Source organism: Phaenicophaeus curvirostris, chromosome 2 (assembly GCF_032191515.1).
Source record: "Phaenicophaeus curvirostris isolate KB17595 chromosome 2, BPBGC_Pcur_1.0, whole genome shotgun sequence".
Taxonomy (NCBI): domain Eukaryota; kingdom Metazoa; phylum Chordata; class Aves; order Cuculiformes; family Cuculidae; genus Phaenicophaeus; species Phaenicophaeus curvirostris.
The window spans coordinates 65,044,455-65,288,247 of NC_091393.1; the positions used below are offsets into that span (position 1 = coordinate 65,044,455).

At 43.4% G+C, this 243,793-nt stretch overlaps 5 protein-coding genes across 6 annotated transcripts; 2 read left to right on the plus strand and 3 right to left on the minus strand.

Moving 5' to 3' along the window:
• Nucleotides 1–85,201: 85,201 nt before the first annotated feature.
• Nucleotides 85,202–92,161, minus strand: RHOU (ras homolog family member U). The gene is made up of 3 exons (XM_069852317.1): nucleotides 91,867–92,161; nucleotides 91,209–91,267; nucleotides 85,202–88,239 (listed from the first exon to the last, which is right to left on the minus strand). The coding sequence occupies exons 1-3, from the start codon at nucleotides 92,159–92,161 to the stop codon at nucleotides 87,784–87,786; spliced, it is 810 nt and encodes a 269-aa protein (XP_069708418.1). The 3' UTR covers nucleotides 85,202–87,783.
• A 24,127-nt stretch (nucleotides 92,162–116,288) lies between these two features.
• Nucleotides 116,289–216,986, minus strand: EXOC8 (exocyst complex component 8). 2 transcript variants are annotated; one of them, XM_069852293.1, is made up of 3 exons: nucleotides 216,957–216,986; nucleotides 120,650–122,178; nucleotides 116,289–119,979 (listed from the first exon to the last, which is right to left on the minus strand). In XM_069852293.1, the coding sequence occupies exons 2-3, from the start codon at nucleotides 122,159–122,161 to the stop codon at nucleotides 119,371–119,373; spliced, it is 2,121 nt and encodes a 706-aa protein (XP_069708394.1). In that variant the 5' UTR covers nucleotides 122,162–122,178; nucleotides 216,957–216,986; the 3' UTR covers nucleotides 116,289–119,370. The 2 variants fall into 2 exon arrangements, with proteins under 2 accessions (XP_069708394.1, XP_069708396.1); XM_069852295.1 differs by lacking the exon at nucleotides 216,957–216,986 and having other exon boundaries at nucleotides 120,650–122,223.
• Nucleotides 122,704–129,124, plus strand: SPRTN (SprT-like N-terminal domain). The gene is made up of 5 exons (XM_069852306.1): nucleotides 122,704–122,990; nucleotides 124,586–124,685; nucleotides 125,499–125,627; nucleotides 126,362–126,629; nucleotides 126,935–129,124. The coding sequence occupies exons 1-5, from the start codon at nucleotides 122,722–122,724 to the stop codon at nucleotides 127,666–127,668; spliced, it is 1,500 nt and encodes a 499-aa protein (XP_069708407.1). The 5' UTR covers nucleotides 122,704–122,721; the 3' UTR covers nucleotides 127,669–129,124.
• Nucleotides 149,056–185,723, minus strand: EGLN1 (egl-9 family hypoxia inducible factor 1). Its single transcript, XM_069852280.1, has 5 exons — nucleotides 184,570–185,723; nucleotides 157,537–157,656; nucleotides 155,244–155,380; nucleotides 153,807–153,874; nucleotides 149,056–151,756 (listed from the first exon to the last, which is right to left on the minus strand). Exons 1-5 carry the CDS (start codon nucleotides 185,434–185,436, stop codon nucleotides 151,692–151,694), a joined length of 1,257 nt encoding a protein of 418 aa, XP_069708381.1. The 5' UTR covers nucleotides 185,437–185,723; the 3' UTR covers nucleotides 149,056–151,691.
• A 1,551-nt stretch (nucleotides 216,987–218,537) lies between the features above and the next one.
• On the plus strand, nucleotides 218,538–241,416 carry TSNAX (translin associated factor X). Its single transcript, XM_069852316.1, has 6 exons — nucleotides 218,538–218,590; nucleotides 220,503–220,601; nucleotides 222,471–222,585; nucleotides 224,206–224,336; nucleotides 238,880–239,004; nucleotides 240,673–241,416. Exons 1-6 carry the CDS (start codon nucleotides 218,575–218,577, stop codon nucleotides 241,045–241,047), a joined length of 861 nt encoding a protein of 286 aa, XP_069708417.1. The 5' UTR covers nucleotides 218,538–218,574; the 3' UTR covers nucleotides 241,048–241,416.
• Nucleotides 241,417–243,793: the final 2,377 nt, after the last annotated feature.

Below are 243,793 nucleotides of genomic sequence, written 5' to 3' on the forward strand. Positions count from 1 at the left end.
ACTTTCATTTTGTGGATTCCTTCTTTCCTTGTAAACCTCAGTCCCATTTTTACTACAGGTTAGTGGAGGGATGAGGTAGCCCAGACATGGGGAGAATAACTTGAAGAAGACCTTCTCACGCATCACTTAACCCTCTGAAAATAGTGGGCTAGGTTCTCTCCTCAATTATTTACTTGTAGTAAAATCAAAGATATTTCACTGGATTGTCTGGAACTGGTTTTCACTGACACCATGAGCTGGTTCTGAATCTATGTCAGTGTAACAGGGATTAAAAGCAGGCCTGGATGGCCAGTGACTGTTGACACTCATGCTCCTGTGTTGCATCATGGTAGGGTCAGTACATTATCTTTCTACTTTGATGTCAAGCACTGAGGATACACATGAGTTACCCCAGTTTGGGCCTGGATTCAGATCTGAATCTGAATTCTCTGTCAGAAAGTCAGGATTCAGACCTATGTGAGGTTCTACCATGACGAATAGTAAGGAGGAAATTGTGAAATGTGGAGAAACTGGACACAAATCATAAGAGAACTGAAGGCAACATTCAACCGAAACAATGATATATTTACGTGCATGGACTTAGTAATAAGGTAAGATTGCTGAGCACCTGCCTGGTAAGTATTCTTTGACTGAAGACTCGTAACTGTTTACTTCCTACCAAATTTGTTTCATTTTTATGAAGCAGCAGCAAATATAGATACTTGGAGTAGCCTGTCATCTTCACTGAAAGCTTCTTAATGGATTTTACATACTGCCCTGTTCCTGATTGAGCAAACATTCAAGCACATACTGGATTAAGTTTACTCAAGCAGAACCCAACTTTGCTCATATTTTAATTCACTCCCCTCAAAAAAAAAAACACAAAACAGACTCCCCAGAGATACCCAGTCTACTTGCGAGCCAGGAATAAACACTATGTGTCATTGATCTGATTTCCCCCATCCTCTTCCTGAGGAATCAGTCCATCTGTAGAAGTTCATGGATAATATCTATGCATATCTTAATGAAGCTTCCTACCTGTAAAAAACAGCTGCCAAAGGAGACAGAATTAGACTGTCAGGAGGCCAGCACACAGATGCTTTGGGTAAGGAGTCATGACATGAAAGATGAAAGCATCACTGCTGAGGGCATCTGTTACTGATCTTGAAAAAAGGAAGAAGGAAACATTCCTGAACCATTTATATGGGAGCTCAGGATCTCAGGAAACTGTGCTCACGGGGACTTTAACTACCTAGACATCTGCTGGGTACGACATTCTTCAATCCCAAACCAACACCACTTTTTTTGTTCCAGATAGGACCACTTTATGACATGGAAAGGATAGATAATAAAGCAAAAGAAGTGAAGCTATTCTAGATCTAATGATCCAGAGGAAGGAAAGAACAGAAAGTTTGAAGACAATTGGAGAATTTGTCATATTGACCTCAGCTTTCTTCAATTTGGCCTATCTAAGCTAATAGCCAGTTCTGGGAGGGCACAACCCCACAAAGGGCTTGGAGAATGACATGCACATGGATGAGAGCTAACAGTGAGAAAATCATGTCATTCATTCCTAAGGCTTGTGCTTCCTCCAGTTTATACCGTAAGTTGTCCTCAAACAGATTATAGTCTTTTAAAAATCTCATTGCTTCTTGAGACTACTCGCTGAATAATTTGAGCAACTAAACCAAACAGTATTAGAAAATAGATCACTGAAATAAACTGATACTCAAAGTAATGTCACTGGACATATAACTCAGGCTGTGCATTGCTACTCCTTGACCCAATGAGTGTAATGCAATGTTTAAACCCATATTAGCAGAGATGTAAGCTTTTTTTTTCTGGAAATATTCCGTAAGAGTTACATAAAGTGCACTTTTCCCCCCTGCTATTATTTAGAATTGCTTTAGTATATTTACAGGCGGGTGTCCCAAATGAGGTCTAAACTTACATCTACCTATGTACATCTACTATAGGCATAGTCTCAGTGCCACACACAAAAGGAAAGAGCTACAAGCTCTGTCTGGTACACAGCATCTTTCTAGGGAATTGCTGAGCATGGTGATGTATGTGAAAATATAATAAGCAGGGAAGTTTGCTTAACTGTTCACTCAGACATATGCCTTCTCTCCTCTCTGCTGATAACTGCAGTAGGAGTAGCAAAAATAGGAGTAGAATAATCTGAAGGAGTGTGTCCTCCATGAGGACTTTAGGCAGGGAAGGTTAGAAACCCTACTCACAGAAGAGAGAGAGGTAAAGTCAGGGTGAATCAGAGCAGAAGTCCAAATTAAGCTGTGAAAGACTAGCCTCAACTAGTATCTAATGACAAAAAGCTGTGCAATAGAATTGTTTGGAGAGGCAACTGAAGATATCAGACACTCCATAGAAGACAAAAGGATCGGTAGAGCATAAAAAAGGTATTGGAAACAGTTAAGAAAATTAAGACCAGGTTTTACAGGTACCAGGAAACCAAACACCTAGAAAAAACAGGCTAGAGTTTTCTGTGGGGTTAAAAATGTCTGAAACAGTGAGCTGCTTCATTAAAGAGTTGGGAAGTACAACTAGAGACTTCATTAAACCTGTGCAGAATCTATCTAGGAATAGATTCTATCTAGGAATCTATCTCAGAGATGCTGAATCCTCTTTTGAACCTGTCCCAAAGTTTATACGTGTTTTATTTGTACTCCTGGTCCATTAGACTTCTACAGTGAAACTTTCACGATCTGGAGAACTCGGCTAATGCTTCACCCTAGTGAGCTGAACATAGCCAAGCAAGTCAGGAAAGGAGAATTAGACATGTAACAATGTTTAACTTCACTGCAAAGAGTATAGCTCAGTTCTTCCCATTAATTAGATCCTCTCTCCATGTATAATAAATCCTCACTTGTGTGGAAAGGCACTGAAGGCCATGAGCTGATAGACACCATCAGGTGAGCATATCTGGCTGGTTGCCTTGCAAGCCACAAGGAAAATTGCTTGTGGAAAAGTTACTGAACTCTCAAATAAATGAATTGTCTAGTGTTGAGCTTCATATGTACTTTATACACAACTTCAGAAGAGTGTTCAAGGGGATAGTAAAAATCTGCTGCTTAACGAAATGTTCTTCTAACAAAATGGGGCAGACTGTATTAGAACCCCTGGGCATATCTGGTGTAGCCTTGTCAGAGAAGGACACCGCAATGGGTGGTCTCTGGCATAGCTTTCCTTGTGACTGATTGCATGAAGCTTTTATATTTATTTGTAATGTTTTTTACGTATTTATTCAAAAGTCTAATGAACATTTAAATGAAAAATCTCATGCTGATTAAAAGCAGGTAGGGGAATAGCTGGGAAAATGAAATGCACCATACATAATCAGATCCAGATGACATGCAGCCTAGGGTTTTGAGGGAATGACGCTAATGAATATAGTGAACCTCTGGTAATTAGATTTGAACAGCCATGGAAAAGGGAGAGGAGGGGGGGGAGGAAATGCAAATATGCCATAGATCTTAAAAGGGAGAATAAACAAGAGGGGGAAAAAAGAGTTATCCTAACATAGGCTTATAAAAAGCCCACATCACTGACTGTAACCCCCAGTGGGAAGGACTGCATAGTGTTTTTCCAGCTTTCCCTTTCAAACTTCCCATTGACTTTTCAATCCCTGCTTCCACAATTGTGCTCTTTTTAATTTCCTCTTCTCTCTTTTTCCCTCTTCTGCATCCCAACATTCTGCTTTTGTCCACATCCTCCATTTTACTGTCTCTGCCGTCTCTAGAGCTTTTCAGGATGAAGAGACCTTCCCAGACCATTTTCATTTCTCTTCCAAGGTACAACTTCTCCATCAAGTCTATGCAGTTACTGAAGTGGTAGAGCTCCACATTGCCTTTCAATGGCACTAGGCTAAACACATAAAGATGTGTTTCCTTAACTTGTGAACAGTCCCACAAAAATTGGTGGAGTAACTGTGGTGTTAATAACCACTGGTTTATGTGCCTGCCCAGACAGAACTGAAGTTCAAGCATTAATTCCTTTCATTCCCAAACTGATCTTATCCCAACTGTTGCTGGTGTATTTAGGTCCATCTCCTTAGCTACACACAAGCCCAGGTTCCTCAGAGCTTGTCCCAGCAGACACCCAGCTGTGACCAGTCCAATCTCCCTCCTCCATGAGTCCCTGCACTGGCAAGAAGTTCAGCTTTCTTTACACCCCTGTGGGTGCCTGGGCTCTGCAGGGCACCTGGGGTCGGCAGCACCAGCCTCCCAAGGGGTGGCAAACAGAGGGCATTCATGGCTTTCAGTCTCCAGCCCAAACTAACTGTGTAAAGGGCTTTTGTGCAGCCTTGGTGGCCTGCTTGCACTGACAATAGTCCCCTTCAAGGTGTCCTGCACCCTGAGGTTAGGAGCCACGATGGGGCTGCGTGATCAAGCGAACCCCACTCTGCTGCATCCCAGGCACCCACGCAAAGGAATAGACAGGGGAACAAATGAATACAGTTTACTGAGAGTTTTGGTGGGTTCAGGAGCTGGATACACTGAACATTGAGCCCCCGCAGGCCTTGCTGAGCGGATTGTTGGACGAATTCCTCACATTGCATTAGAATTAGAGTTGAAGTCCATCAGGATGAAACCCTGCCCCTCGCTGTGCCCGGGCAACCTCTCAGACATTGCAGCGTCCTATATGCAAAGGAATTGAGTGGATAATGAATTCTTTTCAATTAAACAAAGAAAGAGCATCACTATTTGAATTGTACATTTTTACGTTGAGTATAAAGTCTTTAATGTCCTTCCAGTGGAGAGTTACATAGCATTAGCAGAGCTGTCTGTTAGGCAATAGTTCCACTGTAGAAACAGAAATTGAGTTTAGATGGTGATAAAATGCAGTAATTTCTTTTTTTTTTCCTTGATGTCTTCACTAAAGAGTGGAAGATTCTCTTGGGATCTATTATTTGGACTATAATCTGAACTTCTTTTTGTCAGAATACTGACTCTGGACCAGAAAGATCCGGCTAGCACTCAAAAAATAAATTCCCTCTGGGAGATTTAACACAACTCCTTTTTCTGCCCTAAGTCAGAAAATAATAATAATAAAAAAAATCTTAGTAACACTAGCAATCTAAAGCAGAGAAAACGACTAGAAGCTGTTCACTTTGCCCAGATTTTGAATAAGAGAGCAACATCTCCTTGCAGCTCAATTCATTACAGAGAGGTTAAAATGATTTGTTGGATCAGAAATATTCCCCTCCCTGGGAGATGTTGATTGTAGCAATAGGCTTCCATTTGCATACCGCTCAGTGCAGCTCAGCTAGTTGTGTTTGAGGCAATCACATGTTAAAAGGCAATTTAGGGAAAATTATATATAACTTCAGATGTCATTCACAAAGGATGGGGTATTGGCATCTGTTTCTCATAACCTTTGAAACATTACACATGTTTCAGACTGGTACAGTTTCTTTAGAAGTAAACCATATAATCTCTGGATTTTTTTTTAAATGAAACATGGTACATTTAATTTAGGATATTGTTATTCTAAAAAAGACAATGTTAGCCTTTTTCAACCTTTCTGTGGTGTAAGTTGTTGGCAAAGTCGCCACATTTGTCTGATTCAGGAGCGCGTATCATTAATTGTTTTATAATTTTAAGTGGTGACTACATTTTTGCGTTCTAGATAAGGTCAGAAAAACAATTTATTCAAGGCATTTGACAAAGAAAGGAAAAATTTTCTGCTTTTCTAATCAAATATAATTACCATTCATCACATCTAAATGAAGGGCTTGTTGCATCTTTACTGGAGAAACAAAAGCTGATATGAATCGGTGTATTTGTTCATTAACAGAAATCTGGCGCATTGAAAACAGAGGAAATGGGCTTTGTAATTAACCCTCTTAGTACTCTGACAGAAAATGGATAGATCTGGAACTTATACTGTGAGGCACATTTTTTTTCTTTTTTTTTCTTTTAATAAATGATGGAAAGCCATAAGGCAACCCTCCTTCCTCTCTTGTTGGAACACACAGGGTCTGGAAGTGGGTTGGAGAGATGACATGAGGGCAGGGGAGCAGGCAACACAGATAAATAACCCAAATAAACTTGGCTCCACAAGATTATTCAAATAGGTATTAAATGTTTGGAACAAGGTTTTATTTGCCAACAGCTGTATACAATCATTTGTGGTTTTGAGGCCGGGATAATTGGCATGTTATGAGATTTTGCCTCAGCTTTTGGCATCTGTTTGAAAACCACACGGGAAGAGGGAAAACTTTGCACAAGGCTCAGCCAGGAGCCAGCCTTGAGGAGCGGGAGCTCAGCAGGGCAGAGAGCCACCAGTGAACAAATTTCACTCAGGTTTACGGGATACTGGGCAGCTGGTGCCCACCAGCACTTCTAGCAAGCCCTGGTGAGTGGGAAGATTTCTTGCTAGACTGCCTCCTACCAGAGCTAAGATTGCTTCACAAGCACAGATTTATGCTTTTAACTAAACAGAACTGTTTTCAGGAAATCAGATGAAGCTCCTTATTAGTTGGAAGCAGTGAGGGAATTTTATTTTCCATTGTGTACCTCAGTCCTCAGGGATCCCACAGTCAGAGCTAAGTAGTTACAGCTCGGAAGCTGCCACCAGCTTTTGTGCAGAAGTGATGTGACCCCCCCGGCCTCCCACTGAGCAGTATGGGACACTCTCTCTTCATACCATGTTTCCTTGCAGGGTATGCTGGGAACCATGCACACCTTATTCCTTGCATCCTGTCCCCTCATTCCGCTTTTTTCACCTTTCACTAATTGCACCACCTTGTTGCTAGGAGATGCTCTTTGGGGAAGAAATGGAGACTTGGTACACATTTGTACAAAGCCCAGCATGGCAAGCCCTACCGACGTCAAGACTCTTTGGCACTATTGCAACATAAACATTAGATTCTAATAATACTTTGGTGGAGCCATGGTTCATCATGAGTATCACTAGATAGTATCACACAATCTCTTTTACCATCACCCACAGCCATTTATTTACTGCTTCACGTTAAAGAGGAGTCAGCCTTGAACAGTTCCTCTGGCTTACATTACTGTCACCAACATCAGTTCCTGGTTTCTTAATTGCTTACATCTTAAAGAGATGTCCTGTATCCTGCAGAGAAGCTCCCAATTGATGTCTAATCATTAACTAGAGAAGAAGAGACATGAGACATGCAGTGCTACTCTGCACTGGTGTTCTTTAGTTTTAATAATGGGTTACTTTTTCCCTGTGATTCTCAGAGATCTTGACAAAGAAAGAGGAATGTTGTTATTGCCATTTAAGGGGTGAAAAAGCTGAAGTGCAATGAAGCGATGTGCCTTGCCCACAGTTACACAGCAGATCAGTGACAGTCACTGGGACTACATACAAATCCACCAAAAGCTGTGTTATATCCACATCCCTGAGTGAGAAATCAATGCAGTTACATAATAATGACAGAAAATGTTATTTATCCCATATATATGTCCAAGAATCGATGACAGTTGCTTTTGGCAGACATGTGCTGTTTTGATCGGCTGAGCTTGTTCTTAACAAACGCTCAACTGCTTGTTAATGGGATGGAGAGATGCAAATGAAAGCCTTCAGGCTTCATAATAAGCAAACTTGCCCCTTGATCACAGCACGGTGTGTCCTGCTCCTGACAGCTGAGGTTTTATGGTGGGTCAGGTGGACAACAGATGTTCACCTGCTTAACTACAGTAGCAGTAAAACCCAAAACAACCAATGAACACAAAGACCCCATCTACTCTAGCTGCTTTGCAATCAAGCAGGAGCCCTTCAGATGTATTTATCAATATGTCTTGTCTAATTTCCTCTCAGAAAGCTTAAACAATGCAGCCTCTGCTCTTTTCTTGGGTAAATAGTTTCTTTCTGTGGTAAGACTTTGCTTCCTTGATGCAGCTTTCCTCCCCCACCCCACACAGCTAATTTAACTTTTCCCCTCCTACCCATGCTCATCAGTGTGGATGCAATGGACACTCTGAAATGTCATCATTCACACTCACAATTGCACTGTTATGCTTGCTCATCTGGAGTCCATCTGTGGGATGTTGGTAATGAACTCCTATTGCACCAGAGAGCAGGAGGATTGGTGGAAATCCTGACTATTGCACTAAGATGGGTAATCAAACCCTGGTTTCTGGGTGCAGCACTGGGGTAGCTGCGTGAAACTCCAGATCCTGTGACATGCAAGAGGTCTCACAGGATTCCCCGAAGTTCTTTTCTAGCAGAAACCTTATGGGTCTTTTGTCTGCCTTTGGTGCTGTTTGTAGAGCAGCTGTTTAGCCGTTATGAACCTCCAAGTATATTTGTAGATGTCTGAAATCAAGAGTACGCTGAGGGCTCCAATATTACAGTGATAGAAGATGCCATATAAATACCTATGGAGAGAATACCAGGATGAAATCCTTGTCCTCTTGGTGCCGATGGAAAACTCACATCAGCTTCCAGAGATCTAGGTTTTCACTCTTTCTCTTCAAAGCTAAGTTTCGCTTGGGAGTGCCTTGCACTGTACTGCAGAGTAGCAAATCCCAAATGCACTAAGTGCTGCAAAAAGCTCAGCAAATAACACAATGGTGAATGATCAGAAGTCAGAGGGTGGTGAGAGGTTTTGTCAGTAGCGCCAGAAACATTTGGACAGAAGATAATTGTGCAGAAAGACAAGGAAAGCATCATGACTAGACTGGAGCTTTCTGGTGGCATGAATGCAGGAAAAGGGCTGGGAATGATAAAGAATCAAGGATATCTCTCTAAAAAGCAAATAGCATCAGAGGAATTGCATCCTCTTGCATCCCTAATGCTGCCTGTGCAAGTACTGTTAATGTTTTCCCTCCAGCTCCTCCCATCCAAGGAAAGTTTATTTAAGAGAAACAGTATGTGCAATGATTGTCTCAGGGACCTCTAGCACTTCAGGCTAATATACCTTTCTGACACATATTGTTTTAGTGACTCTGGATAAAACCCATGTGACTTCAGAACTAGCTTTCAGAGTGGCTGTACCAGTCAAGAATAAACAGGATCGAAGCAAACATCTATATTGATCCAGTGGGTCTTCTGTGATTAGTGGTCTCTGAGCAGCTCAGGTAAGGATGTTAAGCTAATAGGACCAACAATTTTCTCCAGAGCATTTATATTGCACATGGAGCTGCTGCTGTCTACATCACCATGGAGCTGGTACCTGCAAAAGTATTTTTAGTGAGTTTGTATGAAGAGCGACTGGCATTTGTACTGAAAGCAAGCATTAGGCAGCACATGGAGATACATGAGGTGTAAGCCAGAATTTAGTGGTCATGCTTTCTGCTGAAACATCTGTTTGAAGCACAGTGACAAGTTGGCTGCTGTAAGTCTGAAGGAGATAGGCAGTCATGCTTGCAAAGCTTTCCACAGTGGAGACCTACTGACCCTGTGTAAAATAGAAAGGGCCACAACACTCACTGTGTTCACACAGGGTGAAGATACTGCTGTCCATAGTGAGATGGAACCCTTGTCTAGCAAAAAGGAAGGATAACAAGGAGCTTTTCATCTGTCTACATCATACATAGCCTGAGTTTTCTCCTGCTCATGAATGAATGCCAAATAGGTCTAATATCCTCCCAAGAAGAAAATTTCATTAAAAAATGAAAAGAGCTAGACACATATCTCCTCTGAAAATCAGTGGGGTTTATGTGTCCCAATCTTTCTCTCATTTTGAGACTCTAATCCCACACATAGTTCTCAGCTATGCTTTGTATGACTGGCTTCCCCCTACTTGCAAAATTACTCCTTGTTTCTGATATTCATCAACAACAGGGATCAAAACTAGTATACAACCCAGTGAAAGCAGGTTTTGTGTTTGCCTTCTGCAGCTTTGTTTAGCCCTCTGACAGAGCCGTGGAAAAAGCCCAGGCTGCAGTCTTTGCTTAGGGCTGAATTAATAAGGTCACCAAGCACAAGGATAGAAGCACGTTGCCATACTGTCACACATAGATGGTCAGCTAACCTAGAGGTAGTTAGAAGAAAAGGTAGAGCACGAAGCTGTTTTCACCTATAAAGACACTAGACTCACATGCTTGCACTTGTCTGGAGAAAGCAGCACTGTAACGCATGTCACATAGCAGGAGCAAGATCTTACACGTGATGTTCCTGTGGAAATGCCTTTTTTTACATACAAGGGAGGAGGAAGAAGAAGACAGGGAGTCACCTCAGCTGTTAGAGCTGAGGTTTTTAATAAGTCATCTGATGATTTCGTTGAGTTGAGCCAATTAAGGAGGAAAAGTAGATGAAAGAATTAGTGAGCAAGTGTTCTGTCTTGGCAAAGCCAGAAGAGAATAGCTAGTTCAGTATTTCTACATTAATTCATTCGGTTTCGGTTTAGCTATGTACCAATACTATCCCCCTGTCATTAAGCAACCTCTGGAAAAGCAGAATTAAATTTAAAACAAACCCCACCAGAGAAGCAGGGAGGCATTGCTAGAAATAGGATCCTAGCAGCCATAGCTTTTATAATCTGATCTTATTCCTTATAAAACCAATGGGATCTCTTCTTTCTTTTCCAAGCATCAAAGAGCTCGTGGAGTTGAGAGTGTTCCTTATGCCTAGCAAGACATGCTGAGTTTGGCCTGCCTACCCCCTTTTCCTCACCCTTCCTAATATTCCTTACTTATCCTTGCATTAGTTTGCACTCTTCTAACTGCTTGTAAACCAGAACTCTGGCAGCAAGCATATAAAATCTCAACTGAGTTGCGAATGAGCTTCGTGAATAAAAATGCAGAGACCTCCTTGCAGACCTCAAGCCCATTGAGATGGTAGGCTGGGTTATAGAGAGGTTCAACCTTTGGGCTGCAATTTAATTTAAGTTAATAAATCTTTATATTGAATTATATGCTGTCATCAGAACAGTTGTTAAAACCTAGCACACAGGAGTCCTCCAATTATTCAATATTTCTCACAGTACAGAGTTGAGGGTCTCCAACGGAAGGACTGGGTAACAGGATATAAACTAAAGGAGGTGCTTTTTTTGCACAACTCTTAGTTTAATCTGAGTAACTCTGCGCCAGAGGAAGCTGCAAAGCTAAATGATTAAGCAGGCTCAGAAAAAGAGATAGCTGAGCTCAGAAAAGTCTGGTCCATGAGCAGTAGTTAAAAAGGACGGTACATGTGTCTGAGAGAGTTGTGGTTGTTTAGCCTGGAGAAGAGAACGCTCCAGGAAGACCTTACCATGACCTTTCAAGGGGTCTTATAAGAAAGATGGAGACAGACTTTTTAGCAGGGCCTGTTGCAATAAGACAAGGGCTAACAATTTTAAACTAAAATAGGGTAGATTTAGAGTAGATATAAGGAAGACATCTTTTACAATGAGGGTGGTGAAATAGTGGAACAGGTTGACCAGAGAAGTCATAGGTGTTCCGACCCTTGAAACATTCGAAGACAGGTTGGATGGGGCTCTCAGCAACCTGATGTAGCTGAAGACATCCCTGCTTATTGCAGAGGGGTTGAACTAGAGGAGCTTTAAAGATCCCTTCCAACCTGAACTGTTCATTGATTCTAAGAGTCAATATACAGAGAGGCTTGGGTGGGCTGGAAGGTTGGGCCAGCAAGCATGGTATGAGGATGTGGACTCTCCTTTGCTGGAAATATACATGACCGGATTTGATGGAGCCCTGCATAATTCAGTCTAGACCCTGCTCTCAATAGACCCTGGCTGGGGCAAGGACCCAACCCAGACTTTCTGAGATGCTGTGGATTCAATCCTGAAATCTGAAAGTCAGGCCAAGGGGAGGATCCTTCTTCCCTTACCTTGCTGCTTTTGTTGTTCTATGCACCTTCTACTGCTCATTAGTGGAAATGGCATGCTGGGTATATCCAAACTTAAGTTGCGCATCAGTTTTCATATTTTTAAGATCCCTTTGCTGCAAAACCCCACATTTCGCTCCAAGGAGGGGCGACTGTAAGTTCAAACTTCACAGCAGAGGCAGGGTAGCCTTCTGATATGGCCATGCAGTCATTGAGGTAAGTGTCACGGTTTAACCGCAGCTGGCAACTTAGCACCACGTGACAGCCACTACCCCAGTAGGATAGGAAGGAGAATGGAAAAAAAAATCCCCAAACAACTCATATGCTGAGATACAGACAGTTTAATAGGACAGAAAAAGAAGAGATAATTATAATAATATGATAATAAAAAACCATGAAAAACAAGTGACACACAATGCAATTGCTTACCACCCATTGACCAACACTCAGTCTGTCCTTGAGCAGTGTTTGAAATCTCCTGGTCAACTCCCCTGATTTTATATACTAAAGATGATGTCATATGGTAAGGAATATCCCTTTGGCCAGCTTGGGTCAGTTGTCCCTACTGTGTACCCTCCCAGCATCTTGTGCACCTGCTTGCTGGCAAAATGTGAGAAGCTGAAAAGTACTTGACTTAGTAGAAGTACTACCTAGCAACAACTAAGAACAGAAGTGTGTTATCAACATTGTTTTCATACTAAATCCAAACCAAGCACTGTACCAGCTACCAAAAAGACAGATAAGTCTATCCCAGTTGAAATCAGGACAGTAAGTCCAAACCAGGACAATAACCTATATTCTTCAGATAGCTGTTAGCTGCTGCCTAAGGAAAAAAAAAAGGAATCAACAGAAAGCAGTTGGGAATAACAAGAAAGCAAGCAAGTGATGCATGTCCTGAATATCACTCTTTCCATCAATAAAACTGTCTCGTGTATGTGTGCATGCCTATGTACCGCTCACTGCTGAGCCAGGGCTGAGTGCTCAGCAGATAGCGTTACTTGCAAAACCACTGTCCCCGAAGGACCATCTCCAATCAATCTAAGATGGTTGTAGGTTCACTCAAGTGCCTCATGACTTACATCCACCTGAGATGGCGGCTTTCTCTTTAATGGCAATAGCAGCATGTGAGCAGGGAAAGGAGGCAGCCAGGCAGAAAGATGACTGATGGGAGTGGATCAGCACTGCACATACCTCATGGAAGGAGCCCCTCGCAGAGCGACCCTCAGGCTACAATGAGACAGCTCCTCAGCAGATAGTGCCATCCTTGCTCTGTTGATGCCAAGTGACCCACACTGAGGTATGTGAGCTGAAGGTGTAGCTTTCTGTGACATGGTTTTTGTTAATAAAATATTAATAGCTGCTACAGTAGGTAGCATCCTGAGCTTTCAGCCCTTTTCACTTCAAGGTCTTTGTCCTCACTGAGGCAGTGATCTGGAATATTGACTGGCTGGGTTTGTTTCTGGGCCAAATAAAAGCTTGTTCTGCAGCATGCTTCAGGGGATGCCACTGTGGCTCACAGTCTTTCATCTCATGACCTATGTATTTTGTTGGCTCTGCCTGTAAAGCCTGCATAACTCTTCGTGTTTGTTCTCAAAAGAAGCATGCCAATACACTCTTTGGTTTTGGTTTGGGTTTTTTTTTTCATAAGAAAACCAGGGCAGAAGAAGCCTGTGCTAGCAAGCCAGCTTGAGCATGCCTAGCTGATGGAAGCCGAAAACAACAGGGACATCACCACCACAACAGGGCTTCCTCGCTGCTCTGCAGCAGGCAGCAGTAAGCAAAACAGCGAACCTTACATGGGTAGAAAGAGCTACTGGCAGGATTTGCTTTATTAAAAATGGCAGCCCTTGGGTCCTGCAGGCACTAGTCACAGAGAAGCTGAGGACGTGGCTGTGAGCTTTTCCCAGCTCCATCATGGTCTCCCTTCACTAAACCTAATACAATTCCTCCACAGGGTGCAGAGGTCAGTGTCAGGCACAGGTGACTCCTGTATGAATCATAGAATCATAGAATAACCAGGTTGGAAGAGACCCACCGGATCATCGAGTCCAACCATTCCTATCAAACACTAAACCATGCCCCTTAGCACCTCGTCCACCCGTGCCTTAAACACCTCCAGGGAAGGTGAATCAACCACCTCCCTGGGCAGCCTGTTCCAGTTCCCAATGACCCTTTCTGTGAAGAATTTTTTCCTAATGTCCAGCCTAAACCTCCCCTGCTGCAGCTTGAGGCCATTCCCTCTTGTCCTGTCCCCCGTCACTTGGGAGAAGAGGCCAGCACCCTCCTCTCCACAACCTCCTTTCAGGTAGCTGTAGAGAGCAATGAGGTCTCCCCTCAGCCTCCTCTTCTCCAGGCTAAACAACCCCAGCTCTCTCAGCCGTTCCTCATAAGACCTGCTCTCCAGCCCCTTCACCAGCTTTGTTGCTCTTCTCTGGACTCGCTCCAGAGCCTCAACATCCTTCTTGTGGTGAGGGGCCCAGAACTGAACACAGTACTTCGAGGAGCGGTCTCACCAGTGCTGAGTACAGAGGGAGAATAACCTCCCTGGACCTGCTGGTCACGCCGTTTCTGATACAAGCCAAGATGCCATTGGCCTTCCTGGCCACCTGGGCACACTGCTGGCTCATGTTCAGTCGCTGTCAACCAACACCCCCAGGTCCCTCTCCTCCAGGCAGCTTTCTAGACAGACTTCTCCTAGTCTGTAGCACTGCACAGGGTTGTTGTGCCCCAAGTGCAGGACCCGGCATCTGGCCTTGTTAAACCTCATGCCATTGGACTCAGCCCAGCAGTCCAGCCTGTTCAGATCCCTTTGCAGAGCCTCCCTACCCTCCAGCAGATCGACACTTCCACCCAGCTTAGTGTCGTCCGCAAACTTGCTAAGGGTGCACTCAATGCCTTCATCCAGGTCATTGATAAAGACATTGAACAGGGCTGGACCCAGCACTGAGCCCTGGGGAACCCCACTTGTCACTGGCCTCCAGCTGGATTTCACACCATTTCCCACCACTCTCTGGGCCCGGCCAGCCAACCAGTTTTCCACCCAGGAGAGTGTGCGCCTGTCCAGGCCAGAGGCTGACAGTTTCTCAAGCAGAACGCTGTGAGAAACTCTGTCAAAGGCTTTACTGAAGTCCAGGAAGACCACATCCACAGCCTTTCCCTCATCCAGCAGCCGGTTAGTTTGGCAAGACCTGCCAGAGGTAGAAGGACACCTGGGTTTCTGACCACCTTCCTTGCCTCTCTTGGGTTGTGTGGAGGCTACTGGGGCAAAGGGATAGCCCTGCCTGCCCTAAACACATGGGAAGAAACCTTCTGTCACAGGAGTGTAGGCAGTCAAGCAGAAGCCTCTTGGCAGCTATGTGAGCCCCTACTCTGAGCTAGACAGCCTGAACTCAGCAGAGACAGAGGTCTTAGTCTTAGGTGCACAGCTGCTAGAGGGTGTTCCCTGTGGACTGCTTCATACATCCTATGCTTTTTTTTTCTGTCTGTGTTCTCAATTTGCCCTCTAACCTCTAAGAAGGGCTTATGTTGGCTTTCCTCTTCCAACTTACACAAGCAAGAATGCTCATGTGGCACTCTCCCAAAGTCTCTTTAAGCTTTCACAACTCCTTTGCCATTGCTTTTCTTCCCATGTTACATTAATATGTTAAGGACAGGGGCAGGAAGAGATCTTGTGAAGAGAAGTCGTTGCGCTGAGTGACTGAGTGCTGCCCTGGGTAACGGAGTCCTTCCTGCTCAGCACATCACTCCAGCCACACATTTCACAGGCAGTTGCTGCTTTGCTTCCTCATTTTTGGGGTGCTTCCAAGCCCTTGCTCCAAACCACAAGAGCACTTGGACTTCTAGAAGAAAATGCCATCCGATTTTGTCAACACAGCCATTAGTTTCGAGTATCCTTAGGTGTGGCTAACCTGTTTCACCAAAAATTCAGTCTGGGGCAACCCCCAGGAATGTAAACCCACAAGGTGAAGTGTTGGCAACATTGATAAATACCTCAAATCAGGCTCCTGGAATGGGAAGCATTTGGCAAACTTGTAAGAGGCGAAACCAACCCACAACACTCGAGAATAGAGTTTGTGTCTATAAATAATAGAAAGGAGCAGCTGCTATCTAAAAAAGTCAGAGCATGATGCAAAAAAAGTCCTCCAGGGTATTTTCAGTGCAGGAATTGGTGTCTAGCTGTAATGAGTGTACAAAATGTCTGTTTGAAGCTAGTTAGATATTACCTGTGCTTTAATGTGAGGGTGGCTGGGCTTCCACAAGCAATGTGGATGGCTGTGTCCCTCCAGCAGTCCTCCTTCCAGGGAAAGGGGTGCAGAAGTGCACTACGTGAGTCTTGTTATCCCATTTTCAGAAGTGATTAGGCATTTATGCCCCACAGCTTAGATTCAAAATCTAAGTGACTAGGCTTCAACTCACTGCAGTGGGTCTGGGTCTTCTACTTCAGCTCTGAGCTGAAGCTGTAAAAATGATGTAAGTAAAATTGCTGAATCTGACTCTATTCCAAAACTTGGGGAAAATTCTGTTCTGGATATCAGTGTGTGTTGAAGGTGATGTGCTTAGTACCCAGCGTCTGTGAAAAACAGGCTGTCATTTTGTGTGCTTTACTGCTATTTCCCATGGCTGAGGATGTTTGCCCTGTACGTTCCTTTCTGTGGCTGGCAGCAACAATTAAAAGGAATTACTCATCATTTTAAGCATTTGGGAGGGAACTGAGGGGATGAGAAATGACACAGATCACATCAGCTGCAACCTGTGAAATCCATTTTTCTTCTTCAGCACTTCTGCCAACAGGGTTAGAAAGCCTCGTGTTCAGGTGAGACTCTTGTCCCATTTTAGTCAGCCAGCCTGGCAGACAGTCTTGCAGACAAACGGAGACCCATGGTAGGTGTTCCCTCCTGTTGCTGGCAGACTTTACACTTCAGGGTGCTACTTTCCAACCATTTGAGTCTTGAGTGAAGTTAACCTTGAGTGCATGAATAATTCTTGCTATTGCTTTTCATGCACTCTCTTTTTCTTGTTGTCTGTCTTTTCTTCTTTCCTTCTTGCCTTTGTTTTTCCTTCCACATCAGCATCATCACATCTCTGAAGTGGGAGTAGAGAAATTAAAAGAAAACATTTAATACCTCAAGTGCTTTTAAAATACTAGCAATTGGTAGAAGGCTGAAGAGGTCATCCCTGGAAATAATCCAGCTGGTGAACTCCTTATGGATGTCACCTTTATAAGAAGAGTGCCATTTCCTCATGGTGTGGGTGTAGTTATTTATTATGTCATTAAAGCTGTTTTCTTTTGGGCAGCCTTTAAAGATCTTCCCTGGGGATTCACCAGGCTGGGCAGCAAGCCAAGTGGAACCCCCTAAAGTTAAGTTCTCAGCTCTGCTGAACAAAAAACACATAATATTTCAAAGACAACAAAAGTGGTACAGATCCAGTTTGTTTCTAGTTGGAAAGAAATAATGGGTGAGTAACACACAGAGCCCATCACAACGGAAAGCAACTGCATGGCACGTCTCTCTTCTTCAGGCAAAAGCAGTGTGGTGCTGTACGTTCATAACTAGAAATTGTGATTACAGACACTGCATTCTGCTCACGTTGGCTCCAGAGAAGCCAAGGCAATCACTTCAAAATCCTATGTGTTATCACTCTGGTGTGCTTTTAACTGCTGCTAATTCCCACCATCAATGGAAACCTTTGCTCTGCCCTGTTAACAATGCTCATATTTTTATGCTGTATTTCTTAGATGCAGTTGTCTGGATCTCATGGGATACTGCTGTTCATAATTCACTGTCCCCTGGCCAGATGACAAAAGAGTCACATCTGGCACAGGTTCTCCTTCTTCCAAGATACTCACCCTGCTTTGATAGAGAGTTACCACCATGGATTTTGAAATTTGCTTTCCACAAACCTTCAGCTGGGTTAAACTCACTTGCTGGCAGGTTATCAGAGTGCAACATGCAGCATAAGCTGCAAAACCTGTCAAGGGATAGGAGGAGACTCCCTGGATTTTACCAGGTCTAAGGGGAGAAGTCAGCGAAGTGTGTACCCTGTCTTTCCCTGCAATGCAGTGAGGAACAACACTGAACACCAGGATGATGTGTTTTATCCCCAGCTAAAGGCAAGTGGTTCAGGATCTCAGTCTCAAGAGCAAAGAATTTCTCTTGACCTTCCTTACAGTTTGCTCTGCTTGGTCTTGGATTAGGCTTAATGTCTAGTCCAGGTTTTGGTGTTATCCGCTTTAGTCAGTTCAGTGAACTAGTCCTGAAGGGCTGTCAGCTTCCCCTCAGTGTTATTCTGCAGAGCCTCTCAGACAGCAATGGAGTTACTATAGATTTGGGCTGGTGGGGGGCAAATCAGGATCTGATGCTTCCGGACAGGAACCTGCCTCATTGCCACCCCTGTCTGTCTCAGATGGGACCTCTAAGGCCCGGTACAAGTTGGGACAATAAAAGAAACCCCCCTGCTTTAGCAGTCCCAGTTTGCCTGACTGCTCTCCTCCCACACTGGGTCACAGTAATGCAGGGGACCTAGCAGAGAAAACCAGCAGCAGGGGAGGGAAGCTGCTCCCCGCACTGGAAAACCTGTCCAGCATGCCAGATCCTATCAAGAGCCACTGCTCAGGGAAGCAAGGGAAGAGGCACACAAAGAAACAAGACCAGAAACATAATCATCTATGTTTTTGATGAATAAAACATGACTGTCCTGACAAACAGAGGGTGAGGTAATAAGGACTTCCCTATCAAACAGGTGTTTGTTCTCCATTTCTTTCAGGCTTCAGGGCTCATTTTGCAAATGCGTATTTGTATAGCTGGAGCTGCCATGTTATGGTTCACATTGCTCAGGCTAATATCCTGTTTTTCTCTTTGCCTGGAGCCTGGGTTTTCAAGTGTTCATGACTCAGCTATAAATACATGCTCTGAAGATTAGCTGGAGCAGCAAGGATCCTTCCTGGGAGCTAGGTCCAACACTGGCTGCCTCTGATGGGACTCACATCTCTCCTAGGATACAGCACCAAAGGGCTACTGTGTGCCCAGCTGCACCTGCCTGGGGAAGACCAAGAGAAGATACAGGCTCCGGCAAAAGCCCCATTGCCACTCCAAGAAAACTGTGCCACCAAGCAAGAGTCCACAGAATGGCTGCATCTGTGTCCAGCCAGTTCAGAAGGTGCTCCTAGAACACTAAAAAAAGGTCCAAATGGACTGAGCTGGCCACAGATTAGACCCACACCCAGATCACTTTCTGAGTGCAGAAATGCCAGTGGGTGCCCCTCAAACAGGCAAGCACAGCAACAGTGAGGAAGATACAGCACTGATGCTGCACCACTGTGGGTATATACTCTTTGGGCTTCCTCACTGGTGTGCACCAATACAGGTGCAGCCTGTGGTAGCTGGGTATTTCTGCAGTGCAAGTCTCCTCTCTCCCATTTGTATCTAGTAACAGAAAAACAACAGCGGGAAGCAATAGCTAGAAAAGCTAGCCTGATGTTGGTGTTACAAAGTCCTCAAGGACTTTATCAGGCACTCAAGGGAACCTCTACATCAGATTAAGATGGGATATAAAATAGAAACATCTGTCAGCCTTGCTGGCAGCTTCTTACAGCTCTCCGGAGAAGAGTTCAGCCTTGTTCTTGTGTTGCTCCAGCAAGAAGGCTGAAATTACTCCTTCTTAATAGCTAAGCACAGTGAGCAGGATGAAGCCTAATACCAGGTGGTTTCAGTGTCAAACTGCAGTTGGTTTCCATGTTACTTACACATTAAGACATCCTGATAATAAAAAACCCCGTGAGTTTTAAAACAGAAAAAATATTCTATCTGCACATAACCCCTCCTGTGCAAATGGCACTGACAGAGCACTGCGATACCCTTTGTAGCCCTTGTCCTGTGATCAACAGATGCATGCAATGATTTTTTTTTTAAAAAAAAAACAATCCAAGAAGAGGGGTGAAGGCAGGTATACAAAAGAAATGCTTGATTAGGAAAAACAAAAAGGTGATGAACACTAACATGAATTAGAAGCAAAGAACAATTGTCAAAAAAAGACAAAGAAAATTTATCCTGTGTTCATGGTAGAACTGAAGGACAAGAAGGAGTGGGTTTTATATTAGGGGCAAACAGTGCTAACACTTTCTAAGCAGTACTTAGTAGTAATAATTTGGGAAGATAGCTCTGGTCAATATTGTTTTCATAATACTAGGAGTGAGGAGAAGGATGACTGTAAAATACTTCTTATGACCCAGTACAAGAAAATGTTATCAGATGCCTACTAATTTGTAGTGATTTTTGAACTAGCAGATAGGGACTGCTTGCATCCAAGAGTCTATGATGCTATTCTATGGATTTGTATGGGGATGTTTCCAGAGGACTAGGAGAAAAGTAGTAGTTTATTGGACTTGCAGAGAGTTACACTAGGCAAGCCAGGCAATTACAACATTTCAGCTCATGACAATGGATAGCAAGAGCTGGCTGAGGCAGGAAATGTTTAGCAATGAATTAAAGAGGAGTGGTGTCATGATTTAGTAGCAGCCCTGCTGAAAAGGACATGAGGGTTGGGTCAGTTGCCAGCCCGCTTATGAGCCGATAATATGCCCTCATTGCTCTGGGTTGCATTTCGAGGTGCATGGCCAGTTGACTAAGAGTGTTTATTATTCCCTTGTGTCCAGCACTGGGGAAGTCAGATCTTGAATCCTGCATCCTGTTTGGGATCTCTCAGTTCATCAGCGATATGAAGAAACTGGGGTGAGTCCAGTGGAGGGGCACATGCCCTGCAAAGGGAACCTGGGCTGCCAAGCTTGCTTGGTGAAGTGTGTGGGCTAATCTAATAGCTGCCTGTAACTATCTAAAGGATGATTACAAAGGTAGTATGGGCAGATGAAATAGCAAGGGGCAATGGACACATCGTGTGGCTTGGGAGGGGCTGGGATTGGAAATCAGGAAAACCTTCACAGAAAGAGAGGGCGGGGCAGCACTGGAAGAAGTGTCCAGGCAAGCTGCTGAATCACCGTCCTCAAAGATCTTCAAGCCTTGGTGACAAACCCATGCATGACTGAACTGGTGTCGGTGAATTCTTTGTTCAAGCAGGAGGCTGGAATACATGGTTTCCTGCCAACATTTCCTATGATTTTCATGAATTAAGGTAAAAAAGTTTGCTAAACTAATCAGATATCTTCTTTTTAATTGTATTGCTGGTTTGACTGGTAGAGGAAGGAGCTTAATTTACTGCCACATAGTTCAGCACCTGCACAGCTTCCCACTTGATGATACACATCATTTTGGTTAAGAAATGTGAAGAGCGAAGAAAATCAGTGTGACACTTTTTGACTGACTTGGAAGCTGGGTAAATGAGAAATCTTGAAAAGAAATAGTGGATGGGGAAGTGCAAGCATGCACAGCATTTCAAAGTGGTGCACTTCTGGCAAGTTTCCTTGCAAAGAATGGCAGGAGTACTATTTAATATTTCTATGAACAAGCTGGGACATACACCTCTGGCAAAGGCAGTAGATGATCAAAAGATAGCAATAAGCATTAAATTAGATGTGTTAGTGATCTGGCGTGATTTGGTTCCCTGGGAAAGCAATCCCAGCAAACCAGACATGGGTTTTATAGTGGGGGCGGAGAGTGCAGGCACACAGAGTGATCAGGTCCTTTCCAAAGTGGCAGGAAAGCAGGAGGAAGTCCAGCTGTGGGGTCAGTGGAAAGGCAGATCTGATCATCATGCTGCAGCCAGGGAGGTCAGTGCTGCATTTGGGTGCAGACTGGGGAACTACCAAGTGAGAGGGAACCACTGCAGGAGCACAGTGCCCGCTCCTGGGATCTGTGGATCATGAAGGATGCTGAAAAATTGGGGAGAACTCAGTGAAAAGCCATGGGAATTATTGGACTGTTGCATTAAGCATCTGCTTTAGTGTTGGCAGGATTAGAGCCCAAAAATGTAAAATGCAGTTAACAGTAAGAAAGACACAACCAGTGAAGCATGAAAATCCTTTAACTTTAATAACTTAGAACTGACAGGAGAGAAAAAAAACCCGAACCTCATTTCATTCCGCCCCCCCCAACTTCTGCAGCTACCAACCAACTTCTCTGCTTGAGCAAAACCTGAATAAGACTTATTTTTCCTGTAATTCATGAATATTTGTTGTGGTTTTATATAAATTCATAAATTCATGAATTTACAGGGCAGGGAAATTATTTCCAAACCCTGCGGCTTTTGAAAGAACTTCAAGCAAATATTAAAAATTAATCCTTGTACATTTTCCTGTGCCCACTTCTTTTAGAAAAAAACCCAAAGCATTTCATTTAAAAAAAAAAGAAATCAATAATTACAAACGTACAGGCTTTTCCCACACTCCATGCTTCTACCCAGAAGGAGTTTAAATTGTCGAATACAGTGTGCTTGCCACAAAAAAAAACAAACCTAAAAGGAGGGATTTTAGTAGGACCATTAACTGACATATAATTTTAACAAGTGCCACTGAAAACATTTCTCTAAAAGTCACCAGTGAAACAGGATTTTATCACTTCAGGAGCACTGCATGGCTCTGTGATACACTGTGATGCCAGATAATGATCTAATAGACCTCACTGACAACAAGCTGGCACTCTGCCATCACTACACAAAACCACCTTACAGCTGGAAGTATAAGAAAACCTCAGACTAATACCTTCTGATTTCCCAGCTAATAAAACAGCACAGACTAATACAGTGGCAGCAGTATCACACAAACAAAGCAAGAGGTAAAGTGCCTGACCCTGGACATTACTACTGCTGGTCAATTTTTGTCATTTCAGTCACCCAGAAATGTAATTGGAAAGTTTCTTCATTGTTCAGCCTTCAAAATGAATGAAGGTTCACTTAAGAGAAAAAAACTATGTATTTTGAAATGAACAGTTTCAATACTGCATTTTGATTTTCCTTTGATTGTTAGCATTTCCTATTTGTTAACATGCAGGCATCTGAAGGAATTCTTTAGGCAGTAACAGCTTTTTTCTTGAAATTTATTTTATGATAATGATTTCTATTAATTTCTTGAAGAAGAAAGGTTATTTTATTATTTTATTACTTCATTACTTTTATTTTGAGATATTTCATCTACCTCATGGGTCTTCTCTGTCACAGTAGACAAATTGAGGAAGACCACTATTAACTCAATTTGTCATCATTTCACCCTTGATCTAAGGTCTGTAAGGCTCTGCAAGTCTTGCTCGTCTTCATTTCCAGGGTTTCACATGGAAATTTCTCTTACTTTGAATGTGGGTCATATTGGTAACGACATTCTTACTTGTCTTACATTCTTACTTACAAAGAAGATTTTTTGCTTGAAAGTTCTCAAGAAAAAATAAGACCTAGTCTTACTCCGTAACAAAGCCACACTGCCTGTTCTACAGGTTTTGGATGAAAACCCACAACTTTGCTGATTTTTTCATGGAAAATGAGGCTCAAATCAGTGAATGTGGACATGCAAAAAGAGACAGAGGAAGTGCTGAGTAGGTTTTGTTTTCAGGACCAGTCTTGCCCTGGTCTGGCATCAGGTTCGCAGGACTTTTAGATTATTTACACAGCTCCTTACACATTTATCATAAAGGGACAATGGCTTATGGATTTATTCATTTGGGCTAACTTCTTGTTACGCAGTGAATTAACCAGGCATAAATTAATCTTTCTACAGCATTTTTCACTTGTGCTGTTCACGGCTATACAGAGAGACTATCCCTTTCCATCCACCACTGAAAACTGTAGTGACTTTGAATACAGTTGTAAAGATTGAAGTACCATACTAAGGTAATTGCTATGGCAATGGGCAACCAGTTGCATTGGTTTCTTCCTCCATCCCTCCCTTCCTGACACACGTCACTGAATCTTCACAAACTCTCCCCAGAGGCAGAAATTTCCAATTTGCCAACGGTGCACTATAACTTTAAGCTCTTCAGAAGGAGCAAACCATGTCTTCCTGCTCTCCCAGGATGATCTGATAATGATAACACCAAACTCTTTTTTGTAGTCAAGAAGAACAGCAAGTGCCTGGCTCCAGTCTTGCCAGTTGTCCTAGCAAAACCAAGTAAACCCATAGTCTGACTCATGAATTTAAACAGCCAGATCTAAAAACAAGAAAAGAGAAAACAATTTCTGTTGAAGACAGATCATTCTGATTGCTTGCAGCACATATTTTTCGCACCGTTTGTTTTTTCCCCCTAATATTGCTAAAGATAGCATCATGTAAGTCTTCTTCCTAATAAATTTATTTGCAAATCGAATAAGCTCAAAACAAAAAAGAACCAAACAACAAAGCAATAAAAAATTAAGGCAACAACCAATTAGGGATGTAGAAAGAAAAATACAAATAGAAGTATTTATCTGGGAGCTAAAAAAAGGGGGGAAACGATTGACAGTCTGCATTTATTTAGACAATGAGATTACTGTTTATAAAACAAGAAGTGTCTGGCTATTTTAATAAGATGTCATTTTCAAGCCTAAAAGCATCCTTTTCCTTTCTTGTTTGCATTGTTTGAGGTGAAAATTTAACAAAATCAGTTGAAGTACTTCTCTAGCTGGTGGGCAAGCACTCACCAAAGGAGTTTTTCCAGTGGCTGTGCCAGATGACTTAAGCTTGTAGGAGACAGAGTAGCCCTAATCAGTCACTCAGCCTCTCTGAGCTTGCCTTATCCACCTGAAAAAATACAATAGCCCTCCTGCTCTCCTCTTACATTGCCCCACAGTGACTCTTCACTCACTTACCCACCTGGATTTTTTATTTTTTTTTTAGTAAATAGATGAGGATCGGAGTAAGTGGGCATGTAAGGTTTCAATTAAATGTTTAAAAGGCTAGTTCTGAATGCTGTGTAGTATACTCACTTTCCATAGTCTTTCAATGACAGTTTTCATTTGTAGAAGATAAGCACCAGGGTATATATGACATAGTCTGGCTGATTAACCATCCTCCTATGTTAGTCCTTAGGTAAGCCTGAAATTTTTATCATACAGACTTAACTGATAGGAAGGATCCTACAACCCATCTGGTACTTAAATCGTAATAGACCCTTTCATGACAAGTGGTAATTTTCCTCTCCCCATGGCATCTCTGCCAGACCTCATCACTGAAGCACACAGGCACTAATTTTGTATGCTTGGATAATTGAAAAAAAAAGGTGGAATGGATTCTATTAAACTTTTTTCTGGACATAAACCAAGCATGTGAGATGTGTACCTCAGAAAGCAATAGTTAGAAAAATCTAACTGGTAAGAGGAAATTTCTCTTCCCCACCCTTCCCCGTGACCATCACAGAACTGGTGCTGCTCTTTGGCACAGAGATGTGTGTGTGTGTGCAGTGCATGTGAGTTGTGCAAGCCCATGGGCTAAAAGCCTTGTGCTTACTCCATTCCTGGCACACCCCCCATCACCCCTGGAAGTATTTTACCAGCAATGGAGGCACTCACCCCAGCAGTGGTACACGTGTCCTCATTTCCTCTAGCGTGTGGCTACAGAGCTGCCTGCCTTGAGCCTTATCTTGAAATGCCAGAAAAAAAGTTGTACTGGGAAAAAGCAGGCTGAGACCAACTCTCTTGAGGGAGATATCAGGCCTGAGGATAATTATGAAGACATCAAATGACAGTGTTTTAGAAATGTGTGTGTACCATAGCTGCAGGTAAGCAACAGGAGCCCTGTGATTGCTCTAATGACGACTTTATGGGTGTTTCACTGTTTTCTGTCTTCTCATATGCAGTGTCTAAGTTCTGTGTGCTGGGGACCGTTTTCATCTTACAGACATGGGCAGCAGCTGTCATGATACAAACAGCAAATCAACAAAAGGAAGAGAGAATGACAATGATTGTTAATGAGGTTTTTTGTGGGTTTTTTTTTGTTTGTTTGTGGCCTAACAAAACCTATAAGCAAGGGGAATGAAGAATCAGATGAGCCAGATTGTCCCAGGGCATCTGATGCTACCACAAGCCATTTGTGCTTTGCTTATATAATTTTATTGTCAAGCACAGCATGATTTTAGGCATGCACACATGTAACACTGAGGCTCCTTGTTCTCAGGTTCTTTGCTCCATTAACCAGAGCCATCAATTCATACACTAAGAGAGAAAAAGAAGATATTGAGGATTACTAAGGATTAGAGGTGGACAAAAGCAAAATTTCAGGTCAAAACCCACTTCAAGCCTGAAGTTGAAATCTCTCTCTCTCCCTGTTCAAGTCTGTGCTTAAGGTTTTCTCAGCTGCCATAATCTACTAAGTTTGGGAGGAACTGTGGTAATATGGTTTGTTTGCTTCTGCCTGAGATGAAATATCAAACCAGGGTAATAGTGGAGCCTCATTCTCTGATACAAAATCTGTTTGACAATTTAAGACACTCAAAAGCGTTGCTCAGCTGTCCCACAAGCAGAGAGGCAGGCTATAATTTTAAGAAGCAGCTCATCAGACTCCCAGCCATCACCTACTAATTAACGCACCGCAGAGCTCTCTCTTGGAATCTTGCTTTCCTGCCAGTTTTTCTGCCTTTTCGCTATACCTCCCTAAGGAGCAATCTAATCTGACAAAGCAGTTTTCAGACCTACCAACATAAGCATGTTCTGTGGGGATATATGAACCAGTAACCTCAACCGTATTCCCAAAATGGTCTTAAAAGTTAAAGGCTTGGATAGTTTGATTTTGCTAGATCTCTACTCCTGGCTACCTTTCTGCCCAGGAGGCAAGAAGACCAAGCAACCCCATCTCTGCTCAGCCCTGGAGCCAAAACCAGGGACAAAACTCACCTCAATAGGTCCACAGCACAGTTGTCTGTGTGGAAGTAGCTGGGGAGAACCAGAGCAATCCAGAACTCTAGCATGAGAAGACAGAAGGGCTGCTGGAGGCACCATGAGAAAGCTTGGGGATAAGGATGGTAGTTTGATGAGGCTTGCGAGTGATCCAAAAAGGGCAAGAGGAGGAATCTAGCTTGCCCTCCAGTGGGGGATGGTGGTGGCCAGAGTAGCAAGGGTGGATGTAGGGAACCTCTGGGACCAATCAGGAGGGGAAAACCAGCAGCACCCTGCTGCTCTGCTGTGCCAGCCATGATGCTAGGGAAATCCTCCATCCCTGACAGTACAGGTGCTGTGCTGGAGCAGCAAACACTTCCATGGCAGCTGCACCGATGGACCATGACAGCTTGGTCCTCTGCCTGGTGCAGGGTGGCCTCCAGCCTGAGCCAATGCTGTCCTGTGGGGTCTCACCTCTTTCTATGATCAAGGTCCCCAGGGTCCCCTCCGTGGTCCCTCAGCAAGCCCATTGCCCTGCACAGATCCTACATTATAAGCCATTCTGCCCGGGGTGTTGTCTGACATTGCTGTGATCCAGGGGAAGCAGACATCCTGCACACAGGGGATCATCCCCGTCATGAGTAGTCTGGGATGTCCCTAGGGGTCGGGATGCTCCTCTTTAAGTAGATGTCCTGAAATCCTGCAACATAAACAGCCTGTTCTCAAGGTGAGGGCTATTCACCTATGCTTGCCTGTGCCATGCTAAATGAAACATTGGGACCCATCAAGACCTGCATAAGAGCTCTCTGTTTACTCTGTCAGCTTGGGGGAGTCCCTGGACCCAACTGCTGCTAGGGGGCATGTGGAATAAGGATCGGAGGCATATGAGGAATGAGGACCCATTGAGTTCACAGCCCATTTTTGATCACTGGGGAATTTCATGCTCCATTGGTACCACAGCTTTGTGCAGAGATGAAATATTATGCGGAGCGAGAACCCCTTCATCATATAAATCAAGATGAGGAAGCATGAACAAAGCCCTTTCTGTACTCCTTCCCCGCAGCCCTGCTGCTTCACAGAGTGAATGCCCCAAACTAAACTTCATGACTGAAGCCTTTTGCTAAGAAAAGATGAATTTCATGCTTTTCCCAGGCTGCTTGTGTAGTCATTCATTGTGCTGTTAGAGAACTAACCTTTCCCTGTTAATCTGTCCTAAATCTGAACAAGGATACAACACAGCAAAAATACTCCTAGACTTAAAACCAAGAATGTATTATATGGCAGAGTATAAACCACCTTTCTGGAGAGGGGGTGAGCAACCAGCACTGATAACTGTATTGAAAGTGGGGATTAAGAAGCAGAACGCTGAGGGACCCAGCATATGGCAGCCTATTGACCTGTCCCATATGTGGCAGCTATTGTTTCCTTCCCACTGTATTGCAACATGTGCCCGCTACCTTCCCTCTGCCCCTCAGCCTCCTGCTTGCTTGCTTTCCTCTCACATGAGGTCTGGGATCTGCTAAAATTTGACATTTACACATGAATTGTGCAATGGTGCAGTGCAGAGAGCCAGGGTGACCTGGGCCACTAGGCAGTGTCTTGGTAATGAGACTTAGCATTAAAAAAAAAAGACCAGCAGCAGCTATTGGAGAAGTTGCTCTGGGTGTGGTGGTGGAGAGGGCTTTATGGCAGCAGACCCTATCTTCTCACTTTCTTTGGCAAGGTGAGTTAGAGTAGGATCTGACTTAGCAACTGAAACCCTGGTTTTGGCATGGCTGACTTGCAGGAAATGAATTTCCAGACCTGCAGGCTTTTTCACTGAGTGGCAGCAGGACAATGCGTCTAACTTCACCCTCCAAAACAAGCAGAGCAGCTTCTGGTATGGATTCGTCCATAGCTGGGGTGATCCTACCGGAGACCAGTCATGGGTGTATCTTCAGCTACTGGTTGAATAGCAAGACAATCAATCCAAACTGTGGATTGTGTTCACACACGACAAGATGTTGGTTGCAAAGCCTGAGCCAGGTCTTTATCTGGGACCCACTGTGCTCACTGGGCCATTGCTGCAGAGCCACATGGTCCTGGTGTCCTGGGCTGAGCCTGAACATGGGGTTCAGTCCAGTTCTTCCTCTGCCTTTCCAAAGCATGCAAGTCTCTCCCCTTGTCTTTGCAGTTCCCATCCATTATCAGTAAAGAGTAGGTAGTGTCGTGAGGAGTCATACAACTCACCTGACAGTGCTGCAGGCTGCTTGAGACCTGGGGTTGACTTACAGCTTCTCAGCTGCCCCAGTAAGTGCATCACTGCAGCTCCCCAGCAGCCACCAAACAGCAGGACTAGAAGTAACATCATCAGAGAATCAAAATACAAACCTAGATAGAACCTAAGGACAGGCATCCACCTTCCCTTAGAGAGTTATTTGCTTTTACTAAGATGACCGATATGAAGAGACCTCATGGGCAGAACTGGATCCCACATAATCCTCTATGAAAAAGATATTAATGTCCTGCTGCTTGTAGCAGTTTCTGGCAGCTTTCACAGTGTAAGACCACCAAAGGACTCCCAGACTAATTAAAATGATACAGCTATTTTTAAATCCTACAAGCCAATAATCCCAAACACGATTCTTAGCCAGAACTCTACACATTTATTTGATTTCTATCTAAACCCATAAACTAAGCCTCATTCATTGATGAGATTTCAAGCTTCTTGAGCCAAGCTTGAGCTACAAAGGCCTTTTAAGAGCTTTTGGAGCATGGTTTTAATTCCCCACAGAGCTGCTATTGCCTGCATGTTTCAGGCAGCCTTACCTGATGTATTGAGAGCCCCAATTTCCCCTCGGTGCATGCACAGCAGTAAAGTCGATACTGCTGCAAGTACGAGGGCACACACATCACAGAAAGAAAAGATGCCCTTCCTATCATAAGATAATATTAGTCATCATGACCTCAATTATTCTCTGAGTCAGTGGATATTAGGAAAAATTTCTCCACTTTGCTTGGGGCCAAGCACAGGAGCAGAATGCCAGGGCAGCTGCGCGATCTTCGTCCTCGGAGATGTTTAAAACTCAACTGGACATGGCCCTGGGCAACCTGGTCTCACTGGCCTTGCTTTGAGTCATTTCATCAGCTGCAGGCTGGCTCCCATGCTGGCTAAGGCTTCTTTCCCACTGGAGGCAAGTGCATGGGGATAATAGTTTGCACAAAGAGTTTTCATGGGAAGGGTCATTGGGCACTGGAACAGGCTGCCCAGAGAGGTGGTTGATTCACCTTCCCTGGAGGTGTTTAAGGGATGGATGGATGAGGTGCTGAGGGGTATGGTTTATTGTTTGATAGGAATGGTTGGACTTGATGATCCGATGGGTCTTTTCCAACCTGGTGATCCTATGATTCTATTATTCTATGATTCTATGAAGCGAACATAGCATTGCGTAAGCTGCACAAGCACTGCTGAGTGGCAGCATGTGCTAGTTTGGTTACACACCACGCTCAGGGTGTCACACATCTCAGGCCAGAGTTTGTGTATGTTCCTCCTGTTCCAGCAGTGCCAGAGGTTTGCCTTCAGTGTATGGTGTGGATATGACTTTCCTCACTGAGGTCAGACAAAATGCAACATGAGAACAGAGACAACGTGGGAATTTCAAGGTGCACTCCTGATCGAACTGACTCGGAAAACTTTGGAGGGTGCAAGCTATCACCTTCCAGCTTTCTATTCTATCTACCTCCAAACTATCCTTTCCTTCCAAGTCACACACACCACACCCTCTTAAACCGTAGTTCCCCACTTTCACTGTCTGACCTGTTTTTCCGCTCCTTATCTTCTGAACAGAAATCACTTCTGATTAAACCCAAATCAAGCCCCCAATCTCCAGCCCACATCATGGGGGGAGAGGGCAGAGCGAGCCCATCCCTCCTGCCCTCCCGGCTGCCCATTGTGCCAAATGATGCTGGCACTGTTGCTCGGGTACCACCGAGGATCAGGGGCAAGGGAGGGGTCTGCACTGCTCAGGGGCAGAGCAGGAAACAGAGAACAAGGAAACCTGATAAAACCAGTAGGAAAGAGGCTCAAGGAAAGGCAGCTACAAGCCACGGCAGGTGAAATAGCCTCCTCCTGGGGGTGAAAACATGGCAAAGGCTGCCCAGGCTCCCTCAGTGCTGCACTTCCCGGTGCGGGTGAGCACAGGGAGTCAAAGCCTCCCTGTGATTTATCCTTTACACACTGAATTAAGCCGAAGGCCAGTTCGTCCTGTGAGCGCCGAGGACCTGTCAGCGGCTGAATGGGAGCTTTGTGCGTCAGCTGCTGCTGTCAGAGACCGGGTCCGCAGTCAGCAATCGCCTTTTCTGGCGAGGAGGGCTTTTAATCGCTCTCTCACTTGGTGGCATCAATGCAGATGCTTGTAGCTTTGTGTTCCCCGTGCGGGGAGGGGTTTTCTGCAGGGTCTGTGCTGCAGGAGGCAGGGGGAGGAGAGAGCGCTTCTTAACGGGAAATCCCACCGGCACATCAAGAGTTAGCAGGGCAGGGCAGGTCTGCCTACACTACGTGGCCTTAGAGAATGAATGTGAAATTAAGAAAATAAAACTCACGTTGCAAATCCCTGACTCAGATCTATCCAAGCCTTTGCAGGGGTCACATAAAGGTTTGGAAAACATCTGATCCACTGGAAACTTTTTATTTAGAGACAGGCAGACTGGAGTTGTCACATTTCTTTGCTTTTTGAATACTGCGACAACAGATGAACATGCGTGAGCCTCCAGGTAAATCTAGGGGAGGTGGGCTTACTGATAAGAAACTCCATGATTTTGCCCTTCTTTCTGGTTTACATTATATTATTTTAGCTGCTTCACGTCAAGCCTGATGTGCACTATGAGGACGACGAGAAGAACCAGGTCTTTGGAGACTCTTTGCCTGTGCCCCCTCTGTAGCTAACTGACCTGATGCAACAGGCTGCACTCAAAAGCCCTGTCTGGAAGAAGAGATTAGTGGGGTGCCTTTATTCTGGTTGTAACTCCTCTGAAGTAACAGGATTCGCACCACAGATTAATTTGGACCAGGGCTTTTTTTACTTGACTCTCATTAGAAAGGAAGGTTGCTCAGGTCTGAGGAGAAACAAAGACACTGCATCCTTTGTAATGCAAATGTTTTTTCTGCTTCAATAGGCTTCAGAGAATGATGGACAAAAAAACATTGTACAGAGATGTCTGTGGCTTCACTCTTATTCTTCCGCGATGTGTAACTTCAAAAGAAGGCATTTTAATTTGACAGATGGACATTTAATCATAAATAATAATGCATACTGGTTCTTAAGTCACAAGCACACAGTGCCTCTGCACCTGTAGCCACCCTCCCTTACAAAGGAAACCTCCCCTCTTCCAGATCATCCATCCCATTTCTTTTTCCATCTCTCCACAAAACCTGTCTGCCCTTCCATACAGATCCACCCAGCAAAGCCCTGCAAATGCCTGTCATTGCTTGCACAGTGGGCTACAGGGTGGTGAGAGACAGTCTTATCAGTGTGGGGTCCACTTCAGCAACTTTGAAACTGCTCTGAATGCTGCATGAACACATTTTACTTTGCAATCGCTACAGATGGAGGAGGAGGTGTTACTTAACATGTTAAGTGGGTGAATTGGTTGCTGTCTGGACTGAAAAAACTTGTCTTGGGTAGAAATATTATGATCTTCAGGCTATGGCTGGTTTTAGCCTGTTTGTTTAAGAAATCAAGGCTTATAGGATTAGGCTTTGTGAGTTCGTCTGCCACTATCTATTGCCAATAACTTTTGAACTTATTGGCCAGTTTCAACCATTTTGACAGGACAGCAAAGATCTAAAAACTGTTAATTTACTTGCAGGCTGTCAAAATAAATTATGAAGCACAGAAAAAAAATCTGCCACTGTTCCCGTAGGTGAACGGTTGATAAACTCAGCTCTAGCAGACTTTAAAAAACTGTGCTAGGAAAGACAGGAAAGAGAAGATGAAAGAGGCTGTGAAGCAGACAGTTGCTTTGTGATTGCTCCCTGAAATGCTCCAAGCACCTTCTGACTCGCCTGTGCCAGAAAGGATTTGAAAAAAAATTCATCTTTTCCTACTGCAGACTAAAACTTGGTATGTAGCTTTTCAAAAGAGCACTCATGTTGCCCAAAGAGGCAGTATCCCAGGAGCCACTGGATGCCCAGCAGTATGGGCGTTCACTTCATGGGCAGAGTGGAGCTTCTCTGAAACACTCCAGCTGAGCTGTATGAAGCAGCCGTGGAGCACTTGTCCAGGCCAGCCAGAGTGCCCTATCATGTTCATAATTCCCCTGTTGTGACATAGAGTCTGTTGGAGAAGAAAGCAATATTTCAGAGCTTTAAAGGAACTGCAATATTTCAGAGCTTTAAAGAACTGCAATATTTGGCTTGTTCTGAAGTCTCAAGAGATATTTTTTTATTTGTGGGAGTCTTGTGCGCTAATAGCAGCCATTCCACAGGGTGAGCAGTGAAAGCCCCATTCTCCAACTCACCTCACCACTCTAGCTGGCCAGAAAACCGTTCACTATATGGAGGAAAGGCAAACACACATCAATGCCAAGTACAGAGAGCTGCAGACTGGTCATTTCCCACAGCTTCGCTCAGTGTCCCAGCAAAGGACATAACTCAGTTTCCCTCCTCATTGAAACCTTTTTTCTTTCTCATGCCTATGCCACCTTTACAAGACCCATGTGGGTCTTCTTTCCAGCAACAGCACTAGGACACTGGTGAGGATAAGGACACCTACTTTGTGCTCTGTCTGTCCTTTCCACCACACTCATTTCTGTTGATAACAAGTAGAAAGTAGTGCCTATCCATTCATTTCCATGAAAAGTTTGAATGGAGCACCATTACCAGAGCGCTGGCTGGAAAATGGCATATCTGGTGTGTAGATATTACAAGCCAATGTTTGCTCATGTCCACCTGTCTATGGCTGCCTGCCGCCTCTTGTCTTGCATTTGAATAACGAGGCTCCCTGGGGCGAAGACAACCTTCTTATGCTGCTCTCAACACAATAGAGCTATGGTTGGGATTAGGTGTTATGACGGTAATAAAGAATACAGTGATGCTAAATTCAGTTGACACAGACATGACAAACAGAAGAACAATGTGACTAAGACATGGACTAGTGACTGTGTGGCAGCATTAGGAAAAAAAAGGGTTATTTTATATCAAGGTCTGCCTGGACCTGTACACATGGGCTCTACCCTTTCCTTCATAAGCCACTTATCTTCACAAGAGTTTCCACAGATGGACAAATATGGGCTTTATAAGGTTGAACTTAGAGCCAAGCAGTGAGGCAAAGTTTTCTTAGAGACATCCAGCGAAATTTAGGCTGTGGACTGCGGATTATGTGTAAGTCCAGCTCCAACCTAAAGCTGAGATTCACTTCAGAAAGCACGAAAAACCACGATTTGTGCTTGCAAGAAGCATTGTTTCTGGTTTTAAAGGATTTAATTCAAGTCTGGGTCATGTTTTGTAGTCGGTCTGGAGATATTCCAGAGGATTCAAACTGTGATATTAGTGCTTACTTAATACTGGGGATATGTGTCCAGCAGACAGGAAGCACTCTGTAGTATGTCAGATCTGTGTTTAGAAATAGGCTGAAGAGATTTAGGAATTTTGTGGATTTTTCTGCCTTTGAAGTCAAATAAGCTTGAGCCAAAAAACTTTAAATGCAAGCTGGAAAGCCATTTCTGGGCTTTGCATTACCGTCAGGGGCTTAAGGGAAACCCAGGAACAGCTTCCCCTCAATGCGACAGGCTGCTTCAGGCAGGATTTGGATCCAAAAGGTTCCTAACTGAGCACCCGCTCTTCTGTAACTGCAGGAGAGATTTGGACTTGCTTCGTAATGGAGACAATTCCTCCTGGGGTCCTGGGCTGAGACCTACAGCACTGCCTCTTCTCCCCACTACACCCACCGCCTTCCCCCAGACCAACCTCCCCATCCCCGCCACTGCAGTCCCAAGGGTGGAAGTACCTTTTCACCTGTTTCTGTCATAGATGTGGACAGCACATTCATAGCAGGAGTGGCAATTTGGTCATGAATAATAGTCTGGTTGGACTACGGTTGAAGCATCACACCTACTTGTGTGATGGTTTAGGGCAAGCCCTTCTTCAGCAACCATACAGGCTTGGGTTAATGCCAACATGAGCCTACAAGCCCATGCACAGGCTGATGGGGACACACACTGTAGGGGCTCTGCAGGAGGAGGAGCAGTGGGGGCTTGGAAAGCCAGTGCTTGGTGATGGGGTTGTGGTGGTGGCTTTAACATATCTTTGTGGTCTTCTGAATTGAGCTCCACTATGGAGGGGAAGGTCCCTACCACAGCTGTGGTTGTCCTAGACCAGAGTGAAGGATCACAAGGAGCTTCTCTGCTTGTGCATGCTGGAGCTTACATCTGTCACCACAAAGTGAAAATGCCATTCTGGACACAAGCAATGACAGCCCCACCCCAAGTGGTGATTTTCACAGCCAGGCTATGCCCCCAGGAGCCACTTACACACCTCCAAAAGGAAGAGGAGGGTTTTATTTGTCTCCTTTTTTTTCAGAATTGATGTGTTTTGTGGCACAAACCTCATATTGTATTGCTCCGAATTCAGGCTCTTGTCTTAGGAGCGGTAGAGTGGAGCAGTAGGAAGGACACGGGAGCAGGAGGGGAAGAGGCACCCGCCAGCAGTGCAGGACACAATTTGGTCCTCGTCATCCAGCTCCCTCTCATCTCCCTTTCTCCTCTCTCTTATGCACACACAAAGAGTTTAATATTTGGTTTAAAATAAAGCAGAGTAATTTAAAACACACACTTTGCAGGCAAACCAGTGTTCAGTGTAAACAAAGCATTAAACTGAAAAGATCCATATGCACTCATTACCAGTTATTGCCTTTTTTTCATAAAGGAAATCTAATACATTTTAAATAAACCCATAGCATGAAAGAAAATAAACTATCGTCTTGGTTAGTTTGGTTTGATTTTTTTATTTAATGAGGAAAAGAGCTCTGTGATAAAGTAATCCTTTCAGAGGGAAAGGCCTGGGCAACAGTAAGCACATCAGCCACATGTCGAGGGAAGATTAAAGTCTAAAAAGAGTCTCTTTCCCACAGTTTTTGCAGCCTTGCAATATTTCTGTGCTTTGGATAGTCCAGAATACCATTCTGGACAGAGGCCCCAGAGCCCCCACAGCTCTTTGCAAAGTAGCAGAGAAGCCCTGTAACAACCCACTGACAAGTTCATCATCTTTCCAACGCTTGAGGAAATTTGGTACAAACTGCTCACATGAAGCCCCTGGAAGGGGATCCAGACTTTGAGGATTTGATACAATAATATTTTGCAAGGAGTTTTATGAAGGAGCCAATGGCAGCTAGTAACATAACTCCCATGGGGAGTAGGAGGAAGGCATTTACCTTCCGAAGTCTGACTGTTTCTCATCTAAAAAAGTTCCTTAGTGATGTGGATGATACCAGCATTTTACCCATAGCCCTTTTATCCAGTAGCTCCTCCACAGAGTATTCCAGTGCTGGGCCAGGGGGTCTGATGCCAGCCGCTGGTGCAGTTGAGCTCCAGGCTTCTTGGCCTCCGATGCTGGAAAGACACTCAGTAAGGTGCCTGCCAGCACTAACTGGACCAGGCTGCTGCAGGTTCTATTTCTCCTCCATTTGTCAGACCTTTCAACATGGGGCGCATGTTGGCATGTTGGCTTTACAACAGAAAACAATCAGGATGCAAGGGGGAAAAGTCATCCCTGCAGAGTAGGGTGGAGCAAGACAAAGGAACCACTTCTAACTCATCACTTTATATATGTTTGGCAGCAGGCAGAGAAGAGCCCTTTTAAACCCAGCAGCAATGGCCTGGCACCCAAACGCACTGCCTGATGCTTGATTTATGATTCTGAATTTAGTGTGCACAAATATTTGAAGTCAAGGCTGAGAAACTTCCAAATATATTAACTTGCTCTAATTAGCACTAGTTTTTGCCCTCTGTCAAAAGGCCAACAACTGACAAGCCATAAAGTTCAGACCCAATTCTTGCCTGCTTTGAAGCTAAGCTATGTTTCTGCTTGGCTTAGACTATCACATAGGTGATGCGCAGGTCCAGATCTTAGGTCAGTTATACAGAGTGGAGCAGGAGATGTCCTCCTTTGCTCTGTGAATGACCAGGGAAGGCTGAGGGCACAATCACACACTGTTCTGCCAGAATGGGACCCTTCTGTCAGAGTATTTTCAAAAAGATGCTGTTCAGGAAGCAATAGGCACATAGAGGATATAGACACGGATACAGACACAGGCACAGAAACAAAGGCAGATCTGATGCAGTAACAATGAACAAGGTGGGAAGGCTCTGAGAAACAGGAGTCAGGATGGGGCAGATTGTAGTCCAGGTCAGCTATGCAGCCCATCATATCACATGAACTTCTAAGTCTTTCCCTTTATTTTATGAGTAAGCAGTCATAGCCAGTCATGAGAACTGTGGCTGAGCCACTGTGAACACAGCTTCCTTTAGAACAAAATCCATTCTGTGTTTTGTGAAAAATGGGAGTAATGAGGAAGATTGAAAGCAGGGAAGTGGAAGGTTTCAATGCTGTCACAGAGTTAAATATTTTGATTTCTCAGGAACAATGTGACTGCTTTTTAAGAGTTATTATCTCTATGGTAACATGTTATTAACTAAAAAGCCAAAATTGACACAAAACGCTTCAGTCAAACTAAAATATTTTTTTGGTATCTTTTGTGAAGATTTTTTTGGTTGGGTTCCTGTGCCTCTCATTCCTATCTGGAACAATATAGAAATTTGTTGAAGCCCCGAACACAAGGCAAAGTGAAGTATCGCTCCATTTTTGCAATGCTCTGAAAATGATGCTGTATTTTGGGATGCCTGCTTTGCTGCCATTTGTATTTTACAAGCTGGCTTGTATCACCTCTAGCCCTGCCCAAGGAGCTCTGCAAGCCTCTGGCACAAGGAAAGAAATAACTGGAATGTCCCAGTCCGATGGTTTTGCGGAGGTTTGTGGGAACGAAAAGGGATTTTGCACCGGCCTGAGAGCCAGGGTAAGGGAATTCTGTTCCTGCCTTTACCATGGGCAGCCACCTCCCTCTCTGTGCCTCCTTCCTCCTGCCCACAGGGGCAGAAGTGGAATCTTTCCATGATTAAGTTCTTCTGGAGGCACAGGTGAAAAGCTACAGAAAAACTCAGTGGATTAAGTTTTGTCCCCATCTCCAGACATCGGTGCTGTAAGAGTGCTGTAAAAAGCTGCAGTAAGAGTGGAAGTTTATAGTTTAATATCTGGGGGTGGAGGTTTGCACCTACCTTGACCTCAGAAAATGTCCAGTTTTGCAGAGCAGAAGCCTGGTGCAGTGGGCAAAGTTCCTGCTTTCGTTGTCTGCAAATCCTGTTTGTGAACACAAGGAGAGAGTGGAAACATAGACTCCCACTCCCTGTAATAAATAAGCAAGAGAAGAGGGTAATTTCCTCTAACCCTAGTGAGCAGTGGGCTGTCTGGCCCTGCGAGATCTGTGTGTTTTTACTGTTCAAGGAAGTGTGTAATCCTATCCTGAAAAAAGTGCTTTCTTATGGAAAACCTAAAGATCCCTACCCTAGATTTTGTATGCAGGTGAAATAGTCATCCTGACAGATGCTAGCAACTAGCCATGAAAATGAGGTTTTATGCAGGGGGCTGGTCCAGCACTTTGGGATTCACAGACCATGCAAGATGGACTCACTGCAACTCCAGCAGGTACTGGGTTAGACTGGGAGCTGGCTGAGCACTGGTCTGGGGGGCAGCAGAGGGAAATTACTACTCTGACACCCTAGAAAGAAATGTGGATGAGAAGTGCCCACCAAGACCTCCAATTCTCCTCTTCCTCCCCTTCTGTCATGCATACTGCCCTTGGGGAAGGAGCAACAATGGGGATCAGGGAAAGAAATACATAGCTAGGAAGTGGCTGGGACGTGGGAGGCCAGGAAGACCTAAATGTGGCGCTCTTCCCCAGCCTCTTGCTTTGCTTCCCTTTTTAGAGGATGACAGGGGAAAGACCCTCATTTATTCATGGTTTCATGCTTTTCTGCCACAACAGGGCATTCCTTGCATCCTTGGATGGCTCTAGAAACCATGACTTTAAAAAAATAATAAAACCAAAGAAAGATATGTTTTGTTGGGCAGAGGGAATATTTCCTGGCTCACATCCTCTGTGTCATATGCCCAGCTCCTCCATGAGCACTAGGAGCACGTGCAGGTAGGGGAGCAGGGGACGGCAAAGCTGGTCCCACAGGGTTCGGCCAGTGGCCACAAGCCAGACTCACAATGGTGGCGATCCCCTTCACTCTGCCAGGCCACCTCTCTTCCACTCAGCTGGCAATTAAAAAAAGCCATTAAAGGAGTATTGATTAACTAGTATTTTGGTCAATGATTTCAGGAATACCAGGAGGGAGCTGGAAGACCCTCAGACAGACTGTGACAAGGTAACATCTCCAGATCTCCAGCTCATTGTGTCCCAGTCAGAATTTCACTTGAAAAAGGCAGAAATTACAGTCAGTCTTTAAAGTTCACCAGGACCTCACTATTGTTAATTACTTTATATGCAAGATGTTGGATACTCTGGTAGTGGGGAAAAGACACTGAAAGAGGAAGAGAAAGAAAACACAATAAGCCTTGAAACCTTCTGGGAGAGACACATATTTGAATGAGTTTTCAGCCCATCAACCGTGGAAGGAGAGGGAAATGCTGGGGGAGAGGTGAGCTCACGGACTCTCAGGCTCACTCAGCTCCTGCCAGCTCTCTGGTGCTGCCAGTGGCCCCACAGCTGCTTACAACCCTGCTGCCCTCGCTTTCTCTTGCACACTAACGCTTGATTGAGGCAGAGACCACAAACCAGTTTATCTTTGGTGCTTGTTACTGCATCGTGTTACTGCTGTAACGTGCATTTTCCCGATGTGGTTGCAAACTGTGAACAAAGGAGGGCACTTTAGAAGGGAAATGTCTCAATATTCTTTCACCTTACAGAAGGTATTTCACTGAAGAGACAGTAAAAGCCCCATCTCCTCTGTCATTTGCAATTAGTCACACCTAAGCCCTGGAAAGGAATATGCCTGAAGGTGTGCTGTGGGGGAGGATGCAGGCACAGTGACCCTAGAGGATCCTTCTGTCTCCCACTCCAGTGAATGGAAAACTGCCCCTTTATATGGACCCATTTGTAGATGCGAAGAGTATTAGCATAGCCCCAGCCCTGGCAGGACATTTGTCATCTGGAGAAATACTAAATGTCTTGGAGAGTGCAGAAGATTAATGGGCATGAATAAGCTATTTGATATGTAATTTGCACAGATTCCACAATAATTAATTAAGCTTCAGTTAAAGGATAAGTTAAAACTCTAAAGTTAAAGGGAGTTAGCTGTACACTTCATTCCCACCAAGAGTGTGAGAACCTCTGAAAACCACTTTGGGAAATTAGGGAAGAATATTCCTCCCACACATATGCACTTAACTGATATGTGTGTTGAAGACTCTCAAATGAAAAAAGGACGATAGTGCAGCAGGGTTTGGGACTGGGAAAAGCAAGCTGCAAAATTCAGATGATGAAGGCTCCCAAGGATCCAAGCTGAAATGATACTCAGGATAGGCACAAGTGACATGGGTTTACCTGAGGATGCCCCATGAACCAGAGGCACAGCTCTACATTACAAACCTTACCCCTAACAATGGAGTAGAGGGGAGCCAACTTCAGCCTATTAACATTTATTTAAGGAAAGATGGTAACCAGATAGGTCCACTTTAAAACAGTAGTTCAGGGCACCTTCTAGTTCACAGGCGTTCCTCTACAAACCAGATGCCAAAGCTGTGCTTCAGGGATCAGAACTGGAGGTGTCACATTCCTAGAACCCTGCTTCTGGGAAGGAGCTTTCATCCTGTGAGATGAAAACAAAAAGTCTGTGTGTGGAGCTGTCAGAAACATCCCATACAAGATAATTTTTAAGAATTAATGCTGCAGAACCTTTGCATCACCTATTGAACTAACGTGTTGAATACTAACCCTATGGAGAGTTACAGGCAAAAGCTGCTAGGTAGCATCTTGTGATCTCTAATGGAAACAAAACTCAGGTCAGTTTCAGATGCCAGCTGAAAAACAGAACCAAAAGTAAGAAAGGGAGACTTGTGCTAGGATAATAATTCAATAGGCCCAGCTTTTGTATTTGAGGTTTTTCAATCATGTCTGCAGTTTCCTTTCGTTTCTTTTTAGTAAGTATGTTCTGACATTGATGCCATTCAATCTGATATTAAAAACACGAAAATAGTGCTGAAACATCAAGCAATTTGAAGACTACGAGAAGTTTTGTGATTATTTAAAAAGAGGAGACCCATGAGTATCTAGAAGCTAGAAAAACACCACTAGTGTGACCAAACAAAAACCATGTATAACTTCATCTTCAGCTCTTCTTGAGGGTTCTTTGAATCTAGAAAGAGAAGGGTTGTTTCCAAAGGAAGTTTACTTCTAAAGGGTGATGGAGAATTGTAACTGAACTTACTTGGCTGCTTGTGGGAGCTCCTAGCACATAAAAATATCAGGCAGCTCCTAAAGACTGTAACACTGACACTTGTAAAATGATTGCTTTTGGGAATAACCAGATAAAGCCAATGAGCTACCTACTTGTGTCATCCAGTTTCTGTTCCACCCACTTGTTTTCTTCCCCCTCTCTAAATGTTCCTGAAAAAAACAAGGCCAAGAAATTCTCCTGGAAAGACTGCATTGTAATAAAATGTAGCTTTTGCCCATTCTAGCACTTAGAAATTGTGTTTTGATTTATTATGTGTGGCTTGGCAAATCCACTTTTGCAAGCTGCAGGCAATTGTCTGTAGAAACCATGCTTGCTCTGAATGCAATGAGCAGAGAGGCCTCTGATGGGTTCCTTAGAGACCACCGTGAATGGAGCCAATAAAACAGAAAGCCAAAGGAAACATTTGTGTTACAGTCCATGAGGAACCAGACCCTGGATTTATCAGTTTCTTCAGTCTTCTGTGATGGAAACCTTCTCTAAATGTGCTTGTCATCAAGTCAAGGTAAACACAGTCTGCATCTTCAGTCCAGAAAATATGAACTGTATGCTGGCACATCTACACCTCTGAACTGCCAGCATCTCTGGTGCAAAACTCAGCCTCTTCTCCAGGGGAGGGGAAGGCTAATGTTGAATAAGAAGTGGCGCATGCTGCATGTGCTGGAGCAGTGCCCAGGAGGACAGCAACCTGGTGCCCCTTGCAGTAACATTGTGAGGTTTCGTACAGCTGTTCTCCGTGGACCCTGAAAAATCCTTACACAGTGAACTCTGCAAAATTGGTCTGTTGTTTCAGCCTGTGCATATACAGCAGGTGTTCATGGGCCCTACAACCATCCTTGTTCCCAGGAGCATTTCTGCCTGCCCTTTCAGAAAGGCATTAGTCCGGTGCAGCTGAACTGGTAGGGGTAACAGTCCCAGTTGGGAGCTCAGGAAATGCATGTGGTGTTTTTCGGCCTGCCATCTCTCTGCAAATTATTGGTGAGCTTATGTGCAGGGTGGCCCACGATCACCAGCAAGCCAGGCATAAGCAAACCCCACACACCCATATTTCAAATGCTGCGGCTGGTTAGCTTTTCCCAAACCCCAGAGAGCAGGACCTGCCAGGGAACAGCATATTTATGAAAGGGTAAAATTCCTCTCTCTGCAGGTCAAGGCTAGTGCAACATTAAAATCTCACTGAAGTGTATCCTGATCAAAGACCCTGGAACAGCTTTTAAGCTCATTGTGGGTAGATAAACTCAGAAAAATCTTGCAACAAATCTCATACAGAGATGGCCATTGCAGCTAGTGCGGACACAGAAATCTGTCCTGGATTCTACTGGACTCCAGGGAAATTATTCCTGTGGGTGCAGTTGCTCATGGGCATAAGTATGTTTGGGAACGGGGCCTTTGGCTGTTGCCACTTAGCAGAGTTTTTCTCACAGCCGTACCTACGATTTTACTCCTAAATCTCCTTAATGATCCCAAGACACTCCCACATTCATTCTCTGTTTAACAGGGCTAAGCAAACCACTAAGGAAGGGGCAAGGAAGCCACAAACACTGAAAGCTCAGCAAGGCACTCCAAGGAATGGATTACAGTCCTAAGTCACAGCGATGAGTTTTTCTGATAGTGTAATTGCTGTCCTCACAGTTAAGAACTACAGTTATGCCTTTTGACTAAGAAATTCCTAGATTACTTTTCTGATTCTGCACCATTATTTATTGAATGTTTCCAGCACACTGTTCAGCTGCTGGTCAATAATCCCTTCACAGTTCAGACACAGGGGTAGTGGTGTTTTTTTCCCCTTGCCAGTTTGAAGTTGGGTTTCCTTGTTTGCAGCACTTTGATTTTTGAGGCAAGCACAGAACAACTGCACAGTCATTCTACAGAAGAGCCTCCTCTTCCTTGTTGCTGGGAGGAGAAAAGGGCTTCCCTGTGCTGTTCAAGGTCCAACTCTGGAGGCTTTGATAGTGTTTGTGCTTTAGACTTATGCCTGGATACAAAATTCATCAAGAGTCCTCAATATCTAACCAGCATTCTCTATGAAAGTTTAGGGATTTACCATGGAGGTCATTTCCCCATGGGATTGTGACCTTATAGAGAAGCTGCTCAGCTGGTTGCTTTGCCAGAACAGCCAGCATCATCATGCCTAAAAGCCTTTCTCTCAGGAATGACATTTCTGCTGTCATGGTGCTCAATAGGTAGATGTACCTCCCTTTCCCAACCAAGCCCATGCAGAGAGCAACCTTCCATGAAGTATGCAAACATAAAAAGCTGACCTTTCCTAAGCAGCACAAAGTATTTATCCACTGCATAAAGTGTTCTTCCAGAAACTCAGTCACCCCTGTACCAAAGGGCCTTACCATCCTTTCTTTGCAAGATTCAAATTGCCCTGGGATGTAAGGAAGCACTTGGGGCATTCCATTAACACAGTGGTTCCCACAGATCACAGATGTTAGTCACTCAGCAGGATCTGGGCATCAAAAACGTGCCCGAGGTCTGGCACACAAAGTCTGTACACAGACTGGCACACGTGTGCTGGGGCAGAGGCAGGAGCTGAATTTGAGTCTCAGCAGTTCCTGTGAAGTGCTTCGAATGGTTGGTCACCCTTAGCATTGACACTCCTTAGCAGTGTCTGGGTGCTCAGTGTTACCAGTGGCACTCCACATAGAGCTGTGCTCTACTAGGTAGGCAAAATCAACAGGAGAGATGGTGCTAAAAGTGTGCAGCAATCTCCACTTGACTGCTCATCCACACCACTACAGACCTCCAGGACCACTGAAAGCAAATAGTCCTCATTACAAGTCCAGAAAAACATCACTTGTAAGCAGGCTGATGAATCTTCTGAAAAGACAGAAGAAGACCCCCAAAATGTTATTTCAGATGTCTGAAGCACACAGGCATATCTGAACTCTTTTCTAGGAGATCCAAGTGCATGTGAATAACTGTAGAAAGGGAGTTATTGCAAAGTGGACATATTCTCAGGATGCATCCCCCGGTGCAGCTATCTGATGTATGGATTGTGTGAGGGTGAAGGAGGAAGCTGCTCACACGCCCCCAGTAATCTGTCATCCCTAGGTTCAGGTTGCAGTGAACAAGTGCCAGCACCACGCACCATTTAATTAACCTTTCTACAAGCTGTAAGATGAGCCATCTCTGTTCACCACAAGATTTATTTTCAGAACTACATGATGGCAATAGAAAATAGATACTGCAATTTAATGGGAAAGGGAGCATGATAGGAGCAAAACAGTTCTATTAGGAAAATTGTTTTAGCACAGCGTAGCCTTTTGATTTTGCCACAGTCTCCTCTAGCAAACATTCTGTTTCTCATGCATCAAGTTTCCTGAAAAATACTCTTTAGCACGTGTGTGAAATGCACCCTGGGCTCATGAAGCAGAACTGCAGCGTCAGAGGTTCACAGATGTTTTGCCTGCACCATATGGTGTATTAGGCACCATTCCCTGCAGAGTGGCTTCTTGCACTGAAAGTCAATCCTTTTCCCACACATGGGAACACCAAACAGAGTGGCTATAAAAGGGAATGCGGAAGAACAAACCAACAACCATCAAGTTAAAGAAAACTGGTCTGAAAAACCAACCCAGAAAGGCAGTAAGTAGACTTGGCTAATATAATGCACACCGGTGTAAAAAGCTGGCTTCACACTCTTCAGTATATACTGTGAATTTAAAGCATGCATGAAGTGTGCATTAGGCAACATGCTAAACTGTATCTCAGCCATATATACTATTGTCAACTTGTACTCCAGCACTGAACTACAGAGGACTCTGGAGAAATGACTTTTTGTTGTCTGTGTTTTGTCAGAGGAATGGAATATTGTCAGCACAGCTTGCAAATATCATTACTGGAAAATGTAGGGTATTTCTACAGCATTTTTCATTTAAATCCACCCAGAGTGGTAAAGATTAATTTATTTTAAATTGACAAAAAAAAATAAACAGAAAATAAATGGATTAAAGTAATATAAGACTTCTCAAGTCCTCAGCTATGTGACCTAACTCTGTCTGTCAATCATATAGACATGTTCAAAAAGATTTTCGAAGGCACTAATGTCAGTAAAACACCTATGGTAAATCCTGTTTGACCTTTCTGGGGGCAATGTCCCTAGCTCCCAGCTACAGCTGTGCAAGTCTTCCCCAGGAGACATATCCAGCCTTGCTTTGCCTATTGCTTCAGGCCACGTTGTAACAGCTTTTCATAAATGTATTCCTGCTGTAGAAACAGCCTTTCAGGGCAGGATGCAAAGAGCATCAGCTCCAGTCAGAGCTACAGGCTGAACATAAAAATGTAGCCCACACCATTTCCTCCAGCCCCTTGGTTTTCCTTCAAGAACCTGCCATCCAAAAACTGATACAATCATGAATTAGCCCAGACTTGCTCAAGTGGAGAAGTCTGGCCAGGAGTAGGAGACACAGGCCCATCTGAAAGCCTGTGGGGCTGTAAGTGTGCCAAACAAAATGGGATTGTGAGGTGGGATTTTTTTACGGGGGCTGGTAAAACTCTTCAGACCTCAAGAAGCTTTGGATGTGGCAGTATCTCAGGTGCTTCATGCACCATCTTCAAACGTGGAAAAATAACTAAGATTAAGGAAAAGAAAGTAATCCCAACTGAAAGCTGTACCTGCATATAGTGAAACATACACACATAAGGCTCTCCAGTCCATGCAAATAGGAAACTCACTGCTGTTCTGAGCTCCAAATGCTTCTTCTGTGGGCACATTTGTTTTTTTACACAGGACATGCCACAGGCTTCAGAGGGACAAGTCATTCAGGTTTGAGATGGTGCCCCATTGGTGCTGATGTGAACAAGTTGAAAGCAGGAAACTATTTCAAGCCATCTATTGTGCATCCCAGGCTGAAGAAAATGCCTGAATCACCTCATTTCATGTTTCCACTGTTGTCAGCCTTCAGCCCTCACAGAAGAGCCAACTGAGTGACTGGTGCAAAAACAGAGTGATAGCTGAGCCCCCAGGCCCCCCACGCACACGCTATCAGAGGGAACTGGTACCAAGCTCCACTGTGTAAACAATCAGGGCAAAGGAGAAGGAGGTGGTGGTGGGGTTAAATATCTGCTTTCTTTATGAGACCACCTACAAAATGTTGCGAAGACCCCACAACAAAAATAATCTGCACGATTCCAGTGTTAGGCAAAATATAAACAAGTTAAGCGCTCTGTTAAAGAGAACATCTGGGAAGTTGCGGGCTGCACAGATGTTTTCACAAGTTGTTTTTTACAGAAAAGTAACCCTGCTAAGCTTCCAGCCTCTTCCATCTTCTCTCTCTTGACTGTGTTTATCAAGTCAAGATATAAACACACTAAAAACCTTTAGAGGCCTGTCTTGCATTGTATTATTAATTTGGGATTGACTGAAGGTTGACAGCTGGTTTTGGTTTCACCCCTGGCTCTTTTAAAGTCACTCCACACATATAATTACTCAGTATTATGTTGACTGGATTTTCCTTTGGTACATAAATATACATACATACATACATATGTATGCAGTATTTCACCAGAAATGACCATTAGACTTAGCAAGCAGATTGCATGGGTTGTCCTGGGGCCCTGGGGAGCTGGGAGTGGAGATGACCAGTAGTTTTGAGAGTCCTGGGGTAGGAGGATGGGGCTGGGTGGATTACCTGAAGATTTGCTAGGTGAAGATTTATTACCTGGGGAGGAAGAAAGAGAGTGGTTGTTATGGCAACTTTGATTTTAGCATCACACTCCCACAGCATGGAGAGAATTCAGAATTTTTAGATTTAAAAAGAACACTAGAATTTTTAGAAAAGAGTTTCTCTTTTCTTAGTTCTGTAAAAAAAAATAAATCTTGCATCATTAAAATACAGGAAGTACATTAGAAAGGCTAATTGGAAAAGAAAATAACAAGATCATCATAAAATATAAACATAGCTATTCCTTGAAATACATAGGAAAATAAAGTTTTCCACTGGGTCACTAGGAAGCAGAGCAATTAAACGATGCAGTAAACTTATGGCAGAATAGGTATCTGATCTTTTTAAACACCGGTCTTTTCCACAGAGGGTACTAGAGAGACTTACTACACTCAGGTAATGAAAATCAGGCATTAGAAAAAACTGAGGTGCTGAAAGAGGAAATGCTGAAACAAATTAATAAATTAAGTACTGTGGGCAAGATCCTGAGCAGAGACCTCCTTCCTCTTTGAGAAAGGTAGCTCCCATCCAATACCTGTAAAGCTGGTGCCATGTAGGCCATCCCAGTGTCAAAAAACCCGAAGTTATTACGGTAACACCAGCCACGGAGCCATGTATTAATAGTCTGGGCCTGTCTGATCCTATTTGCTCTGCTCCTTCTTGGTTGCAAACCTTCTAGGCTATCAGCTCAGTGGGGATTTTCATCAGTTCCTGGGGACAGGGGAAGCCTCTTCTGCATGGCCAATTTGAGGTGCCTTAAAGTAAGTCTGATTTTCTGCCTGTGCTAAATACTCACTCCTTTTGGGATATAAATTGGTTCCTCTGGAGGATGAAGGCACTAAAATAAATTAACGAATATACAAATATTCATTAAAATGCATGTATATGTTTTATTATATATAATATGAGTAGGTTTTATGCAAGCTGTATAAATAAAAGTAAAATAGTCTAAAATTAATATTTTTTTACAACCCCAGTCTGCTGTCCCCTGTGACCAGAAGGTACCCTCTGTGGCTTGGCTCCATTGCAGTCTGCAGTAGGTAGCGACAGCCATTCAGCCATCGACACGCTCCCCTTTACAAGCTGGATCTTGAAGAAATCCTGGCTTATCCATATGGTCAGGGCTACAGGAAAGCACTCACTGGAAAGTGGCGCCATGTCCCCAGGCAGCTCCTTACCTTTTGGTGAATGGTCTGTAGCACTGCAGGTTGCAGAGCTGGAAATTCAAGCTGTGGAGTCCCCTGTTCTACTGCAGCTGGCAAGAGGCAAGAGGCACAGGGAGGCATGAAGCTCTCAGTCTCCAAAAGCCAAATAGCTCACTCCTCCAGGCTGAGTGAAGCCCCATCCACCAGTACTGAACTGCCAGTGATTAGCCATGGGCTGGGAGGATGTAGAGCAGAGCAGAAACACAGCTGACAGCTTGCATGGGTGGGGACAACAGCTGTGCCTGAGCCTCCATCCACCATGAGGATGTGGCCCTCCAGGGATTTTGCATAACCGGGCTATGCCTGTTACATTCCCACCATGGGCACCTGGAACCAGAATATGTGGTGGAACACAGAAGCAAGGCTCCATCACAACTCCTTCATAGTGTAAACTAAACACAGCCTTCAAAATAAATCCATTGCCATTGCATAGAATCATAGGTTGGAAAGGACCATGTTGCAGAGTGCACAGAACCTGAGGATCCTCCTGCTTGCTGGGGATGAAGCCAATTAATAGGATAAAGAAAGGGAAATCCTGACGCGTCTTTGTTGCTATTTCATGAACAATTTGTCAGAGCAGCAAGGAGCCTCTGAAATCTGCATATTTCCCTCTTGATTTTCTCTCCCATCTCAAATTTCTGGAGCAGTGACACCAAGCCAGAGATTTTGAGGGGTAATGACCACTTGTCAGCTCTGCGTTGTGGCTTGGTGACAAAGGGATTTGCCCATCTGTACCAGTCTCCTGGCATTTTAAAAAGTCACTGCACCCATTTTCTCCCAAAGGGACAAGCAAGAATCAATTCAATTTGCAATCTGAAAAGAGAAATATCCCTTTGTCTCCAGTCTAGGCACAGGAAGAAAATATTAAATTCTGCACTGTTGACTGCAGAAGGAAAACAAAGATTTGTCTCTTTCTCTCTCTCTCATCTCTTTCGGCACTTTGGGATTTATCCTTGCATAAAGTAAAGTAAGATCAGAGGCTAAAGTAAATTATTTATTTATGGTTGTGAACATCATTTACCCCTGAAGATACTGAGCAGCAGGACCTTTGGTTTACAGAAACATGCGATGCTCCTGACTGTTTCAGACCACATGCCTCCCTGTATCCTGAGTTCCATGTTTAAATAAACCCCCCAAACTCCAAGACAAATTAAAACAGATCCACATAGTTTGATCAGGTTTCATCATGAGTCTTCGAATTGTGCTGTGGGTGTTCAAGAAAATCACCAGATGACATGGATTGCCTTGTTATTAATGTCCCTTGCACATTTTATATACCTGGCTTTGTTTGCATTCCCAGAGATCAGGTCTTGGCATCACTGGCCATGGACAGTGATGTTCCTTTTGCAAAATCTGAACAAGTTCAGTTCAGTTTTGTTTTACACTGGGACAGAAATGGGGACTTTGCAGTAAACCCCGCAGTAAACCCCACTTGACTCTGTTATGCGTGTTTGGTCTAGAGATTTAGGGACAGATCCACCTGAGTGCAGCCAATGGAGCGATACCCTTTTTCACCTGAGGGATTTCACTGTGCTGGGTCTGGGCCAAATGCTATAGCAATGGGTGATGGCTGCTCCCTCTCTGATCCTCTGTCTCAAATGTAGCTGCAGCCAGCCTATGAATTTCTGCATCCCAGAGGCCTGTGGGAAAGTGCAGAAAGAAGTATTTCTCTCCTTAATTTGTAGTCATCTACAGAAAGGGACTGTGCAATTGTTTGTGCCGTGCCAAGTACAAAAAGGACCCAGAGCTGAGAGCTGGCACTGAGGTCTGCTGCTGCTGGAACAATAACCAGTGGCAACAAACAATAGCTTTTGTCTGCACACAACAGTTAGTGACAGGGGTGGGGGCAAGCAGCTCACAGTGCTTGCCTCACCCTCTGATTTTAGCGACACGAAGCAAAAGAGATTCTTCTGAAGAAAGTGAGGAGGACAAAATAACTCAGGAAATAAAGTGCTTCAAAATTCTTGGCGTCACTCCTTCCTTCTGCCTTTTTTATGGTATAAGCAAAATGATAGTAAAGCCCCTGATTTCTACCAGAGCCTCAGCTCCTTGTGTCCAGGCTGCTCTGTCCACTGCTTCCTAAAAAGCGGCATATCTTTCTAGTCTGGAGCATGTCTATGAAACAGTTCATACCTTGATTGCATACAAAGTCCTTGGTAAAGAAGTCTAAGTGACTTCTTCAGGTCACTTTGCCAGTGACCCAGGCTCCCCAGCCACCAGCGATGGATGCATTAGGGTGTTCATGCATGGTGACTTGGACCTTTGTTAAAAATCCTCTTTAAAATCCATTTCTGCTTCCAAGATTGGGAGAAATCACATTTCTGACTCCTGGGAAGTTGCATGATGGGTGAGATCAGAAGCAATAACTAACGGAGGAGAAAGGTGACATTTTAAAGATATCCTACTAGTGCTATTTTGGGCAATGCAGTAGCCTGCTGGTGGCAAAGCAGTCTGATCTGCATAATACTCTGTGTGCCTCCACACTTCCATCAGAATCATTTGTTGCTTAATTGGATGTAGTAAAAATGGAGATATCATCAGACTGCATCATTAGTTTTCCAGCCACTTACTTCCTGTAGCGCCAGTCACAGACCTTACTGTCCTGCAGGGAGAAAACGACAGTGTAAAAAGGTTGTTGCATGCAGGAGAAAGCCCCAGAATAGCTCAATTTGAGCTCATCTTTGCCAGCTGGAGCTGAACACCAGAGATGAACATGAAAAAAACATGCTGCTACTTCCTCTCCCTTTGCTGAAAGGGGTAAACCTGCCTGGCAGTCACAAGGACTGGATGAAACTGCAAGGCTCCTCTCCCCACAAAGCACAATCCAAACAACAGCTTATCTTACCTGCTTTTGGCATAAAGCATCACAGCCCTGATATTTGATGGTTCAGAGTGAGTGAGATGCAGTAGAAGGGCGGTAATAAGAGCCACTCTGAACCTTTACTCAAAACTCTCCCCTGGAATCAGGTTTGATTTGTCCTTTCCTTTTTATATAGCTTATGCTTGCACTTTGCCTGTCTTACTCCTCTTGTGGGGCTGAACAGATGGACAGAAGCTGGGAAAGACAAAATAGCTTCTCTAACAAGTTTCTTGACAACTCTTCCCACTCTGTTTTCACAAGTACAGGGAGAGGGAAAGCTTTGCTTGTAGGCAGACCTGCTAAAGCTGGGAGTCAGTTCAGATTCTGGCTGTGCCCAGTACTTTATCCACAACCTTAGGATATCCTTTAAGCTAGCCAAGAGTCTTTTTCCCACCTCTACCCTGTGGAAACTACAATGTTTTACCATATTTGCTTTAATGAAGAGCTGCGAAACCTGCAAATGGAACCTGTTAGGTGCATATAATTTTGAGACTGGTCCATCCCTAGGCTGCGGGAAAGCTTTCAATCTGTTTCTCCAAACGGAAATTAATCCTTGCTATTGTTTTTTCAGATTCATCTCTCTTTCTAAAACACAGCCACAGAACATCATGTGAATTTGGACTTAATCCTCAGAAAGAAAGTATGTTTACACAGCTGAGCAGAGACCCCACTGAAGATTAGTGGCATATTTCAAGCAGACCACAAGCACTGACTGGGGACTTGTCTCATCCATGCAAAACACCTGCTTCTTTGAGGTTCCTGTGCCTGCTGCAAGAAGAGGGGTAGGCAGCAACTCTACCTAGAGAAGTGTGACTCAGGAAAGCTTATTCTGCTTCTGTAGCTGATTCTCACATGTGTTGTATATTAAAGAGGATATCAGTTTGATGCTTTCTCATTCTGAGTATAAAATGAAATGTTAATGTATTATTTTTATTGGACTCTTCAGATCCCCAGTTTTCAGCCAGGGCCTGGTGGCATTAGGCACAGTACAAGCACAGGGCTCAGGAGCTTATTGCAACCTTAAGAGAAACGAAGGATACTACTTTGATTTCGGCACAAGATTTAATGGCCCACAAAGCAGCACAATTAAGATTTGTATCATACCAACAGTCCCTACACCTTTCCCTGCCTCGAGTCCTGGGTGATCGCCATGCTCTGCCAGAGAGATGGGGACAGAGCCAGGACTGCAGCAGAGCCTGTCATGTCCCAGCCTGCTTGTGGCTGTCAGCTGTCTTTGGGCATCGCTGGGTCCAGGCAGACACTGTTCTGTGAGGACAGGCTGTGTTAAACCCTCTGCTTTAGCAAATTCTGGGGACAACATAGCTCCTCTAGGAGGTAACCTCAGGATGAATCCTCAAAGCCTACTTTTTTCAGTGATGAGTGCATGTTGTTTTCTTCAGCAGCTAAAGCCCACAAGGTGCTTTGGAGGCTGTTAACTGTCATTGTTGCTGAACAGGACCAGGGGTTTAGGAAACCTGCTTTTAAGGTACCTTGTGTTTCATATATCGTTTCTTGCTTTTATTTCAGGGGCCCTGAGAGTTTGGTCAGTGGCTGTTACTACGGGATCTGTGATCAGCTGGTGCATCTCCAGTCTCCTGGGAAAGAATTTCTAATGAGGACAGAGGCCCTGAGGCTATGATGTGAAACAGAAACTGCTGCAGCACATGCAGAGTAGATAAGATCAATAGGAAATGCAGATTTGCAACATGTTAGAAATATGACGGCTTCCACACACAGCCTGGGGAAAGGATTTTAAATCTTTTAAAGGAGAAGCAGAAAGGCTAGGTCTTGTTTATATATATATATATATATTTATATATGTAGGTATGTGTGTAGCAGTAAGAAGCTATCTGCCACCTCACCTCTGAAATATTTGCTGAGGATTGTGGAAATCTTTACTAGGCTGGTCAGGTTACTAAACCAGCTTTGTTTTCTTGCAGGAGACCTAAGCCATACTGATCCACACCAAAAGGACCCTGATACCGAGTGGGAAGCAGCTCCCAGGCCATGCAATCCTAAAGAGCACCCCACAGCCAGTAAGGCAGATCTCAGCAGGGCTGCATCCCAGCTCGCACCCCAGGGGCACTGGCTGCTGTGGTGGCCCTCGATGGCTGCTGGAGTGGCCAGAGGTGAATGTTTGAGCCTCCCCTGCCACTTTTAACTCCCCAGCAGGTTACAGAGCACTGGGCAAGCCAGACATTGTAAGTTGAAATAACAAAGTATGACCAAGAAGCAAGGTGCAAGTCTTAACAACTGGTATAAGTGACTGCTGAATGCATTCACTGAAGGGTGGCATGAGGTTGCCACCATGTGAAGCCTGTGTAATTCAAGAGCACATTTTCTAAATCATCACTAAGATTCAGCCACACATTATGCAAGCTGGTGAAGTAAAAGCTGAAGTGGAATTCCTGAGCCATATTATGCAGATGGACTGACAGCTCACAGTGATCATCTCTCCTGGGCTTTAAGTTCTTGAGTCTATCTCTGTAATGTACCAGACACACACAGATGTTGGCATCTTGTCACCTGATGTATAAGCATCTGCTTTTTGGCTGCCTGCCATGTTAAAGGTGCAGGAAATGCCATGGCCTATTTGAAATGTATTTAAATTCTTGCTCGTGCACTGTCACGTCCACTGTCATGTCCTGCAATAAGTTTGTTCCTGCTGGGAGGGAATTTGCAATCGATCCAAAGACTGAGTGCAAGAAACAACGACTAACCATAAATACCTCCTTAGAAAAGGTGTCCCGATCTCACCACGGTCCCATAGTGGGGAGAGCCTGGGAAGGATTCCTGTAAATTCCCACCTGACTGCAGCTTGTGGTGTGTGCACAAGGAGGGGTGAGTATCTGTTTGGACATACTGTTTCAGAAAAACAGGTTCAGGGAAACTCATTATTGTCTACATGCAGATTTCAGTTCTGTGTGGGGTGAGAGGGATGGAGAAAGTGACTTTGCATTTATTCCTGATGTGAGCTGCAGGGAACCCAGGAGCCTCCAATGCCAGTGGCCCCCTTCCCTCCCCCTTGGTCACCATATCACTGGGTGAATAGTCTGTGCTCCCCTCACTGTAGCTGAAGTCACAGTGTTAGCCTGGACACCCAGTGGGAGGGAGAATGGACTTTATCCTGTCATGGTCACTTGTGTCTGCAAGGAAAGGCTGGGGCAGCCCAGCTCTTTAGGAGCCCAGCCCACTCCTGTGTTTGGTTTGGGGCTAGAAATGCTTGTTCTGTGATTAAAACTGGCTGATATAATTTTTATTATTATATTATTACTAGCAAAGGAACTAATGATTTGCCCTGTAATACACATATAACCAGCTCCTACCTGGGGACTAGTGCTGCCAGCCCATCTGGCACGGCTTTCTGCTCCCAGAGCCAAGAGCAGCACTCAAAGCAGTGCTGGGCTCCTGGTTTGCTTCTGGCCAGCCACATGAGCAGGGAGCTTACACTTGGCAAGCATCCTGCACAGGTCTATCGCTTTTCCTAGCAGGAGCTGCAGTGATGTGTCCTGCAGCCCCGCAAGCTGAATATTATATGCATCAGACAATGCATTTGCAGCTAAAAATATCACCAAGCAATTTGTCTGAGAAAGGAGCCTGTCCCTCCCAGTTGGAAGTGAGATGACTTTGCCTCGACTGCCCCAGCTTGAGTTGCCTTTTGCTGTCCTTGTGTCCATTTCAAATATTATAGCATGATAACATTGGTGGCAGAGTTTAATCTCCCAGAGAATGGAAGCTGTGGGTGCTAAAGCCTCACATGAGGTAAATGAGTCCAAAGCAGCATTCTTTGGGCAAGATGACAAAAGTATAACCACCAGCCCAGCTTTACACATTTATGTTGGTATTAAGCAGGTCCTCATACTGCAATCTCTGTTCATTGAGAATGTTTATGAGTGAGGGAATAGCAAGTGAAATTCCCATTCATCCATCAGATTACTGCATGGTCATCACTTGCCTCCTAAATATGTACTAACTATAATACATAGCACTTAGGCAGCATTTTTCATCCCAGAATTTCAAAGCACTTCAATTAAGCCTGCTAATGCAGCTGAGAAGCAGGGCCAGCACACCCTGTCAGTTAATCATTAATGACTTTGGAGTACATGATATAGAAGTTAAAAATAACATTTTGTGAATATAAGACATGATCTTGATAATACACATAGAAATAATCTTGTTCACTGCTGGCCAAAGACCTAACATTTGAACAACTGCAAGGCTGCCTCCTGTAAACTTGTTGCTTCTCAAAAGCAACAGGACCAAAGCTGCGTAAGAATCTCAGAAGAATCAGGGAAAACTTTTATAACCTTTCAGGCATCAGCTGAATTTTTAGAGAAAGCAGAGATTTTATCTGCAGTGAAACACCTCAAGTGAGTCCCACTGACTTTCCCTATTGCTCACCTGCTTCTTTCATCCCATGCAGAGGTGGGCAGTGCTGGGGTGAGACAGGGCAGCCTTAGAGGTTGGATGGTCCAAGATCCTTTGAGGCTTTCTGAGTCCCAGAAGATTTTGGCTAATGTGTGGAGACAAAGATGACAGGACAGATTGTGTTGCCAGCTCAGTGCTGCCAGCTCTTGTCATGAGTGGTAGCCTGTTTTCCTGCAAGCCCTGCTTTCCCCAGGGAGTGGATTATCTGAGACTCCCCACCCCTAGGAACAGCAGCACAGATCTAACTCACTCGGAAAAATAAAAGGTATAGAAATCACAAACTCCTAGCATTTCCAGGCCCAGAAAGTTAATTAAAAGGACATCAAATACCTCACTGTATGATTTTTAAGCTAGTTTAGGTGCATGACTTACGCTTTTTTAAATGCACAGCATTGGCAATCCAGTTTTCATTACCAAGACAAAGGCAGATTTAATGTACAAATTAACTCACAGAGGCAGTGAAACTATTTTTCTTCACCCTGACCCTCAGTCCCCAGCCAAATATAAATCCCCAGCTATGAATTTATGTGCCATATGAACTTAATGTTCTCCTGTAACTGGGCTGGAGCTTATCTCCTTCTGCAAGAGCAGCAGCATTTGGGGTGCAGTCGTTTGCATTTGCATCAAGAAAAATCACCAGCATGGGAAGCAGTGAGCCAAGCGACTGAGTAAGTGTGGTCTTGGTGGAGCAAGTTAATGTTTGATGGACAGGTGATGGAGTAGGCTATTATTTGAACCTCTGGAGATTTAACTTCAAACACTTGCCGGGACTTGAGTCAGCTCTGATATGTTGCAGCTATTTGCCACCTCAAAGGACTTCTACACAACTGAGCAGAATTCAGTCAGGCTGGCAGTCTTACTAGCCACCTCCACCTCACTTGTAAGAGGGCACTGTGTCCTCGGTGACCTCACAGTCTTGCCCCCAAAAATATCAGATTGTCCCAGGGCTGCTGTGACCGAGAAAGTGCAAGTGAATTGACTCAGACTTGTGGGAAAGGGGTAGATCCACCAACCCTAGGAATGAGCAAAGTGTTCCCGAAATTCCTGCTTCAGTGCCCTGTTTCCAAACTATTGGTTTTCTATGATCAGAGGAGGTGCTTTGAAATAACAGTTCAGATGCATCCCTCAAGGTAGAAATTAGAGCTGCATAGGGAAGTCTGCAAAGTGTTAGGCAGTGTTGCTCAGAGCAGAAAAGACTTTGGCATGGCTCAATTATGTTTGCTTTGCTAGAGTTTTTGTTTTCAAGGAAAAAAGATGTTTCAAAACAAAGATTTATAGGGTACAAGGTTTGTCCCTGAATTTGCTTTTGTTCAATCTATATTTCTGGTGCTCACCACAAAGCCAGTCCAGGTTATTTCATGCTCTGCACCCCCTTCTCTCTTGCATTGATGAACTTCAGTTATAATTAGCAACAAAAACTCCAGTTCACAGAATTCTCTTTGCTCAGCCAAAATGATCATAAAAAAGGGACATGCCTTCTGGGCTTCTGCCTCTTCCAGACATCCTATACTAGGAGAGTGTGCCAACTGGATGGCTCCTTACTTTGCTCTCAGTACTCTCCTTGCACGAAGAGACTCCCAGGATGTGCAGAGGATCAGTGGAGGGACCTATTGCACAGCTCCCAGGGGGGAACAGTGCCAGAAAAGAGTCTAGGAACAAAGCAAGGAAGTGGGGCAGTTTGCACTTAGGTGAAAGGTGTGAGTTTGGGGTTTTACTGCTGTTATTGTGATGTAGCACTTTAATGTGGCTTACTTAGAGAGCAGCATTATGACCCATGTGTACCTTGTCAGATCAAATAGATCTCATGCAAAATGCCGAAAGCCCTCAGTAGCAGTTAGGCCCCAGAGATGGTCACAAGGCTGTGCTGCGTGAATTAAATAACTAAGAGCAAGCCCCATAACTCCTCTGACAGTGCCAGAACCCTGCCAATCTGCCCCAACCCTGCCCATCTCTCTCAGAACCCATGGGACCAGACTGTCCCAATGTGACTCTCATCGCTCCAGTGACTCCAGAGAAATTACAATAGTTTAAATCAACACTGTGTCTGGCTCTTTGTCTTAAATCTCCCACCCAGACTTGATTTTACAGATGTGCAGGGTCACAACAAAGTCCTCATCTATCTCAGTCCGGTTGCTCCCCTCCTATCCTAAATCAAATGAAGGCAGCTCTTTTGTGGAAGGCTTTCTGGACTGGTTCCCTCCTCTTTCTTCCCTTAATTGTTCGTTTATGTATGTAAATGATTTAACCAAATAGAAGCTGGAGTTTCCCTCTCCCAGAGGAAGGGAACATTGTCAGAAGAGGGGTTGATGGCACAGATGGATTTATCTGTATCTAATTCAGGGTAAATATTTATTCTCCATTCCCTTTTCTACATCCTTCTCACCCATGGGAACAATGATAGATTCTCCTTGGCTGCAGGGCAGAAGGGAAATATTATTACCCCCATTTTACAAATATACAACTGGGGCAAAGGTGACTTAATCTCAAGTTGGAGAAAGTCAGCAGTGTTTTTACCATCAAGCCGAGGGACTTTGGACAGGAGCAGCCAAAACAAACAGCCAGCTCCAGCCTAGGTATGGGCAGGGGCCGAGCTCCCTGGCTGCATCATCAGGCATCCTGGGAAATGCCACCATCCTCCCTCAGAGGTTCAGGTGCCAGTGGCTTGAGTTAGAGTTCCTCTCCTGGACACAGTTCCTCTCCCCCACACAGTTCCCGTGGAGGCTGACTTCAGCCCCTCTGACTTACTGTGGGATGTATTGGGAAGTTTCATTAATTCACTTTTGCAAAGTGGATTTAAAGCACTGCCTACAATGAATTCTTTGTAGCAAGAGCTATGGCATTCTGAAAGACACAGGGTGCAAACCACTCCCATGTCTTTTTTTCCTTTCCTTTTTTTTTTTTTTGGCAAAAGGGAAAAAAATATGTTAGGCTTTTATTACAAAACAACAGGCTACAGCCACTCTTTTTTCCAGAATAGTAATAATAATAATGCATTACATCAGGTTAGTCAGTAGTTTTCACTAATCTGCAAAACATGCACTGCTGACCTCTGAGGTAATTCTGGATCATGCTCAAGCCAAATAAAGGCAGATTTGTGGCTGCAGGTGAGAGATCCTCTGAAAAACCATAAATGTAACCACAATGCCCTGTGGTTTGATCTGAACCTGGCCTGGCCTTCATCAGTTTTTCTGGCACTTATCCAGAAGTAAGAGAGCTTAATGATTTAAAGGCATTACACTATATATGATGAAACTCAGCACAGGGTGGTGATATTGTGAGGATAATTAGCAGTAAGTTAGCAGTAAGTGCCCGGGGCAGGAAATCATAGGCCACCCCTCCTGGATGGTATCTTGCTCCTCAGAGGACATTACTGGCTTGACTGGAACTGTTCATGGCACAAACGTGTCCATAGGATCACAGGGGCACATGAATGTGCTCTTCTGCCAGGCAGGAAATACCCCTGTGAGGATCCTATTTCATGCCTTCTGAAGGGAGAGCAAAATGGTTTGTGGCTTTGGAGGACAATCAATGAATACAAGGGAGGGAAAGGCAAGCCAGTGAGGGTGCTGGCAATGCCCATGATATGATGCTGCTGAGAGCAGCTTGCAGGTCTGCCAGAAGTGGCCGTATGGTTTGGGGTCTGCGTGGCATTTTCTGTCATCTCCCTAACCACTTCTTCTTGGGATCATTAAATGCATTTACCAGGGGTGCGTTTACCCACACTCTAGTCCCTTCCCTGAATCCCTGTGTTAGTCTTGCACCTGTACAGAAAATATTCCCCAACCTGTTATGACTACAGGTCTGCCTGGGTGCTAATAAATCAGCGTGGTTCCAGTGGAGTAATGTAGAGCTTGAGGGAGTGCTGGGTGGGGAAATGTGTATTAAAGGCAGTCCCGATCTTCTTCTAGCAGCCATTAATTACAGCCCGTGATGAGAGCAGGAAACAGCAATCATGCTGGGATACTGCTGCTTGCAGCTCAGTCAGGGGAAGGCTGAAAGCTGAAGACAGAAAGGGTAGGCACTGTGTAACAGTCTGGAGACATATGTGGAGTTTAAAAACAACCTCAACAGGCAGTTGAGAGTTAATGTTTATTTGGTCTATGAGAGGACATCAGCAGGGTCAGGCACAAGCCCCATCATTATATGGCAGAGCCACAGGGAGAGAAAAGTGGCACAGATAGGAGCAGCCAATAAATGGTGCCAAGCTTGAGGGGCAACACGCTGATACCACCCAAGCAACACTCCATCTCCTCCGCTTGAAAAAGACTTGTGTTAAACAGCAGTTGGCAGGAACTTTGTTAAGGAAAACAGGTTTCCTGTTCCTGTAGTAAGGGCAGAGCACTCAAAGAGGACCAGGGTGCTGAGCTGAGGCAGATGTTGGGTCAGGGAGCCAGAAGGCAAAAAGGAGTCAGGCTGCTCTGCAGCTGGCCATTCAAAACGCTCAGGAAAGACCTTTTTCTGTTTATCAAACAGCTCACAAAGAAGTTTAGCCAGTGCCTCTACAGAGGTTTGACACCAGCAGCACTGTGACTAGTTATTAACAGGGAAGGAGAAGTGAGCAGTGTGGCAGGTTTGAATAGTGCTCTGACAAAAGTGCATTCAAATTAGTGGCCAGATCACGGCCCCCACTTCATTTATGCAACAGCTGCTTGTGTGCTTCCTCCCTCAACAAATAACTTGCTTCTTGCTGAGGTCTAAGCTGAAGCACCTTCACCACCCACCTGGAACATGTCAGGAGCACAGGTACAGCCTGTCCCAGTGGTTCAGTGGTGGCTCCTTGCTGTGCCACTATGCCTTCTTTGCACAATGCCTTCCTCTCACCAGGGTCACCCTGCTCCCTACAGTACTGAAACAAACCTGTGTGATAGCAGAGGCAGACGTCCAGCTCCAAAAACTGGCACAATCGCATGATTGCTTCTCCTGACATTTGTTCAAGCCAGCCATGGAGGCTCAACTGGCCACTGCTGTGTTGGCAATTGCATTATCAGTTCAAGGCAACTTGCTACTTTCTCTGGCATAGGTCGTTCAGCTCTTATCCCTCTGCTCAGTAAATCTCCATGTTGGCTTCACCTGGTGTGACTCCACTATAGCTGGAGTGGTCCCACTGGTTCTTGACCACATCTGCATTTGCACTGGACAGGATGCCAGAGCCAAGTCCGCTGCCTTGTGAGAGTTTGGAGCCTGGAACCTTTTGAGTTCTCTCAGTATATTTATGCTTAAAATATCTCTGGGCTAAGAAGGTGTTAGTTCCTCTCAGAAGTGCTCTCTCCCCCATCTGCTTTTTCATGTAAAAACTGGAGGTGCCAAAATCTGCTTGGAGGACTGTAGAGGAACCTCCAGGAAAGATAACTGCAGCTGTCCCTCAGGCTCCTGCACAGACAGTTTCACAGATGTGAAGTCATGAGTATGGCCATAAACATTTTAAGACCTATCTGCCAAACAGTTCTGGAGTTTTCTAGTGAGAACAAACTGCATAAATGTCAAGGGATAAAATATCAGAAAGATCCTCATTTTCTGGGTAGGTCCATCAAGTTTTCTTTTTATGCCTGTCTGTGATAAGCACAGACAGTTATCTTCACCCTCTTCTGTAAGTTCACTAGCATTTATTTAGCTATGTAAAGCAGGAATTATAGGAATATTAAAAAGTATGCATCTATCACACACACTCTAACATTCTTTCTTTCAACGTCTTTTCCTATCACAAAAATGAGAGTTAAAACAGATGCACACACAGTCTTCCATGCTTTAATTTCCCCACTTTTAGATCCCATTTTGGCACCTGCACACCCACACCAAATGCAGCCACATTCTGTGAATTATGCTGGATTCACCTTACCCTCTGAGGCAAGACTGTCAGCACAAATGGCTTACACATGCATACACAAACACATTTACTTTTCATCCTTTCCTACAACAAGAAAAAGCGGCAAGGGAGACCATCTCCCTGCAGTGCAAACAACCCCATCTCAGCAAGGTTCCTGCATGCCTATCTCACATCTCCACCCTGGTGTATGTCCCCTCTCTAATATTCTTACTCTAGTGCCTCTTTCCCCTGGAACTGTACACTTAATTATGGGAGTATTTGGGTCCTGAGACCTAGGGCTGTAAACAGGCAGGCAGATGTCCTTAGCATAGCTCCCCTTGCCTTAATGTGATGGAGAGAGGGGTCTTCCCCCCTGCATAATCCCCAACAGCTCGGTCCACCTGCATTTTTAATCGCAACTGAGTAACCGTTACTCTGGTGGCGGCTGGAAGGAGTAGGACTCCTTAATCTTCCTGGGCTTCAGTTTGCTCATCCATGAAATAGGGATGATCCATCCTGGGAGCACCCTCCTGGGCCCCTTCTGCGAGTGAGCTCCTGTTGTGCTGACGGCCAGTGTAGGGCTTAGGGTCGGGGGGAGCCCATCTGTGGGATTTAAATGGCATAGGGGCCTTCTGCCTGCTAAATGCCTTTCACTATAACCTTAGGAAAAATAAGCCCTGAGATGTTTTAACCACATCTCAAGTGGCTCACAACCTGCTGGGAAGAGAAATGGGAAAATAAAAGTTACACTGCAGCAGAGGCAGTGCTAGCACTGTGATTAAAAGGTAGGCTGGTATAGCTACATCAGTTATGGGAACAAGAAAAAACATAATACCTCCTTAACCTACACTCTTCTGTGTGTTAGTGTAGCTATAAAGGAAACTACATCTTGCTGCTGCTACAGCTTATTGTCATTAATGAATGGACAATCTGTATTTTATTTGCCAGGATGGGGGTGTATTTTCACTGGGATAGCCTAGGAAGCCTGTTTGACCATAGACAAGAGCTGCCAGCTCTCACCTTTTCATGGTGAATGGCCTTAACATATATCATCTCCTTTCTTCATATGGACCATGCTGTGGGGAGGGGAAGGGATAGAAGGAGGCTCTGAATCATATCCAGTACCAAGCATCCAGTCTGAAGTTAAAGACTTTCACTTCTACAGCTGAAGGTTAGTTTTCTTCACCCTTTTTACTATGACCTGGTTGGGTCTCAATGTTACTTTCTCCAAGGTGTGCCCTTCAAGGTGGCTTGGATGATATCCAAGCCTTGGCAGGCACCCCAACCTGCCACAGCCCAAACAGCTGTGCCTGTCCAAGCTGCAGCCCCCTTCCCTGAGGGACCTGGAGACCCAAGCAGTAAGTGCCCAGTTGTCCCCTCCTTGTTCTGGGGAGAGGGAACTGACCCAGGCACTGCTGCCCTAGTGTCCCAGATTGAGGTGAGCAGCGTGCTTTGGGGAAACTGAGCCTACTTGCTGCAGGTGCAGAGAAACAGGTCTGCACTCCTCTGGGCAGCATCCTCCTGCTTCATCTCCCACCCATCTACCTGGACTCAGGCAGAGGCTGAACCTCTTTTACTCACCGCCTCTTTTACTCACCTGTGGGTGAACCTCAATGTGAGTCTGCTGCTGTGAAGTTACACACCTCCTGAATCTCACCCTCATTCAAAGGCAGGCAGCCCTCACAATGGTTCTGCTCCAAGGAAGCAACATCTAGACACAGATTAGGCAAACAGCTAAAGCACAAGACTAGAAACTGGGGGGGGGGGGGAAGAGAGCTCCTCAACTTTGTCCACCACTGCTCCTTATGAGATTTGGGAGAAAGGAAACTTCTTTATGTCTTTGTCTTCCTCACCTGTCTAGTATGGGATAATATTTCCCTTTCTGGTAAGGCTGTGGTCAGAGTTAATTAACATTTCAAAAGTCCTTTGAAACGACTTTTGCATTTGGAAAACTGAAGGTTTACCCTGTGAGTGGAATAGCCTGGAAAATACTGGAATTTCTTCATATTTGTTCATTATTTGATCTTCTAGTACTTATCAGATATCTAAAATAGAACTCAGTTTGGATATTTATTCCATGTAATATTGGATTGCAGATACATGAAATCCAAGCTACGTTGTCCAGACAATAAATCACATGGCACTGGAGCTCTTCCCTTAATCACACCAACTCTCCTGGTGCTGCTGCCCAAGGACATGCATTTAAAATCTGTCTTCCATGACTCCTTGCACAGGATTTTGAAGGGTACTCTAGGTTTGCCAGTAAAACAAGCTCTTGCAAGAGTCTCCAGCAATCAAAACAAGAGCCTTGAAACAAGTTCATGTGAAAAAAAATATCAATTGAATGTGCTTTGTTTGCTCAGGCCATGATTCTACAGGATGTTTTAAAGTATTCATTGGTAGTCTCATGATGAATCCTGGAACTGTTTCTGGGTAGAATCAGGCAGAGGCTTAACTATCCTGCTGAATACAGTTTCCAACAATTGTTGCATCAGCTCAAGTGCTCTTGTGCTGTATTTTAAAGACTTCCTGTGTATTGTTTCACTATCTTCCCTTGTACAATCAAATGCCAGTTGCTGCTGAGCCTAGGTTAGAAACACACCACTTCTGTTACCCATGTAACACACAGTAGTCTATAAAAAATGTGTTTTCCATTCCAAGGAGCCTCCATTTGGTTCTTAGCTTCATGTCTCTCATTAACTTCAGCTGAAATTCCTTGTCTACCTGTGCAGCTGTGGCACCACCCTCTGAAAATCCTCTCAGAATGAGGTGCCTTTTGGAAACAGAGTCACCAAGTCACCATGTAGACACAGAGTCTGGGACTTATGCAGAGCTTGCACGTCCCAAGCCAACCTGATTTTGATTCCATGGAGGTAAGTGGTGCTACCCCCAAGGGACTCCTATACGTACATGTGCAAATAATGCATATTTTAAATGAATAAGGATGTGACGCAAGCATCGAGTGGATCTTGCTTGGAGAGGAGAATTCATGTTAAATCAATCTACTCATCCAAACCTAGAGTTTACTTTCCTTTTGCTGAGCCATAGAAAATCAATCACCGGCCAGTCATCACAGGCTTCACCACAGCTAAGAGAGTTGCCGAACATGAGATAATCAGAAGATATTTGAACTAACTGAAGCTCCCCTCGCTGGCTGAGTGTGATTTTTTGAGGCTTGGGGTAGGGCAGCCCCTACAAAAAAATCGTGTGTGAAGCCCTGTGGTTTGCAGCCACTAGTGCACAGACACAGCCTGCACCCTGTGCTTGTGTGGTGCCACACAGAAAAGAGGCCAGGAGGGAGATGGTGGTCAGGGCTCTGGACTGGCTAGCGCAGTGGTCTGCAGGGCCACTACCCCAGATTTCAAACCCTGATGTGTTGATTGCAAAGTGATCTTCAAAGGCAAGCCCAGAGATACCACAGGACACCCAATGGAAGGTAAAAGTCATGGGGCACTTTGCCACAGCTACCTGTGGTAGCTACATATGTCCATGGCTTATGTCATAGCACAGGAGGCTCCTTAGTTGACTGAGCTACTTGCCCCATCAGCAAGTGGGTGCCCATGGGCATTCACCACAGAATAATGCACAACATGACAAACCCAACTCAGAACACTCAGGCTCTCATCCTCTAAGCCTCTGCTTGTCTTCAAATCCTTTCTCCACTAATTCTCTTGTGGAGGATTTCTGTGGAGTTAGCAAGGCTGTCTGCTGAACTCTATTTAAAGACCGGTGGCAGGAGAGATGCTGCTGGTCCTGTCCAAGTAGGGGTAAATTCCATCCCCTACCTGTGCCACAGCAAAGAGGTCTATACAGCAAAGCAATGACCGACGCTGTGGATGGTGGCCCAGGAGGCGTCCAGGCTGGCAGCAGCCAGCTCCTGCACTGGGAAGGTGTCTGCACCAGCTTGCACCTGCTTGGAGCAGCTAGCACAGCACAGGGGTGTCATGCAGCTCCCAACACAAGTTTCATCAATTAAACCCCTCTTTTATTTCTCCCTTTCTGCTGCCTGATGTTGAACATAAGCCCATGTGAAATGTCCTCTCTGCCAAAGTCTCTGCTTTCCCTAATAACACTGCAGCGCTGAGCTGGACAGAAGACAGTGTGAACACCAAAGTAAAGCTGTGTGAATAGCTGTGTCTGAGGCAGCTCCATCCCTGTTCAACCCAATGTCTCATCCTGAGGACACATGCTTCCTACTTCAGCCTTAGAGGCAAAGCTAGGTAGTCCCACTTAAAATGTATTTCTTCTCTGTTCCTCTGACTCACAGTTTGGGTTGTATATGATAGGTTGTGTTTTCATACCCTTCCCTATAGAGCTTGCTTCTGCTAGCAGTGACAGGAGTACAAGCCTGTGTCGTCCATGGGAGACCCAGCTGCTCGCCGTTAATGTTTAATGACAGCTCTGCAAGCTGAAGATATTCTCAGACTATTTCATCTAGTAGGGTTTCATACAAACTGTTTTCATCAAACACTGCAAACCTGCAGAGTACTAAGTTATTTAATAACACAGGGCTAGATTCAGAGGAGACAAAAGACTTGGTGTAACTTACCACTTCCAAAGGCTTTCCTACACCCAGGCTAAATATTTTTCACATATGCAAAACTCACTGCCTCTTGCCGTGGTGCTTGTGTGGTAACAAATGTGCATGCAACAGTCTGCACCAGAGGGTCAGTGCCAAATGGGACATGGATGCCCTCCCCTCTCTCTCCTAGACAGGTTACTATTCTGTCAGCATTGTCCTGCTTGAGAAGTGGTGTCAGATGGTTTCCTAGAGTAGATTACTGCAGCTCCATTATGTTAGGCCAACTGATACCAGCTGAGAATTCAAACAGCTAATTTTTAATGTTCTCCAATTTCCCACTGGCTCACAAAACCATTTCCTGCCCTGGTCCCTCTGACAATACCCTGGTTCTCCTCCAAGCATCTATTCAGTGGAGAAAGTAAGCTACCTCTGATGTATAGGAAGCTCAGAGCTTAAAATCATGCAAATATGATCTAAGGGACTCTAAAGATCCTAAACTAGAATTACTTATACGGCCAGCCTTTCAGGAGAAATGGCAGGTCAGATCAGTTCAGCTAGGAATTTGAACCTTTAGACTAAACTCTGCTTTCCTTTAAATCTCATCATGGCTATAATGGTATTACAGCTCCAGGAAAATCTGATGCCTCCACTTTCCGCCCCCACCTTGACCAAGGACTGATCTGAGGTACACATATTTTCTGTGATATTTTTTGGCAACTCACACCCAAGAAAGACAATTGTAACTGAAAGCAACTGCACGGAAATTTCGAAGTGCAGTATTTGGCTCTGTCTGCCTTGATGTTCTGTGAAGACCTTGACAGACTTTGTAAAGGTCATTGCTTTGACTTTGTGAGGAAGATGAGCTTTTACAAAGGTTTAGGAAATGCTTTGTGCATGCAGCAGGGTTCACCGCAAGGGAAAGCTGGCTTTGCCAGCTGTGAATGTGGGCACTGTGAGGGGGCAAGCCAGTGACTTTTGTATGCAAGGATGAAATGGAGCAGAGACAGTCTTAGCCAAGAAGACAAGTTTAAACATGTTCCTCCCTTCCACCTTCCCCCCTCAAAATCCTGAAGGCTATTAAACGTCTGCCAAGGTGGATTCCATCCCTAACTAGGGAGGAAACTGAACAGTGGCAATCTGGGTACCATGGGAGGAAGGGCCACGATACTCGAGTTACCAACCCCACCCTTGCAGGCTGTGTGCAACCACAAGTATTCCTGGTCCTGTGTTGCTTCACAGTGCTTCTCATTGTCACCAACAGGGACAGCGTGGCCCTCCCCACATTCCCCATGGGACCACTTCCAGTGATGGGAAGAGGTTGCCTTCATGTGTAGAATTGCATGTGCTTAGCTGCAGATACTCACATGTGCAAAACCATGTTGAATAAGCTTTGCCTGGATGTTGCTGGTGCTGCTTGCTCCAAGGCATGCTGGAAGTGCACTAGGTGGTCTCATCCCTGTTCTTAAAGACAGGAGGCAGCATGCTGTGAAGGCAGATTACTGCCTACCTGGAGCTGAACTCTTCAAAAGCCCAAGGTTGTTTGGACACAGAGTTCATAGGTTCAAACTTGTGCCTTCTGTTTATTTTAGGCCACGGCAAGGGATGGTGAAGAAGGCAGGACCTGACTGGGTCAGCTGCTGTGGGGCAGCTTCTGTGGATGATGGCTTTAGAACTTACTTTTGGCCCTAAATGGAGGTGCCTGTCTCTGCCAAGGATGCAGAGCATGCAAGCGAAGTATTCTGCCATTCCCAGTCTTCTTTTTCCTTCCCTCAATCCTGTTTAAAAGCATCCCTGTTGCAGGAAGAAGATGCTCTCTGTTAAACTAGGAGTGTTGTCAGCAGCCACTGTAAGTAACCATAATAATCTGTAAGGCAATGTGCAGCTCTGGTGTGCAAATGGGATTTAGAGAAGCCTTGCTAACGGGATAACACAGACAGCATTTAAGCTGAGTTTCAAACTGATCACAACACTTCACTTGACAAATGTCTGGTTTTGAACTTTTTTAAGCCTTCAGGGCTTTAAACATAGAATGTCAGTCTCTGGCAGAATAAATCCTTAATATTTGGGGCTTTCATTTAGGAAGAGGGGAAAAAAAAAACACCTATGCAAAGAAGAAACCAGAAAGAATATATCATTCCACTGCAGTCACCACAATGATTTGTGTGTAGACATACCCGCTTTTCTTTTGACCTAATACATCTAATACATCCAGGCTCTAATAAAAGCCTAATAAATAAAGGTCTGATAGTTGCAGTATGAGGTCAGGGTAGCATGCAACATCTGCTGGGAATATCTTCCAGCCATTACCCTGTGCTGAGCCAGCCACCCTAAAGCTGCACTGCAGTTGTTGCAACGAAGCTGGGGACAAGCAGGCTTTACTGGTCATGGAAATATTGCTACAGGAAATCCTTCATCTGCATGGATTATTAATGCCTTTCTGAAATGGAGCCACATCTGTCAGGCCTCTCTCTGCCTCCGTGTTTTCCCACTATTTAACTCAGACAGGCAGAGGCTGTACCATCTCCATCGCAGGAGGCTTTCAAGTCCCAACTGGCTCAAGCCTGAGCAACCTCGCCTGACAACAAAGCTGGCCCAGCTTTGAGCAGGGGTTGTTCTAAAGACTCCAATGTCCCTCACAGCTTGAGTTATGCTGTGATCCTACGATCCTTGGCCAGAGATGCTGTTCTTGACTTCTTGAGGGCTTGGCACCATCTCTGTCCCAGCAACAACTTCAGGTCTTTTTACTCTGAGAATTTTCTACCTCAGTATCAGAAACTAAGGATGTGACTAGATCAAATATGTGTTTTGGGTTTCTTTTTCCTCACCTCACTTTCTCATAAGAAACTATGATTTGATGTCTTTATCGTACGAAAGAAACTAAGGCACATTGGGGTGTTATAAAATGGCACTGGTTGAGGAAGTAGAAAAAATCAAAGTTAACGTATCATTGCAAGGAAAACCATTGCCCCAGTCTTCCAGTATATGTAGCACAGCCTGCAAATCAAGTAGGGTACGAGGGCTTGGAAGTCATAGCTCTGCTCCCAATATTGGCATCACTTTTGCTTTGTGGGAGCTCACCTACACTATCCCTCTCTCTGCTTGCCTCTGTAGAACGTCAAAACAAGTAGTAACCCACAGTGATGTGAGGAGGTGAACACTTGCCTGCTCTTAGGTGGAAGGTGCAAGAGAAGAGCAAAGCACTCTGCACATTATAATGGCCCCATCTCCTTACCTCCTCTTCCCCTGAGAGGACAAATCCAGCATTACTCAACTTCCTGCCTAGTTATGTTTCCTCCATCCCCTGCAGCACTCTGGCTGTGCTCCGCTGTATTTTTTCCACTTCAGTTCTCTCCTTTCTGTAGAAGCCAAATCCACACACCTACTCCACAGGCAGACTAAGCCAGCCATCATGCGGGGCCATCTTCTTCCCCCTGACCTACAAGCAGAACTCTGGCTAGCCTTTTTGTTTCTGCCAGACACTCTCTCAGAAACGTTGGGGAATACTTAGCACTTAGCTGCCTAGGTGTCCTTGCCTTTCTGCCTCTGAGAGCTCCAGGCAGTTGCCCAGCAGGCAGGCTGTAGCCCCCTCTCTATAAAGTGCTTGTGCTGCTACCGGCACTGTCCTTTCAGCTCAGCTACCAACACTTCACTTCCCAGAGGCAAGAGGCAGATGAAGCCTTCCATGAGCCTCTACTTAACATTGGGGAAGGATTTCAGGAGTCTTAGGAGCCCTGTATTCAGTGGTTTCCATGAAATTTAAGAACCTGTTCACTTAGGTCTTTGTAAAATGTGGCTTGGGTGTTCTTGTGAAATTTGTCTGCGGTCTCTTTCCAGACTTTGCAGTAGATTCATCTGAAATGTCTTTAGATGTGAGTGACATTTACATGTGAGCCAGACACCCTAGGCTCAGTTAACAGAGATAAACAGGCATTTACAGGAAACAATTCATCTTTTCCTATGATATAAACCTAAAATAGCCCAGAGCAATCACGAAACAATTGCTTTCCTCTATAAACTATAAATTTCATCCAGAAAAGCAGCTTAGCCCTTGACATGTGTTGGAGCATTCAGTTGTATGTTACTTTTTGAGATGCCCTACCTTATCTTAGACATTCACAGAAGCAAGCAGGTATATACATACACATACAGGAGCCTGCAGGAGGCAAATGCTGTTCCAACATGTCACCTGGGTACTAGGAAAAGGACACTGGATCCACTGTCCTGTTATGAACAAAATGAGGGTCACTGCTTTTAGGGTGGCTGGAACAGTTTCCCTCCATTGCATCCCTGTATTTAAATTCTATATGTTGAAATAAATGTTCCGTGATGATGCAGCAGAAAACCAATAATTTGGTCCATTGAGCTAAACAAAGCAAAGATTAGTGAAATAATAGTTGATTTTACAGAAAAGAAAATACATAAAGTGAGCTTCATGGCAACTGCCAGAGTGGTATGTGGGGGTATCATCCGGGTGTATGCAAGATGTCACGTTACAAGTGTTACATCATCAGGAAAAAATCTCAATGGCTGATCATCACCCTAGGGGTATGTCAGTGTTCCCAGCTTCTGTGCAGGGAGAAGTGTTATAGGAATTAACTCTTTCCTAGGTGATTCACACTGCTAGATTTTACCAGTAGTTCTGCCACCTTTTTTTTTTTTGCTTAAAATAAATCACTATTCTCTTACTTTCCATTTCTGCCTTTCATTCATCATAAATGGCATGACTTTGCAGTGATAGCTATCACATCTTCTATGTGACTGAGGATTTTTTCTACTCCACCTCACTAGTGGATTTTGGCTGGAAAGTGAGTGTTCAACACACACACCATTCCCATAGAAGACAATAGAGGTTATCTGCTAAACACACCCCAGGCAAACTCCCTGTTGTCTGGAGAGCAGCCCTTTGTCTTACAGGAAGAAATATGCCCTGTGTATCAGCAAAATGGCCCATCCTGTGGTAATACCCAAGGCAGTGTGAACTTACATCTATTTTCCCTGAAATGTATTCTAGGGGATGCAATGATAAAACAGGTTTTTGTCTTCCTCAAAGATCACACACTATGGCTAGTTATTGCTGACACTGAGTGCAGTGCTCCAGGATCGAAGCAGTCCACAGCCGCATGCCCAGGCAGGATAGACCCTTCCCAGCAAGGAAATCCCCCCTCATCCGGAGGAGATTGAAGTGGCAGTGCCTTTCCGCAAGTTTCCACAGACTGCAAGCAATTTTCATTCCCATAAAAATGTTCGTCAGGTCACAGGAACAATGGATAGAATATATTTCCTTCTCCTCCTTGATGTTTTATACACAGACATGCCGTTCCTAGTCCTCAGCAGATGCCAGGCATCCAAGTTGTTCTTCATGCTGGATTGCTGTTGTTTGGGCCTAGAAACTGGAGTCCAAACAGTTCCTGCTATTAATATCTGCTCCATCCTATTGCAAGCTCACCTTTGTGCCCTGGGCCAGGTTCACATGGGGCAGAAGGAGGTGTCCTGTGAGATAGAAGTGCCTGTAACCTCTTCTCTCCCACATGCGATTGTTCTCAGTTGTTTTCCTTCCCTCTTGCTCTCTTGGTCAGGTAAAACACAAATTCCAAAGTACCTTGTTTCGTTTTACTCCTTTTTTCCCTGAAGCAAAACTACGCTGCTGCATGTCTCAGTCTCTCCAGGTTCTCCAAGCTGTCTATTGTATGGGCAGTGTAGTCCACCCCCCTGCTTACACGCACTACTGAGTCTCTTTTTAAGCGATCTTAAACCTGTGGTCTATGTCCAGAAATAAACTGCTTCCCAGTTGCCAAGTTTGCCACTGATACGATTTTTGCCCTTATATTCACACCAAGAGGCCCAGTAAACTTGTGCTTACTCCTTCTAGAGGTCTTCCTCACTTTTGTCTTCATCATGTTGAAGACACCTTCTCCCTATTTCCCTGGTTTATTTCTTGTGCATTCATATGCTATTTCTCACCTCAGCCCTTGTGTGCCTCCCCCCTCTCAGCTCCTCAGCTGTATCTCCTTCCAGGCTGCAGTTGCTGAGCAAAGTCTGGGGAGCTGATTTCTCTTCCCTGCTCACAGCCACCAAGGCCGGAGCTCACAGACACCTTCTGGACATCAAAGGCCATCAGTTCTGAGGCAACCAGAGCCCAGGGGATGGATCCCCTTAGCATCTCAGCCCCCAGGACCTCCTGCAACACTTTGAGCCTGCCTGCCTGCCTTCCTTCCTTCCTTCCTTCCTAGAATCATAGAATCACCAGGTTGGAAGAGACCCACCGGATCATCGAGTCCAACCATCCCTATCAAACACTAAACCATGCCTCTTAGCACCTTGTCCACCCGTGCCTTAAAAACCTCCAGGGAAGGTGACTCAACCACCTCCCTGGGCAGCTTGTTCCAGTGCCCAATGACCCTTTCTGTGAAGAATTTTTTCCTAATGTCCAGCCTAAATCTCCCCTGGTGGAGCTTGAGTCCATTCCCTCTTGTCCTGTCCCCTGTCGCTTAGGAGAAGAGCCCAGCACCCTCCTCTCTACAACCTCCTTTCAGGTAGTTATAGAGAGCAATGAGGTCTCCCCTCAGCCTCCTCTTCTCCAGGCTAAACAACCCCAGCTCTCTCAGCCGCTCCTCATAAGACCTGCTCTCCAGCCCCTTCACCAGCTTTGTTGCTCTTCTCTGGACTCGCTCCAGAGCCTCAACATCCTTCTTGTGGTGAGGGGCCCAGAACTGAACACAGTATTCGAGGAGGGGTCTCACCAGTTCCTTCCTCTCCCTTTCTTTCACTCTTTCTCTGTTTCCCTTTCTCCTTTCCTCTTTTCTTTCCTCCTTTCCTTCATTCTCTCAAATTCAGTTCTTCTATTCTCTTTAATGTTGTGCAAGCTCTAAGTCCCCAGACAAGTGACTTATTTTCCTCCAGAAGAACTAAAGCCCCCACAGCACAAAGGACATACTGGCCTGACCTGAATGTCTTGATTCAGGAAGGTTTGAGCTCCCATTGTTTGAAGTTCCCAGAGTTCACCTGCATTTTAGTCTCCTCATCTATTAAAGAAAACAAAGTGGAGAGGAGAGAGAAGGAGAAATATGGCTGTAAAAGCAGCAATTGGTCAGAGCGCCCTCATGTTCCTGGTACAAGTTGTGGTCCAATCAATCAGTTTCAAACAGCCCACTGGAGAATAACTGCCCAACTTACCCAAATTTATTTTCTTTAATAACAGAATCCTCCTGTGACCTGGTGGTTATTGCTGACACAAAGCACGGCCTGCTTGAGCCTGATATCTGTTCCCTTGCTCCCTGCTGTGTGCTAAGCAATAGAGCCATTGGCCCCTTGTTTTCTGCAGAGAGCAGCTTTAAATCACTGCTGGACACTTCTGCCTGCAAGGGCTGGGAGAGACTCTCCTGCACAGGTCACTCACTTGTGTGCATTTGTCGCTGCTGTGCTCAGGGAGACTTTAGCTTTTTTCCAATTTCTTCCTGCTTTGTAAAATAAAAGCCAAAATGCCTGAGGATGTCTGCTTATTGTTTGAGTACTCGGCTCTCTGGGGGCTGTGGACACTATTCAGGTGGTGCAAATCACACAGATGATACTCAATTGCAAAGAAAAAAAAACACTGTAAAATCTCCACACTGTGCTCTGGCCAAATGGCATTGGTAGCTAGGAGTCTGGTGTGCACCAAGCAGCTAAACATTGAGATTAATCAAAGGAAAATGGAAACTTCAGAATTAGAGGCAGGTCTGTACTGCGGGCAGAGTCTCAGGGCATGACATCCTGTGTACCATGTTTATTGGAAACTGTAATCCTTCTTTAGGGGTGTTAAAAATCCTTCTGAGAAATACAGAAGCATGCTTTTTTTTTTTAATTCTGGAAAAGGAATTCTCTTCAGCCCTCCAGGTTCAACTATAAGGTAGTTCTTTGGAAAGTCGATGAGATTTCTTTAAAGGGCAAATGAAATTTCTTAGAGCTGTCTTAAAACCCACATTGCTCGTTATGATAAAAAAAATGTAGGATAGGAAGAGCATAGAGAATGAAGTCTGCCTTTTTTTCAAAGAAAGGCAAGTTTTTCTGTATGTCCTAGAAACTCTGGGAAGATGTTACTACAGACTTTATCCCAGGTTTGATTCCCACAGTACAACCTCAGCACAAGAGTTCAAGTGCTGCACAACCTTTGTGCAAAGGTTTGGTCATCCTAGAGGAGTCTTCTCCTGCTAGCTGGAAGGCTCCAGGCACTGTAACAAAGTAGTTCCCCTCAGCTTTCTTTCAGGGAATCCCAGGTGCTGGGTATAGGTCACGCACACTGCCTCGACCGTTGCTGTGGCAGGACACATTCCCTGCAAGATGCATTTCCTGAGTGCCAAGTAATTGCTTTCCTACCACGGAATGAGAGTAAGGTTCAGATGCTTTATACCAAAGGTTGTCCCCAGATGCACAGCATCCCTTCCCCAGCAAGCAGGTGGGTGTTCTTGGGAGTATGAGCTCTGTTCAACTGCACAGCTCAGAGCTGCATGGGTCCAGGGAGCTCAGGTGTTCCAGAGACTTCCCTGCCTGCACATCACCTTCTGCTCAGAGCCACCCTGTGACAGTCACACCATGGGAAGACCTTGTCCCAAGGACAGGGCTGTAGCAAGGTCCTGCCTGCCTGGGCATCCTAGGAAAAGGCAGGGTTCCCTCTGCAAAGCGGCACAGACATACAGCTTCCACTGGCTTCTGTCTCCACTGAATCTCATATATGGTCCATACGAAGGAGGATTTGACCCCACTGAGACAGTAAAACCCAAATGCAGGTCAGCTTCAAGGCTTTGCTTCAGTGAGGGTTTTGAAATCCTTTGCCTTTAAAAAGCTCCATTTTTTTTTTCTAAAGCTTGAAGACTAATTATAAGAGGAAATATCTGTGCTACACCTGTACTGGAGAGCAGATTCTGGGAAAGGAAAATCCACTCCAAAAATGTAGGAATGGCCCCACAAGGCAAAGTTTCAATCCAAACACTTGCACAGTCCAGGAGAGGACGTGATTTCCCTGGGAGAGGTAGTTACAGCCAGGCCCCTGCCCTGCCAAGTTTAAGCAAGATGAGAAGTGAGGAGGTAGAGGGAGGGAGAGCAGGGAGGGAAGGTCATTGGGGCTGCTCGGCAAGTTTGTAGTGAAGGAGCATGCACAGCCTATAGGTATTTCAGGTATTTCCAGGTGAGTCAATGCAGTCATCTCCCGGGCTTCGTCCTGTGGGGTGTGTGCTGCAGCATGTCCCCGGGGTCCTGGATTGCCTCATGCTGCTTGGGATCTCGTCCACATCCCCTGTGTAGCCATATCTCAGGGACTTGGGCAATTCAGGCTGGGCACATTCCACTGACAGCTGAACATCCACAGCCACACCTGAACTGAGCAAGATGGGGGTCTTTTTGCAGGACAGATGAGCACTCAGGGCTGCAGGCATCTCACTTACCTGGGAGGGCTGCTGCTGCTCGCCCAGCACTCAGTGAGCAGAAACCTGCAGGTCTGGCTGTGAAGATGTGCTATCATCCCATGACACCTGGAATAATTAATGGACTTTAAGTTAAGAGTTGGCATAGGCTGCAGATGAATGTGAGTTTTCCAGTCATTATCACGTTTGCACTTGGATGCAATCCAAAGTGTATAAACTTTCCCGGGAACATTAATTGACTTCTTATTGCCTGTTCCTCAATATGGCAAGGGGTGAGGGGCTGATGCTGCTTCATTTTTCATAGGTTTTCTTAGTCTCCTAATCTTATGTGAGAATTATCTGGCATGAGTTCTGCAGGCCAGAATAACAAAAGTATAATTAATTCCCTGTGTGAAGTGAAAACAGTCAATTTTCCACAGCATCAGCTTGAACATCAACAAGTCATAGAAGTAATATGCAAAAAGTATATTACAAAATGTGCACACAAACAGCAGATATACTGAATTTTTATGGGGCAGCAGTGCTTTATATGGCTCTGGAGAAAAATGTCAATACAGATCTGAAGTGCTCTTCAATCCCTGAATGTATTCAGCTGAAAGTCTGGAACAGCCTATAAAGATAGCCTCCTTTTCTGATCAGTAAATATCTCAATACAAGGGTTTTCCTTGAGAATGCATGCTCATGTGATTTTTCTTTTTCTAGGTTCTACTGTTTTGCAGACAGGCTCCCCACAGATATCTCAACAAGAAATAGAAATTATTTTTCTCTAACAAGGAGTAGGGATTTAAAAGTAAAACATTTCTGTAGCCCAAGTCCATCCCTTCCAGTACCCAAGGCTTTCTTTCCCTAAAGCAGACTCTGTGTGCTTATGGGTTGTCTTCCTTCCCACCTTGTGTTCGCTCCCAGCTTGCTGGAACCCTGGACCATTAGAAATTAATTTGCACAGCCTGCACCTGCCTTAAAGTCCAACAGCTCTAACAGAGGTCTTCATTCCTCTTTGAACCCCCAAAACACATAGCATTCACCACAGCCTGACTGGCATGGAGAGCTGCTGGCAAGTCTGGAAGCCAGCTAAAATAGTCCCTGCAGGCTAATCCTGGCCCTCCAACGCTGGTTGCTCTGCATGACTGATAAGTTGATTTGGAGAAGACAGCTGTCCAAGGGAAACCTCAAGTTGCTGACATGTTAAAGGAAGCCACACTGCATTGCTTCTTGTAATGAGTGGTGTTGAAAAGCACCTCTCAAGGCTTCATCACACTGTTTTGCTACAGGTGAGTTGCAGAGCAAAGAAAAAAAGCAAGTTATGTTCAGATAGTGTTAAATATGACTTGTTCTTATTAACTGGGGCCTGGTGAGTATCCAGAACAGATGTAACAGATATGTCTCACCTCTCCAAAACCCTCTTGACACTTCCTGTTACATTCTGGGACAGTGATGAAATTATATTAGCACCAATGTTACAAAAGTCAGCATGTGCAAACAATGAGCTGCCTCATCCTTTTCTTACTGATATACTTGGAAAAATTACTCAAATAGGGCAGGTGTAGGGTGTGTGTTGGCTAATGTGAATTCTTGGGGCAACTACCCCAATGTATTACAGTGCTGGTGTTTGCAATGTCATTCTCTGCAACACTGCAAACCAACAATTTCAAATGAAAAGATGTAATAAGGGGGCTGTGTCTTTACTACTTTCCTTTCTTCTACCTGCATATGGCCTTATTGGTGAGAATAACAGAGGGAGAAAATAATCTCCTTCCTTCACCGTTTCTGTTTTACACTTCGTACGTCACAGAAGATTCCTCACCCTCACTTCACTCCTTATGACTCACCTTGCTGAACTCTTCTTAGCAAAAGGACATGATAGCTCTTTGAGTATGTAATATGTAGCAGAAATCCTAAACCAAAGATCAAAGGTAGTTCTGTTAGTCAGGTATTTCCCTTGACCCTTTGAACTGGCTAGGTGCAGAATTAATAATAAGGACCAGACTCTGTTATTAATTATGCAGAGTTAAATCCAGAGCGGACTGTTGTAAATCAAGTTCTTTTAGAGTTACACCGTGTAACCAGGAGCATATTTGGCACTGAGTCTGCAGGCTGAAGAAATGGACTGCAAAGGGAAAATCTCACCTCTCTCCCTGTTTGTTTCACCAAAACTCTCCAGCTCTTGACATAAGCAGCCCCATCTACCTACTTAGAAAAACACACAAAGCTAAGGTCTTCCTAAGCTGCCCAGCCAGAGCAATCCCATCTTCATGGACAGCCAAATGTATCACAGATAAATGAAAGGGTTTTTAACTAATGTGGCAATATGCAGCCCAAAAGGACCAAATAACATCTAATTTTTATCAGCATCTATGAGGGTTGGAAGAGAAGACTTGAATAGCCTGGGTGCAAAGTTTTCTGGGGAAAAAATAAAAGACTAAGTATCCAGTAAAATGTGTCTAGAAGAACATTTATGCAATAAGTTCTGCATCTTCATTTTCTCTTCCCATTACATGATGCCTCTTCCTCTCACACAAGCCTAACTTTTTAATCTGGCTAAATATTTGGAAATTGGCACCATATCAGATTGAGACAATAGAAATGAATAAACAAAGTGATTCAAGTTATGATATACTTCTTATTACAGCAATAGCGTTTCACAAGATTAAAAGGGATTTTTTAGGCAATTCGGAACCAGGTTTATTGAACAAATGTCAGAGCTGCTTCATCCATTAACATGTGGTACTGCAAATAATGGATATTATCTCCTTTTCCAAATGAGGACCACTGATGCTGCTATTTCATTTATTACACATTTTCCCTCTCCAATATTTGCTTTTGAAAGGCAATGTGTGTTGGCTGTGGAGAACTGGTGAGCCAATGGAATGGTCTTAGAAGGAGAAATCCCAGCCTGATTTCAGCACCTGTGGAAATTATCAGTCAGTGACATCACTCTTGGGAATAACACCACCAACCAGGATGAGAAAAGGAGAAAGATCAAAAAAACGCAAGCCCGTTGATCATGGGGATTTTATAAGCCATGTGACATGAGAATCTCTACTAAGGTCCACCCACTGAGACTAAGCTTTTTCTAAACACCAGATTTTTCTAAACACCAGATTCTGCCACCTTTTTGTCACCCTGATAGCCAATTAAACAGAAACAGAAGTGCCTGGGTGAGAAATACAAAGTGTTGGGAAAATGAATGGGAGCCTGTGCAGCAACCACGGTCCTCACTGTAGAAACATCCCTCTGAATCTAATTGATTGGACTACAAAGCAAATGGGGGTTTGCATTAAACCAGGACCCTAGGATCTAGCACCCCCCAGCCCCAAAGACCTTTTTATTCTATCTATTACAGAAAGTACAACTGCCGGGACTTGAAAAGCCCCAACAGCCCCAGGACACTGCTCGGTCGCAGGCCTGACCCTGCCCGCTGTCACTTCCATTTCTCTTCCTGTATCACTCTCTTCTCCATGGTCTTCTGCATACAAAGTCTAGGTCAGAATTTCAAGCCTCGTAAATTCTAAGACTCTCCGCTGTACACAAAGTGATGGAATGGACCCATAAGAAAGCTGCTGTGATGTATTGATTCGCTTCGAACAGTCACAGACCGATGAGAATCTGGGGCTCCTTCCTGATCGGCCAGACCTGGTTCACACCAGGAAGCTTTACCAGCAAATGCAGCCCCCAGTCACAACAACCTGGTCCCAGTTAGAACTGATCTGTGGCGCTTTTAAGGTGTTTACCGACTGTTTTAGCTGACATTCAGAGGTGAAGGACCCTAGAAATCTAGGCTGGATCTCAAATGATAGTGCTGCTTATCAAATCATCCTTCTGTCATCAGACTTGCCAAGTGCCTGCTGTCCATCTCTCATCATTATTTTGGTGTTGCTGCTCCCAAAAACATTGAATGCAATAGCTGCTTCTCTGGATTCTCAGGAGTAAAATGCCTCATAATGTCTACAGGCTGCATCTTACATCCTGACAGCAAGCTCCCAATGCAACAAGGAGGCATTTCACCAGTTAAAAAATTTGGTTAGAGTCCAACATGCTTGCTTCTTTTGTGTCTTCCTGCTAAAGGTAGTAGTTATAATAGTATCATACTCCCTTATTTCCTACCTTACAGTAAATTGAGTGTTCCTATTGCCAGCAGCCAAGCAAGAGCAGATCTGTACTGTTGAAAGCGGGGGATCACAACCTCTCAGAAAATTACAAATATTTTAAAATTACTAGGCTAAATCTGCTTTCTGTGACCCCACTATAAACATTACATTTTCACAAGTTCCTTTCACAACCATATATGTTACGGAAACATTTTCAGTGTCATTTTGGTAAAATTCACTGAGTTTCCATTCTAACTGGACCAATGATACATTTGGGACAATATATTTGTCCAGTGAGTCAATATCAGTTTTAAGTTGTACTTGAAAGAAGGACATGAAGACACTTTTCTCAAAGAATTTTTGCAGGAGAATATTATTTTGCACTGCTGCTTTGCCTCCTACCTCAGGCAGCTCAAGTATTTTTGCCCTCCTAAGGTCAAATGTTTCAAACATGACTGGGAATTTATGCAGTCAGACCTAGAAAGTGATCTACTTTCCACTGGGTCAATGATCATCAAGCCTGTCAAAGAATCCCTGGTGAACTACCCACCAAAGTGGCCAAAAACTTGTATCACATCTGAAGATCTTGAACTAGTGTGCTGGAGACTTATGGTACTCAGTGCAATAGGGAATGTTCATTATCCATGTCCTCCAGGTGGAAGGGATGACGGAGGAAGTGGTCACTTGACTTTCATCATTGGTAAGATCACAGATCCGTAAGAAAATCTGGATCAGAGGAACCTCTGGGCAGTTTCTCCTTCCCAGTGCTATACTGCTGTCACAACAAAGCCTGTTTCCCATATGTTCACAGGGAGGTTAGATGCTATGATAAAAACTAACATAATGGGCCACATGGACAACAGGGTCTGCTAGGAAAGGCTGCTCTGAGGAGAAATACTTCTGAAAAACTGCTGCAGATTTAAGGGGCGAAGGCAAGTTTGGAATAGCAAGTATCCCACGGACACAGCGTGGCTGGATTTCCAGTACTTGCAAGGCTCAACACCAAAGCTCGTTGAAATAAAAACAATAACAACATGCTGGGAATTGACAGGAAGAATGATGAAGAATGAAACACAGGGCTTAGATTTTGCCTGTGGTTCTGCTCTCCATCACGCAGGAAGGGGACAGTGGAGTTAGAGGAGACGCAGAGGGACAGCAACCAAAATGACTGAGGGGGTTGGTCCTGTGAGAAGAGACTAAAAAAGGCTGGGGCTTTTCAGCTGGGGAGGGAAAAAGCAAATAGGGGGTGGTTTATCTATTAAGAAGGCAATAGATAAGTCTCACTGTCATTTACCTGGTCACCTATTTACTTGTAAACTGCTACTCAGCACCTCCTACAGTCATGGAGCTAGGGGTTACATGACAGAACTGACAGGAGCTCAGTTTGAAAAATGAAAATAAAATACTTCTTACACGGGAGGTGCGGGACCTCTGGGGCTGGCTGTCCTGTATGGCTGTGTGGGCAGATGGTGTCCACAAAGGAGAAGGCAAATTCACAAGTAATAGTTCCAAAAGCAAAGACTGAAAGGACAAGGCAGGGACGTACCCACGAATGTCACTCTCACACAACTGCATGCCCGAGTCGGATGCTAGAAAAATGAGTGATTTAAACTTCAAAAACCCAAGGTTCCACATTACTTTGCATTTTCTGCTTGAGTTCCTGCATATCTTCTCATGTGTTGGCCTAGGTTTTGGCATCCTTTTGGGTTACCCAGCCTAGATAAACATATATGCTGCTGAAACTGTTTCCAGGAACTCCTTCCTCTCCCTGCAATCTCTTATCTCCCAGGGAAGATAGTCTGAGGGTACTTCAAAGCCCTTTGAAAGTGGCCAGGGATCTGCTTGCAGCCCAACAGATACAGGCGCCCTCGCTCCGAGAAGTCAACAGCTGCCCAACACACGGGTGTCCGATGCCGCCTTATCACCACTGCAACCACAAGCAGTGGGAGAGACTTTACCCTCCTGCTATTGCCACTCAGTCTTTAGTCTTTGGTCTGTGATACACTGCCCACCTTCCTCCCAGGTTCACCCAGGTGGGTAGTGGCAGATTACAAGAATGCTGGGCAAGGAAAAGGGGTGGTTTTTTCTCAGCCCTGAGGAACAGGGAAGCCTGAAACCTGCTGAGCTTGTAATTAAAATGTAGAAAGTCTATGACTGAGCTCAAAAAATGGAAGAATAGGATACAGGGAACAGAAAAATGCTGAGCACCAGGCTTTGGGTATCACACCTTTTTGAATTAAAAATAAATGAGAAAATTGCCTATAGAGAGAGGAATGTGGGGAGAGAGAGGAGGCCTTGGAAAGAGAGGATGGCTGGGGGGAGGGTTGAGCTATTGTTCCAGCACTGCCCTCAGATAAATCTTGTTCAGCTTTCCTCTACTGAAAGACTACAAGGTGTACTGAGGCAGAGGAAAGCAGTGCAGCTGTTTCACGGTGTTATTACTCCCACTGAACCACAGAAGACCAAGTGCCTGCCAGGACAAAAGACAGGACTTTGTGAATGCAGCTCTCACTCCATCAGCAACAAGAAGCAGAAAAATCCCATTCCACCTGGAATTTTTCTGCCATCATTAACAAGCAGTGCCACTGCATGGGCCAGCATCAGGGATGTGCAGGGGCCATGGTGCACACACAGTCAGGAGCATCCCACAGTGATACGAAAACTAGCAACTGTCTGAACAAGGATCCTGCTTTATCTCAGGTCATATTCATCCCATCCATATCAGCCCCGTTAGGCCACTGCTACTAAAATCACCATCCCAGAAAGAGAGATTTTAAGAAGATGTCTGGAGGTAATTGAGTAAATTGTGGGCTAGGAGTCAGAAGTATCAGCTGGGTACATGGGGAGATTGGTGATGACAACACAATTTTTAGAAAGGGCAAAATAATTTGCAAGAGGCGTTGGGTTGGGATTGCACTAGCCAAGTGATTAAGCCTGTCCTCTGATAAATAATAACCAAAGGACTTCGGTGTGACTCTGTGAGGAAGACACAGAAACTAGCTCCTTTGGGTAATGAATGCTTACGGACAGGAATGGCAAGTTCAAATTTACAGAGGACTTGAAGTAGGTGGTTTCGACCCAGGGGACCACCAGGAGCAGCAAAACTCTTGAGTAGCAGTACAGGATCAATATTAATCCATCCCAGTGAAGTTAGAAGGAAAGAGCTGTACAGAAGCAATGTCATTACAAGCACACCTGCAATTCCAGAAGCTTAACAGGGATCCCTGCTTGAGTCTTTTTCATGCTACACAAAGCTTTAGAGGTCTGAAACCACTGATCTTAGCAAAATGATAGCTCTCTGGCCCCTGAATAATAAGGATCCGACCTAAATGCACATACCTAAAGAACAACACATGTCTAGGGACATTCTTACACCTACTACTAGCATCTGAACCGGTGCCTGTGGCAGGTTTCCTTGCACTGTGCTGGAGAGCCAGAGGAGCTGCTCAGAGCGGTGTAGTTCCCTGCAAGCTGATCTGCATGCCTCCACCTCTAGATACAGCTCCTTTAATGAATTAAAAAAGCTGGGGCTGAATTTGAAAGACTGGTCCAATCTGGGGCTTTATGCCTTTTTTTCATACACATCACTGTTCATCCATCCAGTTAAAACAGAGTGGAGAAATAAATTAGTAACACTGATGAATACTCTGCCTCAGAATGCAAAATTCATTGGATTATACACCTGCTTGTTCCCCAGGTTGTACCATAGATGACTGCACTAAATCAGTAATGAACAACCCTCATCACATTGTATCTCCCCATGGGCTAATTGCGATGCGGGAAGCAAAAGCTTCAGAAGGTCCTATTGGATCTTGAGGCCCTGCTGTTGGCCAGAAAACCACCCTGCTCTTTTAAAAGCATCATTAAAAACCTTAGGACGGCTGTGTTGGTTGATGCCAAAAGTCCACCTCATCCCACATCCTGTCCCTAGCCAGCACAGATGCTTGGGGGGAGAGTATAAGAACCAAGCAAATGCAGAGTGATTTTTCCATTTAGTGTGCAGCGATATTTCCTCCCAGTTTCCAGCTATTTGCAGCTTTGAGATTTCCTGAAGAAAAGGCTGTGTTTTTGTACCTAACAGCCCTCCTTGGAGCCGTTAAATTCCCCATGAATTTTTCTAATTGATAGTTTAATCTGCTTATCCCTGAAGTAGGTAAAAGCAGTTTCTATCACTCCTCATTGGCAAGGAGTCCCTCTGCCAGTTCTTCTGAGGTTTACAGTGTCTCATTCTTTCCTGAGCAGTTGTTTTTCTCCTCTCCCCACCTTACTGCACGCTAGGGTAACAGTACAGGCAGGAGTTGACAGAGGCCTCTTCCATACCAACATCTGAGCGCATCGGTTATTTACTAGAGCTCAAGAAAGATTGCACAATTGTAAGGGCACTCACATGCTTCAGCAAGGATCAGTGTTTAAGCACAATACATATGACAATATTAGGTCAGCTACACGTGGTCATCCAAAAAGGCCATCTCCTGACGCAGTCCCTCCCTCTCTGTGGACAATAACAGATGTCTAGGAAGAAAATTAAAAGCAAAGCAAGAGAATGGTGAAGTTTCCTTACAGACATCCACTCCAAAACCTGCTACATTTGTCATTGGCTCAGCTCTAGTCAATGCTTGATCATACTCTAGAGTTATGTCCAATGCACAAAATACATGGGGAAAATGGTAAAGGTGACATTCCTTTCCATGAAAAAAAAAAGAATCCATTTTTCCTAGAGCACTTTAACTTGATAGGAAAGAAAACAAAATCATCTCTTGGGAATTTCCATCACAAAGCAGCAGCACTTTCAGCATTCCTGGAAAACCTTACATGCAGCGGGCTTATTTCAGTATGCTTTTATCAGCCTCAGGTGCTGGCCCATCCAGTATCTGAAGCAGGGCAGCTGAGGGAGCCTTTTAATCACAGCAGCACACACATGCACAGTTACCTTGGCATAAAGGATGACCTGAACTACCATAGCCATGTCCAGTTGTTGGGATGCATAAAACAGCCCATCTCCGAAAGCAATGCCCCACACGTAGCAGAGGGATTTTTGCATCTGGATTTGGCAAAGGTGGGTCCTGGGCTCTCAGCTAGCACAGCCCCTTTTCCTGCAAAGTCAGTGGGAAAAGGTAGGGTGACTTGGTCTTCAGCAAGCACACCCCAACTTCAGACCACCCAGTGCACATACCCTGTGGAAGGCACCAGCAATGGCAGTGGTGATGCAACACCATCACTCACCAGAAAGGAGCCCACTGGCAGGTTAGGCTCTCCGGGACTGTCACTGTGCTGCAGGCATGACCAGGTGAACAAGTCTCTTGGCAGTCCCCAGCATATTCGATAAAGAAACAGAAAAGAAACCAAGACTTTGTTTCAGTGCAGAATAGAACATGGGGAAGATGAACAATGTCAATCTCCTTTCCCTACTTAGTGCAGGTTGCATACATTTCAAAGGCTGAAAATACATCAGCCTTATGACCCAGGAGACACGCGGCATGGGAGGGCATCCCAGTATGTCACCCTGATGTGGGTGCTCCATTCAGCTCCCAGAAAAACAAACACCACAGTGCCAGTTTACATACTTGGTCCAGAGCAAAGCTTCTTCTCCAGTGGTTTTGCAGAAGGAGCACAGGCTCTGCAGTGATGCCCAGAGGTCAAGATGCTACTCCTCACACAGCCCTGGGACAGCTCTCATGGCACCCAAGAGCAGAAAAGCCCCTGTGCCATGACCACCTGGGAGCTGGGAACAAACAGCCTCGAGCCTTGCATGCCTCAGCCCTAGCACAAGCGACAGGACCCAAGAAGGGGGTGACAAGACCCTTGGTTACAAGAGGAAACAGGCTCCAAACTCTCAGAAATGCCCTCTGGGTCCCCCCCAGGGCATATGTGATGCACATGCAGCAGCCGGTGGTCCATGCTCCTCCTGCTGCTCACCCCACTTTTGGGGGCCAGACGTGACAAGCCTGCTGATGCCTCATGGGGCCACAGCTAGAGGCTGCCATGCTGCTGGGGAGGCAGAAAGTCAACCACTGCGCCCTTCCCACCCAGCCCAGCCCCCCAGGGAGGAGGCAGCACTGGAAAAAGTCTGTATCTTTTAACCAAAAGCCTTTTGCTAGGGCACCAGGAGTGCAGCCCCAGGCTGGCAATGCAGCTGCTTCCTCCCTGCCAGGTATCCACACGGTGCACAGCCAAGGACTGACCTCCAGCCTCCTCGAGCGGGCAGCATAGGCAGATGCATACACAGGTCAGAATTTATTTCCAAATACCTCATTTATATCATTCTCACATGAAATATTTCTTTCGGAATATAGCCTACATTTAGAAAACAGGAGAGAGGGTTTTTTATAAGGCACATCAGATTATAGACTACATAGAGACTTCTCCCTCTCACTTGCACTTGTAAAATATGTGTGATTTCAAAAGTAATATTCCTAAAACCTAGACCCTGTGTAGCCCCATACAGAGCAGTATTCATAAAGTTATTAGACCTCAGTTTACACACACCTAGTAAAGGGCTATAACAAGTTGTATATACATCACATTTTCAGAAACAATCACAGTTGGCTACATTTAAACGTAATGCTACTCCAGACAATGAAACAGGCTGCTTATAAAATATAACCTACTGCTTCCAGGATAGAGCGATACACAGTGGTATGATCTTACAGAAGAAATTTCTGTTATTTTTGCAAATGGAAGCTGCTCAGATTCAAGCCTGTCTCCTCCCCAAACCCACATTTTTGATCAACTGAGGCATTTTACAGAGAAGCAAAACACCCAAGAGAAATCTGGCTTGATGTTTTTCTCCAAGATGACAGTGTGACTGCATATCTGAAATCCTGTCAGAGCATTTGAGTAAGAAGTATAAAGGCTCAGATGTTAACTTCATGACCAGTAAACATTAAACCATTACCAACCAGATGGAACTAAGTTAAATGCATCCAGCTTCTGTGCTATGGAAACTATTTTTCCAGGCTGTTCCAGTGCAGAAGCCAACACAATTTTATTGAGTTAGGCCCTAGGTAAAGATTTCCATCCCATTTTCAAGTTTTCAGTGATGAAACATGACCCATTTTGCATTCATTTCGCTGTAGAGGAGGAAAAATTACTGTCTGTGGAGCCTATGCCAATACAGCCCAGAATCCATTTACATAGTGTCATTTTCTTTAATGGGCCAGGAGGTAAACTATGGTCAGCTTTATCAACTCAAATGGCATCCACAGTCCTTTACACCAGGCGCTGATCCATTTCTGATGAAAAAAGAAAAATATTCTGGCTTTCTGTCACTGCAGTTTAGCTTAAGACTATGAAAAAGGTCACTTCAAGACTATGGCCGAACAAAAAAAAAAAAAAGAATACAATCTGATCTTGAAATATCTAGAGGAAAAAAAAAAAAGAAGTAGTCAGGGCCATAAAAAGACAGACAGACAGTACAAACTAAATGTCCTCTGCAGATTAAGTTAAAATACTGATTCTTGCAGAGAGTCACGTTATCCTTCAGGTCTCTTGAACTCATCAGGGATGGAATTAGGCTTAGTTTAGCAGGAAACAGATTTAGTCAGAGAATAGGTCACACTCAACTCTGCACTATGTTGATCACACAGACACATTTCAGTTAGCCTGTTGGGACCGATGTGGGAAAAAAAAAATTACCAGTTAAATTTCCAGTCTGACCTCAGCCAATTTCACAACTATGAGCTTGGACAAGACTCAAACAAAAGCGACTGTTGCCTTTAGAAGGGAAACATAAGCTTGTTTGGAAACAAACATTTTGAAGAGAACACAGCATTGTGTTGTGAAGAGAATACAGCAGCCTCAGTTTCTTGAGTCTGGTTTCTTATAAATTTTGATCTGCATGATTTGTTATTTGTTTAGCAACCTTAAAAGGTAAGGAGGGGCATCCTAAAATTCTTGGCTGCAGATTCAAAACCAGGTGTGATTTGCAGGGTGCTGCACAGATATTTGTCACATCTTTTTAAAAAGAATTAAAAAAATTAAAAACACAACAGCATTTACATTCCTTGCAGCTGAAATTGATGAACTGTCGTCATGTCTGCAAAAATACAGAGGAAATTGCCACCGCTCAAGGTAGCAAGTTAAAGCTTGGTCGTGTTCCTCAGGCTTCCACATGGCTTTCTGGGAAGGGCAGGGGAAGGAGGGCAGAAAGGACTTTCACACAGTTGGGAGGTGACAAACAAGATGTCAGCTCCGTAAGGGATTAGGTTTCCTCACTGCACACTGAAGGTATATTCATGACCTTTCCCACCATGGCATTTGCGTATAGATTACACCTCATGCATACCCTTTTTAAAGTGATCCCTAAGAGAGTTGGCTTGGGAAGACACGGAGAAGAGAGCAGGAGTGGGGTTTTAAAGCTACAAATGTCAGTTAGGAGGCACAGTGTTATTATTCCCTTTGATCGCCCATGTACAGAGCTCTACGTTTCCACAGTCGCTCATGCATTCCCCCTGCGAAGCCCTGGCAAAAAAAGGCCTCTGGCGTGCTCCTCCCTGTCACGTACACCTTGTAACACAAGAAGTCGAATCCTTTGGACAAATCCTTCGACCCTCACAGACACGTGGTGGTCTTCTTCCTTAATGAGAGGTTTTAGTCATGAAACTGGATGCCAGACCTGATTTATAGCAATTATTTAACTAAGAATCTTTCTGCCACCCTCAAAAGGGCAACTGAGATATTCAGTAGCAACATATACACATACATACAGATCTACACTATACACTCAAGACAACAAAGAATGAGATTTCAGCTAATATAGCCTCTATTAGATTTCCTCAGAGCAGCACTCAGGTCCCTGCAACCCCTATACAAAACAGCAGTATTTTTTCCACCAGGATTTGGAGAGGTTTTTCATCTTGTCTGGAGTCCTACACTTGGATTTCTTTGGTTGCTGCTGGGTATCGGAGTACTGAATACCAGCCACAATGGCTGCATCAAAGACCTCCTTGAGGTTTTTCTGAGTCAAAGCAGAGCATTCAATGTAGGATGCAGCTTTTATTTCCTCAGCACAGAGCTTTGCAGCCTCCTCTGTGACCGGCTTTTCTTTGCACTTGTCCAGCTCGATGAGAACTTTGACATCCTCCCGGAGGTCCGACTGTGTCCCAACTAGGATAATAGGTGCCTTGGGGCAGTGGCATCGGATTTCAGGAACCCACTTCTCACTCACGTTCTGGAAAGATGAGGGGCTTACTACGCTGAAGCACAGCAAGAAGATGTCCGTATTGGTGTAGCACAGAGGCCTGAGCTTGTCGAATTCATCCTGTACAGAACAAAATTGCATTAGCACGCAACAGAAAGAGCACATCAGCCCCAGAGGACATCCCAACACACTCCCAGCTCCAGCCTACTGCTGATATTTGGAGAAGCTAAGGATCACCTGCTGCTGCCCTCTTGAGAAGCACCCTGACATAAGCATACAGATCACCCAGCTAGAAGTCCCCTGTACCCACCCAGCCTGAGGTCTCACCCTGCATGGCTGCTAGCCAGCAGGCACCCTGCCACCATCCAGCAGAGCATCAAGGTGGTGGCTTCCTCAGGGAGCTGAGATTTTCTGACTAATGCCACAGTTTGTTTTGAGTGCTTAAATACTTCCTTTCTTCTTTCTAAATAGGCTCTCTACCTCTCTACCATCTTTCAGCAAAGGAGCATTGCCATGGGAAGCAGGTTGCAGCACATGAGCAACAAAGCCAGAAATTAAGGCATGGGAGGGAGAAGGTACTTTCTACAGGTCCAGCCCTCACAGGGGTGAGTCAGTGAGCCACTGTGATAAGGAGCACCGTACTTCAAAACTGCTTTGCCTACACCCCCACCTCCCAGGCAACAGTGGAGGAGACAAGTGGCAGCAAGCTACCTTTCCTGGAATCAGCTTTAAAACTGGTGACTACTTACCAACATCCTGCAGGACGTGAGAATAATTTCCCTGCCATTGTGCCCAGGGATTTAAATCTGATGGCAGCACTAAGGACTCAGAATGTGCAGGCTTAACATGCCAATGGCATAGAGTAAGAGTTCTACCTTTCCCTCCCACCCATGCCACATCAAACAAACTGCAAACAGGCCTCCCAGCACTACCTTTCTTGGTTTGGTGGGGGTGAAGGGGTGGTTCTCCCTTTTAGTGCAAACTGCAGTAAAGCAAGGCCCTTTTTCAGCTTCAGAAACCATCCACAAAAAAGCCAAACACCTCATGGTAACAAAGGCGTGCTGATCCTCAGCAAAGAATGCAGCAAGAAGCAAGGGTTAAATCCAGGCAGGCTGCTTTTATGCTGACAGCAGGATAAAAGCAGGGTAACACTAGCAGCCTGAACAGGTAGGATTTGCCTCAGCGGCAGTGACATTTTAATTAAAACGGACCGTGTTCTCAGAAGCTCTCAATTGAAAGTGCAAAGAACACACACAGCTGAAAACATCTCTCTGGTGTTTACTGCTGAATTGCAAGTCCCATGTTAATTTCCGAGATGTGATATTTTGCTTTAGAGCCCCTGGAGGCCCAGGATACACACTTTAAACCCCCCTGGAAGCCTCAAAAGTCTCGTTTCGCTTGAATGAACTTCTTCCAGCAGTATCTCCAAGAGAGAGAGAGATTTATAAAACACGAGTCAAGAAAGCAAGCTTCATTAGCTCTCCTGATTCTCAGATTAAGGCTCAGAGGAAACCAGGCTCTCGCTGCTGGGCTCAAGAGAAACCCCCCGCATTTACTGAGAGATGCTGCTCTTGAACACAGGTCTACAGAAAGGCACCTCACCACATAATTGCCTCTTCTTGCTATGTGATAAACCTCAAAAGGGCTCAATTCAATGGGTTTGAAAGCCAAATCCCGTTCTTAAGGGTTTCTACCTAGATGGAAACAGTGCCCTTTCTATTCCAAGCATGCTTCTGCAGTTTCAACGGTAGATACATGACCTGCAGGCACTCTACAGTCTCCAGGCTGAAGACACTGGAAATACAATTTCCCTCTGCCCAGAGTGCTTCTTTTTTTTTTCTTTTTTTTTTTTCTTTTTTTTTTTTCTGCAGATTTCAGCAGCCATCTAACTGCAGGCAGCACTGCTTTGCCAAACTACCCAGCTAGGTATCTTTTACTTAGGATGACTTAGGACTGGGCCTGCCCATGTCTCCTTGCAGCTGTGTTTGTGTTTCCAGTGGTGCTCCCTGGGCAGAGGCTGTCACCCGCTGGCAATTTCACCTGCAATGCTCTGCATATGAACATGCACAGCCAAGGCTGTTGCAGTACCACACCTTCAGCCAGGTACAAAATCATGTGACAGTTCTGCTGCTCCACTTCATATCATTACCCACAGAAGGTTGCTTGTAGGATTTCAGCTTTGGTTTGTAGAGCACATGGGAGTCCTATGCTGCTGCCTAAGACTGCCTGGCCCTTCAAAACCCTTTCCTAAGTAGGGCGCCCAGCTACAACTCATTTAAATAGGTTTGTATGTTAAGGCCGCTGAGATTTTTCAGTGTCAGGGAAGGCATAGACCCAGATCCACAAAGTTGTCTGGGAACCCAATTCCCACTGCTTTGAAGCACAAGCTAGGTAGAAAACTACTTTTGGCTACTTCTGGCTGCCTAGACTTAACGCCTGGCAATCAGAGTTGCACACTGCCTGGCTGCAGAACATGTAACATCATAAGAAATGGGGTTTTTTAATGTGTCAGAGAAACCTAGGAGCATCAGCCAACAGACATCAGTCCCTTCAGGATTTACACTACAGCAAACCTCAGCTTTGGGGTGGCAACTATTTTTAAGAGAGTCGGAACGGCTCCATGGACAGCACTCAACCAGACTTTTTTCTCCCTTAAACTTCTGCCCCTCCAAAAATGTTCTATCTTCAGACACCTACAGCTGTAGATGCATTGCATGCATACATCCCAAACACTACAATTCTTAAACCCATAGTTTATGTAGAAAGGGAGAGGGGAAAAAAAAAAAAGGCTAGAGACAACCACTCAAAGAGAAAGCCAGGTGGCCTTTGAGCCCCCAGTATGTTTGGCTGTTCAAGTAAAGCTAAGCGGAGTCGCAGAGACAGACTGCGCCCAGCACAGAAGGCACAGGACATCCCCCACCCTCCAACGGACACTGGGCAAAGCAGTGGGTTAAGCAGCACTGAAAACGATCGCAGATGATCAAACACCGGGAACCCTTTCAAACCCATGAGGTCATTAGCGGGACTACTTTGTGCAACAACTTTTCCCCTCCCGCTGTCACTTAAATCAAATAAGCGGCCGCACTGACCTGCCCAGCTGTGTCGCAGAGCTGGAGTCTCACCGGTTTGCCATCCACAGACACCACAGCTTTGGAGAGAAAGGGGGAGGGAGGGGGGGAAAGCGTGGTGAGTCCAACTTTACACGTTTTCCATTAAGAAAAAAAAAAAAAAAAGAGAAGGTAAAAAGATTTACCACCCCTCAGCTCTTACAGTCTTCAATTAGTTCAGACGTAACAACTTAACAGAGCTGGGAGCGAGCGTGTCGCTAACAGCTGGACGCACACAAGCCCTTCAGGGCTTTCCGATTCATTTCCCAGAGGAGGGCGGGAGCGCCTCTCCAGCCCCCGGCGGGAGCCAAGCGCTCCGCGTCCTTTTTCTGCTCCAAAAGGTTCGGTTTGTCCTCTTCTCGCCCATCTTCAGGACGCGAAAAAGTCCCCCCCGGCTCCGCCGAACCGAAAAGAAAAAGCCCACGACCCGAGTCGCGCGTTTAAACCTTCCTCTCCCCGCCGGACGGCTCAGACCGGGGAGTTCAGGATCAAAGCGCGGCGACGCCGGCTCCGTTACACGGGGAACCCCCCGGTGCTCGGTCCTGCCTGCGCCCCGGATCAAACAAACAGCGAGACGACCGAAGCGGGAACCCCCACCCCCCACCGCAGGGAGGACGCAGCCGTCCCGCGGCGCCCTTACCGGAGAAGTTGTCGAAGGCGGTGGGGATGTACTCGGTGGGGTACCCGTTGGTGGTGTAGCTCACCACCAGGCTCGTCTTCCCCACGGCGCCGTCGCCCACCAGCACGCACTTGACGCTCCGCCGCGGCTCGGCCCCGGCTCCCGCCGCCGCCGCCCCGGCCCCGCTCCCCGCCGCCCGCCCGCGGCCGCCCGGCGCCGCCCGCCCGGCGCGGACCCTGCGCGGGGGCACCGGCGGCACCTCGCAGCCGCCCGGCTTGCCGGGGTAGCCCGCCTCGCCCTCCTGCTGCGGCGGCATCCGAGCGGCCGCGCACGGCCCCGCCGCCGCGGGACGGCGGGAGCGCCGCCAAGCCAGCCCCGAGAGGAGCCGGCGGGGCGCCGCGGGAGCCCGGCCGCGCTGCGACCGCCTCGCCCCGCGCCGCCGAGTCCCGGCCGGCGGCCCCGCGCCGCCCCCCGTCACACGGCGCCGAGCGGGGAGGAGCCCGCGGAGCCCGGCCCGGCAGGCGGCGGCACAGCGCCCCGCACCGCCGGCAGGGACCGAGGCCCAGAGCGGGGCGGCTCCTGGGCGAGGGCGAGGGAAGGCTCCTCCCGGCGGCTCCGCGCTTTGGGAGTCAGGCTGAGTGTCCCTCGGAGGGCCTGTGTGCTTTCCAGCGGGGTGTTTCCAGGCACTGCTCGTTCTTTGGAGATGATGACGCCTTGTGTGCGGCGCGATCTGTGCTGAACAGACGTTTCATACGGTCCTAGAATCATAGAATGGTTTGGGTTGGAAGGGACCTTAAAGATCATCCAGTTCCAACCCCCCTGCGATGGGCAGCAACACCTCCCACCAGCCCAGGCTGCCCAAGGCCCCATCCAACCTGGCCTTGAACAGCTCCAGAGATGGGGCAGCCACAGCTTCCCTGGGCAACCTGTTCAAGTACCTCACCACCCTCAAAGTGAAGAATTTCTTCCTAATATCTAGTCTAAATATTCCCCTCTCCAATTCAAAGCCCTCCCCCCTCATCCTATCACTCCATGCCCTGTAAAGAGTCCCTCCCCAGCTTTCTTGTAGTCCCTTTCAGGTACGGGAAGGTCGCTATAAGGTCTCCTTGGAGCTTTCTCTTCTCCAGGCTGAACAGCCCCAACTCTCTCAGCCTGCCCTCATATGGAAGGTGCTCCAGCTCCGAGATCATCTTTGTAGCCCTCCTCTGGACCTGTTCCAACAGCCCCATATCCTTCTTATGTTGAGCATTCCAAAACTGGACACAATATTTTAGTGCAGGGCAGGATTGCACTGATGTTTTGGTGGGTTTGCCGCAGGTGCTCAGTAAGCTCCCACCTGCAGTGCCAGGAAGGGATAAACTGGGCCATGTGCCATGGGAAATTGGGGACTACATTTTAGCAGTGTTGAACTCAGTTGGCCTTGGAAAGTTTTGTGGTTGAGCACAGAGAATGACAAGCTGCTGAAAAGTTAAGTTCTGTCCTAAATCGGCAAAATCATTAACATATTTCTTCTGGGGACCTTCACAGCACTGTGCAAACACAAATGGTGCCACCTGGAGAATCTGGGATATAGATGTCAATGTATTCATTTTGCAGGTGGCAAGTGCGAGTAGCTTAAACAACTTAAACGTCAGGATTTCAGTATACCATTCTCATCATCGTTAAGTTCCTAATGCAGCCTGGAGTGTTGTTTTCCCATTTCCCTCTCTGATACGAAAACCCACATGATGCAGTGGGTTTCATACTATAACACATGCTGCAGCTACCCACTGTGTCCCAGATGCCTGTCCCATGGTCACCGGAGAAGCTGGAACTGTCAGGTCTACATGTTTGTCTCGTTCATGCTTCTATAAACACTGAAGCTGCATGATTTGACCACTGAAGGCCCTGCAAAGGCTCATCCCTCATGGAAATAAGCACTCAGTACAGCTAATCTTGCTTTCCTGTGTGGTCTGGCCTCTTCTGTGGAAACAGCCACTGTGGCCAGCCATAGGGTCTTAGCACTTGTGCACTTAGACAACATTTTAGCCATGCCCAAAGCAAAGTCCTCCCTGGCCAAAGGTAGCTGGGAAAATCACAGGTCGAATGTTCTCTGCCCTTGGAGGTGTGGGGGAGAAACAGATTTTGGGAGCCTCACGCTGGGCTGGCAGTGCCCGTCCACTCCCTGCGGAGAGCACATCTGGGCAGGGATGGAGCGCAACAGCTGGTGGAGCAGAGGGGCTCGGTGTTAACTCTGATGCTCAAGACCCACAGGGGCCACTGATCCTCCTGAGGGTCTCCTCAGTCCTGCAGAATTAGCTTTCCCTCAGTGAACAAGGCCTGTGCTGCCATATACAGCGGTCAGCACCAGACAGAGATATCACAGGGAACCCAGCTACAATCAAGAAGCATTTCCCAGACAGGTGCTTTCATATATTGATCCCTTTATGATGAAACCTGATGAGATCACCCAGGCAGCTGAGCTTTGCCAGGATCCACGACTAGAAGGAGTGGGAGCCTGCCTGTGCTCAGGCATGTACTAAAATAACAGAAATGGCTTAATTTGTACCTTTGGTTATTTTGGTGCAAGTCCTTGTGGGGTTGCCTAGATTAGAACAAAAGCATTCTATTTTAATTTAGTGTAATTATGGCCTATCTACCTACAGCAGCTGAATTGCTTGAACAATACTGTTGCAGCTAACTCCCCAGAGTATGGATACAGTTGTGCTGGAATAATGCTGATGTGGCTTATTCTTGTCTGGAAAGGGGAAAACATTACATATGTAGGTGCAGGCTCGCTTTGCAAACAGCTGCAGCTGTTTGAAAGGTTACCATCACAGCAGCCTGTTGTCACACTTGCTCCTGGCATTGGTCCCTAGACAGCAGAACTCTAAAGCTTACGTGCTCCGCAGCCACCTGGTTCTAAAGTCATGGCATTTAATTCAGTAATAGGCAGCCTCAGCCCAGCAGATGTTTCACTGAAAGGGGTGAGCAGCCTTTGCATGGATGCTCTGCTGCAATGGTTGAGGAGACTCAGAGCTACCTGTATTGTGGAAATATCTTGAGCATCAATGCTGTTTCAACAGTGAAATGCATTAGTTTGGTAGGTGTGATACAGGCGGAAAATCACATGCCTGACCAAAATTATGTACTGATCCCAGTACCAAAAATTGCTATACATTCTCCTTCACCTTCAACTGAGCCAAGAGGGAAATGGGTGAATTGCAGAGTCCAGTGTCCCTTCTTTTGAATTGGAAACAAATTGCTCCAGAAACTTTGAAGGTAGATAGAACCTGTGCAAGACAAGGAACGACATCTTCAGTCTGTTCTGAAGAACTGCATGGAGCCTGTAGACTAGATGCCTGATGTCTCCCTACTGCTCTGTGCAGGGACAGAGAAACATTTTCAGTACAGTGTTTCATTTTCATTCTGTGTAGTTCTGAGTGTACACACACCTGCATCTCTACACAAGACAAGGTAAAGCTAATAAAGGGCACATACAATAGGAAAAGGTACAGCTTTTAAGACTCTAGTTCCCAGTGAAAGTTTAGTCTTCAGGCTCCAAGCAGCGCCAAAGAAAGTTGTCTCCCACACACATGAGCTTTGACAGAATGGCCGTTTGTGCCTGAGGAACGCAAGAGGAGCCTCTATCACCGCAGTTTTCCATCTCTAGAAATCCAGAGGAACTTTCCACCTCAGGGAACAAGAAATTGGAGAAAAGTCAATAGACCAAACTCAGTTCATGCCACATTTATGCAAGGAAAGAAATAAAAGGAGAACTATAATTAAATTATAACTATATTTTACTCTCAGCAGCATCTCATAAATCTCATACCTTGTTGGTCTGTGGAATGACATCTGACGCTGGAAGCAATATACTGACGATAAATAAGCTGATGGTAAATACAGTAAATACCATAAATTGGTTGGCTTTGGCCAGCTTGGGCAGTGTGTCACGGCACGCTGAAGTCATGACTGCAGGTAAATTTCTCTCTGGTTTGGACAGTGTGCCAGCTGAAGGTGAGGAGATGCACTGAGATCTCTGGTTACAAGACAGAGTATGATACACCCAAGGACTCAAGGAGGCCTCAGCAATGTCACCTCTTATCTGCAGTGACAAATGGCAAATCTGTGGCCAGTATCAATGCTGCAATGAGAACTCATTAAGGGAAAAGATGCACAACCACAAGCAAAACTGTAGGTGGGAGATGAGAGGGCGGGCAGTATGCACTGGGTGACAATCTGTTTGAACAGTGTCAAAAGATGATGTGAGAAAGCTCTTCATGCAAATGCTGCAAGCAAAAAATGCCACATGCACATTTTTAAACACCTTCAGTAGACAAATACAGTCAATGCATTGAGTGAATTAGGCTCCAGTGACATAGCTATAACAGTCTGCATTGTTTCTGTGCTCAGGGAGGGGGGCGTGAGTGGATTCAGAGCTGCATGGTTGCCCTATACTGTAATGTACCCTACTAAATACAGTAGCCTTTTGTGTAAGAGGATGAGCTAACCGGTTGTTTTGCAAAGAGGGGGGCCATTTGCACCGCAGCAGCAAGTCAGAGCAGCTCCCGGGGAAGCCTTGCTGGCAGTGGGCTGAGGGTACATTGATAGAGGGATGCTGTAATAGATAGCCACCGCTGTCTCTGAAGCTTTCAGCCTCAGCCCTATCGCATGCACACATCTTACAGGCTTGAACCCAATTGTTTTCAGAGCTCTGAGCTGGGGGATAAACAGGCTTAACTCCACATAGGTCAACAGGGTGGCAGTTGTCTGTCTTAGGGCTGAATTTGGTGTATTATCAGCCAGTTCACAGAAAAGCTTTTGCTCTATCTTACATGATTGCATTAGTCAAATATTATTCTTTGAGAAAAATGACAGAGAGGGGAAATTATTTTATCAAGACGTGAAGTAGGTCATTGTTATATCTTGGCTTATCATTTTCTCTACAATATAAAAAATATGATCTGGATGCTGGCTGTGTAGAATGAATGCTTTCTTTTTTTTTTTTTCTTGTAGAAACTTGAAAAGCCTGACACGGAGAGAGGCGAGGGAGTGAGGCAGCGCGCTCCAAGCATGACGTGATGCACTGCTGCTTGTTCAAGGGAAGGGTACAGCCTGCTCCACAGGGCTGTCACCAAGATCCTGTTCTTTGTCAAGAAGGGCAACCCCCAAAGTCTGGAAAAAAAACCAACCATCTGTGATGCAATCCTTCATTTACCAAAAAGCAGGATCGTGGTGATGCTGCTAAGCTGGCCGGTGGCAGAGGAAGTGGGAAGAAAAGAAAGGGGAAGTATAAGGGAGCAAAACCAGGGCATTAACCTGGGAAAGAATAGGCAGCTTGTATGAAGGACAGTTCTGACCTGCTCTGACTCCAGAGAAGCGCTTTAGAGACTTCTCTTCGAGAACCAGGGGGGAAAGACTAGAGAAGTACAAGATATTGTTGATTTTATTATATGTTTGATTTGCAAATTGATTTTTAAAATAAATATTTGTCAGAGCTTTTTTTAAAGAACATTTTCATCACCCAAGATATTGATCTCAGGAAAATTTTCACTACCTGTGGAAAGGGATTAGTAACTAGCACATATTATTCACATAGTAAACTCTCCCCACCCCTGCAGATAAGTTCTGATTGAGAAAATATTACCAAAACCTCACAGGCATAAAGGATCATTGAGATAAACCTGGAAAAAAAAACCAAAACAAAACAAAGCACAATTGCTTGAAGCCTCCCAAATTCCTAGTTAATTCAGAAAACAAATTAACCCTAACCTTCTATCTGTAGTGCCTCTGAAGGGGAACCACTGTAGGAGGTGATCCCTTTATCTCGCTTTGAAAATCCTTTTCAGCTGATCTGGGGTCACAGCTGCTGAAAAGTGCTGCACGTCCTTCATTTTGTGTTAGGGTCACCAATTTGCCTGCTTGTCCTGAAGCCCCTCACTGCCCTAGGGCTGTTCACACCCCTCTGGGTGCACTAAAGGTGAAAGCTCTGCTCAGAACTGGCCACTGTACCGAGGGCTCTCCCTGCTGAGTCTGTGCAGGGACAGAGCCATGGTCCCAGCAGGTTGCCTGGGCACTGCTGGGGACACACTGAATAAGATTTTGGTGATGGCAGAAAAATGCCTTGGTAAGAAAAATAAAAAAGACAGTGGTTTTGCCAAACATCAGAATGAAGGAACTGCCACTGCCCCGTGGCTTACTGCATTTCATTACCTTTCTGATCACTGGGATTTATAAACTGCCATGATATTTCTGCCCCAAGAGTCCCAGTTTACAGAGACGTTCTGGAGAGAGGAAGATAAAATCAAGGACTAAGCTGGAGGAGAAGAAAATATGTTGGGGCAATGTGCTGCACATCGGTGGGGCTGGTGAGAGTGGCAGAGGAGAGAATTGAGCAGAGGAAGGACATCTCTGTTGGGACACACGTCTCTGAGGAGCACGTGACAGCGCAGCTAGAACTCAAAACCAGCATGGTATGTGGAGCATGGAGGCTCTTTGCCACACTGCCCATTAGCCCATATGTGAATCCTCTTATTAGTTTTTTTTTATAGCTGCCATAACCCCACCAGTTCCCCAGGTGGACTCCCAAACCAGCCATCAAAATCCTACTCTGTTGTTCTTTCCAGCAGCTGGGAAAAACTTTCCTTCCTACTACGAAATCCCTTCCCTGTCAGGACAGAATAATGGGTAACTTTTCTGCCACACCCTTTCTGACATTTGTAGCACTCCTGGGAAGAAATGCTTCTGGCTGCCTCTGCTAGTTCTTACTCCAGCCCTGCTCTCATCCCTGTTGTGACCACTCTCTTCACTTTTCACCCATGCTTGAACTGAAGTGACTTGCATTTATGGGCATCTTCATGTGACCCCACAGGTAGAGTCAATGGCCTCACCTATACCCAAACTCCTTACTTTGCCAGAGTTTCAGGCCACAGGGCTACTTCAAAAAGGAGCCAAGTACTAGAGCAGCTTGACATACTTGAGGTTTTCTCCCCCAAATGTCCACTCTGGTGGCACAGCAAGTGTAAGGAGGCAGATCTCCTGGGCCTGCAGAGGGAGAGCAGGGAGGTGAAGGGAGGACTCGAACTGCACAGTGGGTGATGCAGAGCTTGTGTCTGGACCCAGAAGTCCTTGATGGCCAGACCTAAAAATGCTGATGCTTTTATGTATTGAGAAAGTGAATGAAAGGATATCTCTTGGCATTTTGGATGTGGGGCTGCATTAAGAATAAGGTCCTGGTTTGCAAATGAGTTGTGACAGAGGATAATGTCAGCAATGAGGAAAGTGGAGGGAGGCAGGTTTTGCATGTCTTAAACCCTAATGTAAACATTGCGAGAGGAAGGGGAATGCAAAGGAGTGGACAGTCTGTGTTTCCTGTAGGCATAGAGAACCAGGACACTGAACAGCGTCATAATCCTGAGCGATATCTTACAATGCTTGGTAAAATACACCCAGATGATGCTGAAATTGTCACTAGACAGGTTGAACAGAGACCAGTACTCCCTGGAGACCTCCACCAGCTCTGCATCACCATGGTATATCCCTAGGGGCACCTCTTGCTGGGCCATAAACATCCTTCCATGAGACCACGTTTCACAGGGGGGTGAAAATAGTTTCCTAAAGGGGGACTTCACTTCTGTCAGCGCTGCTGGGAAGTGAGGGGGGCAGAGAAAACTGTCTGGTCTGCAGGGGTGTTCCCGCACTCACTTCTGCACCCATCCTCCCCAGCGCAGCTTGCACCCACCACTGGATCTGTGCTGACCTGCCTCTGTGAACAGTTTGGCCTGCACATTTTTAGTTGGTTACTCTTAAAGTCTGAAAAACAACGACTGGACCTAGTGATATCTCATTTGGAGCCAGCCACGTCCTCTTGGTATCAAACTTGGAAGAATCTCATGGTCACTGCTGAAAAGCCTTTTCCTTTTCCAAAAGCAGCTGCTAGGATCTTCTTGGTTGTGGATTAAAAGACTTGGAACAAGCCAGCACAAGTGTCAGTTTTATTGAAAGTGAGCAGGCTGTGCTTTCCTGATAGCTGCCCAACTTCGAGGGCAGGCATCGCAGGGCAGCATCCACAGATGGCTCCAGGACAGCCTAGCAGAGGGGGAAAAGCCATGGCTTTTTCTGGGCTGCATGGTAACACAAAGTCAGGGAAAAAAAGAGCGGAGCAAACCCTGCCATCCAAATCCACACCATTCTGTCTCAGGTGTTTGTATGTGGAGACTCCCAGGTGCCACTCTGATCCCCGGCTTAGATAACCCAGCTCAACACTGAGTCCAGCCCAACTCCCTGGCACTGGCAGTTGGGAGGAGCAGGTACTTCTTAACACACTGTGCTTCACCCCACCAGAGATCTGCTTTGGGAGAGGAAGTGGAAGCAGGCATTCTGTTTTTCTTCTTTTTCAGGGACAGGATGAAAACCTTCAATTCCCAGGTTTTCAGGCCAGAACTTTTCAGCCATAACAGACACACACAATCAGACATAGAAGCCAGTCACAATGTAAGTTATTTTTTCCCTTTCAAATGTCCTGTCTCTACCTGTGAGTCCCTCACTATTTTGTTAACAGCCAGAATGTCGCCTGGCCAGCGCACAAGGCTAGGTTCAGGAAATTGCCACTCTACTCCTGGCTTTCCTGCTCACAAACGTCCCTCTGCCTGAGGATTTAGCTGGATTTAGAAAGACAGAGTTGCCAGAATGATACTACCAACACAGTTCTGCAAGGCAAACCTTTCCAGAGTGATTTATTTTCACAAAATAGTGTTTTCATCAGCCAGGTTTTAAAAAGTTTTCTCAACAGAATAAGATTCCAAGGGCTCCTTTACTGGATAACCTTACCAGACTAGTGTCCTCTCTTAGCAGGGGAGTGAGCAGGTAGATTTCCTGTGCCTAAAAATGTAGCTCTAGAGGAGAACTTCTGCTAAGTGAAAACTGACCCCCAGTTTATCAATGTACGAGAATATACTTCTTTGAGGTATCCACTGATGGCCCTCAGATGAAAAAGATGAACAAGGGCAAAGCTGGTGGCCAGCATGATTTTGGCTTCAAACCTACTTCTTCTGCTGCTTTTCAGTTCTCCATACTTTTGAAAGAGCAGAAGGACGAAAATGCTGAACCACCCACCTCCGACTCCAATGGTTTAGGAGGGGGGTTTTCATGGAGAAGTGACCAAGGGGCCTTGAGCGCCAGCCTCTGTTAGCTGTAAATACAAACAACTAAAAGGCACCAGAGCTTTCCCACTGTAGTAAATGCATCAGAAGCAGGAGTTGAATGGGTCGCCAGCTGTGTCGGCATGATAAGCCAAGCAAGGACCTGGATGCTTTCAGTTGAAAGTGGATTGAGACCTCAGCAGGGACACATGGCAAATCAGCCAGAAGCCACACATGGAAAACTGAGCAAGGCGGCGCAGGCAAACATTTCTTATCTTTGCTTTACGTCAATAGAAATGGCATTGTAAAAGAAGCAGCAAAGTATTTGCTGGAGAGGAGGAGGGAAAAAGTCCACAAGCTTCTTTGGCTGTACGTGTGGGTTTTAAAAAGCTACTCTTTTTTTTCAGAAACTTATCATTGAAAACAAACAGGCAAAAATCACCCAGCAAGTTCTTCCAGAAGGGAGGTTGATTGCTTGTTTCATGGATTTAACCAGGCTGTGCTGGCAGGAATGCTGCCTGCCATTGCTGTTATGCTCCAAAGGCAGCCGGGAAAGTACAACTTCTTAAACTAGCTGAAAACACAGCTGCAGTAATTACCCCATTTACTCTGATTTGCTATGAAATGGGGCTCGGGGGAAAGGCAGACCTCAGAAATCTGGGGCTTTCTTCAAGGTGATGCTTTCTGCAGCCGTTTCCCCATTTCCCACAGCTCCTGCTCTTCCAGCAGCCCAACCCAATTAACTCTGTCAGCTTTTGCTTTGCTTTCTGATTTTATTATTTTGGTTTTTATTTTTAAGGCTAATTAACAAGTGGATGAGACCCAGATTTCTTGTGTGGATTTTTTGTCATTGGTTGCAGTTTTCATTTTTCTGAATTTTCTTCTTGCTTTTAACATGTTTTGATAAAGCAATGAAAACATCTTTCCTACCAGAGGCAGTACAGAGCAAGGAGAAGACTCAGCAAGGAGAATAATAATTAGGGAAAGGCTATGATGGGGTTTCATCTCCTGGGCGGGGTCCAGTTTGGCGTTCCAACCCGGTGCTGGCATTGGGCCCTCGCTGCAACTCTGTTGTCAGCACCCTGGAGCAGGGAAAGGCACAACTATTTCCATCACCATGTAGGAGGCTTGCAGGTGTCAGCTAGAGGTGAGTTGGGAAGAGCAAAAGGCTAGGATAAATACAGCTGAATCATAGAATCATAGAATAACCAGGTTGGAAGAGACCCACCGGATCATCGAGTCCAACCATTCCTATCAAACACTAAACCATGCCCCTTAGCACCTCGTCCACTCGTGCCTTAACCACCTCACAGCCTGGATCCATATGGCCCCTGGATCCATCCCTGCGGTGTGGAACCTCAGGCTGGCTGCTGGCTGGGGCAAAGCTCATTGCCAGGTTATGGCCAGGAGTGAGTTTACTGCAGCTGGGTAGCTTGGGGCAGAGCTGCCTGCCACATCGCCATCACGTGCCTGGGAGCTGGTGCTGGAAACCTGAAGGTGCTCTGGCAAAAGGTCCAGTTGCAGCTTTTCACGTACCAAAGGAGCAATGTTGCTTATAAAACCCCCTCAGTTCTACAATTGTAGATAAACCAGTGCATTTTCATGCAAAACTCTTGGATAAAACCTTACTTTAAAAACAAAGATTCTCTGTATTTGCAGTCCCTGGCACCATGGTGATGGTCATGATAGAAGAGGAGAGATAGATGACACAGTAGCTAGAAGACTGATCATCTCCCTGCTGACACAGGCATGGAGAAAATGAATATGGAAAATTCATGATGCTGAGCTGCTTTCTGTTTTTCTTAGCAGAGGAACTTCAGACAATGTGGCTGTAAAGTGCTGAGCACCCTCTGCTCTCCATAATCCTGCCGATTTCCTCTGCACAAACTATCTGTATGGATTTGACACATGGTCTCTGAGAGGCCCTAAGGCCTCCTATGTGTCTGGAGGAGCCAGGTCCCTGACTAAGCTTCTGCAGCTCCATAACAGTCAAGTTAAGTGCAAGTCTGACACGGTTCTCTAGACCAGACTTGCCTGATACATGCTTTAAGCCTCCCAGCCTCACCAGTCTGGGTTTTGTCTCAGCCACAGAGTTCAGACAACCTATCCCTGTCTCACCTTATGCGGTCCTAGGCAGCATCCCCATCAGATGTGGGGCACAACGCCTTCACTGGCTCCTCAGTATCCCAAGGGGCTTTGAGCCCTGGGATTGTAACAGAAGGCCAGAAAACAAGAAGATTGTGGGACCTTAAGGCTTCTGTAGATCCACATTGCCCTTTCAGTGACTCCATGCGTGTGTTTTTCCGCTCAGAGCTGGGGGCTGAGCAGCACTTCCCTGCCCTACATGGATCCTGGGTGGAATAAACCCATTCAAAGCTGTGCAGTGCCAAGACAGCAAGGCTACAGCAATGCAAATTAAGAAGACAGGTCAGCGGGTGTTTTCTGCCCCCGAGCCCCACTGGCATGCCCAGCCATCCCCAGAGGGATGAGCTCTTTTTCTCTCGGAGCAGGAGAACTGTGCCCAAACCACCCGCGGGGAACCCTTCCTGGCCCACCCTGGCTCTCAAAACATGCCTGGGCATTGGCTGCAGGAATATTTTCTTGGTCTGGTGTAAACTCTTGCAAGGACAATGCCAACTATTTAATTGTACAGGCAACCTCCTGGGCCTGTGCCCTGCCTCTGCTTTGTTTGTTAGTTTGTTAGGACCCTGCTGCTAGCGTCCACTAGTATAGAGAGAGAGCCTGCCATTAACAAGAGCAGAAAAGTACCTGCAAGAGAAAAGTCCAAAGCATTTCAGCTGGTTTTGTAAGAAAAAGATGCTTTCTCATCCAGGGTTCAGTCTCTTGGGTCCTAGTCATTCCAGAGCTGGGTAATAATTTTTTGCATGGTGCCTAGCAGAGGCAGCCCTGGCTGCCATGCATTGCTGCCATCCCAGCCAATGCTGCTGCTGTGACAAATAATAATAATACGTCCAGGTTTAAGGCAGGCCTGCCTTCCAGGAATATAATGATCCGAGTGACCAGCTTACCAAAGAGAACAAAGAAATTATTATAGGGTCAGGCAAAAAATAAAGAAAAAAAAAAGATGGAAAACAAAGAGCCATTGAGAAGAGGCACAAATTAGTTAGGTCTCCAGTGCCATTCTCCATCTGATAAAACAAAAATGTCTCAAGCAACAATTAACAGGGAAATATGAGGGGTAAAATATCTCTGTTTAGCTCCAGTTACTGGCTATACACAGCTGGGTTTGTGTGGATTTTTTTTTTTCTCATGCTTTGGGTTATCTTAGGTCTTGGTTAACATGGAATTGGTTGCATATATGTGTGCACTGTGCAGTGCCCGCAGGTTTGGGAGCTCTCTTTTTTGAAGGGCAGCCCACCTGGAGTGAAGAAAAAAGAGCAAGGCCGGTGCAGAGGAAACAGGGATGTTCTTTGGCTGCTCCTGGGAAATACAGCTTAGGGACAAGAATAAGATCTTATAAAGGACAAATCTAGAGGTAAATCTGGCACGTGGTTAAGGATGGGAAGGCAATACTGAAGAAAACCAAAGGAACAGAAAAGGAAAATTGCAGAGAGTGCCATTCCTGGGCTGCTTTGCAGTAAATTTGTCATTTTGTTTGCCAGTAGGCAACGAGGTGAAGGAGGGATGGGCTGCACCCATGAAAGGGCTGTATGAACAACGGGGAGTTGAATACGAGCTGGCTTTGCCACATTGAAGAGAAAGGGAATAATCTGTCCTTCACCACAATTGGAGTTAAATAGGGCAAGAAACAATGAGTTTAAATTGCAGTAGGGAAACCTCAATACAGATGGTAAGACAAACTTTCTAATAGTATGGACAGTTGCACAGTGCAGTTGCCTCCAGGGGCTATAGCATCTCAAGCAAGGTGGGACAACTGGGGCTACCAGGGATGGTTAGGGACAGCTGATTCTATTTCTAGGCAGCTGGGATGTCCTGTTGTTTTCTGACAGCTTTTCTTCCAAGTATACATTTGGAAAACAGTCTAAGGACTATGACATGCAATGGCTCAGTGATGATTTTCACTGACAATAGAAAGGAAACCACACAAAACCTAAGATATTTTACGCTACTCATGCTCCCTAACCCTAATATAACCTTGAGTGCATGAAGGTAGATGGGCCTGTTTGATTCCCTTTTTTTCTCACTGAACACCTCCTCTTGCCCTGTGGATCACCACTGTGTCTCTGAAGGGCATCCTGAAAACCACAGGGCTGGATGTGTTCCTGGGAACACTTTTGGGCCCCTCTCCTGTGTGATTGCAGCCAGCCACCCAGTGCTGGGCTGTGTCTGTGGCCAGGGGTCTGCTCTAGTCTCTGGGTGAGGCACACGTGGGTGCTGGGTGCCGGACACTTGCCAAGAAGCCTGCAAGAAGATGTAGTCAAGAGTTGTCAGACATGCAGCTAGATTCTGTTAAATGTAGTCTGTTCTGGATTTCAGATTGATCTCTGTCAGAGGAAGATCACAGAAACAAGAGCTAACCCTTGCCTCTTACAGTTAAGTGTTTAGAATCAGCAGTTGTTCTTACTTGTATCATTTACCCATATCATGCCATCTCTATATGGTCTCAGGGAAAAGGTCCCCATCTGGCTTGCAGTGATTCCTCTTTCATTCCTTGCTGGACTGACAGACTCACCTGATGCCCTCAAAAATGGTCTTGAATTCCTTCTGCTTTTCACAGAAGCCAGTGGCATTGTAGGTTTTTGTCAGTTTGCCCAACAGCCTTGTTGCCATAGCACGAAGCAGAAGAGCAGGAAGGGGAAGCCCTATCTTTACTGCATTAGCTTTTGTAGTTCAAATAATTAATATTTCTTGTGTCAGTAAACTGAAGAAACAAGAACAGAAAATGAAAAATAAAAAGATAATATTTTAAAAATGCAATAAGGACCAGATTCCTGAACCATCATGCTGCTTTCTTCCCTCTAACCTAAGCATAAATGTTCTTGTGTTCAAGGCCAGATTTGAGCTCTTCTGCATGGCTTGTCCTTCAAAAGCGAAAAGACATTAACAAATTGTCCAGCTTAAACAAGGGACCTACTTCACCTTTTCACTACACTCTTAAAAAAATTGGTGATGCTAAAGATATTTAAAGATCAAAGGCCTGGTATGCAAAACAGGTCCTGTGCACCAAACTGATGGGCTTCTTATGGATTTGTTGCTATGGTGCTATTGCCTTGACGAGTTAAAATATCCCTTGTCAGCCTCCATGGGAGCCTAGACAGAAAAATAACCATCAAAAAATAACCAAGTATTGTCTTTGACTACAGACACTGAGCAGTTTTTTGGGTTTTTTTACGCTTTAACCACCTTTAACTTCATGTTTGGCTATTAGCTCACCAACTGAACAATAGCTATATGGACAGAATGACTGATTTCCAGAGGATTGATCCAAAGCTGGGTTGGTTTTTAATTTTTTTTTTCTGAAAGTCGCTAATACTAGCATGCAGACAAGCTATTGAATCTCCCATAAGACTCCGGGGATGAACAGGGATGTACTTGCAGGTTATCTGCCTAGAAACACACTGCTCAGAGCTGATAAATGTGCTGAGGCTCTATCCTGCTTTCCAATTTAACTCAAACCTGGCTAAACAGCAAGAGTAACCTGACTGAATTGTTAGACGTCACAGCTTGAGGCTTGTTTAATCAACATTCCCAGCTTAATCAATAGGAGTTTAGCTAGCCTGAAACCCAAATTGGGATATTTCTGGTATTTGCTCTGGTGCTTGTCCTTTTTCTATCAGCACAATTGGTTATGGATAAATGTAATGTTGCTGCAGAAATGATCAAATGTCAATTGGACTGCTTTTTTTAACCCTATCCAGCTTTAAAATGCCTACAGCTGAAATTTTCCAGTGGCAACTTGCTTAGGCTGCTAATATGTGAAAGGAACAATATTTTTCAGGAATATACTCTTCTGACTCACAGTCTTTAATCCTAAGCCACAAGGCCATCCTCCCTCCTGACTTAAGATCCACAAGACCTAAGAAGCTGACTCTGACTCATCGGAGGAGGGCTGGGATCAGACTGTATCTTCTATGTACATCTTTCTTCCGAATACAACACAGCCAGAAATAAGATGGGAGAAAGCCTCAGGGACACTGACCCCAATTTCTCTTTGGGAATCGCTGGAGGTTTCGTTGCCCTTTTGATAGGCGAATGATTTAAGCTTGGATTTGTAAATAGCGATCTAACCACCCCTGCACTAACAGGCACAAACATCAGGAAATATGTTGTTAGTTCCACTGGCGCTGCATCTTTGAACTTTAATTGTGAGTACCTCTGTCATACCAGGGGAAGTAGAGCAACACATCTGGAACTAAAAACTTCCTGCTAGACTTTTCACGCTAACTATTTCCAGCTTTTATTCCAGATAGGGGTTTTCAGGAAAATATTTTCTAATTTTAAAAAACAGTTTCTTTAAAACTATTGTTTTTCTTGTGGGAGCTGCAAAAGAAAACATGCCCAATACATTTCTCAAATAAAAGCAATGAGGAAAAAAATTGCTAATAACAAAGCATCATGTTTTTCCATTGCTCACATTTAGAATAGCGGGGGGTTTATTCAAATATCTTCTAAATTTAAATAATTTTACTTTCAAGTTCTCAAAATAAAATCAGCTTGAAAATACTGAAATGAAATATTTCCACTGACTCAAACTGCATTTTAATTGTTTGCCTGCAAATCTTTTCCACAACTTGATTTTCTATACCATTTTGTGACTTGAGAGTTTTTTTTCCAGTTCAAGTACCATCTCTCCACAGAAAATAGTAACCAGATACTTTGTGCCTAAATAAAAAATAGGGTGAAGTTCCAGATAAGGCAGCCCATGTGTGTCCTTGCAATGTATTCATAGAGGAGCAGCATACCTGTTCCATCACTTCGAGTGTGAAGCAAGGATCTGCTGTAAGTCAGGCAGGAGAGGAGCACTTCATCAGATCAAACCTGCTACCTCCTGCAAGTAGTTGCCAGCACGAAGCTCAGCAGGACAAGAAAGTGGACCGGACAGACAAAAAATTGAGAGAGGATAATTTTTCTGCCTATAGTTATTGAATTTTCCAGCTGCCAAAACACAATACTCTTGCTTCACAGTCGGCAGTATTAAGATCCCAGTGTAACCAAAGCACTGAGTCTCCATTCTTCATTTCTAATGCTAAAATTCTGCAGCAAAATCTGTTATTGTTCAGAGGGAGTGATTGTTCTTGATGGTGACAAATCTCACATTGAAACACCAGGCACTGGAGCCAAGCAGATGCAGAGGCAGCTGCTGCTGACTTCTTTTACCCACGTTGCATGCCTGAATTCAGCCCTGCACAGCAGTGGGACTAGGAATGCACCAGTAACTCTGGCGGCATCCTGTGTGTTGGTAAAGCTGCCTCCTTGGTCTCCAGCAAGCTCACACTAGCAAGATCTTTACGCCTCCAAGGAATGAAATACCACCTCTGCTGGTGCAATTTGTAACAGGACATAGAATCATAGAATCATAGAATCACTAGGTTGGAAAGGACCCATTGGATGATTGAGTCCAACCATTCCCATCAATCACTAAACCATATCCCTCAGCACCTCATCCACCCGTGCCTTAAACACCTCCAGGGAAGGTGACTCAACCACCTCCCTGGGCAGCCTGTTCCAGTGCCCAATGACCCTTTCAGTGAAATATTTTTTCCTGACGTCAAGCCTGAACCTCCCCTGGAGGAGCTTGAGGCCATTGCCCCTTGTCCTGTCCCCTGTCACTTGGGAGAAGAGTCCAGCTCCCTCCTCTCTACAACCTCCTTTCAGGTAGTTGTAGAGAGCAATAAGGTCTCCCCTCAGCCTCCTCTTCTCTAGGCTAAACACCCCCAGCTCTCTCAGCTGCTTCTTATGAGACATCAGGCAAAAAAGCTCCAGTATAACTACAACCACCTCCACGGTCACAGTTGTCATTACCCCTGAGGGCAAAAACCGCAATAAAACCTAGATGGTGAGCAGCATCACTATGCCATCCTTCTTGCTGTGTGCCCTGGGCTGGGATGCTGAGATGCTTGGGATGCTGAGATGCTCGGGCTGCTGAGCTGCTGGGTGTGGGGCTACTGGGATGCTGGGCTGCAGAGCTCGGAGCTGTGGAGCTGCTATGCAGCTTGGGTGCTGTACTGGATGCTGGGCTGTGGGGATGTTGGATAGTAGGGCTGCAGGACTGCAAGACTCCTGGGCTGCAGGGCTGACGAGCGGTGGGGATGCTGGGACTCAGAAATTTGGGAACATGGGGCTGGATGCTGGGCTGTGAGTCTGCTGGGGGGTGGGAGAGGTGGGGATGCGGGTGCGGATGCGGGTTGCGGCGGCGGCGGCCGCCCCCTGCTGTCGGTGCTGCCGGGGTCTGCCCGGCCCCAGCCGGGACCCCCGAGGAGCATCTCCCGGCTGCATCCCGCGGCTGCGGGGGGCTGGGAGTGGAGCTGCCGCCTTTCTCTGCCCCGAACGGCCACCCCCCAGCACGCCTGTCCGCTGTTTTGGCCATAGCAGCAACCTGATTTTGCAAGATCCAGGCATGTCCTGTTTGGGTTTCTCTCTCTTTTTTTTTTTTTCCTTTCCTTTTTCCCCTTTGTGCCTGGAGCCAGCAACAAAGGAGCCTGCATTTTCTGTGTGAGATGTCCCGTGGTGCCACCAGGTTACTGATTTATACCATTAGTCACAGTTTAGGGATCACAGCATCGCACTTGGGAGTTATTTATCCACTATCTGGAGTCGCTCGGGACACCCAACCTTGGCATCATCCTCGTTTTCAGCTCACTGTGCCCATGTGTGTGGCAGAGCTGTGAGCAGGAATGGCACCTAGCATCCTCAGCACCCCTCTTCTCCAAGATGCAGGGCATCTGCATTAAGCAGCACAACAAACTTGTGCTTACAGATAGTTCCTTCCCCTGGGCCCCCAGCAAGCTCCCTGGCCACTCATAGAGGAGGCTACATTTTTATTGTCTTGTATACTTTTGCTTCCTATCCTGAAAAAAAGCCACTGTCAGAAATGTGTTCATATAAGTACAACTAGTCTGTGCTGTACTCATTTCTTCATCTCCTCTTGGATGAACTGATTAGTTACTCACCTGGTTAACTACTTCTCATCAAAGCCCCTAGGACAGTACTTGCCCCTAGGACTCTGCGTACAGTACAGTGAATTTCCCAGAGCTGTCCTGTGCCAATTGTGCAGTGTTAGCAGCACAACTAGAGCTCAGGGACAAGATCCAGTACAGCGTGTTTCTCACATTTTTCCATGTACCACTTCAAGCAGTTAAAAATTGATGCTTGAACTGCTGAGAAAAAGCAGGAGGAAAATGGTTTTTCTACCCAGTTTTAATTTGCAGACCTCAATATTTTCCAATGGATATACTGGCCATCTGTCATGAATTTAAGGCAACTGACAACAGGTTTGATTTTCTTAGGTCCCTTTGCCCCACAGATAACCCACAGATCCCCTCAGGGCCTGCAGACAATAGGTTGCAAACTGTTGGCGTTGATAGATGAGCTTCCTCCCCCTCCACAAAGCCTGGAAAAGTGCTTGCTTGTCTCTTATTTAAACACATCAAATATTCTAACCCCAAACAATGCTAGAGCTAATAATAGAAACCAGGGCTGGTTTAGGATTTGAGCGTCCTGCCTCCTGATCCTTTCCATCCCCACCACTCTGCTCTGCACCCACTTCTCAGATTTTCATTTACTAACAAAGTGCACAGATGTGTGGATGTGTACGGGTGTGCAGACTCACAATATTAACTAGAGTGTCTGAGAGAGGCGAGGGACAAAAAAAAAATCAAATAAAAAGGTATCAGTGTTTCAAATTGTGGCCTTGATGCAGGGTTTGAGCTGGCAAAGTGGAGAATTACACTCTTTTGTACAAGAGCGACAAGAAAAAAATTACTTTCTGCATCTCCTGCTTCTGAGAGGCTCTTCTGCCTCAGCCAACCAATGTTCTCCATTTCAGCTCTCAGGGGTGGGAGGTGGTCATAGGCAAAACTGAACATGTAGAGCTGCAGCACCAGCATGAATACGGATGTAGAGAGGCAAGGACGTACTTAGTGCTGTAGACTCCTGGAGGCAAGTTTGGCTTGTGGCTTCTATACCTGTATGCCAAGGTACTTGTATGCATTGCGGTGCAGACGTGTTCAAACCCTTGCACCACAAAACACTGGAAGTGTTTTAAGGATGGGAAAGCATCTGGCTAGCAAACTAGCTTTGTGTGTTTGGACCCAGCTTGATTAAAAATCTTATTACTTCCAGAATATTGGAAGTAATGAAAGCGCCTGCAGTAAAATACCTGATAAGCCTCTCCTCCTCTGTAGAGAGGGTAAGTGCATGTCATTTTCCAATTAGCTCTTGCTCTGAGCAATTATGTTGATCAAATAATTGAATAAGTGACAGGAATGTGAATTCTGGAGACAGTTAATTTCATTCATGTGCCAGTTTATACCTTGACTTGAGTGAACACATAAACGGGGTTAATGTGTTTTTTATAACTTTGGAAATACAATTATAATAGTCAAACATGAAGAGTTGTGTGTTTGGTGTGCAGACAGGAAGGTTTCTGCTAGCAAATTATAATAATAGCATAACGAGGGAGTTTGTCATTTCTCGCCACCATGCAGGACAGAAAGGACATGTGGCTAGTGTTTGAAAAAGCAAAGAAGATTGGTGTCAGCGTTAGCAGTGAGGTATTTGGCCCTGACCTGAATGTGGGGAGAGGAGCAGACGAAGCCTTAGACTCCTCTTTTGTGAGTCATAATATACATGCTGCCCCAGGGACTGTCACTGAGGGCTGAACATCCTCCCAGCTTTCCCAGTGCTGGTACACACACACCTGTCTCCGTGAAACTAAGCATCATTTTTGAGGGAAAACTGGGACTGTGATCCTTTGCATGGAAGTGGGTGCAAAAGAGAGAAACTAGGTGTTTCCTACTTGACATCAGTCTTGGGCAAGCACCAGGGCGCTCTGGATTAAACCCCAGCTGAGCATGCTCAACATGGAGGTGTTTAAACAACCCTCAAAAACCTGATCCCAACTTCCATCAAAAGCATGAATTCCACTTGGGAGTTTTCTCTAGAAATAATAAAATTTTACAAAAGAGCTCAGCAGGAAAACAAATGATTTATTTTTCTTCTTAAAGCTATCTTTAGATTGTCCCAAGTGAATTTACTTTTTACTTAAACCCCTACAGCAACCCGGCCTACCTTCCAACAGGAACTAATTAGCAGAGATATATACAGTAATAAAAGTAGTGCACAGGCATGAGCCATCGCCTCGCAGGGAGTATTACCTGGATGTATGCTACATTCACTGCAAGGAGGAAATTTGTGCAATTAATTGCTTCCTGATTAAAGGCATTTGCAGTCTGGCCCTTAAATCTTCAAGGTCTAAAAACACATACTGAGTTAAGTATGGAATTTGTCCAGAGTAGTCAAAAACGTTGCCCCAGACATCAGGATTTGGTGCTGTAATTTCGGTTGCAGATAAACGCATCGCTGTCTAAGTGTATTACACCCCAAGTAAAATACATAGGGAGTGCTCCCTTAGAAATCTGAAGTGCCACAGAAGTTCTTGCATGGGTTTAAAATAGTTTCTAAACCAGTTTAGTTGAATCTATACAGTTTTCCTGTGAGGACATGGTAGGGGAATTAATTTCACAGAACATGAGGCAGCAGATCCTGAAACCCCTCAGGATGTCTCAGGCTGGAAGACTATTTAGATGGTAATAAACTTCAGGGAAAAACAAAAAATAGTGACTGATTACAGGCACACCAGGGAGAGCGGCTATTTGTTGAGAAGAGGCCAGGCAGTGGTGTGGGGGCCTTCTGCCTGCTGCTCACATCAATTGTCACCAAGAGAACAAGATGGGTTTAATCCCACCAGGAGGCAGAGGACCTATTTCAGGCCAGGCGGAGGGAAATGCAGGCTGCAGGAGGTGATGAGTTTGGGTAAAATTAGGGAGGATGTGGTGTGGCAGGAGGCTAGGACTCCAGTCCCTGCTGCAAGGATGTGTAGCTCAGGGGGTACAGAGCAGCAGCTGAGCCATGCATCCTGCACACCCTTCACTAAGCATCATAGTTTTCCCAAGGGCATTTCCTCCACCCTAACACAGCGCCACGTATCGCACCCAGTCAGACAAAGCAACTTTATTTTAGCCTGTCCAATTCTACTATTGCTGCCTCCTGGAAAGTTGCAACGCTGGTGATTTATGGACCTTCTTGCTCCTGCTGAAGAAGGGGAAGACTTTGTTTGGGACCACAATTTGTCACACTAAAGTTAAGCCATCACAGAAACACATGCTTTGTTTGCTCATGGGCTGCTGTTGCTCTACTATCACCCCCTGTTGCTTCTTTGCCCGTTGGAAGAACATTTTAACATCTAATTAACACTGAGTATAGGAGTGGGCCTCTTAAATCCAGGGGGACACGCTATGCTCTTCAGTGTGTGCTTAAGTGCCCTGCTGGATGGAAGTCAGAGGGACAAAGATTACAGAGCTCTCCTCATAACCCTCCAGATTCCCCTCCTCCCCACATACATTGTCATTAGTGAGAGCAGGCAGGGAGGTATATGGCCTGAATTATGTTAAAACAGATGTACAGACTGTAATTTAACATGTGGTTTGGCCTCCTTCCTCCACAAAGCCAGTCTGGCACCTCTGCTGGAGAGGTTACATTGCGGAGTGGGAAAACAAATAATCCTGCCAATTGCTGGGGGGTGGGGGGGTGGGGGGGAAGCAGAACAGGAGCTGCTTATCAGAGTTCCACATTTTAAGAGGGAAATTAACTGAATCCTGAGGAAGGAAGGATTCTCTGCAGAGCTTCAAGTACTCTTCTGACAACACCATCCTGTAGAAGCTGGGGCTGGGCCCCTTCCTATTGTGAAAGCTGGGTCTGGATTGCTGAAAATGAACAGAACAACAGGAATCCCCAGACTGCAGCAGTGCTGTAAAGCCATAGCTAAAGAAAAATCAAACACATTAGTCTTAACAAATCTGACTGGCACAGGCAGTTGTCTATGAATCGTGATTTTAGAAACTGTGGGAATGACTCGAAGCCCAGAGAACCTGAAGCCTGGAAGTGCTTGAGGCAAAGTTTTCCTGTGGCCACGAGTGAGACTGGGGAGTGTATAAAGTTCAGATCTCAGTTTTGCTCACGTTTGCAGGTGTTTAAATTCATACACCTCGTATCACAAAGAGTTTGGCTAACTCTCTCTCACCTTCATTAGAATTTTGATTTTGACTGGATCAGCTTTCTGGGAGGACAAAGAAAGAAAGGCATGTGTTGGTGCAACTAGCTGAAGAGCTGCATGATTTTATTTTTTTTTAAATAACTTGAAAACATCATTAATCCAAGCATCTCTAAGGACTTTCCAAGGAGCAGTGAAGTTAATGCTACCTGCTCTTCTTCCTTGTCCACCTCCCTAATGCAATACACTCAATAATCAGACACTGTCTTATTAACACATCTGAACAAGATTTCCCAACAGTTGCAGGGCCAAATTATATTTTGGCTAATCTTCACCAATGCCTCAGAGTCCTGCTCCTGCCATGACATGAAGAGATTATTATCTCGGCTTTCATACATGCTTTGAGCTCTTGTCTTGGTCTATGAGAACAAATTGAATGCAATTATCTTCTTGCAAATACCAGTGGATGGCTGTTTTCCCTGTGCCCAGGTGGTGCTCACCAATGCAGAGCTCTCGTGGGACCTCCACTGGTAACCGTGTGCCATCACAGCTCTCTTCAAGTAACCTGGGGAGCAAGCTGTCTCCACCCACCCATATGATCTCCTGCTTGGGTGACCATCGTGATGCTCAGGCCACCAAAAGGAATACAGCTATGATCCAGCCACCAGGCTTCTTGCTAGTATCTTATCTTCGCTGTGTCTAACAGCTAGAGCACATCTCTAGCAGAGAACCTAGTTTAGCCTGTAACCCCAAAGCTGAAAACTGTATTACAGGGCATGTTGTAGCAGCTGAAGTTGTATTTGTAAGACTTCCTAAATACTCAAGAGGTATAAATAAAGGGCAAAAATCAATTTTCACACAAACAGCATACTGCATAAAACTGGGAAACGTTCTTTCCACAATTGGCAGCATTTCTCTCTCCAGTATCATTCAGAGTTAGTAGGGATTGAATGCGTATCACAACTCTTAAAACTCTGAGGAAAAGCACATGACTGCAGGCTATGCTCACAAAGCTTCTTGACATATAAGCCCCTTTCTGGATTTGATTTTCTTCAGAGAAAACACACTGAGAGTTTGCAGAATTTCTAGTATTTTGAAGTAAAAGGCAGTCAATTAAAACATAAATGTTGTGCAGCAAACGTAAAGAGTGTGCAAGTCATGAAGATCAGTGGTGGGGACCTTTTGCATTATTGTCCTGGAGCGCAAAGCTACGTTATGAGCACGAGTGCTCATTGGAATTTCAGTCCAATATTGAAATAAAATTACAAGTGGTCACACAAGCTCATCTTTGAGATGTCATTAAGCTAAACATGCTACATGAGAGAGCTGAAGCTAGAACAAGCAAACTGCAGAGGCTTGCAGTCTAGCAAGTGTGTTTCAGGCAGAAAAGTCACATGTTGGTACATCATACCTCTAGAAAAAATAGAAAGTTGAGATCTTCTGCAGGATGTCTGCCAACAGTATAGAAACACAGCAGGAAAAGAAATCATGAAGAATTAAGGAATTAACAGCTCAAGAATTAGAAAACACAAAAGAAAAGCACCAGCAAGGAAGGAAAAAGTGTTTACCCAAACATCTGAATTGTTCAGTGTAACATCTTCATTTGCTGGCATGCTACAAAAACATCCCAAGCCACAGCGCAAGGCAACACAGATTTAATGCGTGTGCCTGCTCAGTGCATACTGAGGTTTCCATGGACAAAGCTCCACCTAGTGAGAAAATGGACTGTATTGCACATTCAGCACTCAAGTACGAAGGGATTCCAGTGACGAAATAACCCTCTGGAAGGTAACAAACCCTACATCATTACGCTGTTGTGGTGTTGATAAGGCCTTACATGTCCACCCTCAGTCCCATGAGACTGGAGTACAGCCTCTCCATAATTTGAATCAGATACAACACTGAGAAACATTTTCTTCCAATTTCATGGTATTAAGCCACACACTGAGTTTTTAAGAATGTAACTGAAGTGACATCACTTGGCTTTCATCACCTGGCTGCCTCTTACATCTCTCTCACAAATGACTGACCTGAAGATCTTGGACTTCACTGGAAATTTATTAGTAGACTTGAACTTTGAACCAATATCCCCTTTCTGATGATATAATAAAAACAAAATACACCACCAGTATTGTATGTCCGAAAGTTTTAATACATGGTCCTCGCTGTCCAGAAAAGTTATTGCATTTAATCTAATACATACATTCATCTGATTTTTAAAAAAAAAAAAAATCTTCATTTTACACATCACGATTGTGTCACAGCAGCTAAAGGAAAACAGATTTTATATGCAATTGTCTCAAAAAAAAAAAAAAAAGGTAAAAATGACTACTTCTTCCCCAAATCAACAAAACTGCAATTGTATTACTCAGTAGTTACTGCAAATCCCAACTTGAACACCACCATCCCAAGAGTACAGCTCAGGAAAAGTGCCATTCCAAATTACCATCTACAGATTTATTAAACCATGACTCCCAGCCTAAGTTCACTTGTCCTGTTAACTGAATTAAAACACACACCATGTTTAATTTAATTGGACACCTTTTTCCTTAAGTTACTGTTTTTCTTTTATTATGACTTGAACAGATTCACAAAATACCAGTGCTAACTACAGCCGCTCATACAAATCCACACGCATCTGAACTATGATGAACACACGAGCATGGTATTTTTGATCACTCAAACAAAAGGCCAGATTCCCCAATCCATTAAACCCAACATCCATGTAAACCTACCACTCCATGGATGACAGTAGAGACAAACTCAGTAGGGCCTGCATGCCATAAATAAATTGATGAAGGGAGCGGTGACAGAGGCATAACAGAGCACATGGTGGAGTAACATCCTACAGTTCATCCTCTGATAAGATAGGCTATGCTAGCTTACCACAGAAGCACAAACAGGGTCTCCTCCTATTCAATTTTATGCCAGACCTGGGAATCATGAGACTACAGTTCAGCTCCTCACATAAAATCCTCAAGTATCACAATAGTTAAGAGTTTTAAGCTTCTATTCCAGAGTTTACCCTCTTCTTGCACAGGGGAGAAAAAAGAAAAAAAAAAAGTAAGGCTCATCTGTATTTATTCTGCTTTCTTCTGCTGTAAAGAAAACAATAAAATATACCTGTCTTCAGAGAAAACAAGCCCTCCCTTCTCCCTCTCCTCCAGAATACCTGTCATCACGGAGAGCTCTCGCTTATAATCCACTTGAAATTATTTTCCAGGTTAAGTAAAGCCAGGTTGCAATCTTTGCCCACTTTAAACAAATGACAGAGAATATATTACTTTGACATACTTTACTAGGTTCTGGTATCAAAAATAGTTCACTAGTGAAATAACACCTGTGTGACCCTCTCTTGGACATAACATGTTCATACAAGTTCTAACTGTCCCTGCACCTTGAAATAAAACCATAGTTATTTCAATGGTTTTCAATCAGTTTTAGCAAAGAGAAGTAAGTTACCCTTTAAAACCATTTTTGTACGTTTCTGTTTCTGTGATTTGCTAGCAAAAAGTCCAAACACTGGAGAAAGCAAATGAGCAGAGACAGTAGGACACTTTGCAAAATATGACATTCAGAAAGCATCCAAAGAGCAAGAGAATGAAAAATAGCTACAAAAGTGAAAACAGCATTGAACAAGCACTGTGAAAACAGGGAGAAATAAAGAAGCTCCAGTATAAGCAGTTAGGCAGATTGTTTTACTAGCGATATCTTTTGTTTGTTCAGGAAGTCAGGAGGCATTCACTACCATGATACAAATTGCAAAAGCTTTCATTTGAAAGTGCAAGAGGAATGGGATACTCAATTATTCTTCCAGCTTGGAACACTTATTAAGAGTCTAATACAAGGTTACTTAGCTGTAACATGATTTTCTCACAACTAAGAAAGTCTTCACTAAAGGGAAAGAAGTTTATGCATCTTAGAAGATGATGCTGACAGTTTTCTGCAGCCAACCTTTACTCAAGACTTGGCTTATTTTATTTTTGGAGGCACACACTGAACAAGATAGCCAACATCATTCAATCCAAACATACAAGCATTTGCATAAACTTCTCCCGTCTACATTATACAGTTTCCAATCAAATACAGTCCCGGTGTTTTCTGCAAAAAATATAGTTGTTCTTGGTTATTTCCATACTACAGTAAATGATACTAATATCCACAGGAAAGAGAGTGTATTTTAAAGATCACATCGTTTACAGAAAGCCTCAAACCCAATCTCTTCATTCTGTGCTGCTTCTGTACAGCAAAACTAGCATTCTATTTCTTGCAAAAGAAACAGTGCCTTCAGACCGTGTCTCTGCCCTGCACATCTCAAAAGCATTTATGCCTCTTCTCTATGTTTTCTACCAGTAGGTAATACTCCATAATGTATTTGTGACAACACCTCAAGCAAGACTGCATGCTTCATCAGACAGACTTGACTCCAACGAAGTCCATGAGAAAACAAGGAAGGGGAAGATAAAGGGGAAGGGAAGAAAGTTATTCTCACTTCTCTGAAAAGAACAAATGTTTCTGACAGAAGCAGGTCCGTTTTCAGAGAGCTGTAATTAAAACCCACAGGACATTTTATGAAATAGAAACAGCCTCTTCACCCAAACACAAAAGGCCTGTAAAAAAATATTTTTCATTTAGGTCTGCCTCTGAAATGAATGAAGAGAATTTGAAAGCTGGAGAAACTGAAGAGTCTCCATTGCTCCCAAAAAAATCAGACTGTGCAAATCCATGCTGTTTATCTGCAGTGCTGAGTCACATCTGGATGGTGGATGTGCCTCACTGAATACCACACCCTGGGAGTGTTTCAGTACTTCTCCTACCAGAATGCTGCTTAAAAAAAAGAATTCTTACAGTGACATGATGAGAACTGATTTTTTTTCCTGCTACATGGTGCACATACATTTAAGACTTTCACAAACATTTTGCCGAAAATGGTACACTATAGTATTTCCCAAGTCACAAACACCATACAACCCACTCTTATACAGGATATGCTGTGAACTCAACCTTTTTTCTCGCTCCCCTACCCACCATCCACCAAGAAAGGCATTGCATCCTTGCAGGCTTTGATTACAAGTCTTCAGCTTCTGGAGTGCAGCAGTTAGACATCTGCATTTTTCAGGGACTCAAAAAAATCATTTAGTTCATATATTCAATGCACAACATTTTCAGTAAGTGCTTTCACACTCTGTTCATAGTAATAATGAGGTCATTTCACACAACAGAGGTGGTACTTTCCGGATTCACACGCATCAGTCTTGAAGCATTTCTCAGATCCTGTAGCTGCTTGGCTGGCTTTCCAACTCCTTCCTCAAATCTTTTTTCCACAACAGGAAGGACAGTTTCATACAGGAAGGATGCATTTTGCCTAATGAATGCTTTTTTCTCAGGGTCCTGTTCACACCGTAAACTGTAATCGACGTGCTGGACAGCCACCAGGATGATTTCCACGAGACTCTCCAAAAGAACCATATGCAGCTCTGGAAAATAAAGCTTTAATGCTTCCTCCAAGAAGGCCATAGTCTGCTTAGTGAAAGCTACTACAGTATAGCTAAGGTTAACCCAGCAGTCATCACCTGTGTATTGGTCAAAATTGCCCACCCCACAGCTCCTCATTTCTTCTCTGAGTTTCCCCAGTGCCTCTGGAGTCATTAGGTTCATCCTTCTCCACATTTCCTCAGAGTTGCGGTGCTTGGTGGCCTCGATGATGATATCCTTGTAGCTCTGTAAAGCACCTTTGATATCTTTTACCAGAAGGGCATGAATGATGAAGGTGAGATCCAGTCCAATCTCGCTAAGCTGCTTGCAGTGCTCTTTAGCTACCTTGGGTATAAAGGAAAAGCAAAGGGTGTTACCAGGCCCCCTTCATAACTTTATAACTTACGCATTTACAAAATTTATGATTCTCAGAAAACAGAGAAGCATTAGACATACTTTGCTTATTTCTCCTACTTTAAGAAATTGCTTATTAATGAGAAATTAATAACTGAAAGGTAAATCCTGCCTGTCAAAAATACTCCGAACAACTGCACTAGAAGCCCCTCTCCCCCTCTTTTCTTTCTTATTAGCACCTGAAAGAAATCATACCCTAAGACAGTTAGACTTGAAAAAAATTATGGAAATGTTGCCCAGGACAGACTTGGAAAACAAAAATTCTTCAAATACCCATCATTCAGATGTAGTTTATGCAAACTGTAGGCCCTCTTACTGGTTAAAGGCAAATTAAGAATCAACATATGTCACTTTTACAAATAAAGGCACCTGTTTTCTTGCTGTCTATTTGCATCTTAATACTTTCCTCTATTAAACTAAAAACCCGTTTCCTCTGTTAAAAAACAGCAATCCAACCTCAAATGAACATTAACGCTTCAATGGAGGAAATCTCTCTGGAGACCCATTCAACAACTAAACTAGGGTTAGAAAAGAGGATTTACAAGCTTTGCAGCCTTTGTTTTGACTATCAAGTCATACCACCCTCTTTCGACCCTCTTACCTTGACACACTCCGCCGCAGTTGACAAACTTTCTTTACTATCAAATACTTGCTTACTGAAGGCATCTACAAACATCTTCATGGAAGAGCGGGCCCAGACTACGAAGGCTGAGTAGCAGCCATTGTTGCCAGCGAAGTCAGTCTCAAACTCTCTCGCCGTCTCTAGAAGACTGGTGAAGAAGACATGGCAGAGCTTATGGATGTAGAGCAGCGTGGCACCCTCGATGCGCAGCTGTCGGATGGCCGTCTGCACAGCAGCTGCTCGGTTCTTCAAGAACAGCTCACATGCCTTTGTGGACTGGCCCAAGCGAATGAGCTGGGACACAGCTCGGCGGGTGGCCCGTGGCCCTCCCCGCAGCGAACGGTCTGGAGACAGCTCAAACACCAGCACATCCGTAAGCTGACGAACCCTCTCGTCCACCTTGGCCCGCAGCTCCTTCACGGGCTGGCTCACGGGCTTGTCCCCCAGGTACTCGTTGAGTTTGTCCAAGAGGTCCACCGCCCCCTCAAAGTCCCGCTGAGCAATGCAGACATCCAGGTCCTCAGGCAGCTCCTGGATCCACTCAAGTGAGAGGTCAACCACCTCCTCCTCAGCAGAGGGCTCTTCCTCCTCCTCCTCCTCATCCTCCTCAAAGGGGTTGGTGGATTCAGAGGGCGTCGGGGTAGGCCGGGGCAGGGCCTCCTGCTCCAGGCGTCGCTTCTCACTAAGGACCCTGTTGCGCTTGGTCTCCTCCAGCACCTCCAGCCACTCCTTTTTGATCTTGGCGTTCTCAGCCTGGAAGATACGGCTCTCGGGGAACATGAGCAGCTTGAACATGTCCTTCATGGGTGGGTTGTCCTTGACGTTGACCACGGCCAGCCCGTCGAGGGGGTAGAGAGCATCGTAGCGGTAGGCTCCGCGGCGGTTGGGCAGGGCGGTGGCGACGAGCAGGCAGTCGTTCATGAGGAAGGCGTGAACCCTCTGGATCTGCGCCATGTGGTCGGCGTCGTACTCCACCAAGTCCCCGTTGTACACCAGGTACTTGCCGGGGCTCTCTGGGAGGAGGTCGCGGCAGCCCTCCACCTTCTCCAGGAGGGTGGTGAGGGTGCGCTGCCGCCCTTCCTCGCTGGCAGCCGCCTCCTTAGCCGACAGAGACAAGAAGGGGTCTCCGGCGGCGGCGCGGCGGGCACCCAGCGCGGGGTCGTCGCGGTCAGCCTGGAGGAGCAAGGCCTGGGTGACGGCCTCCATGATGCCCTTCTGCTCGGTGAGGATGTGGCTGAGCTGGTACATCTCGCTCTCCAGGTAGCTGATCTCCCGCGCCGTCTCGATGAACTGCCGGTAGTTCTGGTACACGTTGCGCTTCAGGCTCTGCGCCGTCTCCTCGCTCAGCGCCTGGATGCGCTGCCGGTGCTCCTGCAGGTCCCGGTCCCCGTCCGACTGCTGCGACAGCTGCTTCACGTATTCCCCCGCCGCGAAGCCCCCCGACTCCAGCTGCCGCCGCAGCCGGCTCCCGCCGCCCTCGCCCAGCGCCATCGCCCCGACCCGACCCGCTCTGCCTGCCCGGTGCCCGCCCCGCTGCCGCCGCCGGCGAGACGGGCGCTGCGCCTGCGCACAGCGGGGCGTACGCCGCCTGCGTACGGAGGGGACGGGCGCCACGCCTACGTACAGCGGGACGTACGCTGCCTGCGTACAGAGCGACGGACGCTCCGTCTGCGCACAGCGGGGCGCACGCCGCCTGCGTATGGGGGCTGGGGGGGGATCGGCGCTGCGCCTGCGCACAGTGGGGCGTACGCCGCCTGCGTACAGGGGACGGGCGCCGCGCTTACGTACTGCGGGACGTACACCGCCTGCGTACAGGGAGACGGGGGCTGCACCTGCGCATAGCTCCAACGCGCCCAACGCGCATGCGCGCCCGCCGCGCCGCAGAGCGACCGCGCGGAGCGGTGCTGGGGGAAGAGGCGGTGTCGGGCGGGGCGGGAGTCGCGCCAGGAGCCGTTCGGCGCGCCCGCGCAATAGGAGGGAGGCGGTGCGGCCGCGGCGCAGTGCGCGTGCGCCACGTGGCTGGCGCGCGGCCGGGGGGGCCCTGCGGCGGGATGGAAGAGGAGGAGGAGGGCGACTTCGTGCTGGCGCTGCAGCTCCAAGAGCTGTGGGAAGCGGAGGATAAAGAGGCGGCGGCGGCGGCAGCGTGCCCTGAGGCCTCGCCCGGCCCCTCGCCCCTCCGCCCGCTGTCGGTGGTAGACGAAGCGTGGGAGCTGCTGGACCCCAGCCCCGACGTGCACGGCCTCTTCGTGCAGTTCAACGAGGCGCTCTTCTGGGGGCGGCTGGCGGCCGTGGAGGTGTCGTGGAGCCCGCGCATGACCCTGTACGATATCCCGGGGAGGCGGGGAAGGGAGAGGGGGCTCTCAGAGCCGTGTCACGGCTCTCGGAGGAGGCTGCGACCCGTCAGATGAGCCCCAGCCCATTGCATCGCTCTGGGGAGGGGAGGCTGTCATTTGCTCAGGGACGTGGTTTAGTGGCGGATAGGAATGGTTGGACTTGATGAATCATAGAATAGTTTGAGTTGGGAGGGACCTTAAAGATCATCCAGTTCCACCCCGCCTGCCACGGGCAGGGACACCTCCCACCAGCCCAGGCTGCCCAAGGCCCCTTCCAACCTGGCCTTGAACACCCCCAGGGATGGGGCAGCCACAGCTTCCCTGGGAAACCTGTGCCAGTGCCTCAGCACCCTCAAAGTGAAGAATTTCTTCCTAATATCTAGCCTAAATCTTCCCTCTCCAGTTTATACCTGTTCCTCCTAGTCCTATCACCATAAGCCCTTATGAATAGTCTCTCTCCAGCTTTTTTGTAGCTCTTGATGGTCTAAGAGGTCTTTTCCAACCCAGTGATTCTATGATTTGTTGCACTCTTCTGCTCCTGGCTGTGGCCTCGTAGGCACAGTGTGCCAGTGCCACAGCTTCTCTTGCAGATAATACTTGAGGGTCCTGCTTTTGTAACATGGTTTATGCCCCGTGGCATGGGTTGGTCACTGGTGATGTGTGTTTTGTCCTTTACTTGGCAGTCATAAATGGCTTTTCCAATAGTGTGGGCAAAAAGTGTAATAAATAACTTGGTCTTAAAGTGTGCATGTCAAAACTTATAAGAATGTACTTGTCTTGCTGTTATTTTTCATGTTCTCAATCTTTCTGATAGTTTTACAGCATGACAGAAAGGCAAATATGAAATTACAATAGTATAGTACCAGGGCAGACTAGGCTAGGAAGGGAAATACACAAAAAAATCTCAGATTAAAAAGAAGCAGCTTTGAAGCATAGGCTGCAGTTCTGCAGCACATCAGCCAAGGTAACTGTGGGCTGCTGGAGTCCTGCCGTCTCTTGTCTTTTGCTGGTTGCAGTACTTTAGGCACTTAAAAGTACTTGGATACTAAACTTGTAGAGAACCTCAATAACAAACAAAAAAATGACGTATTTTCTGCTGGATTACTATGTTTAAGTAAGGATATGTAAAGGTTTGGTAAGAGTGAAAAATTGCAGGAGTGGAGAGGGAAAGGAGGAGGAGGGGTGAAAATACAGAAACAGGCAGTTGAAAACTGAATTTCCTGCCTCTATTTTATGTATTTCACTCCATCAGGAGTTCTTATGAAAACAGCTTGCAATAGTCCATTGTGATTTTTCTTTTTAATAGCTAGCTTTGAATTCAGTGATTGCAAGAGATCTAATAAATTATCAATTCACTTTTGCTAGTTTACTCTCAGTTTATTCTAAGGAACTTGGGGTTTGGTTTTATTCTTCTTGCTTCATGATACTGAGTTTTTCAAGTAACTATTAAAAGTGCTTTTTCACGTTCTGAGTTACCTAGCCTGTGTTGGAAGGAGACAGCATTTTAATGCCAATTCTCAATTTTCTTCACGTACTACAGAATCAAGGAGCTTTTCATATTTTCTTTCTGTGTCTCTTTCAGCTGTGCTGGTGTGTGTAGATATGAAGGAAAAGGTGGAATGTGTTCCATTCGTCTAAGTGAGCCACTCCTAAAGTTAAGACCAAGGAAGGATCTTGTTGAGGTATTTGAAGATTACTTATAAATCTGCACATAAAATGTATTGTGCCTCTCCCTGACCCCATACACAATAGTCACATTTTGTTGTGGGATTCTTATATACAGTGACTTCTAGATCATGAAATAGTGTTAGCCTTATTGCTGTGTTTGTGTTGCTTAAGTGAGCAACATCATGGTAATGTTTCAGTGTTATATTTCTAAATGGGCAAGCCTAAATAGGAGCCTAAAGTCACTTTTTTATTTTACTGAGTTTATAAAGGAAGAAAACCCCACAACTTGCTTTTTACTCCTGAATTATCCTCTAATGTTAAAAAATTGGATTGAAAACATGAACAGAAGATGGCTATAGTTTCATCTTTAGGCCAAAAGGCCAACAGCACAAAATAAGGATATAGAATATGACTGTAAACCTTACTTTGTGTTGCTCCTTGTGTGCTTCTCTGCATCAGCTTGAGATTCAGATTTGCTTAATGAACAGGAATGCTGCAGTTTCAACCTTCTCAGAAGGGTCTCTTTCTTTGGTTGTAGAGGGCATGATCTCTTTGAAGTGTTGACTTAAGTTTGATGATTTTTTTCTCCTGTTTGGAATGTCACTTACTGTAGTAATATTCTCCAGCACGTTTTGGTGTTACAGGAATTCAGGTAATTTGATTAGACAGATAGAACAAGTATTACAATTTTATGACCCAGACTGAACATGGAATGCATGAAAATAATAACAGTACCAAGATAATGTAAAGGAGTAAAATAAGTCCAGCTTAATTTCGAAAATGTGTAATGTTTTTCACTAAATAGCTAGTGATTTGTGTTGTTTCAGACACTGTTGCATGAAATGATCCATGCCCTGCTTTTTGTTACTAATAATGACAAAGATCGTGAATCTCATGGACCAGAGTTCTGCAAACACATGCATCGCATTAATCGCTTGACTGGAGCCAATGTCACAGTAAGTGTAATTCACTGAACACAATTTAATAGAGGATTTTTTTCCTTATTTGGTTTTTCAGTATTCCTGGTGTGGTACTGAGTAATAAACTTGTTCTTTCTTAGATGAACCACAGTTTGAACCAATACAGATCTGCATCCCAGTATGTGCCAGTTCCATAGTTGTTTTGTGGAGGAAGATGTAGAAAGTTGTTAGTCATATGCTTATTTTTCTTTAGACTTTTGTTCTGAACTTGAAACAATTTAATGATACTAGGGACAGAATAGCTTCACATTCAGAATAATATTTGGTGAAAAGCAGTCTGTTTTATTGAAGATTTATATCAGTAAAGGCTAATGGGTTCATGATATTTAAAAATCATGTGCCGGATAAGATCTATTAAGGTAATAGCTGGAGGGAGAATGCAATACTGGTATTGTTTACAATGCATTCTGAACAGTACGTGATTTAGGATGAAATTGTAGGTAGATTTTCAAAGTGATGTTGCAGTTCAAATAAGAAAGCCATATTCCTACATATACTGTCTTTTTTTAAAAGCTTTTAATGGTACCTAAAAACTAAAAAATGATTGATCAAATTTTACCTGGGTTCAGCTCTTTTAACTGGTAATGCAAAATTCACACCAGTAATGGAAGGAGGAATGAAATGGTAATGTATTTTTTAAAAATATTATAGAGTTGGTGATATAAGTTAGAAGCTTTCTGAATGACTGCTTTTTTTTTTTTTTAACCTAGATTTACCATTCTTTTCATGATGAGGTGGATTCGTACCGCCAGCACTGGTGGCGATGCAATGGCCCCTGTCAGTATAGAAAACCTTACTTCGGATATGTGAAACGTTCAATGAATAGAGCACCCTCTGCACGAGACTTTTGGTGGGCTGAGCATCAAGAGAAGTGTGGTGGTACGTTCACAAAAGTTAAGGAGCCAGAGAAATTCTCTGAGAAATCCAAGGAGAAAACTCAGCCAGCAAAACTTCCAAATTCCAAAACAACTAACAAAGGTATTTAAAATAATTCATTTTATCTTTTCCAGGCTGTTTTTGTCCAAACAGTCTCTTGAATAAATGCAGATCAACCACTACATGAGCTTTGTTTAGATATTACTGTTATGTAGCAAAGAACATGGCCCATTTTATTTGTGCATCTCTAGGCTTTTTCTCAATTTAATTGTTTGCAAGAGATTTAATTTGCTACACTGTTTCCAAACAGCTGATCTTTTGTGTGAAGCACATAAAATACTAAGCCCCTGATTTATATGTGGAAAAGTTACTACCTTTTCTTATTTTCTTCTCTTCTTATTTTGCAGGCAAGACAGAAATACGTGATATGCAAGACTTTATGCCTTTTAGTGGAACGGGATATAGGCTTGGAGGAGGAGATAGTGGACTCTCAGGAAAAAGCACAGATTCCAGCACCAGTGTTAGAAACAGTGAAACACCTGATTCACAGCATCGTTCAGCAGTAAAGACAATACCAATCCCTAAAAATGAGATAAAATTTGACAAATCACCCCGTAGCGCCATCTTCTTTCCGCTTTATACTGATGATGCCAGTAAGAAAATCAACTTAGCTTCAAAGCGTGAGTTTCCTAAACTCTCTGTTGCTAATACAAAAGCTTACAAGAATGTTAGTGGGTCACCTGTTAAAATTGCTCGTGTTACTGAAGAATCAAACCAAGGCTCTGCGAATGGCAAGAGGGTTTTGCCACTTTATAACACACCACCAAAACAAATACGTTTTGAACAGACAGCAGTCGCTCGGGTTGCCTCTGAGAAAAAAAGCTCCGAGTGTACTAACGCACTTCAGCAGTGGCCAAAAATGGAAGACAAAACTGCCTTTGAAAACTATTTCATTAAAAAAGGGGGCACTGATGTCATTTCAAGTATAAATACACCTATGAAAACCAAAGCTGAATCTGCAGTGTCCTCTGCAAGATCCAGCACTGCTGTTAGGCAGGATAAAAAAGTCAGTTGTCCTGTTTGCCAGACTGAGGTTTTGGAGTCTAAAATAAATGAACACCTTGATTCTTGTCTTGCATAAAGCCTTTCAGAAAGCTGTCTCAACAAGATAAACCAGGGCTGAAAGAGTTGCTTGAAAACTACTTTGCTCAGGGTTTGCTTAGCTGTGGGTACTTCCTTGTGTGCCTGTTCTGAACTAGAATTTAAACTGCTGTCAGCATGCTGAATAACAAGTTTTGCGGAGTTGCACATCAGCACTGACTAGGAAGCTGGCTGCTCCTTAGCATCTGAAAGAATCCAGTGCTCATGTTTTAGTGGGTGGATGTTTGGGCCAGCGTTCTTGCTGCTGAGTTTGAGTAATACAAGTGAAGGTGGGTACTTGCTAAACTGTGTTTTCAGGGCAGTTTTTAAAATTAATACATTTTTTCATCCTCCTAATTTATCTTTGTTCTTAAGCCCCCATTGTGGTATTATTTTAAAACTTTTTGGCCACTCTTAAAGTTAACCACCTATAACAGGTGAGAGTTTTTCTGGTTTTAAGTGGCAGATATAGTAAATACTTTGCATAAGCCACAGTTACACTCTGAGGTGGTCCTTCTCACCTATAACCTTTCTGAAAGGATAGATGAGAGTAAGAATCTCGAATGTGGGCTTTTGTTAAAGATGGGACAGGCATAGGCATCAACAACATAGCACAGAGTCCCTTTAGTAATGGGTGAATTGTAGCAGGACAAGAAGAAATCCAGAAGGGCAGTGAAGTGAAGCAGAAGTCAACATGGTACATGAGGTACTTAAGGGCTTGATTAAAAAAATAATTCTTTTTTTGAGGAACTTGTTTTCAAGAAGGATTTAAAAGTTACCTATACTGTTAAAAGTTGGAGTGGTCAAATGGAAGCTAGTGAATGTCTGTCTTATGTGTCCTTTGGTCCAGGATCCCAGCTTAGACTCTCTACCAACTCTTCCTGATGATTTGCACAAATTCTGTGTTTAAACTTCACTGCTACTTAGGATATAGGCATTATGTGCACGAGGAATATTGGTAACAATACTGGTAAAGACTTTTCCTGGCTGTATCATAAAAGCCTTCATGGTTTTTCAATTTTCAGTTAAACTTCTAGCCAAAGTAGCATTAAATTGACGTTAGCTGACAGCTTTTGTTTTGCTTCTGGAAGCCCACCAGCTCGGTAGTTTGTATTCAACAAGCCAGTCAGTTAGGTACTAAAACCATTGTGCTTTGAAAGTTGTGAATACTAAACAGATGTTTTGTACATAAACTTTCCATATAAACTTTCTGAAATGTTAACAGTTCTCTTGCTGCACTGAGAGAATTTAACTGGTTAAACAGTTAACAGCTTGATTCCTTACTTGTAAAACTGATCACAAATATTTTTATTGAAGAAAAAAAATGCTGTTACATATATTGTTGCTACAGCTTCAACTGGCTATATTAGCCTCTGATGCACATGTGTTTGCCTTTATATAATGAATCACTTGCTGCTCCCTTTTGAAATTGGGAAATAAACTGATGTGCAATGGAATTTGGCAAATGATACCTTTTATTCTTTTAAACATTGGTGTATTATTTTAAATAGTGACACTACAGGTATTTAATGCAACTTGTATTGTTCTTGTGTATTCTGAATAAACTACTGAATTTTAAATTTGCCATAAGGTCTCCCTGGAGCCTTCTCTTCTCTAGGCTGAACGATCCCAGCTCTCTCAGCCTGTCCTTCTAGGGGAGGTGCTGTAGCCCTCTAATCTTTGTGATCTTTCTCTGGACTCACTCCAGCAGATACATGTCCTTCCTGTGCTGAGCGCTCCAGAACTGAACAGAGGGCTCCAGGTGAGGTCTCAGGAGAGCAGAGTAGAGGGGCAGATTCGCCTCTCTCATCCTGCTGGTTACACTCCTGATGCAGCCCAGGGTACAGTTGGCTTTCTGGTCTGCAAGTGCACATTGCTGGATCATGTTGAGCTTCTCATCAACCAGCAGTCCTAAGTCCTCTTCAGGGCTACTCTTGATCCACTCTCTGCCCAGCCCGTAATTGTGCTTGGGATACACGTGGCGTGCTTGGGTTTCACATGGTAGGTGTGTTCATCTTGCATTACTCCCCCATGGGCTTACTTGTATATCTACTAACAGATCCTTTAATACAGATCCTTTCTGTATTAACACTTTTCCTTCTTAAATTTCCCTGTAAAAACAGGTATTAGTGAATGTAAGTGGCATCACCCTCTGCCTTCTCCATCACATTTTTAGTATAGTTTCACTTTTGTTACATTTCTGTGGACAACTTCACAAATACTGATTTTAAAATTTGGTTTGACATACCAATTTTCCCTACTTCCTTCTTAAAACTGCAGTATCTGTCAGTGGTCCTAGTGAAACTTGACATCTACAGGAACAGTACTACTCTGATGTATTTGTAGTATTGTATGTTTTTTAAGATGAGGACTAAATTCATACCATGAACAGTCTTAACATCATGAAGCTTTTTTGAGAGATGTCGCCCTTACTAATGTTTCCTGGTTTGTCTTTCCCATTGCAACTGATTACTTCAGGAAGGGAGCTATGTGGGTATTAAATACATTTTCATATTAATTTTTTTTTCCTTATGTCTTCTTTTACATTAACGGTTCATTTGGACAACAACTAGAAAACAAATGTGGGAATTGGCCTGTAGAGTTCAGTGAATACTGTAGCCTGCCAGGGGCTGGGGAGGGAACTTAAGCTGTAGGCAAGTCCTGTCTCAGATATACAAGTGTCCTAAAATAGATCTGTTTTCAAAACAATTGAGCAGTTATGGACCAGCTCTGGAAAAACATCACCTCTGCCCATGCATGGTTGTACAATGAAGTATTATGATGCCAAGATCTCTTTTGTAAGGATAAAGGTGACAAAGAGCTGGTTGGATAGGCTTTGCAGTTGCTACCTATTGCAGGCTATTATTAACAGGTCATGGCCTTGTTTTTTCAGGTTTGTTGCTGTGAGTGCTGTGCTGTTTCTGTAAGATTCTGTTTTTCACAAGTGTCCTTCCCACAATTACAACAATGACTACCGGTATGTTTTTAAAATAAGCTGGTAAATTTGGGTCAAAGGTGAGAAATTTCATCTTCTGTATCGGTTGACTTTGTCCTGAGTGAGTTTAGATACCGTCTCTAACAACACAAGCCAGTAATGAGTCTTGGACAAGCATGCTTCACTGAACTGCAAAATAAGTTGCCTGACTGGAAATCTGAGAAACAAGTTAATACGCTTGACTTTGGAGACAAATCAGTATGAGAAAGGTCAACAAATGGTTCTGCAAACTAAAGGCAAAAGCAATCTCATTCTGCAGTGGAATTGCTCAGAACAATTCAGATAACATTTCTGGAGGTTAAACTACCTAAATGGGTGTTAGTTAGCTATTTTATTAGAGAGGCTGCTGTTAAGATGCCTTGAAAGTGGTTATCGGGCAAGAAATCTTGAAGGTCAAGTATTTTCAAGTATTCTTTACTTTTTAGGGAAAAATCATCTAGGCATTTTTCATAATACTTGATGAGTTCTGTTGTAGGAATTGCAAGTAACATTTTTCTCTGGACTAATACAATTAACCAGTATGTTGGAAGAAGAGATATATTAGAAAGAATCTGGTTTATAACATATTTTTAAAGTGATGATGTGCCGTTCTGCTATGCTTTACTATCTCCAGTAGTTCAACCACTGTTTGTATTCACTTGGGGTATCTAGGTCACATGAGAAGTGTATTCTCACAGCAAGTTCAACCCTAATTCCTATGTGTAAGCTGATAAGCAGGCTATTTCTGCCGTGGTGGAAGTAAACTTCTCAGGCAGGGATGGTGACACTGCTCAGACTGGGCAGGAATTAGTTATCTGAGCCTCCTTTCTAGGAATGTTTCTCAAGAGAACAACTAAATGTTGTTCATTTGGAGCAACCTAGAGAAGGGCTTACACTGTGCCATGCTATCTGCCACTGTACCGCTGTTAGTAATAAAGGAGAGTGGGTAACATGTTACTAAATCAAAGGCTAGAGAGGGCTTAGTCATAACCGGACAACCAGTGAATGATTCCTGAAAAGCAAAGCAACTGTTTGAATTTCAAGCTTCTCTTGCTGCAGCAGCAAGATGTGCTGTAGCGTAAATTTAGTAAGAGTAGAGTAGAATTGTAAAGTTTTTACTGTAGAGTAAAATTGCTTGGACTCGATGATCCTGTGGGTCTTTCCCAACCTAGCAATTCTGTGATTCTGTGAAATAAACGCTTGCAAGGATTTTTCTTTTTTGTTGGGTGTTCTGTTGGAGCCCTTCGGTTTTGCTACATTACATACACACAGCATCCCTGCACACCCTTAAAGTAAAGCAGGTTACGTTCTACTGAAGCAGAACAGCGAGAAAGAACAAACCCTGAGTGTCTGAGAAAAAGCCAGGTGGACATCTCTTAAATCAGTTGGAGCAGTTAATGGCGAAGAAGGGGTGACACAGACTGCTGTAGTTTTCACCACAGCTCTTTGCTTCATCACTGCTGGAACTGGTCATCCTTGAACATGGTATCCATGCACCAGCTGTCACATTTTGCCACCTTAAATTGAAAGTCCATTAAAAGGTTGGACTGGGTGACCTCCTGAAGTTACCTCTGACCTGAATTTCCCTTTAAGCATATGATTGTTACAGCCTGACATAGTAATGATAAGTGAAACAGCTGCTCCCCACCAGGTGCTTCTTACCTGCTAGCCCACACTCATAAATTTAACACCCCGAATTAAATACCAAATTTCTTGCATCCGGATTCTTACACTTGAAGAATCAATTGCTTGTATGTGAGTCTAAAAGGTGTCCGTTACGTTACCCTTCAAGTGCGATTTGTGGATGGGAAGGCCATGAAAGATGCTTCCATTTCGGTGGTGGGAGGAAATACACTGTGTGTGTTTTCCTCTACTCGTGTGTATGGAAAACCCAATACACCAGGCTGCGTGGAGCTTTGGGATTCTTCAAGAGGCCATTAGGTGGCACTCCGTGCACTTAAGGAGCACTTCTTTCATCCTCCAGGACTACAGGGAAAGAACAGACAGTGCAGAATTACCAGCCTCGTGTTTCATCTACACCAGCAGTCCTGCCTGAAGATGGATCAGCAGGAACCCCGACTGGACCATAAAAGAAGTTAAAGGAGGAGGGATGGGGAAATGGGGAGGTAGGAGGGGTGGGTGGGGGGGTGGAGGTCTACAACTAGCTGAGAAGTAGAATTTACATCTGTGTTTTCTCTGAGTGTTTCTTTTCACTTTGCAGCAAGAGAGACTTGGAAGATGAGTCACTATCTCCTGTTTCTAGTTCAGGATTCAGTGAATAACCCAAAAGTCATCCTTTTGTGGTCTACATCTACCACACCATTTGCATCTATTGCAGTGAAAACTCTAATTTTCTGTCACCATGTGGCATTAATGCAGTTTTACAAGAGAAACAGGATCAGATTATAGGAAGATGGGGGGGTTATAAAACAAAAAATTTATCTCTGGCCCCTTAGCTCAACTGGGAAGCTGGAAGGGTGTGATAGACTGAGGAAAGGGTACCGTCCTGTAGGTGTGAAAGCTAAAAAAGGGAGACGGCCATGGCCTTAATCCTTCTGTTCCCTTTTAGCTTCTGCCAGGCCAGGCTGCCTTAAGACTAGATTAAGTTTCTAAGAAGGGCCAGCAGCTTGGCCTGAATAGCTGACCCTATCCTATCAGCCCATCCCCTATCCTTCCCATGATTTCGTCTGCTTTTTGTCCAAAAAAAACTTAGACCTTATATGTCATGAACTGCTAACAAAGAGTATGTGAAGGAGCAAAAAAACAGCAAGACACATATTTGGCTCCCTCATTGCTTAATTTAAAAGCTGTAAATACTTTAGTTTTCTTTACATAACATTGATCTTTGGGCTATAATTTGTGTGTTCACAGCAAGTACTTTCTCCTTTTGCACAAAGTCTGGGGTCAAAGTTAGATTAGAGCTCAGTGAAGTCCCAATGCAGTATCTTATACCTACAGGAATATGGTTTAGTTGGGGTTTTAAGTTCTTCTAGTACCTTCATTCAGTCACTTACTGATTGGGAGGAACAGCCAAAACGCCTCTCTGCTCTTAGTCCACTTGCTCCCCACCACTTCACTCCCCTGCCATTGCCTTCCCACTGACCACCCTGGTCTCTTCCCAGAAGCTTCCCAGTAATTAACATAGAATCATAGAACAGTTTGAATTGGAATGGACCTTAAGGATCATCTAGTTCCAACCCCCCTGCCACGGGCAGGGGCACCTCCCACCAGCCCAGGCTGCCCAAGGCCCCATCCAGCCTGGCCTTGAACAGCTCCAGGGATGGGGCAGCCACAGCTTCCCTGGGCAACCTGTGCCAGTGCCTCACCGCTCTCATTGTGAAGAAATTATTCCTTATGTCAAGCCTAAATCTGCCCCTCTCCAGTTAATACCCGTCCCCCCTCATTTTCTTTCTAGAAGGATGCATTCAGCGAGTGTGCTGCCACCTGTTTGTAAGCAGATTTTGATTCACCAGGAGGGTATGGATTGTGTTTTGAGAGGCACAAAGCTAAGAAGCTGTGTGAACAGCTTGCTTGGAGGGTGCCCACCTGCAGGAGCGGGTGCAGCCTCTGCAGCATTTGCCTGCAGGCGCTGCTTGGTGGGATGCAGGCTGCCCGCAGCTCCCACACATGGCTTGAGGAGGCACCAGCCGTTTTGTTCAGCACTTCTCAGAAGGAAAAAATTACTTGACCAGAGTAATTTACTTCTTATGCCTTTTCATTTTGAGCACTGTGTACCAAGTCTAACAGTTTTGACCTGCCTAATGCATAACCCAGCACACACTTGCTATTTTACAGGCATTCCTCCCAAGACTCGTAGGGGCCGTGTTATTTTTAGTGCACGGCACATCTTACAGCTATTTTTTCAACCAACAGCAAGACAAACTCCCTGGTGTGTGACAGGACCACACAACTTGGCACGGGCTGTTCCAGATAACGCAGCAGTGGAAGAATACAGTACAAAGTCTGGACTGTTCTGGCAGCAGATGGCAAAGGCAACATGTCCAAAGGGAAGAGTTATCCTGAGTACAGGACACCCTGGGGGCTTCAGAGAGGACGGTTGCTCTACCAAGGCACGTATGGAAAGCTGCAAGCAGGGGACTTCAGTCTCGGATCTGCTGTCTTCTGCTGGGTATGTCACTAAGAATTATTTAGGTTAGTCTTCAGCTTTACATTTAGCAGTACATGTAGAGGAAATTTAATTTAACCATAAAAAACAATTTCATTACACTGAGGGTCGTTGAACACAGGACCAGGTTGCCCGGAGATGTTGTGGTGTCTCCATCTGAGAAGATACTCAAACCCCAGCTGGACATGGTCCTCATCAGCCTGCTCTGGGTGACCCTGCTTGGGGTGGAAGTGCTGGACCACACCATCTTCAGAAGACTTTCTACATCTGCAGCCCTGGGTTTCTGCTCCATAAGCATTGCAGGACAGGGTGAAGTTGCAGCTGAAGGCAGTAAAGATCAATCTGCTCACCCTAGTGCTGGCACAGCCCAGGAGTGCTCACACTATCTCTCAACTATCATTTTATTTCCAGCTGCACGTTTCTTCCTTTCCTTGCAAGGTTAGGCATGGACAGCTCTCACCATTGCCACCAACCAGGCAATGTCTGGGAGGGAGAAGTTCTCCATCCCACACACCAGGCAGGAGCTGGTCACATGTCATGACACAGAGACAGGTGCAAGGGAGCTCTGCCCTACCAAGCCAGGTGGAGAAGCATGTAGCTGGGTCACCATTTCTCATGGTCTGGCCTGGGAAGGCAGTTTTTAATTGCTGCTTCCTCACCAAGCCACACAGCAGGGAGTAGCAATCAGCCTTACTGATTATATGAATTAAAGCTCAGTTGTGATTAATGGACCTATAAGAGATTTAGAAGGCAGGAAAAGCATCTCATGACAGGATATGGGAGGTATTTCAGGCACCAAAGAACCCATAAGACTATTCAAGCTAGCTAGCAACATTTCCTAGGCAATTTGGCAGAGCTAAGAGGACACCACCCAAGAGGTGTTACTGCGGACGTGTGCTGGTGCTCAGGTCTTGAAATGCAGTTTTGTCAAAGCAGACACAGAGCCCTTGTGGTAAGTGATGCCAAGACTTTGGAACTTTTTGCAAGGCATTATAGACATGAGCATCTCCCGAAGGAACAAGGAGACCAAAGGGTGGAGGAAAACACCTAAAGGTGTCTTAATGCAGCCTTCCTCTAGATCCCTTTAGGACTCTTAGGAAGTGCTCCCCCACTAAATTAACACTTTGGACCCCTACCACAGCAGGTGCTGAACTACACATGGAGTCGCGGTCCATCTGTGACCACTCTGCAGCAGGTACTGAGGCAAACACAGCCTTAACTTCCTCAGGAAGGGACACTGGAGGTCTCTGCTATTGGGCAGACACACTCAGCTGTGGATTATTATATGATGGGTTGATTCCAGCACCAAGTGTTTTTTCACATGTAGCTGTGGATTTGTGTTGAAGTGATATTGGGAGATTGACAAGTAGATGTCCCGTTTGTGAATCCTGTGCCAGTTTCCAGTCTCCTTGTATCTCTCCCTTCCCTTTCCTCAACAGAAAGACTACCCAAGCTTGGCGCGAAACTGTTTCTGTGTGATGCTAGCATGGTTAGATACACTGAATTCAGTGTCAGCTGGAGGGTATGTCCCACGAAGGGTCACGATTTAGCTGTTATGTCTAAGCCAGACACATCTGCCAAATGAGGAGGAGCACCCTCTAAAAATCACAGCACCTGACCACCTGGAAGGGCAGGCCCCAGGCTGCTGCCAGCCCTCATCTTGGAGATAAACCCCCAAATATTTTCCTCAGCCAAGTATTTTATCATTTCATCTACCACCCACATAAGGGGTGTAGCAGAAAAGCCTGCACGGGGGGTGATGTGGGACAGCACTTGGGGAGCTAACGCAGCCTGGAAGGATGCAAAAGTGATGGGTTAGCGAAGGAGCAGGAGAGGCCTCCCTATACACGCGGGAGCAGGAATGACAAGGGAAAGTGCTGAGGAGGTAGGAAGCAGAGCTGTTTTTCTCCGTGCACTCTTGCCTGAGGAAATGAGAGCGAATTTGCAAGCCTAGTGTAAGCACTGGAGGTGTAAGAAACCAGCCCCTGCCTCCCCTCCTCCTTCATTCCTGCTGCAGTGGATGTGTAGTCCTAGGTAAAGCTGCCTCATGAGTATCTATACAAGGGCTTACACCATCGTCATCAACAAGAAAAAGCCTCCCAGCCGAACTGCACGTCCTTTCATTGCTACAAGCTGAAAGAATTTTTGTTCGTGCAGCACAGCATCCTCTGCGTAGACCAGAACGGCTTGTCTCTTGTGGGGTCTAGGACACGAAGGACACGTTTTTCTGCTCTCATGCTGAGGCTTTGTCCCAGTGAGGACACCAGGGGGACCCAGTCCCTCCCTCCTGCTTCCAGCCGTCCCCAGGCGTTTCGACACCCCAGTTCGCTCCCCTGAGTCACAGACCGCACAGATCCCGCAAAATCCCCCTGCAGCCTGCCGCTTTTCCCGGATTTCTGCAACCCTTGTTTTCCCGTAAAATACATGCCATCCCTGGTTATGTCATTACATAACAGCACACACTTGGGAAGTTGCAGCAGCTCTTAACTCCAAATGGTTGTTTTCTACTTGTGCCACTTTATTTAAAGAGGGTTTTTAGAAAATAAAATATTCTTATAGTGCAGGTGGGGAAAAAATAAAAAAAGTAATAAAAGTTTAGAAATTACTACCTACATTCCATAAAAGAGTTCTATACATAACAAAAAAATTAGGACTAAAGAGAGTTAACTTAAGCAAAAGCTGTGCTGTTTGTTAAAATAAGACTGCAGAGAACATGTGCCCAGCACCATATTAGTTGTTATTATGTTGTGGCTGGGGGAGGGAAAAGGAAGGGAAAATAAGTATGCCCAACCTGACAGCTCAAACCTTGTGCTTTGCTATTGGGAATACACCCTCAATTGGACTCTAATCTCAGAAAACAGATTTGATTATTACCCATAGCCCCACTCCCTTTGCAAAATCCTAGTGGTGCCTACAAATCTTATTTTCCTGGGAGAAATATTTTCTCTTTATAGCCAAACTATACTGCCAAATGCTCAGATAAAAGCAAGTCTTCTGAAATATCTTTCTGTTCCAGTAACGAAAGTTCTGTACTCACCAATAGCTAAAATAGATGGCTTAGGGGTGAGTGTTGCTGGTGAGGTGTTTGGTTGTGGGGTTTTTTTTGAGCATTGTTTTTGGTTAGTTCATTTTTTTAGACACATATAATCCCAACCTCACTCTATGAAAAAGCTTCTCAGAATTGCAACAGATCATCAAGATTACCACAGCTTCTCAAGATCACAACAATTAATTAGACTCCAAAATTCTAGTTTCCTTACCTTTCTTAGAGCTGCCACTGTATCCTCTGCTATAATGCAATCTTTATTAAGAGCTTTTTAAAGCTTATTTACATACAGTAACATATATATGATATTTATAGAAGATTTACAACTCAAGTGACTTAAGATAAGATAGACCTAGTCTTTTTTTTTTTCTTTTTTGCTTGGCTTTGTTTGACCCTTGCTTTCTTTAGGTAGTGAAATACCAGCTCACAATCCAATCAGACATTCAGGTATTGGGCTTATCTGTTTGTAAGTAGGATTCAAATCTCTGCCTTTTTAGTTACTCTGGATACATCTCTTAAATAAACACAAAAATAAAATTAAACAACAGCTCTTGAAATGAACTCAGGAGAGAAACTGGTTCCACCCTGGCCGACCACACTAACATACAGACAGGCTCACAAAGAATGTCGGTTCCACGCAGCGAATATTCAGAGATTAATTTTACTTCCCATCCCCAAATGTGTTTGAAAAAGAAGGAGTTTCCAGTTTATACACTGCCCTGAAGCAGTGACTCACCTGTGTGTGGTACTGGCAAGTTTTCATTCCATCTATCTTGCATCCCTTCCCAACTCAGATGTGAGGCATGTCCTGCAAACTTTTTCTCATATGAAGATGATGGTCTTTGGCTTTACAGGCTAAATGAGCTGGACATGTGTTCCAGTTATTTATTACAATGTTAATATACAAGATAGTTACAGTAATTTCTCTGGAAGTAACCATATACTATTACCAATAGAAATTTAACAAGAGGAAATTTAATTCTGAGCTGTACATTTCTTAAGGGGGGGTGGGAGATCTCATGAAGTCCAAAAGCTCATAATTGGAAGACATGCTGAGAAACAAACTCCTTGTTTAAGCGAAGTTATGAACCTTTACTCTTTGGAGATTAGAAAATATGCTATTCTGCAACATACATCCGTGAAGAGAAAGCTGGATGGGATGCATCAACAACTGTTGTGTGAGGCAGACACCGTGTACTGTCTCCTCCGACTTCATGCTTCTCCCCAAACCTGACACCTATAGCCTGTTTTCACTTAGCATGTCCCATATTCCTCATTCTCAATCCACACGTTTTATCTTGGGTGCCATGCATCAGTCTCTTCCTGTCTTCCTTGACCATTTCTACTCAACTCGTTCCTTCCATTCTGTCCTGCTAAAGGACTTGAGTCTATTCCCAGTGGGCAGGTGATTTGCATCTCATCTGCCACTTCCACTTTTTAGAGCCAGCTCTTAGTACCTGGGCTCATCCATTTGGAAGCTATAGGACCTTTTTCTTATTTCAAGAAAAGGACAAATGTACTGTATATTCACTTAACCCCAAAGCCACAGGGTAAAGCTTGATGAAACCAAGTAAGCAGTAGCAAAAGTCAACAGAGCGAATTCTCTGGAACTGGTTTTGTCTGGTAGGACAGAGGACCTTGAAGTTGCTTCTGTCAGCTGCTGCTATCCACCAGACAGGGTCAGGCAACTCAGACTCAGCAGGCGCTCCAGAGTGATCACAGCTCCCATAGTGTAACAGTGGAAATGTGTTGGAATATTAAAGGACTTTCTCATGGAAAACGGGCATGTGAACAATCCGGCCTATGAGTCGATAGACTAAAAGTTACAAATCAAGGACAACTGAAGAGTGATACCCGTGAGAAATAAGGGAGTACAAGAACGAGATAAACAGCTCCCTGATGCTGCAAAGAGGAACTTTGGGCCTGTGTATACGTGGCATACGTGCAAAGCTGTTCAGCTAGCAACTAGTCTTGCTGAGGATAATAACCAATCAAACAATCAGTGTATTCGCGTGGACACATGATATTAACCAATGCTAAAGAAAAGATTTACATACCAGTCACGTGTACTATTGCCTTTTCTATACAAGCTTCGTACAGGCAGTAATAAAGTGAACACTCGTTGATCATATTGATCTCTGCGTTTGATTGCTGATCTCCAGTCATCTGGTGCCCAAACAGGGACCCTCGGATTACCTGCTGAAGCTGCTCAAAACGGTTGAAAATGCGGTAGAGGGTGGAAAGCCGGCCAAAAATGTTCCAGCACTGCCCCGGCGCTGAAGTGTTTAATTCCAGTTCCGAAGAAAGTGATCCCATGCTGATGAGTAGAGGGACATCCCGACAAGAAAAGAAAAAGGAGAGGTAATCTCCAAGGATCCGCTACAGGCAAGTGCACATGGTGGTCGGGAAGGAATGGGGTCCACACTCTCTAAAGATGAAGAGGCAGTGGTGAAACTCCTCCAGCATATCCTCTCCAAGAGAGGGATTAAGTATGACAAGAATTGTCTAACAGAACTATTGAAATGGAGCAGAGATAGGGGACTTATTCCTGATGCTGGTTTGGTATATCATCAGACCACTTGGAAAGACATAGGCACCCAGTTATGGGACACTATTAGTGACGGGGGTGTGGAAGGAAAGGAGGCAGCTCAATTTGCTACCTTATGGAAGTTAGTATCCGAGACACTAAAAAGTTTAAAAAGTGAACGTATTGCTGCAGCCTCTGCCTTTGCTGCATTAAACTTGGGACCAGAGCCTAAAGAAGAGACGGAAGCTCCCCAAGTGGAGAATAGTGAACAAGAATCACAAGGTCAAAAATGTTACCCAAGTGTTCCTACTAATCCTTTTAAAATCTATGAAGCACCTCCTGGACCAAAAGTTGTTGATAGTCAGACAAAAAGACATCGGTTTGTTGTGCCTGGCCCTGGGACTGTACCAAAAGCACTAACAGGGCAGGGAAAAAGCGGAGGTTGCTCTGCGAGCTTACCCGCATAAATAACGACAATACGGAAATTGGAGTGGCAGGACCCTCAAGAGGCAGTTTCAGTTCTGAGATACCACTCCCTCCTCTCCCGGAGTCACCTACTACAACATGCTCTAGTTCGCGAGCAAGCTCCGCTACTAGGGTTACAGGGGAGATAACTGATGATTTTATACAGATTCTAGTAAAAAGAATAGATCAACCTGAATGTTCTGCAGCAAAGACCAAGCCACTGAGGAGGCCATTAATGTTTCTTCAAAAAGGTCCAGACAAGCAGGATTCTAATAATGCGGTTCCTTCAATGCCTGTCTGTGAATTTCCACCGATAGCTCTGTCAGCGCCGCCCTATCCCGGTTCCACGCTTTTGTCAAATCAGGGGACAGTAGCAACTAACTTGTTCACTACTCCTGTAAGAGATAGTACAGGGTTTCACCAAAAATGGAAGGGAATTATTAAAGATGCTATTGAGGAAGGATCCTTTCTACCTGAAGCCTTTCCGGTATCTGTGGCTCCAGGTGGAGTGCAACAATGGGAAGCAATAGATTGGAAGCTACTGGAGAGGGCTCGTAATTAGGTTATTCAGTATGGTTTACATCACCAGATGACAAAACAAATTATACAGCATATATTTACTTCTGACATGTTGATTCTAAGGATATAGATCAGATTATGTCTGTTTTATTGTTTCCTTCACAACGACTGATTTTTGAAAGGGCTTGGCAAAAGGCAGCAGAAGCAGATATGGCTAGACCCAGACAGCAGAATGATCCTCTTTTTGATGTTCAATCACAGATGTTAATTGGCGCAGGACCCTTTGCTTCAGTAGACATGCAAGGTCAATTTACTACTGAAATGTTGCATTTGTCACAAACATTGGCATTGCAAGCTCTTGCCAGCGTTCCCGATTCTGACTCCAAAAAACCTGATAAGTTTGTAACTATAAAACAGGGTCAAACCGAACCCTTTTCGCACTTTGTTGACAGATTATATTCAGCCCTAGAACAACAGCACAATTTGACCCTAGAAATGAAAGAAAATATATTCAAATTATTGGCTTTTGAAAATTGTAACCCACAAACCCGAAGGCTACTGATCACTTTGCCTCAAGGATCATCAGTAGCTGATATGTTGGAACTAATGAATCGGAGTGCTCAGGAGGCTAGTGCTGCAGTATTCGCTGCAGCTGTACGCAAGGCTGTGCGACCCGCTGTTTGTGAAGCAGTACAGCCGTTGGTTGTTTCAACCGGAGGTAAAATAAAGAAATGTTACAATCGTGGAAAACAGGGTCATTTTCAATCACAATGTTGAGTTCCAAAACAAGTTAAATGGTGCGATAATTGTAAAAGGAACAATCATAATACTGATGGATGCAGGAGGTTAAGGCAGGGAAACTCGAGACTGAGCATGACAGGCCCTCGCGCTGGGACAAAAATAGAGAGGGCTTGGCTTGCGCAGATGCAAGCAGAGCCAACACAAGTGACAATGCCAACGCCAGTCCTGAATCCACAACCCAATCAAACGGCATCACCTGTATTCCCTCCACCACAACAGGGAGTGCCGGAGTGGACTTGAAAACTGCAGTAGATGTCACTTTACTAGAGATTAAAGTATATCAAATTGATTCCAATATAAAAGGTCCTTTGGGACAAGGACTTAGTGCTTTGTTAGTCGGGAGATCATCAACTACTTGTAAAGGCATATTTGTTCAACCCGGAATAACTGATGCAGATTTTACTGGAGTTATCCAGATTATGGTTTTGACATTAACACCTCCTGTATTCATACCTGCAGGAAGCCGCATTGCTCAATTAGTACCTTTTAGATCTTGTGTACCAGTGACAGGAGCTGATGATCGCGGCGATGGAGGTTTTGGTTCCACCGGACAACCGCAAGTATATCTTACCTTAGACATACATAAGGCAAAGCCAGAATGTCAAATCGCAATGATAGCCAAAACTGGTGAAATTAAGAGGGCAAAAATGCTTATTGACACCAGCGCTGATGTAACCATTATTTCAAAACAACAGTGGCCTCCTCACCGGCCTACAGTGTCGACCACCACTGGTGATTTTGGTATAGGTGGCGCTCAAGCCACACGAGTCAGTTCAGACCTCATATGTTTCCAATTCCCTGATGGTGTGCAAGTTATTACCAGACCCTATGTCGTGGAAGTTCCTATCACACTAATTGGGCATGATATTCTTGGCCAGTTGCACACCGTGTTGATCACACGTCCTTTTTAGGAATGGCCATTGATGGGCAGCCGGTTTTAAAAGTCACCTGGAAATCTCAAACACCTGTCTGGGTGGATCAATGGCCATTAAAACGAGAACGGCTGAAAATCATTCAAGAGTTAGTGCAAGAACGGACAAGCCGGACATATCGTCCCATCTACTAACCCCTAGAACACGCCAATTTTTACTATTCCAAAGAAAAGTGGAAAGTGGAGGTTATTACATGATCTATGAGCTATTAATTGGGTAATGGAAACAATGGGTACACTTCAACCTGGTTTGCCTTCCCCAGTAATGATTCCAGAACAATGGGAATTGTTAATTATTGATTTAAAGGATTTTTTCTTCACAATACCTTTACATCCAGAGGATGCTGAGAAATTAGCTTTCTCTGTACCGTCTATTAATAAGACGCAGCCAGCTAAAAGGTATCAGTGGGTAGTTTTACCTCAAGGTATGAAAAATTCACCTACAATATGCCAAATATTTGTGGCATGGGCATTAGAACCTTTTCAGCAGCAATATCCCTTTCTGATAGTATATCACTATATGGATGATATACTCATTGCAGGAGCAAACCTGTCAGAAATTAGGATTTTACCAATAACCACAAAACTTTTGGAAGAGCGAGGATTAAAAATTGCTCCAGAAAAGGTACAGTCAATGTCTCCGTGGAAATATTTAGGATGGAGCATCACGAATAGCACTGTTAGACCACAGAAAATTCAAATTACCACAGAAATCAAAACATTAAATGACGCTCAAAAGTTAATGGGAGACATTCAATGGGTTAGACAAATTTGTGGGATCACGAACGATGATTTGCTGCCACTGGTTCCTTTGTTGGCGATGTCAAGAAATGCTCAAGAGGAACGTACATTATCAGAGAAACAGAAAATCGCACAAAAGACTGTTCAGTGTCACGCACAAAGAATCTGTCTCGAGTTACCTGTATACTTATCGTAATCAATAGTGGAGGTTTACAGTTGTATCCTTTGGCACCTCTCTGTCAATGGGACACCAATAAGCGAAATCCATTGAGAATTTTGGAATGGGTTTTTCTACCGATCACACCATGAAAGACTGTAACTACTCAAGCTGAACTGTTAGCACAATTAATTATTAAAGGAAGATCACGACTGCAGGAAATCATGGGTAGCAACCCACATACTATCGTTTTACCATTAACTCAGGATTATATGGATTGGTTATAACGACATTCAGAAGCTCTTCAAGTCGCTTTAGAGGACTTTACAGGACTCTTGAGTAATATTTATCCTGCCCACAGATTACTTCCTCTTATCCAAGACCAGAAAATAGAACAATTCCCTAGCCTATCAGAGGTTCCTGTCAATGGCTTGACTGTATTTACAGATGCTGGCAAGAAATCAAAGTGTGCTGTATGTACTTGGAAAAATAACCACATTTGGGAACATCATGACATTCTAGGAGATCATAATGACACCTTGCAAACATTAGAGCTCTTCGCAGTAGTCTGGGCATGTAACAATTGGTCTCAAGAACCTCTAAACATTGTATCAGATTCATTACATGTGGTAGGAATTGTTAAACGGGTAGAAAGAGCAATGATCAAGGAAATGAAAAATGAGCGGTTATGTAACCTACACTTACAGTTGATACAAACTCTGGAATTGCGACAACATCCTTATTTTATCACTCGTATATGTAGCCATCCAAGTCATTATGGGTTAGCAATTGGAAATAATCATGCTGATAGCCTAGTTGCCCCTGCCTGGACAGGGCCACCCCCTAATACTTTTGCTAGAGTCCGGAACTCACACACCCTTTTACATCAATCAGCAAAAATGTTGGTTCGTCAATTCGGCATACCATTCAACAATGTGCAGGGCATCGTAAAATCCTGCCCCAGCTGTCAAAAGATAGGATTTGGGATAGGTGTTGGTGTTAATCCCAAAGGATTGGAACCACTGCAAATTTGGCAGATGGATGTTACCTGTGTTCCAGAGTTTGGGCGACAGAAATTTGTCCATGTTACCATTGATACTTTCTCCATGGTTATTTGGGCAACTGCTCAAACTGGTGAGACAGCTAAGCATGTCCAGAAACACTCGTTTGCCTGTTTTGCGATAATGGGTATCCCCCAGACAATCAAGACAGATAATGGTCCTTCATATGTATCACATTGATTTCAGCAGTTCTGTAACACGTGGGGTATTAAACTCGTCACTGGCATTCCCCATTCGCCTACAGGGCAAGCAGTGGTTAAGCATGCTAATCAAACCCTGATGCATCAGCTTCAAAAACAAAAAGAGGGAGAATCCTTAGGTCCTACAGAGAGATTACATAAAGCATTTATGTTTTAAATCTTTTGCATTTAACAGGAACAAGAGAAGACCCCCCCGATGATTATACATAGTAGTGTTTTGAAATCTGGGTGTCAGGAAGAAAACCAAAAAATTTTAGTAGAATATAAAGACGTCAGAACAGGTATATGGAAAGGACCGGCGGAAGTACAACTAACGGGCAGAGGATATATATGTTTACTTACAGGGGAAGGTGTTCGATTGATTCCGGCGAAATGGGTCCAGCCTTGGAATGGAGACGCTTCAAATCAAGGAAGCGACTTGGATTAAGTATATTGTTAATGCTTGTTATAACCGGTCGTGTTACGATTGCTGTTTTTCAGATGGATCCCCGACAAAACATGTGGGTAACATGGGTTAAACAAACAGGGCAGACAGATTTCTGTCTGTCTCTAACAACACCAGGTGATCCATTTCGTACATGCTTAATTGGTTATCCTTTTGATGAATTTGATCCAAATTCTTCTTTCACGGCATGGTATAATGTTACAAACTTTACACAAGCTTTTATCAAGTGGAATAGTAAGCTATCCAATAGCCAGAATGACGGTGAATGCATAGTAACCGGAGGGCAATGGTGACCTACTATTTCGGGTGGCACTAAATAGCAAATGTTTGTAGAAAATCTCTGGAACTTCACATGACTCCCTTTACAAGAACTAGATTTAATGTTTTCTTTACCCCCATTGGGAACTTTCTAATATTTCATCACTCCCTAACTGTACCAGACAAGGATTGCAACCCTATAACGGCCCTGGAGCAATATAATTTGGAGATGCTGTTGCTATAAAGAAAGAAAAAGAAAGGCCAGGTAGTTATTACATTGTATAGCAGAATGTTACAGGATTACCCCTGTGGCCAGACGGGAACCAGGACACAGACGTACACACAAACAGTGGTGTGATGTTGCCACCAGGCTTGTTTTTAATCTGTGGCAATAGAGCCTGGAATGGCATTCCACATAAACTGGTGGGTGGGCCATGCTATAGAGGTAGACTTACAATGTTCACCCCATCCATGCGTCAGCTGTATACTTGGAACAATCAAACTCTGAATAGAAAGCAGAAACGAGAAATTAAGGAGTTTGATGCCTCTTGTGAAGATGAAGTGAAATTTTGGTCTACTTCAGCTTTTACTGCTGTAGCTTTATTTGTGCCTGGTAAGGCTGCAAGAATTAATTATGATAAACTAAAGGATTTTCCTTGCTGGTCATTGAAGCAATTTAACCTCACCTTGCTTATGATCTCTGTGTTACTAACCGATGTAGATAGTATTAGACACGCATTATTACAAAATCGAGCTGCCATTGATTTCTTGTTGATAGCTCAAGGGCACGGATGTGAAGAGTTTGAAGGAATGTGTTGTTTGAACCTCAGTGATCATTCTGAATCAATACATAAGCAGCTAAATGATCTAAGGAATAATATGAAGAAGGTTACATACAACAAGAATCCTTTTGATGATTGGTTACAATCTCTTAATTTACCTGCTTGGTTAAAAGGAATCCTTAAAGAACTTATTTCAGTGCTAATAGTATTATTGATTGTGATAATAGCTTTTGTTTGCTTTTGGAAGTGTATAATGGCTGCAATTTCTAAGGTCTTTCAGCAGGCTTGGATTGTTCAAAAACAAAAAGAGGGATTGGTTGGAATATTAAAGGACTTTCTCATGGAAAACAGGCATGTGAACAATCCGGCCTATGAGTCGATAGACTAAAAGTTACAAATCAAGGACAACTGAAGAGCGATACCCGTGAGAAATAAGGGAGTACGAGAACGAGATAAACAGCTCCCTGATGCTGCAAAGAGGAACTTTGGGCCTGTTTATACGTGGCATACGTGCAAAGCTGTTCAGCTAGCAACTATTCTTGCTGAGGATAATAACCAATCAAACAATCAGTGTATTCGCGTGGACACATGATATTAACCAATGCTAAAGAAAAGATTTACATACCAGTCGCATGTACTCTTGCCTTTTCTATACAAGCTTCGTACAGGCAGTAATAAAGTGAACACTTGCTGGTCATATTGATATCTGCGTTTGATTCCTGATCTCCCGTCAGAAATAGGCTTCAATGCTTTTGCAGTAATTACTTACATCCAAGGTTTACTTTACATTTGCAAAAAAACCTCAAGTATTTTGTACGAAAGCTGGCTATGGGAGACTGAAGCTTCTGTAGATACATACCCGCACATCCTCACTCCCATCAACCCCCCCAGCAAAAAAAAAAAGGGCAAATGAGATACAAACTCAATTAAGTCCCATTAATTTTTTCAGGGTCTTTCCTGCTCAGTACTCCAATTCCCACTGTGTATTTGCAAGGTGTACGCAGTGATCTGTGTATCTGCCTGCAGGCAGGGCACACTTGCTAGACTCCTGGGGTTTTTGAGACTCTTGAGTTTGCTATTGTCACTTAGCAGTCTCCCTCCTCTTTCAAAGCATTCAGCAGGCAGAAAAATAGTTACTTCCCAGTTTGACTATACATACCACTGTGACTTAAGAGATGCGATCTTTCCACTCCTGACCTTAAAGTGGTCAGCACAGCCAGATGTTTTACGTAAGACATAGGCTGTCAGGTAGCTTCCTCTGAGATCTGCAAGCATCTATGTTTTGAGAAAGAGCCAAAAAGACTTCATCTTTCCCTGATGCAGTGTTTGACTTCACCATGCAAAACAACGCCCCTGCATATTGATAATTAAAAAAAAAAATGGATGCAAGTGCTAGAAAAACATCTTCCTTGTTCAATGGGGAAAGGGCTATTTACCCCAAAGTTAGGGAAGAGGCTAGTTCAAGAGAACATGTAAGAAGTTCTAGAGTACTGAAGCATGGAAAATGCCTCAATGCACTTTGGGACCAGCTCAGTGCTGCTGCACTTGTGTTTCAGCCTACCACACTGGCAAGAACCACCACTTTAGAGCAGAATTAAGCACAACAGGTACCCAAGTACCATGAAAGGTGCACTAGGGCTGGCAGACTCATCCAGAGACCTAGGAAACTCCTCCTGAACCAGTAAGAGACAGACAAGCACACACAGTGGGGCTTGGCAAGAGCTAGAGCAACAGCAGAAACACAGGTGTTTCCTTGATAACCGTATAGTTATTACAAAGCTCATCAAAAAGCTTAGGGAAATAGTGTGGCATCTTGTATGGGCTGGCAGCTGTAGACCCTACCATTCTTCTGCCATCTTCAAAGGCATCATTACTCACTGGGAGCCACGTAAAACTGAAGAGCTGCCATTAAACCTTATAAATCCTGTTTGAAGGGGACCTTCATTTTGCACCTCAGGTACTTGTCAGAAAGTGGCAAAAAACCTAGAGCTGCCTTATGTCAATCATCATTCTCCAGTCAGCATACACTTGGTGCTGTCTTTGAGGGACAAAATCATCAGGAAAATGATCAGCACACCCAGGTAACAGTGGGTGTCTTAAAAAAAAAAAACCCAGATCCTTCTCCAGAGCAGAAATAGCAAAGATTCTATTTTTTTGTAAAAAACAAAAACACCACCACCACACACACTCCACACAAAAAGACCCACCAACAACAAAACTGCAACAAAATACGCCGCTCCCTCAAAAAAAAAAAATAATCCACATGCCCCCTTTAAGAGAGGGTATTTATAAATTAGTTGCTACAGAGTAATTTTAAAAGTTAGAATGATTACAAATAACCACATAGTTTTCAAGAACCTTTATACATCATCTTTTTTAATTAGATTAGCTTTACAAGCAACTTGAGAGCTCTTTCATAATGAACACTGCTTTTCAAATTACACAACTTTATAGGCAACCTGTAAATGAATCCTGAATTTCTTTGCCTGCTATTGATAAAGGTCTCGTATTTTACAGCCGGCTAACATCATGAATAAAAATAGCATTATGAAGCTTTATCTTTAACCAGGACTAGACACATACAGATCATAAGACGGTTTTAAAAATAGTCTTAAAACAAGGACCTGCTTGGTGATGCTCAAGACTGAATATTCAATCGACATGAAATGAACAGTTTCTAAATGACACGGAAGAAATGGCTGACCTGATTTGTTGACCCTATCGTAATGACTTAGATGGAGTGAGAAATTAAGCACTTTTTAAACCTGTCTGGCAAGCGCAAACCTACAGTGTGATTAGAATTTGATACGCCATGTAACTGCAGAAGTTTGAATTACAGAGGGACTGAAATGAGTTTAAAGGCTTATGCTTACATTTCTAAATCAAAACCAACCAAACCACTGTTCAAAGTAGTATTAAAGAAGATGAAGTAGAAGAGGTGGCTTTTTTGCTTGTTTCATTGGTAGCCTAAATGCACTGCAGACCAGACAGTAATGGAGATTTGCACTCCCTGGCCAGGTTGGCAGAGGCACTTACAGTAAAGGTATCCTGTCTGTTTTTCTGGGAAGAAAAGAGGAAAGAGGAAGAGAACTGTAAAGGGCAAGAACTTACTCCAAAAAAAGGAAAAGCAAATCAAAACAAAACTGGGATTTCTCTTGGTTCTCCTAGATAATATACCAATTTTTTTCCCCCTTCTGTCAGTTTGTTACTAAATAATTAGCTTTTTCATGTTTTACATGAACAATAGTAATCTTTTTAATAAAAAATTACTGAGCTTTCCATAGAAAAGGTCTCTAATTGAATACAAACTATACAGATGCTAAAATTGTCACAAGTTGTAATATATACAGAAATATTTCTGTACACTCACATTGTTTTGGCTAAGTAAGGAAATAAGGGACAGATAGAAAACTGCAGCAGGTATGCTGACCAACCCCCAGACTCCTGTAAATAGGAATGCTGACTTTTATAGGTTTGCTTTTGTTTTTTCAAGCTTTTAAAGCTCAGGAAAAAAAAAGAAAAAAAAGGTGTGTCCAAAACATTAATTTCTTAAAAATAAGAATATCAAAGTTTCTGCACATTCCACTTTTATTCTCTGATGTCCCCTCTCCTCAATAAAATGAAAACAATTTAAAAGAAAATAAAGGTTTTCTTACTAAAGATATACCTCAGTATTGATCAAAGGGCAGTGCCTTTTTGGGGAAATCCTTCAGCACAGAGGAAACCTAAAGATACATTGCACAAGAAGCCTACAGTGATGCACTTCAGCTTCTGTGTGCTGACCATCTCCTTGATACTATATAATAGATCAAAGTGTCAACTTGCAGACTGCATGGGACACCAACATTTGAAAAGGACATTTCAAAAAGTGAATTTTAGATTTTCTATTAACTTATTTACAAAGGAAAGGAAGGTGGCAAATATTCTTCAGAAAAGGGAGAAAGCTCAATTTTTTTTGTCAAGTACATCAAGTACATAAGTAGGTTCTGGGTACCTCTAATAGCCTAGGAAAGCCCTTGTATAATGTTGTCACTTGATGGTATTTAAGTTCCCAAAGCCAATGACAGCAACTGATAGTGTCAAGTTCACTTAGTGCCAGTCACTTAAAAAAGGAACATTCCCCCCACCCCGCCCCCCCAAAAAATCAAAACAAAAACAAACCAAAAAACCAAAGAAGAGACAGAAACTTCCCCACTGTGGATTCAACATATAAGACCACAAACTGAATGTTACTAATAGTGAGATACTGATTTGCTTCTGTTAATAAGGTTCATGAGGATATAGTCAAAAAAAACCAATACAGCAGCAATCTTTAAAAGTTAAGATTAGTGTGAGATATGATATAAAACAATCAGATTTTTTAGCTGGTAATTAAAGTGCTCCTTTTCTGACTTAAGGTGTAAAGAAAATTAAAGTGATTATCAGTTACTGGCAACCCTTACATTAGAATAGGTCTTTCATGGCAGAGGAGAACAGTATGAACAGTTTTACAAAAATAGATCCATGTTATTTTGAGGGATACTGCGATTTTTTTCTTTTTTCAGTTTTTCTTTTTTTTTTTTTTTTTTTAAGATTCAATTTTGATAAACTGTACCTGGTCATACAAAAATTACCCAAAATTCAAACTTTTACCATATAAAAAAAGGGAGAGATGAATTGGATTCAGCTGAATGACAAGTCTGGCAAAATATAAGGATGGATAAATTCTATGTAGGGCACTTATTTATGTCCAGATGCATATGCTGTTTCTTACTGATTGCTTATCTTCTTCACATAAGCAGTCACAGGCCTGGAGTCACAATCACATAGTACAACGCTTCAGCAGTCAAAGAATCTTCTATTTGATGCAACATTGAAAGACTGTTTGCTTCTTTATTAAAGTGTTGGTTTGTTGTTGATTTTCCTTTATCTTGTTATTCACATTCAAAAGTTAATAGATAGCATCAAGATTTATCAAGGAGAATAGCAAGGGGATTTGCTAAATCAAAGGCTTATAAAACGTCTTTCCCATCTGAGTCAGAAGGTTTATTAAGTTCAACCCTCACACCTTTTTCACCTGAAAAAATATGAAAAGGAAATCAGTATTATTTTTCAGCATTTATCAAAGTATAGCCTACAGAATTGCTACATTACTTTCTACATTAGTTTCAAGAGAGTACTCCAAAGATTATCTAGTACAAATGATCTATCAAGATAAATGTTTTTGAATATATGCTCTATATCCTGTGCTCTGTAGAATTAATAAGCTGTGGTTACTTATCTCCAAAAGCAGGCTTTTATCTGGCTGCTTAAGGAAAAAATGGGATACTTCACATCATACATGTGGTTCTGAAGTGCATCATCTCAGTCTTTACAAAGGCAATCTGTAAGAATGGCCAGTTGAGAATCTAAGGCTATTGTTTATTAGCCTGGATCAGACTATCCAGAATACCCCTACAGTAAATACCAATATGGTAAATAGCCAGAAAAATAAACAGATTTTTAAAACGTAACACTACATTTGACCTGCTACGAACAAATGAACAGAACAAATACACACCTCTTCTGTCCTTTTCTCTAAAAGCTGACCTTCAGGTACCCCACAGAAGTCTGACTATGAAAACATCAACAGTCACAGTATCCCATATTCATGAAAAAAAATATCACACATATTATGCAAGGCTTTAGTTAGACTTAAACTAAGCCGAAAAGTAACAGTTTTCCATTTTATGATATTTCCTTTTATAATTTTATATTTCAATATCAGCATAAAATAAAAAGCAACTTACACAATTCTTGGTACAGATAAAGAGCAAACAATGCCATTTTGACTGCAAATTAAATTGGAATCAGAACAATGTGATAATATAAATCAATTACAGGGCAAACCAATACAGAAATTTTAACGTACACTCCAACCCAGCCTTCCTTCCTTCAGTGCCTGCAGTTTAGGGGAACACTGGAGAGGGAGGTGGGCTGGGGGTGGAGGTAGCATGTCTCTGCACTCTCTCTGACAGAACCACAGCCAAAGCTGCATGGAGACAACCAAAAGTGCTCTGATCCGGCAAGGCTGGCTCCAGGAGTTGTGGGGTCACACCTGTGTGACATCAAGTCTGACCTACATAGACAGAGAGGCTTCCTGCAGAGACCAGGTGTGCATTAGCTGGGAAGTGGCTTGCTGGCATGCACCACCAAGCAGTGGAACAGCCTGGCCAGCCAGAGCAGAGCAGCTCTCTGTTTCTTGGCAAGGCAGGCAGTAACTGCACTGCCCTTGCTACTTCTGAAATGCACCAAGCCACTAGCTGCACCAGAGCAACCAAACTCAACTGCAGCTTTCACATCCAGCAGACAGCTCTGGTGATACCTACCAGCTTCAGACACCTATAAGCAACAAATAGAAATTTGATTTGAAAATGAATGGCATGTCTTCGAAATAACTGATTTTGTAGCATTTGATGAAACTGTGGCAAAACTGGCCCTGTGTTGATGTGCACCTGTGGTACACATGATTTTGATTCATTTTTAAACTACTGTGACAAACAAAATTGTGACTGCACTTACAAGCATGACAGAAGTCCTAGGCCATTTCTCCTTATATTGCTAATTTGAACAGGAAGATTAGATCAACTTCCTCTTGAGGGAGAAGCCAGAAAAGGAAAACATTGCTAGATATGTGAAAATGGAAGTGGAGGAAGTAACTCCATTCTTTGATTCCAGATTTTAATTTTAGGCTTTTATTTATCTAATACAGAGATACTAGTCCAGTTAGGTTGTATTCACTCGTTAAATCACTATATTTGATCAAAATTATTTCCAGGTCTCTGGTGTATTTATCCACCACACCTACTGGGGAGACAAGACTAGGGAGAAGCTGTATCTCCCATATAAAAGCACTGAGCAGCCTCAGGTCTCAGAGGAAGTGTGGGCAGAACAAGGCACTGACCTGGATTTCCCAAGTCACTGCCTAGCAGCTCAACCACTGGATCACCTTCCCTGAAAAACCTGACTCCGAGTCACTCTGTTTTTTCTCTGCATTTTGTGCATAGCGGGGGCCAAGGAGGTGAGGCTGGACTACTCAGATACTCTTCCAGAGAAAAAGAACACAGAAGATATTAATAAGAGATTACCTGTTAGATATTTTACTTTAGCTCGTGCTCTTTCATCTGCATCAAAATACCACACTGTTATTGCGTACCTAGGGAAATGGATGGAAAAAGAACTCTTGAACTATGAAGAAAATAAAGAAGTGGACAACAAAACACAGCAGAAATGAGACTATAGTTCTGCTGTCTGACAGAAGAAAGAATTCACAAAGTAAGCAGGCTTTTTTCTTATCAGTAGATATTGTCTGAGAGAGTAATTGTAAGAGTGACACTGAAGCTCTAAGTTTACGCTTCCTTCTCCTGATGAGCTGCTATCACTGCTCTTGCCCAGTATCTATAATATAGTCTCTGTTTGTTAACACCTCACACCATGACTTTTACTTTACTCAGTCAAATCCATCACTGAGTCACACTGCAAGAACCTTTTTTTTGGACACTCACCATACGGGAAAATTACCTATGACTCTTTATAGAGCTCCTCTGGTTTTCCACTGTCCACAAAGGATTTAAATATGAAATGCCAGCTATTGAGAAAAGACTTTAAGGAGCTTTAGTAAATGCCATTTCTCTCTCTGATTCTGCTAGGAGCACAAAGCAGGAGGGGAGAGTGGTACAGCCTCCTGAATGGCTGTAAGAGGACAGGCTGATGGTGGTTCAATTTACTTCTTGCGAAGGTACTTGTGTTATCTCACAGCTCCAGTCAGTGTTCAGTGCTCTGCCTATCCAAATGCACTGCAACATTGCCAAATGGTCTGGATGGAGGACTCCAATGATTCACCTATTAACATTACCCAGAAACTCAAGATGTGGGAGCAGTGAATGCAGGTACCTTTAGCATCATCCACTGTCCTACCCTGAGAGGCAAAGGAGATATCAAGTTCCCTCTGCGACTACTCTAATACTCCAGAGAAGGATAAGACTTGTGCATCAATGGTCGTTTCAGCTACACAGTCCTCTCCCAACTCCCAAACTAAGCCACCCACAGAATAAAGGAAGAGGGAACTTTTAACAACTCCCTCTGCCTCAACAAAAGAGCACATAAAAGCAAAGTACCTGCCAATCTTCCAGTAATACCGTAAGATGCTAAGGACAAGGGGAAGGGACCACAGTGTAAAGCTACCACACAAATAATGAAGACAACACCCCTTGGCTAAGGTGGGGGTCTGTTTATGGCTCTGTGTGCTCCTACCCAGTTCTGCCAAGTACACCCTCAGAAACTTCTCGTGTTTCCAGACCCCCCTACTACACATCCAATAGGAAGTTTTCTCCAAAATAAAGAGATCAGACATTGGTGCAAACTCAGCAGCACAGCAGAACCCTAACCAATCAGTAGAAGAAAGCCCCTTTTCGTCACAGTGCAATGTGAAGAGTATGTGGAAAAACTTGGGATCCTTTCTCATTAGAATTTGCTCATCTCTTGAAAAAAGTCATCATGCAATATATAGAGTCCATCAGTCCTACCTTGTAGCAAATGCTGGCTGTACTTCATGAGGGTTGCGGCGATCAGACCAGAAGAATAGCAGTCTATCAAATTTGGGTTCAATATCAGCAAATTGCGCTTTACCTTCTGGAAATATCCGAAGGATGCCTCCACTTACCTACAAATTAAGTATTTAAAATGAGTGCTTAAAAACAATGTCTCACTGTATTTAAAAGTACTGAATATCCTATTGGAAAATATTTCAAACACTTGGAACCAGAATAAAAGTCTTTATCAGATGCTACAGAAATTAAGAGTCTAGGGCTTTTTGCCTGACATATTTCATGTAACAACATTTTATACATTTTTCACCATGTATTTTCAGAATGCTTAAAAATATGAAGCCTCCATTCATGTTTAAGGAAAAAAGCTGTAGGTTTAGATTGGTTGGTTTTTAGCTGCATTACCTACTTGCAAAAAAGACTGAATTATACTACACAGGTGGCTAAAAAAATGCCAGTACGGATGAGACACATTGAATTTCACATCTGAATTTCACCCTTTCACATTAAAGAGATTATTTCATTTAAGAGCAGCAGCACAAGTTTATGTCATGTTTCTGTAACTAAGATGAGTAAAGACAAGAAAAGTTCAAATTAAAGCTTGAATCTATATTACTTCTGGTCGATTTAGATATCTTCTAGGCTTTGAAAAAAACACTTGGACCTACCCATTGATGCTTAGAAAACAGCACAAGTAGGCGGGGGTTAATTATTTTTAAGTCAGGTTAACTACTTCCTACTGATGATGTTAAGCCTAACTATAGATGGCCACCACAGTGCAAGTACTAAACAAGGTAAATTGATATAAATGACCTTTTTTTTTTAAATTGTGATCTAAATCAGCAAATAAGAAGTGATAATTTAGATCCATCTGTTCTCCTACAGAAAGCCTGAGCTTCTTTCTCTGCTAACCAATATACTTCGTAATTTACTAATTTGCAATTTAAAACAGATTTTGCAAGAACTAGAATATATTTGTTCATAAATTAAAATCTCCAGCTAGTAAGTTTATTACAGTTATTATGAAAATTTGATTTGCTCGACTCATACACTCTGGTAAGTATTCACTTGTTTCCAGGAAAGAAACTGCAAATCAACTAAAAATACCCCCAAACCTGCATTTTAAGATGTTCAGTACAACCATTACTCTTATATATGAATATGCAATCATCACAAAAAGGCTAGTAATGTGATATTTTAAAGACCAAATCAGAAACAGAAGCTTCAATTGCATCTGTTTCTGACTCAGCTTTCCAATCTACCAGTTTTATGCAAGTATGTTATCAGTTAAATTGTCTCATCCAGCCCTTAAAAGAAATGGAAAGTACTTAAGAAAAAGTAAAATTCTCAGCTGCAACCTATGTTATCCATATCTGGTGCACTCAATTCACAGAATCTTATTCCTTACATGCTCTTCCACATGCTGCTTCCTAAGTATGACAGAAATATCAGTATCTTTATTTTTCTTTTTCCACATACAATGAGAATAAACTTCGCCATAGCTAACTGCAGAGCAATCAAGGAGTAAACAAAGCTATCTTTGCAATACTCTCATGCTTTCAATACAGCCAGTTAGCTACACACATTCTTCCTAATCTACCTAATCCCACTGAAACTCCAGGATAATCCTTATTTAAAAGTTACTTTATCATAGTCACTACCTCTGCAGTCACTGGTATTAAATACTTCGGCAACTTGAATGTGTTTTAAACCCTTCTCTACTCTACCCCCGCCCCCATAAACAACAATATAAGGTCTTATGCTGCTTTGAACTACATTATATAGCGATAATTGTAACACTTGGCATATTTGCAACTGCTCCCAAGCTACAGAATCTTCCTTCATATGAGCATATTCAATTAAGTAATCTAGTCACACAAGCAGTAAACTCATGATTTCCAACATGAATAGAGCAACTGACTAAAATAAGTTAATTTTCAAATATTCTTTATTTATTCTCTGTGTGTGTATCAGAATGTACAATAAGGTTCATAATTAGATATTTATAAAGGTTGGATAACAGCAGACACTTAAGAAACATGAAAAACACAACTTTCCTTTAATGTCTCTGTCAAGGAGGTCCTGCTGACATTCAGAACCTTGAAGATAAATAAATTATCTGTATCTACTCTCACTAACAGCAGAATCAGGGGGCAAAGGACATCCACAGTTAATGTAAAACACAGAAATCAGGACATAAATAAAAACCTGTAGCAAAGATGCATTAGCAAGTATACGTAAGAAAAAGTTGTAGAAAGATATTATCGCATACCTTGGCATCCCAGTCTTTATTAAGATAATATATACATGTAACACATCTTCCATCTCTATTTGGATTATCAACATGGCGCACGTATCCTGTTCCATTGCCGGGATAACAAGCCACCATAGCCTAGAGTAAAAGAATCAAACATAATAATTATTATTTGTGTATGAGGAAGAAGTCTACATTTTATCTCTACTCATTTTTATGTAATTCATTCCCAAGCAGTAGAAAAATTAAATTAGGAATAATGGCAAAAGTGATTTTTTTAATCTGTGTTTTCTTTCTAGAAAAAACTGGTTTTGAACACAAACAGATGTCTATAACAAAGGCATGAAACAATTAAGGTATGCAAGGTGGGGCAGCTCCCATGCTGTCACTAATGCTTCAGACTTCCCTCCCCTGAATGAGACACAAGGGCAAAAAATGACTTGTGTATAATTAAGTGGCATGCGCTTCGCCTTGCGAGAATACTTGTTTTCCAGACAGAGGTTCACAGACAGCTGTCTTTTCATCTCTTTTTTAATTCCATGTTTCCAATGCAGAGAATCCCTCCCCAAAAAGTAGCATCAAACTTTATTTTTAGGAGTCTTTTTAGACAAGACCATTAGCCCATTTAACTCAATTACTCTAAATGCATTCTCAGGCTTCTGCTTTGTCCTGTACATAGAAGGTCTTTGAACCTTTGTTGAAACAAGCCTACATGTACAACAAAAACATCCTTTTTAGTCAAGGAGCAAGAAATTGAAAACAGACACCAAACAATTATCTGCAATAACCTTCTGACAAATGATTCCCAGGACAGTAGTATATTTAACTTCCCATGCTGCACTTAGCTGAATTTAAAGACCCCTAGAAGGTTGCTTAGTTTCTGCATCTTCAGACATGCAGATATGTGTGCAAAACAAACTATCTTGCAAATGGATGGTATGATTAGCTTGATGAGCCATCAGTTCACATGGCCAGTTTGTTGTACAGCACATCCCCATATTTTTAGGCATTTGTTGGAAACAGCAATCATTTCAGGATTTTTAAAGAGAACAGATCCAAGTGTTCTAGGCCAAGTCACCCACTGCCACCTCGGTTCTCAGATTTCTAGAGTGACATCATCTTATCTGCAAAAAGTTGTAATGCAACTTTAAAAGAAAAGCAAAAAAAGTGAGTTGGTCAGCAATCCAATACACTATTGGTCTCAATCAATATCTGCTGCCTAGAGAAAACACAACTCTTAAATGCAATCATTCCTGCCTAGATTTAGCCTTATTAAATAAGAATTTAAAGACAGAGCTCTTTCACCTCTTACATAAAATAAGAAAACCAGTTTTCCCAATAAAGTGTTAAAAGTGAAAACATAACCCATCAGATTAAAAACACTTCAAATCAACTGGTTCACTGCATTTTGTCCCTTATATTGATAAACTAAGTTTTCCCACACACCATTTAAGATGTTAAAAAGATAAAGCTTTCCTCAGTTTGCATCACTTACACAAAACTGTACTTTAAGCAGGCTAAGAAACAGCTTATAATCCTTCAGTTTGATTACTCAAATATTTCTATATCACTTGGAAGCAGAATGCACTCTGCCATAGCAGCAAACACTAAAATCCTTACTTCTATATATACATTCTACTAAGGGAAGAAGAAACCTTTTCATAGCTCTTTCTAGGCAGAAATCAGAATCACAGTATTTGCCAAGTAGTAGCACTGTGGTTATTAGAAAAACCTAAAAATTAAGCCAAACTTCATTCACACGAGATGGGAAGTGACCGCATTGCATGAAAAGTACTCAAAACCACAGAATTCAAATATACTTGTAATTTTGAGATTTGGCATTTCAGCTTCTCAGTCCCTTTAATGTAATCATAGCATAGTCATCATTACAGGTCTTACATTATACAAGCATATTACGTGTATCAAGTACTGTGACCTAATATTTCGCAAAGTCATTACTTGTCAGTTTTACTACACAAAGATAAACCCACAAAAATCAAACCAGCGCATTAAAAACACCAAATAATGTAATGAGGGTTCTGTAATTTCCTTTCTTACAGAGAAAAAAAAAAAGGAACAAAACAAAGCAAAGCTGGGCTAGAAGAGGAAGATATATGGTTGCCACTGAAAGCCAGCCTTCTTGAAAAAAGTCCCACATACCACATAAACGCTGTCAAGCTCTTATGGAGCATGAACAGTGCTGAAAAGCAGACACTGATCCAATCCTGTAACAGCATTCCTGATAACATGAAAGTTTTAAAATCAAAGGGTTTTGCTGAGAAGTAAATGTAAATTAAACCCTGAGATTAATTGTTGCTCAACAGCTGCATGGAACAGCTGTTAAAACTCAATCAGAATGAGGAAAACAGTAAGAAAGTGTAGCAAGAGAGATGTCATTTCGCATTGAAATCACAAGGCATTTGACATGCCTGTAGACCTTTTCAGATCTCAGTCTATGACCTAAATATATGTCACTGAGCTAAAAAACTACTGTTAAAAGTTTAGGACAGTTTCAGGCCTCTCTAGCCAATCCAGGTTTTTCTGTCAAGGCCACATTTGGTTGCTATCTGTTCCTCAAAAAGATAATTTTGCAGTTAAAGAAGCGTAAATCTGCATCCCATTGCTATAGTTTCCCTTATAAGGTACTGAAGTGGGTACTTGTTCTCTTTGCGGAAGGGAAAACAAGAAAGGAATCTTTAACATCAATGTTGCTGAAGAAAATGAGGACCAGCAGCACTTTTGGAAATCTGAGGAAACACCAGTTGTCATCAACTTCACATGAAGAACAGCCATATTTAACATCAAAAGTGGTTCATACAGTGCATCCAAAACACTGTCAACTTTTTGAGAAAGTTCCTCTTTTTGACTTTACAGCCCAAAACTTCTACTATCTTTAACCAGGTGAGACGAGAAACAGGTTTGCTGTGATAACTTATCTAATATGTATTTGTTTTAACTGCAAGAATGACTCAGCCCTTAGTGGTGAACTGGAAAGCAAACAATTTGCAAATTGATCAGTGTAGCTTAATATACACTGCTTTTACCAGTCAGTGTGACAATTCCCTCCCCTCAATTGAACTATGATAAGGAAAGTCACAAAACTTAACCTTTTACAGGATATGGGAAATATTTTGCTTTGTGAAACGGTATGAAGCGAGTTCCTGTCAAACTGTCACATACTGCAAGATTATCCACATGGAAAGGACAAAAAAAGTGACCCAGGTAAATAACTAAGTCATACTTTAGTTGTTGTTTTAACATTTTGTGTAGAAATAAGCAAGCAAATACATGTATGCCAGCAGAGAGAATTTTGGAGTTAAAGCTTTTTTTTTTGGCAAACACTTAATGGCAGTCAAGAAAGCCAGGCATTTGAGCCCAGCACGACCAAGATTCCTTAACATTTCAGAATATGAACAAAGCTGTTAGCTGTCCAGAACAAAGAGCTACCTGCCTCATCAGTTGTCCCATAAAAGTAATCAATTAACTCAATCCAAAGCATTACCTGCATTTTCTTAATAGACAAAGAGTTCTTCCCTTTTGTGGTTCTTGGGCATTACAATTTTTAAGCACTCAGTAATCTTAATTTCTGTGAAGAATATACTTAAGTCACACACTGAATTTTTCACCCACAGAATTCCTTTGCAAATGCTTTTAACGTTAACCTTCTTTAGCCCAACAGTATTCTCTTTTAGTCTAAGCACTCATGCCTAGCACGAGCCCTGTCCTAAGATACTCCCTGGAATCCATGAGTAATCAAGAAAGCATTAAAGCCCGCCCAACTTGTGTCTATTAAACCAAAGTACTCACACATTTAATCAGCACTCATTCACCTACAGATGTTCTACTTGCAAGTGTTTAACTCTGGAAAATTCACTTTTAGGCCATCAACCCAAAGCAACAAGAAGTAGTAACTGAAACCACATTTTTTTTGCTAAGCATTGGCATCCTTACATGTGTCAGCCATTACTCTATTTAACAAGTAAATGTACGAAGGTAATATCAGAGGGAATAATCCATAGGCCCTACAATTTTGTTCACTGTGTAAAGAAGCATCACCTAAGACTCTCAACCCTGGGAGTCACAGCACATCAATGCAGCTGAAAATTGTGCTTTCATTTGTAAGTAGCCTTCACCTTCTTTCACAGAAAATTATGATAGTCTCACCCATATATAAAGGAAGACTGGCAGGTAAACAGACTGAAATCTTTCTTCTATCCTCTCTATTCCTGTCACAGCTGGATACTTGCAAGTTCAGGTACTGTTCCTTAAAAACAAGGAAGCAATAATAGCAAACTCATTGGAAGGAGAGAAAAACACCAGTTACATGACAATGCAAAACTCCTTGGAGGGAGAGGAATCCCCAAACCACAAATATATAATGCAGACTGAGTGTGTGTTCTGTCATATTCATTTATTAACGTAAAATAACTTTATTGTTTAGCTCAAAGAAAGCTGCATCCGTCACAGAGATGACACTTTTGCCATTTGCTGAAGGAACTGCAAATCTCAGTGAGCAAAACAAGATGTCTAAATGCAAGACCGATGACTTCCTACCAAAATTTATCAGATGCTCTCACAAAGACTTCACTGTAAAACCTTGGCATGGGTCATCTGACAGATTATTCAAAGAAAGAAAAAACCCACACACACCTCTAGAGAGAAGAATCAAAGAAAAGCAAAAATCTGAGTTGTCCCCATTCAACCCATCTGTGATGTATTTCTACTTCAAGAATTTGTTCATCCCTCAAGGAGTCCTGAGGAAGTTTATCTAAGCACATCAGCCTAAGATTTTTTTCACAAAGTGTACAAAATAACAATCAAATTGCAGTAAAAAAAATACTGTATTGGAACTACCTTGAGTAGTTCTTCATTAGCAGAGACAGAAACTTGCAACAGAAAAAATACCAATGTGGAGAAAATCCAGTCAGCTTTACTCAAAACAGAGGAAGCTGAAAGGGGTAAAATAAGCTCTCTGGGACACAGCTAATCCAAGTATTTCCATATATTTCAACTGAGTAAAAATTTTTCCTGTTTTCCTCCACAATCTAGCAAGCAAGGCTAGACAGCCAAGTTTTCACACAAGTCAACACTGAAACTAGAAGAGCTGGAGAGAAATACTAGACCCACCAAAGATTCCCTCACTAAAAATCCATGCCTTACAATCATCAGCTGGAGAATCCGCAAATGATTACTTATAGGCTTAAAAATTAAAAAAACACAGTAACTTGCACATCCCCAGTACAGAGTCAGAATCTGTAAATTTGAGTCAGAAGCTAACATACAGAAGAGACACACACATTGAAGCAGCTTGAATTATTCATCTTTAAGCCCTTTCTCCTAATATTAAGTTACCACTACAGCCATTCAATTTGTCTGTTGGCAAAGGAGCATGAGGTATTACTTTCCATTGCTAACTGCAGATTGGAAAAAAAAGAAAAAAAAAACAACCGAAAACCCCACAACAAAAAACCAACCAACGCCAAAAGCATCAACTACTTCGAATACCAGCTATTTGGCTCATCTTCTGGCTAGCACAAAGCAAGCTGCTCTTCTAAGAAAAGTAACTGAAAGCAAGGACAACAAACATGGGTCATTCCTGTGGCTGCTGAAGGTAGCAGCACAAGTTTTAACAAGAAAGTAGGCTTGGCAAAGCTGCCAGCTCTTGAGCTGGCACAGGGAAGGCAAACTGAACTGAGATCAGAGATGAAAAATGAACTCAGACAGAAGGGAGAGAGGAAAAACTGAGAGCTGATGTTGCTGCTTACACTATAAATAGAATCAGCACACGGCTACGTACATGGATTTTATCTTCCATGAGCTTCTAGGGAGTTCAGAAATCAATGGCAACCTGATCTATCTCACTTCTACCCAAACCTTTGAGTTCAATGGCCAATACAAGATTTCTACTTGCTTCGTTAGAACCGCATTTCATAAGCATGCAGAATCAAGCAACATAACATACCACCAAAAGTTTGGCACAACAGAGGAATACTTTTACTACATTGCTTATTTCTAACTCGCCAATCAGATCTTGGTTTCTCAGACCGATGTTCAGAGAAAGCTTTGCCAATGTAGCAGTTCAGACGCACGGTCTTCAATTTCCCTTCAAATCAACTTACTGTTTTACTCGTCTGCAGTTTTACAAGACATTTAACCTGCTTACAACATTCAACTTGTGTATCCTAGTAAACAAACACAAATTAGAAGGCAGAAGCTCTCATACCAGTTCTGTGGCTGCATTCAGCCCAGTCCAGCACTCTTGGGTCAGAAGATCGACACAGAGTTTGGATCCTGACACCTCAAACGTAACCAGGGTGCCACTCAGCAAACAAGCTCAGGTATTTTTCACTGCAGCTACATGAACTTTGGTAATCCCCTTTCACTGTTCAATTCTAACCGTGTTCAACAGTAACATCAACAAAAATCTATTGTGAATAACTTCCATTCATGAATGTACATGAACACCAAGTAATGCTCATGAGCTCTTAAACTACTGAAGAAGCATGCACAGAAGCTTGAATAATCCATCAGTTCTTTCAAATGACATAAGAAAAATCCTAGAACTGCAGTTGTTTAATATTCAGGAAATGACTGTGAATGTGGGGTGTGCTCACAGTTTGATGACTACATCTAATAAATGAAAAAACATAGGATAGAGAAGCACTATTAACCTGGGGGAGATGGTGGAAATTCTCGCAGTGGGGACAGAAGACATGCCCCCTGAACAAAGGCTTTGACAGTGCTAAGGAAAGCGGGACAGAGAAACATCTCAAAAGGTGAACCAATGAGCAACTGAAACAGAATTATAGACAGACATAACAGGAAGACCTAAAATACACTTCCTAACTCCCAGCTGAGGTCCCACAGCCCCCATCACTACTAAACGGAGATAACAGCATTTAAACATCAACAAGGTTCTCTCTGCTCTGCTGTACCTGAGCTTGTGAAGTTGCAAATCTCCAAAGGAGAAAAGGAGGCTGACTCAGCTTACAAGCTTCAGGGGGGGAAAAAGATTGTATCTTCCTTTACAGTTAACATACCAGCATTTTCAAGCCTGCTAACCAAGTCACATGGGAAAAGCCTGTTCTCAAAATTGTGCCTATTTAACCAAAAGGTGCTGCTTTAAAACTGAATCAGTGAAACCAGTGCAAATACTCATGCAGTCCTTCAATCTTGTGAAGGCCTAGCTTGCTGTAACTTAACCTAACTGCTTATTAGGAAAATAAAGGAGTAAAAATAAAACTGGGTTCAAATCTAAAAAAGCATAGAGTTATGCACTGGCTTAAACAGAATATTAAAAAAAGTAAAGTTCCCCTAATGCATCTCTAAATATAAACAACATTTTCAAGCCTAAGCCACCTGCTTTCCCTTAAAAAAAAAGGAAGAAAATATTTAATATGAGTACATGCACACTATGTTAGTGCTACAAGGCACTAATAGCTCCCCTAAGGGTCAATATGACACGTTTTGACAGTTTTGATATCAAAATCTACTACAAACTTCTAAAAAAGTCAACAACATAGGAAAAAAAAAACCCAAAACCCAGATATGCTTTACAGAGGCTTTCCAAAGAAATCAGACGAAAAGCACTATCACCAGGGGCAAAACAGTCTCTCTTAAAAGCCTACGAGCAAACAACACTTGACCTTGCAGCTGAGGAGGGCCTGAAGCATATTTTGGCTTCTACCAGCCACCTGTCCGCATTATGATTAAATAAGTTGACCAATACACTTCAGATTCAAACAACTGTTGTATAATACAAAATGTGTTTGCAGAATAGGCTGGCCTCCATGGATAACTCCACATTCCTTCCAAGAGGAGCAGACTGGTGACTCAGTGTTTTGGCGCAGTATGAAAGTTTGACAGAGAAGTCAGTCAATCAACACAAGTTTTAAGAGTCTGCTTTTAATTTAACATGGCAAATGCTCTGAAATGAATTTAGGAAATTCATTTATTAATTTATTTAAGAAGTAAGTACTTTGAAATTCCCACCCCCCCGCCAAGATGGGGCAGAACATTCTGCTCTTGCATGAGACTAGTCAATTTACTGGCTTAATCCCTAACCATTCAGAAAGAACACGGAGAAGCAACATCTTTAAGAACTAAAAATAACACAACGCTAAAACAAATTACGATAGTGCACTAAAATAGTATGAAGTCAAGTCTTACTCAGCCACATCTCATAAAATATATTCTGAGAGTAGATCGTGCACACCAGATTGCCCGAGTCAACCACATGACATAAGCTAGCACATGGAAGGAAGACACATGAAGATGTGTGATAATGTATTTTTATATTACCTACAATCAGCGAGTTTGTTTAGTTTTGTGAGATCTACTAGAAAAACTGAACCTAAACTACCTTAAAAAATGAAGCATAAATCTAGTCCAGTCTTGAAAGCTAGAGAGCTTTTATACCTCTTTATACCAGGAGAGGCTGGAAACCCTAAGGATTAAGGGTAGGTAGGGGGTGGTGGGCTTTCATTTTTATTTTTAAACAAAATCTCACTACCCTGTCTGGGAAAGTGGACAGCTCAGATTAGCCATTTAAAGGACATAACTTACCATCACTAACATTTTCCCCCCAGAATTGTATGTATCAAGAAGCCCAGAGTTTCTTTCCTATAAGAGACAAGAAACTGATAGTACATGATAGCTTTGCTAAATTCTAGGAAATACATTTCATTTCTCACTTAAAAATGTAATTTTGTTTCCACTTTTAAAGAGCAAAATAACCATATAACTGAAGTTTAGCTTGCAGGGAAGAGATCTTTACATAAATTTGAGTGTTGTGCAACTGCATGGCAATAGGATTACATGTTTAGTACTATGGTTAGCCAGATACTTGAAGGTTCTGGTGTACTCTAAGTATCTTAAATTTACAGCATCTACATAAACATTTACCAAAGTGTTCAAGTCTCAGCAACAACCTCTAGATTTTAGACATAGAAAGATATATTGCCATAAACAGTATGTAGAGGAACATTAATTTAGAAATAGTTTTAAGGATATTTGCGAGGGGACATACACGATTCGGCAACGCTCACACCACTTCCAACTTGACACCATACACTACAGCATTCACTCCTGCTATTAGAGTCCAAACAACTCTTGGAAATTGTATATAAATTAAACCCCCGGATAACTGTGCATTTAAATGCTAATAGACAAAGCACTGCTTTAATTTATATTAACATTGCACAAAACCCTGATGGAAGTTTAAAGCCAGACAGCAATAAACAGCCTGTAATACGCTTTCAAACCACCTACAATTTAAATTCAAGAAATGCTGACTCTGCCCATGGGAACTAACACAAACTGTCTTCATCCAACCCCTTCTTTATAATCCCACTACCACACTGTAATAGGACCAGCTGGCAAAAGCAACACCTGAGGGTTGCTTTTGTTTTAACCAGATCACCCAGTGTAACCAGTTCAGAAGTAAGCAGGCATTGCACAAATCTACTGGTGTTCCAGACGTGTCAGACTCCCACCAGTGTTCTGGGTAAGCCCTAAGGAAAAGCTGCGGCCACACAGAGTTAAGGGCTGACCATAAACACCAGGAGCAGCACTGCTGACTTTGGCACATGAGTCAGAAAAGTGACTCCAAAACACACCCCTTCGATGTATGCCCCAGCACAGCCAGCCTCCTTATTTCAGGTTAAGAAGGCATTTTGCTGCAACGGGGAGGAGGCTCCATCAGCACAGTGAAACTCCTGGAGGAGGCTAGTTCAGGAATGCAATGTACTTGGCTCTAGGGTATGTGGCTACATGAGCACAAGCAAGATCTCAATGTACCCAACACTGACTCCAGGCAGTGAAAAACACCTGAGAAAACAGCCTGTGCTCATCTAGCTGATACAAAAGCCAATTCAATGCCGACATGGAAATGACTATTCAGCTGACTACACCAAATTCACACTCATGGCAGCAGCAAGATCATCTTTAGGTTAGGACCTCCTGCAGAGAGGAGAGCTCCCCGGTGCTGCTCCAAACTTCTTCCCACTCTCCCCACTGGTCACAACCACCTCTGACACAAGAGCAGGGCGATGGAAAAACGTATCACCTGCATGCCTTGGGAATGCGTTGTATCACAAACTATCAACTTATTAAAAGGAATCAATCTGCTTTATTCCAAGTCCATTTATACTTGGCATTAGGAAACTGCTATGAAAACAACCAATCTGGGCAAAAAAGTTACCTACTTTCCTCCTTGCCAATAATTCAGTAACAAAAGTATTTTATATATTCATTAGATTAATCACCTTTCCTAAAAGGCATGTAGGCTTCTGAACAGATCAGCCCTTTTCTATGAACAAATAAAACCTGTTGATGCTATCTGTCAAGGCTCCTGTCAAACATTGCTATGACTATCTGTAACTTGGCAAGCGTCAGTCAGAAATATGATGTTAACCTCAGACTATGAACTTCCCCGCTCTAAAAATCAGGAGGCAGCGAAGCCCAAACTCCACACAAAGTGGTGATGCAAGAAAACCATACTGTACAAAACCTTGTAGGAACAAGAAGGAAGCCTCTCTGAAATCACCTGTCACTGAGGTTGTTTTCATCTTTCAAGGCATTCAGAAGAGCACAGAACCAAGATCCCTCTTCCCAAGTGCTCACACAGAAAATTTAGAAATCCTAACACCAGCTGAAGTAGCATGCAGCTGGTACTTACATACTTCAAACCTCCTTAAAAGCACCACATTCAGTCAAAAAAGGGAAGCACACTGTTCCATGTATCATCCAGAAAAGATGGTTTTCAAGACAGGACATGCACATCTTTTTCTGTATGTTCCCCCCCAAAAAATAAGCAGCAGGAACTTTTCCCGTAATTCAAAGGGCAGTTAAGAGCCTTACAGTCTACCACATTCACTGGGGAGAAATGGCAGGGACTAGCAATAGTAGCCTGGATCAGAGAGGTGTCACATGAGACCACAATGACCGTTCCATAGGATATATGCAACCTACACGCAAGATCTACAGAGCCTGAATTTTGTTTTTCAAAGCCTGCTCCCAGCTTTAAGTTGTGACCAGAAGAAAAAAGACAAATTAAGAAATATATGCAAGAAATGAATTGCTGAAAACCTGTTTCCCTCAGCTTGCAAACACCCTGAAACAACTCAAGGGTATGAACTCATCACCTTAAGGAACAGTAGTGGAAACTACCACTGGACAAAATGTAGTCAAAGGAAAGGAGGATGAAGAGAAGCAGACACCAGAAGGACTAGCAGCATTAACAAAAGTCTGCAGTACTGGAAGGGGGAGAATAATTCCAAGTACCACACGAACTAAGGAACAAGTGGAACAACAACCAACTCTGCAAAATACTAGATTCTAGGTTTCTATGCAAGAAATCAACTTCTCCTTCCAGTCAGCCAGCAGCCACTTCAGATTTCAGGGTTGGCAGAAGTGTATTTTTTCAGCCATTAGCCACATTTTAAAATGAAATTGCTACATAATTACTGAAAATAAACAACAGATCTTCTAAAGCATGTAACCATTATCGTATACTAACAATGGACAGTAGTTTCCCAATAGAAGACAATGCTTCAGGAAGTTACAGGTGTGCAGCCAACTGGCTTAAAGATACTACAGATCCCAGAACTCTTTGTCCTAGACATCCAAGATGTGCAACTAAAGAAGAAGAAAAAAAACAATTCTGAAGCCAGAGGAAGGCTGAAGGGAAGATCAGGGAGGAGGAGCAGGCAAGGAGCCAGGGACAGCGGAGGAACTTGCCAACCAAGCACTATGATAATGAACGGAGCAAGTTCCACAGCATGGGTTTTAATTGCGACTGCCCTGCTACTAACCCCATGAAGACAAGCTGTAAGCACTAACAACTGTGATACACCACCAGGCCTCAGCTGTAATTGCTCTTCTGTATCCTCCAGTCCTTTAATCAACTGAACTACTAAACAATTTGGACATCAGAGGTTAGTCTCAGCACAGAGAATTGCAACTGAAAATCAGAAAAAAGCCACTACTCCATGCACGGCAAAGTACTATCATGGTCCTATCCACCCACTGCATGCAGAAGGCTACTTGCATCATCTGTCTCCCAGATAAAACATTCATATGGAGTGGCCTTGCAAAAGCTAACAAGAAACAAAAAAATACATTCAAATTGCAGGTGTTGTAACAATAGATAACTGCAGTGTTCCTAATAAAATTCTTCCACTAGTTCAAAATGGAATTGATTTATTTAATGTTTTACATAATTACTTCATTTTTGCTGTGGGGTGGGTACACAACAGAATTACCACATGTAAAAATTTATATTTCATTATAACCTGTTCAGGGAAAACACTTTTTTTGTTTTGCTTATTCATATAAGCAAAATGGATTTCAAGCATATAGGCAGTAACTCATAACAAAACTACCTAGTTAGATAAAACTATCTAAAATTAAATTCTCAAAAAGGAAAACAACAGAGCTTAGGCTGCAATACAAAAACAACAGAACGCATGATGCTCTAGAGGAATCAGCAGTGTGCTGTGGCAGCTGGGAAGTACAACAGTATCCTGGGCAGCACTACCAGGAACAGAGCCCGTAGATTGAGTGAGGTGACCGTCTCTCCTCACTTACAACTTTTTAGTCCCAGTCAGTACCATCGCATAGAGCTCCTCCAAGTGCAGGGTGTTGCATTTGCACTTGCTGACCACTGTAAGGCTGCTCTCTGCACACACCTCCAGCCTGTCCATACTTCTCTGAATGGCAGCTCTGCCCTCAGGTGTACCGACTAGTTTCCCATCCTGGCACACACACAAGTGCCAGTAAAAGGAATAAAACATATGCCAATAAAATATATTTTATTCCCGGGATCAATACAAACAATGATATACAGCTACCAGCAAGACAACTGGAAGTTAATCCAGAAAACCAGTATTTACTTCCTCTGCAAAGACAATTTAAATTAAGGGCTCCAAAGTAAAGATAACCCTTCCTTGCAAATGAAGGACACAACAACAACAAAAAAGTGTAAGATATTTTCAAAGGCAAAAAATGCCAGACTCCATCTTCCCATTACCAGCAAATTCTGTTTCCAATTGAGCCCCTGAAGAATTCCATGGCTCCCTCTGGAAAGCTGTACACAAAGTGAGGGAGGTGCAAAAAAGAAGGAAAGAAAAAAGAAAGACCTGTAGAAGCCCCAATGATGAGGAAGGATCACTTATTACTAGCTTTGTCTTTATTGGGTGTGTACCTTCCAAGTAGCAGGATGTGACCGTAGAAAGAGCAAAAGGCACAGTAAAAAGCACATCAGAAAAAACACTCTGCAACATTCACATTGCTATACAAGAAGATTAAACTGAAAATAAAGCTAGTTCACAATATGTTCATCTACATTTCTTGTCCCATAAAGGAACATTATTTTCTGTGTTTGTAAGGCTCTTCATGAAGTCATAGGACTAAATAGGTAAAAATAATATATGTTTATCTTACTATCCGTATAGCTTACAATGCAATTTTGGCATAGCCTTTGGCTCATGAGAGAGGCCGCTCCCATTTTCTATTTTCACTAAGGAAAATGACAAAGTCAGGACTCCAGTCTAGGAACTGCTGTGTTGTTCTTGAGTCTGTGCCAGGTGTTAAGAGACCTTGGGGAGTCACTACATGTCATTTTCTCCAAGCTATACTGGCAACTTAATAAAAATTTACTCAAGACATAAATGATAATTTTTGCATTATAATATAAAGCATTTTAAGCATGGATCTTACTCCCAAAGCATTCCAAAGTACAGGCAAAGAAAATCATAATAAAATGAATGGCAATAAGAATTTCACTATAGCCAACTAACCTCCTTTCAGTGAAAACGGCAGTTAACAGCAAGATCCCCACAGAACCTGGACTTTTGATATGTGACCTGGGAAAAGGTGAATAATTAAATACATTGCATAATCCATCCTAGCTCTGCAGAAAGGGGCACAGAAGGATAAAACAATACCAAGTGCCCAGACAACAAAGTGACAGGTGAAAATCAGGAAAGACTAATTGCAAAGGAATATTCTCAGGGGGTGGGGGTGGGAGGAAACAACAACAAAAAAAAAAAACAAAACCAAAAAAGCCTCCTTACTCACAGTTATGTCTTCCAAACCGGACAGCATAACTTCAGAAAAAAATTACAGTAAATACAGAGATCTCCTAAGAACATAGTCCCAGCACAGCAGCAGAGGCAACTAAGTGTTGTAAATGGCTTGACAGCTAAAGGCGACACAGAATACATTGCTACGCCAGCATACAAATTCCTGATACTACTACATAAATACTGTAACTCTGGTTGCCTTACTTAAAAGAGGGTTTGCCAAACAAGAAAAGCGAAAGCTGCACAGAAGAGTAGCAAGAATGATCAGAAACATGGAAGAGCACTCACGCGAAGAAATATTAAAAAGACCGTGATTCTTCAGTTTAGGAAGGAAAGAGCATCAGCTGAAAAAACGTAGAGAAGCCAATGCCAGACTTTTACAACCATGAAAATAAAACTACTGGGAAGTGAGCATTCACAATGCAGAGTCTAGGAGACATTGAAATCACACGCAGTAGGTTTTAAACAAAAGGAAGTTCCTTTTCCATCTAATCAAACTGTGGGACTCATTGTTACAGGATGTTGCAGAGGCCAAAAGTACAAATGGCTTTTAAAACAAGATTACATAAATTAACGGCAAGTATGTCCATCCATCTCTATGTATTATGAGCCAGGGTCCAGATGCAACCTCTGGCTCAGAAAGTTCCTCAGCTGCCAGGAAGTGGATGGCATATAGCAGAAGGAGGATGTAATGTATGAGTATCAGTTTATATACATTTTAAACTTCTATATACAAGCTGATTATTTATTATTTACAACAAACACATATCAGTATAGACACAGATGATAAATACTTCCATGAAACACAGACATCTGATAAGGATAAATGCCTATCTAGCAGACATAAGACAACTTGCTAGAATCTGAAACTAGATCAGCCAGAGTGCAAAAAAAGCGCAAGTTTTGAGCAGAGTGAATCATAAGCATTTTAGCAGTAACATCTGCTTGATACTTTGCTTCACTTCAATTATTTTGGATATTCTTCAAAACCACATAGCTTTAACCTACAATTCAGGGCTGGTCTATCACCTAGTTCATACTTCAGATGAGCGCAACTCCATCTGCCTTCTATCTGTTACTAGATACAAGGCACGGGTGGTCAAACCGACATCTCCCGAGAGGCACGTGGCTCTTATCTTTCAAATGCAGTCCTTGCAGACGATAGCCCATTGATAAGGTGCCCCTTCAACTGCTGACTACCTGGCAGAAAGTTGCAACTGATACAGGCAGAGTTCTCTGCACCCCTACTCGCCACTGGGAGAACAGGCAGGAGCGGCAAGATGAAAGAAAAGTGGCTAGAAGTTAAACAGCAGGTGAGGACTGTAATTTGAGAGCTGCAGGCTTCTGATTTATACAACACACTGAACAAAATACATGAGCCTGACTCTTACCTGTTCAAAGGTTCCCTCCTCACACTTCTCCAAAATGGTTTATGATGTCAAGTGGGTGGTATTTTACTTAATTAAAGCTAAAACATAGTGAAAATAATCTCTCCACATTTGTTACAAATTTGCTATATAAAAGAAGTAAAAATATAGGAAGTACTAAAGTAAAGTACTTTTTAGTAGTTTGTGGCTTTGAAACAGCTTTATTTCACTTTTATGTCTGTCTAGCAAAGAAAGGACAACTATCCCTGGTGCACTAGGCCCTCTCACTATAGAAGAGGTCCTAAAACCATACATGTATATTTCAAATAGTTTTGTAGAGGAAGTATAAACCCCCCTATATATAGTTTGTTTTAATTTCTTAAACTTATGCTTACATCAGTCTTACAAAGTGTTCACATGCTGTAAATCAGCAAGCTATTCTAAGACAGGACTGGGGCACATATGCACATATGAACTGTGAAATAGGTCACATGGGAGAACACAGAGAAAAGGCAGCAGCAGCACAGTACAAGTGTGTCTATCAAGACCAAAAGGGATCAAAGCCAGGAATATTTCGAACTGTTAGTTTACTTACATTTCTGACCACAATGCTTCTTTAAGAAGCAAATGACCACTAATAGAACACTGCCTTTAGTTCACTTCACTCAGAAATGCCACAAGCAGGACTTGCTAGTGACTGTGCCATTGCTGGAAAAAAAATATTTTAAACTGCAAAACCCACCTTGTTCTGTTATCTCCTCCAGTTCAAATCACAGTATGTTTGGGTTTAGTTTTTGGTTGTTTTTTTTTGGTTTTGGTTGGGTTTTTGGTTTTTTTTTTTCCCCAACAAGAGGGCTAAGGATGGCAGGCACCTCTGGAGATCGCCTGGCTCAGCCCCCTGCTCAGAGCTGGGTCACCCACAGCAAGCTAGATGACCAGCAGCCAGGTTTTGCATATCTCAAAGGATAGAGACTCCACAACCTCTCTGGCAATCCTGCTTCTCTGTTTGATCACCATCATAGTCAAAAAAGCATTTCTTACGTTTAAACAGAGTTTCTTGCATTTCAATGTGCCCACTGCCTCGTCACCAAGCACTGCTGAGAAGAGTCTGGCTCCCTCTTCTTCACTCCTATCTGAACACACCGGCACAGTCCCGCCAGTGCCTTCACCTCTTCAGCATAAACAGCTCTCTTAGTCTCTTCCTATATGACCTGAAAAAGCGAATCTACTATTATGAAGAGTGCTACTGACTGGCTGATACTCTGTCACACAGGGGCTAAACGACACAAAACCCAGGTTAAGCCAAAGAGAAGTATGATTTACCAACATCTATTGCACTGGGCATCACATAACATGCCAGCTGAAACTGAGTCAGTTTAAGATGCCCTTATCAACTGGCCACAGTTTCCTTTCTCACAGCAACAAGGCTGCGTGCCAGCTGCCCGAACAACAATGCAGCAACTGTTGGGACTGGACGGACCTTCAGCTGAGCACAGACCACACACTGTTAGAAATACAGCAGAAGCTGATGAGGAAGCCTGGTGTCCACAATGAGGGTTAGCTACTTGAACAGATGCTTGAACAACACAGTAGCAGCTAGAAAGATGTCTTATTAGCCAACTATAAACCACTTTCAAAACCTTTCACATGCTGCACCTCTGGTCTTTCTCACAGCACAGAAAATTTAAATATATGAGGATTAGTATGGACCAAGTTTTTGATCTAAAGCAATTTAAATTCTAAGTTATTACAAAACTCAGATTAGTCTATTACTGTAACTTTTTGGTTTAATTTCACAAGTAACTTGAGGACTCTTCTATGCGAGCAGAATGATAACAGATGTGGCATACCAGAAGGTCAGTAAGAGTATGTCCAGCAGAGAACCTACAGCCTCTGTCACTTCACCAAGAATTTCAAGCTATCAACAGAACAAAGTGATGTGAATCGATAACACAATCTCCTCCCATAAACAGATTTGAAAAATATAAAAGAAAACAATAAACCAAACAACCAAATACATTTAAATCCCTCAAATCTTCAGCAAGTTTATTGACATTATTGCAATTTAAAACTTCTTACAGTCATGTGACAACCAACACAATACCTTCACCCCCTTAGAACCAGAAGGCAGAACAGCTTCATGACACCCACCCCACACACACTGCATTCACTTTTGGATAATTTTAAACATAAACTTTTTTATGCTGAAGCAAGGCAAGGCAGTCTCAGGTTCTGCTCTCACGGCAGCACGCTGGGGCCACAAAGCAGCATGTCCCCAAAGCCGTACGTCATCTCTGTAGTCTAGAATTCCTTCCTGATCAAACTACGTGTTCTGAGCTGGTGTGACCCTGAATTTATGTGCAAAATTAATCCTTGGGTATAAAATAGCCTTTCCCGTTAGGCCCTGTTAATTACCCTACAGGTATGGCCTTCATCTCTTCGTTACAGTGCTATGCACACAACATATACATAAGTGCCTGACCTTCACACACAATACCCACGTAGCCACGCAGGCATGCACATTTCTCCCTAATTCCTATTTATAACACCATATGCTAACAAAAGTATTCAAATAGTTTTAAGCTAAATACCAGAGAACAAGAAAGTCTTCAAGTGTAAGCAGCTGCTACTTGCATAAAAGCTTCGTTCTATTTCCAACAGACACTGGCCTGGAACAGTGAGTGAATTAGATTTTGACCTTAAGCTTATCTCTGCCACTTACCAGCTAATTCTGGCACAAGCCTGCACTGAAAACATGTTTGATCAGCTATCATTAACCAACAATTTTCAGAAAATGGAAGGAGTTTACAAGGATTTAAGGAGCACTTAATTACTTTTTCAAAAGGCCACAAATATCAGCATTAGTCCTTCTTCTGAAGGGTCTAAGTAGTAAGTCGCAGATGTGGAAGACAGAAAGGGTATAATAACTAACAACTACTCCATTCAGCAGTAGCTGCAAAGTCAAATAACTTTACTGCTCTATTCATCAAAAATACTGCTCTTAAAAAACACAGAATCACAGAATAGTTAGGGTTGGAAGGGACCTTAAAGATCACTGAGTTCCAACCCACCCTGCCACGGGCAGGTACACCTCCCACTAGATCAGGCTGCCCAAGGCCCCATTCAATCTGGCCTTGAACACCTCCAGGAATGGGGCAGCAACAACTTCCCTGGGCAACCAATGCCAGTGCCTCAGCACCTCCTTATGTCTAGTCTAAATCTACCCCTCTCCACTTTATACCCATTCCCCCTCATCCTATCACTACAAGCCTTCGTAAACAGTCCCTCTCCAGCTTTCCTGTAGGCCCCTTTCAGGTATTGGAAGGTTGCTATAAGATCTCCTCAGAGCCTTCTCTTCTCCAGGCTGAACAACCCCAACTCTCTCAGCCTGTCCTTGTAGAGAAGATGCTCCAGCCCTCAGATCACCATCTTTGTAGCCCTCCTCTGGACTTGTTCCAACAGCTCCATATCCTTCTTATGTTGAGGATTCCAGAATTGGACACGATACTCCAGATGAGGTCTCACAAGAGAGGAATAGAGGAGCGAGCAGAATCACCTCACTCAACCTGCTGACCACGTTTCTTTTAATGCAGCCCAGGATCTGGTTGGCCTTCTGGGCTATGAGTGCACATTGCTGGCTCACGTAGAGCTTCTCATTGACCAGGACTTCCAAGTCCTTCTCTGCAGGGCAGCTCTCAATCACAACATCCTCCATCCTGTACTGAAATTGGGGATTGCCCCCACCCAGGTGTAGGACCTTGCACTTGGCCTTGTTGAGCCTCACGAGGTTCTCATAGGCCCACTTCTCCAGCCTGTCCAGGTCCTTCTGGATGACATCCCGTCCTTCCAGTGGGGCAACTGCACCACTCAGCTCGTTTTCACCTGCCAACCTGCAGAGGGTGCACTGTCAATATAACTGATGAAGATATTAAACAGCACCAGCCCTGTAACCTCTGAGGGACACTATTTGTCACAGATCTCCACCTGGACTTTGAGCCACTGACCACTACTTCTTCAATACAACCATCCAACCAGTTTCTTATCCACCCAACAGTCCACCCATCAAATCCATTTCCCGCCCATTTAGAGACAAGGCTGTTGTGGGGGACCGAGTCAAAGGCTTCAGAGAAGGCGAGATCACATCTGTTGTTTTACCTGTACCCACTGCTGCAGTTACCCCATCATAGAAAGCCACTAAGTTGGTTATACAGGATTTGCCCCTGGTGAAGTCGTGCTGGCTGCCATTAATCACCTCCATATCCTCCATGTGCTTCAGCATAGCTTCTAGGAGGATCTGTTCCATGATCTTCCCAGGCACAATAGTGAGGCTGACAAGTCAGTAATCCCCAAGGTCATCTTTTCTACCTTTTTTAAAAATGGGTACAATGGTACCCTTCTTCCAGTCACCAAGGCCTTCTCCTGCCTGGCATGACTTTTCAAATATGAGGGAGAGTGGCTTGGCAACCACATCTGCCAAATCCCTCAGGACTCTGGGATGCATCTCATCAGGTCCCACAGACTTATATATGTTCAGGTTCCTCAGGTGGGCAAACAATTTCCCTAGTGTAGCGTAAAAAACATGCCAATGATCAATGATCTCACATTGATAAACTTACTCAGAATGTACTTCCAAAGAACATTTGCACGGACGTCAGATGGCCCACAGTCACTCCCCTTACTGTAAAGTAACAAAAAGCACCAGCCCAAGAGACAGGGAGCCAGCCCCACAAACCCCACTGAAGAATTAACTAAACAACCCACTCACAACAGTCCCAAACTAGCACTCAATACAAGACGACAACTAGAAAGACAGCATTTTGCAGAAATCCCAATAGCAGCCTAGCCCGTTCAAGTCAAAAGCTCTTGGATATTAACTAGGACGGGCTGTACACCTCAACTGAACACCAACACCATGAATGCAGGTAAACATCATGAAAGAGAATAATAACTGTTGATCCATTTGCAGGAAACAGCTGACAACCTACTCAGAAATTAAGGAGAGTCTAGAAAAACAAACACCCAGTCAAGGTTACTGATACAACTGACCCAGAGACTTGAGGGGAACTGCTGTTCAGACAGTCCTATGACTTGGCAGCGCATCACTTCCAAGGAATTTCAGTCCAAGAGGCCACTGGCAAGGGAAGACAGCCCTTCCTCTCGAGTTGTACAGTTTATAAGGAACATCCCGCTTAATTTTTGGTTGCATTGAATTCAGCCCATTCTTCAGAAGACAGACACGTCAAAGCAGCAAGACAGTCAGAAAGTCATTAATACCTCTGACAGGAAAAAATGAAATTTATTACCCACAGTGTACTGAAATCACTGATTCGCACAAAACACAAGGCTGTGCGTTCCTAATCTCCAAAACAGCAACAGCTCAAAAATTAACTGTAGCTGCACAGTCACAAAATCCTGGAAAAAGCAAGCAACAAAACAACCCAGAATTTCATAGAACTATCCTAATGCACCAGGGAACAGAGAGGAGACAGGATGAGAAAAGTGAAATATAACTGAAATTGCTCATCTCAGACAGAGTCCCTGAAGCAGAGTGAGTGCTGGATCCAGCACAAGGGGATGTGGCTGAGCAGAGAGCTTTCTTACCAGCAGCAGCCAGCAGCACACTGCTCATCGCAGAGGACACCAGTCCTGTTCTGTCTTGAAACAGAGAAAACAAAAATGCTTCTGGTGCTAATAAAACTCTAGAATAATGGACAGGGACAGTCAACAAGCATAATAAATCTATCTAGCAAGTTGGTTTTGAAACTGAGTGGGGGGCAGAAACGAGGGAAAAAAAAACCCAACCAGTTTTAATTTGGAGAAGACACTTTTTTGAAGAATGTATTTCTGATGGGATGAATCAAGTCTCACACTGAACATGGAAGAACAAAGAAAAAGGTTCAGAAAGAAAAATATATACAGCTAGTACAGATTTTTTTAACTGTGTTTGAACTTTCATAGGCAAATTTTGGGATAATCAGTCCTTAAGTGTTAAACTAAGGCTGTAGTTTGGCAAACACTTAAAGCTGGCATAAATTTGCATTGCTGCTGAAAGAAAGTCTTACCATCTGCCAGTCCCTTGTGCCAGCACAAACATCCGAACACTGAACCAGGAGCACTGCTTTTGCCAGTTGATTTTTCAGATGGATCAGTTCCCCAAACCAGTTCACAGGATGGCCATGTAAATACTTATTCTGGCAAAGAACAGTGACTACTTCTCCAGCAGCACCAACCAGAAGCGTTCCTTGAGCTACAGCCTAAGACACAGGGAGCAGTTTCTTCCTAGCAGTCACAGGTGGTGCCCCTCACCCTCAGACAAGTCGTATTCAGAACACACTTGAAAGTTAAAATCATCACACAGTCGCCCCTCAGAAAGTAGGACAGCTTTGCAATTTTCTCTAGTAGGAGAACCTACCAGAATCTCAGCAACATTTATGTCTTCATTTTCGCTGCCCATAAAGAAGTGTCTTTTCCAGATGCTGTGCTTTTCGGTCAAAAGGTTATTTGCATTACAGACCACATACAGCCTTTTGTTCATCTGTTCTGTTTGGGATACAAAGTGCTTGTCCACAAGGAACAACAAACGGAACTGTATTCATTGCATGGAGGACTCTACCCGAACAGGGATATAGAAACTGTAGGCCATTGCATATCTATGAATCACCTTCAGTCTTTCACTGACCACCACACCCATCTAGAAGAAAACAGCATCGCCGACAGAAACACTGCTGTCAGGAAATGAATCAAAAGATGAGCATTGGTCGTATTCTGTATCAAGGTCAACCAAATCAAGTAAGTATTGGCTGACAGAGAGACCTAGCTACACTTTCCCACAACTCAGTGACAACTTCAAACCCATACAGTCATCCATTAGGAATCATTTAGTTCAGTAAGTTTTCTACCAAGAAATAAATTCAAGGCACGATAATGAACTAAATCCCGCAAATTACACAGAAGGATCTCTCTAACTAGGCATGCCACAAGCAAACCAAAGGGAAGCCTCCCACTTTACAGACATGCCTCAACCCAGATCCTCAAAAGCAGTTCTTGGGTCCTCAGAGCAGAGCAAGACTCACCTGAGCTGCAGCAGAGCCCTGCACCTGCCTCTGTGCTCACTTTCCTTCTACCAGCACCTTGCCACCACCATCACTTCTCAGCACCTTCTTGGTTACTGAGACCTTATTCTATACTTCATATCTTCATCTGCCTTCTCACTGCTGCACACATACACCTATATATTGAAAAATAACATGGAAAAAACATCCAGAAATCATGCTCAGATCTCCTGTATGTTATTTTAAACAGCATCTGCAAAACTTGGACTTGCTAATCCTCCTCCCGTGTTCACTCTGCCGCTCTCAGTTTTACAACAACTGCTGATAGCTTCAGCACTATCAGCTGGTTACTGCTCCTTAGTTGTATTTCTCTCTCCTTGGTAACATCAACCCAAGATGTTTGCAGCACAAATAAATGGCTAGAGCAGAGAGCCTCTTCTTTACATTTTCTAGAAAAGCCAACAGCAGGGCATAACAAATTCACTTACTCTTGGGGGATTATTTTCTAAAGGAGAATTACAGACTTTGAAGGAGAAGACTTAACAGAGCACAAGCTACCCTGAATCCAGGGCGTTATAGATCTTCAGAAAGCTCTAGGACACTCTAGCACAGCATCACATTGAAAACTGATGGGCATTCATGGAATTATAAGCAGGTGTTGCAGTACTTACAATCAGGTCAGTTTATTTTGAGATTGGAGGCAGAAGAAGAGATGAGCAACTATATAATACAACAATTTCAAGAAAAAGCACAACAGCAAGCTTGCACAACATGCAGCCAATGAAGCAGATTTTTAAGCCACTGGTGGCTGAGAAGCAGCGGGTGCCACTGGTAGAGACAAGAAAGCATTAATAAAAAGGAGCAATTTGAGTTGTAGCTCTTCTGTTGAGTTACAAAGGAGTGGGAATGAAGCAAAAAGTGAAAGGATGTAAACAAGGACTGTCAAACTGTTCAATTTCCTACCAATAAAAAACACAGGGTAGGGTTATGAGATAGGTGGCACTGTGTGTGATGGGAGCAGAAGCAGAAACAGCGATGGATCAGATACAGAGATTACTATCCCCAACAACTGGGATCTTCCAAAGTTACGGCAAAACCAGTAAAGAATGCAAACTTCATATTTACATGAGGTTATAGATAATCTAGATTAAAAACCTTCTCACCTGGGTGAGATTCAGGAGGATTTAATTCCCTAACTTTGATGGTTTACACCTCCACTGGCTAAGACAGGAAACAGAAATACATGCACATACAAGTGTGGTAACTGATAAGAGAAAGGAAAAGAGAAATAGTATTTTGAGAGAACATAGAAGAAAAACCTAGAAAATAACAGGAAGTAGGAGAAAGACACTACAGCTCACATATGCAAGTATGTGCCACCAACTACTAGAGAAAAGAAGGAAGCAGAGTCTAGGAAGAAGGAGACTAAGAACAAAAGCAAGGAATGCAGTAAGTCAGGACTTCTGAGATGAGCAAATAGTTATTCTCTTACACCTGCTGCTGTACAGTCCATCCACCTGGAAAGCAGCTGGCTAGTTTATACCTACTGCTATACAGATACCTTTCAGGCTGGAGAGTAATCTATCGATCATCATGTCTAAGCAACATCACATCCGTTTAACCGGGCTACCTAATATTGATAATATGGAGAAAATCCCCAACAGATTTTGAAATCTAAAATCTCACATTTCTCACACTTAACATTTTACCTTACTTCATGCCCTTTACCTTAAGAGACTGGCCTTGGTGAATGTAAATCAGTTTAAGAGAGACCTAAAATAATGTTGCTTTTTCCCCCTAACAGACCTATTTGTTCTCCCTTTTTCATATTCTGCTTCTAGACACTTCGTAGAAGTGATGGCAAGTTCAATACCAGTAACACTCAGAGGTATACAAGTTAAGGTTTAACTAAATTTGAAGGGATAACCTACCTATCATCTCTTCCATTTTATCTAGAGCTATTTTTCTCCAACACCAAAACCAATCAGCCTACTTCAACAGTGTCACTAAAATCTTTGATCAATAACAACTCACTTATGTATAAGTACTCAGTTTCTAGTTAAAGTGCAGAGAATAAGATTTTATAGGTATATCTAGTTAACAAAACATTTTTCAAGACTCAGTAACAGAGAGAGGATAGGAATTTCAGTACACTGTGTGCAGAGCAGATTTCTTTGCGATTCATTCCTTCTAATAGGACAGGCTTGAACTAGATCTGGTAAAGGTTAAAGATTCAATAAAAGCTCCTACTACTCCTGCGACATAATGCCAAGCCCTGCACAACATTCAAAACCAAAGCCAGTTTTCTAAGAAGACACTGCAGCAAGACCCAAACCAATAATTTTTAAAATGATCAGCAAGTGGTTTGGGCTTTTTTAGTTGCTTTTCATGTAAACATTTAATAAAAGAAAATTGAAGTTAGGCTTTAAACACTCCCCACCCCCCCCAAACAACACCTCTTTACAACTGTTAATACAAAATCACCTTCTCCTGAAAACTACAACGTTGCACATCTAATTTCTGAGTAAATGACTTTGAGGAAACACAAGCTCCTAGACTCAGTTACATCCCTGACATTTATGAGCACAGCCCAATTCTAGCAGATCCCCCACTACATGAAGTGCCATGCCAAGCTGCAATAATTTAATACTGTACCAGTCCATCACCTTGTGCAGCTAGCGCTGGCAGCGTTCTAGGTCTGGAATTCTTTTGCTGGTACATATGCTGTGGAATTACAAGTCTCACCAGTGATGCTGCAAAGTGGTTTATTTAGCACCTTCAGTAAACGGTACACTAAGTTCTACACACACCAACTAGGCAAACCACAGTATTGCAACACGGTCACAGAAGCAGTAAAATTATTCCATAAGAGCTCAGTCAGTCACCATGTGCTACCTTTCCACACATTTTGATCCAGTTATTAGAAATTAAACCAGTAAAAATGAAATGTGAATGAAAACCAAGTGGGGCTAAATAATCTTCCTTACTCTGGTGTTCCTCCACAAAAATCAGGCACAAATAGATTTCTCCCCGTCTTTCACAAACGGCAATAGTTACTACTAAGAAAGGTACAGTAGTCCAGGAATTGGCATGCCGTGGTTCAGGATTACAATTCCAAGTCTTTTTCTAAAGCCCTGGCACATATTATTTACAGAAGCAAGTAAAACCAAAAGCAGTATTCCTCCTTACTGCACAAAATCGAAACCCAGCAAAGCCACAGATATTTTTAGAGTGCAAGTTTAAAGTAGTGGGGACTTAAAGAGATTTATGACTGTCTGAAAGATAAGTTGGCTTAGAACAGTCCAAGCCAACAGGGATCTAGGAGGAATCTAGACTACGTTCCCTTTAACACGTTTTAGCACAGTACTGGCTCAACGAAAGGTACGCAGAGACCACATTTGAAAAAAAACTGAAAAACTCCCACCCACTCTTCTTTATCACAGGAGTTTAAATTTCCCGTAAAACAAATGAAAGGCTGTTTTTTGCCTTCCAGTTCCTCCCCTCCTCCCTCCCGCAGCTTCCTACCAGCTGTGATTCTGCAGCTGCAGCAACAACAGCCTGCCTGTGACAGTGCAACCACCACGGCAGGATGGCTCCTACCAATTCACTAGCTTCCTTATGTTTTAATAGAGGTAGCAAATTGTGATGGGGCTTCCCCTCCTCTTTTTTTTTTTTTTAAACTGAAAAGATACTGATGAATATTCATTGCTAGCCCTTTACCAAGGGCGTGAATTTTATTTAAATGAGTGAAAGGGAATTGCAAATTAGGCTGACAAAGGGAGATTTTTTACTCGGTTCTCTGGTCTCACTGTAGAGCTAAAGCGTAAGATTTTTGAGGAAAAAGAGACTCGATTATACTAAAAACCCAAGCCTCTCCCCACAGACATCCTGCTCCGCGCTGCTGTGCCTGCTGCCCGCAGCAGCACCACCTCTTCAATTTACAGCGCTACCGAGGCACTCGCCCACCGATATGGGTTTCCTAGGCGCATTCTATAGCCCAGCACTCGCCAACCCGCACCTTGAGCCAGGACTTACCAAACCCCGACGCACCGATGCGAGCCTGCAAAGGTTACACACAGACACTTTCATACCAGTCAGAAGGTGCCGCGCCGGGTACGGTGCGCGGGGCTGTTCCTCCCGGGAGCCGGTGACTCCCACACGCTGCCCCCGCTTTTTAGGGGCCGAGGAGTACATCGACTCCCTTTTTTCTTTTTCGGGATACCGCGGGACAACTTACAGTTTTACAGTCACAGAATCATTAGGATTGGAAACGACCTGTAAGGTCATCCGGTCCAACCGACAGCCGCCTCCATTCATCTTACCCGTCAGGGATTTAACAAAACGCAGGGATATAAACGAGACGGCGTTTTGTTCCTGCTCTGGAAATGCGAGGAAGCGGACAAACACTTTCCCGACCCGTCTCCAGGCGAGGCTGGACCCGAGCGTCTCCCCGGGAGCGCGGCGGCAGCGGGACGGGACGCACGGGGGAGGGAACAGGGGGTGGAAGGGGGAGGGCGGGGGTCCCCAGGTCCCCGTCCCCGCACTCACTTTCGTCCTGCCGTTGATCCTGTAGTTGCCCAGCTTGCCGTTGCAGTGCCGGATGAGATCGTCCATGCTGTTCATGAGCAGCCGGATGGTCTGGCACCCCGGCTCCTTGCCCTCCACCCAGGTGATCTTGTCGCCGCGGATGTCCTTGGAGGAGTCGCTCTTCTGGCTGACGAGCTGCCCATCGGTGAAGCGGCCGGTGTGGTGGAGGGCGCGCACCTCCTGGGCCACCAGCCCCCCGAGCTCCTTGCCGAGGAAGTCGTCCACCACGCAGATGCCGTGCTTGTTCATGCAGGGCACGATGTACTCCAGCGCCAGCCGCTGCGGCACCAGCGACTTGGTCTGCCCGTTGGGGCGCAGCGCGGCGCCGCCGGGCCCCGCCTGCCCGCCGCCCGGGTACAGGTTCGACTTGTCCCGGTACAGCAGCACCGCCTCCCCGGACGGCGCCGCGCCGGGGGCCTCCGGCTCTGGCCCCGCCGCGGCCGCGCGGCCGCCGGGCAGCGGGGCGGCCTGGCCCGGGGCGGCCGGGGGCGGCGGCTCCGCGCCCTTCCCCGCGGCGCGGCGGGCTCGGGGCGGCGGGGGCTGCGCTCCGCGGGGCTCGGCAGCGCCCCCTGCCGCGCCCGCCGCGCCCCCGCCGCGGCAGATCAGCTTGTGCTTCTTCCAGTCCTGGCGCTGGTGCTCCTTGCTGCAGTAGAAGGAGCTGCGGCAGCGCCCGCACCGCAGCAGGTTCTCCATCTTCCCGCACAGCTCGCAATACTGGCGGTCCCGCTCGCTGCCGCAGCCGCCGCCGCTCCCGCCGCCGCCGCTCCCGCCGCTGCTCTCGCCGCCGCCCTGCCCGGCCCCGCCGCCGCCGCCGCTGTCATTCGCCATGGCGCCGCCGCGGCCCCGCTCCGCCGCGTTATGTAAAGGAGGCGGGCGGCAGCGGCGCTAACGCGGGCCCCCGCCCGGCCGCGCGGCGAGAGGGAGGGCGCCCTCACTGCATCATGGCCGCGGCGCCCTCCGCCTCCGCCGGCCTCCTTCGCGGCCGGGCGCGGGGGCTGCCGCGGGGGCCGCTAGCGCCGCCTCATGCGAGCGGCGGGGAGGGAGGGAGGGAGGGGGACGGGGGTTGGCGCGGTGCGGGGCCGCCCTTCCGCTCCCCGCCGGCCTCTGCGCCCGCTGCGGCGCGGCCACCGCCTTCTCTCCCCGCCGCTGCGCCGGGGAGAGCAGGGAGAGGAGGAGGGAGGAGAGGGGGAGGAGGAGGCGGAGGCGGAGGCGGCGCCGCTCCCGCCGCCCGGGCGCACGTACGCCACTTGCAGCCCGCCGGCGCCGCCGGCGCGTCAGGCCGGGCGGGGCCGCGGCTGGGCGGGGCGGGAGCGCGCGCGGGGGCCCCGCGGGGACGTGCGGGAGGTGGCGGCTCTGAGGGAAAGGGGAGTGCTGAGAGGGGTTTAAGCTGAGCTACAGCCAAGTTTCCTCTAGCCGACTGTCTTCTTTGGAAGTCAGGCACAACGACCCTCTGAGAGCGTGTTTTCCTCCAAGGGGTGTTTTCCCGTGCACTGTTCATAGAATCATAGAAAAGTTTGAGTTGGAAAGGACCTTAAAAGCTCATCCAGTTCCAACCCACCTGCCATGGGCAGGGACACCTTCCACCAATCCAGGCTGCCCGAGGCCCCATCCAACCTGGCCTTGAACACCCCCAGGGATGGGGCAGCCACAGCTTCCCTGGGCAACCTGTGCCAGTGCCTCACTGCTCTCATGGTGAAGAACTTCTTCCTTGTGTCTAGTCTATATCTGCCCCTCTCCAGTTTATACCTGTTGGCTGTCGTCCTGTCACTACAACCCTTTGTGAACAGTCCCTCCCCAGTTTTCTTGTAGGCCCCTTTCAGGTACTGAAAGGTCTATCAGATCTCCTCAGAGCCTTCTCTTCTCCAGGCTGAACAATCCCAACTCTCACGAGCCTGTCCTCATAGCAGAGGTGCTCCAGCCCTCTGATCATTTCTGTGTCCCTTCTCTGGACCCATTCCAACAGTTCCATATCTTTTTTATGACAACACCTTGTGTACAGTGTGATCTGTGCTGAACAGACATGTGTGCTGTGACCACCTCTGTTTGGGGTCTCTCCCCATCTCTAATGCAAGGTCAGGCAGAGCTGGCTTCAAAGCTCCAAATTAGCAAGAGATTTGACTGTTGACAAAGTTTCATAACAACATTAAAGTCAGACCTTGGAAAGCAACAGAACATATATAAAATTTCCAGGAAAATTTATCCATTTGCGTGTAAGCGGGAGATACATCCTGTCCCAGCTCTTGTCTCGCTGCACACGACTGATGGAGATGGCTCCCTCACGTTGCCCAGGCCTGATAAATGACACGTGATTTCTAAAACTCCAAAATGAGTCTTAGAGAGTTAATTTGCCGGCATTTTCGGTATCAGCAGGACACCTCTCCAGGAAACTCGGCTCAGGCTGGGGTGCTGTCACCGGTCTGGAGTGCCCAGGCACCTCCACCATCCCTGGCCTGTGGGAGAACTTGGAGTTTTATTTTATAGAATCATTAAGGTTGGAATTACCTCTAAGATCATCCAGTCCAACCTTCAAACATCTTCACTCATCTAACCAGTCACGGTTTTAAGAAAACACAGGGCATATAAATGAGATTGCATTATTTATCATTCTGTCAGTCCCGTAACACTGACGGAGAGCTGGCGGAGCAGGACGTGCGCTGGCTGTCCCCTAAATAGCATGTGGTTTGTGTTCCTCCTGACTTGGCGCTAACAAAGGCCGGAGTCAGGCCAGTTAAGGAAAATAAAGGCAAAATGCAGGAAGAAGGAGCAGGTGATGTGGCTGCTGAAATGAGGCGTTAGGCCCAGTGCCGTAATCAACATGGCAAAGCCCCTGACAGGCAAAAGGAAGCTGTTTTGGCAGAGTGGTGTTGGTGGAAGGCTGTAGGTCTCAACACAGTCACATCAGCCGTCAGAAGCTGCATGAGGATCTGGACTCCTCTGCGGTGATGTGTAAGCTCCGATTGATTTGGCTTAACTGTGGCTTCGCTTCCTTGCTTTTAGTAGATGTTAGGAAAGCGCAGTGTGTTCCGCAGTTCCCTGTGATGCAGCCCAGCATGGTGGTCAGTGCCTCAGGGCCGCATGGTCAGCTGGAGCAAGGACTCCTCCTTGGCTGGGGGTTCTGCTGCCCGTCTTCTCATCATTTTCTCCATGGGCTGGGCTGGTGGGAGACAGCACCTGCAACTGATGCACACCACCTGCAAGTTAAGCAAATCCAATCAACAATCAGAGAAGTGTCAAATACACGAGCCAGTATACAGATCTGGAGGCAGAAAGGTGAAATCGATCCTCTGGTTGGTAACCCATAGGCTACCACAGGCAGTGATTTTGCATAAACCAGTTTTTCTTTGCCCTTGTAGTAGAGGAATAGTAATGCTTTCACTCTTCACAGGCGGTTGTGAAGCTTAAGACTGTAATACACTTGTATTGCAGTGAGATGACTTTATATACGCAATTAAAATGGTTTGGTTCTTATCTCTCTCTGTAGAACTGGATTTAAAATTAACTGACATAGCAACAGGACTTGGAGGGCTGTTAGGCACTGCATGTGCTATGTGAAGGTTATAAAAGGAGAAAAAAAGTGCCAAGGCTGCAAATGCCTGTGGTACATACACAGAAAATGAGAAGGAAAACCAGCGTGAATTATTAGAAAGGCAAAAGGAGTACCGAGAGGACAAGGTCATGAAAGCCCGAAGGATGAGATTTCAAGGTGAATGTGATCAGCAAGCTCCAAGGCTGATTTTAAAAAAAAAAAAAAAAAGCCGAATGAACTGGAAAAGCTGGGAACTAACAACTGATAAAGTTGCAGATTATTAATTTCTTTGCTCATTGCTCTTAAAGGGAAGAAAATACAGTGGCAGAGGCAGAAGAAAGTGGGTTAAAAATGATTTTTACCTCCCCAGCATAAATTGGATGGATTTTTAATCTAGGCTTGATGGGAGTTGTTCTTTAACTAATGGAGTACGAGGTTTGTCAGAAATACTAGGTTAGACATTCCTCAACTTTGCTTTAAACTGAGACTAACGCGACTGAATTCCATGGACTTGCAGTGTTGTTAAACTGGGCTAAATGAGAAGAGAGTCAAGGCTGTTATTTTCAAAAACTTAAAAAATGCAAACAATGATGTTCTGCCAGAAAGAAACTGAAGAGTTAAAGACCTTTTGTATTTGTTGTGTACTCCCTCAGCAAACATAATGGAGATGAAAGTCACAGACTGGAAACTCAATAGTCAATTATAAAATAAATAAGAAAGGGACCAAGGTACAAATATGGTGTCTAGCTAAAACCTAAAGATAGTTATTAATTTGTGGACTAATTTGGCTGCAAAATTGTTTTGTTCTTTCCCTTTCTTTCCCACATGTCTTTTGTGATGCAATTAAAAGCCTTGATCTTAGTTTTTTACATTTGCTAATGTGCTGAGCTACTTCGGGTTGTCTTGACACACTGTTCCCAAGCATGGTCAACAGAAATACCAAGTTCAACAAAATCCATCTTCAGGTATTTGAAGTATTTGTTATATTTTATGACTGAAGCACCTCACCAGCAGCACAAAACAATTTAATGAAGGTTATCCAGTGACAAAGCTGCAAAAAAGAGCAGTGGTGGTAAGGAAATTCTGGAAGACGATGAGTATTTATATTACAGCATGCTAGAAATGTTTTCCAAGCATATAGAGACTCTCTTCATTGCCAAAGAGAGTGTAAGGACACAGCACAACAAGAAGAAACGTGGTATACAAAGCAAAATGACCACTTTGATGGTTGCCAAAACTGAAGGTGAAGGGACTTCCTCTTCTTTCTTTTCTGCAGGTCGCTCTTCACTTGCTCCCCAAGCACGGCATTTCCAAGATACCTAATCTCTTGTCTGTGTCAGTGAATGCTGGAAAAGACCTTGACTGGTGACTAGGTAATGATCAGACATACTGCTTTGCAGAGAATGCAACTGAAAAGTCTTACATACCAGCCATGAGGAGGATGTTGTGGGATATGCAAGGTCACAGGTTTTTTGTCACCACTTAGATATAGATCTGATATGTTTATTAGAAGTGGGGAAAAAAAAAGGAATTTGTCAGTGAATAAGTATTCTGTTTTCATTAAGTAGTAATAATAGCTGCATTTATACCATGCTTTATATGTTTTGAGTACTGCAGCAGTAAGGTTGTGTAAACAACCAAAAAAAAAATCTTTGAAGCCCAGCAAGAGCAGGGAATGCAGAATAACAAGATTAGAGAAGTTTGATTCACAAAACAAAATCATCTTGGAAATGAAGTTTTAAAAGAAAAAAAGTAATCCCATTTCGAGATAGTTTTGCTGTCAACAAGAAAACAGCTCCCTGGGACTCCAAGCTGAGTTTTTCACTGCTACCAGGAGGCCATTTGGAGCTACATGGATGCTCCTGAGGCTGGTTTTAATGTAAGGCATCAGTCAGACAGGTGTTTGTCCACAAAAGCATCAAAATTAAAATTCAGAACTTGGGAGCTTGTAGCTCGCTCTCTTTCCCTTAAGACTGCTCCATTGTGTTCTTCAGCCTGACTGCTCTTATTCCACTTAAACCATTATTCACTGATCTTGACAGTGGCATTTTTCAAACTTGCTTTTCGTACTAGCAAGTGAAGTGTAACAGGTTTGCAGCTTTTCCAAATAAAACTAGAGAATTGTTTGTCTGAGTTGGAGACTCTCTTAAACTCACTTCCTTTCTAAGGACAAACTGTGCAAAGTATGTGCACAAGGCTATGCAGGTGCTTCTTTGCTGAATGCACACTCTTTCCCTGAGATACGCAAAGGGTTAGCGTGGTTTATTTGTCTCCCAAATACCTCCCCTGCCCCTCTTTCTGCAAAGCAAGGAAAAGGTCACTGATTAGAGTTGATCAGGAAAGTGTAGAGTTATTCGCCGGCTGTGCTAGTGCTGGCTGTGCTGTGCTGTGCTAGGAGCATGCCTGGTTTAATTTCACAGCCGTAGGGTTCCATCGAGTCACTCTGTGGCTTCACAGCCCGAGGAGTCTCTGCAGTTTTCAAGGTCCAGGCTTCAGCTCTCTGATACACCAAGAGCTTGATATTCTTCTGTTGTGGTCTGAAGTGACAAGCAGCCCTTAGGGTAACAGAGAATCAGTCTCAGAGCCCTCAAAATAATTCACAGTACACTGGACCACCTTCCATCCCACTTAGTGCTTGTTGATGCCATTGCAGAATTTCCATAAAAGTTTCTACTGAAATTAAAGTAATAGAATACCTTGATTGTTTATCACTGAATATCATAATGGTGTAATGTTTAAAGGAAAAGAGTTTCATTATAATCTCAGTTTATAAGGGTTGGGCTAGATTATAAGAAGTATTCTCAATTACTTTGTGTAAACTTGTGTTTAATATTGTGTTTAATATTGCGGGATTCCTCCAGGCTCTTCAACTAAAATTGTTTTTGCTGTCCCTGAATCTGTCTGAAATCATATGCGTTTGCTTCCCTGGGAACACAGCCTTTTTTTATTGCACCAAAAATATGGTTAGGGTTGGTCAATCCAGAGAGATTTGTGCAGATTAAAATATTGGACTGCTTTAATAATTCTATTTGTATTTAAAGAAAAAGTAATTACGTTAGGAAAGTATGATACAATGTCCACTTTTTTCTTTTTTTGTTAACTGAAAATGCTGCTACCAGATGTCTGTATCTGTCAGGCTATGGAAGTGCAGCAGAAGAGCTTAGAAAATGCTCAAGATTGACTCATTCCAGTTTTGTCCTCATTTTAAACTTTGCACCATGGAAAGTTGAAAAGCTTTTTCCACATTGTTTGTGAGGTTTCTCCAGAGGGAGTATTTCTGGTTTTGGTTAGAAAAGATCTTCCTAACTTGCTAAAGACTGAAAATGGTGTACATTTTCGGCTTCTAACTTGAGCAAGCCAGCAGGCCCTCAGGGTGCTTAAGGTCCAGTTAGGGACAGAAAACTACTTTGAGAGAACATTTTTTAAATGCTGTTTGAAATCCATACACTGATACAGTGATAAGCACTTTTTGGGAAAAAAAAAAAAGATTCCTGTTTTATCTGTATGTAGGTCAAATTTATGTGAACTGCTCTAGAAACTTTTCTCTATTTTGATGCAGACAAGCCTTCCAGCATGAGAAGAAGGGACTCCAATATAAAGAAAGCCTCTCCAGCACTCTGTAGGGCCACTATCATAACATGGCCTTTTGACTTTGCATCTGATATGTGCTTCCTGTCCCTGTGTCATCATGATTCAGCATTGTGACATGCTGAAAGATCATCAAGGTGAAAACAATACCGAGCAGTGTTAGGATTATGTGGCCTGCCATGATTATTTTCTGCGTACCTGATTTATTGCACATCATATTTTCTCTTCCCTTGTCTTTCAGCTGCCAGGCACGTAGTTCTCTTCTGCAAGTGCCTGGCCTTGTATTCAGAAAAAGAGAACAGGGATGCCCCGAGGTGTGGGCAAGGAGGACAGTTTGCTCTGTGTCCCTTGATTTGGGAAGCTTGAGAGCACCTTAGCTCATGCATTGCAATATATCCTGCTCTTTCATGAGTTACAGTCTCTGTTTTTCTTCCTTGATTGCCTAGAAACTATTACTCAGATCTCGAGAGGAACCCAAAACCTGCTCCTGTAGCCAAAAACATGTATTTGTTAAGAGACTGGACGTTTTATCTTTGGGCAAAGATAGAGTTTCTTTTTCCTTTCTCAAGCTGCCTAGCACAATTTCTGATCTCTCTCTGAATTCTTTTTCTTATTGAGGCAGTGGTACCAGTAAGAGGGATTCTAAGAACACAGCAAGCTTAAAACATTTGCTGCTATGAAAAGAGAAACCTGTCTCTGTAATTTAAGAGCGGAAGGAAAAGATAATAAGGAGGTTTTGAGCTGATAAGACCTACTAGGTGTTATACCTCAGTAAGACTTAGGGGTTTGATTTTTTTTTTGATGAGGCAATTTCTCAAGAAGAATGGGGTCAGACTTCATTTTTGTTTGTTTTCCAAGTGAACAATGGTGTCCTCCCCCTTTTCTTGAACAATGAGGATACAATATTATAGCTCATGTTTTGTTAAACTATCAAGAGAGCACATCTGTCCTGAAGAGCTCACCTTTGCCAGGGCTGGCTAGAGGCACACACATGCACACAAACATTGTGAGCCTGAAGCCTGAAGAGTCATTGCAGTCTGGATGGACTCAGTACAGCTCAGCACCGTGTTCTCCTGCATTCCCTGTTACCCTTTTTGCCAGGACAGTGCCTGTGTGTTCCCATGCAGCCCTCTGATGCATGTCAGGATGCGATGTCCCATCTCTCTCCTGCCATTCTCCCTTTGGTGCCTCCGCTATCCCAAAGGTTTTGTGATGACTTTTATTGCATTTCCGTCCTTCCCAAATGCACAGGCTTTTACTCCATGCCCTTTTATTTGGCTTCAGTGCTCCTCTTGTATCATTCTGCAATGTTTTCTTCGGCTGTGATGCGTTTAAGTCATGGTGTTGAGTTGCTGCGTGCCAAAAAGGGTGGTTCTGCTCCCTCCAGCAGCACACTCCTTAGCACCACACTTGTCAAGCCCTTTGGTGAGTCAGTTCAAGAGAATAGTTTTCTGTTGGATTAACAAGTTTGATCGGCTTACCCAGTGGTTTGATGTGGTGCAAGAGAGGGTGTGGACCAGCAAAGCCAGGAGTCAGGAAGGGAAAAGCAGGACCACCCAGGTCAGAACGGTAAGCTGACTCAGTCATGTCAACTTCACCCTTATTTACTTCATGTTATACAACACGAACCATTTCTACCTTCCCCCTAACTGAGGGGGAAGCTGAAACTGTATTGAGGGAATCAGCAGATCCAAAGTGCAGGATATTCTGTACCAAGGTGACTAGCATCAGCTGATTCTGCTGTTGAAGGATGCAGGGAGAGGTGTTTTAGGCTATTGATTCTGTGAAGAGCATGCCAGGGACTCACATTTTGTAGGGTGGGGGATTTTTTTAAGATTTTAGTAGTCTGTTGATTAAAATATTTCTTCCACATGAACAAATGTGGATTTAAAAATGGTGACACTGAAGAACACTTATTATGATGGTGTTCTGCAGTAACAAGCACAACCCTCTTGTGCAAATGCTATTGGTCTAATACCAGAGTAACACATTTCAGCATGTTTTAAAGCACTTCCCAAGCAACCTAACTTATACCAACTACAAATATTTGCCAAACCAGGAATGTCAGTAGTGGATATATAATAATATAAATTCCTACATTAGTATGAAAAATTGTTGTCTTCCCCCTGCATGATCTAAATCAACACTATTTGTTTCATCTCTTTCAATGGACTTTCAGACAGCACAATGCTGTTAATGATTCCAGTAAAATGTAGTACTGGAATTGTACACTGGACAGCTTTTACAAAGTAGTACCTGAATACTAGGTCCCAGAAAATTAAGCTTCACAGGAGCTTGTGCAAGCACATGGCTGAATATGAATTATTAACATCTTTGGTTTGCTCTCAGAGTGATAGTATGTGCTACAAAGCTGTAATTAGGGCTGGGCCGTGTCTGAGTCTTGTTATTGTGCTACACTGGTTTGTCGCTTTTAGAATTGCTACACCTGAACCTGTTCCCTGCTCTCTCAGCCAGCTAATTAGTGACCTAGAGATAAGGTGGCATTTATTGGTACTAGAAGAAATGGCCTTTCATTTTTATGCAGAAGCAAAAAACAGGTCAGCAAGGAATTCACACATTCTTCATCTACCCACAGTGCAATGGAAGATGATAATGCTTGTCTTGTCAGGAGGCAGATTTCACTTTTTCCTTACTGTTTTATTAGGCCTACACTTTCTCCTTGGCATTATTCTTTTGTTGTTGTTGTTTCTTAGACGGTTTTGTTTTTCTTGTTTGTTTGGGACGAGGGGTGGCACATTAAATTCAGACTGTGTCTAATGCTAGGACTACGATCAGGAGTTTTCATTAAAAAACAGATTCCTAAAAGGGTTCCTCAGATTACAGTTTCCTCATTCTGGAATACAGATAGAGTTTGAACTGGAGAGAACAGGTAGAGCATAGGCAGAGACTGTCCTCACCTATTTACCAAATGGTACGTGTTGTTGAAATTTCAGTGGGAGGCAATGCTGCTCCCTTGTGCAAACATATCCCCCAATAAAAGGCATGTGCTGTGAGCAAAAACAGTTAAGGCCTTGCTGCTTTTTTTTTTCTTTGCATTTTTTTTTAAATAAACAGCAACTTATCAATGTCAGAGGCCAAACACGGCTAGCTCATATGCACACAAGGGCTCGTGTGTTTGTGAATATACCTGCTCTGTGTACCCAGTCTGGCTGTTACCTTATTTTAGTAGGGTGACCATCTCTCCCCTATTTTAAGAAATACTCCTGATTTCACCTGCCATATGAGTAAAAGAAATGCTGAATCATATTTTTGTGGAGCAACATTTAGCACTGCATTTGTTAATGGAACCTTATTTTCAAATTAAAAATATCGGCCTCAAGAGACTGAGTCTTTTAAGAAAAAAACTACAGCACAAAGATGAAAACAGTTCTCCCTCTCTGTTTTCTTAAGATAGCACTGAATCACAGACCTAGAATAAAGATAAATTGAGTTTGTTGGTTCACATTAGATAATCTACCCCAAGCCTCTGATTTTTTCATTTGTAATCCAGATATGAACAAGGCATGTCAGGAAGAAAACTTCTTCAAAGGTTCATAAATGCCAATGTATAACATCAAATTGCTTGCCTGGTGCACTATGTATTTTATTGCAAAGGTTTAGTGAATGCTATATGCAGGACAAAACTATGAAGCAAGGTAGCAAGTTTGTTTTCCTTTGTAAGCATTCAGAGCAGCTAGATGGGACCCCTTCCAGAAAGCTCTCTGGAAACTTTCATCTATCCTCAGTGCTCTATAAATAGAGGAGGGCTTCATCTCCGAGGAGATTTCGCAATTCTGTTCTGCAAGGGAGTGCTGAGCTCCGATGGAAGGATTGGAAAGAGACTTATGGAGTGGCATGGTGGGAGCAGGAAGAGGAACAGGATCTCTTTGAATGTGAGATGAGGGTCTGCTGACAGATGAAAAGAAAATAATTTAGATGGACTGCTCTTCCCAAAAACATCTGCACAGGGAAAAATTCCCTTAGATCCCACACAGAAACTACTGCTGGCAGAGTGGAAAATGCAGCCACAGTGACTGTCAGCTTCAAATAACAAAGACAGACACCTAATATTCCCTCAGTTGGTCAGGAAACACTCTTGAAGAGGAGATCTTTCACTCTCCAGAACAAATGGAGAAATTATTTCACTGGGATCAAGGAAAACAGCAATTAATGCTCTAAGAATTACTGTCGTTTATTATGTAGAAAAATTTTAATTGCTCAGATGGACTTTCATGAGTGAGATAATATGGGACAGAGTAATCACAAACATAACTCTGGAGTAAGTCCCAAGAGCAAAACATTTGGAAATTTGTTCCTAAAATATAAGTAAATGTAGAAGAAAACTGGCTGACTGTTACATAAGCTGGAAAAATCTGTTCTAACACTCTACATTTTCATTAACATTGGGCCCTTAATTGTGACAGCAGATTAAAGAGTGTTGTCTTCCAAAATTTAGCTGTAGTGTACTTTTGAAGATTTATTTACAGTTTAAATGTGGGGCAAAATTTTTGTTGGGGTCAGGCTTCATGTAGTATTTTCAAAAGGAAGAACTTTAAAGATGTGATTGAAATGACAATTTCACTCTGACTTCTAATAGCTTGGCCTCATGGTAATATCAAATCTTGGTTAATATACATTTGAAAGAGGAATACTCTATTGCCTGTTGATAATTTTTGGAAAAAAAAATCTGAAAATCTAAAAGCAGAGGCTTACTTTTGACTAAGCACAAGAATTTGGAGACAGCAAAGCTATTTTGGGAGACAACATTCTGTCTACAGAAGAATGAAAAATGAAAGCAAACCATTTTCCTGCTCAGAGGCTACATATTGAACGCATTGGGCTACAGGTAAGTTTTTATTTGGTCTCAAAGACCTTTGATATGCAGTCTTTATGTGTTTTTCTTCTTGCCATCAGAGCTTCAGAATTTAGAGAGATCTTTATTTTGTTGACATAAAAATAATATGGAAATTACAATATAGGAACTCTGAGCCATTGCCCTACAGGATTATCATCCCTCTGCCTTCCTGAAAGTGTCATCCAGATACAATTTCTTTCAAGATGAGAGAGATGTGTTTTCCATGTCAAAACAGTACTTGCTTCTTTCAGTACACTAAAGTTTTATGGTGGAGTTTTGAAATGAGAACAAACTGATCCTAGATGAGCTAGAATATATGGTAAAATGTGTTAAATTACAAGAACACCAAAACCAAACAAAACCAGAACTGATGGCAAATTATTTGGTTATATGCATAGCTTTTAAGTACACCATGACATGTTCAAATGGGAAGGGATTTCAAACAGTAGCATGCATTAGCTCCCTTTGCTTTTTGATTCCAGTGAGGAAAATCATCCTAGCCTCTCCTAGCCTGCTTCAACTGAATTGTCTGCTGCAGTCTCAAAGGCCAGACTGGAAAGAGTTTTCTTCATGTAAACAAACCTGTTTACACACACAGGAGTACTCACTCCAATGTTAGTGTAATCCCTTTGAGCAGCCTCAAAGAAATTTAAGGATGTACTCTTGAAGTGGTACACACCTTTCTGAGATGTGTACAGTGGTTTTCAGAACACTTTGTTAATATTTTGCTAAGCACTGAAATACATTGTTCATAAATTCGTATGGCAACATGCTGTGTTGCTGTGAGAGTGCCTGAGAAGGGAGGGAGAACTTGTTTCGAAGTGGTTTATTGACTGTTAAACTCTTACAGCCAGATAAAAGCAGCAGCAAATAGCCTGATCCATGTGTTACAACAGTGCACAGTCACACCTTCTCCCTCCCCGCACAGTATTTCCTATCTAGGTCACTCTGCAGTGCAAGGCTGTTGGTTTACCAGATAATGTTTCCACATGTTGACCCAGACGTGGTGATGACAGGCACGTTTTCAGGCTGTTTATGCAAACCACCAGTGTCCTGAGCCAACTCGTGGCACTTATTTTACCTTCCTTCTTGCTGTTTTGGTGCCTGGTATGGCTTGCCCAGCCTTATGGATGGCATTTGCTATGCTGACATCTGAATGGCTTTGTAGATAAAGCCATCTTGCCATCAGCCTGTCAAACATAAATTCCATCACTACCCTGCAACTGCTATGTAATTAAACATTCTCCTGCTAGGCATACTCTGGTTTAACAAGTTTTATGAGTCATGGCAGCAAAGAGAGAGGAGAGTCCCCAAAAAACAAGAATGGGCACAAACACCCCCTTGATAATCATCTTATTTAGAGAGAATAAGGTTCTCGCTCATCTAGAGAAGTGAATGCCAGGTGTCCTCGGACCCCTTGTCAGAGTGTCTCACACTGATGCTCACTAAGGTTTCCGGAGAAAGTGATTTTGCAGTTCTGAATTACATAAAATTTGGCAGAACAGATGCTTGCAAGGAAGCGGTTTGTTTTGAGTGTGCAGCATAATGGTTTGAGAGTGCTGGAGAAGGAAGGAAGAGGTGAGAACTTGCAAATTCTGTGCTTTCGTAAGATCAACCCCAAACCCATCTACACCACAGAACATGTACTACACGTATAAGGGGAGCATATCCCTCTCCTTTACATTGCCAGAACCCAGCAGTCAAGATGCCAGCGTTTAAAGCAGCACCAAAACAGTTTCTTCCTAGCTGTGAGCAACCAGGTACATGAAAATCCCCGTTGCAAGAAGGCGTCTCAGCGTCACTGCTCTCTTACCCTTTTGAGACAGAGAAATGCATTTCACGCATCACCAGGACTGCCTGACCTCCCCTGCTTTCACAGCTCATTGCAGCAAGGAGGGATTGTGCCCCTGGCAGTGTGCACAGGGCCGTGTGGCTTTGCTTGTCCCTGCATGGACCTGTATGATACCCACAGAGAACTGGTGGAAAAGAGGCAGTCAAGGAGCATGTGGGGATGAGAAAATGTTGGGCACATCTGGAGTTCCTCTGACCATATTCTCCCTCTCAGTGTAGCTTGCACTGAACACAGTGAGCCATGGAAAGCAAACATCAGCTGTCTTAGCTTCTGGATGCATGGGACAAATCACCACAGAGGTGCGTAAGCCAGTCTTTAAACTCCAGGTCTGTTGGCTGAAGAGATTACCACTCACCTAGCACTCAGGCGCACACACACACACACCCCACCAGCTTTCCTTGACCTATTTACTAGCAATGAACTAGATTTAGACAGACCTTGTGTTTGAATTGCTTGAGCTAGCACGGCTCGCTTTGACTCCAGAGGGCAGAGGGAAGCATGAGGGAAGCACATACAAGCAGTTATTCTGACAAACCTGGGAAGGTAGTAGTGGTTAGCAGGAGAATGGTGATGAGCTAGGGTGGGGTAGACTGGGACATTAACCCTTCAACTACAGTTAGAGGAAAACTTGGGCCTCCAGCCTAGTTGTTGCCATGTGGCTGCATGTATGACTATGCCTGGCAATGCAGGGATTTTAGAAGGGCTGTTTGCTTCCTTCCTCTCCCCACGCCACCCCAGGAAGTGCTACAGCTGCCCCAGCTGCCTGCGTGCTCCTCACATGGCTGCCCAGGACTGAGCACCTCATCTTCGTGCAGGGGCTGGCCAAACCATGCTAAGCCAGCTTGTGTCCGGTAAGCACCACACAGCAGGAATGACAGAATTCTGTGCTGTCCCCTAGATGGGACAAGGATCAGCCTCTGCTGCAGCCCCTTTGCTTACCTTGTCCTTTTTACCTTAAGCTCTTCATCTATCTTGGTCCCATTGCAAATGCCAAATTAAGCCCTTAATACCCCTGAGCAGGGATGGAGGGTTAAATCAGATGAAAGATTAAAGTACCTGAGGAGGATATATGCTTATCTAAGGGTTCTGAGTCTAGAACTAAAGTCCCAAATGCCCCCCAGGCAGCTGGGTGCATGCCCAGTGGTGCCAAGGATTGCTAGGCAGCCGTCTGTTTGAGCTGCAGGTCCCTGGTCATAGCCAGAGCTGCTGCTCTCTGGGCAACTTGGCACCTACTTGTTCGAAACCAGGACACTGGCCATATTTGGTAGGCATCCTAAGCCACCAGCAGGACAAGGTAGCACATGAAATGCTTTGCAAAGCTCTGCAAACCTGGGGCAGGTGTCTGAACTGCAGAAAGCGGAGGGATTTTCACACAGCCTGTTCCAGACAGACAGTTTCTTGTTTCTCCCCTTTTCAGTCCTGCAGGCAATTCTTGAGGTAGGCACCAAAGCACATGCTTGAGGTGCTGGCAGGAGAGCAAGGCCTGTGCAAGCAAGAAGCATGGTCCATACATGAGAAGCATGGGAGGTCTGGCATACAGCGTCTTCAGTTTGTACATCCAAGGAAAATTAAAAAAAATAAAAACAAACCATAAATAAAACTGTCTGCTTGTTTTGGCTCAGTTGACTGGAGATTGAGATCAAGTAGTGTGAGTTAGTATGATTTAATTTAGATTTCTCTGTCTTTTATAAGCTGTAAAGTTCATGCTGGTTTTTTTGTCTCTCATGACTTTTTCAACCTTCGTAGGCTTCAGTTCTGATCTCTTTTTAAAGCTTGATATATCCATGCTATTTTCAGTCTTGCAGACTCTTTTTTTGGGTAATATTTTCAAGTTACGGTCTTTTTTAGCTAGCCTTAAAGCCAAAACTGTGCCAAAGTCTCCTTCTTTTATACCTTCACTGCTTCAATATCCTTTCTCTCATTTTGAGACGCATATACGTTTGCTCTGCGGATATTGATTCACAGGTGTTCTCTTTGCTTGCCATTTTGTCACCCCTTTTCACTGACATCCTTATGTAAGTGGGAGAAGCACTCAACTCAGTTTATACAACCCCATGTTTACTGTGGCTGATGGTATTACTCTATACCTGCCCGCGGACTTATTTGCACATGCGCAGAGGGTTGAGCAATGTTGCTGCACCCCAGGTTGCTGCAAGAAGGAGTGCAGCCGGAGGCGTCCTGCTGCTGCAACACCCCCAAGTGCCACAGAACCTTTGGGCTCTCCGTGAATGAGTCGCAGGCCCTTGAATTGCTGGCAGTGACAGTTTTGTTTCCCACACCACTTTTCCTGGTGTCCCAAGGCCTCATCCTTGTCGCCTCAAGGATATGCACCACTCCCATGATGGGCAAGAGCATAAGGAGCCCCGAGGAAAGGTGGCTGCAGGGTGCCAGAGTAGCCCTGCCACCCCCAGACCAAATTCCTCACACCTGCATTCTAACTGCTGCAAGCTCCAAGTTGCCTCAGGAAACAGGTCAAGGAGAGGCTATAGGCAAGATGACCTGATTTAATATAACCCATAACAGACCACTCTCCCATTCAGGTAGCCCAGATCCTAGCTGGCAGAGGGCCAGCTAGGATCCTGCATGGACTTTCTCCTTCACCACTTCTTTTGCCTCTGCTGAGATATTGTACGAGTCATTGAACAGTAAGGCACTATCTGTAATTTTTCTAAGCTGCATGTTATACATATACTGTAAAACTGCTCTCAAAACACACAGATTGAGTTTCCCCTAGTTTTATACCATCAAACACAACTGCTTGTCTTTGCTTTCAAAGCCTTTGAAGCCTATCTCAATTCTTTCCCTGACAAAATACAAGATGAAATCCCACCTTCAAGGAGATGGTAACATCAACATTTTCCCCATACTTAAATTTTAACCCTGCAATTTTGTGCCCTCTATCACCTTGTCTTCCAGTTTAAGGAGTTGCTCCCAGTGAGTATCTGCTTTCCAAAAGGTCCTTAGATCTGTTTGCAGCCAAACTGGCAATGGCAAGGTTGCTGGTATCCCACTGCCTTGTGGGCTGCTCAGGCACTGATACTGCAGTGCTAATGCATTTCTAAATGGATGGGACACTGAGTGGTAGTACATACAAAATGCTGCCCAATTTCTCTGCATGCTGCAAACAAGATGAACTTAGATCTTAGAAATTAAAATAGAAATATATAGGCTCTGGGTCTGTGCAGATGGTTGTACGTGTTGCTGAGGAAATAAAGCCTGATAAAAATAGTGAAAGAAAATATTCCCGATTTTGTTGTGACTTCTATTCTATTCTTTCTTCCCCAGACCATATCCTTATGGTAGATTTTTACAAAATATAACAAAAGTGTAAACATTCCAACTTGTCTATGCTATGAAATGGTACAATTATAGCAATGCAGGAGTAATCATCTACATCTATTGTGCAGACAACATAAAGACATTTTGTACTAGAATAACAATTTCCAAATAAGAACTGAAAGAATTTTAACATTATAAGTCACCTCTCTATCATCCAAAGTAGGACTTTTGCCAGTATAAACTAGTTTGGTTACAAAACATCACAGTTCTTACTGCAGTTATTATACTAGGAAAACTAGTAGATCCAGACTGCCTACAAAAATATGACTGTAGCAGCCACCAATATCCCGAGGACTTGTTATGTCAAAGTCAGTCCAGTTGCAACTCTTGATTTCATTGAAAGTTGTTCTAAGATGACTTTTTCCCACTAGGCTGGATTCAGTCTCATAACCAGAGAGTAAATTGCACTTCTAGTAAAATCACATATTCCAAGAGATATGTAGAAAATAAAATATGTTTTTTCCGGATCATTAGGGGAGGAACTGCAGGATGAAAATGAGTCATTCCTGCATTGCTGCAGGAATTCTACCACTCTGCTAAGAATTCAACCGCCCACCAGCGTGCTACCCTCCTTCAGTTGCAGGCTTGTGAGCTTTTTTGAGCTTCAGGTGGCCTATTTTATTCCTCCTCAGTAGGACAGCTAGGCCTCACAGTCAACACAGAAGTTAACCAGAACACTTTTTTGCTTGACAAATATATCTGTGTGAAGGCATTGCACAGTGTGTCTGAATCCAAGCTGAGTCAGGGTGCAGGCTAGGCAGAAAGCAGACCAGGACTGAGGCAGTTGCATGCTGGGCAGGAGGAACTCTCTCCCTCCCAGCAGGTAAGCAGTAGAAATTTGCAGCACATACAGCAGAGCAGTGTTAATCCCTCTCATCTACACCACTTCCCAGCCCCACGCTTTGGTTTCCACCAGCACTCAGGTGGCCTCATGAGGGATGTGCTAGGTTACCTGCAAATAGATGGCTTGAGGATGTGCTGGGCACCTGGCCCCTCTCTCAGCTTGGGCTCTTCCTTGTTTGTGTATCTTATCTGAGCTCTCCTTCTACCTGATCTGCTGTGTTGCAACTTTTCAAAGCCTAACAGAGAAATAAAAGCACCATCGACCTTTCATCAGGAGAAACGGAGCTGCTTCTGGGGACTGAAGCAGCAAGATGCAGGGAGTGCTAATGTGGGTCAAGTTTGGCTCTCACCATTGGCAAAGGAAACAGCTGTAATGGTGTTGGCTTTGCTACATATTTTAGCTACACCAGAGCTTGGGAAGCTGGAATGGGCGGGTACAGACTTCTGTCTCTGCTCCCATTTCAGCTATTCCTTCCTCATCCAATGGCAGTGGGACAGCATACCCAAGTATCCAAGGTCTTCTGACAGCTCCCTGTTCTAGTTTGGCTATTTCCATCTTCCCATTAGTGGTGTGAGTCAGTCACAGTCCTGGCCTTAGAGCGGCAAAAGTCAACTTTGCCAGCTCAGTTAGGGTGCCCAGAGAAATGGCTTTGGCTGGTCAGACCCATCCAGATGCCCTGAAGTGCAGTGTTCCCTGGCTCTGCTCTAGCAAGCAGCAGGCATGGGCTTGGCATGTTTTGGTATCTTCACTTACAATTAATGCCAACCTCTTTTACTTCATATCTCTGCAGCCCAAGGAAAGTGCTATCAGTGACTGGACCTCAGCTAAGAGGACAATAACATATTAAAACTCCCTTCAGGTCTTGTCACTTCTCAATCAGACTTTCTGCGTGTAGCTCTGACAACACAGACAATATTGCCTACCTGTGCAGTTTCACATGGCTCTAGCTTTGACCATCATTGCTGCTTCCTCTGAGGTTTGGGACACTTTTTAGAGATGTTGCTCCATTGCCAGGGTGGGTGCAACTCCACAGGATCAATGGCGAGGACAGCCCACTTCACAGGCTGGCTTCTGACGGGTGTTCTGTGTGTGGACAGATTGGACGTGACTTTGCACTGAATGTGACTCCCAGTGTGCCCCTCACTGCACTGGGCACTGCATAGGCACGTGCGTCTGTGCAAAGCAGGTGCGAACTGCTGCTGTTCATAGATGGAAATTACTCTGCTCAGGTATCAGGGGCTGTGTCACCTGGGATGGGGTGTTTTACCTCCATGATGAATTCATACCTTGGGCTTCTTTTCCTTCCCTTGCTTGAGTGAGAGGGAGTTTGTTTTAACATGTCACGTTGAAAACCATGTCAGTGGTTTAGGAGTTGCTTTACATGCAGCTCAGCTGTCCCATCTCAGCAGCATCAGCCTACAGGGGAGGGGGAGAGTGGGCAGTGAGGCACAGGCCTTACAGGTGTAGCAATCTACCTGTGTGGATGGGTTAACCTCCTTTGCAAGCTTTTGTAAAATACCACAAGGTTAATGAATTTCAGTATCTGCCCCATGCACATACTATTTGTTCGTTAAAAACCTGCTGGTTATTCCTCTTCATCTGTTACACCCAACTGCTGTTTATCCTAATTTGGCATTTGGACAAATCTTGTCACCCAAATTACATTAGCAGAAGGTGAAAGTAAGCAAGGAGGAAACAAGGACAGCTGCATATATTCCATGTGGGTAGATTACTTGTTCTTTCCTGTGGAACAACTCTGGATGTTTTTCTTACTTAAAAAACAAAAACCCCAAACAAACCATGAACCAGCCTCTAAACCTCTGGCTAACTACCAGATTCAGCTTTACCAGCTATAACCAGCTGTACGCACGTAGCTGAGTGATGCACCCCAGAGCAGAGTACATTCCAGTTACTTGGATCTTTGGGATTAACTGTCCCTTTCATCAAGCTGGCTTGGACTACTGTTGCTGTTGTTCATGCAATGCAAATCTTCCTGAGAAAGACTCTTAGGCTATTGATTACAAAAGACAACCATTTCAACAATCATTATATAATAAAATCCAAACCCTGGATATTGCAGGCAGTTGTTGTCATATATAGGGACTATATTGATCACAGCCAGATATGCAAATATGCATCATTTACCCTAAACTACACTGAATATCTAGTGTAGCAAGATGAAAGCCACCGTTTATGCTACTTGGGGGAGAGAGCTCTGCCAGAACCTGGGAGGAAGTACGTTACCTAACATTCTAGCTAACATGCAGCGGCTGAGACCAGCAGGCAGGAGGAGAATGACAATGCTTCTGCTTGTGAAGCATCACCTCTGAGGAGCAGAAGGGTGTGGATTTACCCCCACCTCATTTTAGCTGTCTAAATGAAGCATGGGTGTCAAGTGCACAGCTGTCCTGAGCACTCCTTCAGAAATAGATGCAGTTCAGATTTTAGGGGGGATAAATTGCTTTCTGCAGGCACCTCCCTCTCTTGATCACAGACTAGCTACACTCCTTACGTGGGAAGAGCTCAGCTGCAGGGAGGGAGCAGGGTGGCAGAAACACAACCTGAAAGTTTGGGGCCACTCTTAAGGAAGGGAAGGGGGAAGTCCTAAATAATTGACTCAGGATTCTGGAGTTGTGAACAGGCACAGCCAGCAGCTTTCAGAATCAGGATGTCCAGCAGATCCTGTTATCTCCAGCCCAGAGGTGAGCTTGAGAGGAAGGTTGTGCTGGGACAGTCCCCATTAGATAAGAATCTCCCGTGAGCCAGTCTCAAAGCTACACTGATTTGCATTAGGATGAAAATAGCCCTTGAAGGTTTTACCCTAGTGAAAGGTCAGGCAGACTGTGACCATAGGGCCAATGTATAAAGAAGCCAGTAAAAACATAACTTTCCTCCCTATGTGCTGGAGCTCTTCTCTAGAATCCTGAACTATTTTTAGGGACAATTGTGTGTCCCCTCTGCCTAGGAACAGGCTTACTTCTGAATGCTTTCACCATTAGATTAGGTATTGGAAGGTATTGGGCTCCAGCCAGGATTGTACTGAGCCAACAGAGAATTTAAAATATGATCCTGTCCAATATCCCCTGCCTTCCACGAACTTGCTCACAGTATGTCCCTTGTTAACACTTTCTATGAAAACTGGCCAGAACCCCTTCTCAAAACCCACAGCTCGCCTGAATGACAGCAGAGCTTACATCACATGAGCTGCACAGACAGATAAGTTCAGTGCACCTACTCGATGCCAATGTGTGCAAAGGAAAAGTCAGCTTTTACTTTCACAGCACATGCTGCTTTCCCCTGGGGGTGAGGGGATAACCTGCAGGCACCCACTCCTTCCTCTGATCACAGAAAGCCACTGTGAGCCAGGAGGAGGGAGAGCAGAGAGGGAGTGTCTTCAAGAAGGATTTGGAAAAGCTCCAGTTACTGCAAGGCCAGTACCATGCTGAAATAAAAAGGTGGATGGTTCATCAAATCTGGAGTGGCCAGCAATGCCAAGGTGACAAAGGGTGTTTTCCTTGTGGTCAGCCTCGCGCTTGTAAGGCAGGAGTGGCAGCCACGTGTCAAAGCAGTGGAGGTGAAAATATGCATCACTACAAACCGATGTAGAAAGCCAGTCTCCCGGAGATGATCAATGACTTTGGAGGTCTAAGGTACTCCAGATGTGTTGGCATTATTGACAGAGCTCACAGTCCTGTTGCCCAACTCACACTCTCCTCTGCCCCTTCTTCCACGCACCAGGCTTTGCTCTGGTAGGTCTCCACAGGCACTTGTACCATGACAGCCAAGAGCATAGTGCAGCCCTGAGAGCAGTGAGGTGTCAGGGCAGGGATGTCGCATGTGGGCTCAGCAACCTGGCAGCTACAGAGCTTGCTTGTTCCTCACTGCCTTTTCAGTGGAAGCACGTGGGCTGGAGAAATGAGCCGTTTAACTACTGCCTAAGATAAAAATGAAGAAAACCTTTGGAAAACTGGCAAGTATTAAGCAATGCCTGGGGCAGCTGGAGAAATAGAAGAGGATTTTGTTTTGCGCAGCACTGTGAGAAAAGGGAGCGACCTTCCTTGAGGGCTGGGAGACAGATGTTTGAAGATTTGCTTTCCAGTCTGTGCAACCAGTGAGACACTCGCTTGTGTAAGACCAGACTGCAGGAGTGCCTTCCTGGGACACCACTAGCAGCTGCTCATAGACAGAAGCAGGAACAGAGATGGGAATTGATCCCTGGAGCACTGAGATTGGCCTGAGTTGCTGTAGGCAGCCATGTGGTATAGGATATGTGGAAAATAAATACACCACATACTGAAAATTGGCAATACTTGCTGCTGCTTTCCTCTGTGGGAAGCCTATTTGGTCATGCCTCTAGTAACTAGGAGCTTTGCTCTAATTTCAGGACACAATCTGTTGATGCCCAAGTTGCACTCAAATATTTTTGAGTCAGATTGTCCTTCAAGTTGAATAGTTTGTCATTTTCCCTCCTGTCCCACTGTGGTGTTCAAAGACAGAAATTATAAGCTCTCTCATAATTCACTTTGCTGAAATTCTTGTCTCACAGGACAGGCTGTGCATTTCCTGTAAGTTCCTGGACATCTCTTCATAGCACTGGTTCCAGTTTGAGGGCTTTCTGAAAATAGAGCTAATTGGAATTATGTACAGTATTCCAGATGAAATTTCTCCAGCACAGTTTTTACAATGCTGTTAGCATCATTTCCATCTTGTTTCCATTCAATTTTTACTACAACATTTGAATCTGTTTGCATAATTTCAAATCTCAGGGATCTCTACCTGTGATATCCGTAACTTCTTGAGTACCGGCAACAGCCTCCAGCTTTTTGCTGTTGATGGATTTCATCACACATCAGTCATGTTTCACAACACTCTTGGGTTGTTAATATTTATAACTGTCAGTAAAAATATTGAAAGTTCTAAGAATGGTCTTTGTGGAACCTCCTCATTCCAGCATGGCACCTATCAAACATTACTTATCTTCTTCCCTTCAGGCAATTCCATACCCCTTTACAATCTGCCTGTTAATCTCCATCTTCTCCAGTTTGCTTTTTAATCACCTAAGTAGTGGCACTGAATCAAATCTCCAATAAGTGAGACCTACAATGCTTCCTCTGCGAAAGAGTCTGGGTTATCACATCTAAGAAAAATAATTGCTTTGTTTGGCGTGATTGGGTTTTGAAGACTCATCTTGCATCTTATCCTGTTTCCCGGCTACTCATTACACACAATTTGTAATTATTCATTCCTCTAAATTTGTTCTGAAGACCTCAACACACATTTGGCACATACCTGGTGAGGACATGTTCTGTACACTTTCTCATAAATCAGATAAGGGATTTTTGTGTGACAGATCTAAATAATATGTTATACCTACTTCTGCTTTTAACATTGTCTATTTTTAACTCTTAATTTATCAGGCAGGTGGGTGCTTGCTCCTGAAGGTGTAGGTAGATTCACTGACCTTATTTGGGACCTTCCATGCAAGCTTTATGTATTTTCATGTATTTTATATTTTTAGTTCTCACATTGTGACTGTGTGAATGCTTTATGCCTTCTGGCTCTGGGGAGAATGGGTTGTAAAATTTGAAGAGCGTTGCTTTACTGATTGTAGCATATAAAATGAGTGTTTGAAAGGGGAGAGCAAAACAACCAGGGTAAATGCTGTGTTTCTCCTTGGAGTCACTGAGGCTCTTCGAGAGCTGTAGTGTTTCAGGAGCAACTTAGTGTAAGGGGAACACGTGAGTTTGTTTTTGTCAGGAAAATGCTTTCCCTGACGAGCCGGCATCAGCTAGAAGTGAAGCCTTAACAAGGAAGCACTTTCATAGTCGCAGTGGTAGGAGGGGAGTTCACCACTAGTGACTGAGTGACAGAAGAGTAACCTTTGCTTTCTGACTCCTTTCTGCCATGTTTTGTTGTTGTTTTTTTTTCTTATTTAGTGAACTCTTATAATCTTGGAACTACAGTAATGTTCTTCACAGTGATCTTCACAAGCTCTCCAAACATCTCTTCTTTATTCTCTAGTTACCAAGATGCTGGATGGTGGTGAACACATCTATCCCTGAGGATTTGCACTTTGTAAGGGCAGAATTCACAAGGTGAGAAAAACAAGTATTGTGTAACACTCAGTTTCCCAGCTCAGCAGAGATAAGGTTTCCTTCAATCCTTAAACTGTTTGCTGCAACCATTCTGAGGATCACCTCCACAGCCTGTTCCGTGTTCTGGGAGGTTCTGGAGGAAGTTCATTTCTAGCTTTCAACCTTCATCAAGCCTCCATGGTTCACAGGTCTAACACCTAGCGGGCTCTCTACCAGTGAGCTGATCCACTGTATTCCACCCACCATGACAGGACAGAGATTTCCCAGGTTAAGTTAAGCATGTAAGTTAACAACCCTAGTGGGGCACAGCCCAAGATAAGAGTTAGAGGGGATGCTCATGGCCAGCCTATTGATAGTGTTTGCACTTTTGCAAGCAGCCCTGGCCTTGGAGGGTGTGTTCCCCAGCGGTGTGAGGAAACAGCAAAGAAAATATCTATTTGCGAGGGTGAAGGGGAGGTCAGAGAACGAGCATTACAATAACTTGCTAGGATAGGGCCTTCCGATGTTTCCTCTATACAGGAGGAAACAGGCACTAATACACTGGGAAAATACAGCCATAGGTCTGTAGATTTAGGAGTACAACAAAATACTTACTGCCTCTTCAATTCTATTTCAAATTCCCTGCAAACAAGCTAAAATTTCACTGCCATGGTTATTTATGGGATGGTTAAGACACAATAATTCATGCTTTGAAGTGTCCTGTCTACTTGTACTTGAGATATTACTGTCAGATAGCCAGTCTGATCCACTTCTCACACTGTCAGGTAGGTAAAGCTGATGTCTGTCATCACCAACCAGTTCTATCAGCAGTCTCTTGAAGATGTTCAAGTTGCTGACTTGTGATGTTGCTGCTTTAGTCATTATTGTGCTTCCTCATGTTCCTTGGGGGTCACCGTCTCTTCTTTCCTCTTCATGTTGAAACAGGGCTTGTTGAAGGACCTGGTTATCTGGCACTATCAAAACATGGCCAAGGTCAATCTGTTTTCTCCACTGTACTGTTTGTACAGCTGTGGGTAATCACGCAGGCTCTGAAATCTCAGCATTCCTTTTGCTCTCTGGTTGCTTTATGATCACTATCCCCTGCAGGCTTCCGAGCTGAAAGCACTTTGATTTCTGGGGAATAAACATGTTCTGCCAAGATTTCAACTTGTACAGGTGTATGTGAAAGGTATTTTTAATAATGGCAGCTCAAAAGAGCTTACAGGGAAGCTTAACATTGATGCTGATGACTTCCATATGGGGTGTATACTCGTCATACAAATAGAGAAAAGACCTCACTAGTTTTCGTATCAGGTACTTAGACTAGTGAGCAGAGATGTGCATGTCCCGTATAGGTATCCAGTAAAGCCCTCTGCTCCAATCTTACTCTGTGTTGTGCATTCACCTTTAGTCCATGGCAAACTTAGAAACCAATAATAAAGACATTTAGAATTAAAAAGGCATTTGTATTAATTTTTCAGTTATTAGAGTTCTCTAATATTGATTATCTGAGATTTGCTTATATAAACAGATTTTCCTGGAGGACAGGAAAATAAATACTTCATGCTGACTTTTTAAAGGTGAGGTTATAAACGCATTTTAAACCTTCACTAGTCTGCTCTCAGGGGCCCTTGCACTGTGACAGAACTACAAAATGTTCAGTCTGTAATGAGCACAGTTTTGTAATGATTTCAGTTTTTCAGGTCAGAGCTGATCACACAGCACAGAAGTTAGGGAGAGCAGGGCCAGAATTTTGGAGACACACAGACTATGAACAAGTCACAGCGTTGGCAGGTTTATGTCCTCAGCATCTTCAAGGCCATCACCCATTACAAAAAAAATACATTCTTAAACTAATATCTCTTGACAAAGTCTTCTCCAGCTCGTTTTCAATGGACAAAGGTCTGTAGCACTGCTGTACTTCATCTTCTTGTTTTTAATTCTTTGTTTTGATGCAGCTCTGTGCAGGAAGAGAATTCATCTTCCCCTGAGGTCCAACATAAATATTCTGGTTTCTGTGCCTGGACCAACACATTTTTGCCTTTCTTCAGCGTATGAGAAGGATCATGAGCCCCCTGTGGCACAGAGGTAGTGGATAAAGTCTTTTGGTACAATACCAAGACATTGTTCTAGGGTACCTGGGTACAAAAAGGCAGAACTAACTATGCCTTAGCATTTAAACAAGGTGAAACCTGGTCAGTACCAGTCACTGTGACCCTGCAGAGCCAAAGAAACTTGGATGAAAATAGAAGCTAGGTGTGGGAAGGTAAAAAATTATGTGGGAAGGCAGATGGAAGGCCACTAGCACACTTTGAAGAAAAGACTTCTTCAACATACATCAGTAACAAGTACTCCCTGCTCCTGAACCCTGGTAATGTGGTTAGCATAACTAATGCCATTTTTTAAGGCAAATGGCAATTCTCTATTACTGAGCAGGTCAAGTATTTGTCCCCTATCCCCTTCTTATCAGGCCTGGAAAGTTCTGCACCCCAGGCAGACTTTTTCTACCCCTTCTATCAGCCTCAAGATTCCTGTGCACTGAGCTGACTACTCCCCTCCTTGCTGGCCTTGAATATCCTAGGTACCCTGCCAATCAGGCTGTGATCACCCTTTCACAAACAGCAAAATGTAGCAGCACACAGGGCACTGTCTAGAAAATCAAGCACTTTAAAGTTCTAAGTGGGACTTGGATCAGAACTGCTGCTTAGTGGCAAAACCTGTGATGCCACGGTGGCCAGGGATGCCTCCACTGTCATCTGCTTCCTCCGAGGTCTGAGTGACTTGTATTCTTTTATTGTGTTTCAAGTCTACATTATGATTGTTATATTAATAATGAAAGCCAAGTAGTAAGACGTGACCTGATCTGCAGAAGGTCCAGGTGATGAAGAACCATAACATAAGCTGTGATATAAATTCTATGTTACACTACTTACTAAATTGTGGTATGTGTTTATGATTATAAAAATCCTGTGCTACTCTCATCATAAAATTGTATGCTATCATGATCACAAAATGTTAAAAAAATTAAAGCTTTAATTGTAAATACAACTTAGTGCTGTCCTTGTTCTGCCCAGGATCTCCAAAAGAACCTGTCTGTCCCTATACCATTTGGTGGCAATACCCCTTTCATGTAAAAATCTCTCCTGGCCCAGGTGGGACTAAATCATCCAGAAGAAGTCTCATACAAATAGCTGATGTGGATATAACTTCTTTTTTTTTGAGCAAGGGAACCAGATTTACTGCAGTGTTAATGTATCGAATAGCTCATCCTCCAATCTAATAAAAAACAACAGATGGCTCTTTAGCTCTGCATTGGGGAAGGACCCTTCTAGACTGTATGCTCAACCACAGAGAGGACAGAGTCTGATGAAGTTAAAGAAGGGCCCCCTCACCAGCAGTACTGGCAGAATGCATTCACAGGGGGGGCACCTGTTAGTCTCCATTTTTTTCCCCATAATCATCACAGTCTTTACACATGCACCAGCCACTAATGTTAATGTTGGTGAAGCTGGATGGTTTTGTACTGAAGCATGTTGGAGGGATGGGTATTTAGTTTGTTTCTTCATCCCGCAGAACGAGGGAAGCTTCTTGTTGGGGTTTGAAGTCTGTAACTGGGAGTGGTTCATGTGAGGTGTACATGATACCTTATGGGAAGACGGTTCCCCTAACCTGTCATTTCTTGTGTGGGTGTGTTTTGCCCTGGAGCAACCTTAACTGCTTTTAAACAGAACTTTTTTTGGTGGGAATTGTTGGGAAAGCATTTCTCTAACTACCTAAGCCTTGCTGTGATTTTTGGACGTATGTGTACCACAGTATAAAATATTCTGTACACTGGGAATTCTCAAGGCCTGATAGTCATCTCAATGGTACTCAATTTAAACAGAATTATTTCTGATTTACATTGGCACGAATGAGGGGTTTCCATACATAACGTAATATTTCATGTCTCTCAGACGTAGACACAGACACCATTTTCAGACTCCTTCTTATAGAGGGTTAACTGCAGATGAATCAGATTAACTGTCTGCTTAGAACCATTTTGATAGAAACGGTTGGACTTGATGATCTGGTGGGTCTCTTCCAACCTGGTTATTCTATGATTCTATGATTACCTCAAAACTGCAGCATTGGAGAGGACAAAGAAAGTGAAGCAGAATACATATTTGGCATTGCTTATCTAGAGGGTACTGAGAGCCGTAAGTACTGAAGGAGCACCCCAGGCTCTTCAGGGTAGGTAGGATTCAGATGAGAGACCTAGGTAGGTGTAAAAAAACTTTCAGATTCTGCTGTTCTGTGATCAGTTTTACCATTTCTGATGAGAACTGCAACTTCAGACTCCCTCACTGTTGTGACTCCCATAGCTGAAGGAAATGTTTGGTATTTGCTTTCTTAATAGCTCTTACACCATCGGCATCTTTACCTAAACTACAACAAAACGTAACTGTAGCCCATAACTTTCCCGTGTCCTGCCACTATGATAGAAAAGCTCAGCGTTTCATCAAGTTAGCCAAACTGAAGCAGCTATTAATATAAATGGAAGTATTACTTCAATTATAATTTGCAAGGGCTCAGGCACAGAGAAGGACATGGACAGATGGGCAAATAATGTTGGTCTCTGCACTTCGCTTCTACCGCATTAAGGGTGTTGGTTTTGATGTAGATGCAGAATAAAGATATTCTCACCTTGAATTCCTCCAAAGCAAATTTTTTCATGTGGTTGCCTCAGCAGAATTAAATCTTTACAAAATAGCCAGCACACCCACCCTGACATAAGCCAAGCACTAGCTGTTCGTGTTTAGAAACAAACATTCCCCATGGGTACATTATTCATAGCACGTCACTTGCCAGTTTTCCCCTAGAACATGTAAACTAAACATTAGGAGTGAAGGCAATGCACAACTGGGTCTCTTCTTCGTTTATTGCAATAAACCTGTAGGTTCTTCTTGTCCTTCTCTTTCCCTTTATCTCCTTTACAAGCTGACTAAATCGATGGTGCATTCCCAAGATCTTCCCAGTGATCCACTCAAAGGCTGCACCATGGCACCTTAGTATTTGAGAGGATCCTGCCACTTCCAAGAGAAATCTCAAATTCAACTGGCTGAAAAATGTTTGCAGCCTTCAAACATTATTCCAGGAAAAGAGGAAATCATCCTTCTGATCCATACTGCTGAAAGACTACGGGCATCTCTGTTGCCTGAGAAACATAACAGGTTGTTGTTATAACAACTAGAGACCAGCTGACCTCCTGCTTCCTTTCGTCAACCAGCTGCAAAACTTCTTGGTCATGTAACACCCTCAAATTGAACATCTGACCCCAGTTTATACAATTCCGCTGAGACCGTTTTGTAAGCTTTTTGTCACTTCACTTCACTCAATTGTTTGTTGGAAGCATTCACAGTTATGTTGGCTAGCGTGAACGTTTCAGTATGACAGATAGCCCCGTGGTTAAGCCCTCCATCTCCAAGGCAACCTCACAACCCTGCTCAGAGAGTACATCATGTCACAAGATAAAGCAAAACCCAAAAGGATATGCAGAGATGATTCCAGCTCTAACTATCCACAGTGCTCTTGCTTTAGCAGAGACTTTAGGAGATGTTCGCAGGGCAATTTTTTAAACACGGGAGAGCACTGCAAAGATAGCTTTTGTCTGTAAAGCAATTCAGGCCATATGGGTCTATGAAGGGTACGCTGTGAGCGCTGCCAGTGAACCCAGGGATCTTAAAAAGTTCCAAAGAGCTACCCTGAAATGATTGAGGGCATAAAGATACAGTGATTTTATGTGTCTGCCAAATCCTTTGGGCCCTGCTTCTGTACAGCTCCATTACTTGAAGCTGCAGGTGTTGAAGCAAATTCACTACTGTGGTCCTTGAGCTGGGCCTGCCATCACTCCTATGCCTGCCTTTAACAGTGTTCAGATGAGCCAATACTAGGCTTGGGCTTTTCCAGAGAAGGAAAGATTCATTCTCCACTCCCTTGAGCACCATTTCAAGGTGGTCTCTGCTGACAATACTGCAGCAGAGCAAAAGCCTCATTGAAGAATATTGTGTAGGTGTGCTGTTACTAAAGTAGGTCATTGCCCGAAGCAGCAGACTTGAGGGGTAAAATAAATGAAAAGTTCCTACCTCCTACGGTAGTTGTTTTCAGTTGGTTTGCCCACTCAGAAAGGCATAGATCATATCTGGTCCACCTACTCATGCTCTGTCCTCACAACTGTGAGTCTCTTTCCATATGAGAGCTGAGTTACTGATTTTGTCTTAGGATCTGGAGCACAGGCATATGCAATCTACATGGGTTGCAACATCTTAGTGTGACTTTAAGTTTCTGAGAAAACATAGCTGGCTTGTTGTTAGTTTATTTGGGGTTTCTTGTTTGGTTGGGTTTTTTTGTTGTTATTTTTTTTAACTACTTCCTTTCTGTTGTCATTTACTCCCTTAGAATGTTACTACTCCTCCTTCACACTTGTGCAGGTACAGGTGCCACACTCTTCAGGTATAAAGAAAACATAGTGGACGAGGTGCTAAGGGGCATGGTTTAGTGTTTGATAGGAATGGTTGGACTTGATGATCCAGTGGGTCTCTTCCAACCTGGTTATTCTATGATTCTATGATTCTATAACTGGAAAGGGAGGCAGAAAGGTACAGTTATCAGCTAGAAGAAATGGCAAGATAGTGCAAATAACCTGTTGCCAAAGAAGTTTAACACTGCCACATTTAGATGGAAAAAAAGCCCCACCAACCCAGCTCTTATTCACGACAGCATCTCAGGGATGTCAAACAATGTGTTGAGTATCTCTGGGCACGTGCAAAGTGTCAGTGTCCAACAGCAATCAGTGGAAGACCAAACCTCCACTCCCCACAACTGGCTGAGAATTCTCCACTGTAGGTAAACATTCGAATGACAGGGCTCTTTTCATTATCCTGCAACATCAACATAACGAAAAACATTCTGCTTTTTGCCTGAATGGCTGCTGAGAACAGGGAAATTGCATGGTTTTTTTTTTTAAAAAAAAGTATGTGTTTCCAAAAGCAGCTTTATACACTTTCTAAAGCAAAATGCTGTGCTTAAATGTGCGCAGCGATAACACTGACAAAAATAATTTCATGTTATGATTTTTCTACATAGAAAGCAGAGAGCTCCTGTGTAGCTGGTGGAGCAGCAAACAAGCTGTTGCACAACTCAGTGTACAGATCAGGCCTGAGGAAGTTCTGCCGGGATCCTCTTTGTGTTCTGTTTTTCAAATATGATTAACATCTGTTTTCTTAAATTAGGAAATTGGAGAGAGGTTTTGTGTTACATTTCTGAATTATTTTAAACACTGCATGACAGAGTCATATGTTCTAGATATTTGGAAATACCAGGTTTTAGCAACTCCTCTTTGGCTGCCTTGAGAATATTTAAAGCTCATTGTCAAAGCTTTACTTCTCTACTATATGATTTTGGTAATTTATTGTCCTCCTGAATCTGTTGACAGATTCACCTGATATTCAACTTCGCTAATAGCTGTATTTGTTTATTTATTAAACGCAAGGGCCTGGGCTGGTGTCTTTGCTCTGGGAGAACTCCAAAAGGCTTGGCTCTGCATACGCTGGACTCTGGAGCATTTGCATCTCACAGTTGGGCTTATCTAGTTTCTAGTAAGGTGCAAGTTCCACCCAATTTTTTTCCTGCTCAGGATATTTATAATCACTTATAGGGGCTCTTCCCTTCTGTCAGACTGACCAGTTGACCAACAGATTAAAAAATTATTAAGGGTGGGGAGGAAGGACAGACACAGATGCACACCCACACACAAAGGCTGTGAGCACTCCACCTTTGTGCTCATATGGGCTTTGTTTCCTTGAAAATCCAGCTACTAAGACAGGCAGCAGCTGTGAGAATAAATGAAATCTAGCAGCTAGACTGCAGATTTGCAAGCATTTTGGTTTGGGGATTTGCAACACCTATCATTTTTAAACATGTTGGAGGAACACATCAGGATGCATGAGTGTGAAATAAAAGCAGGGCAAGCAGAATTTTTTGTAGCTTATCACCATACAAACTGAAGTATCACCAAGTGCTCAGTGCAGGGAGCTATTAACAGCGTGCAGGGAGATGTTTGCAGTGTGCATCCATCATCTCTCTTGTACTCAATCATGTGATGTCTCCCATAAACACTCACAGTAAATCCCTAGCAGATGAAACACTATTTTTACCAGGCCTGTCAAAACACAGAATGCAAGTAACCGAGGTTCAGGATCTAGATCTCAAACAATGTCAGTTTAGCAATCCACAGTCCCCTCATGCCCCGCTCTGCCTGCCCGCAGGCTGGGGACCTCTGTTCTTCTGCAGTGCCCGCTGCCTCCCTTGTGGCAGCAGCTACGTCTGCTGTTTCTCCAATTTCTTTTCCAGATATCAGGTGGCTTCACTATCAGATCTTTCTGTGCACAGCTCATGTCTCCAGTTTCCAGGACCTGTCTCAGATGGTCTTGTCTCACAAGAATAGAAGATGGGACCAATGCTGCCACCCCCATTCAGTGGGTTATCTTGGATTGGTTTGTTTTGGGTCAAATTGGGTTGGATTTGGTTGGATTTTCACAAGATTTTGCACAAAACCAGATTTAAACTCAGTAACTTTAGTTGAAGTTTCTCATGAGAGAAGCCCTAATAAGGCAAAATTAAGCTTCAGAAATGATAAGCTTTGACAGAAGAAGTAGGGAATCATAGAATCATAGAATAACCAGGTTGGAAGAGACCCACCGAATCATCGAGTCCAACCATTCCTATCAAACCCTAAACCATGCCCCTTAGCACCTTGTCCACCTGTGCCTTAAACCCCTCCAGGGAAGGTGACTCAACCACCTCCCTGGGCAGCCTGTTCCAGTGCCCAATGACCCTTTCTGTGAAGAATTTTTTCCTAATGTCCAGCCTAAATCTCCCCTGGCGGAGCTTGAGGCCATTCCCTCTTGTCCTGTCCCCTGTCACTTGGGAGAAGAGGCCAGCACCCTCCTCTCTACAACCTCCTTTCAGGTAGTTGTAGAGAGCAATAAGGTCTCCCCTCAGCCTCCTCTTCTCCAGGCTAAACAACCCCAGCTCTCTCAGCCGTTCCTCGTAAGACCTGCTCTCCAGCCCCGTCAACAGCTTTGTTGCTCTTCTCTGGACTCGCTGTGATAGAGGGAACGAATTAATTCTTAGTGTAAATTTTTTCCCTGCCCCCCCCCCCTTTTTCATGCAGCTGATGAGGGTGAAGAAGGAAAAGCTGGATGGTTGTTACAGATGGTCCCTTGGATTGGATTGGATTGGATTGGATTGGATTGGATTGGATTGAATTGGATTGGATTGGATCAGGTTGGGTTAGATTGGATTGGATTGGGTTGGGTTGGAGTGGATTGCCTTGGATTGGGTTTTGTTGATATGGATTGGGTTGCACTGGATTGCACTGGGTTGTATTGGGTTTCATTGGCTTGGATTGCACTGGGTTGGATTGGGTTGAGTTGGGCAGGGGGGCAGCCAGCACCGGAGCATCCTCGCCTGTCGCAGCTCAGCCTCACAGCCCCGGGCTCGCCCCCGCCCCAGGACTACAATTCCCGTCGTGCCGCGGGCGGGGAGGCCCCAAGAGGGCGTCGCGGCGTAGCTGCCTCGAACCCGCCTGCTCAGAAGCACGCCAGGCCCCGCGGCAGTACCCGAATTCCGCGGACAAGCAAGGCTCGGCATCACCCTCCGCGCCTCCGCAGCTCGTACCGAGCCTCTCGCGCCGCGGGCGACGGGTCGACGCCCTCGGCCCGTGCGGCGCGTTGCCATCAGGGAGCTGCGGGCAGCCCCGCCGCGGGGCGGGGTCCGGGGCCCTGGCGGCGCGGCCGGGCGGAAGTGGGTTGCCGGGGGCACGCGGCCTGGCTGAGCGGCGGCGCCGAGATGAGCGGCAAAGAAGGTGATGGCGGCGGCGGGCGGGCCTGCTTGTCTGCCTCCCCCCGGCCCGGCGGCTGGAGGCGGCGAGGCGCAGCGCCGCGGACCCCTGAGGCTCCGGGGCCGCCTTCCCTGTCGGAGCGGAGCCGCCTGCCGCCACCTGGGCGGGCGCGGGCCTGCGGGGCTCCTCTAGCCTGCAGGAGAGCGAGGAGTTGGAGCTGGGGGCCCTGAGCAGCCTGGGCCGGTGGGAGGTGCCCCTGCCCGCGGCAGGGATGATCCTTAAGGTCCCTTCTAACCCAAACCGTTCTGTGATTCCTGCGGGCGGGAGAGTTCAGGGGTGCGAGCCTCTGCGGTGCCACTAAACCTGCCCTTGCACTGGGAGAGATCCTGCCTCCAGAGGCCATACCACCTTCTCGCTTGGGCTTTACAGGCACAGATCTGTGTATTTTAGAGGTCTTCGTCCTTGGTGGTAACAGAAGAATTGCTCAGCCAAAAGCCGAGTCTGTGTTAGGCCCGTAAAGTGCCTGAGTTTCAGTAACACTCGCTTTTTAACCTGTTTGGCTTGGCCTAGGTGGTTTCGCAGACCTCCTTTCAGTCAGAATGCTGGTTTTGCAATGAGGAAGCTGGCTTATTTTTTATTTTTTTAAAATTACCCCTAAGTTACTGTTATTGCAGTCTGTGGTTTTCTGATATTCAAGTTGTTGGTTATTCAGTGGAGCCTCTTTTCTCTCTCTTTCTTCCCCTTCCCTTTCAGAAGGGCCTGTTTTTTCCTGTAGGTCATTATGATTTTCCCAACTTTCGTAATACTGCAGAGAGTTTCATTCTCTGCACTATTTCAGGGATTGTGTTTGTAATGATTTGAACTGCTGCAGGAAAAACAAAACCCTGAACTCATGTCCCAACAGAAATGAAGGAAAAAATGATTTTCAGTTTCCTCTTTTAGAAAGTAGCTACGCCCACTTCTGGTTTTGGTTTGGGATAATAAACAATTAAACGGAAACATTTTAAAATCCACTGGTCTTCTGTAACTTCTAAGTAGCTTCCTTTTGTTCTTCTTTTAAGGAAATTAAGAGAACTCCACATACTCAAAAAGGTATGCCTGTATGTAAGAGTTGGCCAGATTTTGGCTTCTGTTACAAAACGTACCGCTATCACAAAGAGGAGGTAGCAAGAGGGAGAAACGCTTAAAACATGGATGACGTAATGAGTCAGTCCTAGGTGAAAGAAGGACAAAAGGAAGAAATAGTACAAAGTATAAATTAGGAGTAAAACACCATCCAAAAGAGATGAGTTCTGAGTGAGGATTTAAACAGGGAGGCTAAGGAAGAGGTATAAAAGGCCATCTTAATCAGTATCAAAAGAGAAGAAACTGGTTAAAAGGCACAGTATAAGGACCTAGGAAGCTATGCTGCAGGGGATAAACCTGCATACCTGGGTAACGGTAGTCTACTGAAATGATGCTTTACTTCTTCTTCTTACTAAAAGTCCATAATGTAAATAATTACAGTAATAAAAACCTTTTAATGACTCCTGTCAAGCTGAATATTTAAAATAATTTAAAAAAAAAGACAAGGGGGAGAAAGGGCTAATCCCGTAGGCTCTTGTTCACACATGAATTTTCATGCAGTCATTCTCTTACAGAAAGGAAACATAAAAGGGTGTAAAGACCTTACCAAAAAATCTGACTAATGTGGGATCCTATCATGCTCATCCATTGAAATAGTTAGAATTTTTTTTTCTAATTTTCACTAGGAATGTGGTGCAAAAAATAGCATGCCAACTTGAAGGTCACATCAGTTTGCAATAGGGTTCATCCAGTTACCTTATTCTATCTTGTAAAACATGGCTACAGTCAGAAGTGCTGTCAAAGCATCAGTTCTCTAGTGAAATTACTTTATTTTTGAATATATTTTTGTGTGTCTATCTTCTATTAATAGGGTTCAGAAAACGAAAGCATGATAATTTTCCTCATGGCCAAAGAAGAGATGAAAAAGAGAATGTTAATCCATCTTCAGCTTTGATGAAATCTTTTAAATGTAAGTAAGCATGTGGAAAGTCAGATTATAAAAACAGATAGTGTAGGAATTGCTAGGAAGTTACTAGTATTTAGTGAAGGACTAAACCTGCTTTCTCTGGGGGAGAGACTTGAAACTAATTGGACTAGTGCTACATACATTTAGAGGTCGGTGTTTTTGTGCAATAAACTCCTGACAGAGGGATTTCGCATAGCTCCGTCTGACTCATGACTCACTCCCTTTTTCATCCTACCTCCTGTTCTTGCTCCTCATCCTGCTTGTGCTTAACCTGATGCTAAGCAAATTGCATCAGTGTTCAGCCAGACAAAAGATGGCCAGGTCCTTTGGTGGCAGAAAACTGTAAGATTGGCAGAGGTGTAATGCAAAATCTGAGCCATGGGGCCAAGAGGAGGAGATCACTGTCTTTGGAGAGACCAAGAAGGCTCTTAGCTGTTGACCTTAGCTTTTGTGCATAGATAAGTAAGATCATTTAGTGTAAATCTGGATGCATTGATTTGTGAGTTGGTAGTTGTTTACACAAGCATCTTCTAAAATAACAATTTAGCTAGCTCAATGTCCTGTATGTAGACACTTATTTCAGTTTGAGTGCCTTTCTAAAATTAGCTTATGTTTTATTTCTTTTAAATAAGTGAGTTTAAACTTGCCTCCAAGCAAATTGTTTTCACAGGATTTTACACAAAACCGGATTTAAACTGTAGTGACTTTAGTTTAACTTTCTCATGAGAGAAGCCCTTCCAAGGCAAAGTTAAACTTCAGAAGTGATAAACTTTGACAGAAGAAGGAAGGAGGTATGATACAGATCAATTCTTAGTGTAAAATTTTTCCCGTCCCCCTCATTTTTTATGCAACTAAGGAGGGTGAAGAAGTAAGAGCTGGATGGCCGTTACAGATGGTCCCTTCAACACTGTGTAATTTCCTTACTTTCTTTAAAACATTTCTTTTTTTTTTGTAAGTCAGCTTGGCAGATGATTAACTTTGACAATTGAACTTTTCTATTGAATGATATACGTGCACTTGAATTGAGGAGCGCAACTGTGCTCTCTGATTTTTAACCTTCAAGCATATCAATTTATCATAAGGTTGCCATTAATTCAGATTCAAAACAACACTTTTTTCCCTCCTTTCCCATTTTCCAGTCAGCAGCGTTTGCTTAATTTCAGAAAGGATGTAAGCAATACAGTTCATTCAGCTTTTCAAGGATCCAGTCTTTGTATTGCACTAGTTTGTATTGCACAAGTGCTGATAAGCTCCAAGAGGAGACATTGGTGGTTTTTGTCTTTGTGTCAAGCACAAGAAAAGTTCTGCTCCAGATGGCTGAGCAAGCTGTGTAAGGTGAAGTGTCATGTTCTTGCTGTGTATGCTGCCTGAATCTGAATTACTTAATGTGTAAAATAAATGGTCATACACACTTTTTCAGCTCTTTGGAAGAAATTTTATATTAAAATACTTGACTTATGGCCAATTCCAGTTGGGATGTGAAATTCAACCTTTCTTTTTACTAAATGGTGCATTTTTAACAATATAGTGCTTTAGTCAATTGCCTTTGTGTTGTTCTAGAGACTGGTGAATCTTACTTACCAATGATCGTAGGGCTTTGTTTTTTAATTTATCTTGCTGAATTTGGGTGAAATTTTGAGTCCATTTCCTGAACAGCAATATTGCAGAGTAGATTTTACTAGTTTAGACAAGTATTTCACATTAAAATTGTTTGGGCTGCCTTAAAGCATCATCAGGGTTGATGTGTATTTAAGCACCTGGGGTTAAGGCTGTAGGACGGGGGCCCTTAAGCAGTTAGAGTAGTGCAGGCTGTCTGCTCTTTCCCTGCATTGTGTACATGTGGTAACCATGTGTGTTACTGTTTGACTGCAGCTTTTCAGCTGGAGCTTGACACCAGGCACGATAAATATGAACGGCTTGTGAAGCTCAGTCGTGATATCACAATTGAAAGCAAAAGAACTATATTTCTGCTCCACAGGTTTATCAGGTGAGTCGCATTGATCATGACAGTGATTCTAGAAGCTTAGAAACTGCCTTGCAGTGTTCTCTGTATTTGTAGTTCATAGCTGCAATGTTCTGTTTAGAGGAATTTAATTAACTTCTCATAAACATCCTTTAGGGTGGATTTGAGCTAATGTGTGCATGCTCCAGTTAGAGAATTCAAAGCTGCTGGTTCAGGTTTCTCAGTTGACTTTATTGGCATATTAAACAGGGGCAGCATAGTAGAGTGTAACAGCAGATGAGAGCTCTCCAGCCATCAGCAAGCTGGGAGAAAAGGGCGTGAACCCTTCCTTCAGATTGGTTGCCTTTGCAGTTACTTGCCCATTTTGTTTTTTGCAGCCCCACCCTAGATCACCAGTGCAAAAAGAGGGGGACCTGGGTTCCCTTTACTTCAGTACTGCAACCCAAGAGGTTTTTATGTGGAGTTTTAAGCTTCTACAGGTTTTATGTGCTCACGAGCCTTCAAGCAATCATTGGAAGCTACATACAAAATAGAAGGATAACAGGAAAATTAAGCTTTGCATAGCCTGTTGTATAAAATATTTACCCTACGTGTCAGACGCTGGTCTTGCGTGTTACAGTTACAACAGCTCTCCCCTTCCCTTTTCTCAAATTTATTTTTTGTTACTTAACAATGCATTTCTGCCATTGTAGTAACTATTTAGTTACCATAGTAGTAGCAATTATAAATAGAGATTGTGAAGTTGCCCTCTTTTTAACTTGGTCATCTTCTGTGAAGAGGCATTGTAATAATTCTAGAAACCACAACAGCCTTGACTGTAAATAGCTACTCCCATCGCAGGGGCTAGAAAACTGGGAACTGGTAGAAGAAGGAACAGAAAACTCCTCTTCACTCTGAATTTTAGGTTCCTGTTGAGTAAGACATTCCTGGTTTTGTAAGAATGGAAGCTTTCCATGCTGTATTTTTATTTCACTCACCTTTCCTTTTAGCTATTATTGTAGCTTTACTTTCAGATATCTGTTTGTTTTTAAATGTTTTCTCAAGACCAGTCTATCAGTAGTTCCTTAAATGGACTGTAAACTATACACTGTATAGATTATTTGAGGGTGGCGAGGGAGAAATTTAAAAGAAATTAGATCAACTAAACTTTAAATGCTGGGTATATATTGTGGTTGTGAATCAGATACATCAGCTGTTCCCAAACACCATAGTCCGTAATTACTTCTTTATAAAAGTCACATGTATTATGTTTTGCAATACTGTAAAGTATTGTGAAGTAATGCTTTTTGTTTTAAGAGGTTGAAGGAATTCTGCAAATACTGCTAGTTTTTCAGAATACTTTTTTGATGCTTTAACACGTTTCTCGTTGTTCTTACTTAAGCAGTAATTAAAACTCTAGTCTGAAATAAATACCATGCTACCAGAACTATATTTGGCTGGTTGATTATGGTCATGGTAAGAATCTGTAGAATTTCAGAATCTGCAATAGGTATCCATGGAAGTTAAAGTGTTTCTAATTCCAATATCAACTTTGCTTTTTCCTGAAACTGTTGTACTGGCTAGTAAAATAAAATGTGTGATGTTTTTTAGCTGCTTGCTCATGTTTTGAAGGCTGCTCTTTCAGTTTCTGTTTTATGACTGCAGTGCTCCCAATGGGGAAGAAGTACTACATGACTCTCAAGTCAAGCTAGATGCTATCCGACGGAAGATTAGGCAGGTTGCACAGGAACTGATTGGAGAAGACATGTATCAGTTCCACAAGGCTATATCTCCAGGTAAATAATTTTAAAATGGGGAAAATATGCTATTAGGCACTAAGCTGCAGTTCCTCTTCATGCCACACATCTGAACGTGGCACATTTCTGTGGTTATGAATTAGGAGTCAGATTAATGTTTGCTGTTAGCAAAGTTAGCTCTGGAGAGGCTATTGCCCCACAGTCGTCTTACTGCAGTTAAATAAAGATTTAAACCAGAGATAACAACTGGAATAATTTGGACCCTGACCTAAACTGAAGCAGGGAATAGTTCTAATGAGGGTACTGTCTGGTCTTTTCTGACTGAGAGAGCTATGTGCAACACACTCAGTTAATCCACCTGAAGGGTTATAATTTCTGGGAGGAGGGTGGGGGCAACTGTCTTGTGAAGTTACCCCATTTTGAGTGGAAGTTAATGGAATGAAATCCTTAGATTAACATTTTCTTTCTTCTAAAGACTCGGAATATGTTTCTGTCTCTGTGTTACAAGCATAAAGTTAGTTTATGTCTGTTTCAGTTGCATGTTTTCCGTCTCATTACTGTAAATGGTAGTCTTTACTAATATGCTTGAGATACTGAGTCCTAGGGCTTTCACGACTCTTGCTGTCAGATCATATTTTTTTGCTGAATCTTTGCTGACAATCTGAATTTTACCTAAAATTGCTATGCCTTGTTTGTATTAATGTATGAGTGAAATATGTAACTGCTTTTTTGGAGTCTTGGTCATGGTATAAAAGGGTCTTGTGTTTATTAGTCTTGTTTAAAATGTATTGGAATGTGGTATGTCTGTCTTTGTTTGGCAAGATTTCTTCAGGTAAGGAGTACTGAAGATTTGCCCTGAATGATTTAATTGTTTAAGAATGTCCATAGAATTGATTTTATAAACTAGCCACAAGTACATCTATGTAATTTACAAGACAAACAGTGCACAGGTTAATTTATATGTAGGTCTTGCATAAACTTAGTTTGTTAAGAGCGAAATGGCTCCTAAATGAAAGCTGAGTTTGGCACTTCTGATCGAGGAGGAGTGTGCCATGCTAGTCTTCATTGGCTCTACTTCAGTTCCACAGTCTTCTTGCCTGTGGTGCATTGGGTCATTCAAATTAGATAAAAGTAGTTATTCTTAGAAGAGCCGCTTAGAATCTATGTATGTCTTGCTATTATAAATAACTTAGTAGTATAATGAAGCATTGAAAAGTAAGAGAGAATTCAAAGCTCTGACACTACAGATGACATCAAACTGTGAAGAGTGCTAGTCCATGTATAGTATGAGTATCTTGAAATGCTGAAATATGTTTGGATTTTCATATAAAGCTGAAAATCCTTGTGATCAGTTTTAGGAACAAAAACTTTTGAAAATTTCATTGAGACTTGTAAATCTCGTCGGAGTAACCCCTGATGTTCGTAGTCCTGTGAGTCATAATGCTATCTATACAACAGCAGCACTTGAGGCATGCTACCTCATGTATCTTTGTGAGACCTGGTGGTAGAAGCTGTCAGCCTTGCCACGTGAGCAAAATTATTACAGGGTAACCACTTACCCTGTGTCAGCTGCTTCACCTGAATTGTCTCTCTTCTTTTAGTATGGGGCTTTCTGTGGGTTAATTCAGAGTCGTACCTAGCTCTATTTTTACTGAGGGGCAGCTTGCGTGGAATTAGCTTGTGTTCATCTCAGACGTAACAGATATGCCTACGTAGCAGACACATGACAACTTCAATAATGTCTGTGTATACCCATGTCTTACAAAGCAAGTGAGCAAAAAGTGAGCAAACCTCATGCCAAGTTTCTACTTCCAGATTCTCTCCTCTGAGTGAAAAAAAAATAGGTGGTTTTGTTTTTTAAAAAATGTGTATTTTTCCAACCTTGTAAGTTAGAATTTTTTTTTTAATTTGGAAGATGTGTAAACTTAAGTGAGACATAGCAATGTGAAAATAAAGAAATTAATGAAAAATTTCTCTTCAGGTTTGCTTTGTGTATTCAATAATACTCATACATAATCAGCTACACTGATTCACCTGCATAATCGATTTCTGACTTGTATAAAGATACCTGTGATATCAAAATGGACGTGAATAAGCTCTTTAGAAAAAAAAAAATAGGCTATCAGGAACAATTTAGCATTTCTAAAACTTTTTCGCAGTGTTTTAAAGCTCAGACTCTTAAAATCCCTAAGATGTATTTTCCCATTGTAGAGCAGGCCAAATTGCCATAGACCTCTAGAAGAGTAAGTTAGAGACCTGCTGTATGTGTATGGTCACTCAGCCTCCACGGCTGAAAAGCTTTTAGAATAGAATAGACTATTTCAACTGGAAGGGACATACACCAATCATCTAATCCAACTGTCTGGCCACATCAAGACTGACCAAAAGTTCGAGTGTTTTATTAAGGGCATTGTCCAAATGCTTCTTAAATTCTGACAGGCACGGGGCTTTGACCATCTGTCTAGGGAGTCTGCTCCAGTGTTTGACCACCCTCTCACTGGTTATCAGGGAGAAGAGATCAGCACCTCCCTCTCCACTTCTCAGAAAGCTGTAGAAAGCAATGAGGTCACCCCTCAACCTCTTTTTCTCCAAAGTAGACAAACCCAAAGTCCTTAGCTGCCCTGCATAGGGTGTTCCTTCCAGCCCTTTCATCAGCTTTGTTGCCCTCTGAATATTTTCAAGGACCTTCATGTTCCTTCTTAAACTGGGGCCCAGGACTGCACACATTTATATATGTATCAGCATGTCCTTAACACTTGCATAGGACTTGGAGCAAGATTGTCATAGAATTAAAGTAAGACAACTTTAGAGAATGAATCTTAACTGAGCTCTCTTGGTAAAAAGAAAGAACAGTAAAGAGATATTAGTACACTAAACAGTAAGCGTGAGGAGAAGTAGGCTCTGTTATCCATCTTCCCAGCAGTCAGGTGTGCAGTCTCTCAAACAAATGCCCAAACTTTGCAGTTTTGTGGATAGAACTAAAAGATAAAAAGTACACAGCCACCTATTGCATTTCTGGATTTAGAACTAGGAATGGCTGTACGTTACCTTTTTCCTCTCTTTGGGTGACATAAGTGGCAGGTCTGTGGAATCTCTTCAGTTGTTTAATGCTGCTTAGCACTGAGATCTTGCCATTGTTTCTGTAGTTAGGTAGTTCTTGCCTCATTAAGAAGATTCTATATAAAATCCAACTGAAATAAGTTGCCTTCATTCTGTTTCTGTAAGTCATGCACAGTATCTACTTAAATTCAAGCTTTTTTATGTGATGCTTCTCTGAGTGGATTTTGTGCCAGCTGGTGTCCATGGTGCATGTGTTGTAAGGGTGTGTGTTACAGTATGCATGAGTGTAGCTGAGAAGACAAGGAATGCTTTTAGGTGTTGTTTAAATGAGCTCATCATGTGTATGACAACTATGAAATGCAAACTTTTTGCCAGAACTGTATTCTTACCTTGTTCTTTAAATCCTCTGCTCTTCAGTTAGTCATTGGGATGGCAAAAAAAGGAACATGCAGGCTTCAAGACTTGTAGATCTTGATTGTGCTGAAGCAAGGATCAAAGAGGTGTCTGAGATGTGAAGCTGCTTGATGTCAGAATTATGAAGCTGAGATTGAAAACCTAGAGACATGAAAAATGAGGGAGGCCATGAGATAAAGAGCGACTGTGAGAGGGAATGCTTTACTCCCCACACTGTTTATGAAGAACTGTAATAGGGATGGAAATGCTAATAAGAATTAATTAATTAATTGGTTTTAGTTGCTTTTATTTTTAAATCTAATTAAAAATTATTGCTTTGCTTATTCTGCAGTGAAAAAAGCACGCATAACTTTTTGAATATAAGCGTAGCTAGGAAAAGTGCCAGATCTTTTGTCTTTATGTATTTCCTAGATGTGTAAGTCTTGACCTTCCTTTCACCTAGTTTTCAATTCTGATTTTGATTTTTAAAGAAATTCTGGAGAACCAGTGAGGGAGCTTTTTATGAACAAAAACATTGCCATGAACCAGCTTTTTTTCTTCAAAAAAGAATAAAGAAATGCCTATGCCCCGTATCTCAAAAGCATCATATCCAATTAACCTCAAGCTTCCTAAAAATATTCTCTTTTGTCTTGAAACCAAACATGAAACATCCTCCTGTTCCCCACCCTGCCTCTCGCAGAAAGAGTAAAAGGGATCAAAACTGGCCTTGTAATGGAAACCATTATAGCAGCCTTAACAGGGGGATCATGACTGTCTGCATAATAAAGCTGCCTAATACACATTTTATTTAGTATAATAACTGTTAGCCTATAAATAGAACAGTGGTATGAGTATAATGCTTGGGAATATTGTTTGCCACTTGTAATTGTTAAATGCTTTTTTTGGGGTTACTCCAAGCAGTTGTTCTTTTGACTTGAAGATAAAACAATTCTGGCAGAGCACTAAAGGAGTTTCATGCTTTCCCTCATTAAGAATAGTGCTAATGGCATGCAGGACGTTTCCCCAAAGGACACTTGCATGAGCTCAAACACTCAGTATAGCACTAATTGAACAACAACAAAAACTGATGACTGTTTTCTACACGTTTCTTAACAGTACAGATTGTCCCAGGGGATGATTAAACAAGCAAACAAAGAGATACTGAAATAATGAAGTCTTTTTTTAATGTAGAGCTCTTCATTTGTTATGTTAGAACATTCTGCTTTGTTGATATTTTTAAAGCTTTACTATTTGTAATATAGAATTCCTGCTCCTTTGCCCCACTTTGCAGTGTATACCTTATATATCCTGTGAGGAAATGTGTACTGTCTCTTTAAAACTGTGGTGAGACACTGTGCAAGAAAAGGACTGGAAAAGATTGTGTGAATTTATGAAGGGGGGAAGAATTTTTTCAGGATTTTATATATGTGTGCTTGGGTGTTATAACTCTAAAATACTCGGGAAAATATCAATAGTATACAGGAAAGACCTGTGCGAGCCTTAAAGACAAGAAAGAGGATGCTCTGTCACATGTTAGGATTTATGGAATTATTCTAAGCATGTCTAAATCTACTCTGCATAAAGGGAAAACTTGTGTAATGCAGAGGGAAACTGAGAGTTGCTTGGTAAGTTGAAATTGTGTGGGATTGAATGGAATACCCTTTCAACACGATTTTGTTAAATGAAATCTCTAGCTGTTTGAAGACCTGCTCAATTTTTTTGTCCTTTAACAACAAGAGCATGTGAGAGAATTGTAAGGCCTTTGAGGTGTTTGACTGTTTTCTATAGGGCAGCTTGACTGAAAAACCTCTTGGAGGGATAGTTTTAACTATGTGTTGACGTTTTTACTATGTGGTCATTAGATTGTGCAAGGAGCAAGTATGGGTGAGATATCTTCACAGCTGATAGCCGTGTATAAGACAAAATATGGAATGAGGAGCTCATAATTCTTCTGGGGCTTCCTCAGTAGCGTGACATAGAGTGATGATAGTAGATGCAAGTAGAGCATTGTTGGCTGACCTTTCTGTTTGCTGTGAGCCTGTGCTAGCAGCAGTGGTGAGTGGAGTGGCGTGCACAGAGAAGCTCATTAGCTCTTTATCATGTCTGCACTTGCTCTCAATAGGATTAGATGATGAGGCTGTAAAATGTCAGCACCTTGTCAAAACTATTGCTCTGTGACTGCTTCTGCTGATGATGATGCAGGAGATTCTGTGTAAAAGTTCAGCATTGACGCAGTCTATCACATAGTTTATCTTGTGCAGGCACTATTTGTTTTCTGAGAGAATGATATAATGGAGCTTATTTCTGTCTCCTGCTTTGTGCCATCTAGAGTCACTAGGTGTGCAATCAGACTGCAACAACCTGCATTGTTTGACTTAACAAAGTCAGTTTAGTCTGCGTGGATAAAACGGAAAAACTTCAGTTGTGGTAAAATACCATTTTTTAACTGCACTATGTAGGACCGACCTCCAGACATGATACTGAAAGGAATGTTGTGGAGACGAGTGAGGTCAGTCTAAACAGGCCAGATTTAGATAACTGACTCTTTAAGTAATACTGCTTTTTTTTCTTTTGTGTGGTGTGAAGGATTTGGATTAGAACACAAACTAATGGAACTATCCATGTAGTGATTTCTGTGTTATGTGTTTTTTTGTTCTTAAATTTTCACTGATAATGTGGAAACAAAATCTCATGCTTGAGCTGTGCTACCTTTGTATTTGTAAATAAATACATAATACATAATAAATAAATAAATACAGTGTATTTCTGAAATAATACCAAGGTAAAGAACTGTTCTGCGTGTCAGGAACAGTAGAGGTAGAACATTTTTTTCTTCTTAAGAAAGTTTAAAAAACACAATAAAAATAGGTAGCATATTTAATCATAAGTTGGCAATACAAAGGAAAAGCTTTTTACTGTGTCAGGAAGGTATCATGACTTGTAAATGTCTCACCCAGGAAGAGGCTTGAATACACCTAAAACTTGAAAGGAAAGCTATCCATGAAGGAAGCAGTCAGGTTTCTGCAAGATGGTGGGAAAATATAATAACACAGGAACAGGATGTAACTGAAGAATTAAAGTTCATCACTTTGCTGTTGTGGGTGAGAGGTATAATGCCAGAAATGGAAACAAAGTTTCCTGATTATACTGGGAAATTAACAGAATTTTCAGTGAATACGCTGTTATTTATCAGATATAATTTCTGTTAAACTGACTTTATTCATCCCGCAAGTCGCTTCTTTGAAACTTGATACCTTCAGCCTGTTGTATTTTACCACCCTTTCATTATTTCTGATTCATGTCTTTTTTCTAGATTTTTTTCAGGGGAAGTGAAAAATCAGCAACTGCAAAACATTTCACTTTTTACTTTCTGCTGCAGGGTTTGTATGTCCATACACAAAACCTTAAAACAAATCTGGGAAAATGAATGTTAATTCAGACATGAGCAAACAGTGTGTGCGGTATGTGAGCATTGCTTGTCAGCTGATCCCTGAATGAGCCATTGAGTTCAGCATAAGCCATAAATTCAGCAGGAGCTGTTGAGGGCAGCATCAGTCCATAAAAGCAGCTCTATACAGTGTATATGTGGTCTTTTAAAGATGTGTCCTGTGGAAAGAGACAACAGAGAATGTCCTTTCGAGTTCTAGCTTAAGACCTAACTGTCCTAAAGTCTTGCAGTAATATTATGACAAATACTATAGTTATTTACATGACATTCTGAAGCTAGTGATGTTGTTTGTCTTTTAATTCAGATCCATAGCTAGCAAATGGAGACCTTGTGCTCTGGTTCAGAATTTTTTTGACCTTGTAGTTGTTAAGGTTTGTCCTTCACAGACTGGAGCTCTCCAGCCTTTAGAGGAACCGCATGCAGGTGGACCATGAGAGAAGCCCAAGAAAAATCCATGAACGGTTTTTGTTTGTTTAAAATCACACAGAAGAATGTGTCAGAGAGGAACTCCATTCCAGGAAACTGCTAGTATAGCACATTGTGATTAAGTTTTTGTTCTGCAGTTGTGTAGTGAGTAATATGAGTTGGTGAGTGGTGATTTATCTTTTTTACCATCTCACTAGAACCATATTTATGGGGATAAATGGCCACCATTGGTACTTCTGATGAAGTGAGTTGGAGCTGTTGCATGGAAACAAGATCATGTTGAAGAGAACTTTCACTGGGGTTTGAACTAAAGAAAGCTGTGTTGTGTTAGGTGCTCTTCCTTCTTTGATAATTGTACATCCTGGCTGAGTCAGAGCTTCCTTTCTTTGGTATTCTGAACACTTGCCCTCAAGGCTGTTTGTAGTGTAAAATTGGCCATCTAACTGAATGTTTTAAACTCTATATCAATTATCAAGGCAATTGGAGGTGGTCAAAGAGATCAGGAAGACTAATTGTCACAGGAATAGTTTGGGTTTTGTATGCTTTTTTTAAGAACTCACATAGAACATTGGCTGCTTGTCAGAATTACTGGGTTTTTGGGGAGGCAAACAAAACAACAAGAACAAAACCTCTTCAGAACAAAAAAACTTGCTTGCAAAAGTAACCATGGTAGATATCTCAGGTCTTCAACTAGGAACAAAATGAAAGCTTGTATATTTCTCATCCACAATGAGTTATCTGCAAAAAAACTAGTATTTGTTGTATGTAGAGGAGTTTCTAATAACAATAACAAAAAGGCTAGATTAAACTGTTCTCTGCCATGAGAGATTAAAATATTCTTTGGCGTTTTCTGCAGTGTTTTTGTGCCTGTTTGGGGAAATAAATTTCACTCTCACAGGTACCTTTGCCTATTAAATAGGGAACCTGTATTTGTTTCTGTAGTTATTGGTAAAACAGACTAACGTGGGGATTACCTTTTCCCTGAAGTTGGTGTGTATTCAACTTTAAACAAAGTGCAAACAATACTAATGCTTCATTATCTGAAATACATCAACACACGCAGCTAAAAAGGAACGGAACTTGTTGGTGGTCATACGTGTGTCAAGTAGCAACTCACTGATCAACAAAGCATTCAGGGCTTAATACGAGAAAACTATGTCAATTTAATTATTGAGATAAAAGTAGACCAATTTAGACAAATCACTGCTAGATGTAATATATGTTACTTATATTTCATTAGTAATCAGATCAAATTTATTTAAAATAAGCTTTCCTGAAAAACATTCACATTTTGGATTGTACTGATTACTACAGTAATTTCAAAACTGGATTGATAATATGAAGCAGTTTGTTTATGTGGTGGTTCCCTTAAGAATTCAAAGACTGCTTGTAGCCCTACCTACCATAATGACTCAGCTTTTGAAGTATTGCTCAGTGACTAGAACCAGGTTTGCAGGCGGAGGGTATTCCCATATTTGTAAGCTTTTATGGACGTTAGTCCTAGTGCTTTTACTTCTGTTTGGTAGTTAGTTTTATAAAATCCCTCCCTGAATGGAATTACTTCTTTAAGCCATTTTCACAACAGGATGTCCACAGCATGCATGCCTGTCTCTGAGGATAGCTGGCTTTTTGCTCTTTTAGTGTGCTGTTATAAAATTAACCTTTGACTTCATGCTCACAGTCTACAAAGCAGTTGGACTGTTTCACAGCCTCAGTTTTAGTGTAATTACTTAAGTTTTTATGACTTGTGCATGGAAAGAGACCTAGGAATATCAGGAGCCATTGCCAAGTCTACAGAGAACTTAAATGGAAAAGACTGAGGTGTGAATTGTCAGTTTCATCTTAATAGGATGCTGACTCTGAAGCAAAATGATTTGTGTGTTAATACTTTTAAATTTATTGCTTGAACTTGTTTCTGTTTATATACTTGATTAATTATTTGCTTATTTCACCAGTTCTTCCTTTCATTGATGAATATGCTTGTAGAAGTGGGTTCAAGTCTACCATCCTCCCCATATGCTGCAGACCTATTAATAGGGGCTCTCCAGTTGAAGTTCGATTTTGCTGTGCTTAGGATTTCCACCAGAATATGACTTCTTTCTTTTCTGGGTTGTGAGATTTTTGGTGGTTGGGTTTTTTTTTTTTGTTATTTTTCTTTTATTTTTTTGAAGAGTGTAACTTGCCAACCTAAACATGATGATTAGGTAGAGCTGTGGCTGTGCTGTTTTGATTTTGTAATGAATTTGCAAGTGGGTAGTTTCACATGACTCACCCTGTAAATAATATGCCCCTCCCTTCATATAGTGTTCCTGAAAGAAACTTGCTGTGTATGTTTTCCTATCATCTTTCTAGTGGCTGCTCTTGGCCTGTGATTCCTGTTGCATGGTTTAGGGGAGGAGCTGGGTAAGAACACAGTCAGTCATCTACTTGTGTCCTAACTGTCGGCACAGGCTGCTCTGTGAACAAAAATACACAGAGAAAGAGGAAAGAAAGAGGATGAAGGGATAGAAGGAAAATGAGTTTGAGAAGAAGCTTGTCCAGGAAGATGGCAGATAACATCTGCCAATTGGTATTGCTAACTTTAAGAACTAAGAGGCATGAAATCCATTTTAACCCTTTTTTTATCTGCTGAATAGCTATTTAAAGGAGGAAATAAAGTTCACAAGAAGATTTTAGGAGAATACTTTCACCTCTTGTTTGATCTGTCATTTTGGGTTAAAACTTCCATACATGCATGCACATCTCAGGTGGAATTAGATTGTGTTGACTCTAACCTGACTCCTTCAATTAAGAAACTTATATTCTTTACTCATTTTTAAGAACTATCTTATCCTACCCCTTATGCATTCATTTGCCTCTTGGATTGAGTGCTTAAATGACTTGACTTTAAGAAGAAGCCTGATTTCTTACTAAGTTTCTTAGAGAAACTGCTTAATGGTTCTTTGTCAGAGTTTGCATATGTATATAAGGATAAATGTCTTGAATATCAGCCAATACAACTGGCAAAAAAAATGCACTAACTCTCAGGCATAAAATCTCCACCTTTATAGATAATATGTCCTTAGAAGATACCTCAGTGTAATTTTCTAGTTCTTATGTAGAAAACAAATGTTTAAAATATAGAAGGAAGCTGTTATACTGTAATTTGCCACTAGTACAAGCTGTTTATATAGAGCAAATGTAATAAAATATCAAAATACTAACATTTTGTTACCTTGCACCTGTAATTTTAAGAATTGCTAGTAGAAATAATACAGTACTTTTAATTGGTATTTCTGGTCTGTGTACTAAAAAAAAAAATTACGTAAAAGGCAGTCTTACAAACTGTTCCATTACTGGCAGCACAATCCATAAATAAGCCAATTTTGGAATACATCCAAAACAAGAGCATAAGGGGAAAGGTATTGTTGGATGGTGTAGTGAAGTGGGATAGGTTTTTTCACCTTAGGGATTATTTGCTGAAAATAGCGGATGTCCTACCATTAAGCTAAAACTTAACATGTTTAAACATCCTTTTACCTGCACATGGAAACACCTTATTTCAAGGTCTCGGGTCATTGAAGTGTCATGTTGTAGCCACTTCTGGAAGAAAGACTTTAAATAGGGAAAAAAAAAAACCAAAAAACCAAAACCCCCAAACTCGAATATGACTGTTTTTTTCAAAGTAGTTGTTACCAGGATTTGCGACCAGTCTGCTGGTCTAACAGTAACAACTTTAACTGAAGTTTTGTAAGGTTTATTTTTAAGTAATGGGAGATAGATTCCCTAATTGCGAAAAGGCAACAGTAAGTGGTAAGCCAGACTGTGCACACAACATTCACGTAGATATGACATTGAAGGAGTGAGGAGAAGAGTGGTACATGTCAACTAGTGTGAGATAGTGGGAGGAAGCAAAAATGTGTGTGTGCATACATTTAAGTGTGTCTATATAAAAATATACAGAAAAATAAATGAACGGAGGAGCCAAACACTTATCCTGGAAAAGGACAAAATGTATGTGGAGAAGTAGTAAAGTGGAGTGACCTGAACCCAAAAGTTATGATTGATTGAGAAAATTGTTTACCAGAAAGTTTGAGAGCTGGTTTGATCTCTCTGAGAACTTGGGAAAGTGTCAAGTTGATTCTTCATGTGTGATAGTCTTCTTCACAAATAGTAGAGAGAGACTCTCACAGATGTTGTCATGTTGAGTCCTGCTGTACCTAGTATTATACAGCTTATCCACAGAAAAAGCCGAAATTTCATGATGAATTACTGGCTATGTTACATCAGAGGGTAAGTCAGGAAAAGAATGGGTGATGAAATCTTACGTCTCTGCAGCTTCTAAAGTTATTTATATTAGAAGATCCTGAGTAGCTTTTATCTAGTATTCTTCTGTTGCTTGTGCCCAGAATGCTTTGCCTGAATTCAGTTGATTAAATTATTGTATTTAATTGGCCTTGCAGCTCCCTGTGTGTGTTCCGATTTGTGAACAGAAGTGTGGAGTGTGGCTTTGGCTGCTTAATGTTTATTCTGCTTTTCCCACTGCTGCTATGCAAAAGCATAAAGGGTGCAAGCTGAATTGCCTTTCTGAATTGCCTCCACTCACCTTACAAATACATATTTAGAAGGAAAAAAATGCAGGTCTATCATCACGCTTTTGTGATTGTAATGTAGAAAGACTTCTACAATTGAATTTTCTCTTGGGGTTGCCTCTAGTTTTGTCAAGGGTATTTCTACCCTTATCTGTTATTCAAATCTGTATTCTCTTCTTTGTGATTGAGACATTTTCTTTGATCCAGATGAAGTCTAAATTTGCTGCTTCCTGCATATCTCCATAGACTGAGGGTCTAGCCCTCTAGATATCAGTTGAGGATTTTAAGGTTATTCTAATGGAACCAGGATTCTACTTCTTGTACCCTTGAGTACCTCTACATTTTCTCCTTTTACTCACTGGCAAAACCATTGTCTAATCCTGGCCGTTTTGCAGCATTATACAGCAGTGTCACCTCTTTGCTTCTCTTGAAGTGAAACCATCCCTTTAAAATGTCTCAGAACGGCTTTGTTAGAGCGATCTCTGTCATGTTACAGTCTGTTCCTTTAGCGTCCTCTTTTGGTGTTTCCTCTGTCTGTAGGTCAGATATACACAGGCACTGATATTGTGTTCAAAATTTTTTTTTTATCTTAATTCTACAATGGCTATTTGTTCCAGGTTTGTTGCTGCTTTTTTTCTACCAACAGTGCCCAACCTCAGCTTTCTGCTTATGAACTTTTCCAACATGCTTTCCTCAAATCTGCTCTTTGCACATAGGGAAGAACTGATTGAACCTCTGAAATCACTGTCTGAACATTCAAGCTCCTTTTTAGATCTCACCTTTGTAATAATGCATACAGAAAATCACCATCTGCTAAGTAGGTAGTGAGAGGTAATTGTGGCAGGTGGCTGCAGATGGCATACAAATCTGGTAGAAACTACATTTGTTATCCCGTCTTTTATTTCCTTGCCAGCACACAAACTCCTTTTGTCTCCCTGTATGCCTTGTTTTTAGAAAGAGCTGTTGTTCAGTATATTCCTCTTGTTGGACATCACAGCCCTGTCTGCCTGATTTTTTTTTCCTTTGGTATGGAGTGTTTTGTAACAACTGATGCTTTGTCCTGAACATGAATGTCACCTAACCTGCATGTTGGAGCCTGTTTGCTGATGACCACAAAACAGAGAAATAAGAAATTCAGTTTTAAATAAGTATTTATTGTTGCTAGTAAGATAACTTCTTTTTCTTTGTATGGTTTTTTTTTTGTTTTTTTAATATGAGCTGCTTTCCTTGCTTTTGATTTATCTGCAATCTTTTCATCTACATTATATCTTTGTGAACTTGTAAAATACTGATCTGCACTCTCTGTCATCCAAATGCCATATTTTAAAAGCTCTATTATCACAGAGTCACGGAAAGGTTTGGGTTGGAAGGGACACTTTAAAAAGATTGTCTAGTTGAACTTCCCTGCAGCAAGCAAGGACATCTTCATAGAATCATAGATCTGCTAGGTTGGAAAAGACCTTTGAGATCATCAAAGTCCAACTGTACCTGTCAACAACTGAATCATATCTCGAAACACTTCATCTGCCTGTCTTATGAGGTTGCTCAGTGCCCCATCCAGCCTGTTCTTGAATGTTCCCAGGGATGGTGCACCTGACGCCTCTCTGGGCTGCGTGTTTCTAGGGTTTCACCATCCTCATTGTAAAAAAATTTCTTCCTTATATCTAGTCTGAATCTACCCTCTTTTAATTTAAAACCATTACCCCTTGTCCTATTGAAACAAGCCCTGCTAAAAACTTGTCCACATCTTTCTTATTAACCCCCTCCAGTTACTGAAAGGCTGCAGTAAGATCTCCCATGAGCCTTCTCTTTTCCAGACTGAACAACCCCAACTCTCTCAGCCTGTCCTCATAGGAGAGGTGTTCCAGACCTCTGAATATCTTCATGGCCCTCCTCTGGACCTGCTCTGACAGGTCCATATCCTTCCTGTGCTGGAGGCTCCAGAGCTGGACACAATACTCCAGGAGAGGCAGTAGTAGAGAGGCAGAATCACCTCCCTTGACTGGCTGGCCATCCTCCTTCTGATGCAGCCCATGATATTGTTTGCTTTCTGGGCTGCAAGCATGCATTGCTGGCTCATGTCAAGCTTTTCATTCACCAGTACCTTCTAGTCCTTCTCTTCAGGGCTGCTCTTGATCCCTTCGGCCTGTTATGACACATGGGATTGCCCTCACACATGTACAGGACCTTACACTTGGCCTTATTGAACATCATGAGGTTGACTTGAGTCCACTTCTCGAGTTTATCCAGGTCTCTGGATGGCTTCACACCACTCACCTGGTGTCGTCTGCAATTTGCTGATGGTGGGCTTAATCCTGCTATGTCATTGATGAAGATATTAAACAGTACAGACCCCTGAGGGATGTTATGGAGAGCTGTTGTTTAGTATGTTTCTGAGTGTACTATGATACTTTATACTGGTATTACACAGAGATTGAATCAAAAATGTAGTTGGGGTGAAAACTTGAAAATGTTTAGTTGCTGTGTTCTTGATCTGTTTTTTGTACTTCACAATCATGCTATGTTAAATTATGTTTCAGTGCAATTTCTGGATTATCTTAGTTTTCACGTTTTGCTAGTAACCTTAAAACAGTCTCACTGAAAAGATTTCTAAAAATATAAATGTGAGCATGGATCATTGCTGGTAAGTTTGAATCATTAGCTTAATTCTTTTGTTTTTGCAGGACTTCAAGAGTATGTCGAGGCAGTCTCATTTCAGTATTTTATCAAAACAAGATCTTTGATTAGTATTGAAGACATCAACAAACAACTAATATTTAAACCAGAAGATAGAGAAGATACAAGCATGGTAAAAGATTTTCTTTTCTCATGTGATAAAAATCTTTCTAGGATGGAAATGCAATGACTAGGCTTAGTCACATGTTTGGCATCTGATTAAATAAGGCCAGTTAGTGGAATGATATTAGATACACATGTAGGCTTTGACTCACTTGTTAAAAACATGCTTTCTATTCTGACAAGTAGTAAACTACATCTGTGGGATACAGGTTTATAAATTTCACATCCTTTTTATTGAACTAATTTGAGCTAATTGAACTTCTGGTAGGGGGAAGGATCCTTCCAGGACAGTCAAATACTACCGAACAAATGTAGAGGAGGGATTTTTTAATGGCTGGGGCTGCCTTAAAGTCTTGCTGGTGTAAAGTGACGTAGCAAAAGTTGGGGGAGACAAACTAATCCAAAGCAGGATGTACTCCATAAATGAAATTTTAACTGATCTAGTCACAGAATGCACTGTATTCAGCTTCTGTTAAAATGCACTGCATGTATCTTAGCTTGGTCATTTGTAACTTTACTGGAGTCGGTCTTGATGCCTTCTCTGAAGGCATCAAGCTTGTGTCCCATCATGCGTTAATCCTGATACCATACCTACTGTTTCTTGACTCGCTTGTACTCCTGCCATCCCCTAAAGAGAACTCCCTGCCATAGGGACAATATACTGCCACTGTTTGCAGTGAACTGTGTGCAACTGGATTGTGTACATGGGACAAAAGGCAGTTTTGTGGTAAATTACAGAAATGCACATGCAGTACACATGCAGTGTATAGCAATGCACAGCACTACTGCTTTAGATGAATTCCTGAGTCTGCTTCTCTAAAAGAGATTCTGCTGTAAAACACTTTTTATTCTTTCTTCATTTTCTTGGTAAGATATTTTCAAAGAAGCCAAGGTTTTAGCTGAGGTTTATTTGTTCTTACCAGAGGCAGACCCGTTGTTGCACACTTGTTTTAACAAATTGTGAAATTGATAACCCCTGCATATATGCCTGTGACCAGATTTGCAAATTTGGGTGGATAGCATGTTATAGGAACAAGGGAGCATAAGTAAACCTGCATTGTCTCCCAAGGTAGCAGTATTTTGGCAATAAAGTATTGGAAACTTGGGTATAGGTGCGAACCTCTAACTTTGTGATGAGTTTTCTTCATGAAGTATTTTTTTAGCTACTTTAATGAGTTCTGATAACTGTACCTGTCAGCATCTTGTAGAAAATATATTTTTGAAACTCAAGATACTATTACCAAATGATATGGTTTGTTTTCATAATGCAGAGACTTTTTGATTCTTGATTGCTTTGGTAGCGTTGGTCAGACTGTTTAGGGAAAATTTAAATTAATTAGGCTGAGATCTGTCAGCCAAACCAAAAACAAAAAAGCAATTGCAAATAAGTGTTGGTACAAAGATGTGATAATTTTGTTTGCAGATAGAGATCGTAGAAGCAGGGTATGTTTATCGTGCTTGCTGGAATAGAAATCACATCTCAAGTGGAAATGCTGCTTTCATACCTTCTGGTATGCTGTTCTTCTGAAATCAGACTGTGAAGAATAACCATACAGTCTAATTTTTCTGAAATGTTTTTAATTGCCAGTTACGTTAGATAATTTAGCATGCATTTGAATCATTACAGACTGCTTTGTCATAGTTTTCTGTACTGGACTTTGTTCTGTTCTGTCCTCAGATCTTCAATTACCGTGATCTAATACCACACACTTTGAGCCTGAAGGTAACACCTGTAGATTACCTGCTGGGAGTGGCTGATCTAACTGGAGAGCTGATGCGGCTGTGCATCAGCAGTGTTGGGAATGGTGACATAGACACGCCTTTTGAACTGAGCCAGTTCTTGCGTCAGATTTTTGATGGTTTTACTTTCATTGGCAACACTGGACCTTATGAAGTATCGAAGAAGCTGTATACCTTGAAACAGAGTCTGGCAAAAGTAGAGAATGCCTGCTACACATTAAAAGTACGGGGATCTGAAATCCCAAAACATGTGCTGGTTGATGTGTTCTCCACCAAAACAGAATTGATTGACCATGAGGAGTGTCTGTCTTAAAATAAGGAGATTGTCACAACTCAGAAGGGAAGAGGACTTAGAGAAAGCTTTTTAGTTATGATTTGTCTCAAAGTTTTTTAGGTAGAGACACTTTTAGTTTTATCTATGAAAAGATTGTTTGCAGTAGTAATTTGTAACCTGAAGTACTTTTTATGATGTACAAGAGAACAAATATTTGACTTTGTCCTCTCTGAATGGAATTTCCTGTATTGCTCCGTTGTATCTTCTTTTGGAATGACTAAAATTTCCATTCTGCTCTACATCAGTGATTGTGAGTTGTGTGAGTCACCTCAGACTGTTGTGGTTGTTATCAGTTTCCAGCAAGCACAGCAGTGGAAAAAAATAACTAGGTATTATTATTTAGTGTTATCCGCTGGTTTCTCCTGATCTCTGTTTTCTGAGTATTTGAGTCCTATACTCATATCATACCTAGAGCAATGCACCTCTGTACGTGTAAGTTCATCCCTTGACTTGAAACTGAGGTGGTCTGAAAGGTGCCATGCAACATATGTTTTCTCTGATGAATGCTTTTGAGGGTGAAACTGAAGTGAAGTCTACTTTTCACCAGCTGATAATGAAGCTAATTACACCACGTAAATACTAGTGTGCACTCATTATTTTGGGGCTCTGTTTAAAGTGAGGGCTATTCAAATTAGCAGTGATACTCCACAGTTTTGACATGAGCTAGAAAATCCCTGAAAAAGACCCTGTAGAATGTATTGGCTTACATTTTTTTGTAATACAGTTAATGCAGAATCTGACATCTTTCTGTTTGTAGAAAAAAGCAGACCTACAAGTATGCTTAACACAAATAATTTGGTGTTAGGAAAGCAGTTTTTGGCTAAAACAAATGCAGTGTGGTGTTGGAGGTCTCTTCTCCTTTGTTTTTGCTGCCCTGAGAATCTCTAGTGAGGTTGAATGGGTATAAGTGATAAAGGGCTAGCCAAGCTTTAAATATCTGTTAGCAGGAACTATAGCGTGTGCATGTTCCTATAGAAAGGAAATTGCAAACAGAAATAAGGCAGACATTCTGACTTCCACATTTATCTTTGAGGTGGGTATGTCACCGTTGGCAAAAAATCAGGGCTTTCTGCTAGTGTCTGAAGTTATGAAAGTCTGATAGTGTACATTATGCTAAAGGAAAACGGATAAAACAACATGATCTTTAGACTCCAGGAAATAGGCCTCCTAACTGCAATTGAAAATGCTGCATGATTTTTATTTCCACTTCCATATGCTGTGGTACTGCCAATATTTTTTTCCCGGAGCATGTCCTGAGTAGCCAGGATTATCTGATAGATGGATAGGAATGGGTAAATACATTTCTGTCACGTTTTTCCATTGTTTCCACATAAAGCAATATGTGGTGGGTTAGAAAAGGAGTGGTTTTTTTCCCATTGTTTAATACTGGTTTTTACAATAAATTCTGAAAAGCAATCACTGCCTGTACATTGGTCCTTTTGCCTGTCAGTCGCTGCAGTAGATAGCGGTGCAAGTTTCCCACTCTGCAGGACTCCATTTGGAAATTTCCTATTTCTATTCCTATGTTCATACTTTGAGGGGCACTTTCTAATCCAAAATATCTCTTATTTTTCTCTGTAACTTTGTTCTGTGGAGTCTAAAAACTAGCTAGGTTAGAAACTTCATGTGATTCTCTTGAATTAAAAAATTGCAAAGGATTCAGATGACAAAATGCGTGTTGTCATTGGAATAAGTCTGTAACAGTGCCCCTATTTTTACATCTCTCCCTGTTTTTTCTGATGTGAGGAGGGGAAGAAAAGGAGAAGAATACTTATTAGTAAAGAATGTTCAGCCCCCCAAATGCATAATGGATGCATCTAGTATGTCAGTTGTTGCAGGTAAGGGTATGGTTCTGTCTTTAGGCACAGCTAAATTTACTGCTACTAGTTGCACGTGGGGTGTATGTGTGTGATGTAAAAGGAGATTGTTATGGGAGGTATTGTATGATATCAAACAGAGGTCTGTCTCTTGTTTGTCCCAGCAGCTATGAGATGGAATTTAACAATTTTCATGGCACGGTTTGAAAACAGATGAACTGAACTCCAGCACGTGGCAGTGATTGTCAAGAGTGGATGTTCTGCCGTGAGCCTTGGAATAAGCATGCAGTAGCCACCCTTTTAGTCAAACAGCTACTGCTTTTGTATGGTCATTCTTGATTGTAAAATTACAAATGTTTAAGAAGCTTATTTTTTTTAGCAGTCTTTAGAGGTTTTTTAAAAAAATACATATTAGTTCTAATGAGATTTAAATTTTTTGTAAGGCTAGAGAAGATTTTTTAACAACAGATGTGATTTCTAAACTTGAGGCTGTGTGTCTGTAATCAAAAGCTGTGAAAAACTTCTAATAGGGAGCAAAGTGTATGTGTGCTGCATTAAAACAGCAGCACAGATGGGAAATAGCTAATGGCCTGCAAACCTCCTGCTCAAGGAAATATTTTCCCCAAAAAACAATTACACTGTAGCTGTTTGAAAAGTGACAGACATTTATCAGCAAAACAAGCTGCTAAACAAGCAATGGCAATTTTCCCATTTCTTATCCCGTTACTCCGTGGAGCTATTGATATGCTTGGTCTGTGGCCAGAACGGGACTACATCATAGCAGATGTTTCACAAGGGCAGCTCTGCGTGCTAAAAATCATCTGCCCTTCTAGAATCTCCTTTCTCAGAAATGATTTTTTTGTGTTTGCTTTTGTCCTGACTATCAATTTGCAGCAAGGAAAGTAAAC

Coding starts and splice junctions, on each gene's coding strand:
- EGLN1 (XM_069852280.1), bottom strand. CDS start 185,436: ATGGCGAATGACAGCGGCGGCGGCGGCGGGGCCGGGCAGGGCGGCGGC. Junction 155,381..157,536: donor ATAAAGACTGGGATGCCAAG/GTATGCGATAAT, acceptor CTTAATTTGTAG/GTAAGTGGAGGCATCCTTCG. Junction 153,875..155,243: donor CAGCCAGCATTTGCTACAAG/GTAGGACTGATG, acceptor CCATTTCCCTAG/GTACGCAATAACAGTGTGGT.
- RHOU (XM_069852317.1), bottom strand. CDS start 92,161: ATGCCGCCGCAGCAGGAGGGCGAGGCGGGCTACCCCGGCAAGCCGGGC. Junction 91,268..91,866: donor CGCCTTCGACAACTTCTCCG/GTAAGGGCGCCG, acceptor TTCTCTCCAAAG/CTGTGGTGTCTGTGGATGGC. Junction 88,240..91,208: donor TCTGCGACACAGCTGGGCAG/GTCAGTGCGGCC, acceptor TGTTCTGTACAG/GATGAATTCGACAAGCTCAG.
- TSNAX (XM_069852316.1), top strand. Junction 220,602..222,470: donor TTTGATGAAATCTTTTAAAT/GTAAGTAAGCAT, acceptor GTTTGACTGCAG/CTTTTCAGCTGGAGCTTGAC. Junction 239,005..240,672: donor ATAGAGAAGATACAAGCATG/GTAAAAGATTTT, acceptor TTCTGTCCTCAG/ATCTTCAATTACCGTGATCT.
- SPRTN (XM_069852306.1), top strand. CDS start 122,722: ATGGAAGAGGAGGAGGAGGGCGACTTCGTGCTGGCGCTGCAGCTCCAA. Junction 122,991..124,585: donor TGGAGCCCGCGCATGACCCT/GTACGATATCCC, acceptor TGTCTCTTTCAG/CTGTGCTGGTGTGTGTAGAT. Junction 126,630..126,934: donor TTCCAAAACAACTAACAAAG/GTATTTAAAATA, acceptor CTTATTTTGCAG/GCAAGACAGAAATACGTGAT.
- EXOC8 (XM_069852293.1), bottom strand. CDS start 122,161: ATGGCGCTGGGCGAGGGCGGCGGGAGCCGGCTGCGGCGGCAGCTGGAG. Junction 119,980..120,649: donor CTGCGGCGGAGTGTGTCAAG/GTAAGAGGGTCG, acceptor TTTATACCCAAG/GTAGCTAAAGAGCACTGCAA.